Genomic DNA, 288358 nt, shown 5'->3' with positions numbered 1-288358 from the left:
ATAACTGATTCACTTTGTTATAAAGCGGAAACTAACACACCATTGTAAAGGAATTATACTCCAATAAAGATATTAAAAAAAAAAGAACACAGATTTAGGAAGGGTATGAAGAAATAGACACTCTCATACATTTCTGGTACGAATGTAAATTAGCATACTCTGTGTAACAGACAATTTGGAGATGTCTATTAAAATTACAAACATACTTGTCCTTTGACCCTACAATTCTGCTTATTGTAATTTATCCTCAGATAAACCTTTATTCTACATCCTTGTAACAGATGTTGTCAGTGCTTTGCCCATATCCCTCAGATCTGCGCCCTCAGTCAATGACTCTCAGATGTTGGTGTGTATTTACCTCCTCTCTCTCACTCTCGAGACTGAGTACTTGGAAGGGACGTCTTTTGCTCCTTTCTTGGATTTCCCCATTTTTAACTTCCTGTGAGGTTAAGCTCCAGTTAGCCACTGAGGTACCTGGCTTAACCGTGCACCACTGGTTGCCTCCTTTTCCCTGGATCACTTTCCCTTCCTTTACTAGTCTTCCTAGCACCTCTAAACAAACTACTTATAATCAATGTTGCTTTCTGGAGGAACCCAAATAAGAGAATCCTCAACCTCTTCTCTGGTTAGATTCCCAGTGGAGGTGCTCCTGGCATGTGGGCAGGGTAAGTCTATGTTGTGCAGGCCTGCCCCTACCTTTGAGGACTTTTGGTATCCCTCTTCCCCGGACACTAAACTTCGATAGCACTCCAGCTACTTAATGAAAAACTTAATCCATGAATTTCTACATTTCCACATGTCCCTGTCTCTTCCCTGGGAACAAAGCTTCTCCACAGCCTTCACAAGCAGTACCAATGTCTTCCCTCATGTTCCTGTTACCACTGGGCCTGGTGGTGGGCTAGGCATCCTCCTTACTGTTTTTTACTGCTTCCAGATCATTTTCTCTTACTCTTCCCCTCCAACTCCGGCTTTGAATCCCATTCCTTCCCACCATAATATGTACTGTTATCCCTCATCACAGGGGTACCCCCTGAAGACTCCTCCTTACTCCTTGAAGATGTTAGCCCCTAGTTCATTGTCATTTTATCCAACACTACTCCTACAATAATTCTTGGTGACTGTAATATTTACCATGGCCTCTCAGTTCCTTGACCTTCTCTCTTGTCTTTTCCAGTGACTGTATCTGTCCTTCAAAAGAGAACCTCCAGAACTTCCCACTACGACATCTATCTACTTCTCTGCATCTATACCACATACAGCCTTCCTTTCTGTTACTACAAATGACCTGTCCCTTCCCCTATCTGGACCAACATGTTCTTTAGTATCCTAACCGCGTACTTTCTTGCCTACTCAAGGACATGACTCCAGGAAATCACATCTCTCCATCTGCATCACCAATTTTTCCCTTTCCACTGGGTTACTACTTTCAGCATTCAAGTACACTGTAATTCTGCCCATCTTAAAATATTAATACACTCACCTGGTTTTTGTCCTACTTTACTGGCTGCTTCGTCATAGCCTTCCTTGCTGGTTCTGCCTTATTCTCCTGACTTCTAACGATGGAAGGGCCCCAAGGTTAAGTTCATGGTCTCTTCTCTATCCATGCTGCCTACATTAGAGATTTTATCCAGTTTCATGGCTTTAAATTCCATATACACATGAACAACTCCAGGATTTACTTCTCCAGCCCTCTCCTCTGAATTCCAAACTCATATACACAACTCTACTTGATATCTCTATCTAGATACCTGATAAATGGTTTTAAATGGAAATGTTCAAGTCAAACTTCTTATCTCTTCCTACCCAAACATGCTCCTTCAACGGTCTTCTCCAACTTGGGGAATGGCATACACATCCTTCCAGTTGCTCAGGCCATACTCCTGGTATCACTCGATTTTTCTTTTTCTCTCATGATCTACATCTACTTTATTAGAATAGAATTCAACCACCACTTACATCTCCATTACCAATGCACTAGTCCAAACTATCACTTTTTAAAAATTGTAATAGCTTTCTGAGTTTCCTATGCTCATTTTTGCCACCCTCCCCAGGCCAATTTCAACACAAAAATCAGTGTGACCTTTAAAGACTTGTTAGATCATGTGAGTACTTTGCTCAAACTCCTGCATTTCATTTGGAGTAAAGGTGAAAGTCCTTACAATGGCCCACAACTGCAGAGTGGGGCAGATTCAGCATATATTTTGGGGTTAGAACTATTAAGACCTGTCAATGGGTTAGATGTGGTAAGATTAGGGAAAGAGAGCAATCAAACATGGCAAATGACTCCTTAGTTTGGGGCCTGAGCATCTGGGTAAATGATTGTGTGTTAACTCTCATAAGAAAGACAAGGGAAGAGTAGTAGAATGGGTCTGATATGTGCATATGGGATGGGGTTACAATGAATAGATAAGAATTGTCATGTACATTTTGGGTTTTAGCAACCTATTAGACATCTAAGTGAAGATTATGCATATGCAGCTGGTTATACAAATTTGATAAAAGAAAACTAGGTGTGATTTCATGGAACAATACAAAGTAAAATGCTATTTTGAAAAGGATGCAGTGGTAAACTATTTTTGATGTTGCTAAGAGTGAATATAACTAGGACAGATGTTGACAATGAATTAGACAAATGCAGGTCATTGATGACCTTGGGAAGATTGTGTCAGTGGAGTTGTGGGATGGATTAAGGAGAGAATGAGAGGAGTTAAATGGAGGAGAGTTTATATAACTAATTTGAGAGTGGGAAGGTAAGTTGGTTCCCTTCTGATTATAATCATTCTTGAAACATATTTATTGTGATATAATTAACCATAAACTTTAAATTGAATTATTCATCTTACTTTTGAGTTGTAAAACTTCTTTATATATTCTGTATACAAGTTCCTTATCTGATATATAATTTGCAAATGTTTTCTCCCATTATTTTGGTTGTCTTTTCACTTTCTTGATAGTGTCCTTTAATACATGAGTTTTTAACTTTGAAGTCAAATGTATCTAGATTTTCTTTGGTTGTTTTGTGCTTTTGGTGTCATATCTAAAAAATTGTTGCCTAATCCGAGGTAATGAAGATTTACAATCATGTTTTCTTTCAACTGTTTTATAGCTCTTACGTTTTGTCTTTGATCTATTTTGAGCTAATTTTTGTATATGTTATGTGACTATTATTTTGATACTGTTATGCACACAATTCTTTTATTAATTTCATTCTTAATTTCCTTCTGCCTGAGGAATGGCTTGTAACTTGTCTTATAGGATCTGCTGCTAATGAATCCTTTCAGGTTTTGTATGTCTGAAAATATCTTTACCTCACCATTGTTTTTGAAAGATGTTTTAGAGGGACATACAATTCTAGGCTGACAAGTTTTTTCCTTTCTTTACTTTAGAGATGTTGCTCCACTGTGTTTTCACTTGGATTGTTTCCAATAAAAAAAAAATCTCATGTCACTCTTACTTTTATTGCTCTGTATGTAACATGTCTTTTATCCTGGATACTTTTAGGTTCTTCTTCCTTATTGCCGTTTTTTTGACAATTTTGTGATAAGAGACCTAGGTGTAATTTTCTTCATGTTTCTTGTGATGGGGTTTCATTGAGCCTCTTGGATTTATGGGCTTATAGTTTTTATCATTTGGAAAATTTGGGGACATATTTTCCCAAATATTTTTTTTCCCTACCTTCTTTTCTTCTGTGGAGACTCTAACTACTCAGACCTTAGGTTGCTTAAAGTTGCCCCACAACTCACTGATGCTCTTTAATTTTTTTGGATTATTTTTTTCTCTGTGTTTCATTTTGTATGGTTTCCATTGCTATGCCTTCAAATTCACGAATCTTTATCTCCTGCTATATGTAATTTGCTGTTAATCCCATCCAGTGTATTTCTCATCTTGGACATTGTACTTTTCATCTCTAGATATATGATTGGGATCTGCTTTTAAAATCTCTGCTTAACTTTCTGAGTATGTATAGTATAGTTACACTAATTGTTTTAATGTTCTTTTCTGCTAATGATATCAACTGTGTCAATTTGTGTCAACTTTGACTTATTGGTTATTCTCCTCATTATGGTTGCATTTTCCTATCTCTTCGCATGCCTGGTAGTCTTTGGTTGCATGCATACTTTGTGGATTTTATTTTGTTGGGTGCTGGATACTTTTGAATTCTCATACATTTTCTTGTGCTTTGCTCAGGAATGATGGTAAGTCACTTGGAAACAGTTTGATCCCTTCAGTTTTTGCTTTTATGGTTTGACAGCTTGGGAGCAGTTCTCAGTCTAAGGCTAATTATTCTCCACTAATGAAGCAGGACCTTCCTGAATAATCTACCCAGTACCTTATGAATTATGAGTTTTTCCAGCCTGGCTGGTGAGAACTGGCAATGGCATGGGTTCTCTCTATTGCTTCCAGATGATTCTTTCCTGGGCTTCATGTAGTTTCCTCATTGGTACATGTTGATCAGGACTCTGCTGAATATTTGACAGGGGTCCCTCTGCAGACTGCCGATGTTCTCTCTGTGCAGCTCTGTCCTCTTTATCACTCATCCTATCAACTCTGTCTTGATCTCCCTGGACTCTCACTTCTGTCTCTTCAATTCATGGTCCTAACTGGGCTTCACCTCGGTTCCTGTTCCATATGTCATGGCCTGAAAACTCTCTTAAGTGAATACACCTGGGCAATAGTTGGTCTCATCTCTCATGTTTCCTTTCTTTCAAGAATAACTGTCATTCACTGCCTAATAGCCAGTATCTTGAAAACCACTGTTTCATGTATTCTGTTTTTGTTTTGTTTTCTTTTTGTTTTGAGTTTTGTTTTGGTTGTTACAAGTGGGAAGGTAAATCTAATCCCTGTAATTTAATTCCATCTTGGCCATATAGCTTTTCTTAATCAGAGATAGCAGGGAGGAATCTGAAATGGCCCACCATTAACATCTTTCGTTCCTTGTTTATGATGAGAATGGGAAATTTGGCTCAGATCATTTCTATACATATTTACAGTTTTTCGTTTCTCAGATCTCAAAAAACAGATGAGGCAAACACTGATACTTCAAATGGATTCCTTCTCCAGAAACAAGAGACTTCCACTGGGGAATACTGATTTATAGTGTGGGATGCTAGCCAAAGCTTTGTTCTGTCAGAGTTTGCAGATCCAAACATGTCCACAGGGGTCTGATAGATGAGAAGTTGCAGGCCAGAAGTAATATGTGATAAACTGGGAAAATGGCAGTGAATGTAGAGGTAGGCCTGGTCCAAAGTCATATAAATTCAATAGTAGGATAGCAAATAAGAGGACCCTAACCTTCTGAACCAACTTAATAGCACTGTCTACATCCTAAACTCCTACCACCTACATCAATCATAAGATTGTTTTTTTAAAAGTACTTTATGAAAAAAACCTTTAAGAGCAATATATAATACTGATAGCAAACACAAGTCTGTGTGCCCGAGGCACAGTGAGGCCAAACAATACCAAAACGTAGCAGTATGGAGAGGAGAAAGGTTTATTGCAGGGTCATACAAGGAGACAGGTGGCTCATGCCTTAAAAAACCCCAAACTCCCCAAAAGCTTTTAGCAAAGCCCTTTTATAGAAAAGGTGAGGGAGGGACGTAGGTAGTTGTTACAAACTTCTTGGTGTCAGATCCTTTGTTCTTGAGGTTAGGTCATGGTCAGGTCACAATGTTACTGTAAACCTCCACCAAAACAAATGTTAATCTTTGTTCTGACAAGAAAGGGCAAGGTCCCAAGGCTCAACTTTAGCCCAGGCCGGGCTGAAGAGTTAGATCTCAGCTGGCGGCGCCCTGAGGGCCAGGTCCGCAGACCCTGCTCAGCCGTCATGGTTGAGCAAGCGACGCGCCCAGGACCCAACCAGCCCTTAGGCTTTTCATTTAAACTGGAGAGAATCATTTATATAGGATCAAATACATGTTGTAGCAAACACCAATCAGGTGAATTCCCAGCTCACAACAACTGCCCTTCTCTGACAACAGCCCCAATCACACAGGTGGACCTGAAGCAATGCTGCGCAATGTCCTTGCAACTTAACCCTGGCCTCTGGCCACCTCCTAGCGGTAGACAACAGATCTAAGGGGGACCAATTTTTAAAACTTGGAGAGACTGAAGTTTGGTTGAAACTGTTACCTTAATGGCAGTGTCCATATACTCCAGTTGCTGAGGTCTCCATGGACCGCGACCCACACAGACTGCCGCCGCCATTAGGTCGAGGAAGTAGGGACTGGGGAGAGGTTCACTGCTGCCTCAAGGCCTGGGCGCCGCCAGTGGGCCACCGTGGCGAGGGCTCTGGAGCTCTGCGGAACACAGCTCTCAGCTTGTCCCCAGGCCCCCCGGCTCACCCGCCAGCACGAGGCCACAGGGCCTGGAGGGCCTCCAGGGAGAAAGCCACGATCCGCCTCTCACCGCACTCGCTGCCGAAAGCAACACCACGAGGCTCACTGTTCCTGAGCCGGACCACTAACCACCGAGCTCCAGGTCTCGCGATAACAATCAGGCGCTAACGGCCGCGTGCTAACAGCTGCGTGCCCGCTCCACTCCTATTACAGTATTAATCATTTTACTGATATTATTGTTGATGCTGATAAGTCCTTCAAAGAGGGTCCATAGTCCCCCAAAGAAGATTAACCAGGAGAATGCAAAAAAAAATCATGGATGAGGAAATGAATTTAATTCTCCTGATGCAGTATCCTTTTTTACCTATCTTGGAAATATTGTGTGTCCACAAAGCTTAGCAGTATATTCATGTTAAGGATAATATAGCTTTTCTGTCTTCCCAGCAAAAGTAGCCCTATTGCTACAACCTGTTTCTCCTGTTTTACAATCTACTTTGGTCAATATTTTCTTAAGCTAGTAAGAAAGCTAACTGACACAGCTGAGATGGGAAACTGGTTTTAGAAACCTGTTGACAATATAAGCTAGAAGAGACAGTTTTAGAGACCTGATACCAATATTTTTAAAATAATAAATTCTGGACTTTTTTTTTTTTGCCACACTGTACAGCTTGTGGGAGGCTCGTGGGATCTTAGTTTCCCAACCAGGGATTGAACCCGAGGCCACAGCAGTGAAAGTACCGGGTCCTAACCGCTGGACCACCAGGGAACTCCCAATAATTTCTGGATTTTAAATAGCTACAGTTGGGTTTCCAGTGTCCTAGAAATCCAATAACAAAGAGAGTTTCTCATTAGGAATCAAGAATATGAAAAGGGGCTTCCCTGGTGGCGCAGTGGTTGAGAGTCTGCCTGCCGATTCAGGGGACGCGGGTTCGTGCCCCGGTCTGGGAAGATCCCACATGCCGCGGAGCGGCTGGGCCCGTGAGCCATGGCCGCTGGGCCTGCGCATCCGGAGCCTGTGCTCCGCAACGGGAGAAGCCACAACAGTGAGAGGCCCGTGTACCAAAAAAAAAAAAGAATATGAAAAGTTGTACTGATTATGACCTAGCAGTGATTCTCATAAAATTCTAACTCCTTCTGCTACTCAAGGTAGCCTGTATAAGTACAGATCCAGAATATCTGAGTCATATTATGACTGAAATATACGTTCCTACTAATATTCGAGTTCCCTTGCCTTAAAGGACATCAAAAGATATCAACATATGATAGTCAGATATAAAGTATTAGTGTGGTTTTTTAATACCTAGTAAAAATAACAAAAGGTATTAATTGTATGAAGAAACCCACTTAATTAGGCAGTCCAATCACATATTCAGCAGGAAGATGAGTCTCTCCAACATAAATACTTTAGTAAGACACATGACTGCTATGATAGTGATCACTGACCTTCACTGCAGGGCTTATGCATCTCTAAAACAGGGTATGTTTCATGACCAAACTGCATTTTAACTTTTATTTTATTTATTTATTGTTGGCTGTGTTGGGTCTTCGTTGCTGGGCATGGGTTTTTCTCTAGCTGCGGGGAGCAGACTTCTCATTGCAGTGGCTTCTCTTGTTGCAGAGCACGGGCTCCAGGCACGTGGGCTTCAGTAGTTGTGGCACACGGGCTCTAGAGGGCAGGCTCAGTAGTTGTGGTGCATGGGCTTAGTTGCTCCTCGGCATGTAGCATCTTCCCAGGGCTCGAACCTATGTCCCCTGCACTGGCAGGTGGATTCCTAACCACTGCACCTCCAAGGAAGTCCCTGAACTGCATTTTTAAAAGTTCTTTTCCAAAATCTTCTTTGAAAGTCAAACTCTTTTTTTTTTTTAACAGCTTAAATTAAAAGGAGGTGACACGTTTCCTAAGTAGGTTTGGTTAGATCAGTGGTTCTCAACCTGGGTTTTTTGTTTGTTTGTTTGGTTTTTGGTTTTTGGTTTTTTTGCTCCACCCTTTCTCCTAGGGAAATCTGGCAATGTTTAGAAATGTTTTGATTGTCAAAAATGAGGAGGAAGGTGTTACTGGCATCTAGCAGCTAGAGGCAGGGATTCCACTAAACATTTTACAATGTACAGAGCAAGTTCCTACAACAAAGAATTATCCAGTCCCAAACGTCAATAGAACCATGACTGAGAAACCCCATGTTAGATGAAGGCTGTGTGATGCTATTAAACTTCACTATAAATTCGAATTGAGAAACACCTTTGTGCTAACTTTTAAAATTACGTTTGTTTCACAGACTTCCTTCATGGTCCAGTGGCTAAGACTCCGCGCTCCCAATGCAAGGGGCATGTGTTTGATCCCAGGCCAGGGAACTAGATCCCACACACCACAACTAAGAGTCCACATGATACAACTAAAGATTCCGCATGGATCAACTAAAGGTCCCACATGCCACAGTGAAGATCTTGCACACGGCAACGAAGATCCCTCGTGCCTCAAAGACCCAACACAGCCAAATAAATAAATATTGAAAAATAAAATAAAATTACACCTGTTTCAAGAAAAGATAGTCTTATTATTCACTGTTTTTAAATAATAACTTCTTACATTTTATCATTTACAAAATCCTTTCATTAATCTCATTTGCTCTTCATAGCTCTGATGAAGAAGTCATCTTTTCCCCTGTTTTACTACTGAGGGCACTGTTGTGCAGGAAGAGGCTGAGGGATTCAAGCAAGATCACAAGACTCAAATTCTGGGTGGGTAATCTAGTGCCCTTTTTGCTATCCTATAGCCGTGACACTCTTGTTAAGAACACTATATAAAAAAGGATTTAAAAAATTTAAAAGCAGGGCTTCCCTGGTGGCGCAGTGGTTGAGAGTCTGCCTGCTGATGCAGGGGACACAGGTTCGTGCCCCGGTCCGGGAAGATCCCACATGCCGCGGAGCGGCTGGGCCCGTGAGCCATGGCCGCTGAGCCTGCACGTCCGGAGCCTGTGCTCCGCAACGGGAGAGGCCACAACAGTGAGAGGCCCGCATACCGCCAAAAAAAATAATAATAATAATAATAATAATTTAAAGGCAAATTGTTGTGCATCTATGTGCACAGAAGACAGATGTCATATGCTTTAAGGATGGAGAATGGGAGAAGGACTGGGCCTCGGTTGGGTATTCTCAGAGGTGGGAAGCAAGTATGGAAGGTAAGGAGCTAAAAGAACGATGACATTAGCCAAGCCACATGGAGGAGAACAGATAGATCCCTAAGTTTAAAAAGGCGACTTCTTGGGACTTCCCTGGAGGTAAGACTCTGTGCTTCCACTGCAGGGGGCACGGGTTTGATCCCTGGCCAGGGAACAAAGATCTCACAAGGCACACAGCATTGCAGAAAATAAAAGAAAATGACTACTTCTCTGTAAAAATCATTCCTTCCCCTAGAAATAGGATAAGACCCTTATGAAAACATGAAATGGACAAATGTGCTGAGTCCAACCAGAAAAAAGGAAACCACACTCATTACTTCCAACAGAGGATTTGATACATCCATTGTACAGATGACGGAAAAACTGAGAAGAATTCAGGGATTAACAACCACAGGAAGCCATTACACTTTTAAACAGGCCTGAGGGAGGAGGCGGTATTGCCAGGGCTGATTTGGTGGTAGGCTTGTGCAGCAGGAGTTGGAGCCTGGGAGAAAACACAGTTGCTGCCAGGGAGGGTGCCTAAGGCAGAAAAAGAGGGGGAATACACTGGCTTCTCCATCCCTCCCTCCCTCCAGGATCCCAACAGTGCCTCCTATGGGCCGAAGCCGGCAGGAAGACAGCTGACACAGGAGCCTGGGAAACAGCCTGCAGGAGCTGGCTGAGATGTGGAGCAGAGAAGGGAAAGGGCAAGGGATGGCTGGGATGGCAAAGCGGTTCAGAACCATAGCATGTCCTGCAGACTTTATGCCAAAATAAGGACACCACGACTAATTAGCGCAAGGCATCAGGTGAATATTCCAGGAGCTAAATCATGTTTTCCTTCAAGTCAAGGAAAACATATCTTGAATCTATCCTGGACCAAACAAGTAAAATAAAAATCAAACTCAGAAAAGGAACGTGACAAATGAAGCACAATAGTCTGTATAAATATCCAGACTTTTTATGGTTAAGTGATTACAACTGAGAAAAATAAAAAACAGAACAAAAGAAAGAAAACAGCTCTAACAGGTGTTCAGAAAGGAAGCTGGGCTTTTGTCACACCTGTTTTGCACACAGTAGGCTCCACATTCAAAATAGAAGCAAATTCTTGCTGAGCTCTTGACATGAAAATAAAAACATTCATCACTTTTCCTCTCAAAATTGTAGACTATAGCAGAACACAATTTTTAAAAGGCTAGCCTAATTTTCTTTCTGGGGAAAAAAACATTAAGAAAAGACGACTAAAGAGGCAATAATATATTGCTGCAGGCTCTCTCTCTTAACTGGTTCACTCTATGCACTGAATATGCATAATTCAATTTTAAGAAGTATATTGAAATTATAGAATCACTAGTATAAAATCCAGAAATCCTAGAAAGTAAAAGCCAAACTACTAATGGCTATTTCAGCCTATTAACAGTTAATACTTAGAAGAGATGTAATCTGGGGTAATTGCTAGGGACATTTTGGTTTCTTTTTCTTTTTTTTTTTCTTTTTTTAATATTTATTTATTTGCTTATTTGGTTGCACCGGGTCTTAGTCGTGGCAGGCGGGCTCCTTAGTTGTGGCATGCATGTGGGGTCTAGTTCCCTGACCAGGGATCGAACCCGTGCCCCCTGCATTTGGAGCACAGAGTCCTATCCACTGCGCCACTAGGGAAGTCCCTTGGTTTCTTATATATAAGCTCAATCTGCAAGAATGAGTAACCAGGAAAACTTCCAGAAAAGTGTAGCAGTGATGCCATATGTAACAGAGGCGTACATAGTGCTTCCTTCAGGGAAGGAGACACTCAAAACAGAGAGAAATGTGAGCAGGTACTTAAGTAGAAAGTGTGGTTTCTGATAGCTATTCTGCTTCAGACACAAGTGGGCTTTGTTGGTCAGTCCTAGCAGACAGGGTAAGACTGAAGCATCCAAAATGCAGTACGAGTGGGCGGGAACTGTCTCATACAGCAAGGGGTGGTGGGTGGAGCGCCAGAGAGCTGGATGGAGCTGTAGACTTACAGAGGTCCAGTCTGAGAACATCGTCATATCTACAGGGTCAAGTGAACAAACGCCATATTTGAAAGCTGCAGCCTCAGAGGGCGAAGGGGCTTCAAGACAATACCCAGGGCCCTCAGTGGTGGAAGGAGCGCTGTGAAAGGGAATCTAGGGGCTGGTGATGCTGTGAAATCCAGACTGGCCAGCCAGCATTGGGAATAAGGGGAATGTCACATGTGAGCAGCATGGGTAAAAGGTGAGTGACCAAGGCAGGGATCAAACAGAGAAGCCCAGTTATTAAAAACTGGAGAAGAGAAAGATTTCAGTGATGATGAGGCTGGGGGGAGAAGCCTTGAGACGGAGTCAAGTGTGGAAGGGCTTACCTCCCTCCCTCCCTCCCAGAGCCATTTTTTTAAATCCTTTTAAGGCTCAGGTTCTCACTACAGGCAAGTGCCCAGGGCCCATAAGCTTTTCCAGGTTTTATCAAATGGTTTGAGAGCTGGAAAAGAAACGGTTTTTGGCTCTAAAATACAAAGAAAACTGCAAAATGAAATTATTAAATATTTCAAAAGGAAAATTAGAATCTCTTTCATTTTGCGTAACAAAACATTGTATTTTTCATGTGAGACATGGCTGCATTTTTTTCCGTGTTTGACAAGATGTGGGATGAGGCCTCTAAGAGGCCTATATAATCCAGGGGTTATATAGCCCTTGAGTTGGCCCTTCTCCAGCCTGGCATAGTTCAGGCAGAGAAGGTCAAGGGTGCTAAAACTTCGGGAAGGTCAGACAGGCAGGGAGGGGTAGGCAAAAAACCAAACCACCTAGGCTAGAAATGCAGGGGGGCGGGGAGGAAGGCTCTGGGGGAGGGTGTTTGGCACCCCTGCAGAGGTTGGGCTTGACCGGCTGCTGGGAGGTGAAGGCGCAGTGTCCCCGGAGATGGCGCGGTCTGGTTTCTAATTTTGGAAACGGCCATACCAGGATTTCCAATTTGGCAGCCAGGCTGGCAGCGAAGGGCTCTGAATAGCAGAGAGAACCATCTGGAGGCAGGTGGCCATTCAGTGTTGTGTAGGGGTATGATGCAGATTTGGCAACAGCTAGACAGCAGGGCTTAGTTTCTAAAGCAGGGAGACGGCAGAAGGGGAGGGAAGAGAGTGGAAGAACTCAGTCCTTCTGAGGCTGCAGAGCAGGGGAAAAGCAGCAAGTCAAGGAACACTGAGGCAGAGGTTCCAAGGCTCTCGGGTTCACCTAGCGTCTGACTGGCCGCAGGACAGTCCCAGGAACACCGCTGCGGCTCACCCAATGGGCCCTATAGGGCTTCTAGATTGCTGGTCTGGGAGCAGGGCCCAATTCTACATGCTTCCCCTTGGAGGAGGAGTGCCTAGTCTGAGGGAAACAGAAGCCCTTCCGAGATTCCGCTGGAGGCAAGGCCCCTTAATATGTCCAGAGAAAACGCCATGCAGCTGCCATTTCTTGAGTCAGGGTCAGAAGCAAGTGGAGTGAAGTGACCCCAATTTTCGGGGAGAAGAAGGCCAGAGAGGCAGGGATGCATGGGCGTTACAGGGACAGATGTTTAAATAAACTCCTCTAGCCAGAAATTGCCCTGATAGGCATTAGGGCAATGTGTCTCTCTGGGAGGGGACTGAAGACCCTGACCCGGAGACATTGTGATGACTGAGCAGAGGTAAAAGAGGAGGAGACAGAGCTGCTGCACCTCTAGAGCCATTTGGGGCTGCCGCAGAGGCTGGTGACCCTGGCTGGAGAGCACAGTGGAGAGCTCCAGCCTTCCCCTGGGACTGTCTCCAGGGTCCGGAATCAACCGCAACTTCTTGGGTTACCTGAGAAGCAGAGAAGGGGCAAGGCCGGTGCACTAGCAGAGGAGAGAGAACTTAGCTGGCCAAGCTGAAGAAGGGAGAGGTCATCAGGGACTGCTAGATCATGGCAGCAGCGACCTCCTGGATCCTGGCACAGTAAAAATATTTCCAGCAACCGTAAGTGACCTTGGATGAGAGTTCTCAGGGCATATCTGGAGCGATGCTGTAAGGGCTTTGGGTAATCTTGTAGAAGAGAACATTTTTGATGTTTTTCTCCTATTACACTGTGAATAGAGGACTTGCAAGTTGGGTGACCAAGATTTTTCCAAGACGATATATTGTGTAGGTAGAGGTATCATTATTTCTCATTAACTGGGCATTATTGATCCAGAATCTAGGATTGCTGATGGTTTAAGGGCCTCAAAGTGTTTCAGACTTGGTTAAATTTAGTATTTAATTAAATGTCTAGAAAATGTAACAGTATGCCAACTAGTGAACTGCTGCAACTCAACCCTTACTCTTCACGTGGTGATAGAAGAACAACAAAAGTCCTCCCTCCTATAGCAGACCCGACGGATTATGCAAAGGACCAAAGCATTAAATATATGAATGTGTTTGAAACAAGGGAGCAACTCGAAATATTTGACATAATGTGGCCGAGGACCTGAAAATAAGGGTTAAGACTTAAAAGACTTAAAAGACATAAGATCCTGTTCTCAGAGTTCTGGGAAGGTCCTATTCTCAGTTTTCTGAGAATGGTTTTTGAGTGATAAGTGCATCAAGTTTACTGGCCCTTTTTTTTTTGCTATAGGCATCACTACACAAGAGTTGTAGGTATAATGCTAGTGTTCTGAAGTTTTTAGATCCTTAAAAAGTGAATATTATATAATGCAAAAGTACTACAAAAGTAGGAAATTCATACGCAAGATGAAAAGCCAGAGATAGAAGAAATGGAGACAAGGGAACAGAAAATGAAATTACATGTAACTTACAGGTTATTCAACAAGGGTTTTAGTGTTTTCTTCCAAATAAAAGGCCTAATATTTATAACAATGAAAAATTAACAAATGAGTTGTTCTCTTCTTTTCACCTAAATTCCAAAAACTAAATGTTAAGTGTCTGATCACAAGTGTTAGCTTGTGGGAAGTAAGACCTGAGTTTGGTTCCCTTGAAGAAAATTTAAGACAGGAAGGGATAATGGTTAGAAAAATATGGGGAAGCCAGCTCACTATGAGAGAAGAGCTTGGTGGGCCACATTAACAAGGGTAGGGGTATGAGCAAAATGTTCAGGGAAGCTCAGAGAGCACACCACTTAGGATTCATGAAGAGTACAATGTTTGCTAACAAGCACATTATTACCTTTTTTTACTCTCTAAACAGAAGATAATAATGGATTTGTTCATTGTTTGCCACTGTATGTTTTAGGTTTTGACAGTTAGAATTGGAAAATGATCATACAAAACAGGGTAGTGGCATGCAAGGCAGTGGCAAGTCCGTTGTGCCATGAAATGGAAGGAACTGTGATGCTTAATTGAGAAAAGAGGAATAAGATGCTGCGGTCACTAAAATATCAAAGTGGAGTGCTTGGATAGCTCCTCAGACAGAGCCTCATAGGGCTGAGTCAAGAAGATTCAAAATCTGGTCCTCATCTGCATGCATTAAGGTCAGAGAATAAATGGCTCTTCTGATCTTTACTAGCTGCTGACCTATTATCTACAATAAGTAGAACTTCCAAGTCAGCCACATCCATTGAGGAATCTGAATGGTTTCCTATAGAAAACTGACAATGAGCACCAAAATGAGTATCATGAAGTTTCTTGGCATCTAAGGAGTTGCATGGTCATAATGGCTAATGCCTTAGCAATGCAAATATGAGTGGAAGCACACTATGCTCTACATCATTGATAAAGCTGTTACTTATTTCTCTATTTATAAAAGTCACTTATGGCTGCAATAAACTAAAAGCTATTTTTTCTTTTTCTTTCTTTTTTTTTTTTTTTTGGCCACATGGCACGTGGGATCTTAGTTCCCTGACCAGGGATCAAACCCGCGCCCCCTGCAGTGTCCTAATCACTGGACTGCCAGGGAATTCCCAACTAAAACCTATTTTAATAATCTAGTTTTCCAACAGGTATCCAGCAAGTAGGAAATCAAATCAAGAAAGGGAGTTCTTTAGGGGATTGACAATATAGCACCAAGCTTTAATCCAGGTTTATTGACCATAGAGCCATCTTTTACTTTGCCAAACGATCACATTTTTGTTAGCATTATTTACAAGCCATATTTACTCTTACTATTTACTATTATTTTATCAGTGGATAAAGTCACCAAATACTTCAAGGAAAAGAATGATATATCCTAATACTGCAAAGAGATCAAGCCTAGGGGAAAGACTCTGATAATACCTTGACGAGCAGTCTGACATCCTTGTAGTGGAAGTTTATTGAACCACTCCCCAACTAGAACTCAGTCAAGTATCGAGTCACCAAGTACCACTCATTTCTTAACTCCCAATTGGAAATCTACTTGAAGGATTTATTGCAGTTTGATTCCTTGAGCCTACTACATTCATTAGTGCCTAATAATGGTTGATTAGCAAAAGAAAGGGCCTGAGTGCTAAGGGGTTGACATAGCTAAAAGGCCTGGGCAAAAATTACACGTAATTTTCACTCTCTGTCACATATCATAAAGTTAACACAGACCCACAATGAGTACAGCAACTAATATTAACTGGTTTTTGTTCATGTTTGGAGAACGAGAAATTCTGCACTAATAATTTCCTCTCCCCACAGGCCCCAACACATCAATGCTCACTTCCACTTCTGTTTTTTAAATTCTTGGCCTAAGGCAACTTTGATTATGCGGATCCTATCTCCTTCCTGAAAATCCGGCAGGAGCTGCTTATATTCCACGCACGTTTTTCTGTGTTAAAACACGTGAATAAGATTGCCAATGTAGTATTGTGGTCACCTTTCTCTGAACTCCGTGAGGCAGTCCCCTCATCTCTTAAGACATCTGCTTAGACATAGCCCTATTTACCACCAACGTCCAGTCTCGGGAGCCTGCTCTTCTGTGCTTCACAAGCATCCTCAGCAGCCCCTCGGCAGACCCCTCCCCTCCTAAGCCTGAGATTTCAGGTTCATCTCCTACCGGAAACCGCTCCACCGTGGCACTTCATTTTGTCTACCACACTGCTGTCTTTATCTTTATCCCTCTTTGGAGACTGTATACTGCTGTTTTGTTTGGGCAGTTCATATGGCTCTTGGCTCGCAACAGGAGCTCGGTACAAGTTGTACCTTGGCTTTCTAGCCTGGTACAGCCCTAAAGAAACCGTGCACAGAAACGGCAGTCGCCTCTCACCCGACGTGATCAGTCAGCCCAGTTAGGAGGAGCTATTCAGCGGGCTTTTTAGTTAAGGAAAGTTTGACGCTGGGCCGAGGAGGCGGGGGGGGCAGTCCCCCCCCAGACAAGGTTCGGCCCGGGATGCGGAGCCCGCCGGGCTGCTAGCTCAGGGCCCGGCGCAAAAGGCCGCGTCTACATTCAACCCCCAGCCACTGATCCGGCCCGGCCCGGAAGTGCCCGGCGCCGGAGAGAGGGAGGGAGGGAGGAAGGGCCTTGCGAGCAGACGCCGCCGCGCGCACGCGCCCTCGCGGGCTGGGGGCTGGAGTCGCAACTCGGAAGCCGGAGCCCAGACGGGCCCGGGGCGGGGGGGCGGAGAACCTGCGCGGGGGCGGGAGCGGCGGAGACGGCCGCCCCTGGCGGCGGGTTTGTTTATCCCGGGGAAGAAGTTTAGGAGCCGGAGATAGGGAAGGAGGGCGGGCCGGGGAGGAGGGATGCGGTTCGGCGGAGGCGGCCGCCACAGGGACTCGCCGCCATCACCTCAGCCGCCTCAGCCGGAGAGGAGCCGCCGCCGGGGCTGCCCGCCGCAGCCCCGCACGTCCGGGTAGGTGCCCCTCCCCCTCCGGGGTCCCGGCCGCAGCCTTGGCCGCTGGCTGCCCCCTCTTTCCCGGGACTCACCTGCACTGAAACCCAGCGACCTCCTCCTCCGCCATTTCGGCGCCCCCTTCGCTCTCGGTCCGGGACCCCCGCTCCTGAGGCGTGCCTTCCGCCCCCGCCCTTCAGCCCCACCTCCGCCCCCCGGACCTCCCTAACCTCGCGCGTCTCTACTTCCCCTGGGAATTACCCCTCCCCCATTGATCTCCCAGCTTCCGTCTACCAGGATCCCCCCGACTTTCCTCCACAAGCCTTGCGCCTTTTTTCTTTTCCATTCTCCCCCCTTTGTACCTGTAGACCTTCTCGCCCGCACCTTGATACCTTGTCCCTTCTTCCCACCTTGAGTACTGCCCAAAGCGAGAAACTGCACGCCACCCCCGCGTTCACGTCCATCCCTCCATATCCCAAACGTATACGCCCGAAACTGTCCCCATTAGCCCATTTTAGGGTGAATTCTCAGCTCTCCAGACAGGCCACTCGGTGCCTCCACCCCAGTGGTCATGCCCTCAACCTGCCTACCTCCAGGCACACATTGCCCTCTCATCCGTTCTCTCTCCCCAGGTACATCAAGCTCACTCTGCAGTTCAGGGTCCAAGTCCTGACTTACCCCTTTCTGCTCCCTTCTGCTGTCCTTTCCCCTTACAATTCTTCTTGAATTGATGCATTTGTGTACTGAATCACAGAAAGGGGAGGAGATGGGTGGGATTTTCTCTCTCAAAGCAGTAGATCCAGTAGAAATAGGATTCACCTTCTGCTTAGCCCAACTTTTGGCATCTTTCTCGGTGAACAGTGCCATTCAGCCATACTTTTGAGGCTTCTGATGATTTGTCTGTATTTGAATACTCCTGGGCCTAGATTGTTTTATTATAGTACTCATCTTCCCAGTTTTTCCATATAGCTGAACCTCCTGTTTCTTAGACTGGAAACTTAAGTAATAAAAGGTTCATACCTTGGAAAATTACATCTCTCCTGCCATAATGGGAAAGGTGGAATATTTCAAATTATCATTCTATTATTCTTGAGAGAAAGGTGCCTAGTGGTTAAGAGCTCAGACTCTGTAGCTGAACTGCCAGGATCTAAATCCCTGCCTTTCTGTCTACCAGGTCTGGCCTTGGGCAAGTTATTTAATCTCCCTGTGCCTCAGTATTCTTACAGCTGTAGAATGGGGTTAGTGATGTACTTCATAAGATGGTGGTGATAATTGCATAACTTAATGCAGGTAAAATACAACAGTGCCTGGTAAGAGTTCAATAAATGTTCTTTATCATCATCTCTTAGCTTGACTTGGTTTGGCTATTGGTAGGATAATTTTGAGAGAGGAAGGGGGGAATGGAAAACTGTCTTTTTGCTCTTTCTTATTTAACACCTTTTTTGAGGTAGCTATGATTCATATTTTGTTACTCTATAAATTAGTTTCTTCTGGTGTGAAAAGTACAGTTTTAGCTCCCTATTTTCAAGTAAGTTACCAGGCTACATGCAGTCCCATTTTCAGGTACCTGTTTGGAAATTTAAAATTTTTATCTTTGTTTTGGGAATAACTGAAGTTGAATTATGTAGCAGATTTATCATAGGGAAAAATGAAGATTTTACCGATGAGAATTTTAGTACTACAATTAAATACTCAAACCTGGTTGGATACTTCACACCTACCTGTCCTTTATGTTGAATTGCTACTCAGGATAGAGCTTTGGCTTCATTCCAAAGACTGGTGGCTTTTCTCTTACTAACATGTTATGTTTTATTCACATGACCATGCCTTGATGTGTCCAAAAGTTTACTCTTTAAAACCTTGACAATTTCTGTCATATTTGCTTACCTCCTGTGCATTATTATTTTCTTGATACATTTTTTAAACAACTCACAAAAAAAATCCAAATAGGTACTGTTAACTCAATGTTGTTATAAGTAGTAAAAGTTTGAAATCACAATTTGCTGTCCCAATTACACATAAAAATGTGTGCATATGGAACTATAAAAATAAAGTTGTTTGCCTGTGTATAGCTTAAAATCTTTTTTTTTGTGTCACCAATGGAATGTTCATTAAACTTTGGGTAACACTGCTTTTGCTTATGCTATTCCCTGGCCTAGAATAACCTTTGCTCTTTCCCCTGCATATCCAAATTCTACTTATCTTTCACCTCTTACTATTTTCATAGTTCTTGCCAACATTGGTTTCTATTCCTTGGCTTTCCTACTGTCTGTATTCTGCATTTGACTTTGAATAATGCAGACTGCCCCAGTTCAAGAAAAATGACTCCCATAGAATCATACTTTTAAAGTTTGTAGAAACTTTGAAGGGGTGTCATAAAATTGATAATTAGTATCTGCTCTGTGCTGAGCACTATTCCTTTGGTTTTGTAAATATTCATTCTTTCAAAAATATTTAATGAGCACCTACTTCATGCCAGGCATTGGGGATACACAAGAGCAGCCCTTCCCAACTGGGGTTCCAGTAAATATCAAGCCCTAATGTTCTAAAGTATCCAAGATATGTAATAACTACTCTCCTGTGCACCTAAAATGGTCGTATGTCCCATCCTTGAGAGAGAGAACTGAGGAAATAGTTACTTAACTCAGTTTCTGTAGGGTTTAAGTCTTTGAGAAAAGCTCCACCAGAGAATAATAGCACAGAATCTGCTTTTTTTATAATTTATATCAGTGTAGCACTGGCAGACAATAAGCAAGTAAGAAGATAAAATTATCTTATAAGAGCACTGATAATGTTAAAAACAATGATAATCGCTAATACTTATAAGGCACTATGCCAGCCACTCTTTCAAATGATTTATATATATTAACTTGTTTAAACCTCTCAACAATCCATTGAAGAAGGCTTTATTATATCTCCATTTCACAAATGAGGAACCTGAGAATCAGATTACTTAACTTCCACAAAATCACACAGCTAAGTAAGCAATGGAGCCAGACAATATGGTTGTAGAGACTGTTACCCTTTTTTGCCTCTCAGACCTTCCAACCTTCCAATTTTTTGTTGGTTACTTTAGACAAGATTCTTCACCTTTCTGAAAAATCTTTTTTTTTTTAATCTCAACAGTGAGATTTCCCTGTCTTTTAGGTTGTTTAGGGGAGTAAAGAAGATTTAACTTTGTAAAGCACCTGGTATACAGATGTATCCCAAGTCTTATATATGACTAGATATCGCAGGCATTTGCATTTCGGTGGTCCTGGTCACCATTTTGTTTCCTGACTTAGATTTATTCACTTAGCAAAAGTTTATTGAACATCTGATCTGTGCCAGGCACTTGATAGGCTGTGGTGACACACGTTATGGAAAGAGTGTACCTGTATTCATTATGGCAAAACTCTGTTGGGGAATAGAGAAACTAAGCAAATTATTACAAAAATAATAATTACAGTTACGATAACTGCCACAAAGGAAAATTATTGTAAACAACAAAAGCTCACTAATGTATCAGAGAATGTTTGTCTGAAGAAATGACTTTCAGGCCGAAGTCTGAAGGATGAACTGGAGTTACCCAAGCGATGCTGGCGATTTCAGCTTTCTAGGACTGAAAAGTCCTGTGGAGACTGGACCTTAGCACATGAGGCCGGGTGATATGAAATGAGACAGGAGCAGATCACAGTGGTCAGTTATTGCTAAGCTCTTTGTACTTAATCCTAAGAGCAGTGGGAAGCCACTGGAGAACGTGAAACAGCTGAGTAAGTTACTTAAATTTTTGTTTTAAAAGCACCACTTGGCTGCTCTGTGGAGGACAGATTGGAGAGGCAAGTGTAAAAGCAGGGAGACGAGTTAGGCCAGGGCTTCTCAAACTTATCTGTGGCGAAGGACATGTTTTGCTTTGTTTTACTTTCCAGTTTGTGCTGGTACTTTAGTAATACACAGTAAAATGGATGTTGTGGCAGTGTCTGTCAAATTGCTATAAAAATTTCTAAATGCTGCCTCTCAGTTTCTGTATTTACCTTGTCTCACGCCAATGACAGTAGTTCATGGGTCAGTATTGGTCCACAGGTCACACTTTGAGTAGAATTGAATTCACCTATTGTAGTCATTAAGGCAAGAGATGATAGAATCTCGGTCCAGACTGGTGGTGATAGAGATAAAGCAGCTGGATTTGACAAATATTTGGGAAGTAAAGTTTAGGATTTGGTGATGGATTTGATTTGAGGGTCTAGGGAGAGGAGAAGGCCGATTTCCAGGGTTAGTGGTTCTTGTGCTTAACCTAGGGGAATATTGAGGGAGGAGCAGTTTTTTGTTAGTTTATGGAAATGGGGGGAGTATTGATTATAATTCAGTTGGGAATAATCAGTACATAGCTGATAATGGATGTTTTAGTATGGAAGGTGGGGGATGAGATTGCCTAAGGAGAGAGTATAGAGAGAGAAGATAAGGGGACGTGGTCCCCTCTGATTCTTCAACATTTAACACTGAGGAAAAGAAATGGAGCAAACGAGACTGAGAAGATATAGCCAGAGGTTGGAGGAAAATTTCCTTAGCATCACTGAAGTCAAGGCAATAGACTGAAAAAGGAGGGCGTGGCTAATCTGCTATGTTGATTGAAGCTGAGAAATCAATTAAGTTGGGAACTAAAGAGTACACATTGCATTTAGTGACACGGAGAAAATTTTATGTCTCAGTCATCATCAGTCCATCCATAAACTATTTGATGATTTTTGTTTTAATCTGCCAAAGCAACAATTCTAAATTTAGGGTAGAATTTTATCTGTAACATGAACCATGTCTTCCTTCCTGAGCTCAGACCCATGTTTCTATTTATCACCATCTGGGTGTTCTGTAAGCATCTCAGACTCTACAACTGGTTCATTCAGAACATACTCAAATAGAATATGTTTTTTAAGTACTGTTTATCAGGCAGTAACTATTAGACTTTTAGGAATGCAATTAGACCTCAGAGTCTAGGGGCAATGGACAATTAAATATCGTTCAGTGTGATTACAGCTGTCATAGCAGTTTATTCAGGTTGCCTTGTAAGCACAGAAAAGGAGCCTTAAGGAAGGCTTTCTAAGGAAAGTAGAGTGTTGGGCAGAGTGTTTCCAAAGGACAAGTGGAGAGATGGAAAGGGCAATGCAATGGTAGAGGAGTTTAATTTGAAAGCATGCAAGTTTGCTGTTTTGATTAATGTCATCACTACCCATTTAGTCACCAAACATGGAGATATCTTCAGACTGTCTTCAAGATTTAAAGATTTTCTTTGTTATTGTCCAAGGTGGTGTTTTGTTTTTGCTGGTTAGCTTTATATTTTATTTATTATATCTATACTTACGGAATCATTAAGTAATAGTAGAATGTAAATATTTTGGTTATGCTTTAATGATTTGTTTTTCTGAATGGGAGAAATTTTATACATACAACTTTTTCTCAGATTTAGAGAATTAAAATGAAAGCCTTGGTAAGGATTGCTAAGAGTTTACTGCTAAACATCAGTTATATGGTCAATGATGGTGCTTTTGGGCTCAGTGGTATAATAACACTCCCCTGATACCTTAAATGCTATTTTAGATAGTTGTCTAAATGTCCCTAGACTTAAGTCTTACATCATAGTAGAACACAGTTCATCTTCAGGAATTACTTTATGAAGAATACTGTAGTTGGCAAAACCTTAATTGACAAGAAAATAGTGTATTAGAAGGGTAAATGATGTTAAAATGGATTTTAAAAACAAATAAAGGTTCTAGAAGACATCTGCTTTAAAATAACAGGAAGATAGGGTCAATCAAAATTTTTGCTTCTGAAATACCTTCTTGAGTTTTTGTAGAAACATCGTTGTACTATTCTGATCTGCTAAGGCAGTCTTCCTTATATTTTATATTAAGAAAGTTGTAACTTAAAATTTTTGTTTTTATTAGTTCCTACTGGCTTTTGCTCTTGTCTTCTCCCCGGTTTTTTTTTAAATCTTAATAAATTCTTGTACGACAACTATATATTTTTCATATATTATGGTTCTTATAGGTATACTTTCGCAGGCCTTTTGTTTATATGCATAAGTAGAATTCTGATATTCTTCAGACTTGCCTACATGTTCTAAAGGACAGAATAATTATTAGCATTAAATTCTGAATTATATAACTCTGTGAAACAGAACTTTACATACATAAAAAATAGCAGTTTTTAAAAAATTTGACCTACAAATATAAAATTGCATTACCTCAGACTTTGGTTGGGGTACGTTGTTTATACACTTGAAGGGAAAGTAATATAGTAATAAAAATAATCAGGAGTAACAAATACAAAAGAAAGAGGTTTCACTCTGATATTAGGTAATGCAAGGTCTCAAAGGTTGTAGTGTAACTGAAAAGTAGTATGAGGCTTTTAAAATATTATTTAAGATATGTTAAAAGAAGATACTGTTGTTTCCTGTTTGGGTATATTTTCTGAAGCAAATTTCAGTTTTTCCTTCTGAAAATGCATTTTAGTCCCCTCCCTTCTGCCCCATCAAAATTAAGTGATTTTTAAGGTAAAGCGTGCTCAAGGTGGTTTTTTTGTTGTTGTAATTTGGATGCAATTTTTGGTGTTTTAGTGGGAAATTACCCTGAAAGGTAGTTTTCATCCAGTAAGACAAAGGCAAACCAAAAAAAAATTTTTTTTGCATATTAATTAAGTCATCCTGAAATTACCAAGGCAAGTATTGACACAGGAATATTTAAATGAATTGAACTTTATTTAATTAAATTTTTTTGGTGGCCACTCTTAGGATCAGTTTAAACCTTTGTTAACCAGTTATTTAACATGGTGGTTAAGTTCAATATGTCCAGTTTTGTTAGAAAAGCTCAAGTAGGGCATGGGCACACACCAAGCATATTTAGTTATTTGCATTCAAAGTGTATTTTTTAAAAAGTGAAGATACTTTTTCATGTCAGCATTTTATCAGTGGCATTTGAGAACTGGCTTCAGTCAAGCGGTACTTGGGAGGTATCTTGAGTTATGCTTTACTGTTGATAATTTCTGTTTTCTCAGGTGTCTCATTTTCACTGTTGTTTTGTCTGCCTGCCTTCTTCACAGCCAAAGTCCTTTATTTGTTCATCAAATTGTATAATGAAACCAGTTATTTTTCCCTAGTAGAATATAACCAGGTTTAGTTGAACATGGGCCTGAGAAGCTGACAACTTACTACAGTGTAAATGGAATATCCTCATAGATCATTTTGGTTTAAAGGGAAAAAATGCCCTTTTTTAAAGCATTTGTACCAGAGTTGTCAAGTACTTTAGATATTTTATCTCATTTACTTATCACTAACCCATGAGGGTCATACCATAAGTTTTTGAATCGTACTTGCCTGCAATTACCAGATGCACCACTGCTTTATGTACTCCACAGAGAGACAGCACTGTCAGTTAAAATTGTAAAATGCCATCAATTTTAGGTATGAAAAAAATGGGTTTCTTAGAATTTATTAACTGTGCCATTAGTGCTGCTTCATTTTATGGTTATCACCCAAGGTCTTCAAAATAACTAACCTCCCAACATCAAGTGCAGTCAGGATAAATTTAGTTTTGCTTAACTTCAGAGATCTCTGGGCAGTATAGCATAGAGGTTAATAGAGTGCATCCAGTCTGCTTTTTAGTAGCTTTGTGACTTTAGGTAAATTACTTAGCATCTCTGCCTCAGTGTTCTCATCTGTAAAATGGAAAGGATAACTACCTCCCTTGTAAGAGTTGTTACAAGAACCAAATGAGTTATATTTACATTTAGAATAGTGCTTTCCACATAAGTTGCTTTGTGTAAATGTTGGTTAATTAAAACGGTGATGCTGTTTCTGATCTAAGATATATAAGTAGACAATGTGCTTAAAAGGAAGGGAAAAAGGGAACCATTAGAACCGTATCTAATGGTTCATTGGTGTTTTGTGCACACGATGGAGATTAAAGTATCTTACTAATTTCTTTTAAGTCTAATATAAGATTGTAGTCTTGATGATTTTGATATCTAAATTCATAAAAGTAATACCACTGTATAAATGTTCAACTGAAATCCGCTTTCCTTTCATTTCTGTTACGACATATTTAGTCAGAATATTGACGTGCTATGATAGATGTCTTAAAAATAACCTGTTATATACTTATGATTCCTGTCAAACTCATAGGAAATTCATTCAGAAATATTTTTAAAGGATTTCAATATTAAAGAACCATGTTTAAATTTTAGTTAAGACATCTGACTTCTTCATTTTGAAGTATATGGAGGAAAAGTAATACTGAGGCAGTTTTTATTTATTTTAATAGTTTTAATATGTACCTGATTCTGTTGCTTCACTTGAGATTTAAAATCTTGTCATTTACCCTGATATAAAAATAAGGCCTTCCTTTGAACTTCTTGATATTTCCCTTTTTCACACTTTTGCCTTGTTTCTATTTTATTCTTTTTGTATAGAGCTCATATCATTCATTTACTCCATAAATTGACCAACTGTTAAATGCTGGGTTGTGTGTTTACAATGATGAATTGGAAATAGCCTTTGGCCTATAAGACTCACTATTTGGGATTTTTTAATACTGTTTAGTCATTGAGCACGTAGGCACAGTGCTGAAGACTTCATATATCTGCTCTTTTTGTTTCAATCCTCATAACTACCTTTCTAGGGTAGTTCATTACTTTAAAAATATTTCCACTAAATAAATGGCAGAGAAGAGTGAACTCTTGGTAGATGGAAGGGTGGTGAAGATCTGAGTGTGGTCAAGGTAATGTGGAGAGGGAGAGCTTTGGTGTTAAAATTTTTTTCATATTAGTGTTTTCTCTCCTAAAAAGGATATGACTCTTGAATTCTGTTACCCTAATATAAGGTACCCTAATACAGCCTTCTTTGTTTTAATATAAAAATGTATTAGATTAGCATGAGGAAAGATTTTTTAAAGTGTTCTCTTCCAATTTGGGGGTGGAGGGAGCATGGCGCTGGGAATAGGATTGTATTATAAACATTTAGGCATCAAGGTTGCTTATTTATTGAATATTTATTTGCTTTTTTATTTTACATAAACTTTTATGGAGTATAACATACATTCAGAGACAAGCATGTAACATCATACAGCATCAACACCCTTGTGTATGGCTTCTTACATCAGTTTTTATGTGATCCATCCATGTAGTGTGTAGGGTAGCTCCTTCATTCTCATTCTATTGTATTCCATCCCACTGTATGACTATGTATATGTACTGTAATTTATCCATTTTATTGTTGATGAACATATAGGTTGTTTCCAGTTTTGAGTCACAATAAATAGTGCCCCTTATAGAATATTCATTCATCAATACATATCTTTTGCTGCACATCTGCACATATTGCTGTAGTAGAATTTTTTGGACCGTGTGTGCTTTTGTTCAGTTTTAGTATACGTTACCCAGTGTTTTCCAAAGTGTCTTTTCAGTGGTGAATGAGAGTTTTATTTGTCCCACATACTCTGCAACGTTTGCTTGATATTGTTTCATTTATTTAGCTATTCTGGTGGGTGTAAAGTGGTATGGCTAGTTTTTCAAAATATACACGATTCCTTTCTTCACTCATACCCACGTACCCCTCCCATGTGCACACCAAGGGCAAGTGGAATAGAGACATGTATATTTTCATAAAACCCATCAAATGATTCTGGTTGCCTTGTCAGTTGATAAGATGCAGAATATAAAACAAATGTAAGTATAATTTAAAGAAAATGAGACTGTCATGAAAATTACAACTTCACTGTATAGTTTACTGACTTTCTTACAAATGGTGCATTTCTGCCTAACTATTGCTAAACATGGGACAGGTTTTAAGATTTTGCAAGCTGGTGAAAAGTTTTGTAGGCCCTTTTATTGAGTGAGTTTGCAACATTTCCCCAAAGCTCTAATTACACAATACTGGAATGCACTTGCTCTTACTTGATTATCTACCCAGATTGTAGGTTATGTTCACTCATTGTTTTGTGAGGTTTTGCTACCCCTTAAATAAGGGAAGTGCTGTCTACCCAGCAGAGTTGACTCAATTTTCAGAACTTGAAAGTTGAGCAAATTTTACCAAATGCCCACAGCATGCTACATATTGTTTTAGACTTAATTTCTTGTTATTTATGGAGTTTTTCTTGTGTCACAGAAGACAGTGTTGCTACTAATTTTTTTTAAAATTATAGAATTGTGTAGTGAATACCAAGGATGTGAAAAATACTTTTGCCTGTGTATCTTTTTCAGGGTTAGGATTGTGGTTAGTCTCTTCTCATTCCCCAGTCAATGTAGATCATGTTAGATCATATGTAGGGATGCACCATTCCTGTACCTTTTGTGAATCATAATTAGTTGTTGATTTCTTCTGTTAAGTCACACATCAGACTCATAACTGCAGATAAGCTCATAGTTCCCTTTTAACGTTGTCTTATGCCTTTTTAGAGCTAATATTTTAATATCTGACTTTATTTCTTACTGCTGCAAAGTACTGTTCGTGGGTAGCACAGCTGTTTGATAAATACTTGTGCTCTACATATTCATAAGTAGTTACTGATTATTGCTAGTCATAAGAATCTTGGAATTATTAGCTTATCATCAGAAGAGCTGAGATGGCATTCATATACTTAAAGTGTTCTCTTGAGGTATAAGAACAACTCAGTTTATTTTTTTGCAAAGCATTCCTTGAAAGGCAGGGCTGGTAGGTGGATGGCAATAGCCTCCTTCTATTTAGTCTAGCTTGACCATGTGTTACGTTATTTCAGAAAAGACTGGATTAAAATCCAGGGTCTCCTAACACATTGCTCTTCATGGATCATTTTGCTTCATTTCTTTCTCTTTCAACTTCTCTCTGTTTCTTTCCTTTTTTTTCCTCTTTTCTTCCCCTGTAAACTAAGCAACTATATGAAGTGTTTTTCTTTAAGGAAGTGTGATTCCTTAAGGAGGATTAAGCCATTTTAATGGTTATAGACATGCAGAGTGTAATGATAGAGACATATAGATCCCTACAACCCTGTATCCTAAGGCATGCTGTTTTGCCCATTTCTTTCCCCTAGATTTTATAATTTAGAGTTCCCCAAAGTGGTAGTTTCTCTTATCTTTTTCAAGGATGGTGGTTTTTCCTGCTTTTGTCTAGGATAGTACTAGTTTATGTCTTTTGTCCCAGCATCTTGTCCAGTTTAACATTTGTAATGACTTTAATTTTTAATGAAATACTATTATTAATAGTTGCATTAAGATAAGCCTTAGTGGGTTTGGTAGAATTTTTATTTCCAGCTGCTGCCATGGTCTAGTCTAGTGATAGGTTAGAGACATGTGTAATAATGAGTTCTGCCTTTAACAGGTGGTAAAATCTGAAAGGAATCTTAAGTACACCTCTCTTTCCCTAACCCATCTCAGATACAGTGTAACCAGTGACAGTATCAAGGTGGGGATCTCCATGATTAGAAGTGGGCTGGGACATAAATGATTAGGGGTAACTAACTCCTCTTGGTCTCAGGTGATGGTAAGAGATTTGATGCCTCCGCCTTCATTGACTGTTTTGGGTACCAGCCTGTTCCATGTTCATGCAGCTTGCAGCTTGCAAGATTCATGAAGTCACAAGGATAGCAATAAGTGGTGTCAGTGAGAAATTGTAGGTTATGTAAGCTGAAATAGTAGTTGAGCAGTTCTGCCATAGAATGAATAAGCAGCTTTGTGTGATGATAGAAATGTTCTGTGATTCCCACTTTCCATTATGGTAGCCATTCGCCACTGTGTATGTTGAGCACTGAAAATGAGTCTAGTACAACTAAGGAGCTGAATTTCTAGTTTAATTATTTCATCATTTGGTAAGACTTTTATTTTGCAACAAATCCTCTTAAAATCAATTAGTTAAAAACAGAAGTACATATTTAATGAAAGCGTACACTTCAGAAGCTGTTATTCTGCTTTTTTTTAAGATTTTCTACACCATTGCTCAGCAACCCAAATAACAGCGTACTGTGGGTGGTTAGACTGATACAGAATGGAGGGTTTACAGAATTGTTGTGATAAAAGAACAGAGGAGTGAAATGTTAAGCATGCTTACTAGAGAGTTTTTGAAGTGATGCACTGTGGGTTTTGAGTTTGATAAGGAAGGAAGGGAAGCCATAAGTGGGTAATGACTGAAGAAGAATGGTATGGACTCAGTGAAGTGTTGGTAATAAGAGCTGTTGGTGGATTAAATTGATGACAGAATAGGAATAAGTTCTGTTATTAAAATGATATATTCAAGTTTATTTCCATGGTTGGTCAAGTTCCAAGTCAGAATCTCTGAAAAAGATTGCTAAAATTTTAAGTGGGTGAGATCATTCAGGAAGGTAAAAGAACTTTGATGCTGGTAGGGAAGAAGTCCACTTGAGTGCAGTCATCCAGGATGGTGGCAGGAATAGTGAAGAAGACAATGGATACAGTGGTTGAAGTCCTCCATAAAGGAGTCTAACTCAGAGAGGTGAGTAGGTGATTGCAAGAGAGAAGAATGTAAGAGAATTTTGTAAGAATGGACTCATGCAGTTACCATACAGTTTTGTTAGGTTGGAAAAGTAGTCTGGAAGCAACAGTGGTGAGTCAGCAGAACTCTTTAGCTACTTCCAACTCCTTTTACTATGGGGTTTGCCAAAAAGTTCATTTGGTTTTTTCCATAAGATGACTCTAGTGGTGCTTAGGTGTCTTTAACTTCATTCGAAACAATTTTGTTAGATTGTATTGTGACAGCTGTCATATCAGCGTGCATTAAAAAAAAACTTATCAAATTGGTGAATTTTTGTGTATCCATTTTAATATTGAAGATGGAAGAAAAACAACATATTCAGCATAGTATGCTTTATTATTTCAAGAAAGGTAAAAACACAACTGAAAGGCAAAAAAAGATTTGTGCAGTATATGGAAAAGGTGCCATGACTGATCAAACGTGTCAAAAGTGGTTTGTGAAGTTTCATGCTGAAGATTTCTTGCAGACGATGCTCCGTGGTTGGGTAGACCAGTTGAAGTTGATAACAATCAAATTGAGACATTAATTGAGAACAGTCAACATTATACCACGGGAGATAGCTGACATACTCAAAATAACCAAATCAAGCATTGAAACTTATTGGCACCAACTTGTATATGTGAATTGCTTTAACGTTTGGGTTCCACATAAGTGAAAAAAAACCTTCTTGACCATATTTCCGCATTCAGTTCTTTATTTAAACATAACAAAAATGTTCTGTTTTTAAAACAAATTGTGACAGGCAATGAAAAGTGGATACTGTACAATAATGTGGAACGGTCATGGGGCAAGTGAAATGAACCATCACCAACCACACCAAAGGCTGGTCTTTATCCAAAGAAGATGATGTTGTGTATATGGTGGGATTGGAAGGGAGTCCTCTATTATGAGCTCCTTCCAGAAAACTAAGTGATTAATTCCAACAAGTTCTGTTATTAAAATAATACATTCAAGTTTATTTTCATAGTTGGTCAAGCTATCCTAGGTAGTAAGTTCCACTGAACCCCAATTAGACCAACTGAAAGCATCACTCAACGAAAAGTTTCCGGAATTGGTCAACAGAAAACACATAATCTTCCGTCAGGGTAATGCAAGACCGCACGTTTCTTTGATGACCAGGCAAAAACTGTTTCAGCTTCACTGGGAAGTTCTAATCATCCTCCGTACTCACCAGACATTACACCTTCGGATTTCCATTTATTTTGGTCTTTACAAAATTCTCTTAATGGAAAAAATTTCAATTCCCTGAAGACTGCAAAAGGCACCTGGAACAGTTCTTTGCTCAAAAAGATAAAAAGTTTTGGGAAGATGGAATTATGAAGTTGCCTGAAAAATGGCAGAAAGTAGTGGAACAAAATGGTGAATACGTTAAGTTCAGTAAAGTTCTTAGTGAAAATGAAAAATGTGTCTTTTATTTTTACTTAAAAACCAAAGGAACTTTTTGGCCAACCCAATAGATCCTTCACAGGTGTAAGAAAAGGATATGATTTTAGCAGTTCTATTTGATCTGCTTTAGTTAGGTATTTGCCTCTCTGACCTTATCTTTGCTTCTCCAGTGCCTGACCGATTTAGGTTCTTAATAAATGTTTGCTCAGTAAATGCTAGATGAATGTGAAATTGTTCCATTGCTTAGACACTTTTAAAAAGTGATTTGAAAACTAATAACAGGAATTGTTACTTTGTTTTGTTTTTGGCAACACCGGGTCGTTTGCGGGATCTTAGTTCCCTGACCAGGGATCTGAACCCAGGCCCTCGGCAGTGAAAGCATGGAGTCTTAATCACTAGACCCCCAGGGAATTCTCACTTTTTTGACTATAATTAAATGAGAAGGAAGAGAAATATGAAGGCAAAAGACTGTATTATGATTTGTTAAAAAAAAAAACTATGGAGGCAAAAGCTTTAATCAAATGTTTACTCATATTTTTTAAAATAAAAGAGATGAGGGGAAGAGTAGGAGAAGGGAGAGGGAGAGAATATAGGTTAGGTTTTATTTTGGAGGAATGTTTTAGGACTCAAATAAATCTGAAAAATGCCTAGGGTTAATGTTAAGTGGAATAGGCAGAATAGGCAACTAACTGTGAAGAAACTAAGTACTTTATAGACCTGATCTCCTTTAACACTCACTATATTCTTTCTGTATGAGAAATTATTCCCTTTCTGAAGATGAGAAAGCTAAGGGCCAAAAAGGGAAAGTAACTTGTTCAAGGGTTATAAAACCTAAAAAAACTTTTTTTTTAACTTAAATTGTTTCATATACACATCTTTTCTTATGTGTACATTTCAGTGAGTTTTGACAGATACGTTCACCTGTGTAACAACAGCCCACTCAAGAGACAGATCATTTCCATTACTCCAGGAAGTTCTCTAGAAGGTTACACAATTCCTGAGAGACACTTTGGATGTTAGTCTATCTTTTTACAACTACACCTCCACATTACTTGCATTAAAAGGGAGATGGAAGTTGTTAGAGATAAGCAGTATGAGAGCAGCAGCGTGAGAGCAGTGTTCATAGCTCATGTAAATAGCTCATGGAGAGCCAAGTGATAAAGGTTGAAAAAGTAAAAACAAAACCTCAAAAACATACGTAGGCAAATTTAACTCTGTTCTTCATAGTTCATGAGATTATTACTGTTTTGTAAATTAGTTCTACTTTTTAATTTCATATTAATATTCATACACATTAAATTAATTTATTGAGTGCTTTCTATGTACCTGACACTATACTAGGTGTCTTCTATACATTCCCATTCAGTACACCAGTCATTTGAGATAATTACCATTTATTATTCCCATTTTACAAGCAAAATTGAGGCCCAGAGAGCTTACACAGCTTCAGGATCTGCACCTAACTCTAAATTCAGAAACCAAATTCTCAACCCTGATGGTGTTCCATGGATAATTCTGTAATACTAAATTATATCTGGTACTTTGTTTTTTAGGAGGCAGTAAGTTACGTACTGTCTAGTAAATATGTAATACCTTTCCAGTAGTTGACTTCAAATCTAGTCAATATGTATTTGCTTAGTATCTGCCATCGTATACACTAGGCAGTGGTTACATAAAGGTGAAAATATAATCTCAAGGAGTTCAGCATATTTGATGAATTGAAAAAAACCATAGTATTTTCAGTTAAAAATCCTGGATTCAGGGACTTCCCTGGTGGTCCCATGGTTAAGACTCCGTGCTTCCAATGTAGGGGGCGCAGGTTCAATCCCTGGTCAGGGCACTAAGATCCCACACGCTGTGGGGCATGGCCAAAAAGTGAAAAAAAAAAAAAAATCCTGGATTCAATTTCCGAATTTTTTTTTGTCTTTTTTTTTTTTTTTTTAACTATGACCTTAGATCATATTGCTTCTGTTTCAGTTTCCCTGTCTGTAAAATAGAACTACTTCACAGGGTTGTTTAGAGGATCAAATGAGATAATATGTATAGGAGTAAAATTCTAAAGTGTGAAGTAAAATCTTACAGATTATTGTACTAATAATTACAATAAATTTGATTAATTCTGTATGAGAGGCATTGGTTATGAAAGTGCTTGGGTAGCTAAGGAGTAATTCATTTTACTGAAGAAAATGGTATGGGAGTAAACAAACTGTTGGTTAGTAAACATTTTACAGAAGAAGTGGCAATCAAGTTCAACAGATTAAAACACTGTTGGTGGGGCTTCCCTGGTGGCGCAGTGGTTGAGAGTCCGCCTGCCGATGCAGGGGACACGGGTTTGTGCCCCGGTCCGGGAAGATCCCACATGCCGCGGAGCGGCTGGGCCCGTGAGCCATGGCCGCTGAGCCTGCGCGTCCGGAGCCTGTGCTCCGCAACGGGAGAGGCCACAACAGTGAGAGGCCCGCATACCGCAAAAAACAAACAAACAAACAAACAAAACCACTGTTGGTGCTTAAAGAAGGAATGAGGTTATCTATTGTTTGTTGATTGAGATAACTTACTCCTCTTGTGTTTGATAAAGAGTGTGTTGCTATAATTTATAAATTAGATCTTGAATAAAGATTCTACCTGAAGGGACCCCTGTGATCTAGTTCAAATAATGCCATCCTTCCTTGTCTCCACGGGGCTTAGCTCAGCCTAGAACCTCCCAAGATACTCAAACAGGTCAGTGAATAAGAGAGAGAGAGACTATAAAGGAACAAATGAATGAGTAAAAAAACCCCAAAGGAATGGGGGGTGGGGTGGGGTCTTGCAGCTTGGCCATAGTGAGTAGTCTCCTGACTGCTAGTCTTGCCCTGTTTTGGTTCACCACAGTTTATATATCACTATAATTTAAAATCTGACCTCATGAAGTTTAATGACCATAGTCATAAACTGCCATGCTAAGTATTTAAATAAGGCTGATTTTTTTAAATCCCAATACTGTCTTTATAAGATTTCTGGAAATAGCCTCCTTTTACTTATATTTTTTCCTTCACCCTCCTCTGGAAATAGCCTCCTTTTAAAAAGTGAAATATTTGCTTCATACATTTTAAGGGGATATGACTATTAATATAGATGCAGATAGGCTTATAATTTTCTTATTGTGCCTTGTATATGTTATTACATAAGTAATATGAAAACAATTGAACTTGTAGCAACTAGCATGACATATAAATTTAGTTGTTTTTAAATGATGATTTTTTTTAAATGGTTGCCAAAGAGCCAGACTGTCCTTAATATGTAATGCTACAGGAAACACAATCAGGTTCTGAAGTGATCTGTAGTCGATTTTTTTTTCCCCAAGAAGTTCATGGCACTGTGAGGAAATCATGTAGTGATATCGAGTACATCTTAGTCTACAGTGTATGAGTCTTACTGTATAAGCTTGTGTTAGAACTGGATAGGATTTAGTGATTCTTGCCCTGAATGCTTTGTTTAGCCAACAGCTCAGTGATGTGCAAAAGGGCATGTGTTCTGAAACCAAAAACGGCCAGGGATAGAATCCAGGTCTCTCAACATATGGACCCCAGGGCTTTTTTCCATTTTTACCTTTGTTAAGGAAAATGACATTGCATCCATGTCAAGAAATGGATAACTTTTAGTTTTAATCTTTTTAAAAAAAAATACATTAAAGCGACAGAAATGGAGTGATTTTGGGGGGTTACAGTGTGTGTACACAGGAGTTGACTTTTAGTTTTTTGTTCTTTTTTTTAAGGGAGAACCTTGGCATTGAATGACAAGGCAACAGTAAGCAGAGGCTTTAAATCCCTGCTTGTGTACAAACCTTCACCAACATGTATTAATGGCTTTTAGGATTTATCAAATAGAGAAAGAGTTCGTCTTAAAATGTCTGTATTTTGCCTGTACTAATAAAGTTTCCATATATATGTTATTAGAACTACCTCCTTACTATCAGTGTTAGAGGATGTTGTAGATTTCAAAACAGACTCCATAACACTGGAATAAGACCCTGAAACAAAGAAGTTGAAAACTAGCCCAAGAGGTCTACCTCTCAGGATAATACTCAGGTAAAATGGAAGACTTAGTCATAAGTAGAGGACAGATGGATAGCTGCAGCAGGGATGATGAGATTTTTGTATTATTGGTAATAATAGCTTTCTGGTCTAATCCTCACACTAGAAATGTGATTCTCAGTGTGAGATCCCTACACGAGCAGCATCAGCACCATCTGAGGCTTGTTAGAAATGCAAATTCTGGGGCCTGACCCAGACCCACTGAATCATCAGTCCTAGGGTTGGGGCTCAGTGTTCTGGTTTCACAAGGCTTCCAGGTGATTCTAATGCACAGTTAAATTTGAGAATCACTGCCCTAGAAAAATATAAACCTGTGAGTCTACTATTTGTAATCACTTAGAGGCTGGCACTACTTGGTTGGACCGTATCAAATTACCCATAGTCTCCTGCTTTTGATTTACCAAAATTTCACATTACCAAGTTTTAAGGAAAAGTTACCTTTTATTTTGGGCAGAGAGTTCAAACTGTAAAACTGCTATTTCACTTAGGCCTCTCAATAACCAAAGTAGGAAAAAATTAAGGGCCCCAGTAAGAGACTATAACGTAAATGGAAGTATTTGCGCAACGTGTGTGTGTGTGTGTGTGCGTGCGTGCGTGCGTGCGTGCAGGCACTCACGCGCACGCCCTGGGTAATTTCATCATAAGCCATGACTCCTGTGTGCCATCCACTCCCCCCCAGCTCTATTAGCTTTCCTCTTCTATAGGAGTATATATAGTCAGGAAGCAGGAATGGTCTTCCCACCCCCAGCCATTTTTTTTCTTGAGGGTTCAGAATATTTCCGTTGCTATATCCTTCATCAGCCCCTGTTCCTGCCCCCTAAGATTTTTACTAGGACCTAGATATGCTGCCACTGAGTTGAATCACTCTCCTGAGAGTCAACAGCTGTTTCTTTTTCAAAGAGGAGCCTTTCTCTCCGTGTTTATATGCATTTTAGTGAACTTTAGTAAACTTGAGATAAACTGGTTTTAAGTGATTGGAACTACAAGATGGCTTTTCTCCATTATTTTCCTCAGACCATTTAATTAGTCCCCTCCCTCTTTTTAAAAAATAAACACTGAGCATTGTGCTAGGCTTTGCATTGCAGAAATGAATAAAACAGAAAAAACTTCAAGAAGATCATAGTTTAGGTAAAAACACAGCTGTTCTGTGCACGTAAAACTCAGTAGTAAAAGGCAGTAAATGAACAGAGGGTGATGGAGGTGGTAGGTGTATTTAATGGGAGCTGACTATGGCAATCAGTAACAATTTCAGTTTTCTAAATGGGCATACTGTGTTATGTACTGCTTTCCCTCCTGCTTATAATGCTTCTTAAAAATAGAAGTCGTAATTATATTGCGATTCATGTTACATAAGAGTGAAAAGAATAGGAAGTCACCTTCCCACCCCCAGTTCCACTTCCCACTGTAAATTGTGCCTGCTTTTAGTTCTAGACAGTATTGCCTACCTCTGTGAATGATAGTCTTGTTTCTCTCCTCACTCCGTCAATCTCCCAATTATTATTCGTTGTTAAAGGCTACATCATCAATGTGTTTGCATTTTAATTTCTTTTTTGCTTTATTTGCAGACCAATTCTAAAAATTTTAAACCTGGAAATATTTATAATGTGATTATATAAATACTTACTATAGAACAAAGTAGGGTGGCCTCACAGATAATGAAATGTAATCCTATGTACATAAAAACTTTACCAGTGGAAAATTTTCTGAGTGTCAAATCGTAGTGAATTCTCCTAGTTCTTTTTTAGTTTCCTTCTCTACTGAGACCTGTTCAATTCTGTTGTTTTTTCAAGCCCATGGTTTCTTTAGGGTTCGTTTTCATTTGGTTAGAACTGTGGTCTTCAAAACAAAGCATCCACATAAACGGGTTACACAAGATAATTTGGGGGGTGTCAGAATATATTAAAAATTAAATTATTTAATTTTTATCTGATTATTTTAAATTTTAATTTTGATATGCTTTATAATATGCATAAATATATTAGTATAATAATATGTTAATTTATAAATAGACATGCATGCTGAGAGCAAATGGTTTTTTACTCATAAAGGCATGTCATACAAAAAAGTTTGGAGTTCATTGGGTTCACTGAGTAATTTTCAATATAGAATGACAAACTTTTCAAGTATTTGCTATCGAAAATGTCCTTTCTTCAGCTTGCATTCCTGAAGAATTTTGAGTATGAAATTCTAAATTCAAAATTTTTCTTAAAAACCTTAAAAGCATTTCTCTTTATATCTTTTTTTTTTCTCCTTATATCTTAACAGCATTTAGATTTCAGTGTGACTGGTTCCTTTGTAGATAACATGAGAAGTTTTAGGATTTTCTCTTTTTCGGTGGAACTTTGAAATTTTGCCAGGATGTGTCTAGGTATAGATCTTTTTGCAGTAAGCATTCTTGGTAGTTGGTGAGGCCTGACTGGGAACTTGTGTCTTCCTTCAGATCGTGGAAATAGTCTTCTGGTTTTTTCTCTTGATATATCTCTGTTATTTCTGTCTTAATCCCCTTCAGGAGCATTTAATGGCTCTCCTGTTGGAATACTGGATCTCTTCTGTCTGACCTCTGTGTCCCTAACTTCTCTTATTTACTATATTCTTTGTGTATTTAGTTTGTGTCTTCAAAAGTAGTCTTTATCTTTTATTCTCTGTTAATTATAAACATTTTATTGTTTATCTTACCCATTGGAATTATCATTTAAATATATATATTTTTTATAATATTATTTTTGGCTGCGTCAGGTCTTAGTTGCGGCACACGGGCTCTTCGTTGCAGTGTGCAGGCTTTTCTCTAGTTGTGGAGTGCAGGCTTCTCTCTAGTTGTGGCACGCGGGCTCCACAGTGTGTGGGCTCAGTAGTTGCGACGCTTGGACTCTCTAGTTGTGACACGTGGGCTTAGTTGCCCCCTAGCATGTGGGATCTTAGTTCCCTGACCAGGGATTGAACCAGCATCCCCTGCGTTGGAAGGTGGATTCTTAACCACTGGACCACCAGGGAAGTCCCCCATTTATATTTTTAATTAACAAGAATTCTTGTTTTCTGACCACTTGTTCAAAGCAGCTTATTCCTGTTTTATTTAAGTGTACCATTCTGTCCCCTAAATTGTCTCCATTTCTACCAGGGTTATTTTGTTTTATTTTACAGTTTTGGACCTTTTCCCAATTGTCTGTTGTGATTTTCTCCTTTAAGTTTCTCTGCTAACTTGTTCCTATCTAATTGATTTCTCTGCTAATTTGTTCCCATTTATCTGCCTTAAATTTCTTAAAATATCTGATCCACCAATATCATCCTTTTGTATTTTCCAGCCCAGTTATGACTTCATTCTTTTGCAAAAATTTGTTTTCATCTCATTGGTATGTTGAGAAATAAAAAAGATAAATGTGCTCACTTGACTGCCTTGAACTATGTACTGCTTTCAAAGTTCCATCTTGGGTACTACATCTGATCCAGACATCTAGAAATTAGAAAGTTGATGGAAGGCCATGTAATCTGTCACATGAGTTTGGAAGAGAGTATGAAACCCCTTTGTTTGTTTGTTTTGGTTTTTGTTGTTTTTTTCTGTTACTAACATGCTAGAAAGGTCGTCTTTAAGAATTATAAGCTTAGGCTGAATCCAGGCAGGCAGGCAGACATTGCCAAATTTTAGCATTATAATCCTGGGTAGATTATGTAGCCTTTTTGCACTCTAGTTTACTCCCCTATAACATTGGCAGAAGCTTGATTACTCTCCTCGTAGAGTTATTTTGGTAATCAAATTAGACAAATACTTAGGCCTGGCATATAGAAAGCCTTTACAAAATATTTATTCTTGATATTGTTAGATTGCTTCTATTCAGGAAAAAGTTACATATTTTAGATAACTCTTTCCTTATAGAACAGATAAGTTTCTCTAAGGTTGGCTATGAAGTTGATTATTATAAAATAAATTTTCACAATGATTGTTCGTATAATACTGAAGATGCATTTGCAGAGAAAACTTCCTCAATTCCATGAGTTGAAAACCTTGGTTGAAGAAGTCTGTTGGTGACTTGCTGGACTTAGTAGCAAACATACTTGCAGTAACTGCTAGAGATTTTTGTTCCCTCTTAGTAAGTACCTACTGGAATAGTAATAGGGTTCTTTGCATGACTGGACTCATAAGAAGCTAATAAATAACACTCATCTCATTGTATCATTTTTCTGTGTGTGTACTTCTGTAAAGTTATAATAAATATGTATATTTTATGGTCTTCTTGAATGTGATGATAATTCCACTTCCTCTTCTACCCCCAAACTCTTAAATTGTCCAAAAACGCAGCTTCTTATTGTCTCTTACATGAATCACCTTTATCATTGACTTGTCTGTTTTCTAAACTACAAACCTTGATATCCATAATTCCTCAAAACCTTGTCACTTATACCTCTGCTCTTCTGACTTCATTCTCATTGTTGTATAATATTTCACTATATGAATGTACCATAGTTTAACCATCCTATTACTTAGGAATAATTGGGTAGTTTTCAGTTTTTGACAATCACAAGAGCTTTACTGCTTTGTTTTTATATTTATATGTAGAACCCATCAATGAGCAATCTTGTACACATATTTTGAAGAACATATGAATGTATGCTTCTGACTGTATACCCAGGAGTGGAATTGATGAGTTTCAAGGTATTCAATTGTTTGGCTTTAATAGATATTGCAAACAATTTTCCGAAGTGGCTAGACTAATTTATACTTTCACCATCAGTGTAATTTTAGAGATTCATTTCTCCCTCTCTGGCAACATGTATTATCTTTTTAAATTTTAATTTTAGCCATCCTGTTGTGTGAGTAGTGGTTATCACACTGTTGTCTTAATATATTTGTCTGATAACTAATGAAGTTGAACACCTTTTCATATGTTGACTGACCTTTTGGCTATCTTTTTTTTTTTTTTTTTTTTACTTTTTATGAAGTATTTAAGTCTTTGGCGAATTTTTCTGTTCAATTCCCTGCACTTTTTATAATAATTTGTAGGAATTCTCTGTATACTCTGGATATAAGCCCTGTATCAGATCCCTGTATTGCAAATATCTTTTTCTACCCTGTGTCCTGCTTAAGAAATATTTGCCTACCCCAGAGTTGTAAAGATATTCTCCCATTCCCCTCCCCCTCCAAGTTTTATTGCTTTACTTTCATATTTATATCTGAACTAAATCTGGAATTGATCATTGTATATGACATGAAGTAGGAGTCAAGATTTTATTTTTCTATATGACCGTCCATTTGACCCAGGACCATAAAGACCATCATTTCTGTACTGCATTTCATTATTTGTCATAAATATGCTAAATATGTGTACATCTGTTTCCAGATTCTGTTTTCTTCCATTGATCAGTTTCTCTAATTCTTTTCACCAGTACCACTCTGTCTTAATTTCAATAGCTATATTTTAAGTCTTGAAATTTTATACTTATTTTTTATACTTAAGTCTTGATGTCATACACTTGACGTACTTATAGTCCTTTAGCTTTGTTGTTCTTCAAGAATGCTTTTTCATATCCATATAAATTTTAGAATTCATCTGTCAGTTTCCATAAGAAGCAAAATTGGGATTTTGATAGTGATTGCACTGAATTTATATGTCAATCTGGGGAGAATTCTTTACAAGATTTATTTTACATTTCATGAACCATGGCATATTTCTTTTTACTTTTCTCTCAGTACCATTTTGTAGTTTTCAGTATAGAGTTTGTGAGCATCTTTCATTAGATTTACTTCTAGGAAAAGTGGATTTTTAAATTATATTATAAGTGGTATCTTTTAAATTTTCTGTTTTTTAATTGTTGCTAACATATAGAAATACAATAGATTTTTATATGTTACACAGCAACTTGTACAAAATTCCTTGTTAATTCTGTTAGTTTGTACACAATCATGTGTGCTATCTGGGAATGATGATGATTTTCTTTTTTCTTTTCCAATTCTTATGCCTTTATTTTTTTCCTGCTTTAAGGTACTGCCTGGGACTTCAAGTGCAGTGTTGAGTGAAAGTGCTGATAGTGGTCTTTCTTGTCTCATCTCACCTGGAACTCTTACTATAGGGGCGTGGGTATGTGTTTTAAGACACTTTTTGTAAAATTAAAGAAGTTCTTTTTTTTTGGAAGTTATCTTTTATTCGCAGTTTTGTAAAGAGTTTTTATCCCAAATGGGTATTAAATTTTATCAAATGCTTTTTCTGCACCTGTCAGGGTGATCTATTTTCCTCCTTTTTTGGTTAATAGAAAAAACTAATAGATTCTGATGTTAATCACCCTTGCATTACTCAAATAAAACTTCATTAGTCATGAAATATACTTTTTATGCAATCCTAGGTTTGACTTGCTATTAGTTTGCTTTGGATTTTTATATGTATGTTCACGAGACAGACTTTCCTATATTTTTCCTTCTTGTAATGTGCTGGACAGGTTTTGGTATAAAAATTACACTGGTTTTATCAGACAAGCTGCGAAGTTTGTTTTTGTTTTCCATTTTGTGGAAGAGCTTGTGCAGTGAAGCCATTCCTATAAGTTTTCCTTGTGAGAGGGTTTTTAATAATTAAAGTTTAATAAAAATAGGACTTTATAATTTTCTCTTTCATATTGTATGTCAGTTTTGGAAAGTGGTTTTTTCAGGTAATTTTCTCATTTTACTTAAATTATCAATTAAGTTGGTGTGACGTTTTCATGATAGCCTCATTGTCCTTCAGAGCATCATTTTACGTGTTGTAAATTTGTGTCCTCTCTCGTTTCCCTTGATTAGTTTAAAGTTATCGATTTTATTATTTTTTTCAAAAATAATACAAAGCATTTGACTTTGCATTTTTTCTGTTGTCTGTTGTACATTTTTTTTCCTAGTCATTGCTTTCTGCTCATACTTTTATTATTTCTTCTACTTTCTTTGGGTTTGACATACTCTTTTCTAGCTTCCTTAGATAGAAGCTTGTCATTGATTTTCAGCCTTCCTTATCTGATATATGCATGAAAGGTATAAATTTCCTAAGCACTGATATAACTACATCTTACAAGTTTGGAAATTTCTTATCTTTAATATTCAATTCAAAATGTTTTCTAATTCTCATTGTGATTTCTTTTTTCACCCATAGATTTAGAAAGCTATTATTTAATTTTTGGAGATTAGGTATTTTCTAGTTATCTTTTTGCTTATTGATTTTTAACTTAATCCCACTGTGATTAAGGTTTGTACTTTGAATGATTTCAGTGACCAGTATTTGTTTGTAAGGCTTTCTTTATCTTGCAGTAATATGGTTAGTTTTGGCAAATGATTCCTGTGCCATTGAAAATACTTTGCATTCTTTTGTTGTTGGGTGCCATATCTCTTCCCTCAACTCCTGCCTCTCTCCCTCCCTCTGGCCCCTCATGTATATATATATGAATATGTGTATGTATATTTACCTATATATGTCATTAAGATTGTTCTTTCACTTACTGAGAGAAGTGAATTAAAGTCTCCCACTGTGATTTTTGGAATCATCCTATTGCATACAGACACGTTTAGTATTATGTTTTTATGATTGACCATTTTTCTCATTTTATTATTTTCCTTTTTATGTCTCTGAATGCTTCTTGCTTTAAAATTTCTTTTAAATTTTAAATTTAGCTAATGTAGCTGTACCTGCTTTGTTTTGGATAGGATTTGTCAGTTATATATTTATTCTCATTATTTTTAACCTAAACCTTTCTTTACCCTTATACAGGTACAACTTTTATTGCATTTTGCTTTATTGTGCTTCACAGATAATGTGTCTTTGCAAATTGAAGGTTTGTGGCAACGCTGTGTTGTCAGATGATGGTCAGCATTTTTAGCAAGATATTTTTTAATTAATATATGTACTTTTTTTTAGACATAATGCTACTGCACACTTAGTAAACTATAGTATAGTGTAAACATAACTTGTATATGCACTGGCTTAGTAGTTGTAGCGCATGGGCTTAGTTGCTCTGCAGCATGTGGGATCTTCCCAGACCAGGGCTCGAACCCATGTCCCCTGCGTTGGCAGATGGATTCTTTACCACTGCGCAACCAGGGAAGTCCCCATATGCTTAATTTAAAGAGATTTAAGAAGCTTATGATACATGTATTGTTATTATTTTATTATCTTTATTCTTCCTGTTAAGTCTTAACAAAACTGTTGAGCATTATATATTATTATATATTAAGTTTCATACTAACTTATTTCATTATGTAATTATAGTTGATATATATAAAATTGCCTTGACCTCAGACAGTATTTTCAGTTATAACTTCATGAAGCAGTTCTATAACTTTTAGGATAAATATGGTAGTATTTCACAGTTGCAGCGTGATTTACATTTTGTTAGTTGAAGAATTAATACACAAAAATGTTATGATTAACATCACATTTGGTTAAGAAAGCTCCTAGAAGACTTGCGCTGATTACAGATGACAGTACAAAAGAGGTACCTCGTAAATACGCTAGTCACATTTTTTTTTTTTTTAGATGTTGGGGGTAGGAGTTTATTAATTTATTTATTTTTGCTGTGTTGGGTCTTCGTTTCTGTGTGAGGGCTTTCTCTGACTGTGGCAAGTGGGGGCCACTCTTCATCGCGGTGCGCGGGCCTCTCACTATCACGGCCTCTCTTGTTGCGGAGCACAGGCTCCAGACGCACAGGCTCAGTAGTTGTGGCTCACGGGCCTAGTTGCTCCGTGGCATGTGGGATCCTCCCAGACCAGGGCTCGAACCCGTGTCTCCTGCATTAGCAGGCAGATTCTCAACCACTGTGCCACCAGGGAAGCCCCGCTAGTCACATTTTATAACTGGATAGAATTTTGATAATATTCTTCAGACAGTATGGCTTTAAAAAAAAAACAACCTGAACTTTGCTGGATAATTCATATATTCCATTAGTCTGGAAGCTTGATAGCTAACAGACTAGGAATACTACACAGCTGCTGAAAATGTCTCTCTTCAGAGTTATTAAAAATAATCTCTTTAGTACTTTATTTGCTAATAGTAGCTAATTTAGTCTCAACAGTTACAGAAGAGACTTTATAATTCCATTATTTTTAATGACAAAAGAAATATGTGTGTATATGTAGATATGGACATGTATGTGCATATATTTTTTAAATGAGGTAAAATTCATATAACATAAAACTCACCATTTTAACAGTTGTGTTTTTTTAATATTTATTTATTTGGTTGCACCAGGTCTTAGTTGTGGCTTGCAGTGTCCTTACTTGCGGCAAGTGGGCTCCTTAGGTGTGGCTCGCCAGCTCCTTAGTTGCAGCACACAGGCTCTTTAGTTGCAGCATGTGAACTCTTAGTTGCAGCCTGCATGTGGGATCTAGTTCCCTGACCAGAGATCGAACCTGGGTCCCCTGCATTGGGAGCGTGGAGTCTTATCCGCTGTGCCTCCAGGGAAGTCCCAAAATATTTATTTATTTATTTATTTATTTATGTATTTATGTGTGTATTTATGTATGTATGGCTGTGCCGGGTCTTATTTGTGGCACGCAGGATCTTCATTACAGCATGTGGGCTCTTAGTCGCAGCATGCAGACTTCTTAGTTGTGGCATGCATGTGGGATCTAGTTCCCCGACCAGGGATTGAACTCGGATCCCCTGCTTTGGGAGTGTGGATTCTTACCCAGTGGACCACCAGGGAAGTCCCTTAACAGTTTTAAAGTATACAGTTCATTGGTGTTTATAGTACATTCACAGAATTGTGTAACCAGCACCACTATCTAGTTCCAGAACATTTTTATTACTCCAAAAGGAAACCCCATACCCACTGAGCAGTCACTCTCCATGTCTCACCCTCCCTCTAGCCCCTGGCAACCACTAATCTGCTTTCTGTCCATATGTCATATCATATTCTGGATATTTCATGTAAATGAAATCATACAGTGTGTGGCCTTTTGTGTTTGGCTTTTTTCATTTAGCATGATATTTTGAGGTTCATCCATGTTATAGCACATACTTCATTACTTTTTCTGGCTATATGATATTCCATTGCATGGATATACATTTTGTTTATCAGTTCATCAGTTGATGATTTGGATTATTAGCCAATAAACTTTTGGCTATTTTGAATAGTGCTGCTGTGAACATCGATGTACAAGTTTTTGTTCGAACACCTGTCTTCAGTTATTTTGGATGTATAATTAGGAATGGAATTACTTTTTGAGGAACTGCCAAATATACCACAGCAGCTGAAATGAACCATTTTGTTTCCACCAGCAATATGCAAGGTTTCTAATTCCTCCACATTCTCACCAATGCTGGTAATTTTCCATTTTTTAATTGTAGTGTAACCATCCTAGTGACTATTTTTTCCTTCTCTTTGGCTTTCATCATTTTTACTGTGATGTGTCTATGGATCTCTTTGTGTGTATCCTACATGGAGTTAGTTGAGCTCCCTAAATGTGTATATATTGTTGTTTTTCAATAAATTTGGGAAGTTTTCAGCATTTCTTAGAATATTTTTTCTTCTGCTCCATTTTGTCTTTTTTTCCCCATTATATGTATGTCAGTGTACTTAATAGGGTCCCACACTTCTCTTAGGCTCTGTTTATTTTTCTTTATTCTTTCATCTATGGATTGCATAATCTCTATTGATCTCTCAGCAGGTTCAGTAATTCTTCTACCAGTTCATATCTGCTGTATATGAACATGGCCCCTTATGTCATTCTTCCATTTCAGTTATTGTACTTTTCAAGTCCAGAGTTTCCTTTAAAAAACTCATAATTTTTACCTCTACATTGATATGCTCTATTTTTTGTGACATTGTCAACATACTTATTTAATCACGGTTTCCTTTAGTTCTTCACATGTGTATACAACATCTCCTACATAGACAGTTTCTATTACCTACTTTTTCCCCATTATATGGGTCATGCTTTCTTGTTTCTTTGCATGTTTTTTGCAAAGAAAATCTGCATAATTTTATGTTGGAAACTGGACATTTTATATAATGTTAGAAATTCCTGAAGCTGGTTTCTCCCTTCCAGTGCATATTATTGTTACTTGCTTGTTTATTTGTTCAGTGACTTGCGGGGTTATTTTAGTGGAGTTTGTTTTCCTCTCCTTCCATCCACCCCACTCCCCCACCACACCCCCCGACACGTACACACACACAACGCACACATGTGCATGCACACACACAGCCTCTGATGTTACTTCTCTAGGGTTATAGCCCTACGTTTTCCAATGGTTAACGCTGGGATGACAATGGTATTGGCAGGGTTCTTAACTGTCTCTTTCCCTGACAACTTAGAACTGTTACGGTCCACTAATCTAAGGCTAATTGTGCTATAATTTTAGCAATGGCCTGAGACATTAATTGCTGCACGTACTAATCAAATTTAAGTTCCTTTGGAGGAAAGGTTTCCTAAATCAGTGCTTGAGATATCTTCTGACCCCAGGAAGGCTCCTCCTAGTTGTTTCCATTGCTCTCTGGCAAACAAACCAACCTACGTCCCAGGATTCCTCTAATCTCCTCTCAATTGCCTTTCACCAGGACCTCTACTGTTTTTCAGAGCACCCTTGCTCATTCCTTTGCAAATGAATTGCTATTTCTCTAGGAAAAGATTTGAAGCTATCAGTTTTATGGCCTCCGTGCCCCACAGGCAGTATCTCCAGGTCAGGTCTCTGGAGTCTGGAGTGCGTACAGTGATATATTTCTCTCCCAGTGATATCTCTGCTCTAGGAGCTAAGCACTTGGTGGAATGGGGGTAGAGGAGGGAAATGGCACCCTCAGGTCTTCCTGGCTTGGTCCTCCCAGTATGGGACTCCCACCTTACAGGCTGCAACAGTAGCAGTCAGTGCTACAGCAGCACCACACCCAAGGTAGATCCTACATCCCACCCCCGCCCCCCCTCCCCCACCATCTCTTGGCCACATTCACTTGGGACTTTAGCTTCAGCAATAGAATGGGAAGTGTTGACATCCTGCTCTTCCCAGTAAGATGGATACCTGAGCCCCAAGGGGGAAGAGGGAGCGCAGTCAGAGAAGATACTTTTTCAGTATTTTAAAATTTGTCAGAGACTTGTTTTGTGGCGTAGCATACAGTCTAAGTGGAGAAGATTCCATGTGCATTTGAAAAGAATGTGTATTTGTATTCTGTTGTCGACATGTGAATGTCTGTTAGGTTTAGTTGTTTTATGATGTTGTTCAAGTCCTCAGTTTCTTTATTGATCATCTTCCTGGGTGTTCTATATATTATTGAAAGTCACGTATTGATATTTCCAACTATTACTGAGGAATTGTCTGTTTCCAATTTCATTAGTTCTTGCTTGATATAGTTTGGAGCTCTGTTTGCATATATGTTTATAGTTGTTATATGTCTTCTTCATGTTTCACCTTTTTATCAATATGTTCTATGCTACTTTGTCTCCTGTGATAACTTTTGACTAAAGTCCATTTGTCTTATTACTATAGCTACCCAGCTCTCTTTTGGTTCTTCACATGGAATATCTTTTTTCATCTTTTTACTTTCAACTTATTTTTGATTTCCATAAATACACGGAGCCAAAAACATACTTTTCTAGTTTTGTAGAAATTGGCTTTTTCTTTTGAGCACTTCTTCAACGCTTCACCATTTACAGCTCTGCCTTAGTCTTCACTTTCTGCTTGCGTGATACCTAAAGGTCAGCCAGAGTTGATAGCTTAGGGTCGTCTCACATTTTTTCCAAGGATGTGTTTGGACTCAGTTATGCACATGACCTTCTAACTTCCCCTGTATGTGTGAGAGCTTTTAAAAGCCCTTTTCTCCCAAGTATCTTTCTCAGTTTCTTTCTCCCCAGGCTTTCCTATCTGGCTGATGATGGCCCCAACACTTAGCCCTGTTCCAGACAGGTACAGTAATACATTTGCTTTTAAATGGTTTTGAAAAATGCTGCCACCCAGAATGCTGCTTCTACCCTGCAGAAGCTCCAAGGCAGGTGAGACAAAGGCAAGCCCTTAAGCTGATCCTTCAGGAAGGTTACCAGCCTGTACAAAGCACACCCCGCTTTGCCATTTTCAGTGAGGTCTATATGCATATACTTTACTACATCTGTAAATTTCTATCTATATAGTTTAGGGATTCACAGATACACAAGAATGTGAAGAAATTCTTTGCTATGCTAGAACTTTAAGATGCAGATAACTTCTGGTAGGAAGAAGAGGTTTGGTGGTAGGAAGATGGTTGTTTGACATACGGTTCTTTATATATATTCTGGGTATTTGACATTCTTTATGGTGAATTTATGTAGCTGAGTGTGTGTCTGTTACGTATGCCTAATAGAACAGGGGTCCTCAACCCCGGAGCTGTGGACCAGTACCGGTCCATGGCCTGTTAGGAACTGGGCCATACAGCAGGAGGTGAGCAGCAGGCAAGCAAGCGAAGCTTCATCTGCCGCTCCCCATCACTCGCATTGACGCCTGAGCCATATCACCACCCCCCACCCCCGTCCGTGGGAAAATTGTCTTCCATGAAAGCAGTCCCTGGTGCCAAAAAGCTTGGGGACCGCTATAATAGAACGTTAAGTCTGGCACTCAAACATTTTTTTAAGTAGAAAATTACATATGTGTTTATTCTAATAAGTCTTGCTTTTTAAAATAAAGCTATAAAACATCACACTTAAAATTTTTAAAAGAAACATATTTAGAATATGGATGAAACCTTTATTTGTTAATTTGTGTAGATTGTTCACAGTTATTCTCTAGATTTTATATTAGTTACGCTCTTTCTGCAAGAACAAGAATAGGAAGTCCTGAAGGTCTTGAATGTAGCTGATGGTCTACTATCTTTTTTTTTTTTTAAACGTTTGAAGAGAAGAAAAAGAAAATAGAATACTGGCAATAGCACTGAAATGGACATTAGGAGATCTTTGTCTTTGTCCTTCTTCTGATATTTATCCAGCAATGTAAACATGGGCAGTTTATTTTTCTAGTCTAGTCCATTTCTCTCATCTTGGTCCTCAACTGTAAAATAAGAGTTGGACCACACAGGTTAAGGGCTGTTTCAGCTCTGTTATATCAGGAGCAGCAGCATTATTCTATGGAAAGAGTATAGACTTTGGAGCCAGGCAAATTTGTGTTCAGCCACTTTCTGGTTAATAAAGTCTAAAGTAAGCTTTCTAACTTGTCTAGTCATTTTCTCATGGTTAAGGTGGGGTTATTAACATCCATCTCATAGAGTTGTGGAGGAATAAACAAGGTACATAATGTCTTGTAAGTATGCACAAATGCAGTCTGCTCACCAGCATTCTTCATACCCCCATCACATAACTACATCATTTGAAGTAGTTGGAAAAAAGACAAAAATCTTCGTAAACTTTTACTTGGTTCTTTTATGTATATATATATATATATATATATATATATATATATATATGGATTATGTTGTGAGTTACACTTGAGCAAGGTAAAAACTCTTGTAGAGGCATTAAAGAACTTTTGTTTTTTACTCTAGATTCTTTAAACTTATGTTTTCTTTATTTTATTAGTATTAAATTGGCATCTTCTTATAGAAAGTTAAGTATTAAGGATTATGATTAAAGTTTTCTTTGACTTACCATCTTCTTTGACCTAATGTCTCTCAATGTCTACTACTTGGAAAGTCTCTCTCTCTCTCTCTCTGTCTCTCTCTCTCTCACACACACACACACACATTTTCTGTGGGCTAATTAAGCATGCAAATAACTGATTTTCTACTTCTTTTAAAAATAATGACTTGTATCTCTGTTAATTAAAACATAATAACATACTTAGAAAATATAAACAAGTAAAAATAAGCAAAAATCTCACCACCCAGAGGTAGCCTCTGTTAATACTTAGATATATATCTTAGAAGCATTATCAGTGCCAAAGTTCAACTCAGTGTGTCTATGTGCCAGTCTGTTTTTCTTTATGCACCCATACTTGTAATAACTCTACAAGCATACTTCGTTTTATTGTGCTTCACTTTTTTGCACTTCACAGATACTGCACTTTGTACAAATTGAGGGTTTATGGCAACCCTGCATCAAACAAGTCTATTAGTGCCATTTTTTCAACAGCATTTACTAATGTCATGTCTCTGTGTCACATTTTGGTAATTCTTAAACTATTTCCAACTTTTTCATTTGTTATGGTGATCTGATCAGTGATATTTGATGTTACTATTGCAAAAAGATTATGATTCTCTGTAAGCTCAGGTGATGGTTAGTTACATTTTTAAGCAATAAAGTATCTTTTAATTAAGGTCTGTACATTTTTTAGGTGTAATGCTATTGAACATTTAGTAGACTACAGCATGGTGTCAACATAACTTTTATATGCATTGGGAAACCAAAAATTTCATGTGACTCACTTTGTGATAGTCGCTTTACTGTGGTGGTCTGGAACCGAACCCTCAGTATCTTGAGCTATGCCTGTATGTGCTATTAGTGAGGTCCTTTAAGGCATACTCTGTTTAATGTTTTACTTTAAACATATTTTGAATACTTTACCTGTCATTAAGAAAATTAAGTACATTCTTAATGGTTGCATAGTTCTGTGCATATAAATATATCACAAAAACATACTACACTTATACTTATTTATCTTTTCCCACAGTTGTGATATTTGTCCCAAGATGAATTTCTAGGATGAATCTGAGAAAAAAATTTCTTTTGATACTAATTGTAAGATTGTCCTACAGAAAAGATTTGCCAGTAAAGTAATATCTGCTTCTCTGCAGTTTTCCTGGCTATAGGAATTGACAACAGTTTAAAATAATCTTTGAAAATAAATACTATAGGTGAAAAATGGTATGGATGCTTTTTTTTTTTTTTTTTTTTTTTTGCGGTACGCGGGCCTCTCACTGTTGTGGCCTCTCCCGTCACAGAGCACAGGCTCCGGACGTGCAGGCTCAGCAACCATGGCTCACGGGCCCAGCCGCTCCGTGACATGTGGGATCTTCCCGGACCGGGGCACAAACCCGTGTCCCCTGCGTCGGCAGGCGGACTCTCAACCACTGCGCCACCAGGGAAGCCCTCTTTTTGTTTTTATGTATCTTTCAGGTAGCTTTCTTCAGTCTTTGTTTTCTTATTTCATACTATTGTTTCATTGGTTGTAGACACAGAGCAGATATTTTCTTCTGCATTTTGAATGAAGTCCTTCCTTTTTTTTCCCTTAGTAGTTTCTTTTTATAGGACTCTTGTGCTTTTCTTCACTCATTAATTATTCTTAAATGAAAACAGTGTTCTCCAGACTTGATTCCTTGTACTGGAATGTAATCTCAACACCGCCACCCATACCCCTGCAAAGTGCAATACTTACGTAGCTCTTCTGGATTTTGCCTCTTTTCTTTTATAGACTTTTCCAAGTTGCAAAGCACCATCTAGTCACTAATGTCCTGGCCAGGTTATGATGATTAATTATGTGTCCAAACAGATGTAGTTCAAGAACAGCCAATTGGGAGGAAACTTTATGAGACGGTACATATTATCTGGTAGGGAACACTCTGATAGGGACAAAGTCTTATCTGAGAACCTGTGTGTCTGAGATAGAGGTAGATTTCTGTGGAATATAATTCTTCAGCATTGCCTGTTAAGTCTCATTCTGTGTTTTTAGTTGGTCAGAACTTGGGGGTCTGAGAGACGAGTAATATTCGTAGTTTCCAGGGCTGTTCTAACTTCGTAGCCCTTTGGATTTTCATAAATATGTCAATGGAAAGGTGAAGGAAGGTGAATCAGATATTAATTATTATCAGTTTCCACGTTATTTTGTGATACTATATTTTCGATCTTACTATTAAGCTATATGTTATTTTTTGATTTGTGACAGTTTTGGAAAGTATACCTTTGTGTAATAAAATCTGTAAGTATTAACTTCATTCAGATTTCTAGTGTTATATGGCATAAAGTTTTATGGTTTTATTTCTTAAAAAAATAATTTTCATTAATTTAAATGAAATCCTCACGTTTCCTCATAATGTAATTTGAGAAAGTAATTGTCTTATGACTGTTTAAATACTTCTTTCCTCTTGATTCAGTTAAACTTTTTGATTAGTAAATGAAACTTCTTTTCTTTGTAGTAAAGCACTCAACTGTGTGGGATATTGCATAAATCTTAGAAGACTGCAATAAAGTGGCAATGTCTCGGGAACCCACCCCACCTCTCTCTGGAGATATGTCTGCTGGTCCTATAGCAGAAAGCTGGTGTTACACACAGGTACATGCTGTTAAAAATGCCTTCCTTGGGCTTCCCTGGTGGCGCAGCAGTTGAGAGTCCGCCTGCCGATGCAGGGGACACGGGTTCATGCCCCGGTCTGGGAAGATCCCACATGCCGTGGAGCAGCTGGGCCCGTGAGCCGTGGCCATTGAGCCTGCGCGTCCGGAGCTTGTGCTCCGCAACGGGAGAGGCCACAACAGTGAGAGGCCCACATACCGCAAAAAAAAAAAAAAATGCCTTCCTTTATGTCACTTACAAGTTGTGTAGTATTTTGAGAATATTGTGAAGCACTTTGGCATTGTTACTAGAAGTGTTAGAAGAGTGGGTCAAAGAATGTTTAACATGTGACAGGTCAAGAGTGTAAAAGTCATCATTGTAAAAGTGCTTTTCTGAATGTTTTAGGTTAAAGTTGTAAAATTTTCCTACATGTGGACCATTAATAACTTCAGTTTTTGTCGAGAGGAAATGGGTGAAGTGTTAAAAAGTTCAACATTCTCATCTAGCCCCAGTGACAAAATGAAATGGTAAGATGTTTGTTTGTTTTGGGTATATGTTTTTGATATGATCATCAGCTACTTTAAAATTTTGTTGTTACTGTTTCTGAATGGATATTTGTCTAATTTTATATTAGATTTATAATAAGTTCCTAATAGTATAGAGAATTGTAAAGAACTGTGAGGATATTGACAGGAGTGCTGTTCTATTATTAAGATTTAACAAATGATTTCAGTATTGCCTCTCTCTTGAATGTTTAAAGTATTATTTTCCTCCTTGTGAGCCTATTGTTTTATTTTAGGTGCCTGAGGGTAAATCCAAAGGGATTAGATGATGAAAGTAAAGACTACTTGTCCTTATATTTGCTTTTAGTCAGCTGTCCAAAAAGTGAAGTTCGAGCAAAATTCAAATTTTCCCTTCTGAACGCTAAAAGGGAAGAAACAAAAGCAATGGGTAAGTGATTTTCAAACTGACTTGAAGAAGTCTCTGTGTAACTATGTACTGTGACTTCTGCACTTTTACTTAGAAAATCTTAGGATTTTTTTCCCTAAAATCTAAAATCTGCTTAACCCAAAACATTTCATTTTGGCTGTTAATTTTAAAGGCCAGTGTAGAGTTACAGTTGTTTTACTAAGTCTTAGACTTCCTAAGACATGTAAAATTAGTTTTAAATCATATTAAAATTTAAATTTTTTATGCCCTAAAATGACATTCACTTTTCACTTGTAGAAACAGCTACTGTCAGGGCAAGATGCCTGGTTCAATGCCTGGCATATATAATAGGTGTTCAGGAAACATTTCTTTTTCTTCTTTGCCATTTTTGCCAGATAATAAAATCTGAAGAACAATGTGAAAGGAGTTTGAATGTCCTGATATTTTGTCACTAGAATTTTTTTGAGCAGTGGGCTGAACACTGACTGAAAGGAAATCAATTTTTCTTAGTCTCAGGACCTGTTAAATTCAGTTCAAGCTTCTGAATTATAGCCAGCTGAAACCACGTAGCCTGGCACTTCATAACAGAAGATCATTGTAGGAAATGTACAGTGTGCATAGTAGGAAAATATATCATGAACTGCTGCATTAAATTTGAAGTGATTTCTGGAAGTGAATAACAAAAATCAAGTACTAACCTCACTACAAAAAACCCTCCAAATACACACTTTAATAATATATTTTGTTGCTAAGGTAATACATAGTTTCACATGTGTTTTCACATTGTCTGACATTTAAGACAGGCGAGTGCTCTAGTTCAGGCTGCTATAACAAAGTAACATAGACTGGGTGGCCTATAAACAACGGACATTTATTTCTCACAAATCTGGAGGTTGGGAATCCAAGATCAGGGTGCCAGCATAGTCAGATTCTAATCTGACTGTTCTACTTATAGACTGCCAGTGTTTCACTGTGTCTTCACATGATGGAAAGGGCTAGGAAGCACTAATCCTTACATTCATGAGGGTATCTACCCTCATGACCTCATCTAATCCCACTCACTGGCCTCTTAATACCATCACTTTGGGGATAGGGTTTCAACATGAAACTTTTGAGGGGATACAAACGTTCAGTCCTTAACATGGAGTATCTCAGTTAGATTTAATACTGGTTTTCTACCTCCAGCTTGTATAACAGATAATGAATACTTTCTGTAAAGGACCTTGTTTATTTCATAGTATACAATTGTTAATCAGTATGTTAGGCATTTGAAACATTTACTTCAGACATTTATTAAATCTTTTACTAATCATACTAAGACTGTCTTCTGGACTTTTATGAAAATTGTTTTTAGAGGTAATGGGACTATGTCTGAAGACTTAGAAATGATAGGGGACTTTATTTAGCTTTTTAACCAGTTAATGGATTTTTCTCTAGTTCAGTGCAACTTAAATCAGTGGGATGGTTATCCCAGGAAAGCTTACAGGATGCCCTGGTGATATAGAGCATCCATTTTTAAAGGGAGAAACAAGAAATGAGAGGTATGTTTCTAAGTTGGTTCTGATATTAGATGATGAATAGTATGCCTGTGCCAATGTATTTTAATCCTACTTCATTGTTAAAGGGCTTAGATTGTTTGAAACATCTCTTCCTTCTCCTTGAGATTTGATCTGGCTTTTCTTCTACTTAGGTATCTAGGAATCTGAAAGTGAACTCATTGATAATGGCCAGAATCTTTGGTAGGCTGTGAAATGATCTGGTTCTACCTAATGTAACTTTTTTGACATTTTACCTATGAACACACATATCTGTAATTTTTATGATGGATGTATTGGCCCAGTCCTATTTTTGCACATTCATTTAACTGTGTTATCATTAACAGAATGTTTCTTGGCTACTTGTTTATTTAAACTTTTATTCTGTTTTCCACCAGAAAGCCAAAGAGCATATCGATTTGTACAAGGGAAAGACTGGGGTTTTAAAAAATTCATTCGAAGGGATTTTTTGCTTGATGAAGCTAATGGTCTTTTACCAGATGACAAGCTTACATTATTTTGTGAGGTGGGTACATTTTTTATTCAAGGAACTCAGTGTTTGGCTATATTTAGTGATAAAACAAAAATATACACTAAGTAACTGGTATAATTGGTAATATTTTATATGTAAATATTTAACCACGTAAAAGCTGACTGGATTTTCTTAGAAATCAATGTAGTAGCCCAGTCTGAAAAAATTCTGTCATATCTTTAAGCTATAAATTGTATATACAGTTATACTACCACATACTAAATACTTCTTCCTCATAGGAAGACTATGGATGTGTATAGCTTCATATCAAGATTTCTGAATATCTTCTTCATTCTGAATAATTCTAAATAGATGGTCAGTATTTTCTGTCATATTCAGATTGATGATATTAAACATTATTACTAGTTTATCAGTTTGAATCCGTACTTGAACGGTAGTGAAAGTGCCTGAAAAAAGGCTGGGAAGCTTTTTGTTCATTCAAGCAGTTGGGTTCATTTATTCAAATAGATGTTAGCATTATAACCAAAAGCATCTCAAAAATTTTAAGATATACCTATGTCTGTTGACAGACTTATAAGATATAATCATATGCATGAAATGTCATCTTTTGAAGGTTACCAGCATTGCCCCTTCTAATAATTTACACTTATGATTTGTCTTAATTTGAGGCTTAAACTTGGTTCTGTCACTGTTACTACGTAGCTTTATCTATATGAATTGTTGAGATGATCAGGTAACCTCAGCATTAAATATATTTCAGTAGGTTATTGTAGACAGATGAGTGTCATGGAAGCACAATAACTTCCTTAACTGCTACTAAGGTAGCTTTACTCTTTTTATAGAAAATATGTAAAATTTCTTGGCAAGATTTACAAACTAATTATATATTATGCTGTGTCAGAAGAATAATTGAAATATGGCCCCAGAGACTACATAGTGCAAATATAGTGCATCTTATTTTCACTTAGACAAGTTAAATGAACTGTATGATGAATTTGTTATGAATACAATTATTTGGTTGATAAAGCGCATACCACAAGTGTCTTGAGCAGAGCTTATCATTAAATAATTTGATAAAAATATATACTAAAGCATTTGTTGCCAATAGATAAGATGCTCTAAGTAGTATTCTAAATAATTGTAGGTTATGTTATTTACGCATTCTTAACGTAGAATCTTTTCAGAATTTTAGCAGTTATCTTAAATTTCAGCATGTTAGTTTTTTTTAATCACATAATCTTAGAATTTAAAGGATCTTAAAGGCTGTGTAATCCAGTTAAGAAAAAGAGCTACTGCAGCTAAAAGTCTTTTTGTGAATAAACATTTTAAGAAAATATTTCTTTTTTTAGAATTGAAATATTGTTTACTAAGTATATTTCCCTAAGTATATTTTATTGGAACCTAGACAACCAAAAAGTTCAGAATGAAGGCTGAAATTAAGATCTTTTTCTGATACATGTTTTTGAAGTATACTTTTTACTCACATGCTAAATTATACAAGCTAGTGACCTCCTAAAAATCGAACCCACCATGACATATATTTTAAGTTGACATCAAATTCAGTTTTGGATACTGTAATACATACCTTTACTGATGTAGACCTTTATACCCTGGGCACTGTATTTAACATAGGTGGGCAAAAAGTGCTTTGAACAAACATTCCTTGTGCCCTTTCCCTCTTTCTTCCGTACCTCTCACTGATGCCCTTCCTTCTACAGCATCTCCAGCACTGCTTGCAGAAGAGGAGGAAGCATTGCACTGGCCTGCCTAAAGAACTGCCTCCTCCCCTCCCCTGCAAGTGGTGCTGTAGACAGGTAAGGCAGTCTGGTGCTACCCTTTGGTGCAAGACATAAATAATCTTGCAAGTTCCATACTATGAGTCAAATAGCCAGAGGTAGAAATTTCTGGCAATGTAAACAGTTCTGCCCCTTCTCTCCCAAAGTGATGCAGAAAACAGGAATTGAGGAATAAGTAGGAAAAATAGAAAGTTGGTTAAATTGCTTTATCTTTTGGAATCCAGCAGATTTTAAATAATCTCATGGTCCAAAGACCCATGCTATTCTATGGTATACAGAAGACTATATACACAGGTAGAATATACGTAATGAATTGTTCATAAAATTAAATTAATTCATTTAGAAGGACTTTTTTTCCCCTCCTGTTTTTCTGTTGCTAAGTTAATCTTTCTATTTTAAAATACTTCTGATAGTGGATGGAAGTTGGGTTTTATTCCCTAAAAATGACAAAATGGAAAATTGACAACCCGATTTCTCTCATCTGCATTCTAAAAAAGGATTCCTGTCTATGAAAGCCAGAAAGTCTAAGACCTAGTATTCTAGAAGATGATATGAAATTGGACTACTAGAAGTTTCTCACTTTGGAGCCAGTGTAAGGGATGGTTAGGTAGTTGATTAGAGTGGCAAAATTTGTAGTACTATGCACCTTTGGATATTCCTAGCTAGCCTTCAGAATTAGTTTAGAGAATTGAGAGTTTTAAAAATAGGAACCAGTAGTCCCAGATTTCCAGGGAAGTCACAGCTGATTAGAGCCTGCACATGTTCATCTTTAGTCTAAATTATATTCTCAGAGTTGATCCAAAAGCAAATTTTAAAAAGAGCTGTCAAATGAGTTTGAGGTTTTACGTTGTCAGTTTTGAGTATTGTGCATTTGCTGTTTTATTTTGAAAGAACAACAGTTTAACCTCAGGAAAGAATCTCAGCCTTTCTTCTGAATTTTTTACTCTAGGTTCCATTCAGTAAGAATGTTCATTACCTATATTTGAATATGTACTAGAAAAAATGAAAATTTTACCAATTTCTTAATTATAGGTATCAAAGAAAATAATCATCAGAATTCATTGCATATCAGTTTTAATTAGATCATTAATTTCTGCTCTATAAATAGTCCCTTGGATACTCTTCAGAATATGAAATGTTAATTATGTCTTACTTAAAATTTGTGGTTGCTGTGATAATAGTATGTAGATATGTATGCCAATAATATAAATTCTTCTGAATTGTGATTATATATATAGAGTACAAATATATCATCATCAGTATCTATGCCCGATAATAATGGCTTTTTTTAATCCCTTTTTCCTTCTATCACCTGATTTTTGTAAAATTTTTCCATTAAATATATTGTTTTGAGTTAAGATAATTAGACAATAAGTAGAATTTAAGAAATCCTTTCCTAAATTTAAATAATATGGTCACATTTTCATGACTCCACTGCATACTTTATGCAAGTAATTGAACTGTTCAGTTTAATCCAGTTTCTGCTCTCTAGAAATTTCAAGAGCAGTGCTGATATGAACAAGTGAACACTGTCTTTGTGATCCTAACTAAACCCTGAATATTAATACCAACACTTTTGATTTATGTATCGTTAAGTTATAATGTATGGTGTAACAGAGCAATAAGGTAAGGATTAGTGAAGCTTTTTTTTTTGTAAAATTTTAGAAACAATTTGAATAATTAAAAACTTAATAGAAGAATCTTTATTCATGAACTTATTTATGTGCACAATGTCTTGGCTCCTATATTTAGAAGAACATCTCAGAAGATTGTTGTGATAAATCCCTTCAGAACCATAATTGCATTAACGTACTACTAATTTTTTTAAAAATCCAAAGAAATACTGTCTAGTACAAAGAATGCTATAAAAAGGGATGTAGGTCTAGTCTTCCTCTGATACTGACTAGCAGTGGATTTAGGACACTTTAGTTACCTTCTCTGGATCTCACTTTTTCAAATTTTTTTTTAGAAATGAGGTGATGGGATTAGATGATTTCTATGATATGTGATTCCAAAAGGTTAATAAGAGCGGACACACAAAATGGTTAATAAAAATATTCTCAGAAAATAGTTTTCTTTAGAAGGTGTCTATTCATTCATATGAGATAGATGTTATTACATCTGGGTGATGTTCTCCATACATTTTATATTGGACCATTATACTTTCTAATCATGTTAGTAGTTTGATCCAATTTATCCATTTCCAATTTACAATTTCTACATAGTTTACTGTATTTGTCCTTACTTATACCTACTTTTAATTAACAAAAGCCTTATGAAATATGTTCTTAAATGAACACAGTCATCTATTGCTGCATAACAAACAACCATAAAACTTAGTAGCTTGAAACAGTAGATAACTAATATAGCACTTTTTGTGAAAGATGGTTCATTTACTCTTGACACATTTGATTTACTAGTTGAGATAGTATTTTATTCAATTTATTAAATGTAATATGAAATTCCTAGTAATAGTATATTCCTTTTCTTAAAAAATTAGTGTGCCAAACTTAGTAGTGTTTTAAGACTCTATTCAGTATGTAGTCATCTGAGAGATAATTTAATCCATATATATTGGACTCCATATAAGAGCAATATTGCAGTCATACCAAGTTTTATTTATTGATTATTTCACAGGTAAATAAAAGGTCTGCAATCGAATTAAATTATATTTATATTGTTCTTACTGTTGATTTTTTTAAATAAAAGATTTCCATGAACATTAATAACTACATTGGTTTTGTGAGAATTCTTATACTTTAAAATTTAAATCAATATTACTAGATATTTAAATCAATTTGTTTAGAGTTGAAACATATAGGGACAACACTTAAAATACTTCCCAAATTGCATATTGTAGTCTGTAGTTTTAAAAAACATTTTAAAATACTCTAAAAAGTCATAAATGTGATGCTGTGTTTATTGAATGTATAACAAACTTTAAATGTTGTTAGGTCTGTAGTGTGAGGAAATAAAAATTAAAGAAATTTCTTTCTCCTCACAAAAATACCTTCTCCTTGTTTGAATTTGGAATCATATTATGACCTTTTTCTTGTTGAGAAATACTTTTTGTGATTAATAGCCAAGCATTCCAAGGAATCATTAAGCCATTTATTTACATAAAATGTCACTTTAAAATGATCTAGTTCATTTCAATCTTTTTTCTATATTATTTCTCTCCTTTAAATTGCGTCCTTAAATTCAATTCCCAAGTATTACCATTTTTGATCAGGAGTACATTGAATTTTCTACATGATTTTAATGATAAGAAGTTTAAGTTTAGAGTTAGTAGCTTATTATTGATATTAATTTATAAAAGTGTTTTTTCTTGCTGTCCCTTTTTTATTAGGTGAGTGTGGTCCAAGATTCAGTAAATATATCAGGACATACTAATACAAATACGTTAAAGGTGCCTGAATGTCGACTAGCAGATGATTTAGGTAATCTCTGGGAAAACACAAGATTTACAGATTGCAGTTTTTTCGTGAGAGGACAAGAATTTAAAGCTCATAAATCTGTACTTGCAGGTACTTTCTACTTTTGGGTAATATAGTACCTTTCTTTCATAAATTTGTGCATTAAATAATGATGCTTAATCTTGTTACAGCTCGATCCCCAGTTTTTAATGCAATGTTTGAACATGAAATGGAAGAAAGCAAAAAGGTAAACATGGTTTAAAGGGCTAATATTTGTACAAATGTAGAATAGTGGAATGTATATTTTAAAAGTAAAGGTGCATTTTCGTATTGATTTTAGAAAGAAATAGAAGGATGGGGGTTAATATGTTCTATCATAGAAAAATAGATGTAGCTTAATGTGGGTGAATATTCCACATAACAGCTATTTCACCACCCTTCTGGGAGCAAAATAAGTGGGTAGTTGTTATCCAAAAGGATAGCTGTCCAAAAGGACTGTACTGGTCCATAACTATTTGAGAGTTCTCCAGTTAAGATGTATATTCCTTCTTTCTAGACCTTGAGTTGACTTTGGAACTTGTTTTCTAGAACAAAGACAATTCCTACATTCTTTTTACCACTATAATAAGAGGATATTTATTGGATTTAATAAAGGATGTAAATTATGTCATTATTAGTATGCATGAATTGTAATCAAGATATTACTTATTTGGTTTTCTCAGATATTTCTCTTTCACCTGTCATCTTGAAATGTAGTCAGATTAAAGACCAGAGGTTGATTTTTGCAGGTTGCATTACATGTGAGCCTTTTTGCTCCAACTAGGCAACTCCTGAGTTTATTTATATGGCTCAGCTTTATTCTCCCTGAAGAACTAGAAGCTGCAACAAAGTAGCTTCTTTTTTTCTTTTGATTATTGGTCTGGGCAGGTAATATGATCAGTCTTCTGATCAATGATGTCAAATATTATTGTCATCAAAGGGTCAGAAAAGTTTGGTATTGTTTAGTGTTAAGTATTTAGCTTCATTGATCTCAGGAGAGAAACCAAGTACAAAGATACAGGAGTAAAAAAGCAACTAGTCCTCTTTGGACCTGAGTATGTCTCGAGTAAAGAGGTGAGGTGCCCATAGATAATATTACGTGCCGTTTTTATAGGAGAGTTCTGAGGTAGTGGGCTCTGGTATGTTCTCTAATACCTGACCTTACCTTTGCTTAAAGCTGGGACTAGAACCAGTGGTTATTGGGTCTTAGACATTGTATTACCACCTAATTCTTTTCAACAACAAAAAAAGTTAATAACCATCTTCTTCTAAGATAGAGGTCAGAAACTGAATTCAGATGTATTTAGTTTGGCCTTACAGATTTTTTTGGTTTTGTTTGAACTCTTTTTAACTGAGAAATTGGGGTTTATATTCCTACATCGTAGTGCTTGACTTGGTGTACTTCTCTTAGACCTGCGTGCTTCACTTTTGCCTGCTTACTTAGCTTACTGAAGATTTACTTACCTCAATTTTAAACTACACTTTGGGGCTTTTAAGTTGCTGTCAGTTTTGCTTTGGTTCATTTGTGTATGTGTGTGTTCTTGAAATATAACTTTTTTTTGTTGTTTTCAATACCAGAATCGAGTGGAAATAAATGATGTAGACCCTGAGGTTTTTAAAGAAATGATGAGATTCATTTACACAGGGAAAGCGCCAAATCTTGACAAAATGGCTGACAACTTGTTGGCAGCTGCAGACAAAGTAAGTAATTCGGTCTTAAAGGGCTGAAAAATATCCTCAAGGTTGATGTATCTAGAAAACTATCATCAAATGAGAACCCCCAAAAACTTGAAATATTGAACTAATTTATACTGTTTGTGGGTGGCTCTTGAGAGTATTGCAAAATAACACACAGTGGGATAATATAGAAATGAAATTTTTTTAAATCAATAAGACATAAAAATATCTTGAGCCAATTTACAGAAATGGCAGATTAACTGTAGACTCAATAGTTTTGAGTGTATCATTACCCTGTTTTATGAGAACACACACACAATAGCATATATAATCTATGGCAGTTTTAAGATATTCTTAGTGTTAAGAAACAGTGCATGACCTTTGTCTAAAAAAAGGAAAAAAATATTGGGTATTTTTTCTAATTTAATCTTGTATTCATAGATTTCTTTTTTAATATGAGTATAGAGAAAAAAACAATGTTAATTTTATAATGTTTTTTTATAATGGTGATTTCCTGAAGGTAGGGAAACTACAAAAATTTCAGGAAATCTCAAAGCACTAAAGCACCTTGGGAGCTTTCTCCAGAAGTATTAATGTCCATGCCACTTCTGTCTGTCTGTGTGTGTATGTAAGTGTGTGTGTGTATGTATGTATGTATATGTATATATAGTGATAATTATACTCATTTTGAAAAATGTTACCATTGGGAGAAACTGGGCCAAGTGTATATTACTATCTCAATAAAAATGTAAATGTAAAAATGCCATTATAATAGAGTCAAAAATATGAAATACGTAGACATAAATCTGACAAAATATGTTCAAGACCTGTATGCTGAAAATTGTAATATACTGCTAATAGAAATTAAGGTAGACCTCAGTCAATGGAGAGAAAAATCTTGTTCATGGACTAGAAATCTTAACATTGTTAAAATGTCAATTCTCCTTTGATTAGTAGAACCAACATGTCACTATCAAAATCCTAGCATGCTTTTGCAGGGGAAAAATTGACATGCTGATTTAAAAATTTATATGCAAGTGCAAGGACCTAGAATAGTCAGATAACTTTGAAAAAGAAGATCAAAGTGGAGGAGTCATAACGGTTCAGTATTTAGGACAGCATTGTATTGGTGACAGTATAGACAAATAACTCATTGAAGCAGAATATAGAGTACAGAAATAGACTCACATGTATGACTACTTAATTTTTGATAAAAGTGCAAAGATAGTTCAGTGGAGAAAGGATAGTCTTTTCAATAAATGGTGCTATAGGAGTTAGATAGCCTATGTCCAAACAGATGAACTGTGGTTGAACTCATTTGAAAAAACTTTGTATGCGAACTTGACGTCATATACAAAAAGTAACGCAAAATAGATTATAAACCTAAAAATCTTAAACTTCTAAAAGAAAACATAGGAGAAAGTCTTCATGATCTTACATTAGGCAAAGACTTCTTAGCTATGACACCAAAAACATAATACATAAAAGGAAAAATGATAAATTGGACTTCAATGAAATTTAAAACTTCTTTTCTTCAAAAGACATAGGAAAATAAAGACTAGCCGCAGACTGGGAGAACATATTTGCAAAGCATATATCTAATGAACAACTTTGGGGTTTGTTTCTGTTTTTTGTTTTGTTTTGTTTTTTAGCAAATTGTATTATTTATTTATTCATTTATTTATTTATTTATTTTTGGCTGTGTTGGGTCTTCGTTTCTATGTGAGGGCTTTCTCTAGTTGTGGTGAGCGGGGGCCACTCTTCATCGCGGTGCGCGGGCCTCTCACTGTCGCGGCCTCTCTTGTTGCGGAGCACAAGCTCCAGACGCGCAGGCTCAGTAGTGTGGCTCACGGGCCTAGTTGCTCCACGGCATGTGGGACCTTCCCAGACCAGGGCTCGAACCCGTGTCCCCTTCATTGGCAGGCAGATTCTCAACGACTGTGCCACCAGGGAAGCCCCTGTTTTTTGTTTTGATGATGAACAACTTTTGTCCAGAATATAAATGATTAAGGACTTTTGTATTCAGACTGTATAAAGACCTCTCAAAACTCAATTATAAGTAAACAGTTATTTCTAAAAATAAAAATATTTGAACAGACACTTCCTAAAATAGTGTCAGTCAAGTATATCAAAAGATGCTCAACCACATTAGCGTAGTATAAATTAAAACCACTGTGAGATACTTCTGTAACTATATTATAAGAACTAAAATTACAAAGACCATACAAAGTATGGTCAAGGATATGGAAAAATTAGGACTCTCATATACTGCTAATGGGAATGTAAAATGATACAACCACTTTGAAAGACCATTTGGCAATTTTTTTAAAGTTTTACACTTACCATACTCTTCAGCAAGTTTACTTATAGGTTTCTACTCAAGAGAAAAGAAAGCATATGAAAGCATATGCCCATACAGTGACTTGTATATGAGTGTTTATAGCAGCTTTATTTGTAATGGCTAAAAACTGGAAAGACCCAAATGTTTGTCGATAGATCAGTGGAATACTATTGAGCAATAAACAGCATAGAACTATTGATACATAGACAACAGCATGCATGAATCTCAAAATAATTATAATGCGTGGAAGCCAGACAAAAACAAATGCAACTTGTATGATTCCATTTATAGAAGACTTCAGAAAATGCAGACTGTAGCAGTAGAAAACACATCAGAGGTATTGCCTGGGGTGGGGTGAGGAAGAAGGGTTACAGATAGATAGAAGGAAACTTTGGGGAATAATGAATATGTCCACTCTCTTGATTTAATGATGGTTATATGGCTGTATAAACTTATCAAAGTATATACTTTAAATATCTGCTATTTATTGTATGTCAATTTTACCTCAATAAATTGCCAAGGATGTTCTGATAACATATACTAAGTTTTTAATGGTTATGAATATGATTTGTTTAGCTTTATAATTTATTTTTCAGAATTAAGTAGTGACAACATGCAGTGTACTGACTGGTGTTTAAAATAGTAGAAAAGAGAAATATACTCATTAAGAGTATTGAGTAATAAGGGTTTTTTAAAGAATAAAACCCTATTTTTTTTTTTTTTTTTTGCGGTACGCGGGCCTCTCACTGTTGTGGCCTCTCCCATTACGGAGCACAGGCTCCGGACACGCAGGCTCAGTGGCCATGGCTCACGGGCCTAGCCGCTCCGTGGCATGTGGGATCTTCCCGGACCCGGGCATGAACCCGTGTCCCCTGCATCGGCAGGCGGACTCTCAACCACTGCGCCACCAGGGAAGCCCTAAAACCCTATTTTTAAAATATCCTTGCACTTATGCAAATAGAAATTTCTTAAGAAAAATTAGTCTTTCTCTTGAATGCATTAATTCATACTTTCTTTATATTTAAAGTAATTTAAAGACTTTTAAAGTACCCTCAGTTCAATGTGTAATGGGCTTAAACTTCATTTTCTAAGTACAAATATCGTGTATTTAAAAACTTGCTAGTTTGAGTAAATGTTTAATGTTATGTTTTCCTTTTGGATAGTATGCACTGGAACGGCTGAAGGTCATGTGTGAAGAAGCTTTGTGTAGTAACCTCTCAGTAGAAAATGTTGCTGATACCCTTGTCCTTGCAGATTTGCACAGTGCGGAACAGTTGAAAGCACAAGCCATAGACTTTATTAATAGGTAAGCTATGCTTGTATTTCAGTGGACATGACACCTTCAACAGTTCTTCACCGGCCTTTTTCTTAAGTGTGTTTAAATCTTCAATGCAGGTGCAGTGTACTTCGACAGCTTGGGTGTAAAGATGGGAAAAACTGGAACAGCAAGTAAGATGACATCAGTTTCTGACTTAAAGTTGATCTGCATACATGAAATTAAGTGTTTGCATAGCCTTTTGTTCACCTACAATAAGTATGAATCCAGATATTAGTTATATGAAGCAAACTGCCAGTTTAAAAAATAATAATTTGACTACTTAGTGGGTTCTTGAGGCTATGCTCTGTTGTAGATCAGCTTCTAATGTGAATTGGGATGGACGCTCTAATGTCTTAAGCACGTATGTTCATGTAGTATATAGCTGAGTCCAGGTATTTCAGTGGCTGGAGATCCTGCCCTTGCCCTTTCAGAAAGCATTTCTAAAAATGTGGGAAATATTTATTTTATCTTATGAGGAAATGTACCCTCCATATTTGCCTAGAAACTTGACATTTGAATGCTAACCCACTGCTTCTTAAGGTAGCCAGATAACTTGCATCACATGCTATATTAGGCTAACTGCCTACCATTCCAGAAATAGTAGCAATTTGATCTTTCCTTTCCCTGGTAGATTATAATGAGCAGGGTAGTTGTGACATCTTTCTAAGCCTGGATCTTCGGAATATGATGTAACTATTAGAATTTATTATTCCCTTCTTTTTTCTTCTTCACTCATTTTATTTATTTATTTATGGCTGAGTTGGGTCTTTGTTGCTGCTGCTGTGCACGGGCTTTCTCTAGTTGCAGCAAGCGGGGGCTACTCTTCGTTGCAGTGCATGGGCTTCTCATTGCAGTGGCCTCTCTTGTTGAGGAGCACGGGCTCTAGGTGCGTGGGCTTCAGTAGTTGTGGCTCGTGGTCCCTAGAGCGCAGGCTCAGTAGTTGTGGCACATGGGCTTAGTTGCTCCGCGGCATGTGGGATCTTCCCGGACAAGGGCTCGAACCCGTGTCTCCTGCATTGGCAGGCAGATTCTTAACCACTGTGCCACCAGGGAAGCCCTTCAGTCATTTGTAGAGTGACATTTTTACTCTTTGCAATTATTCAGTATCAGGAGTCAGGAGGTTGAAGAATTTGCATCTGCTTTTGATTAGTTTTTGCCTGTAAACCCTTAAACTCCATTTTTGCAATTTATCAAAAGTTGATACAAGAAAGTAAAAAAAGACAGCATTAGAGACAAGAAAATGAATGTTTGATTTATGGCCCCTTGCTTTCATCTGTTTTGATAGATTTGAAGTTGGTTAACTGAATTCTTAACAGTTTGTGAATTCTGTTTTATGAAAGTAAAAATTAGTGGCTATTTTTAAGATATTGATTATTCTATATATTGGTCAGTGTGTGATAATACATTATCATGGTATGTGATCCTAGAAAAAATCAAAAGACTGTTTTGTGATTCTTTGTACTTTGCCACTTTCAAGCTCTAGTTTTATTCTGTTAAAAAAATATTTTGCCTTGTATAGCTTTTTCAATGTCAAAAAATATAAGCTTATTTTATATCTCGTGTAGAAGCTGTATTGTACATAGAGACCTTCAATAGCTATTTGTTGAATTAAATAAATGAAAATGTCAGGTAAATTAAGAAGTATCTGTGTGATTCTAAACAAGTTGAAATTATAAACATGACGACACACTGGTAATTGGATGTTAGGCAAATTTTTTTTTAATTGTTATTAGCTGCTATTTAGTGAAGCAAACATCTGTGTAGCATCTATCGTGTCTCCAGCACCATGCTGGGGTCCTGCATATAAAAACAATTATGTGGAAAAATCCTGTCCTTGAGAAATTGATCTAATGACAGGAACACATCCATGAATATATCATTTTATTATAATATGGTAAGTAATGTGATAAAGAAGGTTATGTGCAGGACACTTGACTAAGGCTGGAGGTTTAGGGATGAAGATGACTGAGGCTTGTCTTAAAACAGGAATAGGAATTAGCAGACTAAGAAGGAAATAACAAGCATTGCAGACAGCATAGCTTGAATCAAAGTATAGACGCACGAAGCAATAGTTGATCAATCGTTTGACAGATATTTATGTTTATTATCCAGTAAATTCTCAGGGCACTGTGCTTACTTAGTACAAAGAATATAATGGCGAACATGACAGATATTTTCCCTGCCTTCATGGAGTTCATGTTTTAGCAGGAGATGTATAAGAATTAAACAAGTAGTTGAAGTTAAGTGTAATAATAGGTAATGTAGAGCATACCCATCTGAGCATATAGCAAAGGGACCAAACCTAATCTAGGGGTCAGAGAAAGCCCTTTTGAAGAATTGTTGTATAAATAAAGACGTCATGAAGAAGAGCAAAGAGGTGGGAAAGTATATCCCGAACAAGACATTCCAGTGTGCAAAGTTTTGGTGATAAGAAAGAACAGTATGGAGGGTGGGGCATGAGAAGCTGGAGGAAGAAGGCAAAGATCAGATCATGGAAGGCCTTTTAGACATTATTCGAACAGGAATGGGCATACAGTAAAAGGTTTCAACCTAGAGTAGGATGTGATCAGGTGTGTGTTTTTAGCAATGTCTCCACATGCATGGTTGTGGGGAGGTTGAGTTTGTGGTGGTAGTTGAGGAGCAAGGTTATATATAGGTAGGCCAGTTGGAAAGTTATTGGAGTGTTTCAGGCAAAAGATGAGAGCAAAATTAGACTTGACTGGCGACAGTGCAGCCCGAGGGAAATAAAAGGATATAATATTTTGAATGGACAATCTATAATACTTGGATATTATTTGGATGGAGGGTAGGTACAAAGGAGAGAAGACAGGAGACAAGGAAGGATAACTAGATTTTTTGCTTGGGTAATTGTATTTACTCAGAGCATGTTGTACATCAGGTACAATAAACAGTTCAGTATTATTATTCAAAGTGCCAGAGCATGGAAGTGGGAGGTAGAAAACTAGGGGGAAGAACTAGGAGACTTTATTTCTCTTTCTAAAGAACTTGTGTATTGGCAATGGAGAAGAGTAGAAGACGATGTGTTCATGTTAGTGTTTATGTTACTAAGGCAGCATGGAAGCTGGTTTGAGAGGAGCAAGGTAGGAGAGTAGAAGACAAATTAGGAGACTCCCGTAATAATTCAAATGTGAGGTGATGTGGGCCTTAACTAGGGATTCAGGATACCTTTGGGAATTAAAATAGGGCTTTGATGACTGATTGGAAAGGATGGCGTCTAGGGTGACTTCCAGGTTTCTGACTTGAATCACTGGGTGATGGTGGAAGCATTAGCTGATTAGAAATGAGAGAGGAAGAATTTGGGCCTTGGGAGAAACGTGTTGAGTTCCCTTCCGACAGTCCCAAATTTACGGGTCTCCAGGCACATCCAAGTAAAGAGAACAAGTGGTTGGGACCCACCTTTGTGGGGAGGCCTAGGACTTAGCAAATCATCATTTATCATCACTGAATATGATAGTTAAAATTGTGAATAGTGGATGAGATAAGATAAAGAATGTTAAGGGAGAAGAGTCGAGGGCACAACTTGGAACTCGAGAGAAAACCTGCATCTAAGAGCCAGGGAAAAGAGCTCTTGAAAGAGCAGGCATAGAAATGGTAACAGTGGGAGTAGAACTGTGCAGACAAGTGTCACACACTTCCAAGAGTAGAATTTCCAGAAAAATTGAATAGTTTCATTTATAAAAGAAAATACCAGTAAGGTAAAGATGATATTTTAATGAATTCAAATGGTTTGAATACATAGAGAGGCAAACAAAATGTTCCAGAACATTTTGAAATTTGTAAATTAAAAAAAAAAATTGACAGTGCATCAGTGCATTTTGAAAAGTACTCTTTAGTAAACATCTCTTAATTTTATTTTTCAGCCAAGCAGCAGACATAATGGAAACATCTGGGTGGAAGTCCATGATTCAGTCTCACCCACATTTGGTAGCAGAAGCCTTCCGAGCACTAGCATCTGCACAGTGTCCACAGTTTGGTATTCCACGAAAACGGCTAAAACAGTCTTGAAATCTTCCATGAACTGTAGAAAAATGGAATTGACTTTTACTCCTCCAGGTCCAGAAGGATTCTAATACACAAACCATAAGCAAGAGTTGTTTCTGTTGTCTTGTCCACAGAACAGAAGCTGAGAAAGCATATTGCTTGAATTTCAGGTGGATAGTTTATGGTTTATTCTTCAGCTTTAAATTAGACTGATTATACTCTAATTCACTTCAAGGCCTTAAATTATCTTCAGTGACTTCTCTTGTTCATATATATACTTTAATTTTTTTATTGTGCCTTGTCATTGTGACCAAGGCTATGCAGGATTGCACTAGCTCCATAATGCAGTAATATTGATAACTGAAGATAATAAGTTTCAAAAGGATCTTCCATTAGTTTGAGAAAGGCAAATGGATATTATAGGGTTTGTCCTATGCTATCAAAGTTTAAAACTAGGTTTTCCTTAAAAAAGCACTTGTATTGGAGATTACTGGTAATGTCTCCAGTCTAAGTTCTATAAATACAGGAGAACCTGCTTACCTTCAAGGTAAGTTATGGCAATACACTGCTTCAATTCTAATTTATTTTTCATTTCAGGGGGCAAATATGCAATGAGTTGGCCCAAATTTTTAGTGAAATTTGTAGTGTTTGTATGTCATCTGTCCAACAAACTAAGAGAAGCATAACAAACCTTTGCTTGTGTTTCTTTGTGAGTTTATCCAAGTTTATAATGATTGAGAACTGATTGAGGTTAAGATTTCGATAAGAAGAAAGCATGTTTTGTGCTGAATTAATTTTTTTTTAATTTATAGTGACCTACATTTATATGAAGAATTCTGTACATGTTAAAAGTAAGGATGACCAAATGTAAATTTAATGAGTGGGCCAATTAAGAAGATATATATGCACTTTTAATGTGTAACTTTTTTATACTGAATGGTACTTTTTTTTTTTGCTTTTGAGAGAGTTGATAAGGTATAATTAATTGTCTTAGCTTTTGAAAGAATTTTTAAGACAGATGGAGGCAACTGGGATGTTTGTGATAGTAGATAAGGAAGATATTCTCGATTATAGTTAATTTGACTTCCACATATTCATTATTGAATTCACGCCTGTTTATCACGCTTTGGAGAAGGCACCTGACCGTAAATGAATCCTGGACAGCCTACTCTCCTTCTAAAAGCAATGAACTGCTATTATTTGCAGACTAAAGGAGAGAACCCTTAGAAATATGTCAGGCTACACTCTGAAACCTTTTTTCCTCCCTAGCTTTCTCCTTTCTGTCTCAGTTACTGTACCAACATTGTGGATGATAGTGAAATTCTGCATAATGTGAACAGGATAAACTATTTATAAACTGCTTTTCACGGGCCAGTTCTTTATTATAAATGAATTTGAGCTTTAAACACATACACATCTTCAGTTTTTGATAGCTCTGTTTACAACAGAAGTCTGTTCTGGTGCATTGTCCTGGTGAAGCAGGAGCAATCAGTGTCAAGTCACTGCATCTGATTTCCTGTGACAGTGGCAGTATGCTTCTTAGGCAAGATTTACATTTGACCACAAGGGAAAATTTTTTTTCACTGGAAAAAAAATGCATATATCTATATATTTACATATATAACTTTATTCTCCAGATTAAAATTTGTATAATTCGTTTATTTCATTTTTGAATTTAGGACAAAAGGAAAAAGATGAAGCATGAAGTTTTAAAATGTATTTTATTTTTGTTATCTGTCTGTTAGGTATTTACCGAAGCAATCCTAATATACCAAGGGTGATTCATATTTACATTGAACAAACACTGTCAAATAATCATTTGTTATCCACATCAAACTGGGGTTCAAAAAGATCATATTTTCAGATATCTTCATTTCTTCCTGTGTAGCTTGAGTCTTTGTTGTGTTAACCTAAATTTGAAATTGGAAGACTGCCTTCGGATAGAAGAAAGATTCTTACATATGAATGGATTCCATCCTATGTAAGAGTATTATAGGGAGCAGAAATTCACTTCCTTAACTTCACCATAAGATTGAGCCCTTTAAATTTAAAATGTGCAATTTAAAAAAGAAACCACACACACATACATATACACTTAAAGAATTTGAGATTTTGCCAAGGTCTTAGAAGAAAACAAAAATTTATCCCTCAGGCCCTAGAATTTTGTTGTCTTATATTAAAAAAATACTGGTGTATTCATTTATGTCAGATGCACACAGGTGCATTCTGAATTAATTCACTGCTTGGATCTACATTTCTAACCATAGTGACTTCAGTGATAACGCCTATTATAATGAACATTTCAGCTTACCCTTACTTACATACTTACTTTAGTGTTTGTTGCAAATCTGAAGGGTTTTATTATAAAATTTTTTTTTTTGTTTGGTAGCACATTTTGTACCAAAAACGTCCAACACTGTGCTGTAAGAATATCCACATTTGAAGAAATGTCCACTTTTCAGATAATATATTCCTACCATTATACTAACAGAATCACATGGTAGTTGATTTATTTTTTTTATTTATTATGTATATTTTTGGTATTGTGGGTTCTTGAGACAATGATACAAAACTGTTAATGTATTCTAACGTGAGTGCTCTAATAGCTTTTTTTTTTTTTCATTTTTAAACTACAGACATTGTTTTCGGTAGGCACAGATTTTGTCCTGAGCAGTGTTGCCTTTTGAACTAAAGCCTGCTCCTGTTTCCCTTTGGTCACCTAAACAGAGCTTTTTCTTAGAAAAGTAGTAACTGGTCTTAAATGTTCCATATTATAAAAGTAACCATTGGAGAACTGTTGTTTAGATTGAGATACAGAAACACTGTATTTGTGCCTTTTTCATTTTTTAATATTAATGTGTATCGGTATTTGGAGCACAAATATGAAGGTGCCATAACATTATGGCCTGCCATTGTTACCTCCTTGAATACTCATGTGTCATTGTCTTGAAATAGTAATTGGAGATTCTTGCATGTATTCCGTGGTCATTTGGGCATGTGTGTGTGCGTGCGTGCACGCGTGTGTGTGTACATGTACTTGTATTTGCTTGGACTTGTGTGTGGTATGTTCAAAAGAGTGAATTTCTGAAAATAGGACTCAGTTAAATGTTGAAAGTTTAGGTTAGTTGAAATGTATTCCATTTAAATGTGCTTTATTTGAGGGGACAATTGAGAGGAAATTATAATTCTCAAAAATGTGACCAATTTACTGCATGATGAAATGTGAAAACAGTGCCTTTTAAGGACATCAATTTTAAAATTAAGTTTTAAAATATTAACAAAAATCTCTTAAAAAGTTGTCATGAACATTATTGGTTTATTTTTAAACGAGACCTAAGTTAGAGCTTAAATTGCCAAAAGTATAGTTATTAATTTATTTACCCATTTGTTTTGTGCATAAATTTAAAACCTAAGCAGAATTGTTTATAAAATTGTGGATCATAGATGCTACCCAGTGTTACTAAAATAGAACACTAGGGACTTTGGTAAGTTGTTTTGTTAAAATCCAGCTCAAGCTTTTCTCAAAGCCAAGTCTACTTGAAGAGGTGAATTGTTCTGAGTTGGATGTTCATGCTCTTTGATGGATAAAATGAAAATATTCAATGTATTCTTGCAAAACAACGTGGGTGGTTGGGTTTTAGTGTTTTTCAGATTATAAAGACAGCACTTTCAACACACATAAGAGTATTTTGCAAACCTCTTTTATACAGATTATGAGCTCTGGTTTATTTAAGTGTTAAATGGAATGATGTAAATTTTAGGTCCAGTTGAACAAATATTGAGTGCCTACCATGCGAGACTTCTTCACTAGGAATGAAATCACCACACTGTGTCTTCTGTTTGCAGTATGTGGACTTTACGTTTGAAAAAGAATTCTTATATTTAAATCTTTTTTTGTTGTTAAGGGTTTATCCTTGTATACTGTAACCCAGTTAATTTTTGCATTCAGTTTTTTAGAATGAAGATATAACTTAAGTGAGTCCCATTTTTGAAAATAAAATTCTGCTGAAATTATTTAAAAATCAGTTCTGGGGCAAATTGATTTTCAAGATTCAAATGTATAAAGACATTTTGAACTTTTCAGCCTCATTTTTAATCAGCTGATGTCAATGATGAGATACATACTTTTTGTATCTTGTTGCTGAAAATATTTTTTGCATTTCAGCACATTGAGTTAAAATAAAGTTGTTACTACTTATTCAGAATTAATTGGTTTATTTTGTGTTTATTTGAAAAATATGAATAATTCTTTTTCAGATTACTGTGATGCTTTACAAAAAAGAGCCATGTATTTGATATGGTAACTTTTAGAATTATGCTTAGTAATTGTCTTTTCTACATAGGAAAGCTAGTGTTTTTTTTGGAACCTACTAAAGACTTATTCCTTGACTCTGAGATGTTACATATATATGTACTTTAACATATGCATACCATCAATATTGCATGACTTATGCTAATTTTATGTAATTTAAATCACCTTTTCCTGGTCCTCCTACCCCTTCTTAATTTCAGCTAATTATTTGCTGCTCTCAAAAAGAGCAAATTTGGGGCATTGTATTCCTACACCAGCTTAGTAACAGCAACATAATTAGTGCTTAAAAATTACGGCCAAAGTCACAGAAATGCACAGTGAAAAACCTTCCATATACTCAACACACACATACACATGTCCACACACACTGAATTACCCTTAAAAGAATAAAAGAAGGGTTGAAACACTTAAAAAATATTACCTATACAACTATAGTAAGATAGGACAAGTGGTCATATTCTAAACTTTAAATAACCTTTAAATAACCTTTTCCCTTACTCTGCAGAAGCCAGCACCCTTCATACTTTATTTTAGAAAATTGGAATGTTGTGTTTCCTCCATTCTGTCACCTCAGAATCATTTGTTTCTAAGAGAAGGCCAAGACTGGCATTTGCTTTTTGATCACTGTTTTTAAATAGAAGACATTGATAGAGATGTTTACATTGTTGCTACCTTCTTATTTTTTGTACCAGGGAGGTTTGCATGCAGATGTCTGCAGTGATTAGTGGCAAAAAAATTTGTCATTCCTGTTAGGAGTGCTTCCTTTCCACCTCTCCCTCATCTCTTGCCCTCCACCCTAAATTCCTTTGTAAAGGATTCAAGTGTAGTCCTGCTTCAGTCTGTGACATCAGAGCCAAACAATTCCTATGGTATCTAATCCTACCCCTTTGTCCAAATTCAAACCAGGCCTTTCGTCCAAATTCAAACCAGAATAAGTGCAAAGAAAAATTGTGAGATTTAGGAATGACAGTTGCAGCACGCACACACACAAAGGCAACCAGTGTCCTGAGGACTCTGATATAACTGCCACAGCAGAAGGTTTTTAGAATGTATACTTTATAAATGCCCCCAAAATGTGCAGGTCATTATGAAAATTGGGCAAAAATGAGGAAAAGTGAAAGTGGCATGCAGTTGAAAAAGAGTAGTGAAATTAGATGCATTAAACTTGATAAACCTTCCTGAGGAGGTGATGCTCAAATTGAGTGGGAGTTAGGCAGTTCAGTGGTGGTATCATCCAACCGATTGCGTGTTGGCAAGGTTCATATGGAACATTTATGGGAGTAAAAACGGGTGTGGCTATATCCCATTGTATAAAGGGAAGAGAAATTTCATGTTGTAAACCAGTTAGCGAAGATCACAATTGTTTAAAGATCTTTTTAGAAGAGTTGAACTTAACCTATGAGTGTTGAGTATGTCATCAACAATCTGTCAATCTTCAGATGGGTTGGAGGGGGCTAAAGGAGAGAGGGTAAGGAGACCCTCTTAAGAGGTGAGCAATACTAGTGCTTTGTGCTAGGCTAGGAGACCTGGGATGGAGAAATTTGAGGGGAAATTCTGAGAGGGCTTGGAAATTCATATGGTAGAAGGAAGATGGAGGAGTCATGAGTGACTCCCAGGTTTGGTATTTGAGCAACTGGGTGGAGGGTGGTACTGATACATTCACTGATACAGTAATCACAAGAGTAGCAGCAGTTTGTGGAGAAAAACAAAGGTTATTTTGATTTGGAGCCTGTTGATATTAAGGTTCTTATGGGGCATTCTGGTTGGATATGTGAATCTTAAACATGAGAGTGATCTCAGTTATCAAGTCTGGAATCCTTAGTATTCTACAGATGGTAACCAGTGTATGCAGGCTGAGGTGAGAAGGCAGCACAGGGCAGAGACCGGGACGAACAGTGAAAGAGCAGCTTGCAAAAGAAGATGAGTGATCACAAGGTCAGAACCAGAAGACTGTCCATCCTAGCAGTTGGAGAAGAGAATGCTTCAAGAAAAGGGGTGGTTGACAGTGTCAAGTGCTACTGAGCAGTCAAATAGGCAGCTAAAATATAAATTCAATTTGTGAGGGAGCAAATGAAAGGAGTCTTGGAGTGGGGAAAGCAGTAGGATTAGAGTAAGGAAATATATGCTCTTGAGTATAGACCGTGGGGTGTCCAGCGAAGATGGCAAGGCAGAAACCGTAGCTGTAAGATGGGGTTTAGGTTCAGTTTCTTACTTTGATTTGTTTTCCTTTATGGTGGGAGAAATGTCAGTATATTAGGATGTCATAAGAAGGAGTCAGAAAAATAGAATACAAAAGGGATTACTGATGTCCTAGTCTGAAGAGAAGAGGAGTGGAATCAGATGCCAGACAGAGGGACTGCCCCTAACGCATGTGAAGGGGACATGCATAGGATGCAGAGTCAGATTTAATACTTTTTTTTTTTTTTGCCTGAAAGTTGGTATACTCGTTTTATGTCTTTTATTCCTTGTGAAGTCATCTATTCAGAGTAAAGGGGGTGGATGATGGGTTTAGATCAGGGGTCAGTAAACGTACTTTGTAAAGGACTAGGTAGTAACCGTTTTACCCACTCGGCTATGCCATTGTAATGTGAAAGCATCCATAGACAATATGTAAGTAAGCTCATGAGGTGGCTGTTTCCATTATAACTATTCACAAAAGCTGGCAGTGGGCTGGATTTAACTTTGGTGCCATAGTTTGCTGATTTCAGAGATTTGAGAAGAGCAGTTTTGGAATAGCAGATGTGAAGAAAAAACATGATGGCCCAGTTGCAATTGGAGGCCATGACTTTACAGAGGATGAGGTAAGGAGACTCAGTGTTTGCATAATCGGTGCAAATAATAATAATTGGAATAGAAGCAGTGATTAAAGATAGTAATCATTTTCTTAAAAAAAATTAAGAGTTTTAGAAATAAGAAAATTCATAGTGCTCCAGGTAGAATTCATGAACAGAAGTCCAAACCTAGACATACTGGGTGACTTGTAAATTGGAAAGATAAGTAGTGTGAGAATCCAAGCAATAAAAAAAAAATTTTTAAGTCATGTTTCTCTGGCAATACTTTTTTTTTTTTTTTTTTTTTTTTTTTGCATTATGTGGGCCTCTCACTGCTGTGGCCTCCCCCGTTGCGGAGCACAGGCTCCGGACATGCAGGCCCAGCAGCCATGGCTCACGGGCCCAGCCGCTCCGCGGCATGTGGGATCCTCCCAGACTGGGGCACGAACCCGCGTCCCCTACATCAGCAGGCGGACTCCCAACCACTGCGCCACCAGGGAAGCCCCTCTCTGGCAATACTTTTAAGTGAAAAAAAATTTGACCCAAAAACTCTTAGCTGTTTAGCGATTCATTTCTAAAGTTAACACAAATTTTATAGAGGCTGTATATTAACATAGTACCCAAAGCATAGGGAACATTGATCAAAAGTAATCCAAGCATAGGAAGCTGAGGCTTAAAAGGACTGGCAATAAGTATTAAACTGTTAGAGGGAAGACTGACTAATTGTAACGTTGTAAACTTGAATGCAACCCCTCTCCCCAACCTTCCACACTCCCATCTGCCTGCCCCTCCTCCCACCTCAGGATTACACTCAGAGCTGTCGTCCTCCCAGAAGAAGGTCCTCCTTCCCTTCCCTCACTGATGAACCCTGGCTGGTTCACAACTGTAAAATGTAAAATGTGAAAGTGATCATCTATTGTAAGTAAAAAGGAAATTAGACAAGAGGAAGGGGGGAACTGGCATTGGAAAATAAAAGTGCAAAATTCTTCCTCTTCCATAAAAGGAGAATTTAAAATCTTTTCTCACTGATTTTAAACTTTATAAGCATTTTTTAAAAATAATTAAGAGGCTCTATCTATCCACTGGTAGAGTTTAAAATAGACTATATATCCTCCAAAGCAGAAAATACTGTGTGTGTGGCAAAGTCAGGGGAAAGAATCATTCTAGGATACAAAAAGGGAGAAGGCAAAGATAACATTACAGAGATATAGCAGAACTAGTATGACAAGCAGAATAGGTTAAACGTGTACTATCAGAAAAACCTTTTCAGTAATGATCTCTTCTGTGGGTATGTAATAGACATGCCCTGTTCTGATGGAATTTAATAAAATCAGTAACAATAAAATACAAGCCTGTGGGCTTCCCTGGTGGCGCAGTGGTTGAGAGTCCGCCTGCCGATGCAGGGGACATGGGTTCGTGCCCCGGTCCGGGAGGATCCCACGTGCCGTGGAGCGGCTGGGCCCGTGAGCCATGGCCGCTGGGCCTGCGCGTCCGGAGCCTGTGCTCCGCAACAGGAGAGGCCACAACAGTGAGAGGCCCGCGTACCGCAAAAAAAAAAAAAAAAAAATACAAGCCTGTGAAAGGGGAATAGAGGGTATTGTGTAGCACATCTCAAGAGTAAATTACTGCTAGCCAGGCATAGAGGAGAGTGTTTATATAAGGGAATAAGTATGAAGGCTCAGGGGTCAGAGGAGTTGGTGATTTTACTGAAATTCAGTAGAGCTGAAAAGTAGTGCTTTTTGTTGATGTGTAGTGCCTCTGTGTGTGCAGGTCTTTTTTTATTTTTTTTGATGGGGGTAAGAATGAGTCCAAGTGAGAGAACTCTGAATATGTGAGTACATAGGACTAAGTCAGGAAAGGCCTTTTAAGCTCTTAATTGCCCAAATTCACAATCAAGGAAAAAATGGAAACAATTATAAAATAATTACCTCCAGAAAAGGCTTGGAACTAGGTTGACTTTCTTCAAACATTCTAGGAACTGATAATTCCCACGATATGTGCATTGAAGAAAATACCGAAAAATGAATTTAAGCAATACTTTTAATCAAACTAGTGTGAAACCAGATAACCTTAGAAAATTGCAAAAAAAATGAAATATATGTAAGACATTAATACATTGTCCTAGAGGTAGCAGTAGCCTAGTAAATGCTGGTTCCTAATCCCTTTCCCCATTTTCCTAAGAGAATACCCAAAAAGGGAGGCTTACAGACCCATCTCTATTATAAATATGAGTGATAGTCCTAATAGCTAGAATTTAGTAATAAAAAGAAAAACCAAGTCATCTAAGGTTGACCTAGGACTCTGAGGATGGTTCGGTATTAGGGTATCAGTTTTGTACCACATCAAAAGATAAAGTAAAAGCCATGATCATCTAGTGGAATTCAGCAAAATTGCACATTTATTTTTTTCACAGGATATCCTTACCAACCTAGTATGGAAGATAATTCTTCAGCACCATTGAGACTACCACCCTCACACCATTAGCCAAAAACATCATAATGATGACCCATTAGAGTCAACCAAAACACAGGTAGTTTGATAATATGTTTATTATTTAAAATTATTCTAGAAATTTTAGTCAGTGAAATATATATGAAATAAATAAACAATATAAATATGGGAAAGGAAGCCTATATTTGAAAGTTATATACAGTTGTTTTCCTAGAAGACCCAAATTCATAGTAAACTGGCTAGGAAAATCTAGAGATAATCTGCAAGATAATATATCCTGGCAGAAACCATTTATGAGAAATAAGATCCCAATTACAGTAGCAGCAAATAAAATGGAAAAGGCCTAGGAACGACCTTAGGTTGAGATGTAAAAGCACTACAATGGGGAAAATGAACCTATCCTATTATACTGAGAAAGGGAAAGAAATAAATTGTGAAGTAGGAAAAAAGAAAAAAAACCCTGTTGGTTTTTTTATCTTGTTTAGATAAACCATACTATTATATACCAATATTTAATTAAAATACACTTGAGGGAAATATAAGAATATAATAAGAGCATTTGTCTTTGGATTATGTACTGGGAATCATTTGTTCCAATGAACTGCATTTTCCAAAATTTCCATAAAACAAATATATGTTTATATTACTAATGAGAAAAAAGATTAAACATTTAAAAATGTACATTCTGGGAAAGTCAATAAATTGATTTTTTTTTAAAGCTATCCAGAATGGTAAATTTGGTAACACTGAGAACAGAAGTTAGTGATACAGCTTCTGCTTGGGGAAGATAATCATGGTCATGTAAGCTGATTTGCTAGTTTGTATTTAACTCTTAGGCAGACCATCATTAGATAATCATATGGAAATAAAGTGGCATGCAATTGCTAGAATAATGTAAATTCTTATTTTCAAAACATAACATTTTCCATGAAATGAGGATTGGGTTTTTTTTTCCATAAAATAAATGATAATTAAATGCTGTTTGGTTTTTGTTTATTTTAATGAGAACTGGTAACACTCAAACTTAGGAGAATCTAGCCCATTGGAGTCTTGATCTGATGCATTCATCTTGGGCCTTTCAGGTTTGGGGCTGAATGGAGGAGTATTTCCTCAATTATACAGTTGAGCCCTTATTCTATACAAGATGCAGTGATGGTAAAGCAAAACAAAACAAATTCAAAGACAGACCCCTTACTCTCATGCACCTTCTCACAGATTAGTAGAGGAACAGTCATGGATCAATAATGATCCATCCTTATAAACAGTTGTTTTAATGGAAAATTTATCAGTAAATATTCAGAGTGTGTTCTAAAATTGTATAGTTTTAGGGCTTAATTTAAATATTGTGAATATGGCATGGTCCCTCCACCAACTAAGCTGACTGGCATCATATTTTGAAGCATACAAAAAAAGTGTACACTGTATATCAGTAAATGGTGGCAATTTTCTAAATTAAAATATGTAAAGCCTATATAAATATATGTGGGCAAGTTGTTTTACAAGATAAGCAAGAAGCAAACAGGGAGCTCAGTCCTCGTGTTTCTACCACACATTTATATTACCACTTCACCATGCTCAGCATCATAGAAGGACCATTTAAGAGCAGGCCTTTAAAAACAATCTATAAATCTGTAAGTTTAAAATTAGTTTAAAATAAAAGTTGTTTAAATATCCATAAAAAATTAATGATCGGTTTTGCTTCATGAATATAAAAAACAAACCTTTGACTTAATTTTCTCTGTTGTTCATTTCCTACTTCATTGATGTCCCCACTTTATTACTTCTTCATCGTTTCTTGGTTTCTTAAGATGGAAGCTCAGATTGTTAATTTTTACATATTTCTTCTTTTCTAATCATGTAAAGCTATTGATTTTTCTCTAAGCACTGCCTTAATTACATCTTACAATTTTTTGTATGTTGTATGTTCGTTATCACCAGTTCAAAATATTTTCTAATATCCCTTGTGATTTATTCTTTGGTCCATGGGCTTACTTCCTATATTTGGGAGGATTTTTCTAGGTATTATATTTTTACTGATTTCTCATTTAAATCTAGGGTGGTCAGAGAATAGACCCCATATATTTTCAATAAGTTGAAATTTATTGATACTTGTTTCATGGCACAGAATATGATCTATTTTGAAGGTTCTGTATGCACTTGAAAAGAATGTATTTTCTGCAATTGTTGAGTACTGTATGCTATATATGACAGTAAGTTCAGGCTGATTTATAGTGCTGTTCACATCTGTTTGTTCACTAATTTTTGTCTACTTTTTTTTTAGTAATTACTGAACAATGAGTATTAAAATCTTCAACTTTATCAGTGAATTGGTCTGCTCCCTTATCTGTTAATTTTTTGTATATTTTGAAACTTTGTTTTTAAGGGCACATATATTTAGAGTTACATGTTCTTGATAAGTTGATCCTTTTATCTTCATAAAAGATCTTTACCTCTAGTGATACGCTTCCTTTTGAGGTCACTTTGATGATTAATATCGTCACATCAGCTTTCTTACACTGTTTTCAAGATATATCTTTTCCCATTTTTTTACTTTCAGACTGCCTCTGTCTTTATATTTAAAGTGTGTTTCTTATAAATAGGGTATAGTTGGATCTTGCTTTTGTTCCAGTGTGAAAATCTCTGCAATTTACTTGCAGTGTTTAGTCCATTTCCAATTAATGTGATAATTGATGTGTTTGGATTTAACTCTCCCATCTTGATATTTGGTATTTATCTTGTCCATTTGTTTCTCTCTTCCTCCTTTCCTGCTTTCTGGTGAAGGAATCACATGTTTTTGTTTAATATTTTATTTTACCTTCTATATTGAAATTCTTGCAGTTCCTTCAATCTGTTTTCGAGTGATTGCTCTGGAGATGACAATATGCATCTTTATCACAGTCTGCCTTCAACTAGTATTATAATACTTCACATACAGCAGTACAGTTCAGTTCCACTTTTTGTGCTTTTCTCTGCTTATATTTTATGTCTACACATGCTACCAACCCGGAATCCATTGTTATTTTTTATTTTAAAAAGGCAGTAATAGTTTTTTAAATATATTTAAAATATTACATATCTGTGTATATGGATATTATTTACAAAAAGTCATTATCATTTACCCAGGTATTTATCCTTTTTTAGTACTCTTTTTCCCCTTCATATCTCTATTTTCATCATTTCTATTTATTCTGAAGAGCTTCTATTAGCATTTCTTCTAGTATAGTTATGATGAAGACTAATTCTTTCAACTTTTGTCTGCCTGAAACTGGTATCTATTTCTCCTTTGTTTCTAAATTATGATTTCACTGGATATAGAATGCTAAGTCAGCTGTTTTCTTTCAACACTTGAAAGATGTTATTGCAATATGTTCTGTCCTCTCTTGTTTTTGGTGATTTGTATTGTTAAATGTAATATATCTTTTTTCCCTCTGGTTGCTTTTAAAATTCATTCTTTGTCTTCGGTTTCCAGCAGTTTGCTGTAAAATGTCTAGGTATGTTTTTCTCTGAATTGCTCCTCTTTGGGGTTTCTTGAGCTTTTTGATATATAGGTTGGTGGAGTTCATCAATTTTGAAAAATTCTCAGTCATTATTTCTTTAGATATTTTTCCTTTCCCATTCTCTCTCTGCTCTTTCTGTGACTCCAATTGTGTATGTTAGATCATTTTATATTGCCTCACATATCTCAGATGCTCTGTTTTGGTTTTCTTTTTTTCTTTTTTTTTCATTCTGTATCCTACTTGTTTTTGAGTTTGGGTACTATCTATTGACCCATTTTCAAGTGCACAGATTCTTTCTTAAATGGAATCCACTCTGATATTAATCTCACCTAATGATGTAATTTTCACTTAGAGACTTTCCATTTGATTCTTTCAATGTTTTAGTGTCTCTTTTGAAGTTTCTTATTCTTTTCATGTATGTCGTTTAGCTTTCCATTTCCTTTAGCATTTTTAGTATAGTTTCAAGTCCCTCTCTGTTAATTCCAACTTCCGGGCTATAGCTGGATCTGCTTTTATTGACTATTTCTTGACGATGAATCACATTTTCTTCTTAATTTTGCTGGTAATGTTTGATTTTATGCCACACATGAAAAAAAAACAATAAAAACTAAAGTAAATAATATGTACTTCCCAAAAAGTGCATGCTATTTTTTGAGTCACACCACTAAAGTGAGGCTGAGTCAATATCTGTAGTGATTCTCTTCTGGGTTTTGTCATGACTTTGTATTAATTCATTTTACCACTGGCTTCAAATACTTTGAAACAAAATGAAGATTTTTCCTTCTGAGCACTGGCAATATTCCAGATGTATTTTGTGTTTTATAGCCAAGCTGCCAGCTGAGAAATGTCATTTGCTCTTCAGTCTGGTTCCAGGCTTTCAGTTCCCTGGGAGATCTCTTTCTGCCTTGGAGAGGTATCTCCAACTTCACCCCCATACCTTGGAATCTGAGAGCCTACAATACCTAGTATGGGGAAAGGGGAGAAGGGCTCTCTACGTTTTAGCTTGGCCCTCAGTATTTCACTGGTAAAAGTCCTGAGTACCTTAAATTGATTTCCCTCATTCCCTTTGCCCATCCAATTCAGTGGATGGTTGCCTTATATTTGGGAGAGGCTCCTCTGGCATAGGAGTGTCTTTCCTGCCCTACTCTGCCCTCAGTTGTGGTGTACTGTGCCTCGTACTCTGTAAAGCACTCTGTAAAGTCCCATAGGAAAGATTTGGCAGGTTGGTGCCTGACTTCCTCTGTGACTGTGGCTTTTCAGAATTTCAGAATTATAATTTGTCATGCCAGTCCACAGACAGCCATTAAGTGGTTTAAATTTTTTTTGATTAGTTTCACCTTACATCTGGGGTAGGTTTTGCTTTATCCTGCTGTTTCACCAGAGATGAGGATAGCCATGGATTTCTTCCACCTTATAAAGAACTAGTCACTTTCTGGAGTTCTCTTAAGGTTTTTGTTTTTTTGTTTTGTTTTGTTTCTTTGTTTGTTTTTTGCATCCTCAGTTCTCTGATGGGTTTAGAAAAATTAAGCCCTGTCTGGTTTATTTTTGTTGTTAGGGTGAAAGTGATAACCTCTTGCAACCATCTAAATACTAACTGGAAGTAGAAATCCTGGTATTTTTAAAATTTTATTTTCCATTGTTTGTTTCTAAGGTATAAATATGCAATTTTTATATTATCTTGTATGGCCTTCTACATTCACTTATTAACTCTACTAGGGGTTTTTGTATGTTATTGTTTTGTTTTTTATATATTCCTTCTGATTTTCTACATAAATTTTTATCCTCTGCAACAAAAGAAAGTTTTACTTCTTATTCTTTATACTTTCTCTTTTGTTTTGAGGAGGGGGCTTATTTCATTATCTAGGACCTCCAGTGCAATGTTGAATAGAAGTGATGAGAATGAGCATCATTCCCAGGTTGCTGAAGTAAGGAGGAAAAGTTTAGTACTTTTCCATTAAATATGGTGTTACCTGCAGTTTATCACAGATGCCTTTAACAGACTGAGAAAGCTTCCTTCTATCCCAGCTTTGCAAGTTTTCTCATGAATAGGTGTTAAATTTAGTCAAATACACTTTTTTTAATCTATGGAGATGATTACATATTTTTCTCTTTTATTGTTTTAATGTGGTGAATTACATTGAATAATTAAAAAATTTTAAAACAATCTTGAATTTCTGGAATAAGCCCAAATTGGCTGTGAGGTACTCTTTTTCCATAGTACTGATTAAATTTGCTAATATATGTTTAAGGAATTTTTGTGTATATGTTTGTGAAGGATTTTGGTCTCTGTGTGTGTGTGTGTGTGTGTGTGTGTGTGTGCTTTCGTTTTTTCTTGTAGTAGCTGTATTAGGTTTTGGTATTACAATTATTCTTGCTAACTTATTCTAAAATGGGTTGTGTAATGTTTCTTTGTCCTCTATTTTCTGAAAGAGATTGTATAATACGGCATTATTGCCTTCTTAAATGTTCGAAATAATTCACCAGTGAAGTTATCTAGACCAGAAATGTTCTCTATAGGGATTTTTTTTTTTGCAATTTATTTAATAATGTAAAGCTGTTTAGATTTTGTACTTCTTCTCATATACATTTTGGTAAGTCGTGTTTTTCACTTATGACCATTTTTTATGTTGTCAAACTTAATTGGCATGAATTATTTGCTCATACTATTTCCCTTTTTTATCCTTTTGATGTTTGTGGATCTGTAGTGATACCTATTTTTCATTCCTAATATTGGTATTTTTTTCCTTTATTTTCTTTTTTTTTTTTGCTGTACATGGTCCTCTCACTGTTGTGGCCTCTCCTGTTATGGAGCACAGGCTCCAGACGTGCAGGCTCAGGCTCAGCGGCCATGGCTCACGGGCCTAGCCGCTCCGCAGCATGTGGGATCTTCCTGGACTGGGGCATGAACTGTGTCCCCTGCATCGGCAGGCAGACTCTCAACCACCGCGCCACCAGGGAAGCCCCGAATTTTCTTTTTTTATTGTTGGTTATTTCTATTTTATTGATTTCCAACTTGTCTAATTATTTCCTTCTTTTTATTTTATTTTTATTTTTATTTTTTTTGCGGTACGTGGGCCTCTCGCTGTTGTCGCCTCGCCCATTGCAGAGCACAGGCTCCGGACGCGCAGGCTCAGCAGCCATGACCCAGCTACTCCGCAGCATGTGGGATCTTCCCAGACCGGGACATGAACCCATGTCCCCTGCATCGGCAGGCGGACTCTCAACCATTGCGCCACTAGGGAAGCCCTTCCTTCTTTTTAGTTGCTCTAAGTTACATTTCCTCATCTTTTTCTAGTTTTTTAGTTTTTTATTTTTTTATGTTATGTATTTTTTATTAAAGTATAGTTGATTTACAATATTATATTAGTTTCAGGTGTACAACATAGTGATTCAATGTCTTTATAGATTATACTCCATTTAAAGTTATTACAAAATAATGGCTATATTTGCCTATGCTGTAAAATACATCCTTGTCAATTATTTATTTTATACATAGTAGTTTGTGTCTTTTAATTCCATGCCCCTATTTTGACCCTCCCTTTTTCTAGTTTTTTAAGGTAGCATCTTAGATCATGGATTTTACACCGTTATTCTTTCCTATCATAAGCATTTAAAGCCATAACTTTTCCTCTAAAAAAATCTTGAAACTGATCTTAAAAATTGTTTTTTCTTATGTTTCTTTATTGTTCCATTTGACCATTTTCTGATTTCCCTGTGATTTTTTTTCTTTGACCAATGAGTTATTTAGAAGTGTTTTATCTTGATTTCCAAATAGTTAGGAATTTTTCTAGATCTTATTTTTTAATTTTAATTTAATTCTGTTGTGGCCAGACGATATGCTCTGGCCTTTGATATTTATTGATACTTGTGTTATCACCCAGCATGTAATCTGTCTTGGTAAATGTTTCACTTGCATGGGAAAGAATATGTATTCTTCAGTTGTGTAGCAGTCTATATAAATGTCTGTTAGATCAAACTGGTTGAAAATGCTATTCAAATCTTCTATAACTTTACTAGTTTTTTGTATTCTATTTTTATCAATAGGTAAAGATCCTGAGAGAGGGGTGTTCATCTCAATCTCGCCAACTATAATTGTATATCTGTTTATTTCTCCTTTCAGTCCCGTTGATGTTTACTTACTGTATTTGAAGTTTCTTTTTAGTAGATACACACACACTTAGGATTTTTATGTTTTTCTAATGATAATCTTTTTATCATAATAAAAGTCCTCTTTATCTCTGATGATACTTTGTCTTGAACTCTACTTTAGTAATTTTAATATAGCTACACCAGTTTTTTAAAGCTTATATTAACATGGTACATATATTTCCCCCCATCACTGTCATCCTATTTGTGTTTTTATATCTAAAGTGAGTCTTTTGTAGCCAATATATAGTTTTATCTTATTTTTAATTTAGTCTAATAAGTTCTGCCTTTTAATTGGTGTTTGTCAATTTTTAAAAATTACATAAATTACATTATGTAATTACTGATAATGTTGGAATTTACATCTACTATCTTCGTATTTCTTTTCCATATTTTTCTTCCTTTTTTTTTTTTTGTTGTTGTTCCTCTGTTGCTCCTTTCCTGCTCTTCTTGTGTGTTTTTTAATGTTTTTAATCCTATTTCATTTCCTGTTTACTTTTTAAGCTATACTTTTTTGCATTTTTAGTAGTTTTAGACTTATAATGTATATCCTTAACTTATCACAGTCTACTTATACTTAATGTTGCATCATTTCATGTAAGTTATAAAAAAGCACAACTATTTAATTTCATTTATTGCCTCCTCCATCTCTTGTACCTCTCTTGTCATGTGCTTTATTTCTACATGCAGTCATCATGTTATAGTTATCGCTCTAAACAGCCAATATCTTATAAAGAAATTAAAAGAAAGAAAATATTTTCTATTTACCCACATATTTAGTATTTCAGTGTTCTTTACCTATTCCTGTAGATCTGAATTTTCATCTGTTATTTTTGCACTTATTTAGAGAATTCTGGAGAGAGTTTGTGAATTAAGTTAGTGATTGATAACTAGAAAACTAAGCACATATACAGACAAAAATATTTGTTAACTCCAGGGAACTAAAATAGTCCTACAGAGAGGAAATGCAGTCAGATCATACTATTGGGCTCAACTGGGAACAGTGTTTTTATACTAGCACAATAATGTAAACACTGAGTATTGCCGTAACCACAAACTGGGAGTGTATGCTCTTAATCTATCTTAGTGGGAAATCGATAGATAATGTCAAAGTAAAAATAAAAAATTAAATAAATAAGAAATAATAGGGGATTTCCCTGGCAGTCCAGTGGTCAGGGCTCTGTGCTTCCACTGCAGGGGGCATGGGTTTGATCCCTGGTTGGGGAACTAAGATCCCACTTGCTGTGACATAGCCAAAAAAAAAAAAGAAAAAGAAAGAAACAATAAATAGCCATAACAGCAAGTTTGGAGTTTGGAAAGAGGGAAGAGTTGAGAGTTGGCTGAGTTCTCCTCTGGGAAAAGCAGGAGTGGCAGTAAAGTAGGGGCTGCTCTCTCTCATAACAGGTTTAGTTTTACTGTTTGTCTTTTTGTATTATGTACCTGTACTACTCTGATAACAAAAACAATTGTTAAGCTAATGGGAATATCCCAGCGAGAGGGAAAATATGAGTATATAAGAAACAGGCTAATGGACTATGTAAGATTTCTGAATACACACATTGGGATGATGTTCAGTAACATAAGTGGCCTTAAATAGAAGAAAAGACAATTGTTCTGGTCTGTTAACAAGAGGGGAGGAAATAGGATTAAAGCAGATGATGGTAAATCTGTGTGTTTGGCTAGCTGAAGGGCATCCTGGTTCTATTTGTTATAAAAAGATGGCAGGAGAGTAAAATGGAAGTATGAAGTGTCACCTGGGGGCTTCCCTGGTGGCGCAGTGGTTGAGAGTCCGCCTGCCGATGCAGGGGACACGGGTTCGTGCCCCAGTCCGGGAAGATCCCACATGTCGCGGAGCAGCTGGGCCCGTGAGCCATGGCCGCTGAGCCTGCGTGTCTGGAGCCTGTGCTCTGCAACGGGAGAGGCCACAACAGTGAGAGGCCCGCGTACCGCAAAAAAAAAAAAAAAAAAAAGCTTCTTTGAAGTGTCAGCTGCTTTTCCCTGAGGCCTAGCAGTGATGAAGATGAGGGGATTTTGTTAGTCATTTAAAATTTTTCCATTAATTTTGGGGGTGTATTTTTGTTGTCATGTTCATCCCTGTAGCCTGATACTTTACTTCTTAGTTTATTTTATATGTATTTCCTTTCACAATTTTTCATCCGCTTGGTCTCAGGTTTACTCCCCTGAAAGACATTTGTAGTCCTTTGAAGACATGTTCTTTTTCTGTTCTTTAAATATGCAAAATAAGCTTTATTTATGAATATTTGAGGGCTGTTAGCATCTGAAGAAAATTATAAATGTCCATGTCATCCCTGTAATTTCTTAACTACTATGCTTTGGAAATTATATTGTCAAGAGGCTAAGGAAGCTGAAAATCGAATATAGCCCAAAGTCTCCTGTGTGTAACTTTCTGTCTTAAAGAGCCAGATAGATGTGCTTTGGACCTAGGGGAAGGATTTAGTAAACCTGATAATAGTGACTGGAGAAAGCTGCATAGACATTGAAGGGACACTCAATCTAAGCCGAATGGTTAGAACTTGGGTCCACCAACCAGCTGTGGTTTCCTGCCCTCAGTACACACAGATTGAATTAAGCCACTGGGAGTCAGTATCACTGCAATGGAATCCTCCACAGCTTACCAGCTGTATGTTCTTGGGCAAATGACTTAAACGCTGAGCTTAATGCTCCATTTTTAAAAATGTTAACGGCTTTGTTACCTTATAGGAATGTTGTGAGGATTGAATGACAAGAGTGGATGTGAATGCAACTCTCACACTGACATACATACAGGCACATACTTGGCTACAGGAGAAAGTAGCTCTCATCACCACTGCAGGATCAATCAGTAGCTAAACAGAACACTAACTCTTCGAAATTTGAGGAAACTTACTTTTTAGAGGATCAAGAGTTTTCACGTTTCAATGAGGCAGTTGGCAATTAGTTTAAGATTCTGATGTGGGAAGTGGGAAAACAAAATGGAGAAAGATGAGAGTAATCTGGAAAGTTAGGAAAAGTGAAAGATTGGGGTTGGAGACCAAAAGAAGAGTATGAGAGCAATTGCAGAACAAAGATGCCGAGGTCTTAACTGGGGTTGATGGCCATGAGCATGAACGTAGGGGAAGACCCAATATTTCCAAACTGTGCTTATGTGGCCAGTGTGTGAATGTGAGTTTCCCATGAAATGAATAAAGCTTCTGCTTCAAAGCCCCTCACTTGTACACATGGGCTCCTTCCAAGGCTCTGGGACAGATTCTGGTAATGTGATTGCATATTCTTGCGTTTTCATAAAATTTGCAAAATAAGATGTTTGGACTGCAATTGATTAAGACTGTTGCCTGTTTTCACTTCAACTTTCTCTCTGACACTCTTCCTCTTGTATTGGGTGGTGTGGTATTGTATTGGAGTGGCCCTAGGCATTTTGAGGCTACGACCAGGGAAAGATTGAGTTGGGAACACATTTAGTTTGAGTTTTGTGGGATCTATGGATGTGGATCACAAGCATCCATGTACAGTTAATTATTGCTAGCTGTTCTGGTGAAGGAATGACTTCCAGGAATAATCCTTCTGCCTACCATGCCAACTTCCTGAAACAGTGTAAAAAAAGGTTCAGGGCCAGATGTTATATCATGATATAAACGTGTCCTACTGCACCTGGCATTATGTATATGGGTAATAAAGGAGAAACAATATTTGAAATGTATGGAGCCACGTGGCCTGTGGGAAAGTCTTCCAACCCTCAGATGTACAAATCTGCAAGAGGTGAATTCAGTTCTCATTAATATCTAGGAAAGATGGAAGTTGTGTCCTGTGAGAATATAGTACCTTATAATGCACCATCTATAATTATCAAAGCACATTTTTTCTTTCTTGATGGAATTTGTGTAAAATTTATCAAAATTTCTATGTGTGTAGGGCACAAAACCGGTAGCAGTATTACAGACGCAGTACGACTGAGTGTGAAGTCATGTTTTATGCATCCCAACGTACAGCATCTCATTACCAACAGCAAGTTGTGAAGCTGAACTTTTTTTAAAAAACTATCAGTATTGGGCTTCCCTGGTGGCGCAGTGGTTGAGAGTCTGCCTGCCGATGCAGGGGACACGGGTTTGTGCCCCGGTCTGGGAAGATCCCACATGCCACGGAGTGGCTGGGCCCGTGAGCCGTGGCCGCTGAGCCTGCGCGTCCGGAGCCTGTGCTCTGCAATGGAAGAGGCCACAACAGTGAGAGGCCCGCGTATCGCAAAAAAAAAACAAAAAAAAAACTATCAGTATTATAACACAGATTTCATCCGCCATGTTTCATGCTGATTTATGTTTCTGTTACTTCTTTAGAGATAATATATTACAAAATTGTCAATATGAAGAAGTGTTCAAAGGTTATGCAAATTTTAGGAAAAAAGAGAAGTATAGTGTATGTCAGACCATTAATTAATAGAAATAGTTATATTGATTTTGTGATTCTGTATTTATCAGCTTTTAAAAGTGTGTAATTTATTGTGATTTCTTTTCTCATTCAAAATATTCACTTTTCTAACAAATTTTGCAATAATTTAGTTTTTTTTTCTTAAAGAGCACCCCCCAAAGTGGTATAAACTTCAGCTTCACAAAACCTGACACCACCCTGGACAAGTTAGATAGTACAGTATAGAACAGTTTTTCTAGAAAAGGACATTAGTTCACTCGACACCACTGAGAGTTTCCAGTTAATCACTAAACTCAAATGAGTGATTCCACAGACTGGGCTATTCTCAGAAATTGACTTTTCTTTTAGTACCTTGCTACGGACTCTTAATTCTCCATAATGGGTCAGCTGCATCCTAGAGCAGATGTTGGCCAAAACCTTCGGGTACCCTTGTGCTTAACGACTTTGTCTTTCGAATTAGCATGAGACCTCTCAAGCTTTCTTGTTTCCTCCCAGCAAAATGGGCCATCCAGGACACAGGACCTTGAGATACCAAAAGAAATGTTGTGATGTTCTCTTTGTTAGTACTGTAAGTAAAGAATTTATCCTAATTTCTCACTTCCTTTTTTTTTTTTTTCAATGGAGTGCAAACCTAGGAAATCCTCTTTATGTTTTAGACCCAAAATTGGGCTTGAATTGTTTCTGAGATAAAACCAGGTGCTCTTTGTTGCAGTGATTACAAATGAAATATTGATATGGAGGATATTCACAATGTAAGTCAAATGTAAACTGCTATTAAGAATTTGTTCAGGGCCTCCCTGGTGGCGCAGTGGTTGAGAGTCCGCCTGCCGATGCAGGGGATACGGGTTCGTGCCCCGGTCTGGGAGGATCCCATATGCCGCGGAGCGGCTGGGCCCGTGAGCCATGGCCGCTAAGCCTGTGCGTCCGGAGCCTGTGCTCCGCAACGGGAGAGGCCACAACAGTGAGAGGCCCGCGTACCGCAAAAAAAAAAAAAAAGAATTTGTTCAACTCATTCTGTGTTACTAACCTTCAAATGTCTCTGTAAACTTCTATAGACCTTGTCATTAATTACACATTGAAAATTGAAAGTAGGAAGCAAACTGTTTCCACTGTGATCTTTTTTTCTCATAGAATTGTAAAGAGCAAGACAGCCCAACAGACTGATTTACAGTAGGATCAGTTCTCACTTAAGGGACAGTTGTCATCCTACCTTGCGTAGTTTCCTGTAATCTCCTTTGTTCACAGTTTTGCAGTTATAATCTCTGATGTCCTAGGAGCAAATCCCTTGGCATTTCCCTAGGAGAAAAATGACTTCCAGTACCCTATATAGTATAGAAAAAGGAGATGGAGAGGATAAGATCAATTTAAGGAAGACCTGCTTATTTTTTCTTTTATTTATTTATTTTGGCTGTGTCGGGTCTTATTTGTGGCATGCAGGATCTTTCTTGTGGCGCGTGGGCTCTTCGCTGCGGTGCACGGACTTCTCTCTAGTTGTGCCTCACAGGCTCCAGAGCGCAGGGGCTCAGTAGTTGTGGCACACAGGCTTAGTTGCCCCACGGCATGTGGGATCTTAGTTCCCCAACCAGGGATTGAACCAGTGTCTGCTGCATTTCAAGACCGATTCTTAACCACTGGACCACCAGGGAAGTCCCAAGATCTGCTTATTTTAAACTTGACTTTTATCTTTATCGAGGCTGAACCAATGGATCTTTTAAATAAGAAGACCTACACTTTGGTTTCTTAACTCTTAAAAAGCATGTTGAACCAACTTCCTGAGCTAGAAGCCATAGGAACGAAAAGCCAGCAGAGCAAACAGATGAAGCTGAGTGTTTTTTTAATCCGTAAATTCAACGTTCCTCCCGTGGTCGTATTCCTTCCTCCTGGATCAGACATCTGCTTATTTGTGTTTTCCAGTTGGGCAGCATTTCATCCCTTCCCTTTCTCTCCAAAACGTTTCTTTTTTTTTTTTTTTTTTTTTTTTGTGATACGCGGGCCTCTCATTGTTGTGGCCTCTCCCGTTGTGGAGCACAGGCTCCAGACGTGCAGGCTCAGCAGCCGTGGCTCACGGGCCTAGCCGCTCCGCAGCATGTGGGATCTTCCCGGACCGGGGCACGAACCCATGTCCCCTGCATCGGCAGATGGACTCTCAACCACTGCACCAGAAGGGAAGCCCTCCAAAATGTTTCTTGATTTTCAGATTTTTGGAAAGACCTTTAAGTGATAGCTATATTTATTCCTTTTGTAGCTCTTGGTGTAATAAAATGTGTCTCTCTCATCTACATTTAAGTTTAGTGATTTCCTATCTTCTTGGTCAATGTGTGTACCTCTTAGGGTTTTGAGTTTGTTTTGTGAAAAGGAGGCTGAGAATTTCTTCCCCAAATTGTCTCAAGTGAGGCGACCTTCTGCTTAGAGTCTTCAGACCTATATTTTTTTAGCTGACTCTCTCCTACTCCTTTTCTCTCAATTCCTCCATCCTTTCTTCTCCCTGGCCCCTTCCCCTTGATTTCATTGTCATTCAGGGAAGACTGGGAAAGCAAGAAATTACTCACTGGCTCTCATCCTCTCTGCTGGGACCTGAAGGGACTTAGTCCACCTGGACAAGGTGACTATGGACGACATCAGGCAGAAGACAGCTTCTGCGTAGAGACCACTTGGATCTTATACTGAATTGTAACCAGTGGTGAAATCAGAACAATACTCCAATACACAGTGAGTGATGGTCAGCTTAGAGAGGGAAATATTTCTCAGAATTGTGAAAAGAAGATTTATCTCTCTGCTTCTAGGAGAGCTAGCACCCCCATCCTGCATAAGAAGTCATTTTGAGAAAATACTCATGGTACAGAAAACCTTGAAAAACCCTGGATTAGATCATATGTCTCTCCAGCCCCCGAACCTGAGGTCCAACCTGCATTTTTATTTGGGTTTAATTCACATTCCATACTTTTTTTTTCCTGGCCATGCTACGCGTCTTGTGGGATCTTAGTTCCCTAACCAGGGATTGAACCAGGGCCCATGGCAGTGCCAAGTCCTAACCACTGGACCACGAGGGAATTCCCCACCCAGGTTTCTCCTTAATAGCTTATCTGGTACATCTTCCTGTTTTTCCTGCAACCACTGTAACATCATCAGAGCTCCAAATGACAGCAAAAATGTTGTGTTTATTGACTCTTTGATTACAGTATACTCAGTGATCTCCAGTACCTCTTAGGTGACTATGTGAACTCAAGGCTTAACTTATTAGGGTATATCCCACCACTATTTAGGTCTTCCATTTTCCCTAGACAGGAAGCATCACCAGTTTTACCAGCTACAATTATTTTTATACTGTACCTTTTAAAAAAAATACCTCATTTTTCAAAATCATACACAAAAATTAAGAAGAAAAGAAGCAAGAGAAAACATGACAACCATTAAATGTCAAAACATTTTTGAGATTCCAGTTGGTCAAGGCACAAAGAAAAAGCTGGTGAATTAACATTATCCCATAGAAGACAACATACTCGTTCCTCAGATGACATCTTTCTGAATTTTGACTTCTTCATGCAATTGATAAGATTACAACTTTCCAATAATATTAGCACCTCCCATGTTCTTCTGTACTCTCACATATATTCAAAATCTGTAACATGGCAACAGTAATAGTAACTATTAGAAATTGCCATTTTTGTAGGTCAAAATAGTTAAATATTACCAATTTCTTATGAGATAACCCCATACCTTGTGGGGTTAAGATTAGTAATAGAGGGAAAAAATGCTCTCACTTCTACATCCATCCAAACTGAATGCTCCTTTTAATGATTTTTGTGTCTCATTGCAGAATATCTTTATATCAATATAAGCAAATAAAAATATGTAGTTTTTTCTATTCTTGCAAAAAAAAGTATACCATATTCACTATGGGTCTTGCTTTTTTAAAAAATATATTTTAAGTGTCAGTAGCTTCAAATCCCCCTCGCCCCTCCTTTTTTAAAACAAGTATGTAAGTATCTTACTGTAAGAATGTAACATGACTTGTTTCATCAGCCCCGATTGATGGATTTTTCAGGTTGATGATATTTTTAAGATCACTATTGATATGATCAGGCACGTCTTTTGCTATTATAAACAATGTTACAATGGATAACACTGCCATGTGTCCTATGTGTGCAGATATATGGTTAAGATACATTCTCAGAAATGAAGTTCCTGAGTCAAATGGTAAATGTATTTGCACGTGTGATAGTTCACTGCCAGGTTACCTCCACAGGGGCAATTTGTGCTCCTGCCAATGAATGAAAGTGCTATTTGCCTACAGTTTCACCAACATGATACATTGTTAAATGGTTGGAATTTTTGCCATGAGGAAAGTCATATTTTAGTATGGTCTTATTTTGTATTTCTATATATACATGAATAAATCTTAGAATGTTTTTCATTTAAGGAACATTTTTTCCTATAGAGAGCCCATTTAGCTTATTTATCTCTTTTTCCCTTTAATTTTGTCGATCTTAATCTCATCATTTGTATAGAAGCTCTTTATATATTAGGAAAATTAGCACTATACTTCTAATATAAATTGTAAATAAATACTTTTCCCAGTTAATCACTTATATTTTGACTTTGCTTGTATTTTTTTTGAATTTTTGAATTTTATTTTATTGATTTTTTTAAACAGCAGGTTCTTATTAGTTATCCATTTTATACATATTAGTGTATATATGTCAATCCCATTCTCCCAATTGCTTGTATTTTTGTGTTTCACTGAGTAGAAGTTTTTATTTTTATGGAGATGAATTACCCATTTATCCATCTTTTCTTTAATAGATCCTAGATTTTGAATCAGGTAGAAAGGACACTGCAAGTTTTCAAAGGATTTTCCTGAAGTTTTCCTCTAGTAACTTTATATGTTTTTTTAACATTGAATTATTTGATTCATATGGACTTTATCATAAAATATAAGATTTAAATGAACTTTTTTTAGGCAATTATCTAGTTTTTCCAGCATCACCTATTGAAAAACCCATCTTGTCTTCACACATTATTTTCTTGTTTATTTTTCCATATAAACTTTAGAATCACCTTTTGAAGTTTTCTTTAAAGTATACTGTTGGCACTTTTGAGATTGTATTACATTTCTATATTAATGTAGTTGAGAACCGACATCTTGTTATTTTTTCCCCCTAGAAATTATATCTTTTTTGGTTGCAATTAGAAATGGGATTTTTTTCTTCTCCTACATTTTGTAACTGGTTTCTGGTATATATGAAATCCAGTGATTTGTGTACATCAATTTTCTACTCTGCTGCCTTATTGAATTTTCTTACTGCATGCATGAAGTAGTTTTCAAAGTCAATTTTATTTTGCAAGTATATAATCGTATCATCTGCAAATAATGCTAGTTTTATCTTCTCCTCATTTTACACAAGCAATATATGAATATATTATCACTGAATAAAAATTTAAACAATACAGAAATATTTTGAATCACAAACAAGAATCCTTCCTAACTTGCCCCACCAACTATCTTTCCCAAATATAACCATTGTTCATCTAAAGCTCTTTCTGTATATTTCCATAGGTCTGTATGTAAAGTTATACATAATTTTTTTCTATTTTCATATTTGGAATAGACTTTATGTACTATTATTTTGTATAGTTGTCTTCAAGAAAATATTTTTGAAACAATTGCAAAATTAGAAGTTGTCAGTACAGAACAAAGAATTTATTCTCCTGAATCATTTTGAGGAAGTTACTGACCTGATAATCCATAACCCTCAATACTTTTGTGTGAATTTCCTACATCAGGGATGTTATCCAGAGAGAACCATTGAAATCAGGTAATCAACATGAGTACATTAAACCCGTCTAAACTGATACTGCATTCTCATTTTGCCAGTTGTTGCAATCATGTTCTTTATGACAAAAGGATCCCGTACAGCTTTGCATGTTGCATTTAATTGTAATAATGGCTCTTGAGTCTCCTTCAGTCTTTCCTTGAGTTCCATGACCTTTGCAGTTTTGAAGATTCCTGGCCAGTTATTTTGTATAATGTCCCTCAATTTGAGTTGGTTTGGATTATTTTTTCTCATAATTAAATTCAGGTTACTCGCAGGAATACACTGGGAGAAATATCATAGAAGTAAGTCTGTGTTCTTCTCATTGTAGCATATCTGGTGGCACATGACTCCCATTTGTCCCATTATATTCACCTTGATTATTAAGTTTCTGTCAGCCGGGCTTTCCCACTAGAATGTAACTTTTTAATCTTTTTGAAATTAATAAGCCTTTTGTGAGGAGTTACTTTGAAACCATGTAAGTATCCCAAGCTTCATGAAACTTTTTTACTTATTTGGTTATGTATTTATTTATATCTGTATGAACATGATTTTCTATTTTATTCAATGGGTTACAGTCCTTTACTATCATTATTTCTTTTAATGGTCAAATTGTCCCTGATTTGGCCAATGAGGGCTTCATCAAGCTGAGTTCTGTGTCCTTTCGTCATGTCTCGACATTCTTTAAGCACTTCCTTGCTTCCTGAAACAGCAAGATGTTTCAGACATATACTTCTGCCTCAGCCCTAGAATCAGGTATTTTTTTCAAGTAACCCCAGTTGCTTTTAGTGGAGAATGGTATGTAGAAGCCAGGATATGAGCACTTGGCATGATTATTGCTACTGGAGTATCCCTGTTCTCAGATCCTTTTAAGGGCTAGAGCAAGGGAATATATGTATATGTACATGTTCATGTATGTGTACATGTATATGTGTACATATATCATATGCATATATATTTATGTCCTTTTTCCTATGTTTATTATATGTCCATCTGTGTATTTTGAAAACCACAAGGTCACACTGATACTTCTAAATCCAGTAGTAAATGACAGGATTCATTTTAATGTTCTGCCTTTCATAGTTGTAGACCCTTTTCCAGCTAATGATAAACCTATCTCCCATTATCTTTAATATACTTAGTTATGTGATCGGTTTTCTTGAGTGTACTCGATCTCATATCTCCACCCCCAAGTTCACGTGGGCATCTCCTCACCCGGTTTGGACCCTGACATCCCACTCTGGGCCACTACAGCTCCCCCTTTCTCTGGTGTGGGCACCTACCTTGTTCCCTTCCACTTAATGACTTCAGAATTGAACTGTCCAGGAAGTGGTAGAGGAACAGGAAGTACAGATACCCTAGACAAAAAATTTAATTGTAAAATAACCCAAACATCAACTTTGAAATCAAAATCAATTGTATTTCAATTTGCTTTTTATTTTATGTAATGCATGTATTGAAAATCTTTCATTGTGAATGTACATATATCTACTTCATCCTTTTTCAATTGCCTTGATGAATTCTATAATATGGCTCTACTGCAGCTTGTCAGTAAAGGAATGGTAAAATATACATTTGATTTCTTGAACTTTTCTATGCTATAAACAATGGATATCATGTACATATTGCCTCTTCATGTATTTTCCATGTAGAAAATGGAAAGTGGAATTTCTGGATTAATGGGTATTATTGACACTTTATTTTAGTCAGTAGTTTTGCTGCAGGACTCCTAGTCCCCAGAGGTCCTAGCCTAACAAAGAAAAACTTGAACTGGGCTCTTTTATTTTATCTATTTGCCTCCTAAATGTCTAATACTAAAGGCAGACTGTGATGAGTAAAATGCTTAACGTCCCTACTCTTGAGGTTATAGTTCAGCCGAGAGGAAGCTCTAGCTACATACACAGCCAAATCCAATAAAACTTTATAAGATTATTTTAATGTTTAAAACTCTATGACTTCATGGAGGAAATGAGATATATGAAAGTAGTTTGAAGATAAAAAAAACACAGACAAGTGAGATGATGCAGTATCTGTCTTTCTGTGTCTGGCTAATTTCACTTAGCATAATGTCCCCCAGTTTTATCTATGTTGTCCCAAATGGCAGGATTTCCTTCTTTGTGGTGGTTAAATAATATCCCATTGTGTGTGTGTGTGTGTGTGTGTGTGTGTGTATCACATTTTCTTTATCCATTCATCCGTTGATGGACACTTGGGCTGATTCCATATCTTGCCTATTGTGAATAATGCTTCAATGAAGATAGAAGTACAGATATCTCTTCAAGATCTGATTTCATTTCCTTTGGATATATACCCAGAAGTGGGATTGGTGTATCATAGGTTAGTTCTATTTTTAATATTTTGTGGAGCCTCCATACTGTTTTTCATAGTGGCTGCACCAATTTACATTCCTACCAACAGTGACAAGGGTTCTCTTTTCTCCACACCCTTGAGAGTCTAAAAAACTTGAACTCATAGAAGCAGAGAATAGAATGGTTGTTGACAGGGGCTTGGGGTGGGGGAAATTAGGAGGTGTTGGTGAAAGGGTACAAACTTTTCACTAAAAGATGAATAAGTTCTGGGAATCTAATGTATAAAATGTTGATTACAGTTAATAATACTGTCTTGAACACTTGAAATTTGCTAAGAGGGTAAATCTTAAGTATTCCTGCCACACAGAAAATGATTCATATCTGAATGTAGGCCTTGCTTTAAGCATTTTGTTGAATATTCCAGTTGCTCATGCCTCAGCAAAGTTTCTCAAGATTAAAATTCATACAAACTACCTAAGAACAATAACCACTCAAGGAATTTAGTCTAACTTGTCAATGCTGTCAGTAAAATACAAACTATGTGAAAAGCTTGATAACAACAACATAATTAGTACATTTTCTGAAATTAAGGCAATAAAAAGAAATTCCATGGAATAAATATATGATAATTTATGAATTATGTATATTTTTATTTTATTGCTCATCCTAACATCACCAACCCTTCTACTGAACACCCAGGCAGATCACCTTTGATATTTTGCTGATTTTCAATTAAATCAAACCATAGCTTTCCAATTTCTTTGTAAAGTTTGTAGTAATGAAGGTGTGTTTGTCAAAAGAGGAGACTATAACTTATTTGACAATTTGTAGCATGAAATATGACTTTAAATAATTGGACACATGCCATGTGGGTCACTTTGCCGTCTTATCCTGAGCCCAGCAAATGTTAAGGGTGGGCTGGTCTATTGTGATTATATTACTGACCCCTATATATGCATTGGGTGAGTAATCATGAGTGTTATAGGTCTTAGACAGGGGAAGAAAGGGGCTGATGAGAGTAAAGAGGAAGGGAGGGGAACCCAGACTACTGCACTGCTTGTTTTTCTGTACAAGCATCATGGTGTTACAAGTCCCTCTGGGCCTGACTCATGATAGTCTTTCTATCAGAAATATCTTCTTGGGACTTCCGTGGTGGCGCAGTGGGTAAGACTCCGCACTCCCAGTGCAGGGGCCCTGGGTTCAATCCCTGTTCAGGGAACTAGATCCCACATGCATGCTGCACCTAAGAGTTCACATGCCACAACTAAGGAGCCCACCAGCCACAACTAAGACCCTGAGCAACAAAATAAATAAATAAATATTTTTTTAAAAAGAAAGAAATATCTTCTCTGTGTTCACTTAGATGATTCCTATTTGTTCTTCATGTGCCAGTGTTGTGGTTAAATTGTGTCTTCTAAAAAGAAATGTTGAGGTCTGGAATGTGTGAATGTGACCTTACTTGGAAATAAGGTCATTGTGGATGTACTCAAAGGAAGATGAGGTCTATTGAGTTAGATTGGGCCCTAATCTGGTGACTGGTGTCCTTATTAGAAGGCCATGAGTGACACGTGAGGAGGGCCATGTGACGGTGGAGGCATAGATTGGAGTGATGCGGACAGAAGCCAGGGGATACCAGCAATCACCAGAAGCTGGAAGAGGCAAGGAAGGATTCTTCCCTACAAGCTTCAGAGGGAGCATGGCCCTGAGAACATCTTGATTTCAGACGTCTAGCCCCCAAAATGTAAGACAACAGATTTCTGTTGTTTTAAGCCACCCAGCTCGCAGTACTCTGTCATGGCCGCCCTAGGAAACTGATACGAGCATTGTGGTATTTCAAGCCCGTGGGCCTGACTCATGAGACTCTTTCTACCAGAAACACGCTCTCCTCTATATCCACGTGAACACTTCCTATCCATCCTGTACATTCCACTCACTGCTTCCAAATGGACTTTGTTGACTGTCTAGAGGAAGACTGGCTTCATGCGGGCCAAGGGAGAGCTGAAGTATAATGCAGCCCGCTAGAGGATGCTGCTGCTTCTTCTACCTCACATTGGCTTGTTTCCTCCTGTAATTAGGAAGAACCATGTGCAGTCTCGCAGGAGCAGCAAGTCCTCCTGATCTGTTCCTGGGATCAAACAGTCTAACAAATCAGACTGGCATAGCCCGGGTTCATTCCTTCCAACTGTCTCCTTTTGGAAGGTGGCAACCTTGGCCAGCATCTGCTCACGGTCTAGGAAGGACAGATATCTTGATGCTTGTTCATCTGGAGGACAGAACAGGCTTTTGGCGCTGCCGTGATTGGTTCTACCAGATGCAACGGCTTGGCTTCTCTGGGCCCTGGAGTCTGAAGTCTCCAGGGCCACCTACCTGGCATTGATGTCAAGAGCAGCACTTTCAAAAGGACCCTGGTGTCAGCAGCTGCTTGTGTGGGTAACACTAGGTGTAATCATCCACATAGGCCCTCGAATTAAGAGCTGATTAGGCCAATTGTATCCAGATCATTTTTCCCCTACGAACAATGGCAACTATGGAGCACATTTTAAAAAAAAATCTAGTCTAAAATGGGAGAAAAATATACTGTTTTTTCTTTTTCTTGGAAATGAGAAAATAGATTTGGACTCAGCTCCTGAATTATATTTTCTGTCTCCCTGGGTTTCAGTAGCAAGCCTAACGTAGAAAAGAAGCATTTTAATCTGGAGGGAAGGAGTTTGTCCTCTCAACAAATCGACATTCTCTTCTCTTCCGTGTAACACTTGAGCTTGAATATGCAAATGATCCTCTAGTAGGAATTATCATTAGTCATTCTTTCACAAAGAAATAATTGAAGAACATTGTGATAGATGACAGCATTAAGATTCATCAATGTTCAATTCTTCCGATCTGTCATCCTGTCAGAAAGCAGCCGTCTAATTTTGTGGCCCTGCTGGTGAAACACTGGACTCTTTCTCCTGGTGCACAGTTGAATCACCTTCTATAATTTGCTTTGAAATGAACAAGACCTGGCACGGTACATCTTCTATTTAATGGGCAATATTACGAACAAGATAAAAAGAAATGTCTATAAAGCTGTTGTCTTTACAAATTGGATTTGGCAAGATACTACCTCAGGCAACTAATGAGCTTACTGGATACATTATTAGGACTGATCACCAAACTCGAGAATGGCATCGTTTTTTTCTTTAGAGGCCTTAGTAAATATATGGGAGGGTTTGTCATTCTAACAGTAACAGTTACAGAGAATCTAGGATGGATTTCAGCAAGAGATCATGTGACTTAATTTTAGAGGCAAATAAAAGATCATTATTCAGTCTCATTTTTATTGTTAACTTTGATCTTTGGGGTAAAGTTGGGACAGAGTTGGGGAATCTGTACATTTGAAAACTTTTACTATTATCTCTAATATTAATGATAGTTCCTATTTACTGAGTGGTTACTATATGTCAGCCATTGTATTTAGTGTTTTCCATTTAATCCTCATAGTGATACAAGGACGTAAGTAGTATGGTTATTCCCATTTCAAGTGAGTAACATGAGGGTATTAAACATTAACTTGCCCAAGATCAGCAACTAGAAAGGGCAGTCAGAATTAAACCTCTGCCCATCTGACTCTAGAGCCTGCACTTTGAGTCACTGGGTTAAAAAACTTAGAGCCAGAGAAGAACACTCTGCATGGAGAACTTCTATTTAGGAAGCTGACCGAGTCTCCTGATTTCCTTGGAGCCGTAATCTTGATCTGCGGAGAGATGCAGCCCCAAGGAAAACAGAGTGCACTTGGCTCTCACGATTGACATAACCTCTCCTCTCTGGTTTTTGTTCTCTCTAGATAAATAGAAGTTTTGTACCTATGGAAGCCATGCACCTTCTCAAAAGGGAAGTCTTAGGTGTGTGATACTGTGATCTATAATAAGAAATATGTATTTGGCCTTCACCCCCTCTGGCACAGAGCTCCTAAAACTCTTGGAATTCCCATGTGAAAAGAGTCATAAAGGTGTCTTCATATTCATAACAAACCCCTTCTAACCACACCTGAATTTATGTTAATGAAGTGCTTTTGGAAAGGACCTAAGGAGGGGTGTTGGTTGCCAGAGGGGCCAACCCAACCACGTGTGATTAGAGGGTTCAGTCCCACCCCAGACCTCTGGGAGGGGGAGAGGCACTGGAGGTTGAATCAATTGCCAATGTCCAGTGATTTAATTAATCTTGCCCATGTAATGAAGCCTCTATAAAAAACCAAAAGGATGGGGTTCAGAGAAGCTCTGGGTTGGTGAACACATGGAGATTTGGGGAGAGTGGCGGGCCTGGAGAGGGCATGGAAGCTCTGTGCCCCTTCCCCACATACTCTGCAATTATGCCTCTCTTCCATCTGGCTGCTCCTTTTATAACAAACCTGTAATCTTGTAAGTAAAATGTGTCTCTGAGTTCTGGGAGCTGCTCTAACAAATTAATCAAACCCAAGGAGAAGGTCATTGGAACCTCCAATTTATAGCTAGACAGTCAGAAGCACAGGTGACAACCTGGACTTGGTGATTGATGTCCTAGGGTTGGGGGACAGTCTCGTGGGACTGAGCCCTTAACCTGTGAGATATGATGCTATCTCCAAGTAGACAGTGTCAGAATTGAATTGAACTGTAGGACACCCAGCTGGTGTCAGAGAATTGCTTCGTGTGGGGAGAAAACCCACACACTGGAAGTAGTACCGGAATTGTGGGTGCATTAATGTGGCTGTAATTCAAAGCTTTCTGTGCCAGATAACTTTTAATAATCCCTCCCCCACGCAGCCCCATTGCCCCCAATATTCTCAACTCTCTTCTTCTTGCCATTTGCTGACTTCCAAATCCTCAATTGTCCAGTCTCCGTGGAGCTAGATGAGACCATATGACCCACGCCTAAGTCCATGAGAAATAAGTGCCAGTCTGTACAGGGTGCACTGTTCTGGGAAGTCTGTGCTCTCCTGATAAAGGGGGTAGAGGAGACTGTTGATCCCTGAACCAACCCCAGTGATCGCCTACTCTAGGCTTGTTCTATGAGAAAAATAAACCCAATACTTAAAGTTACTGTGAATTGCGTTGTTTGCTTCTTTTACCCCCAAAACACTCCTAACAGCTACAGTTCCTGATATTTAAACATATCAAATTTTTTTCTTGCTCAGTTTAATTAGTTCAACAATCACATACACTAAATAGCATGATATTATCTCTATTTTAAAGATAAGAAGAACATTACCTAGGGTGACAAATCTACCCAGTGCACGAGCTGGGGCTGGGACCCAGGTCCTCCAGCCCTGCTTGGGGGCTCTTTGAAATACTCAGTGAAGACGCTCTGAATGCCATGAGGTCTTTCCTGACCTTTGCATTAGAACAATTGTGGGTCTTAAACATCATTGCAGGTTGATTTAAAGTGGAGAAAGGGAAAAACTCATTAGACAGTCCTCTGAAAGATGAAGGGAGTCATTTATGAAATAGAGTTAGATTACAGAATGTAATGGATATGAGAGTATTCTTCAAACACAAAGAGAAGCAGTGGAATGGAGGGAAATGAATATAAACTTCTGTTATGGTAATGAATAATATAAGGAATTAGCACAGAACGGGACAAGAGATTTACCTAAATATTTTAAGGTGTTTCCTTTATTCAAAACTAAGTAAAGAGAGCTTTTATTAATGAACAGAGAGTAGGTGGAGAGAGAGGAAAGGAATGAGAAAGAGAGAAAGAGAAAGAAAGAGGTTGAGAATATGAGCTAAAAAAGCTGGAGCAAATTCCAATTGGAGGAACAATGAAGCAACGTGCAAAACATAGATATTCACCTTCTCCTCCTCCTGTCAAGAAACCTAAATTGAGCCTTCAGAAAAGATCCTGTTTCAAGTCCTTCCACTTTCATATGGGAAAAGTTGAATGGTTTCCACACTGATGGATGTAGTCTGTCACCCTTGTGATATAGACGAAGCCTTCCCTTGGCAAAGATGTCAAATCCACATAGTAGGATATTCTGATTGACTCTGGCCCAAGGCATTGAAGGTCCTATTTAAAGAGCAAATTTTTGAAAGGCATAGCCATTGCCACTCAGAGACATACCGAGTCAGAATGTACCATAGATGTATATGTCAACAGATGGATAGTGAGGGACTTCCTTTGTAGTTCAGTGGTTAAGACTCTGCACTCCCAATGTAGGGGGCCTAGGTCCAACCCCTGGTCAGGAAACTAGATCCCGCATGCCACAACTAAGACCCGGCGCAGCCAAATAAATAAAAATAAATAAATATTTACAGAAAAGATGGATAGAGAATGTAGGGTTTAGGAGCGAACCCAGTGACACAGTTTTGGAACCCAAGTACATGATTATCAACCTAGTTGGAATGCAATAGAAGGAGGGGTTGAAGATATTCAGATGAGGTGAACTACCTGGGCCAGAAGACAGAGGAACAGTCAAAGAAAAGTTTGTCCAGCTTTATCCGAAATGAACGTGCCCCCAAATTCCATAATGGATGTGATCCCTGGGAGGACTGTCTGGTCCTTGCCCTTGAACAACATTCTTCGGTTTCTGATGCATAACAACTTCAAAAGTTCAGTGTTTTACAGCAATGCTTACAGTTCTTCAGGTCAGCTAAGCAAGGCGGTGCTTAGCTGGGTCAGGCTGGACCCAGGCTTCAGGTTGTGTTCAGGTCAGCTCTACATGGCTTCACGCTGGGGCTTAGGCTGGAGGGCCAGGGGCTCCCTGAAACGGCTCACGGAAGATCAAAAGAGCACAAGAGGACAAGCCAAACATGAAAGCATATTTAAAGTCTCTGTTTACATCTCGTCCACCAATATTATACTGATCATAGACAGTTAATGACCAAGGCTACTGTGAGAGTCACTTCGAAGTTACATGGCAAAGGATGTGGGTGTAAAATCCTATTCCAGGGGAGTGAAGAATTAGGAACAATAATCCAGCCTGCCATGGAGCTGCTCCAGCCCCATCTATCCAGCTGCCTACTAGAGACAAATGCCTCTGGATACCGCTAAGGCACTTTAAATTCAATGTGAGCAAAACCAAATGCATGATCCATTTCCTCACCCCATACGTGCACACACAACCCATTCCTCCTCAGTGTTTCCTGTCCTGGTGAATGGCACACCATCCATCCACCCACCTGTGTAAGCCAAACCCCAGAAGTCATCCTTGGTGTCCCTCTCTCCGTCACCTCTCCCTAACTCATCATTCACCTGGTCCTGTCGATTGCTCTCCTAAATATCTCTTGGGTCCATCCACTTTTCTCCATTTCTAATCCTATGCTTTGCCAGAGCTACCATCTCCTTTTGCCTGAGCTGTTGCAGTACCTCCTAAGCAGCCTCTTCAAATCCACTCTCACCAGCTTCTCTCATACCCTTTGCACTATAGACAGAGTGGTCCTTTAAAAATGCATATCATCTTCTTTTGCCTAAAGCCCTTCTGTTGCTTCCCATTGTCAAATGAAGTCCTCAGCATGGTCTGTAGGGCTTCTGTGATCCAGTCCGTTCCTAACTCTGCGGCCCCATCCTATGACACTCCCTCTCTCTGCCCCCTATACTCAGGTATCACTACCCTTATTTCCATTTCTAGATGGCTCTCAGCTCCTCTGCCTCAGGGCCTTTGCCCAGGCTGCTCTCTCTCCTAGGAACGCTCTTACCCACATCCTTTGCCTATTACCTCCGATTCAGCCCTCAAATCTCAGCTCAAATGTCACTTCCTCCAAAAAGCTTCCTCTGTCCATGACGGCAATGACAGAGTCCTCATTATATATTCTCTTGTCACAATATACCTTTTTGGGGGGCCGTCATCACAGTGTTTACTATTATGGAAGTAATAATAGTAAACAGGAAGTAAACCCATACCGGAGGAAACTTAATGAAGAATGGTTCCAGAGATGCAAAACACGGGGGAGACGACTGTTGGAAGCCCCTGCCATCCTTGGGTCTGGAGGGGTGATGAAGAAGAATATTATCAGAGCTGAAGAGCTGGGGAGGCCTGGGAGGCACTGGAAACTTGGGGGAGAAGCCACATGGTTTGAATTAGAGCCATAGCCAGGGCTGTCCAGAGGAAATGTGGTGAGGGAGGAGAAGCTCGTGGTTTTTCTCCTCCTCCCACCCTCCAGTCTTGCCAGTGCCTTCTGTCGGCTGAACTGACCAGAAAGCCAGAGGGTGGAGGAAATGCAGCAGATCGGGGAAGAGCAGAACATAGTTTCGAGAACAAACAAGCACAGACCCACAATTGGCAAGTTATAGGTTTGTTTCTGTAGTGATCTGTACACTGCTTGGTGCCCACACTAGACTGAACCTCCTTGAGCAAGGGCGGGGTTCATTTTTCCCATCATTGATTCCTCAGTGCTTTTCATAGGGACTAAGACTGGTCCCTAATATTGTTGAATGAATGAATGGAAGACATTCAAGATAGCCTGAGAATAGAGAATAAAATGATCTGTTAACATTTTGGCAGGCACTAACTCGAGAATGGGCATATTTTCTCTCCTCCGTCTCTTCCCTTATCCCAATCCACTTCTTTTCCAGAAGTTTCTGATTAGGGCTTACCATTCTAATTTGGAGGTATGTTGTTGGAAGAATTGACAAAAGAAAAGAAGACTGTGATACTAATTGTCCACATTGTCAAACACACACACACAGAGTTTCTATTCTTGTCCCTCAGCTACAGGATCAGGACCCTAAGGAGGGTCTTTTGTAGTTTGCAAAGTCTGTTCCTATCACAGCAGCATCTGCCAGATGCCAGGCTCCTCTTTCCCAAGGTGAATATCAAATCATGGTATCTGGTCCCTCTGAATCTGAGCAAAATGTAAAATAAAATAAAAATCTCTGTGCTTACATTTATAACCATCTCACAAAATGATTGAAATGGGTTATTGGCACCCATATTTTTGGCCTTATTTCCAGAACTTGTCATGAAAGTATTTTAAACAGTTTCAGGGGAACATTTGTACTTTGGGTGAGTTGTCTTGTGGAAATTACAACTTCAAGGAGAAATAATAACCATAACCATGGATGGGGGTGGTGGTGGCAGAATCTGGGTGAGATACTCTGCCAGGTGTCCTTCCCAACTAATTCTAACTGTTGTGTAAAATTGAGTAAGAACCTCACTGGACCACCTAAGTTGACGCTGGTAGGAGAGTAAGGTAGGCAAAAGGCCCATGAACACCCCCTGCTTTGTGTGTTCTTTCCTTGATACCCATAGTGACCAGTGTGGGAGAGACAGTGGGCCTCTGCAAACATTCCCACGTTGCTCTCCTACGTTTCCCAGCATCCTCACTGGTAGACAAGGTTATATGATTGGTTCTGACTAATGGGCAGTGGTTGGGAATGATGTGTGTCATCTCCAGGCCAAGGCATGGAAAAGCTGCCTGGTGCTTGAGTAGGACTCCTGTTGAGATGCACGGCTTGGATTGCTGAGTCATACACGAAGGAGTGTTTGCTCTAAAGAGTTATATGGACCCACAGCAGATGTTTTGTGAGTAAGAAGGAAACCTCTGCTATGTTAAGCTACTGAGATTTTGAGATTATTTGTTACTGCAGCATAAGCTAGCCTATTCTGACCAATAATGTGTGGATACAGCAAAACCAGAAAGACTTCTAAAAATCTTATTTGGTTATATTGCTTTGCTTTCTCTTTTTTCTCTTTCCTTTGAGAGTGTGAGGAATACACTGGGGTGAAAAATAACAAAGTTTACAAATGCAGCTTATTTGAAATTGGGTTGTGACAGTCTTTATTCCAAATATATATATCTAGATCTAATAATAAAAGAACAAACTTCTGGTTAAAATGGACAGGCCAAATTCTTCTTTAGAAGCTGTTGAACTTTTATGACAGAACACCTCCTAGGGAACATTCCTGGGCAGAACCTGTAGGCATCATGTGATGTGGGGAGGGGGGTGATGAAAGAAGGCTTGTTATGCCTCAAATGATCATCTCACCAATCCTCAAGAAGACATTGTTTGTTGGACTTAGACGTATCTCTTATTAACAGTCATGCTTAAAACGGGCACTTGGGAAGACACTGAGGAAGCAAAGATAAAAGCTCCCCTCAATGCGTGAAGGAGTTCACAGGCCATATACTCTTGTAGTTATAGCAAGACTTTAAAACCAGTGGCCAGCCGTGAAAAAATTAAGCCAGATCTAGAGTCACAGAACCTACAAGACTGACTATTTTATCACCCTGTTATATTTCTCTTGTATCCCTCGTCATCATCTGAAATTATCTATTTTTTTTTAGCCTACCTGGTTATTAACAGCTTCCTCCATCAGAATATAGTGTCACAAGAGCTAGGGAGCTGTCTGTGTTCATCACTGTATCTCCAGAGCCTAAAAGAGAGCCTGGCACAGAGTAGATGCTTAATAGTATATTTGCTGAATGAATGAATGAATGACAAGACAGAAGGGCCATTGTCCACAAACGTGGGCACAGAATCTGGAAAAGTCAAGGCTGGATGAAGAATGTCACCTGCCATATCAGTAAACAAAGGATGTTGGGGACAGGAAGCCATCAGCCAGCCACTGCAGCCACCCCCAGTGGTGCACCCTTTGGGAATTCAGGATGGAGAAAAGCAGGGTACTGGCCCTAGATAGTTAAGATGCCTCTCAAAGGAATGACTTCAGTGAACCCAGACTCTTGCATCTTCCCATACACAGAAAAGCCCTAAATTCATTAACCTGAGATGTCTAGTTTTCTTTAATTAACAGTAATGTTTTGATGTTCTGACCTCGTGGTTTTTGTTGCAAAAACTCCTGTATACACTGGCTTCTCCCCCACCGCTTGACAGCAGTCCCTCAGAGCTGTCTGAGAGGCTGCCTCCTAGGCTTAGCTCCTCAGCAAGTCTGTCAAATAAAACATAATTCTCCCTTTTAAGTTGTGCATTTATTTTTCAGTCGACTAAGATGCTAGGAATTCCTAAGTGTGCCATTTTGATGGACTGCTTTTGTCTCTATTCTTATGAAAAGTGACAGAGAAAATAAACACAAATGGATATTTTTGCAAAGTAAAATAATCCCTGAAATACTTCAATATTATGTTCTGAGCTGACACCTCTTAAGTACCTTTTAAGATCCTCGAAGCTGTGCCTTCCACTGGGGCTTTGGGGCACTAGTTTGGCCCCAGAGGCTGCTGTCGCCTGACTTCACACAGGTGCAGCCTGACAGCACTGCCTGGGTTGGGCGTCCTCCTGGTAGAGCTAAGGATGCTTGGACCACTCAGGCAGGCACGACTGCCAGGGTGGTGGAGTTAACGCCAACCTGAACTGCAAACTTTGACCAAGGAGAAATGGAAGCGAAGAAGCAATAGTCTTCTTCCTCTCTCTCACACATAGTGGACCACCTCGAGTGTCCGTCCTCCAAAAGGCCTCTCAGAAAATTGTCCCTTGAGATGGAGCCTGTGGTGGCCGGCTTGGTGGCTTGGTGATTTCTCCCCTCCCCCCACCTCCCACTCTGCTGCCCTTGCCACCATTCCTGCTCCCTGGGGAGCATATTCTCTGATAAATATTAGTCCATACGTTTTGCCTCCGGCTCTATCACCTGGGAACCCAGGATAAAACATTGTCTAAACGTTTCCTCCCAGAAATGATGATAAACATCAAAAGAAAAATATGACTTGAAAGTTAAATATTTATTGTGTGCACATTTTTTTGATGTTGATGCCAAATAGTATAAAGAAAGGCCAACTGCTTTGGGGATCCTTTGGAAGTTCAGTTTAAATGAAGTCCAGATTCCTGCCAGTGGAAGCATTCTCATGGATTATAGTAAATAAACCATATGAAGAAGGAAGTAATGCCTTTCACTGGAAAGCTCTTTATAATTTCACAGTTCTTTCAGATTATTATCTTTATATCTTTAAATAATACTACTTTTAGTAAGGGGAAATGGGAAGTAGGAGTTTTAATTGACACGTTCAAAGTCAAACAATAATAAGGCCCCGGAACCAAGTGTAAATAGTCTAAGTTTTCTCACCTTTAACCAAGGTTTCTTCCGTTATACTTGCCTGCTTGCTTCTCCAGACCTAAGTCTGTTAAAAAGCACACAGAGAGGGATTTCCCTTGTAGTCCAGTGGTTAAGACTCCTCGCTTCCACTGCAGAGGGTGTGCAGGGGGTGTGGGCTCGATCCCTGGTCGGATAAGATTCCCACATATCACATGCAGTACGGCCAAAAAACTGGAAAAAAAAGAATAAAAAAGCACGTGGAGAGATGCACGCAAGTGCTTGTAAGTAAAGAGCAAGCACATTGGCCAAAATGGGTAGAAAACCTCAAATACAACTCACACTTTAAATATAATCTTGCTTCCTGGAAGATAAGTTAAGTGTTCCATTCAAGCTGTTTCTGTACTGGATGCTTTGTCTGATGACACATTATTAATAGCTTGGCTTGAAACTTATGATTTAACAAAAGAGTCCAAATACCTTGTGCCAAATTATTGAATGCAAAGTCTGAGAACCAAGAAAAAAAAAAAAAGCACTGATTTAGAATAAAAAGAGAAAGAAGAACTAGTAAAGACATCTCGAGTCATGTGACGATCAGGAGTCATGAGTCTATAATTTTATTTTGCCATTTGAAATGTTTTCAGAAAGATGGCATTTTCGGGTATATTCCTTGTAGGGGTGTTCGGTTGACCTTCACTCTGAAAGGAAGGGGATGATTTACAGATCACTGGGGTTAGAAAAGATGGGCTGTGCTGGACTCCCCACCCCCTCCTCCACCAGGGAGACTTAGTATCTGAGCTCAGAGTCCTTTTTGCATCCATAGAGAGAGTAAGTTGTAGACTTGTTTGCTGACTGCTTTCCTGGTGTGAAATAGAAGGACCCCCGAGATCATCTTCGGACAAGATTGGGATAGAGGTTCTCCCCACCAAAGGAGGCAGGGCTGGGGCTGGCCTATGCTAATGTGACCTTTGCATGAGTTCGAAGAAGGCACAACCCCTCCCAGGGGCCTCTGTGGCTGCTGCCCTCTTGGGACGGCTATTCTGCTGGTCACAGCTTCCTCTGATGGAGACGGCTGCTGAAATCCCCACTGGTCTTTGGAGATTACCGGCAGTGCTCTTGGTAACCCTCCCAGCACACCTGAGGCACCCCGGGTGGGACTTCTAAGTAGACTTGGCTGTGAACTGGGGGACAGCAGCAGTGCCACACAGACTGAAACTTACAACTGCAACTGGAAAGACCAGTCTTTGTTTTCACAGATTCCAGACAACTTTTCTTGGAATTTAGGCTACAGATCCTCGTTTCTGCTTTCAAAGTATTCACAATCCAAGGGAGAGGAAGAGGATTGCCCTTACCTTGTTCATGCCCTGAGATTAGCCTCTTGGAAGAATGCTTGACCGTCAGATGAAGCGGATCACGTGCTTACTCTTGGGATGGAATCTGGCCAACAATTCCTTTCCAGTCTGGTTCATTCAGCCATGCAGCCCAACATGTGGAGACCCACAGTCCCATCCCAGGAGCAAGGTGCCAAGTGCAGTCCTCATCATCACCAGTTTCCTCCAGCACTGAGGGCAGAGAGCAAGTCTGTGCTCATCTCATGAAATAGCTTGGCCTCTGTGCTCATCTTGAAACCAAGCAGGACCTTGTGGGGCTCCTAGGCATGAAAGCCATTCTGTGTTCCCTTTTTCTTGTTTGTAGGAAATAGACTCCAGCCTCCATGACCTTCCCTGAGTTCCAAAGGGCAGGACCAAACATTTGCTAATCAGGGAATGAGGGGATGCAGAGACAAGGGAGGATCAGCGAAGAAACAATAGTGTAGCCTTGGGGCAGGGTCCTGGTTCCTCCTCAAGGGATACACATAACAATATCTTTGAGCTCTTCTGCAAAACTAAAACCCCCAACAAATGGAAGATGTTAACTACTTGATGAAGCATTCTTCATTCCAGAGAGAAGGTCACAGTTTGGTAACCTCGAGAACCACAGGAGTTCATCAAGAGACCACCTGAGGCCAGATTAAAGGAGTGCGGCCCTGCACACACCCTGACCCTTATCAGCAACCTCTCCCTTGAACCATTGCTATAAAACTCCTCACTAAATCCCCCCGGATGGGAACATACAGTTTTTGAGGGTATAAGCCCGCTGTGTCCCTCTTTCCCTAGTAAAGCAATAAAGCTATTCTTTTCTACTTCACCCACAACTCTGTCTCTGAGATTTGACTCGGCACCCGTGCACAGAGGCTGAGTTTTGGCATCAGTCACTTATGAATCATTGTTTAGGTGAGAATTCATATGCATCTCTCAAGAACAAGCCACAGTTTTCAAGCACAGGACAATCTATTCCTGTTTTAGGGTGAAGAATTTAACAATTTAGGGATACTCTTTGCTAAAATGTCCACTTTACATTGCTATGCAGTTTACTTAATATTTCGTCTTAAGCATCTATATTTTCTACATACAAGGCTCCCTTAAGGGAAATATTTGGGTACTTACCTTGCATTTACATGACAGAAAATGGTCCTTTCCAGAACAAAGAGAAGATAGGCCACAAGGACAAAAGATGGTCTCTGGACCAACAGAGCAGAAAGATTGCAAAGAACCAAAACATGGCAGATTTCCAACATTAAAAAAAAGACTTGGGGCTTCCCTGGTGGCGCAGTGGTTGAGAGTCCGCCTGCCGATGCAGGGGACACGGGTTCGTGCCCCGGTCTGGGAGGATCCCACATGCCGCGGAGCGGCTGGGCCCGTGAGCCATGGCCGTTGGGCCTGCGCGTCCGGAGCCTGTGCTCCGCAACGGGAGAGGCCACAACAGTGAGAGGCCCGCATACAGCAAAAAAAAAAAAAAAAAAAAAAAAAAAAAAAAAAAAAAAAAAGACTCCTCAGTCCTTTCAGGTTTAACTCATATTCACCCTAATGAGGGCAAGGGGAACGCCTTCATCAAAGGTGGCTCAAAGCAATCTCTCTCTTCCCTTCCCGTCCAACCCTCAGAACAGCTCTGTTTGCTGATTATTTTTGGTGTCCACCCTGGTCAATATTTCATACTTTAATGCATCCAAATATTTACTTACTTATAGCAGGGCCGATATTCCAGATGTTTTTCTAATTCTGACACTAAGTACAGAGTATATGTCAACTCTCTATACCTCCCTACTTATTACTGTTCCTCTTAGCTGCAGTAAAGATCCATGCAATTAGGAAGCATAAAAAGGTTTACGCTCTGTAACACCTACTCTGCAAAATGTCCAATCTGGCTGCCTGTTACTGAATGAATTTTGACGGGAAGAGGGTAACTTCCAAATTGAGCCTCATCTGAGAAATCTTCCCCCTCTACAGAAACAAGCTACTGAGTGACTCTCTGCTTTGTACAATTGAACACGTTCTTCTGGCTGCAGCAGTTTAGAACTGGCTATTTAACTTTTTTAAGCTAATCTATGCCTGGGATACTATCTCTTCTGCTTCATGATATCAATGAAAATCCTATACAACCAAATTTCCTTATATTTCTATTCCTCACTTTTTCCCTGAATTCCAAGCTAGTTTTTCCAAAATTTATCTAGATGCCTCACATAGGAATCTCAAACCTGCATGTCCCACATCGCGGTCACCATCTTCCCTCACAAACAAGCTTCTTCTGACACACTTATGTTAGTTAAAGATGAGTTAAACATTCACTCATCTGTCAAGTGTCCTAACTCATCTGAGACCCGGCTCCCTCACTGCTCGTATCTCTTCCATAGTCAGGCCCAGGTATTCTTGTTCTCTCTCTCTCGAAGCCCTTGCCTCTTCTCCAGCCCACAGACCTCCATCATGCTTTCCTAGGACAGTTTCAGCTGAGTGATGATTTACCACTAAGGGCAAGCACATGGCGTTCTGCCTGGGTGCAGATCTGGTCTGCCATATTCTGTCTGGACTTAGTGAAAGTATTTTACTTCCCTAAGTCTCAGTTTAATAATCTATAAACTAGGGATGATATTGGGTTGGCCAAAAAGTTCGTTCGGCTTCAAGTACAGACTTTTTTCATTTTCACCAAGAAGTTTATTGAACAATGTATTCACTAACCGAATGAACTTTTTGGCCTATCCAATGTTAGAAGGATTGAATGAGATAATACATGGAAAGGCGTTTGTAACACCGCATGGCACATAATAAGTACATATTAACCTAAAAACTTCTTGAAGCCAAACCTTGTCCATCTTATGGACCCCACTCTGTTCTGGCACCAGCACAGCAGAAGGTATGGTGGATAACAAGTGTTCAGTATTGTGGAATGAATAAGAATTCATTGTTATTATGATAATTCTTCAATCTTTTTTTATTATAAAAATGCATGAATATTTATTTTAGGTTTTACTGGGTGCAATTATTTTTAGGACTTTTAAACAAAGTTAGCAGGGCTTCAACACTATCAGTTCTTTTTTTAAATTAACTTTTATTGGAGTATAATTGATTTACACTACTGTGTTAGTTTCTGCTGTACAGCAAAGTGAATCAGTTATACATATATCCACTCTTTTTTAGATTCTTTTCCCGTATAAGTCATTACAGAGTAACATCTCTTCAATCCTTTTCTGCAAGCCTTCCAGAGTGTGGCAAGTTGTAATCTTGCTCAAAAATGTTTCTGCCCATTCCTCTTGGGGGCAGGGGTATTCTTCCCTGCTCTGGTGTCAGGCTTGGCTTTGTGAGCTGCTTTGGTCAATGAAATGACGCTGGGGATGTCCTGTGACATATCCAAGCAGAGGCTGGAAGGACCTGCATGCAGTTTTCCTTTTTTCTTTTTCTTTTCTTTCCTTTTTTCTTTTCTGTGTGGGTGTGAGGTGAGAACAATTAAAATTGATTCTCTTAGCAACCTTCGAGGATATAACACAGTATTGTTAACTAAAGTCACCATTCTGTATTTTACGTCCCCAGAACCTATTCATCTTATAACTGAAAGTTTGTGCCCTTTAATCAACATCTCCCCCTTTTTTCCACTCCCCAGCTCCTGGCAACAATCATTCTACTCTGTTCCTATGAGTTCGGCTTTTTTAGATTCCACATATGAATGTCAGATCATGCATCCTTTGCCTTTCTCTGTCTGACTTATTTCATTTGGCATCATGACTTGTTGTCACAAATCACATGGGGTTTTCTAACTTCTCTTTCCCTTTGCTGTGAGACTTGCCATGCTCCAGATAGAGGGTGCTCCATTAGGGGGTCCTAGCTGGAGTCTAACTGTATCAGACATGTAGGAAGTATGCACAAGAAATAAGCCTCCCCTGTTGTAAACCACTACGATTCTGGGATTGCATGTAATCCTAGCTTATCCTGGCTGACCATTCAGAAACACACACATGAATCTATTGCTTTCCATTAGCTACAAACTAAGGGCATAATGTCCTTAGTATGACATCCAGGGTCCTTCAAAATATGTCCACAGGTCACCTCCTCAATCTGATTCTACCAGCCTGTCCTGAGACACTCTGTGTTTAATCTATACATAATTTTTAAACATCAATCTGAAAATCTGAAGACCTGTTTCCACCTCTCTCTGAGGTCCTATCTCTTCTTAGCAACTGACTTAGGAAAAATCAAAATAACTTTTGACTCTAGTGAGTTTAAGGCAGGATTTATAGCCGATTGTTAAATCATTTACAGAATCACTGGAGGACAGAGGGAACTAATTCTATAGGCAGAGCTTCCAAGAAAAACTCCCAAGGCCCTACCCCAGAACCGGGCTGACAAAGGAGCAGCTGCTTCAACCACAATCACTAAACTGCCTTTCCTATCCAAAGGTTACTTATCCAGCTGCCTGTTGCAAAACCATGCCATTTCTGTAACAGTTGGCACAAGCAAAACCCGGGCACTTCACTGCATCCAATCCCGTACTCAAGTCTCTCATAAATGCGTGTGATTGGCAAAACTCAAATTACACCCAGACGACCAGTTGCGAGATCATCTGAGGAATGTCATTAACTTCTGGGCCCTACAATATAGGAAGGCATCCGAGAAAGAGGCTGGAATAGATGCTGATCAGATCATCCCACACTCTGCAACACATAGTTTATTAATTTCTATAGTGCTTGGCCTTTGGTATGGACTGAATGTTTGTGTCCCACTGTCCGCACCCCTCTCCCTGCCCCATTTCATATGTTGAAGTCCTAACCACTAAAGTGATGGTATTTAGAGGTGGGGCCTTTGGGAGGTAATTTAATTTAAATGAGGCCATGAGCATGAAGCCCCTGTGATGGGATTAGTGCCCTTTTAAGAAGAGGAAGAGAACAGAACACACCATCTCTCTCCTTTAACGTGAGAATATAACAAGAAAGTGGTCTTCTCTAAGTCAGGAGGAGAGACTTTGCTGACAACTGAATCTGCCGGCATCTTGATCTTGGAATTTCCAGCCTCCAGAACTGTGAGGAATGACTGTCTGTTGCTTAAGACACCATCTAGTCTATGTACTTTGTTATAGTAGCAAGTGCTGACTAAGACAACCTATAATAATGAACCTTCATGCATCTTATCTTGCAGAGACCCCTTGAGGTTTGTAGAACCAGGATCATTATTCCCATCTCTGAGACTCAGGTAAGTCACATGGTCGAACCAAGGCCACAACTCAGTTGTCCTAGATGCTAGTCCAGTGCCCCTCCCAATCCACTCAGGAATCTCAGTTTTCACTAAGTCTTAGCATCTGAGAATTTAAAAATCTAGAGTGACAGCTGCAGCTGCTACTGTTTCTCTGCATAAGGCAGTATTATCGGTGATACAGGAGAACTGCTGGAGGGAAAGACCGCCTCTTACTGGGGGTGAGTCACTTCCAGGGGAAATAATTAATCCTTTAGTCCTCTGATTCCTATTAGGATAGCATCTCTCTCATTTGTTATCTTTAAATGAAGTGAAGTGGTGCTTCTTCCTCTGCTTGCTGGGAAGTTGGGGGGAAGCAAAAATATTTTCTACGTTTTGATTTTCATTGGAAATTTTCAGTGGAAGAGATAAGTCTTTGTGGGCCACTCATACCCCTAGTAGACCCCATTTGCTGTTTTACAAATCTGACCGGAAAAGACAATGATTGATTTGCCTGGGAAATCCTGAAAAGCTATTAATGCGTTTATGCCTACATGCACTTAGAGTGCCAGCGTGAGAACATTCCTCTAGAGGTAGACGGCACTTCTAGAAAATGATTCACTCCAAAGCCAAAGAAGAAATGAATTTTAAAATTCTGGAGTCGGAAATGCTAATTTCATGTTCTCTATGTCTAGAAATTATTGAATCTTAGAATGTTTGAGCCAGAGGAAATCTCAGAAATGATCTGATTTTAACCAAATTTAAAGTGAGAAAACTTTTTATTCAAATAAGATGTTATGGGAAACTCCCAACCAGATAAAAACAGAACTGTTCTGAATGAAATGGGGCAAGATCGCCATAGCTGATACACGTGGCCACCTTCTCACAATGCCTCCATGCCCACCACGTCTCCAAGGAAACAGAGGCTTCAGAGAACACAGTTCAAGGGCCATAACGATTGTCCAGCTGAAGGCCAAGTAGATAGTGCCAGCATTGGAATTGGAATCCAGGTTTTCTGATTTCCATATTCTTTCCTTGAAGAATTCCTGGGACAGCGTTTTCTTTGGTGACATCTGCAGATTTCCCTTTACCTCATTCCCAAGCCTCCACACCTGCTTCTCACAGAAGCTTAAGGGGCAGCCCCTTTTGCTAATAGCTGGCATGACTCTGCTCCTGAGACTCTTACTTTCCAGGACCAGCTACTGTGCCAGGCATCAGGGTTGCATCGGTCACAAGACACTGTCCATGACCTTAACGGGGAACACAGTGCTGTGGGTTGTTTAAAGGGGAAGCCCAGAGATAGCCAGAGGAATGAAAAGATAAAGACATGGATTTTGAGCAAATTCTAATTAATCTTAGAAACTCCTGGGACCTGACTTTTGTCGTCTTCTTTTAGGGTCTGGACATTTAAAGGGACAGAACTGGGATAAATCATCCTTTCTCTACTCTGTCCATTTCTATCTCCTTCACTCAAGCACTTCTCCAAATCCTTCAAGGCAATAGCTCTCAAACTAGTTCCAAGGGTGAATTCTAACAGCCGCAGGCATTTGCATAAAAATTAAGATACTTGATAGAATTTTCTCAAACTAAAGTTTATCTCCCAAAGTACTTTTTAAATTTTGGTGTCTACTACGGCTGGTCTGTCACTGAGAGCTAACGGATGGCAAAATTAATAAATATATAGCAAAGGAATATTTATACAAAACCTAGAAGCAACTGATTCTGCTCAGCTTAGCAGCTTGTTTCTTTGTAGACTTGTGGGCTAACAGCTTTATGCTACATACATCCATATAGCAGAGGTTGTCGTATGTGTGGTGAATATAATGGTTAATAATTCATATAACAATAAGAATATCAATTTTTATGCTTATATATGCTCCGGACAGCTCTGCTTCATTGCCAAGAAGCTGATCATAGCGGTAGTGTCTGAAAAGCGGTGGGAGGAGACGTTTATTGTCTACCCTTGTTTATGCATATAAACGTTTACCGTGTGTATCTTTTCAGTTTCAGAGAAATTAAAATTGAAAAACATGTGCTTAAACAATATGATGCTGGGGTCTCACTCACAGATCCTGACTTAATTGGTCTGGAGCATAACCTGGGCATTGGGTTTTTTAAGAGCTCCCCACATAATTAGAATGTGCAACCAAGACTGAGAAACACATCTCTAAACTATTATCAGAAGCTCTTTTACTGTCTTATACTGATCACTGTAAACTATTTAAGGCAGGCATTCCTAGCTTTTTTTTTTTTTTTTTTTTTTTTTTTTTTTGCGGTACGCGGACCTCTCACTGCTGTGGCCTCTCCCGTTGCGGAGCACAGGCTCCGGACGCACAGGCTCAGCGGCCATGGCTCACGGGCCCAGCCGCTCCGCGGCATGTGGGATCTTCATGGACCGGGCGGGGCACGAACCCGTGTCCCCTGCATCGGCAGGCGGACTCTCAAACACTGCGCCACCAGGGAAGCCCATTCCTAGCTTCTTTGAGCAGGGAAGTGCTCCTTGAGTGTCAGGAAGTTTCACAGTCCCTCACACCACAGTTGACCTATTTTTGGTATGTGCTGGGAGAAAATATCAAATATCTAAAGTTACTATGAATTAATCTCAGTAAAATTGATATACACTTGAAAAGTAGTAGTAGGTATATAAATACAGGTGAGATGCAATACCAATGCTCTTTACAGGTAGTTCTACATTCTTATATCTTCTTCTGTAAGATTTGCATATCTACAGGTATAAGGGTCCCTTGCAAAACCCCTAGCTCCTCTCCAGAAGTCCACAGTCAATGAAGTAGGAATCACTGAATTTAGGAATTGCTTTTCCTGGACAGGACTGTAGAGAGACATTTTGACCTGTTGGGCTGTAGACAGCAAACAGCAAGTGTTTTCATAGTGTTGACTTGAGAAGTGCTTGTTTGTTGTTACTGATTTGTTTAAATTTCCACCTATGTCCTAATATTCTCTAGGACACAAACTCTACCATTTTACAGGCTTTGCCTACATATGCATCAGGCTTTTCTCTCTCGGTGATTTGACTGGGGCTGTTTGCTTTGTTGGGAACAATAGCAGAGCCTGACCTCGCTCTCGTTCTGACCCCTGCTTCCTCCGTCATGGTGATGCCCCTGCTCAACCCAGCTTACAGTGAAAACCCCTCTTCGCATACTTTGTTAACGTTGTGAGGTAACTAGCCCTTCCACTATTTGAAGCCAGCCTGACATTCCTCTTTGAAGGGAAAGATTAGGAGGTCTCCTGTTCCCTTGTTGGGTGTCAATGGAATAGCGCTGTGAGGATTTTTCAGGGGAGCTGGCTGCTTTAGGCTGCCCAGGGAAACTTTGGACCTCTTTCGTAAGAAGACACTATGACATGAGACTTTCATCAGAAGCTCATTCAAGGAAGGAAAAGTGCTAATCCTGAAAGCTCCATGCTATGTTACCCCAAATTATGTGGTCATGGATTATAGTTACTCTTTTCACCTCCGATCAACGATCAAGTTTCATTCAACCAAAATTAAAACATGCTAATCTAAGGAGAACTATTCTATATATTGGATTTTTCTTAGATATATTACCACACCATGGTACTTGGCATGATTTTTATTAAGGCTTACATATTTTCCCGTCAGTTCTGAAAACTATGGATTTTTTTCCTCCCTTGGGAATATCTGACTGTAAAGTTAAAAATCATTAAAGAAATAGAAAAGCATTTCACCCCTCGAATGTGCAATAAATATATAGTTCAAGTTCTACCCATTTTGCAAGCAAGCAGGACTCCAGCCATCAATCAACCTGTAGTAACTTTTATTTAATTGTATTTTAAAGGCATATGAGATGACAATAGTAGCTGGAAAAAGCCTGTCTCACCTAAATTGTCATGTCATAGTTAACTAATAGTGCCAAAGGGTTCTCCGGAATCTGCTTCCAAATCCTCAGGAAGCCTGGCTTGTTCTTTTTGTAGATATTCCTCTGGCTGTTTCTCATTCATCCTTGTGAATTCCTGAATTATAATAAAGTTTTTCCCTCTTTCTTTCTTTCTTTTTTTTTTTTTTTTTGGCCGTGCCGCATGGCTTGTGGGATCTTAGTTCACAGACCAGGGATTGAACCCAGGCCCTTGGCAGTGAGAGCACGGAGTCCTAACCACTGGGCCCCCAGGGAATTCCCACACTCTTTTTTTATATAATCATAAAAGTAATCCATGCTTATTATAGAGCACTTTGGAAGAAAATATATATTTAAAAAACCTTTAAGCTCACCATTATATCCTGTCTTTCAGAGATAACCACTCAACGTTTGGTTGCATTTTCTTTTCTCTTTTCTCTATGTAAATGGTGTGTATGTCTGTATGTTTATACATAGATACACACAAATTTATAAACAAAATAGGAGCATGCAGTATGTGTACACATTTTTGTGTTCTGTTTCATTCTCTTAAAATCTATTATTAGCATCTGGGTCCCCCTTTCCCATGTCTTCTCTTCTCTCTTCTCACAGTCATTGCCCCAATTCCAGATCTCAGCTCCTCTCTTCCAGTTTATTCCAGTAGTTTTCTCAGTCCTCACCTTCCTCCCCCTCCCCCCAGTCTATCCTTAGTGCTGCAGTCGGATGCATTTCTCTACAGTATGGTACCAATCACATCACTCCCCTATTTTAAAGCCTCTGACTTGTTGCCTCTCTGCCCGCAGAGTAAATCCAAGTTCCCCTTAGTTTCCCACATGACTGTCACCTCCTTACTCAGTCCTATCTTTCAGTCACATACAGTTGTCCTCTTCCCTCTGTGTCTTCTATGCTGTTGCAGCATTTTTCAAAGCATGGCCCACAGACCACCTACTTTAGAGTCACAGAGGAACTTTTAAACAATGCAGAATCTTGGGTTACACTCTAAGCACCTTGAATCAGAAACTCTAAATATGGATTCCAGGATGCTGTATTTTTAACAAGCTTTCCAAGTAAAATCTGAATAGCTTACAACATGAAATCTTATTTTCTAAAACCATCTAATAGAAAAAATGAAAATGGATTTTTTAAAGGCATTTCCCATCAGTATAGACCTCACTTGCATTGCTCTGAAGTCAGTTTTACTATGATTCTAGTCATTCCACAGATGAGGTAACATATGGATGAAGCAAAGACATTAAGAGATTTGTCTGATATATATAACCAGTAAGGTCTGGAGATAACACTCAAGTATGCTCCTTTCAAATCCAAACTCCACGAACTGTCCACTGTACAATACCAGCTTCCCGCTTTGCTCTGTAAAGACAGTGACTTTGTTTTACGTGCCTTTGGTAGATGTGCTCATCCTTCAAGGTTGTAGTGGATGCTGTAGGTGCCCTTACCATGTGCCCCCAGCACTCACCTTTTCAGTGCAGGTGGTTGATCAGCACTCTACTGCAAGCACCTACAATTCTCTGCTTAACATCTTTCTCTTGGCCTGAGCAAGAGGCAGAGAAGTGCCAGGGAGTTAGAGATCTCAGGAGCCAATGATAGTGGGGCCTAGAGGTAAATACTGGAGCTTCCTTACCTGGGGTGGGGAGAGGGGACTCATGTGTTCTACAGAGAGGCCCAGAGATGTTCACAGTGATGCAGTGCTCCGTAAAGCAGATTTCTCTCTGCTTTTCAAGTTTTAATATATCATACATACTATTGGCATACCAATTAGTTCATTTAGTTCATAAACTTTCTGTTTATAGCAGGACTAAACATAAATTAATTGTGTTATTCTTGAATATGAGCCCCAGGAAACCTCAGAGAGGAGACTGACTCAAAATTGGGGAGCAGGGACTTCCCTGGCAGTCCAGTGGTTGGGACACCATCCTTCCACTGCAGGGGGCATGGGTTCGATATCTGGTTGGTGAACTAGGATCCCGTATGCCGCAGGGCGTGGCCAAAAACAGAAAAAGAAATTGGGGATCAATGTTGTTTCCCACTTAGATCATAAGAAAAGTACATCTCCTCCCTATATCCAAATGCTACTGCTGCCTTCTTACCTCAGAAGTAGCTTGCTGTTCAGTCTGTCTTCAAATTATTTTAAATTCCATTTCATTCACTAGTTCTCACAACCCTGAGAGAAGTCTAAAGCAGTGGCCCTCAAGTGTGGTTTGTGAATGTTTGATGATCCATATAAGATAAGTACAAAAATTGAGAATAAGAGTACAGCCGTTTTTTTTTTTTTTTTTTTTTAAATTTTTGGCTGCATTGGGTCTTCGTTGCTGCACCCGGGCTTTCTCTAGTTGTGGCACACAGAGGATGCTCTTCGTTGTGGTGTGTGGGCTTCTCATTGCAGTGGCTTCTCTTGTTGCGGAGCACGGGGCTCTAGGCACGCTGGCTTCAGTAATTGTGGTGCGTGGGCTCAGTAGTTGTGGTTCACGGGCTCTAGAGCGCAGGCTCAGTAGTTGTGGCGCACGGGCTCAGTTGCTCCGTGGCATGTGGGAACTTCCCGGACCAGGGATTGAACCCATGTCCCCTGCATTGGCAGGCGGATTCTTAACCACTGCACCACCAGGGAAGCCCAGGAGTACAGCAATTTGAAAGACTAATTTTTTTTGTCCTTTTCATATATTTTTCCATTATGGTTTATTATGGGATATTGAATATAGTTCCTTGTGCTATACAGTAGGACCTTGTTGTTTATCTATTTTATATATAGTAGTTTGTATCTGCTAATCCCAAACTCCTAATTTATCCCTCCCCCACCCCTTTTCCCCTTTGGTGACCATAAATTTGTTTTCTATGTCTGTGAGTCTGTTTCTCTTCTGTAAATAAGTTTATTTGTATCATATTTTAGATTCCACATATAAAGGGACTTCCCTGGCAGTCCAGTGGTTAAGACTTCATGCTCTCAATGCAGGGAGCACTGGTTCAATCCCTGGTCAGGGAACTAAGATCTCATATGCTGCATGGCATGGCCAAAAAAAAAAAAAAAGAAAAAGAAAAGAAAAAAAACTGGTGTGGCTTCTAAGTAGTATCATCTATAGATTTCACATGTAAGTGATATCATATGGTATTTGAAAAGAGTAATTTTACATCTATTGAATCTAATAATAAAATATTGAGGCTTTATTTTGCATATCTTTTAATTTTATTTTATCTATTCTTTTTTTCAAGTTATAAATTATTTTAATGAGGAATCTATGGCTTTCCATTTTGCAAATTGTTAAATTGAATATTGGCATAGAAAAAATACTTATTGATCCAAAATGAAAAGATAACCTTCTTTTTAAAAAACATATAAACCTTCTGAACTCCATGTAGGAAGGATATACTTACTGACACAGTAACAGAGTAAGAAGTAATTTCAGTATACTACAAAAGGTCAGGAGTGCTGGGTCTGGCCTTAGACTATTGGGATTTCATTTCTGCTTCTCTCACTTGCTAACTGTGATTTTTGGAAATTACCTACTCTGTGCCTTTTTATTTATTGTTCACTAACAATAATATAGTAATAATCATCATCAAACCTGATTTATAGGGTTTCTATGAGCATATGAAAATTGCTTGGAAGAAACCCTTGTGTGCAGTAGGTACTCAATAAAGGTATTATCTGTTAATAATTTTTTTAACAAGTAGTCACATCAAAAGGGCAATAAAATACCCAGATTCTCTTCCATTAAAATGTTCCAATTATTTATGAGTGTTAATTAGAAAATGACCTTTTCATAGGCAGGGGCTGTATCACATCAATCTTTGCAACTCTGGTATCTACCCTAGTGCCTGGCATGTAAAGATGCCTGGAGCACTCCTCCCCAAGACCTAGGCCCTCCAGGCTCTTCCTCCCATCAGATCTTGGGCTTTAGATCCTTGACTCAGAGATCTCCCTTCAGGGACCACCCAGTTAAAAGCAGCCCATCATTCCCTCTCTCTCTCTGACCTGTTACCTGGTTTCTTTTCCCTATGTCTCCTGTCACTATCCCAAATTACCATTTTCTTTACTGGTTTACTTATTTACTAGTTTTTTTTCTTCGCACTGGAATATAAGGTTTATGGACTCAGGAAACTTGTTTGTGTTTTATTTGCTCTTTCATCTCATCAGTGCCCAGAATAGTGTTACTGTTTTTGTATTTTTGTTGTTTTGTGGGGGTTTTTTTCTTGTATTTTAAAGGATTATCAATTCACAACCAATGGAAAATTACAAAAACAAAACAAAATGTAAGACACAAAACTGGTCCTTTACCACCGATAGTTGAAGAGACGCAGGTTTGATGGGGCATATTTACCATTTCCACACATATATAAACTGAGTCATAGGGCTGGCTGGGCAATGACTTGCTTGAAGGCTAACATGTGATTAAATCATGGGACCCGCTAGAAACCCAGGTCCCAGGATCCTCGTTTTGACTTCTTTGCTCTTCTCCTGCTGCAGAATCTCTTGCCTCTAGCAGGATAATACATTGAGCTTCTTCGACTGAACAGGTGTGTGAGTTGATAAACTTCCTGCTTGCACGTACCCAGCTCTGAATGTTTTCCCACACCAGTGCAACAGTCGATACCCCGAGAGTTGTGCTAGGCAGTGGGGATCTGTCCCTGACTCTTGAGCAAGGCTAGGATTTTCATTAGCCCTGGATTTGCCTTGCTATGTAAACATGCTTATTTGGTTTTAATATATTAGGCTCTGCTGTTCAGAACTAGATTAAACTGTCAGTCATCTCCCTCATATTTCATATTGTTTCCTCTGGATAGGGGCACGTGTAGTGTTACACATGTCTTGCCAATAAAACAGCCCTCTGGATTGAAATCTGTTCAGGACATATAGCAAGATGTCAAATTAATTGTACCAAAATAATGAGTTAGCACCAAATGCTAATTAAATATTGATGAAAGTCATACTTTCAATTATCTTCATTATGGCCCCATGTTTTATGTAGGCATTAAATGCTTGCAGGATGAGTATGTCTGGTAATTAGTTGTGCACTGTAAAAAAAAAAAAAGTCCGAGTTATTCCTCTCAATATTAAAAGCACTTAGAAACCACTTGGAAAATGGAAACGCTGAAAAGAGGCAGTACTTTTCTTTTTTGAATTCCTTTTTTTTTTTTTTTTGACTGGGCAGATTAGAAGTCAGAAGGCCCTTGAAGATCCTGCTGAGCTCTGCTGAGTCCTGGCTTTTTCCACTCAAGCTGACTTTTGGCAGCCTCTTCTTCTAAACACCTGTGCTACCTTGTACACTTTTCCTGCCTGCAGGCGAAATGGCTCCCTCTGGCAAATTTGACCATTGTTACCATTTACTGAGCTGTGATTAAGATGCTTCTTGCATTGGAATCACCTGGTTACTACTTAATGTTCGCATTCACCAGCCCCGACCCATAGGTGTCCCAATAAAGAAGGAGGAGGCCAGAGATGTGGGCCATAAAGTTTGACAACCAATATATAATTCAGTATTTTTCAATCCTGACTTCATAGCAGAATAGACCCGGGGTCATTTAAAACATAGTAACTTAATTGGTCTTAAGTAGAGCCACAGTACATATGTATATGTGTGGACACATGTGTGCACACAGACACACACACATCTGATATGATTCTGAAGTGAAGTTAGGATGGGGAACCAGTATCCTGGTCTTTAAACAGTATGTACACTTTGCTGTTCTTTCTGCTTGGAGGGTTCTTTCCCCTTCTCTGCTTGAAAATATTCCTCTTCATTCTTTGTTAGTGATGCACTTTGTTTTGAAATGTGAACATACTTGGACACTGGTCATCTGCCTGTTTGTTTTCAGATCCATTCTTTTCAATACACAACACACTCAGGGGTAGAATCAGGTCATGGACAGCCTGTCATGGAGCCATGGAGGCCGTGTGGACTTGGAGTTGGGAAGCCCAACTCCATGTGGTGAATCCTGACTCTACCATTTATCGGCTGTGTGACTTTATGTAAGATACTTAACTTCTCTGAACCTCAGTTTCATCATCTGTAAAATAAGGGTAATAAAATCCATCCACTTTCTAGTTGTCATGAACACCATCTCCAGCAAAGGTATCATGAAAGGAGGCTGCTCTTGAACCACTTATCAGCTGTGAAAGGGCCTGGAAGAGCATCATAGTAAATGCTCCGTAAATGTCATTTGAAAAAACTTAATTGAATTCTACAGCTGTTCTATATTCATTCACTGAATTGAAGTAGAACTAGAAGAGAGCATTAGTTCTGTTGAAGACTTCTGCCTCCTGACATAGGCTGAAACATTCTGCACTCTAGGACATACCTCTTGTCACTCTCCAACTCAAAATCCTCCAGTGTCTTCCATCTCACTTTGACAGAGTACAAGCCAACTCCTCCCCTCATGTGGTCTAGCTCTGGCCACACCTTTAGTATCAATTCCTACCACGCTCACTGGGTTCCAGCCACATAGGTCTTTGCGTCACTCCTAGAACAAGCCAATCGAATGCACCTCAGGGTCTTTATGATTTTTGGTCCCTCTGCCTGCACCCACTTCCCCATCACCATCTTTATGGTCATCCTTCTCACTCCACTCAGGGCTGTGCTTAAATGTCACTGCCCCAGAGAGACTTCCTTGGCCATTCTACATGAAACAGAGCCCCATCTCGCCTCTTCACCCTACTCTATTCATCTCCCTGCTGTTTAGCTAGAACACAGTCTGTGTGTTTTATCATCTGTCTACGCTTTTAGAAAGTAAACTCCACGAGAGCAGGGACTTTGTGGGTTCACCCATGGATCTAGAAGAGTGCTTGGCACATGTTGAGTGAATTAATGAAGGAAGGCTGGGTGTGAGAAAAGAAAGCTGAGCGTTTCGTCTGCTGGGTCCTGAGCCAGGTTTCATAATCACTCTTCAGGATAGTAATGTCCTCATCATTGCACACATGGGCTCAGACTTTGTCACTGCAAATTCACAGTGTCCAAAATCACAATTATGATCTTCCTCCTCTGCCTGCCTTTCTTCCAGTGAATCCTATCTCAGTGAACGGCAGCAGCATCTTTCCAGCTGCTCAAATTAGAACCCTAGGAGTCTTGCAGGGTGCACCCCACTCCTTCGTTGCCTAGATCCAATCCATCACAACGTCTTATCGATTTTGCCTTCTAAATATCTCTCAAGTCCATCTGCTTCTCTCCATCTTTATTGTTAACAATCTTGTCCAAGGAATCATTATTTTTCACTTGGAACTTGCAATAGCTTACTACCTAGTTGACTCCCTTTTCCTATGCCTATTCCTCTGACAATCCATTCTCAGAAACCTGAGTAATCATTAACAAAATGCAGAACTGATTATGCCCTGGCCTCCCTCCCTTGCTTAAATATTGCAATGATATCCCATTGTTCTTAGCATAACACCGAGGTCCCAACCTTGACTCTCAGGGTTGGGTACCATCTTGCCCTTGCCTCACTTCATCAGTTTCCACTCTGCTCGCTGGGTACTGGACACTCAGGCTTGTGCAACGTTGATCATACTCCAGGTGACTTCCCAGCTCCACTGGCACACTCCCATCGTCCTTCTGCCTTATTGCCCAGCTGTGATTAGTTAATTTCTCATCTTCTAAATTTCAGTCCAGTTACAGTTTGAAAATGTATCCTGATCCTACAGACTATAGATTGATGTGAAACATCATACAACAAGTGGCTTCTCTGTCAGGTAGTTTGTCACAGTTGTAACCAAGGAATTGTGAAATTATGCCTGTCTTTCCTACTAGATTATAAACTCCTTGAAGTAGCATTCTGTACACCTATCTTTTTTAAAATTTATTGAACTTGTAGGAAAGCATGTATGTATTATTTTGTTTATGCTTATAGAAAAGATTATCCATTAAGTTAAATTAAAAAAAATATTTGAGGCCATCAATTAATGAAAATGAAGAAATAACATGTACCAATTCCTTTCACATGCTGTCATATTTAGTCCTTAAAGATGAAATGAAACTGGTTTCTTGCCCGTTTTGTAGCCAGAGAAACTGAGCCTCAGAGAGGCTAAGTATCTTGCCCAAGATTCTTTATATACATCTATCTTATGGCTGTTTTTCCATCATTTAGTATAGAGTGGCACAGAGAAAGCACTCAGTAAGTACTGTTGAATTAATGAATGTGACCCCACCTTGAATGGTAAACCTGATGGGATTAGATCCTGGCTTTGAACCTGAGGCTGTCTGACTCCTAACCATACCAACATTCTTTCCAAAAGTGTCCTGGTCCAAAGCCTACCAAGGAGCAAGAGAGGAGAGGAGGATGGGAAGTTCCAGCAGCCTGGAAAGTTCTGCATGAAAGCTGGGGCTGGGAGGCACCCACTTGTGGTGGACCAGTCTTGGTCCAGGTCCATAGAGGTGCTGTGTTCTTAGCCCTTACCATCAGCCTCCAAGACTGGTTTAGATTCTCCTTGTTGGAATTTGCCTTTGTTTTTTCACTTCTCTCAGCTTTTGAAGCCGTAACAGCATATCACCCTTCAGGAGGCGGGCTGCCTCATTTGGAGCCGTTAAGATAAGGAAAACGAAAGCTTAACTGATGGGAGAGTGACAAGATGGGTGCTGCTGTGTTTCTGAAAATGAGGTGTGTGAGAGGAAACTGGATTTGTGGTGACAGCAGCAGCAGAAACAGGGCTATGCTGCTAAAGAGCAGCGAAAATTCATTCATTCATTCAAGTACTGATAGAGCTCCTACTACGTACTAGGCACTGATCTAGCATAAAATATACAAAAATGAGAAAAAGAAAGAAACTGCTGGCCCTGTCCTAATGGAGCCTATATTTTTGTGTGAGAAGACAATAAACAAATAATAATTAAATATATACCCGCATTAGCTGATGATATATACTTTGAAGGAAAATAGTGTAAGGCAAGGGGATGATAGACAGCGATGGAGAGGGGCTAGATTACTTTAGAGGAGTAATCAGAGAAGGAAGGCCTTTTGGAGTAGATGACATTTAAGTAAGGTCTAATAAGCAGGCCATATGAATACAGAAAGGTTTCAAACAAAGGAAGTAAGTGACATAGGAAGAAGTTCAGTACATGATTTAGTTAGGAGAGGATTATGCTTTAATAAATACCATTCACTCCCACCATGGAAACTCAGTGGTTTAATATAAAATAGGCTTAGTTCTTGCTCATAGCAGAGGCTAGTATGGTTTTAGGGGATGTGCTTTCATGAATTGCTTCAGGAATCCAGGATCCTTCCCTTTGGTGGCTTTACTACCCTCTAGGGGCCCGAGTCCTCTGCCAGATTGTCTGTATCCCATTGGCAGATGAGGGAAATAGATTATGTGGGAGGTTTTTACAAGCTAGGTCTGGAAATGGTATGTGTCACTTATCTCTTCTTATTCCACTGGTCAGAACTTAGTTATATGCCACTGCTAATGGCATGGGAGGCTGAGAAAGGTAACTTATCTCTGTATCCAGGAGGAAGAGATCCAGGTTTGGGAAGCAGCTAGCTAATCTTTTCCCACCATATATGAAGAATATACAAAAGCCAGAATGACTGTTGCTGAAGGATTAAAGGTGAGCAAGTGCTAGGGTAGGTAAGACCTTTGGGTCATAGTAAGGACTATGTATTATTTTCCTGAGTATATTGGGATGCTACTGGAGGATTTCAAACAAGGGAGTGATATGCTTGGATTTCAATATTAAAAAAGAACTTGAAAGCTCTCTAGAGACTACAAAGTAAGGGACAAGAAAGGCTATGGGAGTGATAATCATAGCTGAGAGTAGGTTATGGCTGTGGTAAAGTGCTGAAAGTTGGTCTGACTGAATATATTTTTGATGGAGAAGCAAACAGGAGTTGTTAAATTGGATGTGGAGAGTATAAGAAATAGAGGAATCAATGAAGTTTGCTAAATATTTTCGTCTGAGAATCTAGGTAATAGATCGTGCATTCACTGAGATGAGGAAGCCTGGAGAAGGAGAAGCAGACATAAATGAAGAATTCTCTTCTAGATATTACATCTGTAATGCCTACTGAACAGCCAGCGAAGATATCAGGTGGGCAATTGGAGATGGGAAGCTCATGGTGGGAGGAAAGGAGAGATTGGGGCTGGAGATATAAAGTTTGGAGTTGTCAGGGTGTTGGTATATGAAACCAAGAGACTTCTTGATATCACCAAGTGTCAGCAGAGAAAAGAATTTTGAGGACCATGTCCAAGAGCACTCCAATATTTAAAGCTCAAATCATAGACTCATGGACTCAGGAATTAAAAGGCTCTAAGAAGTTATTCGATTAAACCCTCATCTTTTCAGTGAAGAAACTAAGGCTCAAATGATTAAGTTGCTCATGTCAGATCATATAATTTGTGCTGGCAGAATTAGACTACCATCTAGATTTGGCAGCTGCTTGCCCACTGCTTCTTCATCTATCTTATAATCAAAATAATAATCCCTGTGCTGAAGGAGAAAAAAAGGAATTAATAAGATGAAAGAAAAAAAGGGAGGGAAACAAAGTGTGCAGGATAATGTTTTCCCTTCCATATCCACTCTTCACCCTTCTAGTAGGTGCAGAATACATTCTATGGAAAGGATAGAGTATTTTATAACACTTGTATTATTTCAACTAGGAAAGGACTGGGAGAATCCTCAGAAGTCACCAATACCATAGTAATGTGGCAAGAAACACGTCTCAGATTGAGTGGGGAAATTAGGATGAGCTGTTGGAAGAAAGAGAAGGGAAAACTCCATCCGTTTTCCTTATATCACAAAGCAGAAGTTAATCTGGTTTTGCCCCTGTCTGAGAGCTCCAGATTTGGGTTGCAGTTGGGGATGAGGGAAGGTACGATAGGCCAGACCCATGATGGAAATGATGGACATGGTGGAAAAGGGTAGAAGAGCCTCAAGGGGCAGATCCCATTTAACCAAAATGCGAAGAGGTCAAATTCAGGGACTGAAAAATAAAGGTAGATGGTGGGAAAAGAGATGGGACTTACCAAAAAATATCCAGAATGATAAATAAGGTGCATATAGTGAAGAGAAAGATGAATCTCGCCAAAGAAGAGAGGGAGAACAACTCATCTATCTGCTGTTTCTGTTTACCACAGAGGCTGAACCAGGCAATGTCAGATGGAGATTTTCTAATTCCATCACCCCTTCTAGATTTATGAATTGGCAATCTATTGTAGGGTGGAACTTTCCCTTCTCCTCCATTTTTTGATTCATTTGTATCAGCATGTACTCATGGCTTTCCATTTTCCTTAAGGGGTTACAATATGTTACAATTATTATTTTTATACTCCAATTGTCCTTATTCGTGTGCCCTTCTGATGTCTCCTTCATCACTCTTCAGCGTTTCCTTCATTTCTAGCATAAAAGGTGTTAGTTTCGTTATGTATTTTTCTTGCCCCAGTCCTGGAGAGAACCATTTCTTCAAGAAGCCCAGGTTCCTTTTAATGGAAAATGGCATTAAGAAAGCAAGAGCAGCCTTTAGAGTGCTGTTGCTTCTAGAGTCTCTGAATGTATCAATCAATGTATGGATGCACACATATATACCTATACCTGTTTAATCCATCTATCATCTATCTACCTACCTGCCTACCTCCCTGTCTTTCTATTACAGGCCAGTTCAGTCCAGTCCAGCGCTATAAAGTGATTAGTACTCCCATTTCCCTAATCCTAACTCCCTTATCTGACTGTGGAAAACCTGGCTCTCGTTGTTCTCACTGTATTTACTTATTTGCTCAATCTCCTGACTACACCAGCTGAAAATCTGACCCTGGACACATTGGTTCCTCCCATCACACCTCCAGCTCCACCAAGCATGCTAGCCAACAGCTTGGAACCAATAAAGGGAAAGCACTTCTCTGCCTCTTTCCACCACTTGGCCTCAAGGCCACTCAGCTCGAGCTCAGGGGTACAGGGTTTCCATCATCTTCTGGCTTTCACTCATGCCCTGATGTCTCCCCAATACTTTCATCAAATAACAAACAATCACACCAACAAAAACAGTCTGTCCTTTCTGGTCCTTCCATTTTGTCACAGAGACTCTAATAAAGTTTATTGGCCAAATGGGGGGCAATTGTTTTCTGCTCCTAGTTTCTTAGCACCCACTCAGGTCTTCCTCATCTACTTCCCAGCCTTCTAACATTCAAATTTCCCCCTCTTTTCTGAGTAACAAAACATGTACCAGTCCTACTGATGGATGTGAACAGGTCCTGGGGGAAAGAGGGTGGAGTGACATCTGGTCTAGAGCTCTGTCAACCCCAGGTGCCCATCTCCCTGATCTGATGATCAGTTGCTGCTTTTAGCACCCCAAAGACAGGCTAGCAGCAACACCTAAAGAAGGGGCTGGCCACCTCCCATATCCAGCCAAGCCCTGTGGTACTTTGGAGAGAAACACTCTGCTCCAGAGCTGGGCCAGCCCTAAGTGACTCACACTACTTGGACCAGGCTGAATGGAACGACAGAGCTATGGGAATTGATGGCTCATGCTTAGATCGTACCACGAGGATAGTTGGCTTCCAGGTTTCTTCAATTTGAAACACAGTCTGAGTACGTCCTGTATTCCAGATGGTGCTAAATGCTGAGGTTACAGGGTTGAATATTAATATTAAAAATCACTATTTAGGGCTTCCCTGGTGGCGCAGTGGTTGAGAGTCCGCCTGCCGATGCAGGGGACACGGGTTCGTGCCCCTATCCCGGAAGATCCCACATGCCGCGCAGCGGCTGGGCCCGCGAGCCATGGCCGCGGAGCCTGTGTGTCCGGAGCCTGTGCTCCGCAACGGGAGAGGCCACAGCAGTGAGAGGCCCGCGTACAGAAAAAAAAAAAAAAAAAAAAAATCACTATTTATTAATAGTCCTTTTGATTGACATGTACACCCTGCTATATTTTAAAGTAGAGAACCAACAAGGACCTACTGTATAGCACAGGAAACGCTGCTCAATATTCTTTAATAACCTAAATGGGAACATATTTGAAAAGGGACAGATATGTGTATATGTATAACTGAATCACTTTGCTGTACTCCTGAAGCTAATGCAACATTATTAATCAACTATGTTCCAATATAAAATAAAAATTAAAAATAAATAAATATATAGTCCTTTTCCTCAAATAATTCACTGCCTAGTTTAAGGGACAGACAAGTGAACAAATCATTGCAATGTATTACATTTGGTGGGATGCCAGAAGTATGATAGAAACATATAACAAAGAGGAGCTGGCAGAGATTGGTGAGGAAATGTTTTCAAGACAAGCTCATAAGCATTGGAAGGGGAGTAACATTAGCCAGGCTGAGTATACAAAAGAAGCAAAGACATGTATGTAGGTGACAGAACTTGACACTTGGTGGGTGGGGATGGGGGTGGGGCTTGGGTTAATTAGCCAGAATGTTAGGAAATCAGCACAATCACACCCTGAGGTTCTGCTGCACAGTCCAAATTGGTACAATCTTCCTGGAGGACGATTTATATTTCAACAGCCTTGGTCTTTGACCCATTGATTGCATCTTTATGAATTTATCCTAAGGAAATAATCAGAGAGGTAGGAAAATACTTATGCACAAAACCATGTTTATCTCAGTATTATTTATAATAGCTATTTATAATAGCTAAATAAAGTGCCTATGGTGAAAAGAAAGATGAACCTCACAAAGGAAGACAAGGGAGAATAATCACTGAAACAATATTTCAAAACACTGGAAATGACTTCTTTGGCTAATAAGTTAGGGTGGCATATTCATGGGTTCATGAGATGGAACATTACACCATAGTGACTTTGAGGACTTTAAATGCAATGTTTTAGCCCACAATCAAATGAGGCAGGGAGATGTTACCGTTTATTATTACAGATACAGTAGGACTTGGTTTTCCAAGCATTCAGTTCTTTGCTCCTTCTGCAAAAGTAGCCTGACCTTCCATTTATAAAGTTACCCCTTTCCTTGGTGGAGCAGCTGTGGAGTTTGGGGAGAATAGACCCTACATCCCCCAACTGTCAGCTCCAGGGTGAGCTCTCATGGGGTCAAGTTCATCAGGTCACCCGATCTGTCACTAGGGAGAACCACCTCCCCTCGGTGAGGCTTGGGAATGAAACTACGGGCTTCTGCTTAAAGATTCAGAGGGAAGTCTTCTCTCAATTCCCTTCTGGCTGCTGTGGTATATGGGATCAAAGTCTGCAACTGAAATGGTCGTTTTTGCTGCTACAAACAATGAAGCGAGCCTGAGAATGAAGCCAGCACCTGTGAATGGCAGAGGGGACAGAACAGTAGAGACAGGGTGTTGGATTCCTGAAAAAAGCCCTACTTTTGGAATTTTCTATTGCAGGAATAAAGAAATGTCTTTGATGGTTTAAGCCAGTCCAATCTGGAGTTTTGGTTACTTACACATGAAAACACCTTACCTGATATAATTAAGTGAAAATAGCAGTAGACGAAACTGAAACGCACAGAATTAATTTGCTATTTTTGTACATAATGTATTCCTCAACATGTTTTTTAAAGTCAAGTAATAGGGGGAGATGACAATTAAATGGATGGAGGAAGGTTTAATGTGAGTTGATGGAGGGAAGTGCAGAGAAGGGAGCATGTGGGCAGATGTTGGAGCCTGTGAAAGAACTCTGGTGGGAAGGAGAGGTAGAAACAAGGAACTAAGTATAGCCAGCGTGGATGAAGGGAGGAGTGGGTACCACGCAAGCCTGGGAAAGTTGGGAGGGTCAGATCAGGCCAATGTTATCTTTTTTTTTAACTTTTTATTTTATATTGTAGCATAGTTGATTAACAATATTGTGTTAGTTTCAGGTGTACAGCGAAGTGATTCAGTTATACATATACTTATCTATTCTTCTTCAAATTCTTTTCCCATTTAGGTAGTTACATAACATTGAGCAGGGTTCCCTGTGCTCTACAGTAGGTCCTTGTTGGTTACCCATTTTAATTATAGCAGTGTGTTATCTTTTAAGTCAAGAGGAGTGTCTTAATTCTCAGAGCAAATGGCAAGTCAGTAAAGGTTTTAAAGGGAGTTTGGGGGAGCAAAGACTGGGTGGGTCTGGAGAGAGGATCAGATTTACATTTTGAAGTAGATAGATGATTCTCTCTGTAGAGTGGAGAATAAATTCAAGGAGGGTGGCCAAGAGGGAATGAGGTCATTACTTAGGGCCCAGGTCCGTGCACACAGGAGCGGGTGATGGTTGTACCATGGCATGGTGAGTGGATGATTTGGGAGTAAAATCAATGAAACTTTCCCATTCAAGGAACATGGGGAGGTGGGGAGACTCCTCAGTCTGATGTCTACAGTATTTAGAACTTACTATAATACAGGTGTACCTTGTTTTATTGTGCTTCACAAATATTGCATTTTTTACAAACATTAAATTTGTGGCAACTGCTTTGAGCAAGTCTATGGGCCATTTTTTTCAACAGCATTTGCTCACTTTCTGTCTCTGTGTCATATTTTGGTAATTTTCTCAGTATTTCAAACTTTTTCATTATTTTATTTGCTACAGTGATCTCTTATCAGTGATCTTTGATGTTACTGTTGCAGAAAGATTACAACTCACTGAGGGCTCTGATGATGGTTAGCATTTTTTAACAGTAAAGTATTTTTTAATTGAGGTATGTATTGATATTTTTTTAGACATAATGCTATTGCACAATTAATGGACTACAGTACAGTGTAAACATAACTTTTATGTGCACTGGGAAACAAAAATATTTGTGTGACTTGCTTTATTGCGATGCTTGATTGATTGCCATGGTCTGAGACTGAACCTGCAGTATCTCTGAGGTCTGCTTGTAATTAGAGAGAAAGTGTACAAAACATGAAACTGTATGGCAGGATATGTTAACAAAATTAACATGCAGACCAGAGACTACACTGAAGCTGGGGTGGAGTAGAGGCTGAAAGGGTGCCATAGGCTGAAACGATCAGAGAGACTAAGGGAAGAGTAAGGCCCTGAAGGAATGGGAGAATTTGGACAGGTCACGTAGTTATGTGGTTAAAATGTTGTAGTGGACTTTATGCTATCTCAAAGGGAGCAGAAACTTTTTTTTAATCTGAGAGAGACTGAAAAAGCTATAGGATCAGTCTGAGATTGTGTCCAGGGGAGAGAAAAGAAAACATAGTTTGTAGAGCAGGCTGGAAGGCAGTGAAAGCAAGAATCAGGTTGGTTTCTGCTCAGATTCTACTCTGTTGAGTGTATTCAAGCATTGGTAGTTTTTGGCAGAGCTGGTGATTTGTGGTAATCTATACCCCCGGATTAGTAACAAATCTGTTGGGATTTCATCTACAGCAGGGGTTGACAAACCACAGCCCAAGAGCCAAATCTGTTTCACAGCTGCTTTTGTAAATAGAGTTTCACTGGCTCCCAGTCACGCCCTTTTGTCTAGTATTGTATCCAGGGCAGCTTTAGCAATACAGAGGGAGAGTTGAGTAGTTGTGACAGAGACCCTTTGGCCTGCAAGCTAAAAATATTTACTACTTGACTTTTAAGAAAAAATGTGCTGATCTCCAATCTAGAGAAACTGAGGAATGAGAAGTTCACTTCCTAATGCAATGTAATTTTAGAGAGAGATATACTGATTTAAATGAAAAAAAATTCCAAAAGTTTTTATTGAACAGAATGTGAGAAGTCAAATAATAAGTATAGAAAAAAAGTTTATCCACATCTCTACTACAGCATTATTCTACCATTCATTCCATCTTTCATTCATCTAATAATTACTTATCGAGTACATACTATGTGCCAGGCACACAGCTAGCTGGGAAAATCTCCCATCACCTTGAAGCTTTATTCTTGGGAGTGGGGAAAGCGTGATGAAAAGAAAAGAAAAATGAAAGTAAAGATATATAGAATGTTGATGGTGATGCATGCTATGGAGAATAACAGAGCAGGAAAGGAGGAGAGTAAGGGATGGGTAGCTGAAATAGGGTGGTTAGGGAAAGCCTCATTTGATGAGCGGATATTTGAGCTGAGACCTGATGGAGGTGGAAGAAGATTGCCATGTGGCTCTCGGGCAGAGCCCCCCGCAGAGTCGGCCAGAGGGCCAGTGTCTTAAGGCATGAACATGCCTGCTGAGTTAGTAGGACCGGAGGAGGCAAGTGTGCCTGCAATGTGGTGAAGCCGAAGGAAACAAGGTGAGAGAAGAAATAGCAAAGTCAGATGATGAGGGCTGATTGGAGGGACTTTGGCTTTTCTCTGAATGAGAAGGTGGGTCTTGCAAAATTGTGGGCAAAAGGGTAGTATGACCTGACTTACATTTTGAAGGGTTACTCTGCCTGCTGCTTGAGAATATACTATGTCAGGAGCCTGAAGAGATGGAGGCGAGCCAGTTAGGAGGCAATAATCCATTCCAGCGGTGATGCGGTTTAGAAGAGGGCAGGCAACTGAAGTGGCAGTTCCAACAGGACCTGCAATTGGGTTGGATATGAGGTACGAGAAAAAGCACAGCCAATTATGACTCCAAGGTTTTGGGGATGAGTAACGGGAAAGATGATGGAAGCCTGTGGGGGGGAGCCAACTTTGGTTGAAGATTAAGAGATTGAGTTTGGATTAGTTAGGGTTGAGATGCCTGTGGCATCCACATGGAGATGTCAAATAGACAGAGGGGTGTATGGGTCTGGAGTTCAGGGGAGAGGCCCCTTTTGTTTTAGTCCTGAATATAGCCGTTCCAGAAATTTGGGGAGCCCACAGGCCTGAGAAGGGCAAGATGCTGTTGAATATGATGGATTCAAAGGCTTTCAGACTTAAGGACAATATAACACTTGGCTTTAGGCATGTAGAGGTAGAGGTTTTCTTTCTTTTGAAGGAACTGAATATTGAAAATCACTTAAAGATGATTTTACCTATCTAATAAAATATGTCTCAACAAATATGGTTCCAATATCCTATTGCTTGATTTTTCCTAAGAAGGCCTTGTAGCTGAAAAGTTAAAGCAAAACAAAAACAAACAATCCAACTGATGAGGTTCAGGGGAGGCCACCCCAAAATATACCACTTTGACATATTGATTATTTTGAATTAAAGTTACTTAAGAAACATCAGGTGCAAGAATAAATGAGAGATAAATCTCTCATGTGAAATGTACCCTCCCTGTACCAGGGGTTAGAGAGACATCCTTATCACCAGAGACAGGGAATTCAGGTCCGAGAAGGCTGTATAAACAAACTTCGTGGGGCTTCTCTGGTGGCGCAGCGGTTGAGAGTCTGCCTGCCGATGCAGGGGACACGGGTTCGTGCCCCGGTCCGGGAAGATCCCACATGCCGCGGAGCGGCTGGGCCCGTGAGCCATGGCCGCTGAGCCTGCGCGTCCGGAGCCTGTGCTCCGCAACGGGAGAGGCCACAACAGTGAGAGGCCCGCGTACTGCAAAAAAAAAAAAAAAAAAAACCTTCGTTACTTCCTCAGTAATTTACTACCCTATGCTCAAACTTCTTTGTCTTATCAATTCTTCATGAATTTATCATTCTTTGTCTAAAAACGTATAAAACCTGCCTGCTTTGGTCACCTCTTTGAGTCTCATATCTTTGGGGTCCCCATACATACAAAATTCAATTAAATTTGCTTTTCTCCTGTTACTCTCTCTTTTATTATGGGGGGGGGGGCGGTATCAGCCAAAAACCTAGAAGGGTAAGGGGAAGACTATTTTTCCTCTCCTCACAACCAAGCAAAACCAAAGTATAGTTTATAAGAATTAGTCATAAACGGTTTTGCAAAACTTAAAGCACGTTATAAATTTCTCTTCAAAATGCAGACTAAAACCTTGTGGAGAACCTAAATTTAGTAGTTCTTTTTTAAGTGAAAAAAGAGTGAGATGGTAAAACATGGTCCTGATGAGTAATGTTCAGAAAACCATACATACTTGAGAGGCTCATTTCTCCCATATTTACAAATCCAGTTTATCTGCTCATTCTTTCTGATTGAGTCTCAGAAATGGTCTCTCACACTCCGAATAACACGCCTCAAGGGAAACCATATGCCCCCTGTGCTGGTCCGTCTTCATTTGCTGCGGCCTCTTCCAAACCAATCCGTTCTCTGCCTTTCTTTGCTCTGCTTTGTGCCACAGAAATCTGACCTCTACATGTTGTACTGTGTGTTCTCCATTGCTCTTTGGCTTATGGTTGAGTTGGTCAGTGGAATCACCAACAGGAGATTGGAAGGTGGGAGGAGAGAAATGTTGGGGTATTTATTCCTCAGCTCCATCCCTGCTCCAGACTGAAATTCTGTTGAGTCTTCATCCCTTCATGGCTCAGCTCTTGTTGAACATACTTTCTTTGGTAGTAGCTCCAATTCACTGGTTTTGGTTTTTGTTGTTCTTGTGATTTTTTTCCTGTTTCCTTCCTTCCCTTCAGGCTTGGGAGTAGTAGGGAATTCCCACTGCTGCCTTCCCTGGGTGTCTCAACACCCCTTGGTAGTTCCTCAACCCTTGCAATACCTCTGTAAATAAGTTCCTCATTAAATTTTTTTCAGAATACCTCTTCTGGGTGTCTTTTGTTTCCTGCTGGAATATTGACTGATAGATGTATCACCTAAGGGTGGACTTTACTAGTTCCTCAATATGGCCCCAAATGGAGGGACCCAGAAGGTAGTCTCCTCATTGTCAAGTGAATTAAATACAAATTACTGGGCATACTAGGGGTCAGGCACTTTGCTAAGTGCTAGGGAAGAATGATGAATAAGAACAATGAAGAAGAGATCCATGGTCTGAGCAAGTGGATAATCTAGTCAAAAGGAGAGTGCTTTTTTTTAACACAAATTATAGACCTGCTATTTATTATTGTGTCCACACTGTACCCTGGCCAGATATCATGTCACTGAGGTTGCACCTCAAGGCAACATCTATTAAGAAGCATATGGTCTCTGGACACAGTTATTCTGCCATAGACCATGTTATATTTATTACCACCTTATAGAAAATCATGTAATAATATTTGATGAGTTGAGGTTTTATTGACGTGTCCTTGGACTAAAGTGCTCACACTCAGCATGGAACCCTCTATATTGATACGTAGACAAGATCTCCATGAAAGTCGGGTGGGAAGGTTTGTGGATGAAAGAGTTAAACATTTCCAGTTGGGCAACCCCAGCATGTGTTTTGAAATGTTTTCTCTTTCACTTGTTTCTTACACATTCATACTATTTATGAATGAGTTAATCACATCTTGCATCTTGCCTGCTTTCCCCCCAACCTTTACTACAGGGAACAGAAAGATGACTATTCTTTTATTTGCAGCAGATAGGATTTTATTATATTGAGTTAGAAAAGACCTGAACAAAAACTTCTTCCTGATTTTTGCAGGAAAAAGGCTATAACTTTTTTCCTAAATGAAGTTGTTATTTTTGGTAAACATCCTCAATAAATAAGAATGCTTTATGCGAAATAACTTCATGTATTTCCCTCAGCATACATTTTGGAAGTGGTTCGTTTTGTAGAGTACATCAGAAAATAACTTCAATGAAAGTTATTTTCATCGATGAAAACTGGCAATCAATCGATAAGGGCTTTACTGAGTGTTTGGGGAAGGATAGCTGTTGGGTTTCCTCCTCCTTAGAATGAATCTCAGGTTCAAACTCTTGTAACCATGTTTTGTGGAAGAAAATGTTGAGGATCCCAAACAATACCAAAAACTGTTTCCTCAGCCTGTCTCACAGCTGGGATTGTGGAGTCCTAGGGAATGTGACGTGGATGTCACTGGGAGGGGCTTCGGGGAAAGCCCTTTAACATGGGGTAGATAAACCAGCCTGTTTCATTGTTTTGGCTTTGCCCCCTGTCTTTCCTTTCCCTCCTGCCTGATATAAGACTGCATTGATGCAAACCTTTTCACTGTGTGGTAAGGAGGAGAGAAAAGCCACCTGCTAGGGATGGCACAGCAGGAAGAGCCTGGTCCCTGTTGGCAAGATTACATCATGATGCTTTCATAACAGCCCTAGATTTCCCTGCTTACCTCCAGACTTATTTTACATGAAAACAACAAAAACCTTTATTTGCTTAAACCATTCTAAGCTGGGTGTTTAGGTGGAGCTGATACGTTCTCTGCCCCTATTTAATTGTGAAGACCATATTTGGTTATTAATCTAAAAGAGCTCTTTTGATTTAAAGGGTACGAAACCACCTTATTTAATGAGTATTGCCAAATCTTATCCAGTTTTTCATTTAAAAAATTTTTTGTGTGGTTTCTTTTGGTATTTAAAAAAATTCCATGATCAAATTTATCAGTCTTTTGTCTTTTTAGTTTCTGCCTTAGTGTCATACTTGGGAAAACCTTCTCCACTACATGATTATTCACTTATATTTTCATTTAAAACTTAGGTTTCAGTTTTTACCTAAAAAAACTATGATGGTATATCTGCTGTTTTCCCCTCCCACACTCATGGCAGACATTGCTAATCTGTTATGTCACTTATTCGTAGTGAGAAGCAAAGCAGGCTGCAAATCCTTTTCAACACCATTTTCTGGGCCTCCACTACCAAACAATAAAGTTTCATGTAGCATAAAAGCCATTTGTCATCATTGATCTATAGCATTTTGTATTAAAAAAACTTTCCCTCTAAGCCACCTTAAATAATTTCTTGGACAAGATGAAGCATAAGTAAATAAATAGAGAGACTGATCTCCTGGTACTTTTAATAATATTGGTCAAGCACCCCTGAGGGCACATGAGCAGCTATTAATATTTCATAGACTAGAAAAGAAGCTTAGAAACATTTTTTTTTAAATTATGTAGCTTTCAGTCTAAAACGAAAGTCAGTACAATTCAAATGATAATGTCCCTCAAATGACAAAATTGCTGATCTATCTAAAGGAATCAACAAAAATTATTTAGACAGGCACAGATGTTTCCTTTTGGCCTCTCACTTCCACAATATAAGCTAGTGTTTGGGTAGTCTAAGTGTTTGTGGAGGAGTCTAGATCCCTGGTGTGTTCAGAACCATGTCAATTTAATGGGAGGACTTATTTTTTTTTGGCCGCGCTGCTCTGCATGCGTTCCTGTCCAGGGATCAAACCATTGCCCTCTGCATTGGAAGCTCAGAGTCCTGACCACTGGACTGCCAGGAAATTCCCTAATGGGAGGACTTAAGGGGGAGATGAGCATCTTTGCACAATAGCTCAGAAATAGGGAGTAGTGATTAATGAATTAGAAACAATAAATACAAATCCTTTGGGAGCAAAAAGTTCTTCAGCAAGATTTGAGGGACTAAAAGTTAGAGGAACGTCGTCCGTGGATCATAGGAATAAATTATCAGGAGCATTTAGGAGTCACGGTGGATTTTTCTTTGACCTTCAACTTGGTCCATTCTCTTCATTATCTCTCTTGGAACCTGCCCGCCTCCTACCTAATATAGAAGGTGCTAATACCTGTTACGACTTTCCTTCTTGCTCTCTCCTTAGAATGCAAACAAAGGGGCACTGCAGATGTAGATACTTATAAAATTGAAAGGAAATAATTCTTAAAAATATGCATTCTGTAGTTCCTTTCAGGGTTTAATTTATATTATTAGGTTCTGAAAGGAAATACCTAGACAACCTCTAAAAGCTTCCTTTTAGCTAGTGTCTGCCACAGAGCTACTAACTGAAGATGAGTGGCTGGCTGCTCTGATGTTATCATGGTGATACCACAGCATAAAGTAGGAAGAAATAAATGGGACTGGGCTTCATTGGTTTAACCTCAAGAAGAATCATGGCACTAAGTAGAGAGGTTGTGGGAGGGGATCAATAGTTGACAAATGAAAAGAGTCTCAGTCAGTTGGAAAGAGCATTTATTTTCCCATGATGTAGCAGAATAAATCACTTGTAGAATCCCACAACTCAGGATTGTCTTTTGCAACATAACACCCTCAGTTTTTTGTTACCTAAAATCTTTGAGAACTACAGTATAGTTTTCCTTTTTTCTACATTGCATAATCAGGAAAATAGAAATACAGTCTCTAAATCCATGCTGGAAGAGAAGCAAATCTATTATCACTGCCATTGTCCTGATCAAGTCCTTATGTAATGTATAAAATTATGTAGTACAACATCAGGTACCATAGAATCAGCTTAAATAAAATGTGATTCCTCTTCCCATCAAGTTATTTCCTCTCAATAAAGTAGCTTATAGCCTACTAGTAACCTATGGTCTCAATGTTCTTTTCTATTGAGAGAATGATCTCAAATCATTATGTATCTCTCACTAATTCTTTGTGTAAGTAAAATTTATCTTTTACATTTGTAGGTCTCTTGGTTGCATGAAACATAAATATGTTTGAGTTATTTTGGAGTTATTCTACACTTGTCTTTCCCATTCTCCATCCATTCACTGCCATTATGGCTAATGACTAGTGTCTGCCATTGCGTTGGTCGATGTTCTGGGATGCTGAGCCCTCTGGGCTCATTCACGTGGACCATCTTGTTGATTGACTTCTGGTTGGCTTTGACAGTGGGAAGTGCTGTCAAATACGAATGAAGGTAAGAGGGGGGAGAGACCTGGATATTCATTTCTTTCCTCTGCTGTTCTTTGAGCAGTGGCTCCATTCCCTGGACCACAGTTACCCCTAGGCTTTGCTCACTCCTGCAGCTCTCACTGGCTCTCAGTATACTATTTTTTCCTTTATTTCTTTAACTTAAGGTACCGATGGCCTCTAGCTATTGCTCATCTATGGGTGCCTCACTGTATTTGTCAGTTTTTATTGCGGCAACAAACAACTGCAAAGTCTCAGTAGCTTAAAACAATGGACACTTGTTTTTGGCTCATGTAACATGAGGGGTATGAGTCAGTTGTGGCTCAAATTCCAAGTGTCTTCTCAATTTAAATCCCAGGCTGAAAGGATATGATGCTTTCATGACAGAGGGCAGAAACTCAAGAAAGTGAACCAACCCAAACCCCACAATTACACATAAAGCTTCTGCTTGCATAGGGCAAAAGTCAAGTCTACTCACTTCCAAGTGGCCAAAGCATGTAACATGGCCAAGCCTAAAGTCAAATAAGCGGGAACATTTACTTCTTCCACAGGATTCTCGGACAATCTGGGTGACCTTTATTTCCTGCTATGACTCTAGCTAATACAACTATCTATAGGAAAAAAAATTATTAAAATGATACCTAGAGTAGTCTCTCTGAACCCAAAGATGGGGATTGCAGCCAGCTCCTGGGAATGAACCGGAATGAGAGACTTGCATGCTTGCTGTTTCTCATCTCTGCTGCTTTCTGTTTGCTTCTCTCTTTCTTTTTCTGTAGGATAGTTTCATTTGTTTCTTTACCTACACGTTGGAAACATCATGGCCAACAGTCCCTGTCTCTTGGTCTTACCTTGACATTCCCAGAGAAAACTTCTGGCTGGCTCAGTGTGTAAGAGATGCTCATTCCCAGTGCTATTGAAGGAATCCAACCGGCAAGGTCACATTGCACAAAATAGCTGCTGGGATCCAGCAATGTCACTACATCGATTCTGCCAAAGTAAAATTGATAGGAGACAATGGGGGTGGCAAGACCATCCATTAAGTCCTCACTATACACAGATATTGTTTTGGTGATAGATTTTTCTTTGTCATCATTATTTTGTTAAACAGCATTTATAACTAAGTAAAATTAATTTACTTTGGCTTTACCTTTTTGTTTAAGTGCAATATCTATTCTCTACTTAAAAGATATCTGGGCTTTTTAATAAGAAGTCAATTGTCCCTTGTTTTTAAAATCTTTGATTTTCTCTATGCAAGACACTACGTCCAAATATTCACCTTCTCCCAAATAAAGAAAACATCTTTATATATATATATGTGTATTTATATTTTTATTTATTTATTTATTTATTTTCTTATTAGTCATCCATTTTATACACATCAGTGTATACATGTCAATCCCAAACGCCCAGTTCATCACAACACCACCCCCACCCACCACTTCCACCCTTGGTGTCCATACGTTGTTTCTCTACTTCCGTGTCTCAATTTCTGCCCTGCAAACCAGTTCATCTGTACCATTTTCTAGGTTCCACATATATACGTTAATATACAATATTTGTTTTTCGATATTTGTTTTTCTCTTTCTGACTTACTTCACTCTGTAGGATAGTCTCTAGATGCATCCACATCTCTACAAATGACCCAGTTTTGTTCCTTTTTATGGCTGAGTAATATTCCACTGTATATATGTGCCACATCTTTATCCATTCATCTGTTGATGGGCATTTAGGTTGCTTCCATGACCTGGCTATTGTAAATAGTGCTGCAGTGAACATTGGGGTGTATGTGTCTTTTTAAATTATGGTTTTCTCTGGGTGAATGCCCAGTAGTGGAATTGCTGGGTCATATGGTAATTCTATTTTTACTTCTTTAAGGAACCCCCATACTGTTCTCCATCATGGCTGTATCAATTTACATTCCCACCAACAGTGCAAGAGGGTTCCCTTTTCTCCACATCCTCTCCATCATTTGTTGTTTGTAGATTTTCTGATGATGGCCATTCTAACTGGTGTGAGGTGATACCTCACTGTGGTTTTGATTTGCATTTCTCTAATAATTAGTGATGTTGAGCAGCTTTTCATGTGCTTCTTGGCCATCTGTATGTCTTCTTTGGAGAAATGTCTATTTAGGTCTTCTGCCCATTTTAGGATTGGGTTGTTTGTTTTTTTAATATTGAGCTGCATGAGCTATTTATATATTTTGGAGATTAATCCTTTGTCTGATGATTCATTTGCAAATACTTTCTCCCATTCTGAGGGTTGTCTTTTCATCTAGTTTATGGTTTCCTTTGCTGTGCAAAAGCTTTTAAGTTTCATTAGGTCCATTTGTTTATTTTTGTTTTCATTTCCATTTCTCTAAGAGGTGGATCAAAAAATATATTGCTGTGATTTATGTCAAAGCGTGTTCTTCCTGTTTTCCTCTAAGAGTTTTTTATAGTGCCTGGTCTTACATTTAGGTCTCTAATCCATTTTGATTTTATTTTTGTGTATGGTGTCAGGGAGTGTTCTAATTTCATTCTTTTATATGTAGCTGTCCAGTTTTCCCAGCACCACTTATTGAACAGATTGTCTTTTCCCCATTGTATATCCTTGCCTCCTTTGTCATAGATTAGCTGTCCATAGGTGTGAGGGTTTATCGCTGGGATTTCTATCCTGTTCCATTGATCTATATTTCTGTTTGTGTGCCAGTACCATATTGTCTTGATTACTGTAGCTTTATAGTATAGTCTGAAGTCAGGGAGTCTGATTCCTCCAGCTCCGTTTTTTCCCCTCAAGACGGCTTTGGCTATTCGGAGTTTTTTGTGTCTACATACAAATTTTAATATATTTTGTTTTAGTTGCATAAAAAATGCCATTGGTAATTTGATAGGGATTGCATTGAATCTGTAGATTGCTTTGGGTAGTATAGTCATTTTCACAATATTGATTCTTCCAATCCAGAAATGTGGTATATCTCTCCATCTGTTGGTATCATCTTTAATTTCTTTCAACAGTGTCTTATAGTTTTCTGCATAGAGGTCTTTTTTCTCCCTAGGTAAGTTTATTCCTGGGTAATTTATTCTTTTTGTTGCAGTGGTAAATGGGAGTGTTTCCTTAATTTCTCTTTCAGATTTTTCATCATTAGTATATAGGAATGCAAGAGATTTCTGTGCATTAACTTGTATCCTGCAACTTTACCAAATTCCTTGATTAGCTCTAGTAGTTTTCTGGTGGCATCATTAGGATTCTCTATGTATAGTATCATGTCATCTGCAAACAGTGACAATTTTACTTCTTCTTTTCCAATTTGTATTCCTTTAATTTCTTTTTCTACTCTGATTGCCATGGCTAGGACTTCCAAAACTATGTTGAATAATAGTGGTGAGAGTGGACATTGTTGTCTTTTTCCTGATATTAGAGGAATGCTTTCAGTTTTTCACCACTGAGAATGACGTTTGCTGTGGGTTTGTCATATATGGTCTTTATTATGTTGAGGTAGGTTCCCCCTATGCCCACTTTCTGGAGAGTTTTTATCATAAATGGGTGTTGAATTTTGTCAAAAGCTTTTTCTGCATCTATTGAGATGATCATATGGTTTTTATTCTTCAATTTGTTAATATGGTGTATCACATTGATTGATTTGCATATATTGAAGAATCCTTGCATCCCTGGAATAAATCCCACTTTATCATGGTGTCTGATCCTTTTAATGTGTTGTTGGATTCTGTTTGCTAGTATCTTGTTGAGGATTTTTGCATCTATATTCATCAGTGATATTGGTCTGTACTTTTCTTTTTTGTAGTATCTTTGTCTGGTTTTGGTATCAGGGTAATAGTGGCCTCATAGAATGAGTATGGGAGTATTCCTTCCTCTGCAATTTTTTGGAAGAGTTTGAGAAGGATGGGTGTTATCTCTTCTCTAAATGTTTGATAGAATTCACCTGTGAAGCCGTCTGGTCCTGGACTTTTGTTTGTTGGAAAATGTTTAATCACAGTTTCAATTTTATTACTTGTGATAAGTCTGTTCATATTTTCTATTTCTTTCTGGTTCAGTCTTGGAAGGTTATACCTTTCTAAGAATTTGTCCACTTCTTCCAGGTTGTCCATTTTATTGGCATAGTGTTGCTTGTAGTAGTCTCTTAAGGTGCTTTGTATTTCTGTGGTGTCTGTTGTAACTTCTCCTTTTTCATTTGTAATTTTATTGATTTGAGTCCCTCCCTCTTTTTCCTGATGAGACGGGCCACTGGTTTATCAATTTTGTTTATCTTCTCAAAGAACCGGTTTTTAGTTTTATTGATCTTTGTTATTGTTTTCTTTGTTTCTATTTCATTTATTTCTGCTCTGATCTTTATGATTTCTTTCCTTCTGCTAACTTTGGGTTTTGTTTGTTCTTCTTTCTCTGGTTCCTTTAGGTGTAAGGTTAGATTGTATATTTGAGATTTTTCTTGTTTCTTGAGGTAGGCTTGTATAGCTATAAACTTCCCTCTTAGAACTGCTTTTGCTGCATCCCATAGGTTTTGGATCGTTGTGTTTTCATTGTCTTTTGTCTCTAGGTATTTTTTGATTTCCTCTTTGATTTCTTCAGTGATCTCTTGGTTATTTAGTAGTGTACTTTTTAGCCTCCATGTGTTTGTGTTTTTTACATTTTTTCCCCTGTAATTCATTTCTAATCTCATAGCATTGTGGTCAGAAAAGATGCTTGATATGATTTCAATTTTCTTAAATCTACTGAGGCTTGTTGTGTGACCCAAGATGTGATCTATCCTGGAGAATGTTCCCTGCCCAGTTGAGAAGGAAGTGTGATCTGCTGCTTTTGGATGGAATGTCCTATAAATATTAATTACATCTATCTGGTTTATTGTGTCATTTAAAGCTTGTGTTTCCTTATTAATTTTCTGTTTGGATGATCTGTTCATTGGTGTAAGTGAGATGTTAAATTCCCCCACTATTACTGTGTTACTATTGATTTCCTCTTTTAGAGCTGTTAGCAGTTGCCTTATATATTGAGGTGCTCCTATGTTGGGTGCATATATATTTATAATTGTTATATCTTTTTCTTGGATTGATCCCTTGATCATTATGTAGTGTCCTTCATTGTCTCTTGTAACATTCTTTATTTTAAAGTCTATTTTATCTGATATGAGTATTGCTACTCCAGCTTTCTTGTGATTTCCATTTGCATGGAATATCTTTTTCCTTCCCCTCACTTTCAGTCTGTATGTGTCCCTAGCTCTGAACTGGGTCTCTTGTTGACAGCATATATATGGGTCTTGTTTTTGTATCCATTCAGCAAGCCTGTGTGTTTTGGTTAGAGCATTTAATCCATTCACGTTTAAGGTAATTATCGATATGTATGTTCCTGTTATCATTTTCTTAATTGTTTGGGGTTTGTTTTTGTAGGTCCTTTTCTTCTCTTGTGTTTCCCACTTAGAGAAGTTCCTTTAGCATTTGTTGTAGAGCTGGTTTTGTGGTGCTGAATTATCTTAGCTTTTGCTTGTCTGGAAAGCTTTTGATTTCTCCATCGAATCTGAATGAGATTCTTGCTGGGTAGAGTAATCTTTGTTGTAGTTTCTTCCCTTTCATCACTTTAGGTATATCATGCCACTCCCTTCTGGCTTGTAGAGTTTCTGCTGAGAAATCAGCTGTTAACCTTATGGGAGTTCCCTTGTATGTTATTTGTCATTTTTCCCTTGCTGCTTTCAATAATTTTTCTTTGTCTTAATATTTGCCAATTTGATTACTATGTGTCTCAGCATGTTTCTCCTTGGTTTTATCCTGTATAGGACTCTCTGGCTTCCTGGACTTGGATGGCTATTTCCTTTCACATGTTAGGGAAGTTCGACTATTATCTCTTCCAATATTTTTCTTGGGAACTTTCTCTCTCTCTTCTCCTTCTGGGACCCCTATAATGCGAATGTTGTTGCATTTAATGTTGTCCCAGGAGTCTCTTAGGCTGTCTTCATTTCTATTCATTCTTTTTTCTTTATTCTGTTCCACAGCAGTGAATTCCACCATTCTGTCTTCCAGGTCACTTATCCGTTCTCCTGCCTCAGTTATTCTGCTATTGATTCCTTCTAGTGTAGTTTTCATTTCAGTTATTTTATTGTTTATCTCTGTTTGTTTGTTCTTTAATTCTTCTAGGTCTTTGTTAAACATTTCTTGCATCTTCTCTATCTTTGCCTCCATTCTTTTTCTGAGGTCCTGGATCATCTTCACTATCAGTATTCTGAATTCTTTTTCGGAATGTTGCCTATCTCCACTTCATTTAGTTTTTTTTTCTGGGCTTTTATCTTTTTCCTTCATCTGTTACATAGCCCCCTGCCTTTTCATCTTGTCTCTCTTTCTGTGAATGTGGTTTTTGTTCCACAGGCTGCAGGATTGTATTTCTTCTTGCTTATGATGTCTGCCCTCTGGTGGATGAGGCTATCTAAAAGGCTTGTGGAAGTTTCCTAAGAAAACATCTTAAGTAGACATTTCTCTGAAGACACCTGAGGGTACAGCTACCTGTTTATCTCCACATATCACTTTAAGCCTTGTAATAAGGACTTTTTCACTGATATACCAGGTACTTTCGAGGGAGGGATTTTGAACAAAAACAATGAAATCTAATTATTTCCACTGGCTTTGGTGTGTCTTCAATGTCTAAAATTATTGGTAATTGGTAAGAAGAAAATAATAAAAAGAGTATTTTGCTTTAAGGTTCTTATCATTCCTTATGGCTCATAATCTCAACACTGCTATGAGTTGGGTATTCTAACTCCGTTTTGAAGATGAGAAAATCAGAGAAGTTGAGTATGTTGCTCAAACTCACACAGCTATTAAATGGGAGACTTAAGACACAAATCTAGGTCGGATTAACTACAAATTCTTTACTTATTTGAAAAGTATCAAGGATGGTGTCAGACCCATAGTAAGCATCAATAAACATTAGCTCCCTTTTCCTATAAAGGACTCTGTTATACTATGATTTGAATGGTTCTTTCAGAAAGTGAGTGGAGTGGGATTATGATAAAGATATGCTGCATTTACCACATTAGTGCCAGAGGGGCTCTGAGAGTGAGCTGGCTTCCCAGATCCTATTGGGAGTGGGATGTGAGCTTAATCCTCTTAACTAAGATTTGTAATTTCTCTTTGGCCTACAAAGTTCTGCAAAATTGTTTTATGTTTCTGGGACTAGAGTAATTCCATGGGACTTCTGTTTGTCATAGTGTGGATGACAAGAAAGAGAGAAGGTAGAGAGCATCCATTACTCATACAATCCTGGGGTTATTCCATTTTTTGAGAATGTATTGAGCCATACACTGAGGAAATGTTGTAAGTGTCTTTATATCCCAGTCAAAAATTTTGCACATAAGATATAATGGTATATTTATTGCATTACCATACTATACCTATTGCAACTACATAAACACTGTATATATATGCATGTGTACACACGTATCCATATATATGGGTACAGATGAGAAGAAAATATATTTAACTTATTGGTGATGAGATTATGGGTAATATTTTTAAATTAAAAAAAACTTGACATTTGAAAGTGGTTTGTTGAATTTAAAAAGAAAAAATAACAAATGAACACATCACAACACTTCAACTAAACAGATACATGCAAAAGGGAGAATCTGGGGAAACTGAAAACACTTTGAATCATTTAAAACACTTCAGAACATATTCATTTATCTCTGCCAGGATACACAGGACATTTATACTATGGTTTTCCTCTGGAGAGAGAAGCAGAGTGGCAATAGAAAAGGGGTGGGAGAGAGGACTTCCATTGTATATCATGTTGATACCTTTGGAATTAAGAATCCACATAAGTGTGTCACTAATGAAAAATAAAGACAGAAAAAAACCCATATACTCTTCTTCCCTATTTTATTAGGGGAAGTAGAATTAGCATGATTCTTAAATTCTATTTTATTATCTTTTAAGAATTCTCCAACTCTGTTTGTTTATGGGTCATTTGTAAAACAAATATTTTAAAATACATAACTTCTAATGTTACAGTTTAATACCATATAACATCAGATACATATCACTTAAAAGGCAATAGCAGGGGGACCTTCAAGATGGTGAACGTCCTTCCTCCCCACAAATACATCAGAAATACATCTACACGTGGAACAGCTCTTACAGAACACCTACTGAATGCTGGCAGAAGACCTCAGACCTCCCAAAAGTCAAGAAACTCCCCACGTACCTGGGTAGGACAAAAGAAAAAAGAAAAAACAGAGACAAAGAATAGGGACGGGACCTGCACCAGTGGGAGGGAGCCGTGAAGGAAGAAAGGTTTCCACAAACTAGAAGCCCCTCCGCGGGCGGAGACTGCGGGTGGCGGAGGGGGAAAGCTTCGGAGTCTCGGAGGAGAGCACAGCAACAGGGGTGCGGAGGGCAAAGCGGAGAGATTCTCGCACAGAGGATCGGTGCCGACCGGCACTCACCAGCCCGAGAGGCTTGTCTGCTCACCCGCTGGGGCGGGCGGGGGCTGGGAGCTGAGGCTCGGGCTTCGGAGTTCGGATCCCAGGGAGAGGACTGGGGTTGGCGGCGTGAACACAGCCTGAAGGGGGCTAGTGCACCACGGCTAGCCGGGAGGGAGTCCGGGAAAATGTCTGGAGCTGCCGAAGAGGCAAGAGACCATTGTTTTGGGGTGTGCGAAGAGGGGATTCAGAGCACCGCCTAAACCGCCTAAACGAGCTTCAGAGACGGTTGTGAACCACGGATATCAGTGCGGACCCCAGAGACGGGCATGAGATGCTAAGGCTGATGCAGCCACAAAGAAGCCTGTGTGCGAGCACAGGTCACTATCCCCACCTCCTCTCCTGGGAGCCTGTGCAGCCCGCCACTGCCAGGGTCCCGTGATCCAGGGACAACTTCCCCGGGAGAACGCATGGCCCGCCTCATGCTGGTGCAACATCACGCTGGCCTTGCCGCCACAGGCTCGCCCCGCATCCGTAGAGAATGGACTTGAGGACATGGGGAGGGGGAAGGGTAAGCTGGGACGAAGTGAGAGAGTGGCATGGACATATATACACTACCAAACGTAAAATAGATAGCTAGTGGGAAGCAGCCACGTAGCACAGGGAGATCAGCTCGGTGGTTTGTGACCGCCTGGAGGGGTGGGATAGGGAGGGTGGGAGGGAGGGAGATGCAAGAGGGAAGAGATATGGGAACAGATGTATATGTATAACTGATTCACTTTGTTATAAAGCAGAAACTAACACACCATTGTAAAGCAATTATACTCCAATAAAGATGTTAAAAAATAAAAAGGGCAATAGCTTTATCTGGGCATTGTAGGATATTCCAAAAAGTGGAAAATGTGATCTCTGGCTTTGATGAATTGGATGATAGAGCACATGAAGTATAAATAATAAGGCAAGCTGAAAGTTGTGTGTATGAAATTATTACTGCAATGCCTAACATAGATTGAAATAATTAACATAGAGATTATAGTGTGTTAGAGCACATAGAGGAGATCTTATGCAATATTTGTATTAGTTAAGCTCATGCTAAGGTGCAGTAACAAATCCATCCCAATAATTCAGTGGCTTAAAAAATAATATACACGTTTATTTCTTCTGTAGCTGTCCAGGGTGGGCTTTTAGTTAGCTGGGTGGCTATCTTCCATGGTTGGAAAGACACTCAGATGGACAGTTGTTTTGCCCCCTTTTCTAGGCAGCATTTCAGGTCCTTTAGGTCATCTATCTGAGACAGCCAAAGGGAAAAGAGCATTTGCAAGCCTGAATGTGCTTTTACGGTAAGTCTACACATCTCTTCCTCTCACATTATACTAGTTGTAGCCCAGCAACCAGGCCATACCTCACTGCAGGAGAGGCAGGGTCATGCAGTCTAGTGGTCCAGCTATACCCTTGACCCTTCCACTGCAATGGGAGGAGGAGGAGGTCACAAGCTGGTGGACAGCTGACAGTCTCTATCACAAATATGGAAAATCAGTGATTTGGAGGAATAAAGAAGAGAAAGAATGGCTTTATCCAGGCAGGAAGAACAATAAAAATAGCTAAAAAAAAAAAAAAGAAATGCTGTTGAACCTCATCAGGTCACCAATTCTTTATCTGATAAACAAAACCTATTCTAGAGTGTTTCCATCTTTTCAGCTTCTGTGGTTCTGGGAGCTAGCATTCAACAGGTATTGCATTCAGCTGGAGCAATGTCTTCATGTTGGAAATAAGGTAACTCATGTTAGGTGGGTAGCGGGGGTCTTGAATAATCACTGTTTTTTTGCTGGAGATTTTTTTAAAATCGAGTGACAGATATTGACCAAGTACCTACTACATACCAGACACTTTGCCCAGTGCTGTAGCGGACGCAGTTAACTCATTCTTTCTGAGAAGAGATGATGGGCTATTTATGGGGAAGCTGAGCAGCATGATAAAAAGGGAAGACGACCAGTGAAGCAGAACGGGATATGTTCCCAGGGTTCCAGACCTCGCATTATGGGGTAGGACATGAGGTGAATATGAAATGACCCTTGAATATATTTTTTTTTTTTTGCGGTACGCGGGCCTCTCACTGTTGTGGCCTCTCCCGTTGCGGAGCACAGGCTCCGGACGTGCAGGCTCAGCGGCCATGGCTCACGGGCCCAGCCGCTCCGTGGCATGTGGGATCTTCCCGGACCGGGGCACGAACCCGTGTCCCCTGAATCGGCAGGCGGACTCTCAACCACTGCGCCACCAGGGAAGCCCCGACCCTTGAATATTTTTTACAAGATTTTTACAAAGAAAAAAATCTGTAGCAAGAGCTTGTTTGCCTGTGATTTGTCACTGACAGTTGGAGACATGAAATTTCCATTCATTGAATGTTCTGATTAATTAACTTGGGGTTAACTATAGTTTTACTGCAAGTAAAAATGCATGACTTCATCCTCTATTTTATGAAGTAAAATTGGACCCTTGGGTAATTAAGGCATTCCACACAATTTACCCATTTCTATGAAAATGTATTCTCAGGTGTTAAAATCAGTTGAAAATTCTGTCAAATGTAGTAACTGCTGTTAACTCTTAGCCAGTCATACCTCTAATACATCCCAGGACTCTCATCTTTGGACATAATGGTTTTATTCTGACTTCATTTTTCCAGAGTTTTAGCTTTAAAAAATTTTGTGTTAGAGAAATCACTATCCTTAGGATTTTGGAAAGAGAGCATTTCCAGCCATTTTCAGGTTCAGTTTTGGCTTCTGGATCACGTCTTGTAATAAACTCACAGCAATTATTTTTGTTTTGTTTTGAATATCTGCTTCAATTTACCTTTCTTCTGTAACACAAGAGCTGGGACGAGGAGTCAGGAGACCTGCATTTCAGTTGGGCTTTGTCACATACTAACTGGACATGTCCTTGACTCTGATGGGGCCTTGGTTTTACTTGTCTGTCAAATGAGAGGGATGAACCAGAAGATAGTATAGGCTGTACTCTCTTTGAAATATTACTCTTCTATATGTTAATGTTGGTTTGATTACTTTCTTTATTTGGTTATCAATCTGTTAGTTTAATTTTCATTTTTAAAAGGGTCTGTTTCCTTCAACATTTTTAAAAAGTATTGTTAGAAGCCTATTGGAACCAGCACAACCTAGGGTTCTTATTTAAGATGTAGATCCTTAATTCCTAATTTACTAATTCCATTTACTAAATCAGAGTTTCTAAGGAAGTACTTCTCAGTCTTTAATGTAAATACAAGTCACACGGGTATCTTGTTAAAATGAAAACTCCAACTGGGTGTCCGAGGTAGGACCTGAGATTCTGTATTTCTAATAAACTTACAGGTAGTACTGCTGATGTACTGACTGCACTTTGAGTATCAGGACTCTCTAAGCCTTAATGGCAGCTCCCACTCAGCAGAACCATGTCTTGAATGGAGAAAGAATTAGCCAATTGTGGAATGTTTAAGGTGTAGCAATTGTGGGTCATGTAGCATCTGCCTCATATAAAGAAGAACAGTGTTGCAGAGTACAGATTAAAGAATATAATGTGATATGAATCAGGTTCTCTTATGAGTACCCATGCCAGAGAACCATACTCACTCTTGCTTTGTTATTCTAGATCATGAGAATGTGTTGAAATTCCAAGTATCAAGCAGTAGAAAGAAAGAAAGTTGCTTCCTTTTTACTGATTATGCTGTGCTACATGGTGTCCACAGGTTTTTTCCTCTTATTTCCCTTCCCCAGATTTTACAGACCCTGTAGCTGGTATGATCACACCAGAGTCATGGAAATATGACCTCTTTTCTGATTCTGTGTGGTGATGAGTAACAAGATTGTTTCTGCTGAGGGGTGAAAAGGTCTTCAAACTCGTTTGCTTTCTCCTAAACAGCTGGCCTAGAGAGATCCTGAGAAGATAACTAACACCTCCTTGAAGATTAAATTTCTGCTAGTGGTTTTTTATTTTTTAAATGAATTTTTTTATTGAGTCATAATTGACACACATTATATTGTTTTCAGGTGTGCATCTATTAGTTTGATTTTCATTTGTAAAAGGGTCTTTTCCTTTACATTTTGAACAACTTGTGATTGGGTATAAAATTAGCTTACATGAATGTCCTTTTCCTCAATTGCAGTACTCAAAGGCAAAAATGGTTTTGTGGAAATGGGTGCATTTGCATGTTTAAATGGGACCTGATTTGTATTGTGCCAAGTACCATTAATGACAATTATGTAGGCTTTGAAATGATGACTAAAAAATATATGTGGCATATTTTCTATGCCAATTTAAAAATATGCCTGGGGAACTTTCTTTCTATCTTTTTTTTTAATTCCACAGATCCTGCTAAAATCTAAGAATTGTGTAGACTGATTTAGCTTTTTTTTCTTTGCATGCATATAATGTTTATACCACTCAACTTTTGAACATCAGATAGTTTTAAATCGCATTTCATTAGTAATAATAATTATAACAATCATAATGGCAGCTCACACTTACAGAATTCTTACTAGATGCCAAGCTATGTGTCAGGTGGTTTATATGAGTTATTCTTTTACTCTACTTTAAAATCTCCATAGCCTAGCTGTTCTGTTTAATATGAACATATGGAAAATCTTAATGCTCAGTTGATAAAACACACACACACACACACACACACACACACACTAAACCACTGTGAGGAAAAGAAACAAGAACAGTCTTAAAAAAAAAAACAACCCTGAAGCCATGTGACAGATTTAGCAAATTCTTTTTATTTACATAGAAATGCGTACACATACTTTCTCTGTACACAGAAAATTCTAAGTTTATATACATAGATGGTTCCCACATATTTTACAATAAATAGTATTTTAATCTTGTTTCTAGGTGAAAATAAAAAGATGTCTCAAAATATTTCACACCAACCACAAAATTACAAAAGCGCCCGATGAACTCAGAGCAAAAATTTCAAGCCTGTACTACCACACACTAAGTCTAGTACAATTTTTACAAGAGACAAAAACCAAACACTGTGCAGATATCACCAAGAAAAGGAAAGGAATGGAGATGCAAAATAGAGATGAGTGCTGCTGGCTTTTTGAACAATGTAGTAAGAGCATATTTGTTGGTTAGGACTGGTCTTCCTTTAGTCCTCAATTTCATGTTTTACTTTAACTGATATTTTACAGATAAGAAGGGGGAAAAAAGTTAACGTCTATCGTAAAAAAGAGTAACTATTCCATGAGTCTTACAGGTTCTAGAAACCTTTGTACTGGTCAGTCAGACTGTCTTTCTGTGCTAATTCAAAGACCATCCAGTTCTATGACACAGGATGACTGTCGACCCCCTCAGAGAAGATGAGGACACTGTGTGAAGCAACATTATTAGGAAGTCATCTCAAAAGACTGGTGAATCATGCATCTTGGTTATTAACACTTAATAATAAGTAGCAGTGTTTAAATATACTCTTTATTTCCACAATTTGATCCCTCATGTAAATAATTAAATGCAAGGAGAACTTAATCTAAGAGGCTAGAAATAATGAATATATCATCCCAGAATTTCCTCCTTCCAATTCCAGTTTCTTTCCCATTCTAGCCGAGGAAACAATCACTTTCTCTCAATTTAAGAGTTGTTCTACACCTGTATATAAAAATCATACTACCAAATGAATAGAATGAGGTTAAAGTGTGAATACAGATTTATGATATTTTTGACCACCTCACAGCACTGAATTTGACAAAACAATCTAAAAACATCCTGATCGTCATTATTGTTGAACTGACTTACAATATATCCAGATTTGCTTTCTTAATACACTAATGTTACTACTCACATGAGAATCCTGAGGATGGTGACCAAATCAGGGCTAAGTGCTTAAATCCCACTCCACTCAATTCTAGCTCAGATAATAACGTATTTCATTCCACTGTGGCACTGTAACTTCACACGTGAGTTTTGAAACAAATTTTACCCCTTCATCTCTCATATCAGTAACAGCACAGATGTGGGAGAAAAGACAGCAATAAAAAAAGAATTCAGTGTAAGAAATGCAATTCATCTACCAAATACAATCTTTTCAGTTGCTTTACTGAATCTGCTATTTTAAAGGTAATCTTCCAAAACATACTTCAAAGGCAGGCTCATTTCAAGAGCAATGTTTATCACATGCATAATTTGGTTCTTTCCTGTTACATGTTGCTACCATCGACTCTTAGAGAAACAACAATACCTGGAGGACTTAGCCATCCTATGTGAGAGCGATGGCTTCATACACAGTTTTACTCTTTAGATTCAGGTACTTATGATCAAAACAAACACAATTCACATTTAAAGATGTTTCTTTTTCTTTCAAGTTTGAAAACCTTATAGAGAATGAAGGTTCACTGCCAGAAACAAAAGGGATCTTTTACCATGAAGAGCTGGGCTTGGTTCTTGGTCATTCTAATTGAATATATATTTGTCCTTCCTTTCTATTGGCTGTAGAAAGATTCAGCCAGAAGATAAGTATGGAGTCTCACTATGGTAATTGTAGTCAGGACAGACCTTTTGCACAAGTTTATAATCAACACTGTAAAAGGCAATGTAGATGCAAATGACCTTGAAGGGCTTGGAGCACAACCAGGAAACGTGGCTCTGAGTCTGCTCCTGGTAGCAGATCTTGGACGGGTCGAAGTTGCACAGGGCAGTCTTCTTCGCCCGATCTGTTTTTTCATACTCAATGCGACAATTGAAAGATTTGGATTCCTTGGTCTCCAAGGTAGACTGTGGGGAAACTTCAAATTCCACCACTTTGGAGGGGGGTACCAAACTCACTGAAACATTGCCCAGGCCTGTGGAATTATGTCGGAAATAAACACTGAAGGTTCCATTTCCATGGTCAACGATTTTCCCCGTGATGAGGAGGTTGAGCTTAACAGTTTTAATGTTGGAATGGAAGTCGCCCCATCCAAACATTTTCTTAAATTTTCCCGTTTTCACTATTGGCCTCCGTTTAGTTCTTGCCAAGGGCTCCTGAACCTCCGTGATATTGGCCAGCCAATCCCAAAAGTTTTCCAAGCTGTCTGCATACGCCAAGTGTCCGGGCTTGGGGACTGGAGACTGTTTAACAAACAGGCGCAGAGGACTGATGATCCTTGAGTGTACCACGTTTCCCACCAGTGTCTCTGCAGCATCTTTGTCTTCCCAATCCAGCCCTTCTGTGGCATGCACCACCTTTTTACTGTCACAAAACAGCTGTTCGAAAAGAAGAAAGAAAAACACACTTTAGGTTAGGCTTTGAGTGCACACATACCAAAGCCAAAGCACCAGGTTAATTCTTGTAATTTATTTCAATTCCTGCTAAATAGCATTTCACACACACAGCTGGGCTCCACAGTGTAACAAGACGACCATTTAATTCAAGCAATGTAAATCCATGAGTACAAAAACGGAAATGATGAGATCAAGAAGAGAGTACAGTTGGCTCTTTGTATCTGCAGGTTCTGAATCCAGTGGATTCGACCAACACTGAATTAAAGTTAAAAACAAATGAAAACCCCCTCCAACACTCCCGCCCCCAGCCAGAGATTTCCAAAAAGCAAAACTTGAATTTGTCATACTCTGGCAACTGTTTACATTGTATTAGGTATTATAAGTAATCTGGAGATGATTTAAAATATACAAGAGGATGTGCATAGGTTACACGCAAATACTAAACTATTTTATGTAAGGGACTTAAACATCCCTGGATTTTGGTATCCAAGGGGATCCTGAAACAAATCCCCCATGGATATCAAGGGTGATTGTATTTCATTTTAATGGGTTGATGTGGTTTTAGTCTCTGTTCCCTAATCTTTACAATTCTATCTTCCCAGACTGGGGGAAATAGTATATTTTGGTCTCTTATTTCATAAAAACATTAAATTTGTAAGATTTTTTTTTTTAGATAGAAAACAACTCTAGAATGCTGAGGTTTCTATCATGGAGCTAGAAACCACCTGAATATAAGATATTGATAAGACTCAAAATATTTTTGCAGATACTAAGGGTATTATTGTATTCAAAGCTTATGACATATAATTTCATAACTTCTGATATAATTCGACTTCAAATTCTGTAACGAAAAGTAGAGTGAATAGGAAGTTCTACAAAAGTTTTAGTTGAAAAAATATAATTTCAAATTTAGCTGCCTTTATAGAAACAGAAATAAATTGGAAATGTACATTTTGAATTAATTAATAGACCTATTGTTGATAAATTAAATTTTGTTACAACTGAATAATACCCTGAAAGATAGGATTGCCAGGAAAGAGTCATGAGCATGTGTTTTATGGATTCCACAGTATTTTGACTCAAATCATACCCACTGAAACATAGCACTTTATTTGCATTTGATTTTTCTTATTCTTTTTGTAGTGTAAGAGTCCTCATGATTTCTAAAAATCATTTAGCTAAGTCAATATGAATTTTGAGGGACAGAATCATAATATATGAAACTGTTGCCTGGAGTGAATATTTACGGATGAGTTATAAAGTCTGGAAAATAGAGGTTTCTAGTGGAAACACAGATAGCCTCTTATCTCGAATGGCACAAACCACTCTGGTAATGATTCTCTGGAAAACTGTCAGCAAGATGAAAAGGATGAGAAAGAAGTGGGGCTGTGTTTATGTAGTTTCCACAACCCTTTCAAACTTGGCAAAGCACCTGGTAAAACCAGTCTCAGATTGTTACAAAAATTATTGCTTTCAATACAATTTTGAAAAAAAAGCTTGGATTATTAATATTGCACTTGACTACATGGTAGAGTTTAATAATATGAGGTTACATTTTATATATTCATAAAAGTTTTAAGTTCTAATAGAGTTTTGTGAGAAGTGTTTTCATCTATAGCTTGTACCCAAATACTTTAGAGGAGAAGTCCAAGGACTTAAATATATGTGTAGATTTTTCCTTTTTTTGCTTTGGTGGGGAGGGAGCACATAATAATGTATTGGTCCCTTTGATTAATTTCCCAAAGGCTTTCCCCCACTCAGGTCTGGTATTTTTAGAAATTCTTTTCTCTTTACTTAAATTACTGAGGTTTGTCAAACTGCATGCTGCACGTTCTTACTGCTTTGAAAACCTAAATCCGTACTACCTTTTCTTAGGGGCTTACACATCCTGAGTTGATGCTTCTTTCTCTCTCCTGGCATTAAAGGGCTGGCATATTCACCAGGGAAAGAGGGATCATTACTCAGGATTTCTGGCTCAAAACATTCTGGGTATTTCTGATACTGTAACTAGCTTTCTGTCTTTGAACACTCTTAATTATAATGTGCACAAAACCTCATTCAGATCAACTGGTCATACAGCCCATGAAGGTCAGTACAAGGCTCCAGATATGACTTGAGTTTCCTGGGAACTGATGCAACCTGGTCCAAGTGACTTGTCCTGTTCTCTCTCCAGGGAGACATTCAAGGACACATGGGCAGATAAGAAACCCCTTGCTGATCAAGGTCCAATTTCTCTTCTCTCTGATTATGATTCTTGCTGTCTATTATCTATTTTTTTGCCTGTTTCTGGAATTTCATGAGATGTGCCTTGCTTGGTCATTGCTGACAGTCACAACTACTGTTCCTGAGAATCACTGGTACTCAAGAGCTTCTCCTTTACTTCCTGATCTCAGCTCCCCTATTTGTACAACTTCCTAACTTCTTCCCTCGCTCCTGCCTTCCTTTCTCTCTTTCATAGGGTAAATTTCCCCTTTTAGCTTGCTTTTTCAAAAAAACCCCCAAAATCTCAATTCTTACTTTTACACACCATGCTCCTGATGAATACTTTATTAGCAGAATTAAGATCCATTTCCCATTCAAAAATATTTTTTCGTTTACAAGTATGATGACACTCTTCACTACCAGGAGAAACATGCTCTCTTTTTTTCTTAAAAAGTTTGTTTTACATTACACATTTTCCTGAGTTTTTTCTGCCTGGATCATTTTTCTTGATTTAGTCCTTTGCCTGATTTTTCTCCTTCCTTTTCTGTTATTGAAAACCTACCAACATTGAACCCATTGTTCAACAAGAAGTCTTCAATCATGTAGAGTCTCAAGTTAACTGGTATTAGCGTATTTTAGAATACATGATGGGTCCCCTTATGAGATAGACATTTTGAGATCCTTCTCTTATCTCTTGGACTTCTGATGTGATGGTTCTGAGATTAGTCAATAATAATTACTCAAAAAGTCATTTATTGACTTTTAAAAAACTGAAGATTTTCTTTGTAGTAACATGGTGTAGCAACTTGACCCAAACATATGTGACTCATCCTAAAGAAATATGAGCATAAGAAAAAAAAACCTAAGCTTATCAAACAGATACATTAGATATGATTATTTGCTTTTAGAAAGGCTCTTCAATTCTTCAGAAAAGATTCTCCAGATGAGAACTTAAAATGAAATTTGATTCCTAAAAAATATATTCTAACACAATACTCTTCAGGTTCAAACCTGCTCAAGGAGCCCTTGATTTTAAGGTTGGCCTATATAAAAATAATCAAATTTAACTGTTAAGCACAGATCTATACTTGTTCTCTGTTCTGATGAAAAACAGTCACTGACAGTTCCTTAGACAAAAAAAGTAGATGGATGTATCTTTTTGTTTTTTTGCTTTGCCCTAGACCATCGCATTTGTCACTTGCTTTGATAACATTAAACAAGGTGAGAAAAGCTGTGTATAACTTCATCTGTTTTTTACTCTAAAATGCATGGACGGTTCTTACAAGTACTGATTTCCAAATCTAAACCCAAATTTAAAAAAACTATTGGATGATGATGTATTGGTAGAAGAGTATAATTAAAAGGGTAAATATACTTCTAGTTGTCTTAAAAAGCCAACAATTGTACCTCCTCTCCCAACTTCTTCTCCCTTTGGTGTAACTTGTTCAGCCTTCTCCCTGAAACATTTTCTTAAAGGCATGCATCACTGCTGAGAGGGCACCCTCTCCTAAACAGGTCTACAAAGACAGTTGTGTGACCAAAGTCCCCAGGGCTCATGCTTCACCTCAAAAGACCTAACCAGGAATGCCTGGGGTTTGGATCAACCACAACCCTGCCTGCACTCATCCATAAACTCCCAATATGAAAGCAGCATGGTGGAAAAAGCATAGGGTTTGGTGCCTGATGACCTCATCACCCCCTTAGCTTGAAGTATTTGATGTGAGCCCAAATTTTCTCACCTTTATGTCCTTTGCTGTTTGATTGTAAGGACTAAATAAAATAATGGATGGAGATTTCCCTGGTGGCCTAGTGGTAAAGAATCTGCCTTCCACTGCAGGGGATGCAGGTTCTATCCCTGGTTGGGGAACTAGGATCCCACATGATGCGGAGCAACTAACTAAGCCCTCGTGCCACAACTACTGAGCTTTCACGCCTCAATGAGAGAGGCTGCGTGCCGCAAACTACAGAGCCCGTGCTGCAAGGAAAGATTCTGCAGGCCTCAACAAAGATCCCATGTGCTGCAACTAAGACCTGACGCAGCCAAAAAAAAAGAAAAAGAATGGATAGAAATTACTGAGCCCAATCTCTTGCAAAAGGCATTCAGTGACTGCTGGCTCTTGCATGGTCCAAAGTGTAGTCCCATGCCTCCTATCCAAGAATTGTTTTCAAAGGATTATATGGATTCTCCAGTCTCCAGGAAACTGATTAGTGGTTAATCAAGCAACTTGTTCAGTGCCATATGATACATTAACGAGTAGAAATTGACCTTCTCAACCCCAGAGCATCAATCAAATGCTTCCTCGTGTTTCCAGTCTCGCTGACATCTGAGTCATATCCATATCACAGGGACAGGTGAGCTCTTTTTGCCAACAAAATGTGTTTGTGGATCTTTGATTCCAACCTACCAAATGAGTCAGCAAAGGATCTGAAAGTACAATGTGTCTGGCAGGTGCCCTCATTCCTATGTAGACAATTTCGGTGATACAGCCTGCTGGGAGAGGACCGTAGGTGGTTCTGAGCCTGTTGGCAAACCACTCTGTCCAAGGCAAGGTTGTTAGATGTTATCTGCAAAACACAAGGCTGTATCCCCCATTACTTTTGTACTTGCTGGGGCTTCCTATGCTAATATCAGTATCACTGCTATATTTTGTCCCACCATATTACAATAATAATGCAAAAACATTTAACGGCATGCACAAAATGGAGTTTAAAAAAGGGAGAAAAAGAGGAATTGCTGTGCTTTATCTGTTTGAACATTCCCTGATTTCAACACATTTATCAAAGCTTAAGTAATTTATGTCTTGGCAGGGTGTATCAATTTCACAAAGCACACACATTAGCTAGACACAATGATATCATATTAGCTTTTTCTGCGTCTTGGAGAGGAGCTCAAAAAGATTAATAAAACCTCAAACCTTCATCAATTAAATGAAGCAGGTGGAAGGAAGGAAATAGAGGAAGAAGACTGTATTTCATTTCAGTTCTTTTGTTTTTAGGGGGGAAAAGAAGCTGACAGGTTCAAATCATTCATCATAACAGGCTGGAGTTGAATTTCGCTGATAATTAAATGCATTTTTTTCCAAGAGGCAGAGAGGGTGCAATGAATTTTATAGTAGCAGATGTGAGAACTGTCACAAATTATGGAAATAATTTATAAACTAAAAAGCATCTTCCTTTGCAAATACTATACCAGAAGATCTTTTTTTTCGACTATATTTGTTATGTATTTTTCAATAAACATTTTATTTTAGAATAGTTTCAGTTTACAGAAAAGTTGTGTGGTACAAAGAGTTACCAGATACCCTGTACCCAGTTTCCTATATTGTTAACATCTTACATACTACACTTGTCACAACTAACGATCCAATGCTTATACCATATTATTAACTAAAGTCCATACTTTATTCAGATTTCCTTAGTTTTTCCTTAATGTCCTTTATCTGCTCCAGGATGCCATCTAGGGTCCCACAGGACATTTGGTCATCATGAATTTTTAGGCTTGTCTTGGCTGTGACCATTTCTTGGTCATTCCTTGTTTTTGATGACCTTGAATGTTTCAGAGAGCACTGGTTAGGCATTTTGTAGAATGCCTTTCAATTTGAGTTTGTCTGATGTTTTTCTCATGATTAGACTGGGCCTTGTGGAGGAAGAATACAGAAGTAAGGTGCCGTTTTCATCACTTCATCTCAAGGGTACATGCTAGCAACGTGACTTAATCACTGTTGTTGTTAATCTCTGGCTTAGGTAGGGAAGATTTTTTTTTTTAAGTTTTGCTTTCATAATTTTCACAAGGCTTGTACATTTTTGTTATCATAAGCTTAGTTTAATTTACATTTAATTCAGTGGCACTTGGTTTCGGATTGATTTTTAAAAAAATGTCAGGAACTCTCAAGCATTTCAATTTATAACCCTTTACCACATCACTGAATTATCTCAAATAACGTCAGAGTTGTTTAGGAAACCCTACACTATTCATAAATTATTCTGGCACTCTTATGTGCTGTAAGTATGTCTGTCATCATCAGTTATTATTATTGCTATTTTATATTATTTAGTATTTATTTCTTAAAAATGGGGCCCATTTTGTTAATTGATAGCTCAATAAAGAAGAGCTTAGTCTACAAATATCTCACATGGAGTTGGAATTACTTGCTTAACATATTAGATTCAAATGTCCCTTTTCTCAGTTTTGGAGCTCCATCGTACTTGACTCTATACATCCAATGAGTCAGTATCAACATTTATGTGGGGCTTTCTTTGCAGGTCTGTTTACCAAGGGGAATGGAGCTAAGGAAAGACAGACTCACAAAACAGAGTTCTACATTCATAGTAAGCTGGGTGCTGCAGGACCATGACTACTACTTGCTTTCCCTTGGCATCTGAGACAGTCAGACCTTTGCCGTAATTATGGGATAACCATCTTCTATATGTCCCTCATTGTGATAGCTTTGCTTCTTCCCTGTCACTGCATGTGGGGATGGGTCCTAAACTGTGGGGGGCAGGGAAAGAAGAGGGGAAGGAGATTTGTCTACACCCATAAGTAATAGAAAGGAAATGAAGGGCATTTAAAATGTAAGCTTCTGGGGTTCAAATTCCATTCAATGAATAGCATGCCATTATCAGTTCAAGTAGCTCTATCCTAACAGGTATTATTTTTTATTTGTTATTTGAAGAAACACCTGTGGATGAAATATCAAGACCAGCCTTGCTGTCCCAGTCTGGGGTTTAGCAATTCTAATTGACACGTTTATTTAGCCCCTATTGATTCTTCACTTATACAGCACCAGGAAGTTGAAGGAGATGCTTCAATTTCCTAATAAGTTGAAGCTTAGCTCTTCAAGCTCACTGCTTCGAAATACAGCTCAAGAGACTGGATGAACTTAACACACCTTGTTTAAGAAAGTGGGAAACCTCAAACAGTTTAGAAATATTCCCACTTTATTTTTGCAGGAGTAAGTTTATGGCTCCACTGATTTTTATCTTTGCCTGCAATCCTATGAGTGCTACGGTACTCCCACATGGCACTTGCAAATTATTGGACTGAGAGAAAAACTGGAGTGTCCCAATCAAGTCTGTGGCTGAATTTCCATAAGTAAAAGATTGTGCTAACAGTGAAGGAATGAATGAAAGATGCAGGGGCGATGAACTCAATCAGAACAGCTAAAAACCAAAGCAGGAAAAAGCAAGCAATGGAAACAGTAATGCTTTGATTTCCTGGAAGGAGTTGGAGTCAGGAACCCTGGGATGGAAAACTGGTACTGTCACTTAGGTCCCATCATCTTGTGCAAGCCATGTGCCCCCCTGAGCCTGGTCTTCTCAAAAGTGAAATGGTGAAAAGGAAAGGTTGGAGTTGCACTTCAAGGAGATGAAGGAGGCTCTGAGGTAGGAAATGAGCTAGAGTGAGGTGGGTCCAGGGGCAGGAACACCTGTAAGGAGGTGAGTTCTGTAGTCTAGGGAAGAAGTGGGGAGGCCGGAAACCTTGGTCACAACTGCATGTGTTCGTTTCTTTTCTTTTTTTTTTGCGTTATGTGGGCCTCTTACGGTTGTGGCCTCTCCCGTTGTGGAGCACAGGCTCTGGACGCACAGGTTCAGCGGCCATGGCTCACGGGCCCAGCCACTCAGCGGCACGCGGGATCCTCCCGGACCGGGGCACGAACCCGCGTCCCCTGCATCGGCAGGTGGACCCTCAACCACTGCGCCACCAGGGAAGCCCTATTTTATTTTTTTAAAAAATTAAATTATAGTTGATTTATAATACTGTGTTAGTTTCAGGTATACAGCAAAGTGATTCAGTTATATATATATATACATACACACACATATATACATATATATACATATTATTTTTCAGATTCTTTTCCATTATAAGTTTATTACAAGATATTGAATATGGTTCCCTGTACTATACAATAAGACCTTGTTGTTTATCTATTTTACATATAATAGTGTGTATCTGTTAACCCCAAGTTCTTAATTTATCCCTCTCCCTGTTCCTCTTTGGTAACCATAAGTTTGTTTTCTATGTTTGTGAGTCTGTGTCTGTTTTGTAAATAAGTTCATTTGTGTCATATTTTAGATTCCACATGTAAGTGATATCATATGATATTTGTCTTTCTCTGTCTGACTTACTTCACTTAGTATGATAATCTCTAGGCCCACTTATGTTGCTGCAAATGGCGTTATTTCATTCTTTTTTATGCCTGAGTAGTATTCTATTGCATATATGTCCCACATCTTCTTTATCCATTCATCTGTCGATGGACATTTAGGTTGTTGCAATGTATTGGCTATTATAAATAGTGCTGCAATGAACATTGGGGTGCATGTACCTTTTGAATGCATTCATTTTTAATCACTGATTCAACATGCATCTATCAAATGCCTTCCAGGTTCAGCATCTGTGCTCTGGGCACTGGGAACACACTGCTAAACAGGGCAGATGCAGTGCCTGTCTTCATGCGATTTGCAGAAGATTAGGGAAAAGGAGCATTACATATATAATCATAAATAACATCCCACTGATGTATAGTTGTCATAAGAGCCTGGAAATATGTGTACATATGTCTATATCTATCTATCTATCATCTATCTCTGAACAGATAGATATATCAGGCAGGGAGCACTAGTCCTAATAAAGGGAGGCAACGGGCAGGGGGTGAACAGAATTGAGAAATTAATATCTTTATTCTTTATAGAGAAATGAAACCCAAGATATACTAGTTGATTGTTGAAAATGAATGAATCAGTGACAAGAAAATGAATCAATCTTGGTATTTATATTTCTTTTCATCTTATTCCAAATCGTATATTGATTTGCTTATAATTATTAATGAGAGTGTGATAACAATATAAGACAACAGTTATATTTTTCCTAGTGAAACACTCATTTTTTCTTTTCTTTTCCAGCTTTATTGAGGTATAATTGACAAATGAAATAGTAATATATTTAAACTGTACAACATGATGATTTCATATATGCTTACATTGTGAGAGGATTCCTACTGTCAAGTAATTTAAGTAACACATCCATCCCTTCACATAGCTACCTTTTTTCTTTTCTTTTTTTTGGTGAGAACCCTTAAGATAGGGTTCTTAGTAAATTTCAGTTATACAATACAGTATTATCAATTACAGTCACCATGCTATGTTAGATGCTCAGAACTTATTTGTCTTATAATTTAAAGTACATGCCCATTTCTTTTAACAATAAATAGGCTCCAAGTTTCAGTCAGTGCTAAATTCCTTACTTGGAGGTCTTGGGCTTAGGGGTGGCAACCTTAGCAGGCTTTGTGTTTCACCCTTAAACCTCCTAAGAGCTGTTGAAGGTAACAATAGATGTTTTTTTGGGTTCTAGGACAGTCAGACCTTTGCCATAACTGTGGTGTAACACTTTTCTATTATCCTATATAATTATTACAATATATATTAATGCTTCTTGATAATGAACCAAGTATGTTCTGGGTAAATAACAATATTTTGAAATAATGTAGGTTTGCCTTTATGTTTATAGGTGTGTCAAGATATGTAAATAGGCAACAAATCTGGCTAATGTCTATGGTTTTCACAAGAACTGATGAATGCTCTAAATGAAAGGTAGAGAGGACTTTCAAGATGATGGAGGAGTAAGATGTGGAGATCACCTTTCTCACCACAAATACATCAGAAATACATCTACATGTGGAACAACTCCTACGGAACACCTACTGAACATTAGTAGAAGACCTCAGATCTCCCAAAAGGCAAGAAACTCCCCACGTACCTGGGTAGGGTAAAAGAAAAAAGAAAAAACAGAGACAAAAGAATAGGGACGGGACCTGCATCTCTGGGAAGGAGCTGTGAAGGAGGAAAGGTTTCCACACACTAGGAAAGCCCTTCACTGACGGAGAAGGGGGGTGGTGGGGAGGAAGCTTCGGAGCCATGGAGGAGAGCGCAGCAACAGGGGTGCGGAGGGCAGAGTGGAGAGATTCCCGCACAGAGGATCGGTGCCGACCAGCACTCACCTGCCCGAGAGGCTTGCTGCTCACCGGCCGGGGCGGGCGGGGGCTGGGAGCTGAGGCTCGGGCTTCGGAGCTTAGATCCCAGGGAGAGGACTGGGGTTGGCAGCGTGAACACAGCCTGAAGCGGGCTAGTGCACCACGTCTAGCCGGGAGGGAGTCCGGGAAAAAGTCTGGAACTGCCTAAGAGGCAAGAGACCATTGTTTCAGGGTGCACAAGGAGAGGGGATTCAGACCACCACCTAAACGAGCTTCAGAGACGGGCGTGAGCCACGGATATCAGTGCAGACCAAAGAGACGGGCATGAGACACTAAGGCTGCTCCTGCAGCCACCAAGAAGCCTGTGTGCAAGCACAGGTCACTCCCCACACCTCCCCTCCTGGGAGTCTGTGCAGCCCGCCACTGCCAGGGTCCTGTGATCCAGGGACAACGTCCGGGGGAGAACGCACGGCACGCCTCAGGCTATTGTAATGTTATGTTGGCCTCTGCTGCCGCAGGCTAGCCCTGCATCCATACCCCTACCCCCCGCCTGAGTGAGCCAGAGCCCCCTAAACAGCCGCTCCTTTAACCCCCTCCTGTCTGGGCAAAGAACAGATGCCAGAGGGCGACCTACATGCAGAGGTGGGGCCAAATCCAAAGCTGAAACTCAGGAGCTGTGGGAACAAAGAAGAGAAAAGGAAATCTCTCCCAGCAGCCTCAGAAGCAGCGGATTAAAGCTCCACAATCAACTTGATGTACCTGCATCTGTGGAATACATGAATAGACAATGACTCATCCCAAAATTGAGGTGGTGGTCGTTGGGAGCAACTATAGACTTGGGGTTTGCTCTATGTGACTGACTAGTTTCTGATTTATATGTTTGTCTTAGTTTAGATTTTAGCAGTTGTTGTCATTGGTGGCTTTGTTTATTGGTTTCGTTGCTCTCTTTTTTTATTACTTTTATTTTTTATTTTAATAATATATTTTTTAACTTTTTATTTTAATAACTTTATTTTATTTAATTAAAAACATTTTTTCCCCTTTCTTTCTTTTCTTCTTCTCCCTTTTCTTCTAAGCCATGTGGCTGACAGGGTCTTGGTGCTCCGGCCAGGTGTCAGGCCTGAGCCTCTGAGGTGGGAGAGCAGAGTTCAGGACACTGGAACACCAGAGACCTCACAGCCCCACGTACTATCCATCAGCCAGAGCTCTCCCAGAGATCTCCATCTCAACGTCAAGACCCAGCTCCACCAAATGACCAGCAAGCTCCAGTGTTGGACACCCTATGCCAAACAACTAGTAAGACAGGAACACAACCCCACCCATTAGCAGACAGACTGCATAAAATCATAATAAGTTCACAGACACATCAAAACACACCACCAGACTTGGTCCTGCCCACCAGAAGGACAAGATCCAGCTTCATCCACCAGAACACAGGCACCAGTCCCCTCCACTATGAAGCCTACCTAACCCACTGAACGAACCTTGCCAATTGGGGGCAGACACCAAAAACAACGGGAACTATGAACCTGCAGCCTGTGAAAAGGAGACCCCAAACCCAGTAAGTTAAGCAAAATGAGAAGACAGAGAAACAGCAGATGAAGGAGCAAGGTAAAAACCCACCAGACCAAACAAATGAAGAGGAAATAGGCAGTCTACCTGAAAAAGAATTCAGAGTAATGATAGTAAAGATGATCCAAAATCTTGGAAATAGAATGGAGAAATACAAGAAACTTTTAACAAGGACATAGAAGAACTAAAGAGCAAACAACCAATGATGAACAACACAATCAATGAAATTAAAAATTCTCTAGAAGGAATTAATAGCAGAATAACTGAGGCAGAAGAACGGATAAGTGACCTGGAAGACAGAATGGTGGAATTCTCTGCTGTGGAAAAGAATAAATAAAAAAGAATGAAAAGAAATGAAGACAGCCTAAGAGACTTCTGGGACAACATTAAATGCAACAACATTTGCATTATAGGGGTCCCAGAAGGAGAAGAGAGAGAGAAAGGACCCAAGAAAAATATTGGAAGAGATTACAGTCGAAAACTTCCTTAACATGGGAAAGGAAATAGCCACCTAAGTCTGGGAAGCACAGAGAGTCCCATACAGTATAAACCCAAGGAGAAACATGCTGAGACACATAGTAATAAACTTGGGACAAATTAAAGAAAAAGAAAAATTACTGAAAGCAGCAAGGGAAAAATGACAAATAACATACAAGGGAAATCCCATAAGGTTAATAGCTGATTTCTCAGCAGAAACTCTACAAGCCAGAAGGGAGTGGCATGATATACTTAAAGTGATGAAAGGGAAGAACCTACAACAAAGATTTCTTTACCCGGCAAGAATCTCATTCAGATTTGATGGAGAAATCAAAAGCTTTCCAGACAAGCAAAAGCTAAGATAATTCAGCACCACCAAAGTAGCTCAACAACAAATGCTAAAGGAACTTCTCTAAGTGGGAAACACAAAAGAAGAAAAGGACCTACAAAAACAAACCCCAAACAATTAAGAAAATGGTAACAGGAGCATGCATATCGATAACTACTTTAAACATGAATGGATTAAATGCTCCAACCAAAAGAACAAGGCTTGCTGAATGGACATAAAAACAAGACCCAAGGCTTCCCTGGTGGCGCAGTGGTTGAGGGTCCGCCTGCCTATGCAGGGGACATGGGTTTGTGCCCCGGTCTGGGAGGATCCCACATGCCGCGGAGCGGCTGGGCCCATGAGCCATGGCCATTGCGCCTGTACGTCTGGAGCCTGTGCTCCGCAGCAGGAGAGGACACGACAGTAAGAGGCCTGCGTACCGCAAAAAAAAAAAACAAAAAAAACCAAGACCCATATATATGCTGTCAACAAGAGACCCAGTTCAGACCTAGGGACACATACAGATTGAAAGTGAGGGGATGGAAAAAGATATTCCATGCAAATGGAAATCACAAGAAAGCTGGAGTAGCAATACTCATATCAGATAAAATAGACTTTAAAATAAAGAATTTACAAGAGACAATGAAGGACACTACATAATGATCAAGGGATCAATCCAAGAAAAAGATATAACAATTATAAATATTATGCACCCAACATAGGAGCACCTCAATATATAAGGCAAGTGCTAACAGCTCTAAAAGAGGAAATCAACAGTAACACAGTAATAGTGGGGGCATTTAACATCTCACTTACACCAATGGACAGATCATCCAAAATGAAAATAAATAAGGAAACACAAGCATTAAATGACACAATAGACCAGATAGATTTAATTGATATTCATAGGACATTCCATCCAAAAACAGCAGATTACACTTTCTTCTCAAGTGTGCACAGAACATTCTCCAGGATAGATCACATCTTGGGTCACAAGTCAAGCCTCAGTAAATTTAAGAAAACTGAAATCATATCAAGCATCTTTTCTGAACACAACACTATGAGATTAGAAATGAATTACAGGGAAAAAAACGTAAAAAATACAAACAAATGGAGGCTAAACAATACATTACTAACTAACCAAGAGATCACTGAAGAAATCAAAGAGGAAATAAAAGAATACCTAGAGAAAAATGACAATGAAAACACGACGATCCAAAACCTATGGGATGCAGCAAAAGCACTTCTAAGAGGGAAGTTTATAGCTATACAAGCCTACATCAAGAAACAAGAAAAATCTCAAATAAACAATTCAACCTAACACCTAAGGGAACTAGAGAAAGAAGAACAAACAAAACCCAAAGTTTGATGAAGGAAAGAAATCAAAAAGATCAGAGCAGAAATAAATGAAATAGAAACAAAGAAAACAATAGCAAGATCAATAAAACTAAAAGCTGGTTCTTTGAGAAGATAAACAAAATTGATAAACCATTAGCCAGACTCATCAAGAAAAAGAAGAAGAGGACTCAAATCAATAAAATTAGAAATGAAAAAGGAGAAGTTACAACAGACACTGCAGAAACACAAAGCATCCTAGGAGACTACTACAAGCAGCTCTATGCCAATAAAATGGACAACCTGGAAGAAGTGGAGAAATTCTTAGAAAGGTATAACCTTCCAAGACTGAACCAGGAAGAAATAGAAAACATGAACAGACCAATCACAAGTAATGAAATTGAAACTGTGATTAAAAATCTTCCAACAAACAAAAGTCCAGGACCAGATGGCTTCACAGGTGAATTCTATCAAACATTTAGAGAAGAGATAACACCCATCCTTCTAAAACTCTTCCAAAAAATTGCAGAGGAAGGAACACTCCCAAACTCATTCTATGAGGTCACCATCACCCTAATACCAAAACCAGAGAAACATACTACAAAAAAAGGAAATTACAGACCAATATCACTGATGAATATAGATGCAAAAATCCTCAACAAGATACTAGCAAACAGGATCCAACAACACATTAAAAGGATCAGACACCATGATAAAGTGGGATTTATTCCAGGGATGCAAGGATTCTTCAATATATGCAAATCAATCAATGTGATACACCATATTAACAAATTGAAGAGTAAAAACCATATGGTCATCTCAATAGATGCAGAAAAAGCTCTTGACAAAATTCAACACCCATTTATGATAAAAACTCTCCAGAAAGTGGGCATAGAGGCAACCTACCTCGAAAAACTGAAAGCATTTGCATTCCTCTAATATCAGGAAAAAGACAACGATGTCCACTCTCACCACTATTATTCAACATAGTTTTGGAAGTCCTAGCCATGGCAATCAGAGAAGAAAAAGAAATAAAACTGTCACTGTTTGCAGATGACATGATACTATACATAGAGAATCCTAACGATGCCACCAGAAAGCTACTAGAGTTAATCAATGAATTTGGTAAAGTTGCAGGATACAAAATTAATGCACAGAAATCTCTTGCATTCCTATACACAAATGATGAAAAATCTGAAAGAGAAATTAAGGAAACACTCCCATTTACCATTGCAACAAAAAGAAGAAAATACCTATTAATAAACTTACCTAGGGAGCCTAAAGACCTGTATTCAGGAAACTATAAGACACTGATGAAAGAAATTAAAGATGATACCAACAGATGGAGATATATACCATGTCCTTGGATTGGAAGAATCAATATTGTGAAAATGAGTATACTACCCAAAGCAATCTACAGATTCAATGCAATCCCTATCAAATTACCAATGGCATTTTTTACAGAACTAGAACAAAAAATATTAAAATCTGTATGGAGACACAAAACACCCCGAATAGCCAAAGCAGTCTTGAGGGAACAAAGTGGAGCTGGAGAAATTAGACTCCCTTACTTGAGATTATACTACAAAGCTACAGTAATCAAGACAATATGGTACTGGCACACAAACAGAAATATAGATCAATGGAGCAAGATAGAAAGCCCAGAGATAATCCCATACATATATGGTCACCTTATCTTTGATAAAGGAGGCAAGAATATACAATGGAGAAAAGACAGCCTCTTCAATAAGTGGTGCTGGGAAAACTGGACAGTTACATGTAAAGAAATGAAATTAGAACACTCCCTAACACCATGCAGAAAAAATAAACTCAAAATGGATTAAAGACCTAAATGTAAGGCCAGACACTATCAAACTCTTAGAGGAAAACATTGGCGGAACACTCTATGATGTAAATCACGGCAATATCCTTTTTGACCCACCTCCTAGAGAAATGGAAATGAAAACAAAAATAAACAAATGGGACTTAATGAAACTTAAAAGCTTTTGCACAGCAAAGGAAACCATAAACAAGATGAAAAGACAACCCTCAGAATGGGAGAAAATATTTGCAAACGAAGCAACTGACCAAGGATTAATATCTGAAATATACAAGCAGCTCATGTAGTTCAATATCAAAAAACCAAACAACCCAATCTAAAAATGGGCAGAAGACCTTAATAGAAATCTCTCCAAAGAATATATTCAGATTGCCAACAAACACATGAAAGGATGCTCAACATCACTAATCATTAGAGAAATGCAAATCAAAAGAACAGTGATGTATCACCTCACACCAGTCAGAATGGCCATCACTAAAAAATGTACAAATAATCAGTGCTGGAGAGGGTGTGGAGAAAGGGGCATCCTCTTGAACAGTTGGTGGGAATGTAAATTGATACAGCCACTATGGAGAACACTATGGAGGCTCCTTAAAAAACTAAAAATAGAACTACCATAAGACGCAGCAATCCCACTACTGGGCATATACCTTGAGAAAACCATAATTCAAAAAGAGTCATGTACCACAATGTTCATTGCAGCACTATTTACAGTAGCCAGGATATGGATGCAACCTAAGTGTCCATCGACAGATGAATGGATAAAGAAGATGTGGCACATGTATACAATGGAATATTACTCAGTCATATAATGAAATGAAATTGAGTTATTTATAGTGAGGTGGATGGATGTAGAGTTTGTCATACAGAGTGAAGTAAGTCAAAAAGAGAAAAAGAAATACCGTATGCTAACACATATATTTGGAATCTAAAAAAAAAAAAAAGGTTTTGAAGAACCTAAGGGCAGGACAGGAATAAAGATGCTGTTGTAGAGAAAGGACTTGAGGACACGGGGAGGGGAAAGGGTAAGCTGGGATGAAGTGAGGGAGTGGCATGGACATATATACACTACCAAATGTAAAATAGATAGCTAGTGGGAAGCAGCCGCATAGCACAGGGAGATTAGCTGGGTGCTTTGTGACCTCCTAGAGGGGTGGGTTAGGGAGGGTGGGAGGGAGATGCAAGAGGGAGGGTAATGGGGGTGTATTTATACGTATAGCTGATTCACTTTGTTATACAGCAGAAACTAACACAGTGTAACACAATTATACTCCAATAAAGATGTTGAAGAAAATAAATAAATGAATAAAAGATAAAACAAAACAACCGAATTTTTTTCCCGTAATTATAGCGTCTATACCTCAAGTGGATGTTTTCAGTTTTTGGTGTGTACACTGAATATAAAATATTTATTGCCAATACTGATTTTCTGTGAAATGCTTGCAATAATAGAAATAATGTACCATGCATAGATTGAATAGATCACCTTCCATTAACAACGAAGACTGTACCCTTAACTATTTTATAGTACATCAAAAATATGTAGTCCTCTGTCCATCAAGGAAAAATAATTATGACTTTCCAGGATCAGGTAGAATGAGCTGAGTGCTCCAAACTTGTGAATTTATACCAAGCTGGGAGGATTGGCTTTTCCATGATAACAGGACTGGCATATGTTACTAGAGATAAATTGATACAGATCTGTACAAATATTTTTAAAGGCAGCTGGCTTGCCCCCCCTGGATATCCTGGAAGCATTTATTAATGTTTTTTCACAGTGACAGTCATTGCTAAGTGCCAGTTTGGAAGAATAACTGGTTTGTTTAATAGATTTGTTTATAGTTCTGTTCTTGATAGAATACATTAATTATTTCACTGGGGTAGTATTAGTTCAAGCCAAGGACCCCCAAAGTGACCACTGCTATACAACATAGAGGTGGCCTGCAGATCCCACTATAGCTGAACAATTGTAGAACCAATAATGAAACGTGGTCTAAGGCATCATTTATGTTGCATATATATATAGCTTATATAACTGGATTGCTCTAACAATTCTGTCCCGTATCCTTCAGTTAAAATGAAACAACGACCTGCTCAGCAGGAAGAAAAAGGAAAAACCCTGTTATGATCGAAATTAGCATCCCATTAAATTTTTTGCTTGTAAACAAATTTTGGAAAGCATTTTCTCTGGGTCGAAATTTTGCAGAGTATCATCCCTGCTGACAAGAGAACACGTATCTGCTGGACAACCTACAATGCTATATTGATGATTAGTAGTATGGCTTGCCCTGAAGTCATATTTCTGGTGCTCCATTACAGAACTGTCACCAGATTAAAAGAAGAATGACATAAAGGGAATGAAGAATGACAGAATCAAACATATATCAATGTATTAATTGTACCTATTTATATTTTGTGGCGTAATGTGGCATTGTTTCAAAATTCATCTTGCAAGTTGAAAAACAAATGATTGCTTAGGAGAAGAAAGCTAAACAATGGACGTCCTTTCTGCTGAGAGTAGCAAATTCATTTTACCTTCCAGATATCTTTTAATAGCTACCCTTTACATTTTTCTAAATTGATATAGGAACTAACAGGAAACATAAATGTGAAGACAGAAATCTTAGTAGTAAGAGCCAAAAAGCTAGATTGCAAGGCTTGGCATAGTTTTATTGCTAAGGTTAAATATGGCAATTCTTATTTTATCTTGATGACAGTAATCTGGAAAATCGATGACACAACCTCTGCAAAATATCTTACACACACACACACACAAGCCCACATTCTGACACACAGAAATATCACGTGTATAAACGCATGTGTGCATGCACATACCATAATTTCTGTAAACATTTAAAAGAAATGGTGTGATACTAAGTGAAGTAAGCTAGACAGAGAAAGACAAATATCATATGATATCACTTTTATATGGAATCTAAAAAATATTATACAAATGAACTTATATACAGAACAGAAATAGAACCACAGGCAGAAAACAAACTTATGGTTACTAAAGGTTTGGGGGGAGGGATAAATTAGGAGTTTGGGATTAACAGACACACACTACTATATATAAAAAAGATAACCAACAAGGACCTACTGTATAGCACAGGGAACTGTACTCAACATTTTGTAATAACTTATAAGGGAAAAGAATCTGAAAAAGAATATATATATATATAGGTAGATAGATAGATAGATATAAAACTGAATCAGTTTGCTGTATACCTGAAACTAACACAACATTGTAAATCAACTATATTTCAATAAAAAATAAAAGAAATGGTGTGAAAGAAAACAGACTTCATTTTGTATTCGCAAGCTGCATAAAAGGGGCTCTTTAACAAATTATGAACAGACTAGAGGTAAATTTTAAGATGCCTTGTGTTAGAGGGCTGCTAAATGTTAGGTTATGGCTATACTTCCCAAGTAAAACAGGGTCAGAGTGCAATCTCATTTAACCCACGTGTTGCAAAGTCACAGAAGGTATTCTTTTGATCATCTAATAGAAACAGTCCTTTCACTGTTAAGGAATAAGTGACTCAGCATGGTAAGTGGCACTGTCTCTTTTCACCCCCCATCCTTAGAAGCCCCATCCAAGTTTTCAATGAGAGAGAAGAGCTTTGCATGACAGGAACACATAAATACTTCTGAAATATAATGGCCTGGGAAAGACAACAGGCATCTGTGTCTTGACCCCTAAAAGTTGGCATTTAAAAAGGAAAGTTTGCAACAGAGGGAAGAGCAGTGAAAGGAGAAGTGGAAATGGCAGATATTGTATTTTTTATGCCAGTTTAGGCAGAGTTTCAATGCAGGATGAGGAAACATGGCAGGTTGGTGGGTGGACAGGGCAGGAGACAGGGGTTAGGAGAGGTGTACTGTGTATGGCTTTGTACTCTACCATCAAATCCATTTGATATTTCAATCTTCAGGTACCAGTAATCCAGCAATTAGCACGTACTGCCTGTGAGGGTTAGTTTTAATTGCCAACTAGGCTAGGCTCTAGTACTCAGTATTCAAACACAAGGTGCAAATACCAGGTGCTGCTGTGAAGGTATTTTGTAGATGTGGTTAACTTTGCCAATAAGTTGATTTTTCTTTTTTCAGTTAAAAATGTCAGCATTTATTGATTACATCTTTCACCAAACATTACATTCAGTAATTTAAAATAATTTTTCAAATGGTTTTAGATACACAGATGATATTTCACTTAAATGTAAATATTCATAGTCTATTGGGGATTTTTACAGGATCCTACATAAATGTGCTGCTTTATGATGGTTCAATATATGTATGTTTTGTAAGATCAGTGTCAGTTTCCACACACAAAAAACATCTATTTAATAATAAAAAAAACCTCAATGCATATTGCTTGTGTATATGAAACTGATAACTATGTCAAAATTATTTTTGCATTAATCATTCCTGACATTTATGCTGAGAATTACAGAGTCTCTGTAGCCTGAGAGAACTTCAGAGACTTGTCCAAGGTCTAAGTATTGAGAAGTAGCAATAAGTCTAGAAATCAAGTCTTTTGTATCAAGTCACTGCTCTTTCCACACTAATACTGTAATGGACCTGACACACAAAAAAGTTTGAACAATGTAATATAAATAATAATATAACATTTGCCTTATAAATAAAAATTTTTTCTAAGTACAAAATGAAGTTTACTCTAGAAAATGAAACTAAGAAAGCTGAAGAAAATTAGTCTTTACAATTACTAATATTTTAATATTTATTTATATGTTCTCCAAATGTAATATAAATAATATATATCTTATGTATTACTTTAATTGTTTTTAAGGAAAATACATTGTATTCAGTCACATAATAATTCAAATGGTCTAGAAGAAAAAAATCTTACTATTACTAAGAGTAAAATCTAAATTCTAATCTGGGTCAGTTTCCCCTAGACCTCCTCCTTAGATCTTGAAGGACATTTTACTGTTCAATCATTTGGGATCATGGATCATTCTGGGAAGAAGCAAGCTCACTGTCCTCTGGGTGAGCTGGGGTAGCAGCCCCTCCCTCGTAGCCCAAGGAGGTATTGTCAGCCCTGGTCTTTGCATCCATGGCTCTGCCCTCAGAGTCATTCTTTCTTTATTTTGTCCCGTCTCTGTGCCTCAGTCCAGGCTGGAAAAGTTCCTTTCTTTTTTTTTTTTGACTGCCCCGCGTGGCACGTGGGATCTCAGTTCCCTGACCGGGGATCCAACCCATGCCCCCTTCAGTGGAAGTGCGGAGTCCTAATCACTGGACAGCCAGGGAAGTCCCTGGCAACGTTTCTGATGGCATAAAATTCTTAAAACCTTGTCAGTTTCCTGTGAAGTTCACTGGGGTCCAAGCCATCACTAAGAGCGCCCTCCAAGCATCTTTTCTGGATAAGTGTGTCTCTGCTTCTTGTTTATGCTGAGATGGTTGATTGGATCCATGTGTCATACACCCAATATCTTCAGCAAAAGTTGTTCAGTCACACCCTTTGGTGTTTTCTCCAGAGCAAACAGTTTGACTCTAAGTAGATTATTCTTGATGTTGTGAGTGGGCCTTATCCAATTAGTTGAAATGTCTTAAAAGCAAAACTTCTTCCCTGAGGAAGAAGACATTCTACCTCAAGATTGCAGCATCGACTTTTGCCCAAGAGTTTCTGGGGTCTGCCCTACGGTGTCAGAATTGCCAGCCCCCATAATTGCAAGAACAATATTTTGAAATACAGCTCTTTAGATTATCTATCTATCTATTATCTCTCTCTCTCTCTATCACCTATGTCTATCTATCTATCTATCTATCTATCTATCTATCTATCTATCTATCTATCTATCATCTATCTATCTATCTACCTATCATCTATCCTACTGGTTCTGTACCTTTGAAGAACTCTGACACACTGCCATTTGATTTTAATAATTATATTCACGTGTGAATGTCTTATTTTCATGATTCAATTATACCTCTTTCTTTCTTGTCTTCTCCATAGAACCTAATACAGTGGACCCTTGAACAACATAGGTCTGAACTGCATGGTCCACCTATATGCAGATTTTTTCACTAATTATGCATTACACTACTACACGATCTGTGGTTGGTTGAATCTGTGGATGCAGAACTGTGGATATGGAGGGCTGAATGTACCCAGATTTTTGACTGCAGGGGGTGGGCAACCCTAACCTCTGTGCTGTTCTAGGGTCAACTGTATAGGGATACTTGATGGTGACTTAATTGCTGGGTCAGACTTAGGATCAAGGGACTCCATGTGGCTCCTAGAGGAAACTGTGAAAGTTTAGATAACTGCACTTGTCATATTGTTTATTATTATTATTAGTTATTTTTTACTTGACTCTTCCTCTTGTAAACTCCTTGGTGGCAGCTACCATATCTTGCTCACCTTTATGTTTCCAGCGTTCATCACGGTGCTTGATTCACAGTAAGTGCCCAGTAAACACTGAATACATAAATCTGACTGGCAGGGTGGAACATCCTGGACTTTTCACAACTTTTCATTTCTTTAGGCCTTACTCTTAGGACACTTTGGAAAATGCTTTAAATCTTAAATAAAACGTAGTTGGTAAAGGAGTTAAGTAAGAAAAACAGTGGAGATGGAGAGTAAGGAGTTACAAGTTGGGAGAATGGAACTGAATAATAAGTAATGATAACTGGATGGAAGAATAATGAAACCTCTACTGTATAGCACAGGGAACTCTACTCAGTATTCTGTGATAACCTATATGAGAAAAGCTTCTGAAAAAGAATGAATATATGTGTATATATAACTGAATCACTGTGCTGTACACCTGAAGCTAACATAACATTGTAAATCAACTATACTCCAATAAAATTAAAAAAAAATTATAGTGATTCGACATAAAAAAGAATAATGAAACCTAAATAAAAATGTTAAAAATAATATTTGAAAAAGTTAGTAGGAATTATTAAAAGAATTAATTTATAGGGTGTTACTTTCAAGGGGTCCTCATACCTGTGACTTCATCTAATACCTATAAGCTAATATTAATTCACAGGCCTCCACCTTCAGCCCAGACTCTCTCTGAAGTTCATGATCTGTATATCTCCCTTTTTAAAAGACAGCCTCACTTTAATTGAACCATGAAAAGTATACACCACCAGTTTTGCACTTTGTAAAACATAATATGCTGCCTTCATGGTTGTGGAAGTAGCAGTTAACAATGAGGATAGAAGGGGATTGGGAAGGCTATGTGCTCTCCGTTATAACTCAACGGACTGCAACGCTGCCTCATCCGACCTACTGGGCTGACGTTTATGCCTGCACAACTCCCTGAACTTCTAGAAGTACCTTGCTGACTACCGGCACAGCCAGGTATATATCCTGGGAGCTCTCTTTCAGTCATCTCATACTTGGGTAAGATCAGCTGTGGCTTCTTTCTTGCCATCTGCAATCACTTGTAAATCAGATCAAAATCAAAGTCTCCTCTGTCTCTCCGGCTGTCTCTTCACACCTGGTTCAGAAGTCCTGGGAAAGGTCAAACAGTATGGTCCTGGGATTAGGAGTTGGTTCAGGACCACAGGCAGTGGGCCACGCTCTGTCTTGCAACTATTTCCTGTCAAACCATATCCATCAGGCATCTGGTCCAGTGAATTTTCTAAGATCTGATTGTGAACCTTTAAATATCTCCTTATTACCCAGAATGGTATTTTCACACTTTCAGAGCTCTGGAACCTTTTCCTCCTAAAGAAAGCTTTTGTAGAGTCTCAATAAATACAAGAGACACAAATGGCATTTACATGCACAATTATACATAAGTTCAACTGTGTAACAACTATTATTGTAAACTTCATGAATGAGTGCAATAAGGATCTTAAAACAAACATGAAACTTGAAATCAGAAGTAACAGATGATTGTTGTAGTCATATCTGCCTCAAAATAGCTCATGGTAGTACTTCCTCCATAAATTATCTGTGACAATCTGATGGACTTGGACACCTGAACTCGTTGGTCTCCCTTCATTAGGCTGAATTCTTTAATGACAGGGACAATTTTCTTGTTCTTTGTTGTATTCCCAAGGCCCAGCACATTGTCTAAAATAAAGTACACATACTTAGTAAACATATGTTGCTGAAAAAGTGTAACCCTTCCCATAAAGTGCCAGTATCATTTCAATATTGACTGAATGACTTGGTTAAACTTCCCCTGAGATTTTATGTATTGCAAAGTCATTCCTGGCTTGTACCCAAATGACCATATAATATTTTTAATTTATTGGGGATCAAATACGTGAAGCTTAACTGACTGTGGTTTCCATAGAGAGCCTGGAGAGAAAAGCCACGCTTGAGGAAGGAAAAAGGTGGAATGCTACAAACTATTCCTGATGGCGTCCAGGTCACCCTGGCCCTTGAAGACTCAAGCATAATCCCACCCTCTGGGATCCAGAAGAGAAGGGTTCCTGGACTTGGCTGGGGGGGCATAGTCAGATTCAGGAAGGGACCTGGAAAGGGGTGCTATGGCTTACCCTAGTTAAACAGGAAAAGGGGGAGAAAGATTCCTGTGAAGGGTGTCCTTCCAGGCCTGGGGGAGAATTAGCAGAACATCCACCGAAGTACCAAGGAGAGAGGATGCTTTTCCAGGAGTGTCCATGTCAAAGTGAAGAATGAAGGAAGAAGTTATTCAAGTAAGTTACAGTGTTGTGGGGAGATCTGATGATTTCAGACCGAAAGTGTTCTGAACCTCAGTCACATACATTCCATTCCTCACTGTACTGCACTTGGCTTTTGTAGACATATTTAACAATCCACCAAATAAGCCAGAATACTTAATAACGAGTGGAACCTTTTCAATGTGTTACTGGGGAAGGGGGAGCAGTCAGTGATTCACTAGGTCTTCATGTACAAATAAGTGTTGAGAACTAATCAATCTGTTGATGAAAGTCGGTTCACTTTGGTGCTTATTGAGCATCTAGGGCATACAGACCACGTGGGTGACATCCCCTCGCTACAAACTTGCAGTGGAATCGATGGGGCTGCATGTGCGGAAAGTAGCTCGAAGTGGTGGCAGAGGGTGGAAGTCGTCAGAAAGCAAAGTTATCCAGAGACTGGGAAACTTGAAATGTAAACTTATCCTCCGCCATGCCCATAACAGGGTCACTTACACTGATTTCCTTTCTGATTTCCCTCCTGTAAACGTATTCTCCTCCCTTGGCCATGGAATCTCTCATCTAGTGCTTCTCCATCCACTAGTCACTCATCCTAGCTCAGTTATTCTGAGTCCTCCCTTGTTCCCGCCCTCCACAGCGAATTCATCACTAATTCCTATAGTCTATTCCCACATCTATTTTAAGTCTGTCTACCTGTCTTCTCCATCAACAATGAGATCTCTCTCCTGGACAACTTAGGAAACTCATGTCCAATCTTGCCCCTTCCATGGCTCTCTGCACAGCATCCAGAATGAACTTTAGGCAACCAGGCTGTGTCCCTCCACTGCTCAAACTCGTCAGCAGATTCCAGTGCACTGAGAATAAAACTCAGACTCCTCAGATGGTGACCAAGGTCCTCTGGCTTTGCTCCTCCTGGCTTTCCAACAGCACTCCACTCACTCCCATGCAGTAATCTTATGTCATCTTCTTCCAATTCCCTTTGAAAACCATCAGACAACTTTGCTCGGGGTTCTCTAACAGCACGTGAACACTCTGCCTTGTTTTACCTTCTCTCACTGGATTGCAGGTTACTTTGAGTCTCCCATCACATCCATTTGGCACATATTTGAGGGGCACTCCTGCGTTCCAGGCACTGGGCTGCAATGGTGGATGAGACGGTGACAACTCCCACTTCATGGAGTGTAGTGTGGAGCGGAGGAGATGGACAGAACATGTGTAAACAAATGCATTTACAAAATAAATGCAAACTGTGGGGGGTGCAGAGAGGAAAAGCAAGAGGAGATTCATGAGAGAATAGGGTGAATCACTTGAAAGTGGGTAGCATGAGGGGGTGGCATTTAAGCTCACACAGAGAGAGTGAACTAAGCTCACTGTAGGAACAGTGCAGAAGGAGTGTTGCGGGCAGAGGGCCAGCATGTGAAAGACCAGATAAAGCTCAGGGAATCCCAAGAATCAAATGAAGGTGGTTAGTGGGAATGGGGGTGGGGGGGATGGGTACAGGTGATGGTGGAGAAGTAGGCAGGGGTCAGATCACTGGTAGGAAGTGTTGAATAAATACTTGCTGAGTTTTCATGAGGTGAATATACTCCAGCTGCAAAATTATACAGGCTAAAAAACTGAGGTCCTTAAAATTAAGAAAAAAAACCTAGAAGTGAGGTCTCCACATTTCCAGTTGAGTGCTCTTTCTAGTATCACTATAGACCGTTAAGTCCACAGGGAGACATGGAAGCAGAGTGGAGATGTGATCACTCACATCTGAAGATGAAGTGCCAGCTTCTATCATGCACAGATTGAACGTGATTGACATGTACTAATTGACAGTCTTTTATCAGAATGCATGACAGCTACTGAGTTTCCCTGAGTCCAGCTTCATTCTGAAAGCAGATACTGCTCTCTGCCTGAATGTTCCCTTTTCCCCAAACTCCTTTTGTCTACTCACGCTCTGTGTTTTCTACATCTGCGGAGCTTTTTCTCATTCTCGGGACCAAGTTGTAACTCTCATAGATGAACTCTTGGAACCTGAGCAGCCTTGTGAGAAGCTGAAGAACTCTGCTGGAGAGACCTTGTGTGGAGGCTCTGAAATTACATGGAACGCAGCTGAGTCTAAACTTCTGACCACCCTTCCAAGGCCCTGGGCGTGTGAGTGGAGCCGTCTTGAACCCTTCAGATCAATTCAACTGCCAGCTGAGTACCTCCAAGTGAGGCCAGTGAATGCCCCTTGGAGCAGGAGAATTAATCAACTAAGCCCTGTCTAAATTTTGGTCCACAACATCATGAGATATAATAAGACGGCTGTTGCTTTAAGATGTCAGATTTTGGGGGTAGTTTCTTATGCAGCCAGTAACTGACACATGGAGAGCATGTGTAACTCTGTGAGGTGAAGAGTAGTAGCCACTAAAGAGATAATCAGAACTTTTCATAAACAGAGCTTGTACATGAGGCTGTCTGTATGTGGAGTGACTCGCAGCATGAGCCAGATGATTCAGCCCTAAGCTGTTCTGATTTATGGATCCCACCCAAAGCCCTGGGGTCTGCCTTTCACGGTCCTCGTTGAGGAAGGCTCTTAAAAACTCCAGACCCAATGCCTGGGCTCCCCTGGACACGACCGCCTGCATCCAGACTGCTGGGATGACTTCCACAAGATTCTAAGATCGTGTCTATACCATCAAGGAACCAGTGCTGGTTCCTCAGCAGCTACTGCAGAGCTTTGATCAATTTGTAGATTTCAGTGAGATTCAAGATATGTGTAAGAGAAGCTTCGGCAACTATCCTCCAATGCTAAGTAACCATCTCTCTGCTTTGCTTTGCCTAAGATTTCCTATGTCTTGGGTCTTACTTGGGGACCTTTTTTGCCCAGAAGAAAATTATTAAAGGTTGATTCTGAAAGGACAGCAAAAGAGGAAAAAAAATGATCAAGCAGGCACTGTTAAGCTAGGCTAATAGAAAGCAGGTGAAACTCATGATTGTTGGGTTTTATTTATGTAATAATATACTCACAACAGACATCATTTTTATACATAGCTTATTTGATCTTTAGATATATCTCACTTCTCATCTTGATACGACAAAATTCTAAAGAGTGGGTATCTCAGAATACTTGGAGATTTGTAATGTTTATAAAGGAATCACGTCAAGGATAGCAGAGGAGAAAACAATCAGAAGAGGCGTAATTTCTTAAGTCAGTTGTCAGAACTGTAAGAAAGCCTTTTTTGAATAAATTAAAAATTTTTCCTTGTGATACAGTGCACATAAGTTATATTTCCATTTCATGCATATTCTTTTTTTAAGAAATTTCCAACAAGGAATTAACGATTAATAACACAACACCCTGCTTGCCCGTTTTCCATATTATCTCCTTTTTTAATAGCTTTGGTTGATTTCTTTTCATGCTTTGCCTCATTAATTCACTTATGCTTCTCAAGCTTTGTCTCTCAACATGGCTGAAACACTTAGGAGAGGCCATCTGTTCTCTCCACCATGGTCAATTAAAAGGAGGATTCTACTGGGCATATACCCTGAGCAAACCATAATTCAAAAGCAGTCAGGTACCACAATGTTCATTGCAGCTCTATTTACAATAGCCAGGACACGGAAGCAACCTAAGTGTCCATCAACAGATGAATGGATAAAGAAGATGTGGTACATATATACAAGGGAATATTACTCAGCCATAAAAGGAAACGAAATTGAGTTATTTGTAGTGAGGTGGATGGACCTAGAGTCTGTCATACAGAGTGAAGTAAGTCAGAAAGAGAAAAACAAATACCGTATGCTAACACATATATCTGGAATCTTAAAAAAAAAAATTGTTCTGAAGACCCTAAGGGCAGGACAGGAATAAAGATGCAGATGTAGAGAATGGACTTGAGGACACGGGGAGGGGGAAGGGTAAGCTGGGACAAAGTGAGAGAGTGGCATGGACATATATACACTACCAAATGTAAAATAGATAGCTAGTGGGAAGCAGCCACATGGCACAGAGAGATCAGCTCAGTGCTTTGTGACCACCTCGATGGGTGGGATAGGGAGGGTGGGAGGGAGATGCAAGAGGGAGGAGATATGGGGATACATGTATATGTATAGCTGATTCACTTTGTTACAAAGCAGAAACTAACACACCATTGTAAAGCAGTTATACTCCAATAAAGATGTTGAAAAAATAAAAATAAAAGAAGGATTAAAAAATAGAAATGTTGGGCTTCCCTGGTGGTGCAGTGGTTGAGAGTCCGCCTGCCAATGCAGGGGACACGGGGTTCGTGCCCCGGTCTGGGAGGATCCCACACGCCGCGGAGTGGCTGGGCCTGTGAGCCATGGCCACTGAGCCTGCGCGTCCGGAGCCTGTGCTCCGCGCAATGGGAGAGGCCACAACAGTGAGAGGCCCGCGTACCGCAAAAAAAAAAAAAAAGAAATGTTGATCACCTACTTCTTTACCAAAAGCTGTAGGACAAAACTCACTGTTACAAAGGTGTGAGAGTGTCTCTATTACGAGCCTTTGGTCAGGCTAAAAATGTAAGGTAAGGTCCATGTCTGCGAGCTGCCATATACTTTACAGATCCTTAATTGTGGCCGTTTCTTGAGTTTTTTCATCAAAATATGACTATATCTAAATTGTGAACTATGAGAACTTTTTTGGTATATCTGAACGGCTGTCCAATAGAAGCCAGGTGAGATTTCTAACGGTTTGCCCTGGGTATAAGTATGGAGACAGAAGGTAAGCAGACTGTAGTTGGTAAAAGGAAGTGATTTCTAACCATGAGGACTATCCATCAGTAGAACAGCCTGCTCCTATGATGGTGTAATGGGTTGAGCTGTGTACTCCCAGACAGATATGTCGAAGTCCTAACCCCTGCTACCTGTGAATGTGACTTTATTTGGAAATAGAGTCATTGCAGATGTAATCAAGTTAAGATGAGGTCATTAGGGTGGGCCCTAATCCAATATGATGGGGTCTTTTTAAGAGAAGAAAAAACACACAGGTAAAACACCATATGAAGAGAGAGACACAAAGACAGTCTCTGAAGAGGGTGACAGAATTGGAGTTTTGCTGCCACCAGGTCAGGAACACCTATGGTTACCAGAAGCTGGAAGAGGCAAGGAAGTCTCCTCCCTTAGAGGCTTCCAAGGGAGCATGCTCTTGGCCAACACCTTGATTACGGACTTGTAGCCTGCAGACTGTTACAGAATAAATTTCTGCTGTTTTAAGCCCCCTAGTTTGTAGTACTTTGTTATGGTGGCCCTAGAAAACTAACACAGGTGGTCAGTTTCCCTGTCTTCATCACTTGAGATGTTAAAGCAGAATATCTGAGGTTATAAGGAAATTCATAAATCAACTAGTATTCACTTAGACAACCTTTATGTTTCTTCCAGTCTCAAAATTGCCTTCATTTTTAATATACTTTTATATGGTCTGTAAATGATATTTGAGGTTTTAATAAGATCATGTATCACCATTAATATTTAATACTATTGCAGAAGTTCTGGCCAATTCAATAAGGCATAAAGAAAAATAGTTGGAAAAACTCCTGGCAATGAAATGACTAAATTAACATTACCTGCTGAGAAAAATAAGTTGGATAAACAGGAAATCCAAGGAAATGAAATGAAAAAGATTCCAAATTGATACTAGTCCAGCATAGTAACTAGATAAGAGATTAATAAGCAAAGATAAATAGTTTTATATATTTTAGTACTAACTGTGTTAGAATGCAATTTGAAAAAGATTCTGTTCATGGTAGCAACATAAAATTTAACGTATGTAGGGGTGGCCTAGGACTTCTGTGAGTAAATTTACAGAACTCTACGAAGAGAAATAAAGGAAGTCTACATTAAATGGAGACATACAATGTGCTTGACTGGGAAGAATGGATAGTGTGAAGGTATTACTTCTACTCAAATAAATGTATATATTTTGTGTAATTTGATCTAAAAATTCAAACAGGATTTTTTGGAGAACATAAAAAATGACTTTAAAGTCCATTCAGAAATAAAATAATAAATGTTAAACATCTCTTGGTATTGGAATTCTGACTAATGAAATTAAAATGCAAACACAAATTGATAAATTATTTAGAATAAATATGGCAGAAAAAAGCTTCCTAACCTTATCATATAGAGAGATTTTATCAATACATATCATTAAGAAAAAGGAGTAAAAATCACAATGAAAACATACACAAGGATAAAGACATATAATTCACAGGAAAAGACATACAAATAGACAATGAATATTGTGATAAACACACAAATATCCATTTAAAATAATGACATACTATTTTCCAAAAGTTAGGTTGGAGTTTTTTAAGTGAAACAACCAATGTTGAAGGTTGGAAAAGTGCCTGGAAAAATAAACAGATGCAATCTTCCTAGAGAGACATTTAGGCACATGAATCTATAGCCTTAAGAACTGTGATACCCTCAAACCCAATATTCCATGTTTTAGGAATTTACCCTAAAACAAAAGGATGCCCCAAAGTACTGATATATGGAGAGACAAATAGAGCAATGGAACAGAAGAAAGTGCCCAGAAATAAACTCACAAAAGATGGTCAACTGATTTTCGATCAAAGTGCCAAACTAATTAAATGGGAAAACAGTGGTCTTTTCAACAAATGGTGCTGAAGTATCTGGATATCCACATGGAACAAATGAACCTCTTATACATAATAATTAGATCCATTAGATTTAATTGCTTGATCTAATGGATCTTAGACCTAAATGTAAAATTTAAAACTATAAGACATTTTTTTACAAGAGGAAATAATTTTCAAGACCTTGGCATAAGCAAAGTTTTCTTAGATAGATAGGATTTAAAGAGCAGGAATCATAAAAGAAAAAAAACTGATCAAATTGTATGTCACCAAAATTAACATTATCTGTCTGCTCTTTGAAAGGCACTGTTGAGAAAATGAAAGACAATCCACAGTCTGGGAAAACATATTCACAATACAGTTATCTTACAAGTGTTGTATCCAGATTATAGTAAAGAACTTATTCAAGTCAACAATAAGAAGACAAACAATTTTTTAAAATGGGAAAAATAGGTGAACAAAAGAAGATATATTTCACTAAAGAAATATAAATGTCCAATACGCTCATTATAAAATACTCATTAGTCATCAGGAAAATTAAAATGAAATCCACATGAGATAGCACTACCTACCCACTAGAATGGCTAAAATTAAAAAGACTGACAGTACTAAATGGTGGCAAAGATGTGGATTAACAAAAACTCTTATACATTGCTGGTGGAAAATTAAAACATGAAAGAGCAGTGAGAACAGATGAATAGGGTTCAAGGTCTAAGTGGGTTCAGGGAGCTAGGCCACGGTAGGGTAAGAGTGAGGGCAGATCTTGCTGTGCCCAGTTTCTGAGAGAGATAGATGCTAGCAAGAGGGGTATTTTCTGCTGGGATTAGACTGAGTCAGAGCTTCGGGTTAGCAAGTCTCATACCTGATCCCAGCCCCTCTCCTGCTGGGGTGCAAAGCACCAGCTGTGGAAATATGTTCACGTTTATTTTCTTGTTAATAGTAACCTTGAATTCAAAATCCTGCAGGAGGCCAAAATATCTTAAGATATAAACTGAGGCATGTGTGCTAACATGTGCACTCTTGTGTAATAATGAAACATTGTTCCATTCATGTGCTGGTTGTGTCCTTGTGCTGCCCGTGCAGTTTGAGGACATCACTGAATTCCGTTTTCCCTATTTCCCAGTAAGCCATGTAAGGCAAACTGTAATAACCTCATTTTGCAGCTGAGCTATCAGGGTACAGAGAGTTTAAGCAACTAATCCAAGTTCCCCGAGCAAGTGAGCCCTGGAAAATAAACAGAGCCCAGTTCCTTTTATTACCCTCACAGGGATGCATCTAATAGTCCATTTTAATCCAGCATTCAAACCATTTTAACATAACCTAAGACTTTTCTTCTAATTGAATAAGTTGTATAACAACCAAGCCCTTAGTAAAATATATATTTAGCACTACAAACACTTAAAAAATAAACCGTAACAATTCAACAAGCTTTTCACCTACTCATACCTGGTTTCTAGCATTTCTATTGTGCTGAAACAGTTTATGATATTGCTAACAATTACTGCTGGGTATCAGACCACATAAATATTTAATGATGCCATTAATTTCTAAAAGGGAACCTTGACATTAGGTTTAAATGGATAAGGAATTTATTTCCCTATATTTTGCACTGATATTTAATTTGAGGTTCTTGGATTGAAGCCTCAGGTCTATGACTGATTAGAATTTGACATTGTTCTTTCGGTGTTTCTCTTCACCTTTAAATATGGGCTTTTCCCTGCCTTGTGCAGCACGTAAAAACTGGACTATTCAGCTCTCCATCAGACCAGCATCTGCTGACCATCCGTTGGCTGGACTTCTTAGTTAACGTCCTCTCTCCTGCTCATTTCTTGAATGCCTGGGAGATTTCACTTTACATTTGCTAAGGCTGGTTCATTAAAATACTAATTTTAAACTGTAATTATCTGTTGGTTCATATCAGTGGTTGAACCACAGTGGCACTGATATCTTCGAACTGCAGGAGAATTTCACATCTGTTCTCATCCCCTGGAGCCTCCAGCAAGAGTTACCTTGGCCCTCACTCGAAAGAAGGCAGTTTGAAAGAGATTGAGAGAGCTGTATTTTAAGAAGAGCAACAAAGGCAAGCAGGAACAATTGTAAATATGGTAAATAGACTCCACTGTAAAAGTATTCATGATAATACCTTCTGGGGAAAAAACAAAAGCTATCAAATCGGAAGCATAGCAGGTAATAGTCCTGTTCAGGTTGGGAGGATTTTAACTGTGCAGCAGCTAATCTAATCCCTGGAGGGTTTGCAATCTGCTGGCCCAATCGGTGGGAGCAGGGTGGGGTAGGTTATTCCTTGTTTTAAGAGAAAGGTCAATGATATCTTTAGCCTGGAATGGCATCAGCCAGGGAATGCCCTTTGGATGGCAGAACTGAGTACAATTCTCAGACTTAAGGTACAAATATGTGAGAAAGAAGGGGAAAAAAAAAGGCAAAATAAGTAAAACAGAAAGGGTTTTTAAAAAGGAAATAGGAATAAAAAGAAGGATAGGATAGAGGAATGAGCAAGAGGAAGAAAAAACACATCCTAGGGAGCAGCTGCAGTATTTTTTGAGCACGAACTACACACAAGGAGAGAGGTTAAAAGGACCATTCACTGAATGTTTATGATGTGCCTGGTGATTCGGGTCTTTGGGTCAGATGGGTATTATCTTCATTGTACAGATGAGGAAAATGAGGCTTGGAGAGATCAGAATCTGGGTTTGAGACCCTGGTTGTCTAACCCTATATATAGCTTTTACATTATGAGACATTGTTCTTCAATATTTCAGAGAGGTACAGCGATGAATAAGACAAGAAGCCTTCCTTCAAAGAGTTCATGGTCTATAGTATAAATTGTAAAAGCAGTGTCATCCATATGCTACAGAAACTTGCTTCATTTAACCGAGGGCTCTGGCCTGCTTAGAGAATCTGCCTTAGGGCATTTGGGGAAATTCACTTCAGAGCATTTCACTTCTACGTGAATGTCGCCCCCGCGCATGCGCAGAGCTAGTTTTGTTTGTAGCGACTGTGTCTTCCCGGCTGCCCACGATTGGAGAGGAGAGGTGCAGGGGCGGGGGGGGGGGTCTCTTACTCTGGCGTAGGGCAAGGCAAGCGTGGAGGAATGTAGGGAGAATTCTCCGCAACACGGAGGCTACTTTACCATTTTCTAGAGGCTGTTTCTTTATCTTTTAATATGTTCCAGACTCAGTCCTGACTTGAGCAAAACTCTAACGTTGGCCCATAGATCGTATCACCTCCTGGTTCCCACACACAGTGTCCACCACCAGAATTACAAGAGATTCAAAATTTTTCTTGTGTTACCTTCCAACTCTACCACCTTCATCCCCACATTGCTTGAATAAACTAACCTGAGGAAAAAATAATAATGAAGGAAGCATAGCAACACTGCGGCTGGAGGGGCAGATGACTTTGACAGGGAATAGCCGGTGCTTCAAGTTCAGTGTAAAATGCTGCTGCCTTTGTCTACATGTGAGAAGTAAGTCTCCAGGTGCTAAGAACAAAAAAAGGGAAAGATCTTTTAAATCTTTGAGCAGACAAATAAGTGTTTCAACAATGGCCAATCAAAGGGAAGATAGAGAAGTTCAGGAGGACAAAAAAACCTCTCTTCTGTTCTGAGTGTAGAAGGAGGTAAAGCAAGTGAGAGCTAAGTCAAGCTTAATGAGAGCTAAATCAAGGGGTGCTCTATTGACGAATTAATTTGGAAGTCGTTTAAGAAAAATTGTGCTTCAGCTCTTATTTATATCTGCTGGATAGAATGGGCTATGATCTCTCCCTTGTGTTAAATAACAATCATTTAACCCAGGAAATTACAGTCCATTTTTCTTTTATATCTCTAGGACCCAGGGACTGGATTGTTAATAATTTAGCTAATTGAGTAAAACCTAATGCTTCAAATCTTGAAGCAGGGAAATAAAAATTCAAGATTTCCTGTAGATACGGGATGCATAATATTTAATGCTTCAGAGATCATTAGTAAAAGAAAATATTACAGCCACACACACCCTCTGAGAGTCTAATGAACGTCTCCCAGCTGCTGTTGAAAAATCAGCAGCAGCATCGGTACCAATTTCAAGACAAAGCACAGCTGACAGATGTTTGAAGGGATAAATCAGGATGTACAAGGATTAAAATAATAAGTCCCCAGTGCCTTTTAAAGACAGAGGTGCCTCAGCAAACTATTTCCAGCCACTTGAGTACAACTGAAAGATTCTGGGGGTCATTAGCTAGTAGCTCAGTAGGTGCCTGAGTGGTTTATTATTAAAACCCAGCACAACCACACCAAGTTTTAAGTAAGAACAGCTTTTGCTGTTACTTCTGTTTTAAGGGAGTCTCGAGGATTCTACTTCAGTTACAATGTTTGGGACATGCTGTGATTAAATGGGAATCATCTGGCCAATATAATGAAACAACTGACAGTGATTCTTTTTGTACATTGTTAAGGATGCTTATCATGGTAATACAGCTATCATATAAAAAGGATGGCAAACGTACTCTTAATTGAGAAATGGTACTTATTGGGAATGCATTATGTGTCTATTCCTATTTATCATTTATAAGGTGGGTTAGTGGGATTTTATAACAAATACAAATGGTTAGGGCTTCATTCCAAACTGTGGAACCCTTGGGAACTACAGACTTCTCCTACAACACCTCCTAGGATATGGCTTTATTACACCAGTTACTAAAATGCATTGTAATGGTTTGAATGCATGCTAGATACACCCCCATCCAAGGTGCTAGATACACCCCCATCCAAGGTGCTAGATACACCCCTATCCAAGGTGACTTGGATCCGAGTCACCTTCTGTCCCTCAGAGCCTTAGATGATGCCTGTAATACACATATTTGAGAAAGGTCTTAGTATTTTCCTATGTGTCACAGTGTGATGGTTAATTTTATGGTCAATTTGACTGGGCCTTGGGGTGCTTAGATATTTGGTGAAACATTATTCTGGGTGTTTCTGTGAGAGTGCTTTTGGATGAAATTAGCATTTAAATCAGTAGACTGAGTAAAGCAGACTGCTCTCCCTAATGTAGGTGGGTCTCATCCAATCAGCTGAAGGCCTGAATAGAATGAAAAGACTGACCCTCCCCTGAGTAAGACAGAAGACTTCCTGACTGCCAGCCTTCAAACTGGAACATTAGCTTTTCTCCTTGCCTTTGAACTTGAACTGAAATATTGGCTCTTCCTGAGTCTTGAGCCTGCTGGCCTTTGGACTGGAACCGCACCACTGGTTCCTCTCCTGGATCTTCAGCTTGCCGACTCACCCTGCAGACCTTGGGACTTGCCAGCCTCCATAATCATATGGACCAGTAAGGATACAATAAATGGTTCTGACTAAAAAAAGTGTCTTTAGGCTATTAAAGTGTAAAATGTAAGCAGTTACAAGGGAGGCAATGACTGACAGACAGTCCAGCCTCTCTAAGTCTGTGGTTCATTACTCTGGCCTTGTGTTAGAATCAGTGTTCCTTCGAGTATGATCCACAAACTGTCACCAGTCCAAGATAAATCCTTCTGTGTTTAGAAACTTTTATAGCAATTTGCCATTTGCAACAGCATCCAATCATGTGGTTTTTCATTTTACAAAAGTATCAGATTGGAACTTAAAACAAGCAACAACAGCAACAACTGGTCATTTACAAAAAGTGGTTTGAGAAACACTGACCTAGAAAGCTTGTGCCACCTCAGACCAATTAATTCAGAATGCGAGGGATGTGGAGACTGAGCATCTCCTGGGTATTAAGCTCCTCAGGGGATTCTAATGTGGTGATACTAAATAGATCTAACACCTGGTTCAGCACAGACACTAGCCAATCAGAATGGCGGCTGGTCAGTGCCCACCAATCAGAACAGACACAGGCTATAACCAATCAGCACTACAGTACCTGCTGAAGAGCAGCCTTTCACGTTAAAGGGTCCAAATGGGATGAATCCCTAGATGAAGACATCTGAGTTAATTTGGATAGATGAGGCCCCATGTGAAGGGAAGATATGTTTCTTATCCATATAGATGTGCTTTAAAGGTATTCAAATTGGAAATTTATGAGTACACGCTGGCTATGAAGTAGAGTTAAACTTCGTTGTGGAATGGAGCTAAGGTACACTGGGGTTCAAATTATGTCCCTCAAAATGTGACAGCCATCTAGAGTTAAAGACTACCATAATGCAGTATCTTGTCTCCCAATAAGAAAATAAAGGGATATCTATGCTATTAGATTGCTATACTCTGAGAGCTATAACTATGTCAAGTGGACCTTATTCAACAGTGTACAACATATCACCATATTTTTTGAAGTAAGCACTATTGAGCATTATCTAATCTAATATACTTCTTTTCAGATCTGTAAATCATTTCAAAATGATATAACAAATATTTGTGTAGTGGAGAAGGAAAATAATCCTCTTCTGGAAAATATTATTATTAATAAGATCTGTGTTTCTTTGTTTATTTATCCTTGATTTGAGATATGGAATTCTCATACTGTGAATCTCTTTCTATATATATATATGATATACACACATATATATCACATGTATTCTTAGATACCAGACATCTTAATAATAATCATTCTTCTACAAAGAAAATGTGTTTTTTAAAGTTAAGATGAAGCAATACACTTCAAACTGTCCTTATTTTGGCAATCTAAAAGCCCAAGGAATGTCTTCTGCCTAATCCTTCTTAGTAGATTTTCTTCAATTACTGACTTCCTGCATTGTCATTACAATTCGAGAAGTTACCATTATCTAATTGAATTCTCCACTTTATTCCGAATTTGTTCTATACCATCACTGGCAAGTTGGTCATCCTGTCCGTGTTTAAACATGTCCAGTGACAGGTATCTTCCAAGAGATCCTATGTCATCTTTAAATTCTCTATTAAAGTTCATCCCGATATGAGCTGAACATTGCGTGCTTATAATATTACTGAGTGGTCTGTGTTCTCTCCCTCTCTCTCTCTCTCTCAGTCTCTCTCTGGAGTCCCAGAGAAGAAGCTCAGTGAATCTATACAATAAACCTTCTAACAGTGGAGGACATTCATATCATTGAACCAGCCCCTCTTTGGACTAAATGCCTCCACTTGCTTCAATCATAAGCTGTCCTTCTGTTCCCATAACCATCCTGGTGACTTTGCTCTTATTGATACTGTTTCACAGTACATTGTTCGCCGCTAGTGGGCTCTTCTTCTGAGTCGAATGTGAAATAGCTATTTGTCCTCATCCTGTTTATGCCACTTATATGGGTCATTTAAATTATATAACTTAATACAATATTACATAAGCTGATGAAATATGAGTGAGAAAAGAAAGTTATCATTATATGAAAATCAAGTTGAATGCGTAGAGAAACTTGTTGCACATGAGTCTCTTAAAATATTTCTGTCAAACTAAGTGAGAGCAAGAAAACTGTAAAAGGACAAAAGAAAAAAATATAAAAATTCTAAAAAGATTTGAATGGATTGGAAGTTGTCTTTAAGTAATTGCTCCATTAAAAAAAAAGCAGCTAGAAATCTTAGATAATTAATGATGGGGTTTGTTTAAGTGTCAAAATGAAAAACTCCAGTCAGGGGACCAATACGCAGGGGGATGATATTCCAAATATTATTATAACCAATTAGAACATACGCCTAGCAAATGGGAATGGAGACCAGTCACAAACCACAGATATGGCCATATCAGGATGTATTGGTGGAAGGTCAGCTCCATCAGCAAAGGAAAAGGATTGATCCTACACCAAAAAATGTGTAGAAGAATGAACATTCATAGTTGAAGTTAAAAGGTTTAACGCACATTTGATATTTTTACGAATCACTTAAAGAGTTGCTATGATAAGCTGGAGATGCAATCTGAAAAATGGTTGTCTGACCCCAAAGAGCATTTGCTTGACATCTGTGTATATTGCCTGCAAATGCTTTATGCTATCACTTTTCTCTTACTAAATACCACAGTCTATTAATACAGTCTAGGGTTGCATAAGAATTCTGTAAAACTTATGCACATTTGGAAAGCTTTGGCCATATTGATGACTCAAAACTTTAGTTTATTTCAACTAAAACTTTTCCATACTTGCTCACCATATATCGTTTATCCTCTGGTGGTGCTGTTCTTTTTGTATCCAAGTGCCAGACCTTAAAATGATCCCTTTTAACTTTCTTCTTTGTCGATTTGGTCCATCATTCTAGCCTGCTGAGATCTTTTTGAATCCTGTCAACCAACATATCCTGCCCCTGTCTCTCTGGGCCTCATGTCATCAGCTAATTTAATAAGTAAGACTTGTGTCTGCCCTTTTAAAATCTGACCTTGTCAGAAGGCTTCCTCGGCAGTAAAGCTGATGACTATAGATACTTCCTCCATTTCTTCCTCACTGGAATAATTTGTGCTTGCAGTCACAACTCTGACTGTCCCAAGATGCCAGGGCTGTCTTTCGGCAAAGCCTCATATGTGTTGCTTTCCCTGTCTTGTCCACAATTGCATTTAGTCTAATACACAGAGCATTTAATAAATGTATTTAGATCAGAGAATTTCATTCTTTTTTCTGGCATAGGATGATAAGGAAAGCCTATCTGGAAAAAAAAAAAAAAAAAAAAAAAAACAGCTGCTACTTTCCCCAGCCATCAGACACACAAACTGCTCTGAAATGATCCCCAAAGCCATGAACCAAACTTGGGAGAAGAATGAGCACAGACAAATTAAGATGTTTTAGAAACTATCTGAACATACAATTGAGCCAGCACTATTTCTTACAACAGGATTTGAATATTGCAAAAGACTATATTGATTGCCTAAATCTAAAAATAATTTCATTAATAGAGGCAGATGTAATGTGATTTAATATGCAAATTAATGCTGCATTCACTGAAAAATATTTAATAACCCCATTTAGCAATTTGACTGAAATTCTCTAATAAAATTCAAGATGGCTTTGTTTTCTTTCTTCACCATTTTACTGAAAACTCTTGAAAGACAATAAATGTGTTCTGAATATTCCACACAGAGGTCTAGAAATAGGCCCAAACTAATGTGAGATAGAGTGCTTATTATTCTTTGAATGTTGTTCTAAATTAAGCAGACAAGTTGTAGAAAAGTTAACTACTGTGAACTGGAAAACCTCCAATTAAATGGTTGGATTCCAACCTCTCCTTGACTCAAAGGCTGGAGGACATTATCAGCTCGTAGGGAAATCAAGACTGAAAACAAGGGCTGGTTTAGACAACAAAACACTCTGATTCACTCTCTCCATGTTGACAAAATACTCTATGCCCACAGACCTAGGCTATGTCCACATACACACACACACCAATCGGAAACAAAAACAAGTGAGCGTTTAAATTTAGACCAATTATGACAGCAAAAGCTGTGTTCTCTGGCATTCTACCAAACCCAAAGCTGCAGAAACCAGCACTTCACTATTCCCCTGGCCCGCGTGTGTGTTCTAGCAGCAGGACTAGCTATTTAGACCCCGCAGGACTGACTCCGAGAGTCACTTAGGGAAGCTGGGATGTGGGCTGGCAGCTCCGCTTGTGGTCCTGCAGTATCTCAAGATGATAGGGGCAGCAGTGGGACCCAGCATCTCCGAGGAGGAGGAGGAGAGGGAGGGCCCCTCAGGCACTGCATTTTTCTCTCACTCTTAAATCTTACAAGCAACCGTTGCAGCTTCTCTTTTTGTAAAATATTTTAAAATAGTGGTAAAATATACATAACATAAAATTTACATTTTAATGATTTTTAAGTGTACAATTCAGCAGCATTAAGTACATTCACATTGTTGTGCAACCAATATCATTATCTAGTTCCAAAACTTCTTCATCACCCCAAACAGAAACTCTGTAACCATTAAGCAATAACTCCCCATTCACCCCAAGGCCCTGGTAACCTACTTTCTGGCTCTGTAAATTTGCTTCTTCTAAATACTGTGTATAAGCAGGCTCATACAGTATTTGTCCATCTGTGTCTGGTTTATTTTACTTAGCATAATGCTTTCAAGATTCATCCATGTTGTAGCATATATTAGGACTTCATTCCTTTCTATGGCTGAATAACATTCTATTGTATGTACGTACCATGTTTTGCTCATCTGGTGATGGACACTTGGTTTGTCTTCACCTTTGGCTATCGTGAATAGATTCTTCAATGAACACTGGTGGACAAGCATATGTTTGAGTCCTGTTTTCAATTCTTTTCAATTTTCTTGTTTTTCAATACCGAGAAGTGGGATTGCTGCATCATATGGTAATTCCATGTTTAGCTTTCTGAGGAACGGCCAAACTGATTTCCACAGCAAATGCACCACTTTACATTCCAACTAGGAGTGCACAAGAGTTCTAGTTTGCAGCTTATCTCGAGACCCAGGCATAGTGGTTAGTTCAGCTGACAGTTACCATGAAGTTACCTGGCATCCTTACTCCACCTCAGGCTCCAAAAGATAAATGTTACTATAAGCTATTACAGTTTACCAGCCCCAGACCTACAGTTGCCCTCTGGAGTTTCCTTCACTAACACCTTTTTTTCTATGCTTTAGGCTAATTACTCTCCCATTAACATAGCCTTCATTCATTCACTCTCCGTCTCCCTCTCTGGTGAAAAGTCTGATCCACCTCCGAATCGAACTCATCTAAACCACCCAGGGCCAACGTTTATCCAAGTTGGCATCCCCACCACCACTTCCTCAGCTTCTGCCTGACCTCACTTGAGTCCTCAGTGTTTCTTCCTGATATCCTCACTGCTCCTTAATGAACGTTCCACTTGCTGCCATCTTCCTAGGGCCGGCTCCCCTCTTACCAAGATGAGGCGAGATGCTGCTTTTAATTCAATGCAGTCTTACGGCCGCAGTAACTGAATTCTATGTAAAACTCTTAGCCAGAGAAAGGGAAGGCTGATAATTAATGGACACTCCTATAGGAATCTGCTTCACCTTTTTCTAGCATTGACACTTTCCTTTCAGTCCTCCATCTGCCTCCATCCTGCTTGGCGGCTGTACTTATCTCACGGCAACAGCTTCCACACTTGTCCAAACTTGTCTCACTGCCTCTGAAGTGCACCTCAGTCGAATCCATCTTGTCAATGGTAATCACAGTACAGCTCATACAGCACAAATTCTTTCACTCAAACCCCCTTCAACTCTCCCTTGGTTCCTACTCAAGATGATTCCAACACCTAACTCCCGCAGTTGGCCCAACTTCCCACGATGGCCCAACTCACATTCCCCTCGTGATCACCTACTGTTTCCTAGCTGTGTTTCTTGTCTGCCCAGGCCGTGCACGTCCTCTGCAACTGGCTCATGACTTGGCTTTTGGATTCTCGTTCACCAAGGCCCTTTGCCTAATGAGCCTCTACACTTGTTCAAGGATAGAGTTTCTGTGATGACTCCAGCTAGAAGTGCAATGCATATCTTCTGCTGGTCTCGTGTAGTTTACAGCACTTCGTTTATGTTTTAGTTTGATCTGAAAAGTATTCGGTGAGCTTGGGGTGATGCTAGAAGAGGGTAGATGGCCGGCTGCCAAATGGTCTCAATCAGGTCACCTTGGGACATTCACTAACATCAGGCGCTATCCTCAGACTGGTAGGTGGGGAACCTGACTTTGAAAGCTTATGTTGGGCAGTATTATTTCTTAGGAATGGGTACACATTACCTGAGCTTATAGAACTGGTGTGTGTGTGTGTGTGTGTGTGTGTGTGTGTGTGTGTGTGTACGTATTGTAGGAGGCCATGACATTAATTAATGTATAATGACAACTATAACCTACAGGGATCGAAGCCTGTGAGTCACATGAGTAGAAGAGTCTCTCCCTTATGGATAGACTTAAACTAGAAGCCAATTTCTAACCAGAATACTAAGTGACTGCAGAATCAGAACAAGTGGCTGGTCGATGACCCAAAATGGGGACTCCTTTGTCACAGGGTCTGAACGGCTCATCTCCTCAGGCCGATGAGCACTGGACTTTGGAGTTCCCTCCTCTCTGGGCTGATGGCCTTCTGTCAATTCCGTTTTCTCCAAACAGCCTAAATACAATTCACCTCAGTATCACCTCTCCCAACCCTAACACACGCCTTGAGACATTCAGGCACCTTTGAGTGTAGCTTTGTTTTCCTGAAATGTGCAGCAGCACACTGTCTATGGCTTACCCTCAGACCAAGGGCAACTCCTGTGAACGTGTCTAAGTGTACCTTCCTAGTTTACCTCCCAGAGGCAAAGCTACTTTCCCCCTCTTAGGATGGAATTTATTGTTCTGCATTGCACTGATTATTCTGTGGCACTGAGCACTAACTCTATTGCACTACAAGTACTTGGGCTCAGCCTTTATTTCCATGTCTGGATGGAAAACTCTTTGAGGACTAGTCCAGTGTCTTGTAGGTCTGTCTACACCCTATACAGCCTACCTACCACACACCAGGTATTCAGCTAATACTATTGAGAAAAGAAATAACTTAGTAAATATTCTGTGATAAATTCCCTCCAATTCTTCCTTCTCTCAGGTGTGCCTACCATTTGTGATTGTCTTGATAATTTTTAATGTTGGTTGTTCATGAAAATGCTCTGAATGAAATTAAATAAATTAAAAATTTAAAAATTAAAAAAATTAATTATCCAATGCATCCAGGCCTTCAATGGTTAACTGTGGAGAAACGGTCTCTGCTAAGTTGAAAAGGGCTTCCTTTGGGGAGAAAACTGGATTTGGAGGTTATTCGGGTTCTGCTTCCACTTTGCCAAGTGGCTTTTACTTGGGGCTGGGACTGGGCCCTTGGCTGCTGCCTGTCTGAGAATCTGGCCTCCCTTGACTGGAGCAGCAAGTCTCAGAGTTACAGGAGAACACGCCGGATTTCCTCAGCTGTGTTGCTGGCCCCAGCAGTCTGAAGAGGAACCCTTATTCATTAGGAGTAACAGATATTTTTTTTCCCTGACATCTTTAGATGCTCCAGAGGGAGACAAGATGCAAACCGAGTGAACATGGCTCCCAGCTTTGCTGCACGGTACTGGGTGATCCGGGGTGCTCAGTACTCATCTTCTGATTTCAATGAGGGAAAGGGAAAGAATAGGAAAGGAGAACATGAGAACGGAAAACCCTTTCTAAAGACTTGCTTTCACTGCACTTGAAGTCAATTGTAGAAATCTTAAAAAAAAAAAAAAAAACGCAAAATTGGTGCAAGCAAAATCTCCATTTGCTGAGGGTCCCAAGAGACATGCTATCTCAAAGCATTCTGTGATGAGGCCGTGGGCCCAGACAATAGGACTGGAACAGGACAGAGGGCACAGGGGATGCTTCCCTGCCTTTTATTTCACACAGACTCAACAATGGACCCGTCAGGGGAATCCAATAAGTTTCTTATCGAACCTTTCTGTTTTCAGTGTGAATTACTGAACAATCCTCCAGATACTGATTTTTATCTCCTCACAAGACAAATTTCAGTTTCTATTGGCACATTCCTATTCAGTGCGCCACTCTCAAATTATGTTTAAAAAAAAAAGAAAAAAACCCTACAGTTAGTGGAACAAAACAGGCTAGAAAAGTCAGTGAGAAGAGTTTCTTCCCTTTTTCTTGTTGTCAGAAAAGTGTAGGTGCTTAAATATATGTCCTAACGCAATATATCACTCATTTGGATTATAATTATTGGTTATTTCTGGCCTCAAATTCATACTGGAATAAATTAAATTTATTTTCTATTCCCACTTCTCTCTCTTCTATGTGTATATGTGATGGGGGGGGTGTTAAATAAAAGAGCAAATAAAATCTCACCATCAGCTCACTCCTAGTATGATAGTTTTATGTTATTGGTTCCTTATTTTAAAAAGTACATCCATTCATTTTTTCATTTATTCAACAAATATTTATTAAGTGCCTGTCATGCATGTACCTCACTTGATGCTGTATATACCCTCATTTAGCTGATCTTCGTATCCTGAATTTCTTTGAATTCCTGGAAATGGAGTAACCCTTCTCACATAAACATAAGACTTCCCTATTCCCAGCACCTTAGGAAGAATGTTGCAGTCTTTTTGAAGATGATATGCAAGGCAAGTGCTGGATTCTTCTAAACACAGAAGAATCACTTGTGTTCACTGTGCCACAAACTGGAAATAACACACCTTGCTGCCGATGGCCTGATAAAAAATATAAGGTGAGGTACTGAAGAACTAGGCCCACCTCTGAGATAACGGTGCTAAGACGTGAGAATTACTTTATTTCCACCATGTCCTCCCACCACATTATCTAGTTTGTTTCAATAGATTTATGCAAAATAGCACAAGAGGGGCCTCCCTGGTGGCGCAGTGGTTGAGAGTCCGCCTGCCGATGCAGGGGATACGGGTTCGTGCCCCGGTCTGGGAGGATCCCATATGCCGCGGAGCGGCTGGGCCCGTGGGCCATGGCCGCTGGGCCTGCGCGTCCGGAGCCTGTGCTCCGCAACGGGAGAGGCCACAGCAGTGAGAGGCCCGCATACCGCAAAAAAAAAAAAAAAAAAAAAAAAAAAAATAGCACAAGAACAGAATCTAGAACCTGAAACTAGATCATGTACTAAAACAACCTAACTTCATGCCAAATATTGTAACCTCTAAAGGCATATACATATACAAGGTAGATAGATAGATGCTGATACTTTTTTTTCAATTTTTTGCTGTCCACTATTCCATGTTCATGATTCCTTTATCCAGAGAAACAAAGGAAATCACAGAAAGCATTATATATGTGCAATAGAGCCAGCAAAGTTACTTGCAAAGTTAGTTAAAAGGCTTATTAGCACATTTTTCTCACACTTCTAAATGAAAATTCATAAAACATTGTGGCGAAGCAAATTAATTTAGGATTTAATTAGAGATGTTAGAAAATAGATTCTGGACTAATACAAAAGAGATCAGAAAGAAAGTTGCTTTCACTGTATTAATATTTTTTATTACAGTTTGTCTTAACTAACCAAATTGTTTCATCCTATGCTCATTTACTTTTGATATAATCACTCATGGCTTCCCAGAACATTGTTAAAACTATTTTATAATGATAACTGGACCAGTGTTGCTGTGAGGGACCCTTCTGCTGTAGAAAAGATCCTAGTAAGGGCATGCTTTCTGATTATGATAAAAAACCAAACCATGAGGTGCTCAGAACTAGAAGTAGAGGGAGGGGGCAGGGTTGCTCTGAGGTCTTATGCCTATAGAGGTTCAGTAAATTTGATACTGAGCAGTGGGTCTACACCAACATTGACAGGCTGAGCCTGAGAATCCTGTCTTGAATTGTGACTCTTAAAGAGACCAAATGGTCCCAGATTGGTGTAAACCCTTACTTCATGGCAGAAGCAGATACAAACACTCTCCTGAGGAAAGCATCCCCTTAGGATCCCCACCAATGAAGAAGAAACAAAAAGCCTGAAATCAAAGATCCACAAGCAGAGACTTCCCTGGCAGTCCAATGGTTAAGACTCCATGCTTCAAATGCAGGGGGTGTGGGTTCGATCCCTCGTTGGGGAACTAAGATCCCACATGTTGTGTGGCACAGCCAAAAACAAAAACAACAAAAAACTTTATTTAAAAAAAAAAAAAAGAACGACAAGCACAAGATAAGGCAAGCTCCATGAGTGAGACTCAAAGGAAATGACAAGGAATAGATCTGGGCCTTCAAGGATGCAGACACTGAAATTGTCTGGTATAGAATTAGAATAGTTATCTGTAAACAATTCAAAGAAATAATATAGAAATTAAAAATACAAGCAAGAAGCAAGGGATTATCAGGAATGACCACTTTGCTATGTAAAATATAAACTTTCTATGTAAAATCAGATATAAACTCTAAAAATGGAAAATTTTGGAGGGACACAAAAGGCAAAAGTGCCATTTGGATAAAACTAAAGAGAGAATTAGTGGACAGAAAGAGAGCTCTGAAGAAAATATCATCAGAGAGAGACAAGAAGATGGAAATATGAAAGAAAAGTTTCAAAATATGAAGTGAATGAAAAGCTCTAGGCTATGTCTAATTAGAATCTCAGAAGGAGAGTAGAGAGAGAATGGAGAGAAATATTTGAATATGTAGTGCCTGAGAATTTTCCAGAAATTATAAATGACAGTAATCTACAAATAGTAGTCCAAAGGGGATGAGTAAAAACAATTCCATGAGTAGATACATCATAGTGAAATTCCTGAACACCAGTGACAAAGAGGAGATGTGAAACTTGAAGGAAAATACAGATTATTCACTGATTATGTTAGTGATGGAGACACTGGTGTTCCGTCGACTCTAGGTACACTTGTCCAAAGATGCTGAAAAGGATTCTATTGCATTGTAGGTCCACTACAGCCACTTTGCTTTTCACCTGAGTCCCTGTACATTTATTATAATTGACTATAAGCTAATAGCTCTCTTGGCACAAAAATTGTTATCTATTAAGTCAACGTAGAATTTGATTTTTCACTCTAAACTCAATTTTAAAAAAGCAGAGATCATTTTATACTAGACACATAGAAACATATTCAGTTCAGTTGTTTAGAGCAGGGTTTCTCAATCTTGGCTGAAACTTAGAGTTACTTGGTGGGTATTTTGATGTATATAATTTTGCACAAATTTTACATGTGTAGCTGGATGAATTATAACAAAGTGACACACCCCTGGTGCAGGTTGGCTTACCAAACGCTTCCTCTCCTGACTTGGAGGGCAGAATTCATCAGTGATAGTGCTCTGGCATGCTGACAGGTACATGCTGGCTTGGAGCAGACAGGAGGCTAGGAATCCCAAAAGAGTCAAGGAAAAAAAGACCTTACTCTGGTGGTAGAGGGCTTTCCTGTTTTTATTCCTGGACAGAGCTGCTTCTTTTATATTTTCCTTCACTCTCTGAAGTAGAGGTCTAGAATTACCTAAATCTTCATTTCTTTTCTCTCTCAGGTCCAGTACATTTTCTAGGATTCTTCCCCAATCTCATTAGCCACCTATTCATTAGAGAACAGGCCTTCAATACTAAGGGCAAAATACTCCCTTGCTAGGCTCTGTATATTGGGGTGAGGTGAGAGTTAGGGAAGGATCTGGACTGGCTGCTGTAAATGTAATTCTTAACTTAAAAATCTTGGTGTTTGTCTGATGATCTACTCTTGCCTTTGTCCTGACTGTACGTAGAGTTTCTTTGGAAGCTATCTCAAGAAGAACTATTCTTATCTCTGGTGTTTCTGGCTGTCTCTCTCCAAAATTTCCTTAATTTTTTTTGCCCATTGTCAACTTCATTTTTATTTTGTGTTGCTTTATCTTCAATCATTGTTACATTGTCTCCATATGTATATATCTTTTTTATTATTTTATGTGGCCATGGAAAATGGGAGGTAGCTATTTAGTCTTTTTCCAGACACCAATTCATGAAATCATGAATAACCTCTGATGATCAGTTTCACCAAATTACCTGACATAGCTGTAGTCCTTGTTCATAGGACACAGTGAAAGAAGTGTCATATAGTAGAAGAAATGCAAGACTGAATGACACAAAGCACAAGGTTCCATTCCCCATATGGGCATAAACTTATGTCGCTATGATCAAGTTACCTCACCTTTCTAGGGCTGTTTCCTCCTGTTTAAAATGGAAGAATAATTTGTCAATATTTATCAAAATTAAACATACATTTAACTTTTCAGCCAGCATTCCATCTTTAGAGAATTTATCTTGTAGGTACACATGTACAAAATGATGGATGGATAAGATTATTCACTGAGCATTAAAGGAAAGAATTCTTCGCTCTAATATCTGAAAGAATTCAAGTGTTTCAAATCAATAGAGAAGTAATTAAATAACTATGGTATACCTACACAATGGAATACTATGAAGCCCTAACAAGGGAGAAAGCTTTTTATACACTGATAAGGAAAAATCTACAGGACATATTATTGACTAAAGAAGACAAGGTAAAGAAGCATGCACATAATCATACAGCTTCTCTATTACCCAGCAGAAATACCCCTAGTTCTTTTCTCCACATGAGAATCACCTGCAGAAATTTTAACAATACTGATGGCATGGCACCTCAGGTCAACCTATATGATTCATAAATATGAACAAATAGCAGAATATCAACAGAAAGGTGAGGAAACACAAAGGAGCCCAAATGACCTAAAAATTCTAAATATTATCTGTAGAAAAATAGAGAGGTTATTACACCTACCAAATAAAAAGAGTTTTAAAATATGATGGCTGAAATAAAAAATTCAATTGATCACCACATATTATAATAGAGTTAAAAAACAATTATTGATTTGGAAGCTCAAGCAAAGAAATTTCCAACAGTTCAAAACAAAAAACAAAAATGACACAAAAATAAGAAAGAAAATTTAAAAATATGGAGAAAGAGTCCAAGAAGCTCAATTGTTGATGAAAATAAGTTCCAAGAGAAAAGAATAGATAGGAAAGAGGGGGATAACAAAAGAAATAGTGGAATAAAAATATCGCAGACTGAAAAAACAAGAGCCCTCATATTGAATAAGTCTCATCAAGGCTAGGTGAGGTAGATGGAAAAAAAGATCCATACTTAAACACTCTCTGTTGAAATTTCTGGAAAGACAATTTAAAAAATGTCCAAAGAGACAAAACAACAAGGTCATCTATAAAGGAAGGAGAATCAGATTAACAGCAGATATTCCATTAGCAGCACCAAACACTAAACTCAAAGGAACAAAAACCATCCAAAAACTCGCTGGGGTAATGACTCTGGATTTAGAATTCCATATTTAAACTATTATTTTATGTAATATTTTCAGTCATACAAATTCTCGGAAAGTTTATCACCCTCACAAGCTGTCCATTAGCATTATTCAATAAGGCTCTTATTGAATAATAAGCAGATCAAACAAGAAATAAATAAATTTTAAAAGACCTAATTAAACTTAAAAGCTTTTGCACAGTAAAGGAAACCATAAACAAAATGAAAAGACAAACCACAGAATGGGAGAAAATATTTGCAAATGAAGCGACCAACAAGGGATTAATTTCCAAAATATACAAACAGCTCATGCAGCTCTACATATAAAAAAAAATCAAAAAATGGACAGAAGATCTAAATAGACATTTCTCCAAAGAAGACATACAGATGGCCAAAAGCACATGAAAAGATGCTCAGCATCACTAATTATCAGAGAAATGCAAATCAAAACTACAATGAGGTATCACCTCATCCAGGTCAGAATGGCCATCATCAAAAAGTCTTCAAACAATAAATGCTGGAGATGGTGTGGAGAAAAGGGAACCCTCCTACAAGATACATGCATCCCAATGTTCACTGCAGCACTGTTTACAATATTCAAGACATGGAAGCAATCTAAATGCCCACTGACAGAGGAATGGATAAAGAAGATGTGGTACATATATACAATGGAATATTACTCAGCCATAAAAATGAATGAAATAATGCTGCTTGCAGCAACACGGATAAACATAGAGATTACCAAACTAAAGGAAGTCAGAAAGAGAAAGACAAATATAGGATATCACTCATTGTGGAATCTAATTTAAAAAATGATATAAATGAACTTATTTACTAAACAGAAACAGAGTCAGATTTCGAAAACAAACTTACAGTTACCAAAGGGGAAGCGTAGGGGGGAGGGATAAATTAGGAGCTTGGGATTAACATACACACACTATTATATATATTAAAATAGATAACCAACAAGGACCCACTGTATAGCGCAGGGAACTCTACTCAATATTCTGTGATAACCTATATGGGAAAAGAATCTGAAAAAGAATGCATATATGTATATGTATAAATGAATCGCTTTGCTGTACACCTAAAATTAACACAACACTGTAAATCAACTATACTCCAATAAAATAAAATAAAATAAAGAGTACCCCATGAGCCACAGGAGTAGCAGCTGAAATGTCTTACGAGGAAAGAGAAAAACTCAAAAAGAAATTAGAGGAGAAACCACTACTGTCAGGCTTGGATCATCATCCTTTGAGTGGCTGGAGATTAGTGTCTTAGCATTATATTGCTTTCTCTCTAAATCCAATAGTATAACTTGGTTGTACAGTAAGTATTTATAAGAGCATAATCTTATTAAAGCCTCTTAAGTTGGGGTTAAAAATTTTGCATTAGCCTATAGACTAAACATGGGATAAATAATCACAGTCATGAAACAGCAGATGTAGGGAAGTAGAGGAGATGGGAGACATAGTATCACTCATTAGATGGTATAATTTTCATACCAGGAAGTCAATAGCTACTCTCTCAAACTGAAAAAAAAAAAAAAAGAAAAGAAAGAGAGAGAGAAAAATATAATTTAAGCAGTAATGATATCCCCAGAAGAGCAACAACACAGAAATTTCCATGTGTTTATTCCTGGGGGAGAGTATTCAAAATATAGTAGAAGATAGCTGGACATTTCATTTTTGACCCTTCTGTATGACTAGACTTCAAAAAGTACATTAAATACCTCCTTTATCAGTAAAGGATTACTTAAATAAATTGAAGTGGAATCAGATAATGAAATACTGTATAGCCTTTGGAAAGAATGAGATTTGTCAAATGTATATTTTTATGCAAGGTTGTCCACAATTACATGTTTAGTGTAAAAAAAGAAAGGAATTTGCAACATAATATTGTGTCATCCTTGCTAAGGTAAAAAAAATATGTCTGTGTGCATATATATATGTAAATATCAGGGAGGAGACACTGTAAACTGACAGTACTGGGGAAAGGAAGGAGTCTTTCAGTATTTACTGCTTAAACTTCTCAATTGTTTTAATGTTAGAAATATGTAATATATAATATGTAATATGTAAATATTACTTTTAAATTACAAAGGTAATATATGTTGTAACAAGTAAAAAATGTAAATTTATAAATGTATAGTGTTCTTACTTTCTTCCTTACTTTTTTTTTTTTTTTTTTTTTTTTTTTGCGGTATATGGGCCTCTCACTGTTGTGGCCTCTCCCGTTGCGGAGCACAGGCTCCGGACGCACAGGCTCAGCGGCCATGGCTCACGGGCCCAGCCGCTCCGCGGCATGTGGGATCTTCCCGGACCGGGGCACGAACCCGTGTCCCCTGCATCGGCAGGCGGACTCTCAACCACTGTGCCACCAGGGAAGCCCTCTTCCTTACTTTTTTTCCTTCCTTACTTTCTTCATTTAAAAGTGAATTGTTTAAATATATTATTAACATTCAAACTATTTTTTTGCTTCGATAGCCAATAATGCCAATATTATTTATTAAATAAACACTAATTCCTATGGCATGGAAATGCTCTCATTACCATATAGTAACGTTCCACATTTACTTATATATGTTTCTCAGTTTGATTCTATTCCCTGCTATATTTGCTTTTTCTTGTGCAAAGAGCATTTTTTTTATTACATTAGCTTTAAAGTAAATTCCAATATCTCGTACTACTTGTACCACCTCATTATTCTTTCTGCCTCTTACATTCTTGAGCATCCTTGCATTTATTTTTACATATGAACTTTTAAATCATCCAGTTCAGTACCAAAAATAAATCTGTTGAATTCTGGGGGGACTACATGAAACATGCATTGTAAGTGTAATAAAAAAATTTGTTTTAAATAAAAAAGCAGTATGGTTAAATCAACAGAGGGCATTTTCACCAGAGGGAGGACAATGCAAAGCAGGTCTCCTGCTGATTGTATGAAGAGCACAAGCAGTGAGTGGTAGAGGACTCCATCTTCATGCATCAAACAAAATCCTGGCTAACAGAAAAGATAAGTATGGCAGTAAACGTCCTTGTCGGCAGACAGTAACAAAACCTGAGTGTGTGTGCACGGCTAGGGTTATCGTAAACCTCAGCAAAGTATGGGGCTTTTCTTAGCCAGCTTTGAATGGGTGGTGAGGGACAAGGTCACATGGTTAAAGGGCTGACTGGTCTACAACTGGTGGTGTGCAATGTAATTCCCAGTCATGGTTTTTTACACGGACAATTAATCTTATTTATGTAACTGTAAAATTGATGACCCAGGTCATGGAAGCACTGTTGCTGCTGCTGCTGCAAAAAAAAAAAAGCTCTGCCACCGAGAGCCTTGCATCTCTTAGGGGGAGATACTGTCACAAAGGTAGATGCATGGCACCCAGCACAGTGTGAAAATTATGGGCACTGGTGCCATGACAAGGAAGTATGACTCAGATGCCTGTTCTTCCACTGTCTAGTCATGGGATCTTGGGCTCTCTTAGCTTCAGTTCCTTTATCTGAAAAGATGGATAGAAGTGCTTGTGAGCAGGGCTGCTGTTAGCATTAAACAATACATAAAGCCCCTTGAACAACACCTGACACATAGCAGGCTCTCAATAGATGCTCGATATGAAGGACAATCAGAAATGTACAGCAGGCAAAAACTGGGCAGAGAAGGCAGTATTTCAGAGTGTCTGGAGTAGAAAAAAGTGTTTAAACGTGAAGCTGAACAATGTAGGTGGGGCTTTATTAAATACTCTTGCATTGTGAAATTAAAAGTGGCCAGAGCGGGGACGTCTGAGCAGAAGGCTGAGAGGAACACAGGAATTCAGTTAGAAAGGGCCTTGTAGGCTAGCATGCCAGGTCAAGGAATCATGATTATATGGTACAGCAGTTTTTCTTTTTCAAAATGGAGTAAAATAATGAGATTCATGTTTTATAAAGACCTTCCTGGGAACAGTACAGAGGATGTCCTGGAGGAATTTGGAGGTAGGGCTTGGTGGTAACACTGCAGGCAGGGGGATCACATTATTTCAATAGAAGCATTAGACATTTTTTTTTTTTGCGGTACGTGGGCCTCTCACTGTTGTGGCCTCTCCCGTTGTGGAGCACAAGCTCCGGACACGCAGGCTCAGCAGCCATGGCTCACGGGCCCAGCCGCTCCGCGGCATGTGGGATCTTCCCGGACTGGGGCATGAACCCGTGTCCCCTGCATTGGCAGGCGGACTCTCAACCACTGCACCACCAGGGAAGCTCCTCTTTTATTTTTGTTTTTAAGTTGCAGTGGGTGAGATATGATGTGTGCAGAAAAAAGCCAATAAAAATGAGTATGTTGAATAGCTAGACAAGTGACACAAACTCTGCGAGTTAAGGAATCCATCGTTAGGTTCTGTCTTGCTCTCTTACCTTTCTTCCCCCCTCTGCAAACCTAAGAGTGACAGAGGCTTAAAGTTCCCCAGACTGAGCAACATTGTCAGCAAGTGGATAATGCCTGTAAGTTTGCAGGATTTAGATGCAGTAGGTAGATATGAGAGTGCAACTGTGCTTTGACCATTCTGTCTTTTTTGAATATGCAGACCCACACGAGCAATGGATGGAGCTTGACTATTTTTGCTTGTCCCTGCTTGATTTAGCAGAGAGAGCATGGGCAGCAGAGGCAGTCAGACTGGAGGCTGTGGTCTAGCTGCTCCATTTTCACTATGGGTAAGTGAGTTAATGTCTCCCAGAGACTCAATCTCATCTGTAAGTGCCTCTCTCATGAAATATGGAAGCTGAGGTGACATCAATAAACAAATATATTGCAAAGACGGTATGGGTAGTAAAGAAGAACACAGCAGTGTGAGGGGATAAGAGAGTAACTGAGAACCACTTTTTACATAAGGTGATCAATGAAGGCATCTGAGATAAGGTTTTGAGCACCCACCTGCAGGAAGTGAGGCAGTAAATTTTGAAGATGTTTGGGGAAGAGAGAATTCTAGGCTTCGAACACAGCACGTGCAAAGGCTCTGATGCAGAAGTAAGCTGGGCATGGGGGAAGGAACATCAAGGCGCCATGCGTGGTGGGAGAAGAAAAGTGGTGGAGATGAGGTCAGGGAGGGGGTGCAGGTCAGATCACAGTGGGATCCGCAGGCAGCGTGGAGGCTCGCAAAGGAAGCACTGGTAGGCATCCAGGCCAGCATCGTCTCTGAGTCATTAGAGAGATGGTAAGGAGTCCTGAGCAGAGCAGGGGGGCCACCTGACTTGCCTGAGCCTCACTGGGGCTGCAGTGTTGAGTACAGACTGTAGGGGGCGTCGGGGGCATCATTCCCACAGTGAGGAGATACTATGAAGGGTCAGTAGAGCCATGAAGAGGATCTAGATTCGACTAGGAAGTGGAGGTGCTGTGGAGTGCTTATACTCTGGATGTTTTAAGGTGGTGCTGACAGAATTTGCTGATGGATGGCTAAGGTGGGAACTTTGGCTCAGGAAATTTTTGGCTGGTCTTGTAAGAATAAAGCAAAGTAAATAAAATGCCTAGAATGTGATAGTTGCTCAAAAACATGAGTTCCCTTCCAACTTCCTTTGAGGTTTTTTTAGCCTCTCCAGCTGCTTGGCCCAAGAAGAGCTTAGCCATGAGTGGCACGGGGGGAAAGAAGGAAATGAAATGAATAGTAGGAAACTCTGTACCAACTAGATCTGAGTTTAGATTTTTCGCCAGAAGTTCTCTCCTCATCAGTAAAGGCCCAAATCATAAATGACATGGGAGAGGAGAATAGAATAAAATTAAGGGGAAAAAAGTGGCATAAGGTGCTTTTTCAGTTATTATCTACTGCTTCCTGTGTCCTGGACTACTTGTTTTCTGGGTGAACAAAAATAAAGAGGTTAAGTGTCACATTATTTTATATCTATCGCCAGGGCAAGCAGAGACAAGAACTCCTTGAGATGAGATATTTTCTTTCTCAGAACAGCACTGAGGAGATTCATTGTAGGTTTTCACATTGAAGCACAGCCAAGCAACAGAAATAAACACAAAAACTGTGTTTCTCAAGACTCAAAGCTTTATTCCAACTAGCTTTAATGAAGCCTTGAAAAGCAACAATCAACAGTGGCAGAGAAATTAGTTCCAGAGAAAGCAATGAAAAAAAGAAATTCACTGAACATTATAAATACTGAAAAAATGAAAAATGGATGAAAAAAAAAAACCCATGGTTAAGTGTACATACCAGAATACCTGACATTTGAGGAGAAACCAACCCCTTTGACCCAAACCTGTCCCAGGAATCTAGTTTTCAATGACTAACCTGTAAGGCCTCTTTTTCAAGTGAGGTTTTCATGTTAGGCCAATTGTTAGGGTAGCAGCCTTGGTTTTTTTTTTCTTTTTAAATTAATTTTATTGAAGTATAGTTGCTTTACCGTGCTGTGTTAGTTTCTGCTGTACAGCAAAGTGAATCAGTTATATATATATATACATATATCTCCTCTTTTTTTGGACTTCTTTCTCATTTAGGTCACCACAGAGTATTGAATAGAGTTCCCTGTGCTATACAGTAGGTTCTCATTAGTTATCTATTTTATACATAGTAGTGTATATACGTCAATCCCAATCTCCCAATTCACCCCACCCCTCCTTCCCCCCTTGGTATCCATACATTTGTTCTCTATGTCTGTGTCTCTATTTATGCTTTGCAAATAAGTTCATCTGTATCATTTTTCTAGATTCCACATATTTTAGATGCCTAATCCTAGGAACTGAACGGGCAAGGTGCAGCGTTTTATGTGCAGATACAACCAGAAATATCAGGATACTAAGAAAACCAAGGCAAGCAGTTCAGTTCCTAGGGTTAGGCATCTAAAAGGCCCTTAGGTTTTATTTTATTTATTTATTATTTTTTTAAAAGATTTTTTTGATGTGGACCATTTTTAAAGTCTTTATTGAACTTGTTACAATATCGCTTCTGTTTTATGTTTTGGTTTTTTGGCCGCATGGCATGTGGCATCTTAGCTCCCCGACCAGGGATCAAACCCGCACCCCTGACACTAGAAGGTGAAATCTTAACCACTGGACCGCCAGGGAAGTTCCGGCCCTTAGCTTTTAGATCATAAAGGGATACCAACTTTTACTGGCCCTCTGCCTCCTGTCAGGTCCTTGGAACTCAGTTTAACTCTCTCGGTAGCACTCTGGATTGACTATCGTTATTTCCAATTTTCAGAGGTGGAACTTGAGACTAAGAGAGGCCAGGTCACTCACCCCCAGCCCACAGATGTTACATCTGGCTGAGCGGAGACAGATAGTCAGGCCTCTCCTCTGTGGCCTCAGATGTCCTTCTCTCTCACTGGCTAGTATGTACTGCCCCTGGATTATTTTGCCATTATGCCTAAACCATTCATTTCATGATTTTTTTTTTTTGTGGTACGCAGGCCTCTCACTGTTGTGGCCTCTCCCGTTGCGGAGCCCAGGCTCTGGACGCGCAGGCTCAGCGGCCATGGCTCACGGGCCCAGCCGCTCCGCGGCATGTGGGATCCTCCCGGACCGGGGCACGAACCCGTGTCCCCTGCATCGGCAGGCGGACTCTCAACCACTGCGCCACCAGGGAAGCCCTTTTTCACGGTTTATTAATACTTGTATCAGGAGCAACATTAGGCAGATAGAAGATTTTATCAACTTTAGGGAGTACTGCATCACACTTAGCATGACGGCTTTACTCCATGTCTTCAGAGTTTGCAATAAGTGATGAAGCTTCAGCAAGGAATGAACTCATGTCAGACAATTTCAGCAAACCACTGCTGTGCAATGGGCTTATGGGGTGTGTGTGTGTGTGTGTGTGTGTGCACTTACAAACACTGTATGAAGCATTCTGTATGGGTTGGTGGGGAGAGTTCAGCAGATCACTGTTCACTGTTGGATACCTGTCCCTTTCAATGGTACCTTTCCCTGTACCATTCTCTCCCTCACATTATTTATTGCTATTGTTGCCTTTAAGAAAAGCATAGCCTCACTGGGAAGGAACACTGAGTAGCCATAGTATATGACTGCTTTGGTGCTCAGATAATTTGATGAAATGGCAAAACTCTACTACTGATAATTTTGTGTGTATGTGTTTTTTGTCCAAATTAGTCTGTTAATGGCTCAAGAAGAGGAATGTTATAATTGATTAACTAAACAAACATCAACGGAGTGCTTATTACACAGCAGGCATTCATGCATGTAGCATGTAGCCCCCTTTGGAATTGGGCACTCTTAACACAATAGGAGTACACATAGTTGAGAATTAGTCTATGAATGGAAGAGACTCGCTGACAGCCCTCGCTGGGATTGCCACTGTTACTATGACCAAGCCCTTCTTCTGGAGTTCCACATCTGGACGGCTCACTATGTTTTGTGTTAACAAATGGCAGTGGTGAAAAAGATGAGCTAAGACACAGCACGATTAAAATACAATTTGCATTTGCTTTGAAAACGTAGTCTGAAATATAAACATGGATTATGTCGATTCCATAACAAAAGAGTTGAGAGGCCAGTTAATTACTGGAATATTTTATTCTGCTACTTCAAACCTCTGTAAGTTTTAAAATGTGCAGGTATTTGAGGTAATGCACTACAAATATTTACTAAGTGGTCCATTTTTAAAGTTTTCACTTGATGCTTTGTTAATGGACTCTGCATCCCCAAATAGATAAGACAGACTCACATATTTACCCATCCTCTGAACTCAGATTCTACTGTATTTACTAGTGTTCCAATCTTTGATAAATATTAGATCCTTGGGGGAGGATGGAGAAAAGAGATAAATCCACAAAGCTATGATTTCTTATGTGATATGAGTGTCTGATTCAGTAAACGCTTGTTGACTGGACACTTGTTTATTGAAGGCAAATAATTAATAGATGCTAAATTGTGACTGTTTTAGGTAAAGTTCATGCAAGCTTTTTTTCACAGATAGTTTTAATTCATGATTGTGCCAACAGGTTGTTACAGATGTAACTTACGTTACATAATATTTGTCATTGTAGATACACTGCTTCTTATTCTTGAGTTTATCCCACATTTGTTCCACCAAACTCTGTACATAGTTGTTCTTTGTATTTCAAAATAGTCTTCTGACAATGAATTATATTTTCCAGCTTCAATAATCATTGGCTTTCTCTGACAGTCTCTCTGTGCTTTTTTATTTTCCTGCATTAAAAAATCCATTTACTGTAGAGAATTTTCAAATGAGCAGGTAAGAAGTATTATCATTGTTCTGGGATGCCTGCTTCTAGTATTTACTGTCATTCACATTATCTCCATTTATATTCTTCTTTCCTAGATATATAAGTTTGTTTCATCTGTGCTACAATTTCCTGACTATATCTTTTTTTTTTTTACTTAAAAAAATTTTTTTTTGGTATTTTTTTATTTTTATTTTTTTTTAATTAGTTTCTGCTTTATAACAAAGTGAATCAGTCGTACATATACATCTGTTCCCACATCCCTTCCCTCATGCATCTCCCTCCCTCCCACCCTCCCCATCCCACCCCTCTAGGTGGTCACAAAGCACCAAGCTGATCTCTCTGTGCTCTGCGGCTGCTTCCCACTATCTATCTACCTTCCTGACTATATCTTGATATTGTAACTATTTGCATATTGACTTTTTCTCCTCAGCACCATTCATAATATCTCCCTTGGTACTGCCAGCTTAGAGTTTAATTAACATAATGTTGATATATTTCCCCCTAGATTATTAACCAAGATGTAGAAATTGTGTTGCTGAAATGAACCATTATTATTACTGTAGTACTTTCCTTAGGATTTCTAGAGATTAAAAATATTCAATCCAGGGCTTCCCTGGTGGTGCAGTGGTTGAGAGTCCGCCTGCTGATGCAGGGGACACGGGTTCGTGCCCCGGTCCAGGAAGATCCCACATGACGCAGAGCGGCTGGGTCCGTGAGCCATGGCCGCTGAGGCTGCACGTCCGGAGCCTGTGCTCCACAACGGGAGAGGCCACAACAGTGAGAGAGGCCCGCGTACCGCAAAAAAAAAAAAAAAAAAAAAAAAAAATTCAATCCATACCGAAATGAGCTGCTTAATTTGTGTCAATTTGAAAAAAAAATTAAAAAGGAACATGCATAAAATATCTCCAACACAGCACCAAAGACCAAATTTTACTTGTTGCGTATATGAGACATGTTTTCATATTATTTGACCTAAATAAATTTCTACCAACTGAGTTTACTCCTAATTGTTGTGTACCCTGCCAAGGTTTCTGGAAGACAGAGACAGATGTTACTATATAAGGCTAAGTGAATGAATATATAAAATAGTAGTTGGAGGCTCAAGGCTCCAGAGTCAGCCTGCCTGGATTCCAAACTTAGCTCTCGTATTTCCTGGGTATTTGACCTCGGGTAGGTTTCTTCACATCGCTGTTACGGACTGTACTGTGTTCCCCCAAAATTCATACTTTGAAACCCTAACCCCCAATGTGCTTGTATTTGTAGATATGGCTTTTAAAGAGGTTATAAAGGTTAAATGAGGTCATAAGGTGGGGCTGTAATCTGATAGGACTGGTGTCCTTATAAAAAGAGGAAGAGACACCAGAGTTCTCTCTCTGAAGGCACCTAGGAAAGGCCATGTGATGACATGGTGAGAAGGTGGCCATCTGTTTTCCAACCCTGCTGGCCCCTTGGTCTTGGACTACCAGACTCCAAAACTGTGAGAAAATCAATTTCTGTTGTTTAATCCCCACCCAGTCTGTGGTATGTTCTTGTAACAGTTCTAGAAGACTAATATCATCTCTAAAACAGAATTTTCAACCTTCTGGGTATAAAAATAGCACATACCTGATAAGGAGTATTTGAATTAAAAAGAAAGTCATTTCAATTACTTAGCATAGTACTTGACATATTGAAGGATCTCAATATAAATATCAGCTTTTATTATTTTTGATAAGAGTGTGCTTCATGTGCTAGAAGTCAAACAGAAGGCTTTCACCTAAAACATGTTCTTTCTTAAAGAATAAGCAATGCTTAAAAACACAGAGTGTAAATAAAAAATTCCTAGATGAAAATACTGCCAGAACAACAATGTAGACGCACTTATTCTCTGATAAAAATGTTTGCCATTATCTAGACATCAAGATTTGCATAATAAACAAAGCCAAAATTATAGATCACAATGGGGAAAATCAGTTAAAAAAATCCAGATGTGGCTTTACAAAATATTTTAATGACTTCTGTTTTCATTTTTCATTCTAACTGTTGGGATTCATGTAGACACAAAGTTATGCTAAAGGGTTTAAGCTATTTCCTGGTAGTTACTAAAATACCTTATGAATCTACTTAATTTTTAGGGTTAAATTTGATCAGAACTTTACTTATATTTCTTCTTATACATATTGGCCCAATTATTATACAAGATTATCTGCTTTTCAGAGAAAACATTTTAGATTACTGTGTATGGGTCCATTCTTCTCCCGATTGTTCTCCCTTATGTTCTCCCAATAGTTCTGAACATAAGGTTCAGAAATATCCTTATGTTTTGCTAAATATTTTATCAGGTAAGAGGTTGTAGTTGTTGTTCTTAGAAAGAAAATATGTTATTTCCTCTTCTAAAAAATGAGGTTGATGTTGAATTCTGCTTAAAGTTCAATTTTTTTCTAGATGTATACAGAGTTTTAATATCATTCCAATTATTTTCCTGGACAAATTGGATTTACTTGTTCCTTAAAAGAAATGATATTTCTTCTTTTATAAAGTGAGACTGATGCTCAAACAAGTCTAATCTTCTATTTTTTTTTTTTTAATTGAAAGCACAGTTTCCAGTACATACTTGCATGCTTGGAGTCCAACTTCAACTGGGGATGAGGTGGGGAAGTAAAGGATTGGATGTTAGAGGCGACCTTCCTGATGTTTGTCTTCAATAGTTCCAGATAATTTCTTTCTGATCTGCTTGTGTTACATGAGAAAAATGTGAATAATAATTAGGGACCCTTTTTCATTTCTGGATTATTTTTTTAGGGTTGTTAAACCCTATTTGAGGAAAGTTCAGAAGATACATTTTGGATCCAAAATAAAACTTTTGATTTGTTTTCCTCTTCCTGTCCCAATCTGTATATCCTTGGTTTTCCCACCCCAGTAAATATCACCATTCATTTCTCAAGCCAGAAACTGGTAGTGATCCTTCATACTTTCAGTTCTTTCCATTAGCACATTCAGTTCTTCCTCAAGACGTGTCAGTTTCACCATCAAACCCTACTTTGTGTCCACCCATCATTCTCTGTCTTCACTACCACTACCTTCGTCCAAGCCAACAGCTTTGTGCACCTGAGCTGCTCAGTGAGCCTCAGAATCAGTCACTCTGCTTCCTCTCATCCCCTTTCCCACAGCTGCTTTAATGTCTTTTAAAAATACAAATCAAAACATCATCCTCCCGATTAACCTAAAATTTTCCTGCTGCACTTAGAGTACGCTCTGAATTCTTTGCAGTGGCTAAAACGTCCTCAAATAGTGGATCCCACCTACCTTCTGACATGACTTCTTCCCGTGTGGTGCCTTGCCCACTATGGCCAGGCTACACTGGCCTTTAAGTTCCTCTGACTGCCAAGCTCCTTCCAACATGTTGCAGTTTTAAAACATGGTCCCATAACTTTTGACACTCCTGTCATGAAGAAGTGGGGTCCATGGTGCCCCTGTTTGGGTGGGTTTGTGAATGCTTTGACTAATAGAGTACATCAGGAGTGATGTTTTGTGATGTATGAATGTGCTTGGGCTGCCATAACAAATACCACAGACTGGGTGGCTTAAAAGAAGTATTTTCTCACAGTTCTGGAGGCTGGAAGTCTAAGACGGTTTCTTCTGAGGCATCTGTCTTTGGCTTGTAGACAGCCATCTTCTTGTTGTGTCCTCACATGGCCATCCCTTTGTCTGTGTTGTCTGTGTCCTAACTTCCTCTTATAAGGACCCAGTCATATTGGAAGGGCCCACCCATATGAGCTCATTTCACCTTAAATACTACTTTAAAAGTCCTAACTCCAAATATAGTTGCATTCTGAAGTACTGGAGGATAGGACTCCAACATATAAATTCTGGGGGATATATTCAGCCCATAACACTTCTGAGGCCAGGTTATAAAAGTTAAGCATCATCCATTGCTAATTCTTGAGGCCCTGAGCCACTAGGTAAGAAATATGATTACCCCAAGGCACCATGCTATGAGGAAGACCAAGCCATTGGCCAGGCCATGTGTAGATGCTTGGGTTCATGACCCCAGCTAAGCCTAGCCTCTTTAAAAAAATTTTTTTTTATTGAAGAACAGTTGATTTACAATGATGTGTTAAACTTCAGGTGTATAGCACAGTGATTCAGTTACATATATATACATGTATCGAAATTTTCATGTTCTTTTCCATTATGATTTATTACAGGATATTGAATATAGTTCCCTGTGCTATACAGTAGGACCTTCTTGTTTATTTATTCTATATATAGTAGTTTGTATCTGCTAATCCCAAACTCCTAATTTATCCCTCCTCACACTTCCCCTTTGGTAATCATAAGTTTGTCTTCTATGTCTGTGAGTCTGTTTCTCTTTTGTAAATAAGTTTATTTGTATCATATTTTAGATTCCACATATAAGTGATATCATATATTTGTCTTTCTCTTTCTGGCTCACTTCACTTAGTAAGATAATTTCTAGGTCCATCCATGTTGCTGCAAATGGCATTATTTCATTCTTTTCTTATGGCTGAGTAGTATCCCAGTGCATATATGTACCACATCTTCTTTATCCATTCATTTAGGTTGCTTCCAAGTCTTGGTTATTGTAAATAGTGCTGCTGTGAACACAGCCTAGCCTTTGAGTCATGCTAGCACAAGAGCCAGACGTGGGAGTGAAGTCCTAACAACTCTGGCTCATTTCGGCCCCTAGTAATCCAAGTTATCTAGATATTTTGAGTCGTCTCAGGTGATGTCCCATACTTTGTGGAGCAGAGACAAGCCATTCCAGCTGCACCCTATCCATATTCCTGACCCACAGGGCTGATGAGCACAGTAAATGGTCTATTTTATGTCACTAAGTTGGGGGTAGTTTATTATGCAGCTATAAGTAACTCTAATAGCATCTTGGGGGCAGAGGGTCACATAGGCTCTTTTCTCTCCCTGGAGTGCTCTTCCCTCTACGCTTTATCACCATCCTTTGATTCTTGCCTTAAACATCACCTCCTTAGAGACGTCTCCTCTGACTACCAAAGTATCCCTTTTCATTTGTCTTAGAGTTCCCTGTTCTTCTCCTTCAGAGCTTCTATTAACAGTATCTAATTCTTTAATTTTTCAGTCTCTGTCTTCCATGATACTACTTGCTTTTTAAGAGCAGGAACCACTTTTCACTTGTTCCCTGAGCATAGGATATGCTCTATGTGTTCATCATGAGGGGCTGGGGAATATCTGTTGAATAGATAAATGACTGTGGGTTCAGTATTGCTCTGTTCTGGTTACAAAAAAGTCATTGAAAGTTAACTGATAGGATTTAGGAAGAGGCTCAGTTACATGTAAGCAGTATGCTTTTACTGAGCACCTGTTCTTGCTAGCTCTAATCTAGCAGCTGAGGAAGCAGTGACAACCAGGAACACCACATGTTAAATAAATCCTGGAGGGGAGAGAGCACTGTGGCAACTCGCAAATAGTCTGCATTTTGGCAATAGTCTCTCAAGGCCCTTGGCAACTTAAGGTAGGTGTCAAAGTGATGAGACTATAAAAATGCTCATCCCTGTCTGTGATTGGTTGGTGAAGTTTTTTCTACCTTCTCCCATAAATGCCAGCCTAAACCTTTAGAAGTCTATGGACGCTAAAGATGAAAGATTTAAGCAAACTTGTAGAGAGATCTGTTAGAAATGAGAGCGGTCAACCTGAGGGGAGAACTGGAGGCTTAGGGATGAAGGACAGGACGGGATACTCAGGATCTAAGATCAGCATGCTGGTCTATGGTGAGGAGAGCCATCAAACCGTCACAAGGAAGAGGGGGAGGTGATGGCATGGGCTTGACAAGTCCGACTTCATAATTCCTAAGAGTCACTTCCTTCTGAAATAGTGCCTCTGTTTTTTTTTTTTTTTTTTTTTTTTTTTGTGGTACGCGGGCCTCTCACTGTTGTGGCCTCTCCCGTTGTGGAGCACAGGCTCTGGATGCGTAGGCATAGCAGCCATGGCTCACAGGCCCAGCCGCTCCGCGGCATGTGGGATCTTCCCAGACCGGGGCACGAACCTGCATCCCCTGCATCGGCAGGCGGACTCTCAACCACTGAGCCACCAGGGAAGCCCCCGTGCCTCTGTTTTTGCCCCCAAAGTCTTATAGTTGTTTCTCATTATTTTCTCAGTTCTCATGAGTTGTACACTGCCTCGACCTGTGATCTGTGTGTATGCATCTCTGCCCAAAGTCTGAACATGATGTCTGGCTAGGCTGTTCCAAGTGGGCCGGTGTGGTTGAAGACATGGATTAAGAGGAAACAGAAATGAGAAAAACGTGACTGATGTGGCAAAGGAGATTAAGGAACGGCTTGATGGTCCTCAGAAATCTTGGTTTAAATCTGGAGTGTGTCAAACTGGAAAGAAGAAACTACAGACTGTGTTGCTTTCCAAGTTTTGTTAATAGCATACATGCTGTGTCAGAAGGGGGGCTCTGGGATTAGGGATGTATCATCTCAGGCATCAGAAGTATTTTTAGGATACTACTGTAGAGAAATTTGGTCCATGGAAAATCAGAGAGAAGAAGAGGGGGCCGGGGAGCTCCTCAGGTGATCTGTCATAGGGACAGCACCGGAAGAGAGGTAAAAGGCACCATTCAAAAGTCCCCACTGTGAGGATGGGGACGTCTTTCACGAGAAGGTCTCCTGTAAAATTCTGTCAAAGTTAGACTGGAGGCTGCGGACCTTTTCTAAAAGAGGGGAGATCCCCTGGCTCTCTCAGGTCTGGTGGTCTCACCTTCTGATTCCTACACCTCAAACCTTCCCCATGTGGGCCCTGACTGACCTTCTCGACTGCCTTATCACCTTGGCTTTAAGAACCTGTGCTGTTATCTCTTCAACGTCTCTTCCTGAGCCTAAGGTCTTTTTATTTTTTAATTAATTTTTATTGGAGTATAGTTGCTTTACAATGTTGTATTAGTTTCTGCTGCACAGCACAGTGAATCGGTTACACATATGCATATACACACTCTTTTTTAGATTTCCTTCCCATTTAGGTCACCACAGAGCATTGAGTAGAGTTCCCTGTGCTATACAGTAGCTTCTCATTAGTTATCTGCTTTATATATAGTAGTGTATATATGTCAATCCCAATCTCCCTCTGAGCCTAGGGTCTTTTAAATGTTCCCTCTGCTGGTATTCTGAGTCTAATTTGTGGCCTTGACCTTTTATTTGAAGTCCTGATAACTGACTCCTCATAATTCTGAATAATATGGCTCTTCCTCATGCTATTGCTTATTCCTTTTATTCTAGTTTTAGAAGTTTGCTCACTGCCATTGATTATACACGTCATAGCATTGAAATTGCTGGTATCCTAATCAGTGTCTAAATATATTTACATGATTTTCAGGCTACTAATAAGTAGAGCACTTCTTTGGATTATTATTTTGTGTGTCATCCTTTGAAAGACACTGCCAGTCTAATTTGTGGTGAAAAATCAATCCAGTATCAACCCAAAGGAGGTATTCTATTGTCTTGTTAAACAGAACATCTTCATCCTCATATGCAGACCCAGTCCATTATAGTAGAATTTGGATTAGGTTTTGGGTTCCAAATCTGACTCTATTACTTTCTAAAACTTATTTTCTTTATCTGTAAAATGGGAATGATATATAACTAATGGGACTGTTCTTATAATTAAATAAAATGAAGAAGAAGAAAAATACACTTGGAATAATGCATGCATTTAGTGGACTCACCCCCAAATGGTAATTACTATTTCTAATTTTATTTTGGAAAACATATTTTCACCTCTCCTCCTTGTGTGCAAAAATCTTTATCTAGCCTTTAGAGATGTACCTATTACTTTGGTCCACAAGGTAAAACACTGAGAAAAAAAACACACTGTGGTTATTCAAAGGACTGTCTTGACACTGATAAATGGGTCTTTTATCCAATATAGATTTCCTCCATCACCTTGGTGCTCATTGCAGAAGCACCTCTGTTCTATTCTCTCTTTTACACTTTTGTTCCTACAACAAAGGAAATCAAATCACCCAAGTTCAATGCAATGCAGTGCAACTCTGATCTAAATACATTGAAACAAAGAGTCAGAACCAAGGGGACTGTCTGAATTCGCTCCCCTTGCTTTGCCCAGTGAGTCCTACTTGCAGGGAAATATGTTATCGCTTATGCTGTATGTGCCACAGCATCAAAGGGAACAGAATCGGGTGACTTGGGAATTTAATCTCTCATCAGCTTCTTTGGGGATGGACAGACCTATAACACCATCCTCAGAGACCTTGTCTGCTTGCGACTCATAGCTCTAGAGAGTACAATGAAAGTCAGCAAACCCCAAAAGACATCTTGTCTCTAATAATTAATGAACTCCTGGGAAACAGGGTCTATTTTTTTTTTAAGAGGAGAAACTTGTTAAAACAATGGGTTAAAGTCCACATTGGATGTAGGATGGTGCATAAGACTGCAATTTTTGTTTCCATTGGCAATGTTGTATTGCTTGAGGAGCAGAGACAACACTGCATCAATGATAAAAATAAAATATCCACAGTAATAACCACAACCACCAACACTGTCATCATCATCATCATCACGCATTTTCATTCATGCCACAAGTAACCACTGAATTCCATCTTAGATTCCATACTACACTGCTGTGCTAGGAGGCTCTGGGAAGAAGGACCACTGCTCCTGTGTAATGAAACAAGTGGACATATACAAACACCCAGGATATTTGATGCCGAAATTTCATACACACACATATTTGGAAGATGGAGAAGTAATTACTGGCTATGCTGATCAGAAAAGGCTTCATATGCAATGTAGTGAGGAATTACTTTGGAAATATTGAGATGAGCTAAGGCATGGAGGGCACAAAGGAGGATGAAGGAAACCGCCAAGGGAGGACACGGCATGAAGTCCCAGGGGCTTCTTCCTAGGGGCACCCACACAGGGTGCCCACAGTGGGACTGCGCTAGGCAAGGTGGGAGGAATATGGTGGGAGCAAGCCGTACAGGCACTTGGATGCCAGGTTGAGGAACTGTGATTCTCTTCTGCAGTTTAGTTGATGGAAAGCCATCTGCTCTCCAGTAGGGAAATGACATATGATCAAAGGTGTGGTGCAAGATTAACCTAGCAGTTGTGAAGTGGCCTCAGGTCCTTTTTTGGAATGAGGCAAGATCTTTAAGTATGTAGAAAGAAAGAAAGGAAGAAAGAGAGAAAGAAAGAAACAGAAATATATGTAGGGCTTCCCTGGTGGCGCAGTGGTTGAGAGTCCGCCTGCCGATGCAGGGGACACGGGTTCATGCCCCGGTCCGGGAAGATTCCACATGCCGCGGAGCGGCTGGGCCCGTGAGCCATGGCCGCTGAGCCTGCGCTCTGTAACGGGAGAGGCCACAACAGTGAGAGGCCCACGTACAGCAAAAAAAAAAAAAAAAAAAAAAAAAGAAGAAGAAATATATGTAAAATATAGTGTCACTATACAGAATGGATTAGAATGAGAAGAAAAAACAAACAAACAGAACCAGGGAGAACAGATAGGAAACAGATGGAGAGATGTAGTTCTTGACTCTGGAATTATCTGGAGGGACAGAGTCTCAGTTGTTTTTGTAATGACTGTGGTATTTTTGCCCTAATCTACCTATATCTGTTCACTATAATCCTCTTGTGTGAAATGGTACAATTTTGCACCATGGTGTTCCATATCCACAGAAAAGAATCATGCAAACAGGCCCATGCCAGGCTCAAGCTCATGCTCAGGTGGGGCAAAGGGCCTGAGCAACTGGAGATCAGCTGCAACTCTGCAGCAGAAGAGGATGGGGCAATTCAGGAACCAGGGGAGATTTTGGTAACTGGGTCATCCTGGTCACCTTAGGAAGAGAGGGTCCCAGAACCACAGTTGTCTTAGAAAAAGTCTGTCCTTTGGGGAAAGAAAGAGTTAGGAGCACAAAGAGAAGTATTATTCTTCAACTTTTGGGCTGGAGATGCTCTGTTTTTCCTGTTTCCTCTCTTACTCAATATGTCACACAGGGGTCCAATTGTTCCTTAACTTTGCTTGTGTGCTTGCACACCTTTGCAGAAGATTATCAAAGTGGGATGAGGGGTTCCAGTCATCCTGAAATGAATCAGCTAATTAAATTAATTTTATCTTGGGTATGCTGCTCAGTCCAATTAAGTTACTAATCCAATCACATCAGAATAAATCAACCATATTGTTACATAATTCTTTTTAATAAACAGAGTTATAATTATATGCAGGCAATTCTGAGGATACCATATGCTACAAAGTAGGGAATGTAATTCATTTCCTTGATTTGGAGAGACAAACTCACTCATGTGTAATAACTTACATCATCCAAAATTTTAATTCTTATTGCATTCTAAAGTTGAAAGTCTCTTGCTTGCTTAATAGATCACAGTAAAAATTTTGTTCACAATGGGGCTTGAGGGCGAAAGGGAGGCTACGTAATAGACCTGAAATGACGTGCATAACTGCATGCTGCAAATTCTGCTAAAGCAATGTTGGAAACGTGCGCTGGTTCCTCCTGCACGTTAGAACAGCCGATACAACTCGAGCTGTGAGTGGGGGCTGGGTGGGAAAAATACGCCTTGAAATAGACCCTTAAAGTGAAGAGCCATGTTGGGACAATCCCCTCACTTCCCGCCTCCCTCTCCACCTTTTCCTGGCAAGTCATAGGCGCTGTATCCATTCCTGGTGAAAATGACTGATTTTAAAATAGAACAGAAATCCACTTAACAGCTCGGAGAAAGGGAATGAAAACACCTTTGCTTGACAACTTGGCCTTGATTCTCCATGAATGCTGCTGACGTTTCGGCTTTGTTGTGCATGGGAACCAGAGAGGCCAGCAGGGGGAATCAGTCCACAGAAGCATGATGTTCACAGGCAGTTATATCTCTGGCCAAGATAGTGCTGGCAGAGCCCTGGACACCCTTGGTCCAAGAGCTGGATGGCCTGCACAGCCTTGCACACACTCATTCATCCAGCCACTCAGACAAGGATGAGCCCAGGGAGTTCAGAAATGGTGAAGTATTAGGCCAGAGTCCCTGACAGCTACTTTTGCTTACCTTCTCTTTGAAGTGATTTTCAAAAATGCTAGAAAAGTGGGAAATCATCCCCCACTTCCCCCCCCCATTTCTCACTAATGAAGTTCTGAAATTGTAGTGATTTCTGGAATAGATAAACAAACTGCTTTCTCAACTGGGGATGGCACTTCTTGTCACTTAACTAAGTAGCACCACTCATAAGCTACTTGGAATCCTAAAATGAAATAACCTAAACATAATGCAGAGTACTAACCACTATACAATCATGGCAAAATGAAGTAACCTAGATACAAACGTCCAAATTTAACTAGAAAAAAATCTAGACTAAAGCAGCAAAAGTAACAAACATTGACTTGAAAGCAAGGTACTTAGTGTATTATATACTTTGTGTAGTGTTTACATCTAATCCTACCCTGTATTGCTGCTAGAAATGACTGGATATCAACCACATTTACTTCTATTTCCTTCTGCCTTTATATAATTAGCTGGATGCAGAACAGACAGAAGTAGAGGATGCTCAAAGCAGAGAAACCCCAGTATTGGGCTTGATTTGGGCATTAACAGGGAGAATGTTGCCATGGTAAAATGTGTTACTACTAATTCATGGCTACACCTTCCACACAATCTAGCATATTGCTCTCTTATTTAGTGAGCTTGCAAAGTCAATCCCGTGCCATCATTTGCCCATTATTCTGGCCAACTGTCAGCATTCCAAGTGAAAGAGATCAACACAAAATTTGGCTTGAATTGAACCAGTTCATTACCGAGGTATTAATCCCAGGAATAATGAGTCTTGGGCCCCCAATTTAGATTGTTTTATTTATCCTCAACAACTTCAGAGCTGGGTGTCCAGCTTCACAGATGTGAGATACCTCTGACTATCTCCAGGTGCTTTGCTGTGATGAGGGTCTGGAGACCTGAAATAGGTGTGGTTTTTTTCTGGAACCTACAAACATTAAAATACTGAGGAATCCTGGGATGAAGTGACGGCTTCTTAATAAAGCATAATGAAAAAAACAGTAGTTGCTTTTGATAAGCAAGAGATGAATTTGAGTCTTACTAACATTTTTGGTGAATATTCATTTCAAAAAACTCTGGTATGATTGTAGAGTCAGATAAGATGAAAGGTTTTGTCCCAAGGTTTCCAACACACCATGAGTGTCCACTGACAACAGTTGATCCCATGATGTATGCATGTGACAGGAGTGTGTGTGAGACCCCAGCAGGACACATGGAGGAGTAGTGCAAATCTCCCAAATGGCTGAAACTACATCCACTCCTAGCAAGCATGCATCTGCCCTTGCTGTTGAGCTCAGAGCAAGTCAACTTTATTAGATGAACTCAAATAAAAAAATAGTGACAATATAAATCTTGACTCAAGTTTTGCAATGTCAACAGTGTTTTTGAAGCTCAGGTTCCAGATATCTAGGAGGCCTAGAGATTGACCTTGAATAGAATGAATTATATCACAGTAGAGATATGGCTGGGGTAAAAAATGGCCAATATTACTTGCTCTTAGGTATGGCAAACACAAACAGCAACAATATTTTATCCTGCATTTTCACTTCTAAATCCATGCATATTGGTATAATTTAGTGAGATCATTTATTTGCAGGACTGTTCTCTCTGGTAAACACTTGCAATTCACAATTCAAAAAACTTGCCGAAAGAAATCATTTGCAAATGTATTTCAAGAGAGTTATTATAGTGTCAGAGTAGTTCTTTTGATTGTTTGTGACAAAGGCAGTTGGTCTGCATCGATAAAATAAGGTTTCCCAATGCAAGGAGAAATGGATTTTGCGTATGTTATGAGGTACCTCTTTGAAATCAAGGTCATCTGGGCAGGATCCAGTTCTAGGAGAAAGGGACTGAAACTAATGTCCATCAACTGCTGAATGGATAAACAAAATGTGGTATATATTCATACAATGGAGTATTATTCAGTCATAAAAAGGGATGAAGTACTGATACATGCTACAATGTGGAAGGATCTTGCAAACATTATGCTATGTGAAAGAAGCTGGTCACAAACGACTGCATTATCATATGATTCCATTTGTATGAATGTCCAGAATAAGCAAATCCATATGAGGAGTAAATTCAAGTTGTCTAGGGTTAGAAGGGAGGGAAAAGATGGAGAGTAACTATTAATAGGTATGGCATTTCCTTTGGGGTGATGAAAATGTTCTAAAATGAAAACTAGTAGTGATGGTTGTACAAGTCTGTGACTATACTAAAACACATTGAATTGTACATTTTGAAAGGGTGAATTTTATGGTCTATGAATTATATCTCAATGAAACTGTTATAAAAATAACTGAAGCGATCCTGTTATTTTAATTTATTTTTTTTGCCATGTCTTTATCCTACTCTCTTTAAGAACATTATTAGTAGAGGACTGACATGGCTGTAGTAAAAACTATTCTTTCAGTAAAGTATAATGTTATGAATTTGTTGTGACCATTAGAATGTAGGGATGTTTTTTAAGAATTTTCTTACCATAGGGACTTCCCTGGTTGCACAGTGGTTAGGAATACACCTGCCAATGCAGGGGACATGGGTTTGAGCCCTGGTCCAGGAAGATCCCACATGCCACAGAGCAACTAAGCCTGTATGCCACAACTATTGAGCCTGCGCTCTAGAGCCTGCAAGCCACAACTACTGGGCCCGCGTGCCACAACTACTGAAGCCCATGCACCTAGAGCCCATGCTCTGCAACAAGAGAAGCCACCGCAATGAGAAGCCTGTGCACCGCAACAAAGAGTAGTCCCCACTCGCTGCAACTAGAGAAAGCCACACGCAGCAACGAAGACCCAATGCAGTCAAAAATAAATAAATTTATAAAAAAAGAATTTTCTTACTATAAATAAAATAGGCAACAAGTACAGATAAATAATTTGTGAATTGATGACCGACTTAATAATGGATCTCTTTCTTGTCAATATAAAGGAAAGTGAAAAAGAATAGGACAAAAAAAGAGGCTTTTACAGAGGGAGAAAGAGAGGCAGAATGGTAATTTATTGTCATCTTTGGTACTTGTCCTACTATTTCACATTAGTCTTTACAGGCTTGTATAAACTGGCTGTTTCTGAGTGTCCAGAACCACCTCTTAGACTAATCTTTTCCTTGATTAGCTCAATGTTTGGGCAGTGGGTAGGTGTCCATCTGATCTTCCTGACACTTACCGATGCCCTTAATATGCTACCCTTTGCTGTCATCTTCCCTATGTCTCCCTCCCTCAGGTGTCCAGACCCTCTTCCTCTTCTTGAACCTCCCTTACTTTAACGGACCAACTTGAACATGCTTCCCAGTTACTCTCCCTTGGGTGCAGCTCTGGTTCTTAAGGTCTGGCTTCTTCCACTGTGTGAGGGGAAGAGTTCTTCCTGGCTCCAGCCTCACCACGTGAGGACCAAGAGTCAGGCTCACTTCTTCCCTGGTTGGGTGGGGGATCTCTGAGTGCAGACTGCTGCTTCCAGAGGCTTCTTCCCATCCCCAGGCTGCTACACAGTGGACAATTAAGTGGTCACGTGTTCCTGGAAAGTCCGGCACCCTTAGCCGGACCGTAGCAGCCTTCAGGGTGCACGTGCAGAAAGGTGTGCCCAGCTGTCACCTTTCCACGTGTAGCTGGCAAAGCTGTGGGAACAGCTGCAGCCACTGCTGTGATGACAAGGCGAGCCTGTCCACCCATACCTCAGCTCTTGCAGCTCCAAAGCCTAACAGAGAAAGCCCTCACACTGCTCTGCTCATTGTTCTGGTTGCAACCGTAGCTGGGTGCGCCAGACGCCTAGCGTGCTGAGCAAACAGAATGGCTAACGAGTCTTGTCTTTTGCTAGAAAGGAGAAGCAGAGAGAAGAGTCATCCCCTAAAATGGGACCAAGGAGATCACAGGATTTGCACTGGATACTAACAAATTGTTTTCTAAAGTAGTTGTTCCAATTTACACTCTGAGAGTCGTGTTTAAGAGAGTCGGTTTACCTAAATTCTCCCAACACACAGATGGATATGGAATATAATCTTTTTGCTAGTGATTATTAGTGAGGTTGAAAATGCTTTCAAATGTGTACTGACTACTGATGTTTTCTCTTTTGTTCATTGTTCAAGTTTTCACGTTGCTCATTACGTATATTCTTTATTTTTTTAACTGAATTACTTGGACCTATTAGGGATTTGAAATCTTATGTTTAATACTTTCTAATTGAGAAAAAAATAGGAGAAACCTGCAAGTGAAAGGAAAATTCTTAGAAACATAATATTGGGTTAAACAGTTGCGAATGGATATTCATTGTATGATATGATTTATGTACATTTTTAAAACACAGAGAATAGTCCTAAATTATAATAAATTTATTTATATGTATTAAAGCATGTAACATGTCAGGAAAAGCCATTCTACAATTTCAGGAGCAATTTCAGAGCTATTGCATTTGGGGTGGGAGAGGAATTAAATTACAGAGTGGGAGCATGGACAGTAGGAAAGTGCTTTAATTGTGTCTATAATGTTTTATTTGTTGACTTTGATATACTTCATAATTACAAGATGATTAAAGGGTCATAACTCCATTTGGTGTCGGTATGGACATCCTACTCACATGTGACGACATAGCTGGTGGCGTACTCCACCAAGTGATTGTTAAATCTTTATTGACCATGTGAAATTCTGGTGGAAGCATTGACAGTCATGGGGATTGGGGTGAGGAAGGCGGCAGCCCACAACTGGACTTCCTTCTTATGTGGCTATCTGATTGGATGAAGCTGGCACCCTGGGCCCATTCTATGAAGGCATTAAGGTGATGTTGCGTGTTGAGCCTGCTGTAACAACCAAGCCCACCAAATTCTCCAGTCTCATCAATTTCGACATAATGATAGGAGATGCCCCTGGGAACCAATGGAGACCTCTTCATGGCCGCCATCGATCCCTCTGATATCTGTCTATGTTTATCCCTCATTGGGATCTCAAGAAAGGACAAGCTATTAGACAGATTAACCGCCTATATACTATGAACCAACAATCTAAATTGGCAATACAACTTCCGCAACTAAGAGCACCCCTTGTGTAGAAATTGGCCAAGACTTTCGAAGCTCCCTCGTTGTACCTGGCTCCAGTCATACGAAGAACGAAAGGTGACTTGTATCTGACTGTAGGGTGATAGCTGTTGCCCTGTGATAGCTCTCAGAGCAACAGGGAGCTTTGGTAGCCAAACCCTGCCCAGTATGCCCAGCTGCCCACCTGACCAAGACTCCCCTGGTGGGTAAGGATATTGCTAATCTTCCTTGTAAACAGAAATATTGAACTAAGCAGATGGGAAGGCAACAAAAGACTACTGCTCTCTGTTGCTCACACCCTACTCACCCTGGCCTCTCTTACTTAAAGCCCCATGACTCCATTATCCCTGAATAATTCTCACCATCATTTCCACATCAGAATTCTGTTGTTAGCATTGTCTTCATCTTAAAGAAGGGCCCAGTGCCACCACATACTTCCTTTATTTTTTTTCCCCAAGTAGACTTCCTACAAAGAAAGATGTTTTTAGACAGGAGACACTAAAGACGAGTAACTGTATGATAGACACAGTGCCTGGCCCTGCCTTGTGAGAAGCTTCTCCTTAAATTTATAGGTGCCAACCTATTTCAGGGGTTCATCAAGTACGTTATATTTCCTGCCCACCTAGGGTTAAATACTCTACTATGAAGATAAATCTCAAGTTACTTGAGCATCCTCCTGTTGATAATTGTTCCTAATTATTTGCTGTCATAAACAGTGCTGTGATGAACATTCACGCACATTTATCAAACATCTTCAAGCTCGACAAGGTTATGACAGTTCAGTTCCTATTAAGCCTGATGGAGGTCTGGCAGGGAGAGAAAAATGGTGCCCTTGCCTAACAAACCTTGCTGAAATGGTGAGTGTCCTGGAGTTGGTTGTTCTGGGTGCAGAGTTTGGGGAGGGCCTGGTTTATTAGGACAAACAGTCAAGGAGGCACATACCCGAGTTTGGGGACTGTGCTTTGACACCATCTGGATGGACCACTGAAGGTCCAACTGAAACTCTTACTACAATCCCAAAGGCTGTTGGGGGTCCCCACATGGTACACTTGGCCCCAGATTATGACCTTTTCCTTGCCATGGCTGTGAGACCATCACAGTGTTGATGGATCCTCTTTGGAACATGGCACCATTGTGAGGCTGGAGGCCCTGCTGTGCCTGGGCTCACTCTAGGAAGAGTGTGGATCAGAAAGGTGGCCATAAATCTCACCACACACACACATCAGTGCGCTTTAAGAGCTTTTTATCTGAAATCAGGCAAACTCTGGCCGGGTCCATCCTTCTGGGGACAGAGGCCTGAGAAGGCATGCTGGGAGAGTACCTTCCCTGCTTGAAGCTGACCCAGCCTGACCACAAAAAAATATATGCCAACCACTCATAAAATCCATTTATGGGTACCAACTGTCTCTCCAGAATTTGTCTAGACTCTCTTTTTTCCAGTTTCAGTTGCTTGCCTTCATCTACCCTGCCTCGGGCTCATTTTAACCTGCACACCTCCCCTTCTTCTTCATCCTCTGACTTTCTTGCTCAGATCTTCCTTTCTGGACTTGTTTCCCTACCATGACTTTAACAGCTTCCCTCTACCTTATTTTTGAGATTAGGTGAATGGGTTTCGAATCCGATGCCATGGATTCTTGTACGGCTTTGTCATTTACCAGGGCAAGCATCTTCATGTATTCATTCAACCAATGTTTTATGAATGCTGTTATGTGCCAGGCACTGTGTTAGGTGCTAGTGACATTGCAGTGTGTCAGGAAGGAAGAGGGATGATGAACAATTAATGTTTGTTTAATCTTGCTGGCCTCAGTTTTCTCATCCGTAATGCAGGAATGAAATGGCTATACTGATCTCAGAAGACAGTTGTAAGGTCTGCTGTGAAGCTTTTAGCATGGTGTTTGAGAGTGAGCGCTCATTAAACCTTAGCTCAGTGTCATCATGTATATCCTCCACAGGTCAGCATTGCAACAAGGCATCCTGTTGTCCAGTAAGGCCAGTTCTGGGTCGCCTCCCCATTATGGTCCAATCCTTGCACAAGAATGATAGCAGAAACAACAAAAAGGTGGGCCAAAATTATGGTACCAGCTAGAAAGATTTATTACTGAAATGGATAGAAATGGGCCAGAAATGGAAAATGAGATTTGAGATTCACACAAATACACGTGTGTGTACACACACACAGTAATATACTGTTGGCAATGTATTTATTGTGAGAGGAAGAAATTGCCATGTTGAAACAGCAGAAATAGGAACTTCCACTTACTATTGGATTTGCTTTTAGAAATCAAAGATGGCATGCTACTACAAACTAAAAATAAGAGGAATCAATATACAAAACAGAGCACCTGTTGTTAGACTAAGAATGGCATTTTTTAAAAAAGAAAATTGTGCATTGTGGTCAGCAAGCTTAAGGACTACTCTGTGATTACATAATAAAATGGAACAAAAGAAAAATACTTTTGCTTTCTCGCTTCTACATCTACTTCTCTTACCAAAAGGCCACATTTCTTATGACTTAGTTCATTTTGTCCTAAATTTTCAGGTTTGATTAGTAAAGTTACTATTAATGATAATACCTTATATATTTATTTTTTTCCCCATCTTTAAAAAAAAAGTTTTATTTTGAAGTAATTCTAAACTTAATGTGCTTAACTTAATCACATATATGTGATTTCCATATATGCCTCATATATTTCTTTATGTTTATCAAATTATGTTCATACACTTTACCCTGTGTTATCAATATGTGTTTAAATTTTCTAATGATGGATTTTGATCATGTAAGATATTCAAAGAATAAACTCTTTATTAAAGAAAAAAACAAAAATTTAACACAAGTTCAAGAATTAGAGGTTTCCATACACATTATCTTTTATCTGCCTCTTTAACCCAAGCAGAATTCTCAGTTTAAAAAATAAAACAGCAAAAAACATTCAAGAGTTTGAGGATGGTTGCTTGAACTACAGAGAAAAGAAAAAAAAAAGAGTGATGATTTTAAATCACAAATAGTTAAGAGTACAGTTTATAATGTCAGGATAAAATAATAAATTCATTGACATGAAATATTTCTTTTATGAAAACACCACAGTCTAAGTTTTGTTCCTCATAAGGGATGAATTTAAATGAGCAAACATTCCTCTACCAACTTAATTTAAGACCAGTGCAAGCGTTTCTTGGTATCTAAAGCAAACCAATAGCAGGGAGTGTGTTGCTTACATAAAGGACTTGTTTTGTTTTTCATTTCAAAAATGCTTAGAAGTCAGGCTGCAGCCAGGAACCCAGGGCACTGGTGCTCGTATTACCCGTGGATCTCAGGGAAGGCAAGGAAATAGCATACCAGGCGTTTCACTGATTAGGGGGCATTTCAGTTTAAACATTCTTTCCTCTTGGCCCTAAACAGAAAACACACAAAGGTGTGTACACAATGATATTCAGTGACACGAGGCTCCTACAGAAGGAAAATAATAATGCAATCTTTTGTTGCCTCCAAAATACAGGTCTTCTTATTTTATTCTTTTCTGTGGTAAAGACCGAAAAGATGTTTCTTTTTGTAGTTCACCATTTACCATGTTCAAAAGAAGCATTTTATGAATGTGAAAGTCCTTGTGTGTTCTCCTTTTAGTGTCTCTCAAAACCCCCAAAACTAGGAATATATGCAAATAATTTAATTCTAAACGGTAATATACAGTTCAAATATAGCCGACAATACAAGCAAGTGAAGGATTAAATAATTCATCACTTTTTGGATATAAAATAAAAGAAACTCATGAAATAAGAAAAAGTTCTATCTAGAGTATCTAGATATTACAAATATCATGATCTAGCCCAGCAGGTAGAGCTGTAAATGTGTAAGAGCAGCATGAAGCCTCATTCATCTGTCTAGTCATTCATTGATTCATTCAGCAAACATGTATTGACTGCTACTGTAAGGCCATGAACTCTGCTTAGATATTAGGGACACAAAGGCGAATAAGACACAGTCCTTGCCTATGAAGGCCTTATAGACAAGTGGATGACGACAAATCTACTGGATAATAACATGACTTCAAAAATTAGGGCTTCCCTGGTGGCGCAGTGGTTGAGAGTCCGCCTGCCGATGCAGAGGACATGGGTTCGTGCCCCGGTCCGGGAACATCCCACATGCCGCGGAGCAGCTGGGCCCGTGAGCCATGGCCGCTGAGCCTGCGCATCCGGAGCCTGTGCTCCACAACGGGAGAGGCCACAACAGTGAGAGGCCCACGTACCGCAAAAAAAAAAAAAAAAAAAAATCAAATTAACAGGAAAAGGAGATGTATGCACAGCCCCAGAAACTTTAAGACAATTTAAAAAAACCCTAAATATTACAGGCTTTTTCACACTGGCATAGGACAGCTCTTTCCGTTGAAGGACCTGACAAGACTGATTGAATCAAAACATTCTGTGGTCAGACAAATGCACCCCACAAATGCACATGATAAAAATAATTGGAAAGAAAAAACATTTCTAGATTTTTAAAAAACTAACCAAGAGTTAGTCAATGGCACTGAGTTAAATTAAACAGAGTTTATTATTAAATATTTTCTAACAAATGCTTTGTTACTTGAAAAAAATATAAAATAAACCCCACAGGAGGCACTAGGTTTAGCTCTTGGAACTATGGTCAGTTTGGGAACATATTTATTTGGTGAACAGTGTATGACATAACCTTAGAGTAATAACATAAAGCTTTCTATTCTAGGAAATATACTTCAAATACCACGGCCCTAACCCTCTTGCTAGATAAGGCAAATACTTCTCTCTGCTAAATCTAAACCCTGCCATTGGCTATTCACAGATTATTTTCCTAATTTTACCCTTTAGTTCAGAGTTGATTTCCTGCAGATAAATTTAAAGTATAATTAAAATTACCATACATCTTGCTTTTTTACAAAGGCAGGCCTATGACTTTACTAGGGTCTTTCAATACTGCATTTCAATATTATTCCTAGCTTTAAAAATTTATTTTTAATAAATGGAAAATTTATGTCTCTCAATCCAATATTTTTTTTTTGGAAGAAGCAAGTTTGTTCCCATTATTGTCTTTCTCATCTTATGGAAAAATATTCCAAGAAAAATATAAGTCTATTTACATCTTTCAAGGACACAATCTCCAGTTTTATTAAACTACTCTTTCAAAAGCTGCCTTGCAGTAGTCCCACCATCATCAAGGGGGGGCAAAAAGGCTTCTTGCTGAACCAGACGATATTAAATGGTGTCATACCAGAACAAGCCTTAGCATCCTTCCTTTGAAATTTATATCTACTATTTCAATGCTGTTGTTATTCAATCTACTAATACCTAAAATAGGAAGTAATGGGCATCATTGCATTTCTGTACCCTCTTCCTGGATACAGATTCTCTTACCCCAGCTATTCCCACTTCTGGCTTCTTCATTTCACTCTGGTCTCAGCTCACATGTCATGTCAGACAGGCCTATGTATCCATATATCTATATACTGCTCTTGGTTATCTAATATATTCTCAAAGTGAAAAAGAATTTGTAATAGATTAAAATACACACAGATCACATTAGAATATCATCTCAAATAACTATGTGCATAGAATTACCATTTACTATTATGGCTTCCATCTTTTAGTCAGGTTTTATGAGAAACAAACGTATACATTTTATTTCCATATTGGCTGTGAAGCTATTGTGAACAATTCTTTTATTTTAACCCCTTGAAATACCCTAAATAATAAATTCTTTCAGAATCTGGAACAGGGGAAAGTTTTGTTTTGCCTCTCTGAGAAACTGGTATTTTCCCTCTTCAAAGGAGACATATAATTTGATCACATTCCTTGTTTTTCTTGGCCGCTGGGTAAAACAGTGGCAGCTTTCATGATGAATTTTAACAACTGTATTAACTTTTACAGTTAAAGTATTTGTTTATCCTCTCGTAATTCTGTTTAGATGTTTTCAAATTAATTTTAGTCTATTTTTCTTTCCAGGGTATCTTCAATTCTTATTTGAAAGGCTGTGAGGAATACTGAATTTAAATTGTAATACTAAATATTACATTTAATACTCAACATTAAATACCCGATACTAAGTTGATTAACAGACATCATTGAAATTGTGGGGAGATAACTTTAGGAATATTTGAGCTGCCTAAATTACTTTGAGTTTGGTCTCAAAGATACATTAAACTATGAAATGGAGCCCTGAAGGGATTAAAAAATAAATTTTGAGAACAGAGTAATAAAGAATGATTTAATTCTAGCTAAGAACATGGTGTAAAAGGCCTCTTGAATCTAACGATGTGAAAAGGAAATGTAAAGAGAAAAAGTCCACATATGATTTCTTTTCCACTCCAATCTTATTAACGAGCTATAGAATTCTGATAAATCCTTTATTTTCTTTCAGCATTAGTCTCCTTATTCACAGATCTGAAGAAAAACACTGTCTCTGTGGGGTTATGTTTGGGACTGGATGATATAATAAAAGGAAAGCATCAGGTGGAATTCCCGGTCCTGAATTAACGGCAGAGGTTTCAGGAGAAGGCCTCTTATTTGATGAGTTTAGACCTGGCACTCAGCCAGTTCAAGAGACATCTGTATCTGAGATGTGTACGTACATCATGCATACCTTACACATTTTTTTAAAAGTAAACTTTTTAAGCAACATGGATGGACCTAGAGATTATCATACTAAGTAAATCAGAAAGAGAAAGATACATGTATCACTCATATGTGGAATTTAATTAAAAATGATATAAATGAACTTATTTACAAAACAGAAACAGACTTACAGATTTCGAATACAAACTTGTGGTTACCAAAGGGGAAATGTGGCAGGGGAGGGATAAATTGGGAGCTTGGGATTAACATACACACACTACTATATATAAAACAGATAACCAAACAAGGACCTACTGGATAGCACAGGGAACTCTACTCAGTACTCTAGAATAACCTAAATGGGAAAATGATTTGAAAAAATAGATACATGTATCTGTATAACTGAATCACTACACTGTACACCTGAAACTAACACATGATAAATTAACTATACCCCAATAAAATTTAAAAAAATAAACTTTTTATTTTAGAACATTTTTAAGTTTATAGAAAATTGTGACAATGACTGATTTCCCCTATTATTAACACCTTACATCAGTATGGTATATTTGTTTACTGTGATTAATAAACCAATATTGATACATTATTATTAACTAAAGCCCACACTTTGTTCAGATCTCCTTAGTTTTTCCCCAATGTCCTTTCCTGTTCCAGGATCCCATCCAGGATACACAGTCCATTTAGTTCTCGTTTCTCCTTAGGCTCCTCTTGGCTGTGACAGTTTCTCACACTTACTTTGTTTCCAAGGACCTTAGCAGTTTTGAGGGGTCCTGGTCAGGTATTTTGAGAAATGTCCCTCCCCTGGGATTTGTCTGATGCTTTTCTCATGATTAGACTGTTTTTAGGAGGAAGACCACAGAGTTAAATTGCCTTTTTGATTCCATTATATCAAGGACATAGACTATCAATATGACATCACTGTTAATTTTAACTTTGGTCACCTGGATGACCAAAGTTTGCCAGCTTTCCCCACCACATGTGTATTTTTTTCCCTTTCCATACAGTTTGGAAGGAAGTCACTATGGGCAGCGTGAGCTTAACAAGTGGAGTTATGGTTCATATCCTTGAAGGTGGAGCATCTCGATAAATCATTTGGAATTCTCCTGCCTGGGAGATTTGTTTATTCTCCCTCACTTGTTTGTTCAGTAATTTGTATCAGTAAGGACTCAGAGTTATTTATTTTAAACTTTGGCTTATGACTAATACTAATTGACTTTGTTGCCCACATCAGCCAACTTTGACCACTGGAAGCTCTTTCAGTTCAGTCAAATTCTATATAATTTTTTAAAATTTACATGCATGAAGATTCACTCTGTGCTGCAAAATGGTATGTGCTTTAACAAACGCATAATGTCATGTATCTACCATTATAGTAGCCTATAGAATAGTTTCACTGTCCTAAAAGCTCTCCTGTGCTTTACCATTCAAACCCTCCCCTGCCCCCGAACCCTTGGCAATCACTGATCTTTTGAGCATCTCTATAATTTTGCCTTTTCCAAACTGTCATATAATTGGAATCATAAAGTATATAGCCGTTCAGTCTGGTTTCTTTCACTTAGCAGTATACGTTTCAGAATCATCCATATATTTTCAAAGGTTGATAACTCAAATTTTTTATCAATGAATAATATTCTATTATGGGGTGTGCCATAGTTTATCTGTTTACTTACTGAAGGACATCTTGAGAGCTTCCAGTTTTGGGTGATTCTGAACTAAGATGCTATAGACATTTTCATGCAGGTTTTGGTGTGCAAATACGTTTTGAAATCTGTTGAGTAAATACCTAGGAGCTCAGATGCTGAATCATATGATAAAACTATGTTTAACTTTGTAAGAAACTGCCAAACTGTCTTCCAAAGTGTCTGTACCATTTTACATTCCCATCAGCAACAAATGAGAGTTCTTGTTGCTCCACAACATCCCTGCCAGCAATTGGTATTGAAAGTTACTTGGATTGTAGGCATCCTGATAGATGTGTAGTGATATTTCATAACTGTTTTAATTTGCAATTCCCTAATGACAAATGATGTTGAGCATCTTTTCACATGCTTATTTGCCATTTGTATGTCTTCTATGATGAGGTTCAGATCTTTTGCCCATTTTAAAATTATTTTTTATTGTTGAGTTATAAAAGTTCCTTATATATTTTGGACACAAGTTCCTTATCAGATATGTATTCAGCAAATATTTTCTTTCAGTTTATGGCTTGTCTTTTCATTTTCTTATTAGTCCTTTCACCATGAAGTTTTTTTTCTTTCACAGACTGCTTTTGGTTTTTTATTTAAAAACTCATCAACAAACCCAAGGTCACCTAGATTTTCTCCTATATTTTTGTTTAGAAGTTTCATAGTTTGGTATTCTACATTTAGGTTTATGATCAATTTTGAGTTAGTTTTTGTGAAAGATGTAAGGTCTGTGTCTTGGTACAGTTTTTGCATATGGATGTCCAATTGTTCCAGCACCATTTGTTGAAAAGACTGTCCTTTCTCTGTTGAACTGCTTTTGCTCCTTTGTCAAAGATCAGCAGACTATATTTGTGTAAATCTACTTCTGAGCTCCCTATCCTGTTGCATTGATCTGTATGTCTATTTTACCAACTATACACTGTATTGATTACTATAGCCTAGTAGTAAGTCTTAAAATTGAGTAGAGTTAGTACTCAAACATTGTTCTTCTTCTTCAGTACTATGTTGGTTATTCGAGGTCTTTGCCTTTCCATGTAAATTTTAGAACCAGTTTGTCAATAACTACAAAATGGCTTGCTGAGGTTTTTAACTGGTATTGCATTGAATCTGTAGATCAAGTTAGAAATAACATCTTAACAATATTGAGACTTCCAATCTATGAACATAGCAAGCATATCTCTCTTAGATCTTCTTTGTTTTCTTTCATCACTTTTATAGTTTTTTACATATAGATCCTGACATAGTTTGTTAGATTTATACTTAAGTACTTCATTATTTTTGGTGCTGTTGTAAATGGTATTTTTTAAAAAAATGTCAAAGTCCAATTGTTCTTTGCCGGTATATTGGAAAGAAACTGACTTTTGCATATTAACCTTGTATCCTGAGACCTTGCTATACTCACTTATTAGTTCCAGAATTTTTGTTGTTATTGCTGTTGCTTCTTTGGGATATTCTAGTTATACAATCATGTCATCCATGAATAAAGAGTTTTATTCATTCCTTTCTAATATGAACAGGATTTACTTATTTTCCTTGTATCAATGCATTTATCAGTTTACAGTAATAATTAATTACAGAATCACGATAACAGAGGTGGCATGAATAAGTTGGGTGCTGGCTTGATAACAGCAACTTTATTGTACTGAGAAAGTTCTCAGAAAGGTATCTAGTGACCTCAAACTCTCAGTGCCACATAGGAGTTTGACAGAGAGAAATGAAGCCACTAGTGAGACTGGCAAACCAGTTAAATGGGTTAAAAGGTAATTTACTGTATTAAATTATAGCCTTACTTTTGGATCAATGAACAAATGAGGCAGCACTCGGGGGGTCTGTGACTCACTCATTTTAATAACTAAACTCTCACACTAGGCAAAGTGATGTAACACGTAGTCTTTTTTATTTTATGAAAGTGTGACTGTCTATAAGGAGTATGACTTCAACAGAAAAGAATGAACATGGGTTTAAATCCTCCACAAAACAAAGCTCCCTGGGAAAGGGAACTAGCAGTTTACAAGAATTATGCTGAGCACTTTTACATAGAGATTCCCATTAATTTGAGCAAGTCATGAAGTTCCTGGGGGCAAGATATATGCTTTAAACTTCCTCGTATTCCTCACTGTGTTGGCCGTGTAATGGGCCAATTTGGCTAGGCTGGACTGCATGCCTCAGAATTTTCTTTGAGCTGATTGGGTGGCCCACAAGAGAGATTCTTGTGAGATTTGGAAGGCGGAGGGAAGGAAAGGGCCATTTGGTGGGTCACACGTGTTGTTGATCTGCTGTGTTGAGACGAAGCAGCAGGTGGGTCTGTGATCAGGCCACCTTCCCTTGGATTCTCCCCACCTCCTCTACTCCTGGGCCAGGTATGTGTGTTTAGCTCATGCTGAAGAGCCCTGGCTTCTGTCGGAAAGCCTTGTAACCAAGGTCAGAGTTAATGAGACCTGACATAGGTTGTGGTCTACACTTGTGGGGTTGCAGCTCATCCTTGTTGGTTCTAGCCAGCTTGTCATCTCCCCTTCTTGACTGCCTGTGTGGCTGGCCTTCAAGTTCTAGCATCAAATGCAGAGACAACAGCCTTACAGAGACAGCTTAACCAGCCCCCAGATTGCATTAGGTCAGTCCCTATAATAGATCCAATTATGTGCATACACACACAAATCTCTCTCTCATATATATATATATATATATATGTAATCTATATGTGCATATATATATGTGTATATGTACACCACACACATATATAGATGGATATATGTGTGTATATGTATGTATATGCATGTATGTATGTATGTATGTATGTGTATATATATATGTAATGTCTATCTATCTATCATCTATCTATCTAATCCCCCATTGGTTCTGCTTGTCTAGTTGACCCCTAATACACACAACCATGAACTTTCTCCCGGAGTCATTTCTGAATGACAGGAGTGATTGTCCAAGCAGTACCACTGTTACGATTTTGCCTTCAATAAGCTGTGTGATGAGAGAAGGGAGAGAAACAAGGATGAATCAGGGATGAGTCTGTTTGACTCTCAGATAGACTCAAGTTTTTAGGAAAATTTCTATTTCCTACATCCACAGACTAACTCTTATAAAAGAGGCCAAAACCCTTTATAAAACAGAGAAGTCCAGAAAAATGAAAAATCATAATTGAATAAGATTGTGCCTCTTTTGAAAAATCTGGTCACTGATTTTAAATATTATCACCTGGGTTCTATGTATAACATTATTAAATATTATTACCAAGGAGCTATCCAGGGACCTAGGAGACCTCTGCTTGAAATGTGCTCTGACCCAAAGGACGTATTCCTCTATCTTTGTGAAATAACTGTAGAATCATAGAATTTCAGGTCTGAGCACAACTTTAAAGCTCATATAATACTTACAAAAGAACATTTAGGTTCAGTGATATTGTGACTTGCTCAGAGTCACACAGCTGGTCAACGAGAAGAGTTCAGGGTTCAAGTTTGATTTCCTGCCCCCAAGCCAGAGTGCCCTACACGATACTATTTCTGTGCCTGACTCATGTCTTCACCTATCAGGCCCTGCAAACTCCCACATAAGTCTTCTGGCTGAAACACGCCCTGCCTCACTATCAAACGTCCTACATTTGTTGTCATATGCTTGCATTTGCAAATTCCAGTTCTCAAAATTGAAAGACTCATAATTAGAGACTGTGGCCTTAGAGATCTATTTCCCTGATAGTGTACCATGTCTGGAGAATCCTGAAGTCATCAGACTTTGCTTTGTATCTCACCAAGAACACCAGCCAAAAGTTCACTCAAAAATGGTTCCAGGACATTTTGTTCTTGGTCTCCCATTCTGAGAGGATGAGAGCTGGTCCAATCACAATACATTTACGTCACGGAAGTGTTTCCTTTGGCTACCTTAGGAGATACAGAAGTCACCATCTCAGTTCCTGAGACATTATGTGCCCCCCACCTTGAGTTATAAAGCAATTTAGAAAGCAATATATATGCTGGGGGAGGAAAACTGTCATTCCTTCCGAACCCCATAAGACTCTGGTGTGTGGGTTTTAAGGATTTTATTTCTTCCTTTTTAAAACAAACACATCCCATTCATAACGGTTCACAGCTATCTTTGATAATGGTTATTTTTTATTAAGGTCATGCATTCACAAAATATTTTAGTACCCTGTGTCTATTAGGACAGCATGTGGTTTCAACTAACAAAAACTTAATTACCACAGTGGCTTAAATAGGCAGAAGCTCAAGAAATAAGAAGTCTTGAGACAGGCAGACTAGGGCTGGCACAGATGCACAACAAAGCCATAAGAGACACAGGCTTTGTCATCATTCTTCTCTGCCATTCTCAAGATGTAGCCCTCAGCCCATGCTTGCTGCCTCATGTTCACAGAATGGCTGCTGCATCCCCTAGCTATAATTCTATCCAGGAGGAAGGTGGGAAAGGGGCAAAGTGCCAAAGGGCAAAAGGCATTCCAGCCAAATTTATCCTTATTCTAATCAAAAAGGGAAAAGATTTCCTGGCAGTAGCACTCAGTAAGTTTGTACTCATATGCCATTGGCCATACCTAGGTCTTATAAGCTAACTTGTGTGAGAATTTTACAAGGCTGGATTGTGACAGCCAGCCAATAGTGTCTGTTATAGATTCCTCTGCCACTATTCTTCTATAAAGTGTTTAAATTAACAATCATTCTGAAAAAGCCTTCATGTTCATAACCTAAACCTTTTTTTCCCAAATTAAAAAATTAAAACTCACCTACAATTTGTTCATTCTCAAAGACAACTGGGAAAATTAAGAAACCCAACCCTACATTGAACAAATACCTATGTATCTTAGTGACACAGCAGTAAAGTAAGTGGGCTACCTGCTCCCCAGCCACTAGGGGGCAATAATAAACTCATCTTCAAACAATTCTCTTTTCCTTGTTGCATGCTCTGAGTCTGTCCCCATACTCAATATCTGTTAAGTTTTAAGATCACTCAGCCTGACCCTCTGAAACAGAAAGAGCTGTCTGTTAGAAACATGCTTACCAACAGTGACATCCTGAGAAGTTACATGTAGAGTATGGGGAACCACATCTCATTCGTCACATAAAGGGTCCCTGCTTTGGAGGAGAAATGCTGTCAAGATCCTTAGCTAATGGTCTGTCATTAAAAGCCATAATGTTGGGCTTCCCTAGTGGCGCAGTGGTTGAGAGTCCGCCTGCCGATGCAGGAGACACGGGTTCGTGCCCTGGTCTGGGAAGATCCCACATGCCGCGGAGCGGCTGGGCCCGTGAGCCATGGCCGCTGAGCCTGCGCGTCCGGAGCCTGTGCTCCGCAATGGGAGAGGCCACAACAGTGAGAGGCCCTCGTACCACAAAAAAAAAAAAAAAAAAAAAAAAAAAAAAAGCCATAATGTTGGGACTTCCCTGGCAGTCCAGTGGTTAAGACTCTGCTCTTCCAGTGCTTCCACTGCACGGGGTGCGGTTTTGATCCCTGGTCGGGGAACTAGAATCTCACATGCGGCACAGCCAAAAAAAATTAAAAAAAAAAAAAGCCATAATGTCCTTAGAGGAATATTTTCTAAAACAAAGTAGAACCAGCCCCCTTTAGGCTAGTGTTTCTCAAATTGCCTCTAAAATCTGCCTGGGAAGCCCTGTAAGATGCTGCTTAAAATTCAGGCTCCTAGGCCCAAACTTCAACACCTGGTATCTATCTCCTGAGCACCAGCCCAAGAATGTGCATCTTTAGCAATCTTCCCAGGTGGCTGCATACTCAAAGTTGAGGGCCACTTTCTTAGATTAACATTCCAGACTCATAGGCTGAGTGGACAGGCTGGCAGAGTTCTCAGTCAGACCAGACATGGACCTTTTTTCTGAAGCCAAATGTTGGTGGGAGAACAGTAATTTCAGTTCTTTACATAAACCATGCTCTGGACAAAGGCCTGAGCTCCCTTTGCTGAGCAAATATTCGGAGCAAGAGTGGCCACCTGACTAAACCAGGCTCTGCACCTACAAGCCTCCAACTGACTAATACAATGACCAGGTAAATGTCTATTATCCTAAAGGGATTTCAGGGTGCTGGAGCTAGCTTTACCTGAAGCTCAGAGATCCATAAAGGTCCAGAGATTTTGTCCTTGTGCCTGACCTACTGCTGCCATATGCCTCAACCCTCCCCTCCATTTGACCTTATCCAGGACGTTCCAGTCTTCCCTGCCTGGGCTTTGCCGAACCTCAACTAATTATTTCACCAGAGCAGTCTCTAAAATGTTCTCTGGTTGCCCAGGACTAACCCCTATGCCAAACATTCTCTCTGATCTGTATTACCTGACCTTACCACTCACCAATGGCTGTCAATTGCTCTAGGAATGGGGCAACCTTGACACCCAGCTTCTTGGCCAGGTCCCCAACAGTCAGGAGCCGCAGCCCACTCCCAGTCACACCTATGCATCAGAGCTTTTCAATGTGATGTGGCTGTATTTCTTTGTAGTTTGGAAGTTTCTGTGATTTACTAATACATCTGCTGTGCCTCCTGTTGGTTTTAGCAAGAAGCTGAAGCATGTTCTGTGGCAACAGAAATGAGTGCTATTCTGAGAGTATGTTGGAAATCTGAAGGGGGTTTCCTGTGCCATTTGAAGCTGAGAAACGAGGATCCTGGATGGGGCATCAGTACCCGAGTACATCTTCCCACCCACAAAGTTCACTAAAATAAAGTTGGGAGAGTAGTTTTCCGGCCATTTGCAGCTATGAGAATATTTAACTCTCAAAGATTCTGATTGAAGTACATATCTGAAGCAAAATACGTTTTATCGTGTGCATTCAAATGTATGTATCATCTGAAGATAAAAAAGAAGGTTGGCAGATTCAGCTAAAGAGAAACGTAGCAGCTCTGAAATTTAGAAAAGTAAAAGCCAGGCGTCTGAAGCAAACCATTTAAAAGTGCTTGTAGATGTTCGAAGGGGATGTCATGGGAGTAGTGCTAAATATACAAAAGGTCATCACATTTCAGAGAGTATATGGTGGCAAAGGTTTAGGCTTCTTAAAATCCAGAGTAGCATAAGGGTCAGCATAAGGGTACAAATGAAATTTAAGAGAGTTTCTTTCCTGGATTAGAGAAGGATGGTATATACAGAACCGGGGAGTAGCCAGGACAACATGGATCCCCAGAGAAAGAGCTTAGCAGGCGCTTCTGTTGGAAAGCATATTAAGCAGAGTCAAAGCTGAGTATATGTGAGAGGAGAGAAGGGAGCAGACGTGAGGACAAAAAGCACGACTCTGCTTCTTTCATAGCACACCCTCTAGCCTACCCCTGACATATCTGGAGATGAGAGCCTTGAACTACACTCTATTATATCGTCAACAAAGTCAACTTGACATAATAGAAGTCCACGAGCTATGACAGTTGTTACATCACCAAAGGAACCAGATTTCATGCCAATACTGGCACGTCTCTCCTCATGCTTAGCAGTTTACCCAGAAGCCTTGAACATCCCAGAATTCTTAATACAAACTTCAAATCTCTCATTAATAACATTCAAAGCTGACAGCTTTTGCTCACTGCAGGCACTCATAAAAGACTGTTCTTCCATTGTAGGCATTTCATTTAGTAACAACTTGGATACAGATGCTTTGCCTCTACATCTCCCCAACATAAATCCAAAGACAAACAAATCACAGCCAAATATTATAGAAGGAATCCACTTAATTACTCGGTCATGTGCCTTCACTGTGTCAGTTTTGGTCTACCAACTCAAACGTTGTACATACAACACACGAGAAGGGCTCATTATACCCTGATATTTTTGTTATTCAGAACCCAGAAGAAAAGCTTTTCCTGGATGAAAAATTCCTTCCCTGACAGCCTCTATGGGGTTGCTGTGGATAAGCAGAGGATGCCTTTATCACATGGGAGCTTGTGGGCTGTGTCCTGCTTAAACCAGATAGCGCTCTTCAACTGAAAGTAGATCTCTCCCTTATTTTCTGGAAATATGCTTGTTTAGTATAATGAGAAGAGGGGCCATTCCCTACAGAGTCATGCCTGGCACCTCAGGTCAGGCTGTCCCTACCTACATGCACCATTATGTAACATTTCACCTACTTGTATAGAAGGTGGGAGAGTGGCGGCATATCTCATTGTTACAACAAAGTTACAGTGCTTATTGGTAGGGAAGGTGATGACTGTTTAAACCATAGCTGGTCTTTGAAACTTTTAAAATAATCTAAATCATGAAATGATCACCTTAATTAACGTTAAATAAAAATCTGATTCATAGTGATTGCAATTTGAAAAGAGAGTAAGTTAATCTATACCAAGGAAGAGCCCTTCGTATATAAATGTCAGCAAATTAAACCTATTACCTCACACAAAAATAAATGAAATAAGAAGCTTAATGTAGAAAAGCACTAAAATATCACAATTAAAAACCAGATCAGAAATCTTGATCATAAATTTAAAATTGCTGAATGTCTAAATCCTTACTTTCAAGGTATTTTCCACCTTATGATTGACTGTAAACTTTAGAAATAATTTTTCCTATATTCATTATTTCTTCTTTAATTATATAAATATTGATATATTAAAAAGGGTAGGGCCTCCCTGGTGGCGCAGTGGTTGAGAGTCCGCCTGCCGATGCAGGGGATACGGGTTCGTGCCCCGGTCTGGGAGGATCCCATATGCCGCGGAGCGGCTGGGCCCGTGAGCCATGGCCGCTGGGCCTGCGCATCCGGAGCCTGTGCTCCGCAACGGGAGAGGCCACAACAGTGAGAGGCCCGCATACCGCAAAAAGAAAAAAAAAAAAAAAAAAAAAAAAAAAAAAAAGGGCAAGAGCATGTCATATTGTACTAAAAACACGAGTCAATAATGATAGGAAGAGATTGTAAAGCATTACAAAGTGGATATTTGTGGATAAACATCTTTTGTGGCTACCTGTATTTACTTCTAAAAGGGTAAAAAATGGAACAAAGCAGTTCCTTGGCTACTGAGAATATCCTTTCTTTGTTCTAATATAAGAAAACAGACTTAGTCTTGAGAGAATCAGATAGAACAAATAACAGTCTATTTTAGTTTGGCACTTCAACCTAGGTGTAGAAGTTTTGTCCCAAAGGAGCCTTATAACACTGCTAAGAATAAGAAAAGTTAAGGGCCTTTCCCCATGTAAATCCAGAGCTTCAAAACAAAAGGTTTTCAAGAACACTTTGAAGGAGTTCAGCGATACTGAACAAGCAGACTTAGGGCTTGGATTTAATTTGCCAGCCAAACTTCTCTGTAATCGATCACAGGTAGTTTTCCATTGACTTGGAAACACAGCCTATCAGGAAGGATACTGAGTGATTTCTCTCAATGGTTCACTCATTCATTCATTCATTCGAGTGCTTACTGGATGTCTACTATGTGACTGGCTGTGGTGTTACACAGACTGACATCTACATTCTCTGTGTTCATAGATTCCACTTGGGTTAAGTGGAATGCAAAGAGGAGCACCTGCAGATACAGTGCCATGAGATAAATACTACAGTGGACGTATGCACAGTGTGCAGGAGCCCAGAGGGACACACTTAACACCAAGGTATCTTTGGAGGGGAGATCTGAAAAGCTAGGTGACCCCTGGGGACCTGAGGCATTCTTCCTCCTGTGTCACTGGCAGTGTAATCTGTATAACTGCAGCTCTTTTCCTTGGGGCTGGCTTATACTCCACCAACCAAGGGCCAAGGTTCCAACAGCATTATAAATTCATAAAGCCAAGGGACATCCAAAAGACCATCTGCTCTAGGGGTTCCCAAATCTGGCTGGGCCCCAGTATCACCTGGTGCCTGGGCCCCAGCCTGGAGACATTGATGTAACATGCCTGGAGACTCTGAAAACGCTCTCTCGCAGCAGCCAGCCCATGAACTAGCGTTTGGGAACCACCGACTCCAACCACCTCCATTTTCAGAAGGAGAATTTTAGAGGAAATTCACACCCACAGGACTGAACTGACTTCATCAGATTTCTGACACATTAGGACAGCAATGGTGGAACATCTGGCAAAGAAAAATTTGGCCCAAATACTTTCAAAGAGTATTTCCAAAGTGCACGACATAAGCCATATAAAACAGGACCATTTGTACAAGGTCAAGAACTATATAATAGGAGAGAAAACGTCAAGAAAACTGGGCTTGGACTTCCCTGGTAGTGGAGTGGTTAAGAATCCGCCTGCCAATTCAGGGGACACGGGTTCGAGCCCTAGTCTGGGAAGATCCCACATGCCGCGGAGTAACTAAGCCCGTGTGCCTCAACTACTGAGCCTGCACTCTAGGACCGCGAGCCACAACTACTGAGCCTGTGTGCCACAACTACTGAGCCTGTGCTCTAGGGCCCGTGCTCCGCAGCAAAAGCCACCACAGTGAGTAGCCCATGCACTGCAACGAAGAGTAGCCCCCGCTCTCCGCAGCTAGAGAAAGCCCACACACAGCAACAAAGACCCAACACAGCCAAAAATAAATAAAAATAAAATAAATTTATTTAAAAAAAAAGAAAATGGGCTTAATAAAGGTATTTGTTGCAATGAGCTATAAATTACCTCTGCTCTTCCTGGTAGGAAAAGTGAAAAAGGAACCAAATTGAGTTTAAACTCTCATTCTTTAAATAAGGATACTTGATTTATCAGGAAAACAGGTTTTTGTCCTTAGGAATATATTTTAAGGAAAAGCTTAGCATAGTGCCATGCCTACAGTAGACACTTCAACTGTCGAATAAAGCAATGAATGAAAATGTGAGTATGTGTTAACCAAAAAAGTGTTTTCCTACAGCCACATCCTACATTAATCTTTGACAGAAGCTAAGAGTATATCAGTAAGTAACGGCTTATTTAGGCATTTGTACAGAGTGACAGAAGCATTATACAGGTCTGTAACTTTCACGGTAGAGACAACACATCCTCTTGCAAGTGAAAAGATACCACTTTTGATGTAGTGGGAAAGGTTCAGTAGGAAAATGTCATCTGTGAGCATGTATGTGTGTATGTATTAAAGGCACGGGCTGGAATGCAGGAGCCCTGACCTGCCTGGCGTGTCTGTAACACACTCACTCGGAAAGCTATAGGAGCATATACAAAGGCCCACCCACCTTGACATAAAGGGATATATCCCTTTATACATCCCTGGAGTGGCAGCCCAGCTGCAGTTCACTGGAGTTCTCAGATTTTATCCCAATAAGTAAGGTCATTATTCATGTATAGCTTTAATTTCATGAAAATATACTCTATTTCAAATTTTAACACTAGCTGGGATTCTTTTCACTTTTTTATTACCATGTTTATCTCTGGGGAAGAAGATGCAATTCTTATAGTACCTTCATAGATACAATTTCTTAAAAAATGAGAATTGCCTTAAAGGAGAAACTTAATTAAAAAATGCATTCTGATGTAGGAGAAAGTGATTCATATACCATTTATAAAAAATAGAGTAACTCACAGTTTACATTTGTAAACTTGAAAATCCCCAATTTTCAACAAAAAGAAATGCATTCTAGCCCTCAAGAGTTGAGCTGAATAGTTTTAAGCTGCATTTTAAAAATCTCAAAAACTAGATCAAATCTTCCACTCAAAAGTGTTACTGTCCTGTTTTGATATCCATAGTGTAATCTGGGTTTGGGATAAATTCTTTGAAGAATGTAATCCCACTATATTTTAATTATAACAAATAGGCACATCGAGGGTGATTTAGTTCACGTTTTTATTAACCAGCTATTATTTATGGCTATAATTTTCAGTTTTATTTGCTATCTTCATTACAAAGTAACGCTTCCTCATTACTGCATTGTAAAATATGGAAATTCGAAAGCTTTCCTAAAACTCTTGGAGCCAGCCCTAACTACTGGTAAGATGTGTACCTGAGGCAAGATGAAATGTGTGAACTTTTCTTGGAGGGAACTCTTATCCAGGTGAGGAATATCAGGGGGATCACTCATCAATCATTTCCCTCAAAAAGGAAAATTTGTCAGAGATGTGTGCACTGGGCACAGTGCCTGATGGACTTGGCACTCAAAAACTGAACTGAAGGAAACTTGCTTGAGATGGAAAGAAGTGTTAAGAAATAAACTAGGTCTTTGCAAAATGCTGACCCCTTCCCAACAGTTCAAAGACAAAGTATTTAATTGGGAGAGGCCAAAGAGCTCACCTAGTTCAGCTTCTCACAGCCAGGAATTCCCTTCACTGGTGGTTCTCAGTTGGGGTGTGTTTGCTTCTCTGGGGACATTTATCAATGTCTGGAGATATTTTGGGTTGTCACAATTGGGAGAGTGTGTTGCTGGCATCTAAGTGGGTAGAGGCGAGGATGCTATTAAGCATCCTACAAGGCACAGGGCAGCCACTTTTCTCCCACCCCTTCCCCCCACTCAAGTAATTATCTGGCCCAAAATGTCAGTAGTGCTGAGGCTGAGAAACCCTTCCCTGAGGCATGACCCAACAGATGGCCTCTGCTTACCTCTTTTTTATAAAATGACTTTTTTGGAGGAATGATTGACACACAAATAGCTACACATATTTAATGTATACAAGTTGATGAGTTTGGAGATAAGTATACACCCGTGAAAAACCATCAAGTCACAATCTACACCATAAACGTATCTATCACCTCCTAGGGAAGGCGCACTTATGGCCACGTCCTGAGCATGTCTTTACAACTGCTGGACAGCTCCTTCCACTGAAAAGACCTACTTTATCTTGAAATTCACGGATGAATGATATTTGTCAAAAGCACTACAGAAAAAGAAGGGCACAAATACAAAATCACATTTTAAGGTCAAAATGCCTTTTCCACATGTTAATATTCATTTTCTAATCTATTTAAATGATAGAAGAAATTACAACACAGAGTAAATAAATTTACATACTGAATTTTTGTTGGTTGTATTATTTTTAATTCTATTATTTGGTAGCTTTTAAGGCTTTAAGTCTATTTTTTTTTTCACCATGAAGATTTAAAAAAAATTTTTGTTTTACTACTCTGCTTCAGTTTAAATAATATCATTGACTTCTTTTTATGAAGGGTGATGACTGTGCCTATCTCCCTTTCTCCAATTCTTGATTTTGGTTGGTTGTATTATTATTCTTAAGTCTACTTCTTAATTTATTAACATTAGACAGCTTAAGTTCTTACTATGAAAAACAAGGAAACTGATATGCTCACCTAGCTTCACCTCTTGTATTCCCTTTACCTCCAATTTTTATTATATTATTTCAGTTCATTAATGTTTATTATAGTTACATTCCATTCTTAAACTATGTTTAAATCATTCCTGCTTTGCATACAAATCCACTTTAAACACAGCAAATTAATAAATAGCATTTATAAAACTGAATGGTTTAAATGGAATTCCCAGTAGGGCCACAGTGTGACTGGACCACACAGAAGGAAACAGAACCCACATCTCCCCTGGGTCAGAGGCTAACGGACCCTTCTCTAGCTTCCTTCGCTTCTTCTGAGTCATATACCACGCTACCCCACATCATCCCCTTGTGCTATATTCTTTCTTGCTTTGCTGATGTACTTCTTTGATGATTTTTCCACATGGAGTGAGTGGTAACTCCCCCGAGATGCCTGCATGCTCCAAATGTCATTGTTTATTTTCTCTTCCTTCTCTTCCTCCTACTTTTCCCCTTCATGTTTGATTGATAATTTGGCTGTTGGTTCAATATTCTTTCAGAATATTCAGAAATTTGAAGGCATTCTTCCATTGCTTCTAACATCCAGTGTGGTTGGTGAGGTGTATGTTTGTTTTGTTAGTAATCTCTGAAAGCTCTTAGGGTTTTCTATTTTTTCCTTTGAGTTCAGGAATTTCACCAGGATTTTATTTTTTTTTATCAGCTCATTCAACCCTGTTGACTATGTTACTTCCCCTCATAGCCTCCTGTTACGTGTTTCTGGGGCTCCTCGCTGGATTTATCTTCTATGTCTCGTCACTGTTCTCTCGTATTTTCCATGTTGGCTTTTGGCTCTGTCATGGCAGGTTCCCTTGACTTCACCTTACAGTTCACCAGCATGATCTCTGTTCCTAACCTTCTCCCTGACGTTTTAATTTTGTTATATATTTCACTTCCAAGAACTCCTTCTTATTACCCAGTTGATCTTTCTTCATAGCAGTCTGTGAAAAGGTCTTATTTTTAGGATGCAATATCCTCTTGACTCTCTGAGAATCCTAATTAGGAATTTTTAAAATTGAAATCTGTCCCCTGTATTATTTGTTTCTTCCAGGGTAGTTTCTGTTAGTTTCTCTTTCTCCTTCTCCTTCTTATTATTTATTGCTAAAGATTTCACTTAAATGTCTGGTGATCTTGTGGTCTATGTCTATTTACGAGTGGAGATCTGGTTGATTAACACAAAGAGCTGGAATGAGTCTTCACTGTGGGTGCTTGGGTCTCTTTCTCTGAGCTCTTCCTGTGGTGGGAGTTCTGATCACAGGTTTTCTAATAGGAACATATAGTGTTGATTCCCTAGGATGTGTGGAATGGTTCATCAAAGTGTCCCACCGTTCTCAAGCCAAGGCATATGACCCAAGCCATCTAGGCTCTCTCAACCAGAGCATGGCATCTTAAATGAAGTGAAAGAAAAACTCGAGAGAAAAAGATGGACATTTATTCATCATCTTGGCCAATTGATACTTTCCCGATACCTAGACCCTTGATTTTGCTCTAGACATGCCTGATTCTCCAACCTTTCCTGTGAGCTACGCTGTTTTCACGAATTTCTTCTCTAAGTTTGTCAAAGTCAGTTTCTGGCTTCCATGCAAAGAACCTAAGCTGTTGCAGGTGGAAAGGAAAACTGACCTTTGTTAAGCTAACGCTAGGTACTAGGCATTTCACTTTTTTGGTATATAATCATCATAACCCTAAGAAATAGCTATAATTACCATTATTTCAGGAAAAAAAACCCCACTGAAATTGAGTAGATGTGTTCTCTTGTCCAAGGTGCCAGAAAAAGCATTGGAATCCAAGTCAGTCTGACATCAAAACCTATGCTTTCCCTTTACTCTGAAGTATTCATGGAGTATAAGGATACAGACCTGGCTGCAGTTAAGAGTATGTGATGAATATTGGATGGGAGATTTAAGGCTGGAAAACCAGAAAGAAAAATTTAGACTCAATGTATTAAGGAAAAGGGAATCACAGTCTCATCCTTAATAGTGGAGTGGCATAGTAAATCAAAGGAGAATTTAAGAAAGATGATCTGTGACATGTGGAATGCATTTAGAGGGCTCATGTTGGAATAAAATAGACCAGCTAGGAGGCTGCTGTAGTGATGAAATGGCAGCAGGTGGAGAGAAAGAGACAGTTTACAGATGGTTTTGGAAGGAAATTTCACAGGATTTTGTGACTGAATGGATACTGTAGGGGATGAAGAAAGATGAGCCAAAAATGACTAAAAGATTTTGAGTTGCAATGAGGAAAGATGAGTGAATGTATTTACCTTGCCTCTCTCCCAAATTTCCAATGAAATGAACTAGGAATGCAAAAACAAGAATGAGTGCCTAGTGGTGCTACAAAGGGGAAAGGATGCCAAGGGTCCACAAAATGTGAGAATCTCTGGAAAGATGTAAAGAAGAGTGAATCAGAATGATGGAGAAGCCAAGTGTGCTGAGCAGCCAGTAACCAAACAAAGGCAAAAGAGAACAGCACCTGAACAGGGGTCTACCCCCCGACAGAATCCCCACTTCCCACCACCAAAATCAGCACGGGAGGAGCTGGGAGTGCAAGCAGGTGCAGGGCAGCTACCAGGAGGATGCATGTCCTTCACTAAAGTAGAAAGAGGGCTGAGGTCCTGAATGCTCACCCCTTAACTCCAGGCTTCATTCAACCTAGACCACTTAGTCAATTAGCTACGGAATCTGCCCCAGAAAGCTTCTATTTACAGCGGTAGACTTAGAAAGAGAATAAGGCAGTCCCTTAGCTACTATTCCAAAACAACTAATACAAACTTGGGGAAAAATACAGCACAAATCACAGGTATGGAGTAAATTTTTAAAAATTAAGATAACGGTATTGTAACTTTATTCTAAGTAAATTTGAAGACACATAAAAATGCATAATTTTCTTTAAAAATTAGTAAAAGGGATTCATATAGTCATTGAAAATAAAAACCTGGATGGATAAGTAGACATAAAGGAAATGAAATGTTTATAAAAGATCTCCTCTCCTAAAACAAAAAGGTTCAAATGGATGAGAACACGACAAACTTCCAAGGGAAAAACAATTCTCAACTATTTTAACTTCTCCCACAACAGAGGGGAAAAAAATAGAAGTCTTTATATAACAGATTTTAAAAACAATGAGGTGTTTTCCTCTAAAAGATTGAAAAAGTAAACAAAAAAACCACTCTCCAGATAGGGATATAGGACGCATATCCACTGTGAGTGGTACTGTATTTTGGTATAGTCATTAAGGAGAAAATTTATATTTATCAAAATTCATATTGTACATTCCCAGCCTTGGACAAGTATTTTCAATTCTAGGAATTCATTTTATTTATTTTTTATTATTTTTTTTCTATTTTTAAAATGTTCATTTATTTATTTATTTATTTTGTTGTTAGTCATCCACTTTATACACATCAGTGTATACATGTCAATCCCAATCGCCCAATTCATCCCACCACCACCCCCCTTGGAATTCATTTTATAAATATACTCACAAATGTACTGAAAAAATTCAAGACAATAAAAATTTTCATTAATAAGAGACTGATTAAATACATTATGGCACATCAATGCCATGAAATATTAAGAATTTTAAAAAATATAAGTTGTACATTGTATAAAAATGGCCACAGTATATTATTGCATTAAAAATACATGTTACATGATGTTATGTTGTGTTGATATAATTATGATGAAAGCATACATATCCGTAATTTCTGGAAAGAGACACATTAAACTACTAATAGTGATTATCTCTTAGTATGAGATGGCACAAAGCAGGCAGAGGTAAGAATAGCTGCTTTAAAAATTTCTGCATGTTAAAAAAAATTTAAACAGACACCTTAGGTTGGGTTCCCCAGAAACAGACAGCAAGACAAGTGTTTGAGTGCACGTGATTTATCGTGAAGCGCGTCCAGGGGAGTCTGGTGGGGAAGTGGGGCAGCAGGGCGGTGAACAAGAGGAAGCCATGGATGTGTGTGATCTCAAGCGAAGTCCCCTTGAGGGGAGCTTTGACCTGCTCTCACAGGGATGCTCCAATGTATTCCTTAAACCTCTGAGCAAGGGAGCTGGGCTTTTCACACTCTGGCACCTGTCAGTCATTTGTCAAGAGCTGTCCCAGAAGGAAGGGAAATGTAGTCTGGCTCTGAGTGCTTTCTGGCAAGAGGCATCCAACACCCCCAGGGAAATCCTCTGAAGGAGAGTTATAGGTGCCCAGTGTTAGAACAGAAATCAAAAAAGGGGAGGGCGCACAGAAATGGTAAAAGGAGATCCAAAGGGATCTGGGTGGAAAGCCAATAACATTCACTATGCTCTACCACCTCTGTAATCAAATACATATTTTCATAAAAAGTAAGAAAGGGAGAGAGGGCAAGAGCAAGAATGCTACTGGTAGAGTAAAATCTTCTATGAAAGCTCACAAGTTCTGCGGGTCTAGTAGGTGTCAGCACCTACTAGATGCCTCCCCCCACCCCACTGGCTCCTTCTCATATTCCCACCTGTCCATTAAAAAACCAAGATTAGGGGCTTCCCTGGTGGCGCAGTGGTTGAGAGTCCGCCTGCCGATGCAGGGGACACGGGTTCATGCCCCTGTCCGGGAGGATCCCACATGCCGTGGAGTGGCTGGGCCCGTGAGCCATGGCCGCTGGGCCTGTGCGTCTGGAGCCTGTGCTCCACAACGGGAGAGGCAACAACAGTGACAGGCCCGCGTATCGCAAAAAACAAAACAAAACAAAACAAAAAACCAAGATTAAGTAGCACTTCATAGTAGTTAAAGCCCTTCTCTCTCTCCTTGTTCACCTTTTCCATCTGAAGCAGGACAGTTTGAGATCTTGAGGAATTAGAGGAACTCTCAACCCCTCTGCTGATCCTAACTGGAACCATATCACTAGGCCGTCCACTTAGCCCTAAAGCTGTAAAAGCTGGAGCACCTGGAAACACAACTCTGAGGCTAAATTCTAAACGGGACTCCCGATTAAGAGCCAGGCTCTAAAAATCTGTTTACTCTGTTAAACTTGCTTGACTTCATGGCAAATTCGTTTAAAAGCTTCCTAGAATGAGTGAGTCGAGGTTTCTGCCTCGGCATGGCTGCTGAGCAGAACAGAACATTTCCTGGAAACGTCCCTCAAGCCCTTCACTCTGGGGGTCTATGATGGATCTCACAGCCTTCTGCTACAAACAGATGCTACCGTGACCTTGGGGATGGACTGGGCAGACAATTCCAGTTGTGCCTTTTGTGTGGTCTGTATACAGTCCGTCTTGGAAATCTTCCATGCCTTTGTGTCTTCATTTTTTAAAATGGATGCAATAACTATTGCTCTGTTTACCTTCCAGAGCTGATGTGAAGATGAACCATGAGATCACACACATGGAATTATCTTATAAACCATGTAATGCTTTATACTAAGTTGCTTGTCCCAACACAAAGATACCAGACATTAAAAAGGGGGACAAGGTAGTGACTTCAAGATCTGAATCCATGCATGTTGGAAGGTTACTTGTTCAGGAAAGATGTGTGTGGCTGTGGACATGTTGAGTGTGAGTTGGCAGTAAAACATCCAAGGCAAAGAAAGTGAGCTATGGAGAGATGGCCTTGGAGGCTGAGCAGTAGGGTAGGAATTGAGGTACAAATTTGGGAGTCATCAACATGGAAGCAGCAGGTGAATTCATGACTGTGGAAAACACACTTTTGAAAACTTCACCTCCCTTTTCATTTCTGCAGCCACATTTCTTATACTGATCCCAACTGTCTTCTGTTTGGGTTATCCAAATGCAAAAACTGTATTAATAAAAATGATTGTTATCATTGCTACAAAGCATTAAATGGTTCTTTTGAGTCCCTATTCTCTTACTGTATACATTATCCATTCAAAATATCATGCAGATCATGGACTTTTTTTTTTTTTTTTTTTTTTTTTTCTTTTTTTGTGGTATGCGGGCCTCTCACTGTTGTGGCCTCTCCCGTTGCGGAGCACAGGCTCCGGACGCGCAGGCCCAGCGGCCACGGCTCACGGGCCCAGCCGCTCCGCGGCATATGGGATCCTCCCAGACCGGGGCACGAACCCGTATCCCCTGCATCGGCAGGCGGACTCTCAACCACTGCGCCACCAGGGAGGCCCCAGATCATGGACTTTTAACAGCCATATAAATTACATATGTGGTCTCTCCCTTCAAGTAATCTCAACTATTTCCTAAGTTACAGTTTTGAGTGAATAAATATACATGCCATATAACTTAAGGTAAAACTGATGAGATTTTAAAACTGTCAATATATATGGCAATGCTTGAAAATCACAATCTTGCATAATCTTGAATAAAGAGATTTACTTGTGTTTTTATGACCTGAGAATCCTTTTATTTGGCCGAAACCGGCACTATCACAAAGTCAAGTTTCGTTTTTAAAGACACTCATGTTGTTTAAAATACAGTTGGACTGAACCCCAGGACTAGTCAGTCTGTTTCAGTTGACTTGTCCCCTGATGTTAAAACCATTAACAATTTCTTCCATCTTTGATAGGTCTCACATGCCAGTTCTTTCTTGGTTTTCTTTTTAAAATTTCATACCATTTACATCAGAACTCCCAAGACCTTTGGAGTTAGTTAATAGTATTCCTGATTTAAATAGGTTGGATTCTACTGAGGCGTACAAAAAGTCACATGCTAGTTTTCTGGTTGAAGTACAGTATTAAGCTGTAATGCTGCTTATTTTAATAATTAGAATTTAACTGAGAGCCAATATACTTAAATTAAAGAAATGAGTAGATGTTAGTGGTTTACAATTTAAAAATGGTATAGAGGGGGAAAAGTCCTTATTGTACCATTTTAATTTAAATTTTATTGATTTTGCTGATTCTATGTGTTAAATAAGTATTTGTCAATTCCCTTTGACTAGTTTCACTAAATTGTCCTTTTCCATAAGAAGATATAACATTAACCAGTCTTGTACTATTTTAAATCTATTTCTAAATATATGTACCATTTGTGATATGGTTAACAGCACAAACTCCATGTAAAACTTATATTTAAAGCAATTATGTTTGTAGGTAAGACATACTTTAAATTGTACAGTAAAGATGTACATAATTCATAAAAAGAAAAATACAGTAACACTGTTACTGTACATTAAAAAAAGGAAAGAGATGTTAGAAATCATTTTTCATTCTCTTTATCGTTGATGATGTCATTGTACAGATGAGGGATTTGAGATTGTTAAATGACCAGCCCAAGACACACAGACACGCGCTTGCGCACCGACACACACACACACACACACACACACACACTCATATTCTCATAGCAGTTCTATTTTGTTTACTGTTATGTCCTCAATGTCTGCTACAGTCTCAGTGTAAAGTCAGGGACAAAATAGTAAATATTTGTTGAAGATGCAATTTACTTAGAGATAGAACTCGTCTTTTGACTCCAAATGCATTGTTCTTTCCAGTACACAAATGGAAACTTTTAACATGTCCTTCTTGTAGATTTTTTGGGAGAACAGAATGTGATAAACTGTGTGAAAGAAACTTGAAAACAGGTAGGTATATGCAAATCTAAGAGAGCATTATTATCATTGTAGTTTAAATTTGCAAAACTTCCCACTTTTCTTACTGTGGGTCCATAAATCTAAGAAAAGCAAAATTTACAAGAATGACAATTTTAAAGACAATTATTTTAACTTCTTGAATGATCTGGCTAGGAAAAGTATTTCTTATAGCTTTTGGGTTTAGATAATGAAATATTCATTTTTCATGGTAGTTCTATAAAGAAACAGACTTCCTTATTATATACTGATCTTACAGCATAATGAACCAAACAGTTATTTGAAGGTTTTCATCTAGATCTTCATAAACTAAAAACAACATAAATTGGAAGTTTTCAATCAATCATATCTTAGAGTTCTTTCTATAATATGAAAATCTATACTGTAAATTGCTTTAGATACTTTTTTAATTGAGCAAGATTTTGAAATAAAGAACAGGGTTGTCATCAATACCATTGGTCATATCACAAGTAATAAAAAATTCAAATAGATTGTTAGCAAATAAAGACTCATACAATTGTTAGTAAAGACCAACTAAGGCATCTGAATTTGGCACAATTAAAATTATTCGTGATGAAACAGTGTTACAATATCTTACAGTGGTTCAATAAATAGGTTAACTTGGAAGAGAATATTGAAAATAATTTAAACATGCTACATTTTAAATTATAACCACTGTGCAAGAATGATATAGAAATTAGTTTGTTAAATCATCATTCCACATACTATAAGAATATCTAGAGAGTAAACTCACATGGATGAGTGCTCAAAATCATTTGGACCAATTTTTTAAAGCAGCTTTAAAATAATTGACTCCCAAATCAAGATATTAAATGCCAACTTCTAACCGGCAATAATGCTTATGGCTAAGACAGAAATGAGATTCTTCACAGAAATGCTGACACAGGCCTAACTGTAGGCATTTGAGCGTGTGGCTATAATTCTTTTTTCAAATCTTACCCAGCAAAGCTTCAGGTAAAAGAGACCGCAGAATATGTAAACAATAGGAGACAGTCCTGGAGCTTTTACAAAATCACAAACCTGTGATACACTTATATTCATCTCTGATTGCTACTACTAAATAATGAAATCATTCACAACGTATTGATTAGCTCTTTAATAGATAAAAGGTGGGCAGTGTGTTGTAAAAATCAACATCTCTTAATTCATTCGATTTGCAAGAGCTACACATTTTAAGCTGAGAGTGTAAAACCTCTAAAAGTTTTTCAAAAAAGCCTTCTGCCTTATTTAGCATTTTGACCACTAATCAGAAACAATAAAAAAAAAGAAAATTAAGAAAAAAACTACAGAACAAAAAGTAACAAGGCTTTTCTTTTCCATTTGGAAATCTATTGAGTTATAAAATAAGTTACCAAGAGGAGTCAGTTTCCTATGTGGAAGTCATTTAAAACTGAACTACACAACCTAATCTTAAAATAGGCCAAGGGAACACAATTTATACTGGGAGGTGAGTGGCTGGAATAGAGGACTTAATTGTCTAATCCTAGTTCTCATTTTTAAAATGTCTTAAGATAATGATGCTTTTAATGAGGAGTCAATTTCAAAGCCCAGCCAGCTCTAAGTCGTAACCATGATATGGTGGTATTTTCTTCTCTGCATTGTCATCTAGGCAACAGACGACTATTGATCCTACACTGGGAAATACTGTTTTGATGTTAATTGATCAAAACTGTATGAGGGAAGTTGTGATTTCTGAATGGAAGACAGTCATGAGTTATCAGTTCTTGAAAATACAGAACTGGGAATAAATATATGTTATGACTATGACACTAAATAAATACTAAAATCAATAATTTGTTAAGATAAACAAAAATATCCTCAATAAGTTCATGTGGGATGATACTGTATAATGAGGATGAACTTAAAATTGTTAACACTTTGCATCACAAGTACTCTGATTTTATAGGATTCTAAAAATTGCTAACTTGCATCGCTTTTTTAATTTATATTTTACTTGATAAACTCATCATTATATCACAGAAAAACAAGTTGAAATGTATAACAAATTAATTTTTAAAATCACCACTAAATTTTATCTTAAAGTCAAGCTTATCATCCATTTAAATTCAAATTTAATTTTAAGTAAAATCTGCATTTTACTTAGAGGCAAAAATCACACTTATTATGAGTTACAAATAATCATGCAAATCTGTAAGAAGCTGTCAACTGGCGAAGTCTTTACCTTGTATCATGTCACAAAATAACACTCATTATAATATTAACTTCAAATGCTAATTTTCTCTTCATTAGATGGCAGACAAGAGATAATGTGCTATTAGTATTTTTATAAAGATATGTTGCTGAATAAGAATTTCAAAGAAAATAATACATTCAGGATTGGTACTTAATTCTGCAAATGCCTAGTAATCTTATTAATTAGGTATAGCAACCTGTCTGTTAAAACACTAGACACAGGCCAGGAAAATTGGGTAAGGACAAATCACAGACACATATACTTCATAGTTTACCTGCAATATTTATCAATTCAGCTTATTGTTTTCTTAAAACTTATAAATATCCCCCAAATAAGTAAAAATCTTCTGGTTATTTTATCAGTATTTTATGATAGTGACTTATTTGGGCCCAACTCCCTCTGACTGCTTTCATATGAATCAGGCAATTTTCTTAAAATTAAAATTTCAATATCCCCAAATGAATCCACTACTCATTTAAAAATATTTAGCATTTTAGGATGGCAGTGGGAATGGAAAAGTAAAATCCAGTTCCAACAATAACCCAACCTCGTCTCCACTCCCTCCCCCCAAGGGCAGATGTACTATGTACACATGGTTCCTAGAAAATGAAAAAATTAGTTTTCAAACATTTTATCCACTTGCTATTGGGATTTAGCAAAGAAGTTCAATATTAGCTGAAAAGGTAGACTAAAACTATAAGCCATCCAAAGGGCCAAATTATAACTTTTTTTTTTTTTGGATACCTGCTGGGGTGGGGCGAATGGTGGGATTGGGGGTGTTTTCATTTAGATCTACCCTGCTCAGCCACTCTGTTTTCCTTTCACATCCTAACCCCCTTGTGTTATAAGGCTGGAAACAGCTCTAAGATTGTGGAGAATGTAAACAGCTTTTTGTTGTCTAAAAGGATGGCAGTGTAAGGAATGTATGCTTATCACACAGCTGCAGCTCCCCACCTCACTTACGATGATAAAGTGCTCCAGGAAAAAAACATTACAACCCAAGCACAATCCAAAAATGGATTAGAATTTGACATACACTTCCTTAAAAACTGATAAATCAAGCCACGCTGTAATATTAGAATCTAGCTCTTAAGAAGGGTATATAATCTTGTCAAGATGTATTTCTTATTCCCTATTGACTCTGGTGGTGTGAAAAAAAAAAATCTAACATTCCCAATACAGTAAACTGATAGAAGAACTTTTCCCAACACATCCCCCAATATAGCTCCTCATCTTTAAGAGTCTAATACAGTGGAACAGATACACAGCTCATGATCACTGAAGACAAAATTAAATGAATGAACTAAGAGATTCATGAAGATATTCTGAAGATCCTACCTAAGTACCTGATTTCCCCAGGTTTTTACAGTTTTACGTACACACACCATACAAATGTTGCTTTGTTAAATCACTTTTTATTGGAATCCAGATCAAACATTTCAAAAAGCAAGGGATACTGAAGAGTATTATGGAATATATGTGGCATGCTTAATGCCTTGGATGTAAAATTTATCTTAACATGCCATATTGTATATAGGCCGTATGTGTCGGCTCATTTAAGGACATTTGGGAACATCACTGCATTTTCTTCTTGAAGCCATTGAAGAATTTCTTAACGCTGTGCAGGTGAAGCTAACCTCTGTGGAAAAGGAATGGACAGGCCCTTTCGTGCTCTCTCCCTTTCACTAAGGCATTTTAGAATTCCTTCCATCCTCAAACTTACAGAGTATCTTTGCGTCTACAATATCATATGTATCACAGAGAAACTTTAATAAGTTACTTGATCTTTCCCTCTAAAGGGAAATGAGAGAGAGAGAGAGAGAGAGAGAGAAGGAAGAGAGGGAGGAAGGAAAAAAGGAAGGATCATCATGCTTGGGTTCCTTAACCCTGTTTTAACAGCCAGATTAAACTGGGTAAAGTCTTAAATATGAAGACCAAAGAAACCTTGGCTTCTGGAGAAAGCCCTCGATAGCACCGTATTAAGACAAGTGCCAAGAGAGCAGGAGAAATCCATCACAGAGGTGGACTGCGCCAAAACAATCCCCTTCTATAATTTTACTTTAAAAGTTGTCTTCTTGAAGGTCTTACTTGGGATCTCCCTTAAACAGAATTAACTAGCAATCCATACAGCATACAGGTATATTTCGGAAGGAGGAGAGGGTGGCGCCACGCGGGAAAAGCGAGGAGAGATGAGAGGCACCACTGGAACAGTCGCCTAGAGCCTCCCTGGCGGACCCTGCAACCACCTTCTAATACCCTTCACATTCCTCAGCGCCCCCTGAGCCGGCCAGACCAGACAGGAGAGGTCTTCGGGAACAAAATGCTTAAGAGACGATGGGGAGGGGGCTCCTGTGTGGAGTTGGATTTGAAAGTTACATCCTGCGTCCCCGCCGGCACAAAACCCCATCCTAGTCCCCAGTGCCAGACGGAAAACGAAGAGAAATCCAATCTGCCTCCCAAATCGGTCTTCTGCCTAAGTTTTTCCCCAGCAAGGAGCCACCAACCGGCCCTGAGAACGAGGATGCACGATGCCGTGGTTTAGAAGTGTTTGCGAGCATCCGGGCAAAATACCACGTGAAAAATACCCACCAAGCCCCCCAAACTCTGGGCTAGAGGCAGGTCTTTCAGCCCATCCTCATCGCGTCCGTCTACCCTTATCCCCTCCTCGACCGCTCGTCAATAAACCTCTTCCTTCTCTCGCACCTTCTTCCCTGCCACTTTCTGCCTTCTTCACCCCAGCCCTCCAGTCCCAGTCTTCCATAAGCACCGCACTCGCCTCAGGGTCCCCCCTCTGATCCCCATTCCCTGATTCTTTCCCTTCAACCTCTGAGGCAACGCTAAACTCCCTCCACTGCCCGCGCCCCCGACCCCATGTCCTAAGCAGCCCCAGGCTCTGCTTCCGAGGCGGCCGCCGGAGCGGTTTTCCCGCCGAAACGCGGCCCCGGCGCGTGAGGCGTGGGGCGCGCGGCGGGCCGGGCACTCACCAGCTGCAGCAAGCCGGGGACCACGACGAGGGGCAGCGGCCGCAGGCGCATGGTGCCGGCTGGCGCGGCGTCTCACGAGCTGCGCGCCCTCGCCTGCCTCTCGCGCATCTCCACTTCGCGGGGCAGGACTGAGGACGCCAGGGACTCCGCGCGGCGCTTTCCTCCCGGTATCCGAGCGCAGCGCCGCACCACGCCGCGCGGGTCGGGTGGGCGGGCTGGGAAGGGGGTGGGGGAAGGCGGGCGGGAGATGCTTCTGGGGCCCCGCGCGCCCCTCCTTGGAGGGGGCCGGAAAAGGAGCGTGGGGGGCAGCTCGAGCGCCGGCGTGCTGCGCGGGGTTCCAGCGGCGCCCGAGGCTCCCGCGTCCCGGGGTCAGGGTGAGCGCGGCGGGCGCCTAAGGGCGGGAGGCTGCGGCTCCCGCGCTTTGGTGCGGGGTTTCCGCGCGAGGCTGCTCTCGGGATCCCGGCAGAGCTGAGCGCGCCCGGGAGCCCTGCGAGGCTCGGGGCCTTCTCCGCCCCCGCCCAGAAGAGGGCCGGTTGGGCCAGGCGCCCTGCCCACTGACCAGCGCTTGTTTTGCCGGGGAGGTGGCAGCGGGGACGGGGGGGCGGGTGGTCTCCCTGAGTGGATGCAGGAAGGAGCGCGCCGGGAGAGCACCCAAGGAGTTCGAGGGGAAGGCGACGGCAGGGTCCTGAGGCGGGGCGTGGGGCGGGGATGGGGGTGTGTGTGGAGAGGTGCTGGAGCCCGGGACGCCCCGGGAGAGCGTCCCGCTCCGCGGCAGCCCTGGCTCTCAGAGCCTGGCGCAGGGGGTCCAAAGTGAGGCTGGTGCGGCTGAAATAATGTCTGGAAGTGGAAAGTAGTGGACACCTAGAGGGACATTGAGGAGGGGTAGCGGCAGGGCTCTGAGAAACCGAGCTAGGTGTAGGGGTCCAGGCTTACTGGGGTTTGAGGATGCTATCGGCTGCTCGCTGTCCAGGAGGAGGATAGAGCTGCGCCCGGGCGCCTGTGGAGAAGAATAAGGAGAGGAGACCCTGCCGCAGCCTCCCAGTTGGGAAATCTTGGAGAGGGATAGTTCTGAGGCCGCGGCTGGGCGAGGCCAGAAACCTGCTGCCCGCGATCGCTCAACCCCATGTTAACAACTCTCCATTGGAGAGATCCTTAACCTTTAACTATCTCTGTGCTGAACCCTCGAGTGGAAAAGTCAAGGGACAGTGGGGCTCAGGTACTCCCACGTTTACAGTGGGTGAGAATTTAGACATCATCCATCAGCCTCTTTATTGAACAGATGGGAAATCTAAGGTCCAGAGAGGTAAAATCAGTTCTCTAGGGATGAGTCTCTAGGCAGCTACTTCAAAAGAACACTCAAGGCAAGGCTAGTTCCTACATCCTCTTGCAAATGAAAAACACGTTGAGGCAAGAGAGTGGAATTGAGATAGATTTTTATTAAAAAAAATAAAACAACAAAAAGTGAAATTTGGGTTGGAATTTTAGGGGAAAAACGTTTTCATCTCCTCCTCTTACTGCTCTTCTACCTCCAAATAAAATGAAAGGGGATTTGGTAAGTCTTTGAATGGTGCAGGACCAAGGGCAGGAGGACTGACCTGGGTAGGGCAAGGTCCTACCCTTCCTTTCACTGGGTGTGTCAATTTTGTGCAGATGGGGAGGGAGGTCATTCCAGAGTGTTCTGGGGTCCCAATGTGACTTTGAAAGTTGTCCCTGTGGCTGCAGGTGGGGTATCTCTCTAATACAACTCCATTCCCTGTATGGAGGAAGAGAGGCAAGCAAGGGTTGTATATCCTTCCTAACGCCTCACCTAGCCTGACTGGGGGATTCTAGGGCCCATGGCAAAGGCTGCAGCAGCAAGAACCCACTTTGTGCTCAGACTCTTCCTTTTCCTTGCAACAGACTCAAAAACAAACAAAATCATTATTTGCATATCTAAATATATAACTTACCTCCCTATAGCTACCCTTCACCTCCACAAAAATTCTCTTTACCTAGGCTTAGAGCCCACTTCTAGAAAGTTATTCTATTCTAGAAGCATAAATAAGATAATTTCAAAAATTGGGAGCGATCTCTGTAGGCTGATCTTCTTGTCCAGCTTTGTCTCTGCATTTTATTTACAGACAATCTTTGGGAAGTGATTAACAGGGAACGAGTTGGGCAGACATTAGAAGAACCCCTTTTTGGAGAGGGGCTGCTAGAAGAGGAGGAAGGCAAACAGCATTGCAAGAGGCAGTACCTCATATAGACTCAGTGTTTCTGCCGGAGCCCCAGCTGACTCGTCTCTAAAACCAGAAGGTGAGGTCCCTTCTTGATTTAGTAGTTTCCGATTCTGTTATCATTAGCTCTTTAAATGAGGAGTGCATATGACTTAACACACTATTGAAATGAATAAGTGATTTAATGACTGGAATATTTCACTCTTTTCTTTAAATTTGTTCCTATTTCTTAGACCATTTCTACCCTTTTGGGAGATTTATGCATAAAATTTTAGAACCTAAACTTGGACATGTGTCCTAATAATACTAAGTATTCCCACAGTGGAACTTGCTGCAGGGTGTTGGATTCCAAGCTAAGAGCTAACGGACACAAGAGAACGTGTGTCTCGTTGATCAGGCTGTGGAAGAGAGAAGCACCAAGGAACCCCTTGACTAAAGTCTGGTATTACTGTGTTTATTTATAAGGTGACTACTGCTAATTTAGTGTATTCCCCAAATTTTACTGTAAGTACTATGGGAAGGTGGAAGGAAGGAAGAAAGGAAGGAGGGAAGGAGGGAGGGAAGGAGAAAAGAAGGGGGAAAGATAGAAGCATTAAGTACATGGACTGTCATTCCGAACATGCAGTCTAACCAGGAAACATGCAACAAAACAAACAAAAGGCAGACAATACAGAGGAATTCAAGTTTAAGTGCTGCCTAGTATAGTTGGAGGAAGGACAGATCATTGTAAACCAGCATGACTGCTTCATGGCAGAGATAAAATGTGAGCTGGCTCAGTTTCTGAGAATGGCCAAGGTTAGTCTATGTGAGAGAAAATGGGGAAAGCTGTTCCATGTGGGAGGAACAGCACGAGCAAATGCCCAGTGGAGGGACTTCATGTGACTTAACTGAGGGATGGACAGTAAAGTGGATCAGACTGGCTTTGAGAAAAAAGGGAGAGAAAAAGTAGGTTACAAGCTAGACTGGAGGGATCTGGGAATGCCAGGCTAATTATCAATAGTTTAACTTGGTCTGCAGGAAATAAGACCAAAGTTTGGTCTTCAAACTTTTTGGAGTAGAAAAGTCAGCCATCAAGTGGCATAAAGATATATGCAGTGGTAGCAGGCAGGATTGTCTTAAGGACGAAGCTGCATGAGGAGATGGTCATGGTTGCTGGAAAGAAAAGAATAGAGAGATGTGGGTGCAAGAGCTGCTACAGAGGAACAAGGAACTGAATTTGGGGTTGGAATATTGTAAAACTTTCCTGGCATATTGGAGGAATTTTTTAAAACATAATCCCTTTTCCTCTTAGAGGAAATTTAACAACTGGAGAATCAGATCATTGCCCTTTCATTTTGAAAGGGTGGTTTTCCCAGTGTGAGGGGAGTGAAAATGGTCTTTCCATACAGACAAAGTAGCAGAAAGTAGAACCTACCAAATTTTACTGCCATAAGATTCCATCGTAGTCTTTTAAAAATGTAACTTGTAGGGATATTGTCGATGCTTTGAGAGCCAGTCTGTCAACTTGTGGCTCACCGGGACCATTAGCTTTTTCCTTGTGCTTCTCCTCTGCACTTACTTTGTCACCCTTTACTGTTCATTAGCATCATTACCAGAACATGGATAAGAACATCATCTGCAGTATAACATTTCAGAGCTGCGGTGGATATCAGACATTAACCAGATTTCTCACTTTACCTTTAAGGAAATGGAAGCTCAAAATGTTATGTGACTTGCATCAGGTCAGCTGGAGAGAGGCATGGGCAAATCTGAAGCTTGATTCAAGGCCTTCAGTTTCTCGGTGCAGTGTCTTTCCAATTCATCAGTCTGCCTCAGGTATTTTTCAACTGGCCAGCAGTTGTAAAAGTTGTGATGTAGTGAATGAATGAACCTTTAGCGAATAAGAGTTACAGGAATGATCTACGGATGTTAAAAGCCCCTGAGTCGATCTTATTATCAGGAAAAGAGGTTTGACTGTACTGAGCCTGAAGCACTGATCAGGTAATAATTTTAGAAGGGTGAGAGATATGGAGAATTACATGGCACAGGGCTCAGAGGAGCTGTGCAGGCCTCAGAGGAGGAGGACTGGGGACTCAAGAACATGGCAGTGCTTACCCCAAGGATAGAGGGAATTCTCAGGGACCCTTTGGCCCTCTTAGACCTCTGTGATAAGAAGCTGGTGGGCTTTTTGGTAGCATTTCTTAACAATGAAAATCCTTTTGAGTTGCCATTCTTGTTGAGTAATTGAATATTCTTGAGTCGCTATTTTATTAAAATGATGCTGCGTTACATTGACTCTCAACCCTGATGGCACTGGGGATTTTAACCTCTTTAAAAGTGGACTCAAACATTGGTATTTTTCACCCGGAGATTTCACTATACAGCCATGGTTGAGAACTACTGCTCTACCGGAAACATTTCTCCCACCCCCCCCCACCCCCCGCCTCCCTTCCTTCCCCTACAGAATCATAGGCCCCACATTTGGAATGCACTCAGGCTTTAACAGAACATCATCAGAACCTATTTACATCCTTAGTTTTTACAGAACTTTTCAGGAGAGAATTGGACATTTTCTTTGTAGCCATTTCGACATGATTGGGGGATTTATGAAGTTTTATCACACAAACGTATCAGTTGTTCCAAGTTCAAACACAAATCAAAGAATTCTTCTACAGAGAAATTGTTTTTTTGCCGCAACTCTCTCTCTTCACCAGCTCTTCCCTTGGATGTCAGAAGATGCTGCCAGCAGTGTACTGGTGGCTGATGCCACTGTCAGCAGCCAAAGGGAGAGGCTGGAGGGAGGGGAAGAGAGGCAGCCTGGGGGTCCCAGTGGGTCCTGTGATAAGAAGGTGCCTGGGTGAAGAGAGCATCACTCAAGACCGACAAGGCAGGAGAGAGCATCTCTACCAAATCAGACTGACTTTTGCAAACTTGTCACTGTCTTTCCGTGTGTGTTCCCATGCATTGTTCATATATGCATGATTATTTGACTGAATAATCACCTTTTCTACTGGTGCATCGAATATGATGGATGTCATTACTAGGAAATCATTTAAGCTCTTTCAGAGGTAGCTTCCTATATGGAAAGAAGGCAGGAGAACAGAACCATAGAAGGTTAGAATTGGAACATCTTGCTTAACCCTTCAGTTTATAGATGAAAAAACTGAGCCCCAGAGATGGAAAGTGATGTTCTCAAGGTCACACAGCCAGACTGTGGCAGAAGAAGGCTAGACTCCAGGGTCAGTGCAAGGGGGAGCTCAATCCAATCTCTTTTCATCCCAGATTTCTGTCTTCCTTCTAGGAACCCTAAGCATTCTCAAATTGGAAAATTTTCCTTTGACTGGCTAAGATAGCATTCTGTAAATGTGTTTTTCCCTTGCTGTCTTTTTCGTAATCATTGCGGATCAGGCAGTAGGCACTCCACAGCTCCACCCTACCCCAGATTAAGCCTAGCACAGTCAAAAGAGACTTTTGGTTGCAAATACCCAAACACAACTCAAACAAGTTGAGCAATTACAGCAGAAAGCCATTTAATGGCTCATAGGAACAGTAAGTTCAAAGGCTGAAGGTAGTTTCAGGCAATTTGAGGCTAAATTAAGAAATTTTTGAGCAGGATATTGGGTTAGCCATTCTGTGTGTAAGTCCATGAAAGTGGGCTGGGAGCACAGCTGTAGAAAGCTTAAGGTTGGATCCTGGAGAGCAGGGAATGAAAACCTGTCCTCCTAGGAACTGACTTTTGTAAGAGCCTGACCACCTCCCAACCACTATCAATTTTCTGCAGAAGGAATTTGAAGTTGTTTCTTTAGTTTTTCACTGATTTTTTTTTTTCAGATGTCTTTTCCCCTTGACATGGTCTTCCCTAGCTCAGGTGCCTCCACTTTTTCTTTGATAGATATTTGAATGATTCTCATCTCCTAGCTTCTCACACTCCAGCTTTCTGTGTCTGCTTGGACAGCAGCTTGATAACCATCACCTCGTTTAACACAGACCCGTACTTGCTGTATCAGATGAACTGAGCTCTTGACACGTGGGAGATGGTTCAAAATCATGGGAGCGGCTCCCTTTACCACTTCCTGCCTCTGAGCAAACATGAGTTGGTTCTTACGTCCCGTGGAAGCGATCATTTATCAAAGCGTAACAGTAGTTACCCTTATTCGTAGGTCTAACCACGCCAAGGCACTGTCCTTGGCTTCAAGCAGTTACAATTCATTTTTTTGTTTAGAGCCAGGTTCTTATTTATTTAAACAATGCATTCTGAAATGCATGTGGCTTTTTAGCAGGATGGATGAGTCACAGCGTTTTGCCTTTTTAGTCTTTTTGTGCAAGGCAACTGGCATATTCCACTTGTGGTCTCTCTGGACCTCAACATTACCATTCAGGTGCTGCTTTCATGTTTTATTTCAGTCTGTGTCACATGAGTGGTACTTTCCTTGTCTTCCAACAGAAACTGTGTTAGGAAACAAGTGGGCTAGTTTTCCTACCCTAATAAAGTACAGATTTACATTAAGTGGCTGCTGGCGTTTTGTACAAAAATCCCAATTTCTAGGAGTTTGGGGGCATCTCTTTTCTGCCTCTGCTGATCTAAAATGAACTTGTCTAATGTTTCCCTGGCAGAGTGATAATCGCACCTAGGCGCTTTCTCTCCGTTTAGTGGAATATCTTGAGTGCTATCTACTGGCCAAATGTGGCATTGCTTCATAAAGCATGAGCTTCAGGCAAATTGTTACGGGTCTTTTAAGGATAACTTTCCTCGGTCAGCTGAATATATGCCATATGTTTTAGCACATCCTGACACATATTGACTAAGGACATGCATTTTTTTTACATCTTTATTGGAGTATAATTGCTTTACAATGGTGTGTTAGTCTCTGCTTTATAACAAAGTGAATCAGTTATACATATGTTCCCATATCTCTTCCCTCTTGCGTCTCCCTCCCTCCCACCCTCCCTATCCCACCCCTCTAGGTGGTCACAAAGCACCGAGCTGATCTCCCTATGCTATGCACCTGCTTCCTTCCCACTAGCTATCTATTTTACATTTGGTAGTGTATATATGTCCATGCCACTCTCTCATTTTGTCACAGCTTACCCTTCCCCCTCGCCATATCCTCAAGTCCATTCTCTAGTAGGTCTGTGTCTTTATTCCTGTCTTACCCCTAGGTTCTTAATGACATTTTTTAAAATTAAATTCCATATATATGTGTAAGCATATGGTACTTGTCTCTCTTTCTGACTTATTTCACTCGTATGACAGACTCTAAGTCTATCCACCTCATTACAAATAGCTCAATTTCATTTCTTTTTATGGCTGAGTAATATTCCATTGTATATATGTGCCACATCTTCTTTATCCATTCATCCGATGATGGACACTTAGGTTGTTTCCATCTCCGGGCTATTGTAAATAGAGCTGCAATGAACATTTTGGTACATGACTCTTTTTGAATTATGGTTTTCTCAGGGTATATGCCCAGTAATGGGATTGCTGGGTCTTATGGTAGTTCTATTTGTAGTTTTTTAAGGAACCTCCATACTGTTCTCCATAGTGGCTGTACCAATTCACATTCCCACCAGCAGTGCAAGAGTGTTCCCTTTTCTCCACACCCTCTCCAGCATTTATGTTTCTAGATTTTTTGATGATGGCCATTCTGACTGGTGTGAAATGATATCTCATTGTAGTTTTGATTTGCATTTCTCTAATGATTAATGATGTTGAGCATTCTTTCACGAGTTTGTTGGCAGTCTGTATATCTTCTTTGGAGAAATGTCTATTTAGGTCTTCTGCCCATTTAGAATTGGGTTGTTTTTTTTTTTTTGTTATTGAGCTGCATGAGCTGCTTGTAAATTTTGGAAATTAATCCTTTGTCAGTTGCTTCATTTGCAAATATTTTCTCCCATTTGGAGGGTTGTCTTTTGGTCTTGTTTATGGTTTCCTTTGCTGTGCAAAAGCTTTGCAGTTTCATTAGGTCCCATTTGTTTATTTTTGTTTTTATTTCCATTTCTCTAGGAGGTGGGTCAAAAAGGATCTTGCTGTGATTTATGTCATAGAGTGTTCTGCCTATGTTTTCCTCTAAGAGTTTGATAGTTTCTGGCCTTACATTTAGGTCTTTAATCCATTTTGAGCTTATTTTTGTGTATGGTGTTAGGGAGTGATCTAATCTCATACTTTTACATGTACCTGTCCAGTTTTCCCAGCACCACTTATTGAAGAGGCTTTCTTTTCTCCACTGTATACTCTTGCCTCCTTTATCAAAGATAAGGTGACCATATTTGTGTGGGTTTATCTCTGGGCTTTCTATCCTGTTCCATTGATCTATATTTCTGTTTTTGTGCCAGTACCATAATATCTTGATTACTGTAGCTTTGTAGTATACTGTGAAGTCAAGGAGCCTGATTCCTCCAGCTCCGTTTTTCGTTCACAAGATTGCTTTGGCTATTTGGGGTCTTTTGTGTTTCCAAACAAATTTTGAAATTTTTTGTTCTAGTTCTGTGAAAAATACCAGTGGTAGTTTGATAGGGATTGCATTGAATCTGTAGATTGCTTTGGGTACTAGAGTCATTTTCACAATGTTGATTCTTCCAATCCAAGAACATGTTATATCTCTCCATCTATTTGTATCATTCTTAATTTCTTTCATCAGTGTCTTATAATTTTCTGCATACAGGTCTTTTGTCTCCTTAGGTAGGTTTATTCCTAGATATTTTATTCTTTTTGTTGCAATGGTAAATGGGAGTGTTTTCCTGATTTTGCTTTCAGATTTTTCATCATTAGTGTATAGGAATGCCAGAGATTTCTGTGCATTAATTTTGTATCCTGCTACTTTACCAAATTCATTGATTAGCTCTAGTAGTTTTCTGGTAGCATCTTTAGGATTCTCTGTGTATAGTATCATGTCATCTACAAACAGTGACAGCTTTACTTCTTCTTTTCCAATTTGGATTTCTTTTATTTCCTTTGCTTCTCTGATTGCTGTGGCTAAAACTTCCAAAACTATGTTGAATAAGAGTGATGAGAGTGGACAACCTTGTCTTGTTCCTGATCTTAGTGGAAGTGGTTTCAGTTTTTCACCATTGAGGACGATGTTGGCTGTGGGTTTGTCATATATGGACTTTATTATGTTGAGGAAAGTTCCCTCTATGCCTACTTTCTGGAGGGTTTTTATCATAAATGGGTGTTGAATTTTGTCAAAAGCTTTCTCTGCATCTATTGAGATGACCATATGGTTTTTCTCCTTCAATTTGTTAATATGGTGTATCACATTGATTGATGTGCGTATATGGAAGAATCCTTGCATTCCTGGAATAAACCCCACTTGATCATGGGGTATGATCCTTTTAATGTGCTGTTGGATTCTGATTGCTAGTATTTTGTTGAGGATTTTTGCATCTATGTTCATCAGTGATATTGGCCTGTAGTTTTCTTTCTTTGTGACATCTTTGTCTGGTTTTCATATCAGGGTGATGGTGGCCTCATAGAATGAGTTTGGGAGTGTTCCTCCCTCTGCTATATTTTGGAAGAGTTTGAGAAGGATAGGTATTAGCTCTTCTCTAAATATTTGACAGAATTCGCCTGTGAAGCCATCTGGTCCTGGGCTTTTGTTTGTTGGAAGATTTTTAATCACAGTTTCAATTTCAGTGCTTGTGATTGGTCTGTTCATATTTTGTTTCTTCCTGATTCAGTCTTGGCAAGTTGTGCATTTCTAAGAATTTGTCCATTTCTTCCAGGTTATCCATTTTATTGGCATAGAGTTGCTTGTAGTAATCTCTCATGATCTTTTGTATTTCTACAGTGTCAGTTGTTACTTCTCCTTTTTCATTTCTAAGTATATTGATTTGTCTTCTCCCTTTTTTTCTTGATGAGTCTGTGTAATGGTTTATCTATTTTGTTTATCTTCTCAAAGAACCAGCTTTTAATTTTATTGATCTTTGCTATCATTTCCTTCATTTCTTTTTCATTTATTTCTGATCTGATCTTTCTGATTTCTTTCCTTCTGCTAACTTTGGGGTTTTTTTGTTCTTCTTTAACTGCTTTAGGTGCAAGTTTAGGTTGTTTATTCGAGATGTTTCCTGTTTCTTAAGGTAGGATTGTATTGCTATAAACTTCCCTCTTAGAACTGCTTTTGCTGCATCCCATACATTTTCGGTCGTCATGTCTCCATTGTCATTTGTTTCTAGGTATTTTTTGATTTCTTCAGTGATCACTTCATTATTAAGTAGCGTATTGTTTAGCCTCCATGTGTTTGTATTTTTTACATATCTTTTCCTGTAATTGATATCTAGTCTCATAGCGTTGTGGTTGAAAAGATACTTGATACAATTTCAATTTTGTAAAATTTACCAAGGCTTGATTTGTGATCCAAGATATGATCTATCCTGGAGAATGTTCCATGAGCACTTGAAAAAAATGTGTATTCTGTTGTTTTTGGATGGGATGTCCTATAAATATCAATTACGTCTATCTTGTTTAATGTATCATGTAAAACTTGTGTTTCCTTATTTATTTTCATTTTGGATGATCTGTCCGTTAGTGAAAGTGGGGTGTTAAAGTCCCCTACTGTGAATGTGTTACTGTTGATTTCCCCTTTTATGGCTGTTAGTATTTGCATTATGTATTGAGGTGCTTCTATGTTAGGTGCATAAATATTTACAATTGTTATATCTTCTTCTTGGATCGATCCCTTGATCATTATGTAGTGTCCTTCTTTGTCTCTTCTAATAGTCTTTATTTTAAAGTCTATTTTGTCTGATATGAGAATTGCTACTCCAGCTTTCTTCTGATTTCCATTTGCATGCAATATCTTTTTCCATCCCCTCACTTTCAGTCTGTATGTGTCTCTAGGTCTGAAGTGGGTCTCTTGTAGACAGCATATATATGGGTTTTCTTTTTGTATCCATTCAGCCAGTCTGTGTCTTTTGGTGGGAGCATTTAATCCATTTACATTTAAGGTAATTATCGATATGTATCCTCCTATTCCCATTTTCTTAATTGTTTTGGGTTTGTTATTATACATCTTTTCCTTCTCTTGTGTTTCCTGCCTAGAGAAGATCCTTTAGCATTTGCTGTAAATCTGGTTTGGTGGTGCTGAACTCTCTCAGCTTTTGCTTGTCTGTAAAGGTTTTAATTTCTCCATCAAATCTGAATGAGATCCTTGCTGGGTAGACTAATCTTGGTTGTAGGCTTTTCTCCTTCATCACTTTAAATATGTCCTGCCAGTCCCTTTTGGCTTGCAGAGTTTCTGCTGAAAGATCAGCTGTTAACCTTATGGGGATTCCCTTGTGTTTTATTTGTTTTTTTTCCCTTGCTGCTTTTCATATGTTTTCTTTGTATTTAATTTTTGACAGTTTGATTAATATGTGTCTTGGCGAGTTTCTCCTTGGATCTATCCTGTATGGGACTCTCTGTGCTTCCTGGACTTATTAACTATTTCCTTTCCCATATAGGGAAACTTTTCAACTACAATCTCTTCAAATATTTTCTCAGTCTCTTTCTTTTTCTCTTCTTCTTCTGGAACCCCTATAATTCGAATGTTGGTGCGTTTAATGTTGTCCCAGAGGTCTCTGAGACTGTCCTCAGTTCTTTTCATTCTTTTTTCTTTATTCTGCTCTGCTGTAGTTATTTCCACTATTTTATCTTCCAGGTCACTTATCCGTTCTTCTGCCTCAGTTATTCTGCTATTGATCCCTTCTAGAGCATTTTTTATTTCATTTATTGTGTTGTTCATCGTTGCTTGTTTCATTTTTAGTTCTTCTAGGTCCTTGTTAAATGTTTCTTGCATTTTCTCTATTCTATTTCCAAGATTTTGGATCATTTTTACTATCATTATTCTGAAGTCTTTTTGAGGTAGACTGCCTATTTCCTCTTCATTTGTTAGGTCTGGTGGGTTTTTATCTTGCTCCTTCATCTGCTGTGTGTTTTTCTGTCTTCTCATTTTGCTTATCTTACTGTGTTTGGGGGTCTCCTTTTTGCAGGCTGCAGGTTCGTAGTTCCCGTTGCTTTTGGTGTTTGTCCCCAGTGGCTAAAGTTGGTTCAGTGGGTTGTGTAGGCTTCCTGGTGGATGGGACTAGTGGCTGTGTTCTGGTGGATGAGGCTGGATCTTGTCTTTCTGGTGGGCAGGTCCACGTCTGGTGGTGTGTTTTGGGGTGTCTGTGGACTTATTATGATTTTAGGCAGCCTCTCTGCTAATGGGTGGGGTTGTGTTCCTGTCTTGCTAGTTGCTTGTCATAGGGTGTCCAGCACTGTAGCTTGCTGGTTGTTGAGTGAAGCTGGGTGTTGTTGTTGAGATGGAGATCTCTGGGAGATTTTTGCCATTTGATATATATATTTTTTCTTTTTTTTGCGGTACGTGGGCCTCCCACTGTCGCGGCCCCTCCCACTGTGGAACACAGGCTCTGGATGCGCAGGCTCAGCGGCCATGGCTCATGGGCCCAGCCGCTATGTGGCATGTGGGATCTTCCCAGACCGGGGCACGAACCCGTGTCCCCTGCATCGGCAGATGAACTCTCAACCACTGCGCCACCAGGGAAGCCCTCGCCGTTTGATATTACGTGGAACTAGGAGGTCTCTTGTGGACCAGTGTCCTGAAATTGGCTCTCCCACCTCAGAGGTATAGCACTGACTCCTGGCTGCAGCATCAAGAGCCTTTCATCCACAAGGCTCAGAATAAAAGGGAGAAAAAGTAGAAAGAAAGAAAGAAAGAAAGAGGCTAAAACAAAATAAAATAAAGTAAGGTAAAATAAAATAAAGTTATTAAAATAAAAAAATAATTATTAAGAAAAAGCATTTTTTTAAAGAAAAAAAAAAGGACAGATAGAAACCTAGGACAAATGGTGAAAGCAAAGCTATACAGACAAAATCTCACACAGAAGAATACGCATACACACTCACAAAAAAGGAAAAGGGGAAAAAATAATAAATCTTGCTCTCAAAGTTACACCTCCTCAATTTGGGATGATTCGTTGCCTATTCAGGTATTCCACAGGTGCAGGGTACATCAAGTTGATTGTGGAGCTTTAATCCGCTGTTCCTGAGGCTGCTGGGAGAGATTTCCCTTTCTCTTCTTTGTTTGCACAGCTCCCAGGGTTCAGCTTTGGATTTGGCCCTACTTCTGCGTGTAGGTCGCCGGAGGGCGTCTGTTCTTCGCTCAGACAGGACGGGGTTAAAGGAGCAGCTGCTTCGAGGGCTCTGGCTCACGCAGGCCGGGGGTGGGGGGAGGGAGGGGTACGGATGCTGGTCGAGCCTGCGGCGGCAGAGGCCGGCGTGACGTTCCACCAGCCTGAGTTGCGCCGTGCGTTCTGCCGAGGAAGTTGTCCCTGGATCCCGGGACCCTGGCAGTGGCGGGCTGCACAGGCTCCCCGGAAGGGAGGTGTGGATAGTGACCTGTGCTCGCCCACAGGCTTCTTGGTGGCGGCAGCAGCAACCTTAGCGTCTCAGGCCCGTCTCTGGGGTCCCCGCTGTTAGCCACAGCTCACGCCCGTCTCTGGAGCTCCTTTAAGTGGCGCTATTAATCCCCTCTCCTCGCACACCTGGAAACAATGGTCTCTTGCGTCTCCGGCAAGTCCAGACTTTTTCCTGGACTCCCTCCCGGCTAGCCGTGGTGCAGTAACCCCTTCAGGCTGTGTTCACGCCGCCAACCCCAGTCCTCTCCCTGGGATCCAACGGAAGCCCGAGCCTCAGCTCCCAGCCCCGCCCGCCCTGGCGGGTGAGCAGACAGGCCTTTCGGTCAGGTGAGTGCTGGTCGGCACCGATCCTCTGTGTGGCAATCTCTCCACTTTGCCCTCCGCACCCCTGTTGCCGTGCTCTCCTCCGCTACTCCGAAGCTTTCCCCCTCCGCCACCCGCAGTCTCCACCCGCGAAGGGGCTTCCTAGCGTGTGGAAACCTTTCCTCCTTCACGGCTCCCTCCCACTGGTGCAGGTCCCGTCCCTATCCTCGTCTGTTTATTCTTTTTTCTTTTGCCCTACCCAGGTACGTGGGGAGTTTCTTGCCTTTTGGGAGGTCTGAGGTCTTCTGCCAGCGTTCAGTAGGTGTTCTGTAGGAGTTGTTCCACGTGTAGATGTATTTCTGATGTATCTGTGGGAAGGAAGGTGATCTCCGCGTCTTACTCTCCGCCATCTTCCCCCTCTCCTCAGGACATGCATTTTTAAATGATATCATTGCTAGGGAATCACTTATTGCCTTCTGGATCAGAAGACCCCTTGATTAAGAGTCGTACAAATTATAGTGTAAGTGAAATGTAACCAGTGGGCAGGGGCCCGCTTGTTCTTTGAAATGGATAACTATGAATAGCTTAAATCTGATTCTCACTTTGCTGAGTAATGTCAGTGGATAAAAATAAGCCTTTAATTTAAAATGAGCTTTACAGAGTCAATCAATAAGGCTATGTTTTCATGTGTATGAAAAGGAAGAACAGAGTAGTTAAAAAAAAATCCTTTCCAGTTAATTTGCACTCAGTACGAGGTAATAGAACATGCCAGTACTAATAGTATTGATCAGAATGTTTAAAAGGTAACAGCCAATATTACGTATGGGTTAAAATTCACCCAAGTTTTGCTAGCCAAACTGTATTTTCTGCCTAAGGTCTTTTGTTTTAAGCAGCTTGTAAATTATCCAGAGAAGTATATTATGCTTTAATCAAGATTGAGGGAAAGAACATATGAGGAAGGAGTGCAAAGCATTGAACAACTGAGAGTCAATGACAAGTGATTTGAGAGTCATGGTCAAAGAGCCAAGGGATCTTCTTATTGTAGCAGAATGAATCATTGTTACATTTAGGACAAATAGCTGTAAAGGAAGGACCAAGGACAGGAGACTGCTATTGATTATCAGGAAATCATGAAGAGAAAGGGCTAATGTGTTGACATTAATTTAGGCAAAGATCCAGATCATGGAGCTGTAGTTAACAGGAAGTTTATACAGACATATAGATTTAACAATATACAGGGAAATAGACTATCCTATCATAATTTTTAAGTTATTAAAATGCAACTTATGCTGCCTTTCACTCGATTATTTTAAATTGTTTATTCAGTAATTTGGAATTATTTATATCACTTCATACTTATGTATTCTACTGCAAATTATCATTTTAAAAATTGAATATCCTGGATTTTGAGACTGTGATATATGTAACATATTCGGTTATCTGTATGCTACTAAATAATGATTGGTATAAACATTTTGATAGATAATAAAAAAAGAGAGAACATGAGTTAAAAATACATAACTATAATTTAAAACCATTCTGTTTCAGCAATAGAATATTTTAAAATATATATGTATTTATAGGCACAAGCAAAAATCTCACTAATACTTACTTTTCAATTATTCCTAAACTGAGCTTTCTTTTTATTTTAACCCCAGGTGCTGTACATATATTATAACATATAATCATTACAACAACCCAATAAGGTGAGTATTTTCTGAAATTTGCAATGGCAATGCTGAGAAATAGAGGAATTAGATATTTTGCCCAAGATCACTTAACTCTCATGTCACAGGACCCACGATTTGGACCCGGAAACTCTAGAGGTTTCTCTCCTAACTATGACACAACATCGTATTCAACTGTATTGTTGTTTACATCTTGTCAGTAAAGTTCCTGGTCTGCCTAAACCCTTCTTCATTTTTCTCTGATTGTGACCAACAGGAATGGGGAAGGTAGCATATGGTGTGATGCTACTAGAGAAGTTGTGTTTATGTAGGGGTGTGTGTGTGTGTGTGAAAATATTTGGCACAGTACCTGGCACTGAGTAGGAATTCCCGCAAAGCCCCTTAAGTCTGAGTCATGTGAATGCTGATTTCAAACTGAAAGGAGGTATGCTTTTTTGTTCTTTTTCATTTCACTAGTAACCCCTGTGGTGGTTTGCTCTGTGCAATGCCATCAAACTGGGAACCACGTTTTCCAGCATCCTTTTCTCCTGTGTAGTTGTGTTAGAGTTGGCCAAAGAGATCTGATCTGCATAAGATCTAGAATGCTGAAGCTCCGGGGCAGCCATTCCTCTCTAAAGGTCTTCAGCTTTGAAAGAATTGATTGGACCCAGCGGTTCCAGCCTGTCCTTGTTGTCTTCCATCTTCCTAAGGGCTCTGCCTGCTGGCCAGCAGCTACCCCAGACCCACCACTAGATGCTTTGTGTGGATCCACAGGACAGGTTGTCACTCAGACCTACCTTCCCTTAAATCACCCCACGAGTTCCTTCATGTTCCCATTTGGCTTCTCAGAGTATCCTGACCGAACCTTGGCAACGTGAATATCAACACAGTCTCCAAATGGGCAGTAAAAACAGTTTACCCAAATCTGTCAAATTTCTTAGGACTTACACACTTTTTCTAAAATTAATCAATTTTAAAATTAATCTTAAATCTTAATTCTAAAATTAATTCTAATCTTAATTCTAAAATTAATCTTGGGGCTAAGAATCTTGGCGCAGTGGTTAAGAATCCACCTGCCAATGCAGGGGACACGGGTTCGAGCCCTGGTCCAGGAAGATCCCACATGCCGTGGAGCAACTAAGCCCGTGCGCCACAACTTCTGAGCCTGCACTCTGGAGCCTGGGAGCTACAATTACTGAAGCCCGCGTGCCTAGAGCCCGTGCTCCACAACAAGAGAAGCCACCGCCATAAGAAGCCCGCGCACCGCAACAAAGAGTAGCCCCCGCTCGCCTCAACTAAAAAAAGCCCTGCGTGCAGCAACGAGGACCCAACGCAGCTGAAAACAAATAAATAAATAAATTTATAAAAAAAATAGAAAGTAATAAAATTAATCTTTTAATTATTATCCAAAGTGTAAAAGTGTATTCCAACATCTCTAAGTGTTTCTCAAAGTGTATTTTACTAAACCACCTCCAAGGAAAGTAAATAAATATTTACAGGAAGAAAAAATTCTGAGTTCAACCTAGTTCGAGAAACACTACATGAGCTGAAGTTAAACAGATTGATTTATTCAAGGATTATTCAAAGCCCTTAATTTTTTTCTTGGAACTTTTCAAGTACCTCTTTTGGGACAGTGTGATCAAAAATACACCTTGAGGGACTTCCCTGGTGGTCCAGTGGTTAAGATTCTGTGCTTCTTCTGCAGGGGCCTGGGTTTGATCCCTGGTCTGGAAACTAAGATCCCACATGCCATGTGGAGCAGCCAAAAACAAACAAACAAAAAATACACCTTGAGAGACACAAAGAGAACCACATAGTAGCCATGCCTTCCTGCACACAGGGATCCAGCAGGATCATCAGCAAGGACTTTTTTTCTTTTTCAGAATTTCAGAATTGGCTATTCTAGTTCCCTTACTTTTCCATGTACATTTTAGAATCAGCATGTCAATATCTACCCAAAAAAGCTCTATGGGATTTATATCGGGATTGCATTTTGAATCTATAGATCAAACTGGGGGGAAGAGATGAGGAATGGGGTTTTGATCATCATTTCTTTTTTTTTTAATTAAATTAAATTAAAATTTTTTTGTTTGTTTATTTTTGGCTGCCTTGGGTCTTCGTTGCTGCATGCGGGCTTTCTCTAGTTGTGGTGAGCGGGGGCTACTATTCATTGCACTGCACGGGCTTCTCATTGACGTGGCTTCTCTTGTAAAGCACGGGCTCTAGGCATGTGGGCTTCAGTAGCTGGGGCATGCGGGCTGTAGAGCGCAGGCTCAGTAGTTGTGGCGCACCGGCTTAGTTGCTCCACTGCATTCGGGATCTTTTCTGGACCAGGGATCGAACCCGTGTTCTCTGCATTGGCAGGCAGATTCTTAACCACTGCGCCACCAGGGAAGCCCTTGATCATCATTTCTTGACTAAGACAACAAACAAAACCCAAGCCTTTCCTTCCTGTTAGAAAGTAAAGCCCGAACACCATAGCCTGACACTGAAAGTTTTCTGTCATTCAGCAAAAGCCAGTTTTTCTCAGCCTTATATTGTATAACTTTTCAGCCTATATTCTCATCACCAGCCAAAGCAAATCACGGCTCCTCCAACATAAAATGGCATCCTCATGCCCTTTCACTCCTTTACCTCCTCCAAAATCCTGCCTCCCCCTTTATTTCAAATTCATTTTCAAGCTTTAACTTAAGTGAAACTTTCCCTGCTTCATCCAACTGAGAGTTGTCTTGGTTTCTGAGTTCCTTTCACAGATTCTGTGAGCACCACTCATTAAACGTTTCCCAAACATTGTGGTGTATTGTTAGTGTCATTTTTGTCTGAGAATGTCTTTCCAGAAGCAGCGCCTGGTAAACTCCCTAAAGG

The 288358-nt window shown here is 39.2% G+C and overlaps 2 protein-coding genes across 3 annotated transcripts; one reads left to right on the top strand and one right to left on the bottom strand.

The window, feature by feature from the left end:
• Positions 1 to 17023: 17023 nt before the first annotated feature.
• Positions 17024 to 74056, top strand: SPOPL (speckle type BTB/POZ protein like). Of its 2 annotated transcripts, XM_081242309.1 has the most exons (12): positions 17024 to 17226; positions 52171 to 52307; positions 52710 to 52831; positions 53104 to 53255; positions 55168 to 55295; positions 56981 to 57076; positions 60408 to 60585; positions 60666 to 60721; positions 62092 to 62214; positions 65695 to 65837; positions 65927 to 65980; positions 69731 to 74056. In XM_081242309.1, the coding sequence occupies exons 2-12, from the start codon at positions 52230 to 52232 to the stop codon at positions 69873 to 69875; spliced, it is 1275 nt and encodes a 424-aa protein (XP_081098435.1). In that variant the 5' UTR covers positions 17024 to 17226; positions 52171 to 52229; the 3' UTR covers positions 69876 to 74056. The 2 variants fall into 2 exon arrangements, with proteins under 2 accessions (XP_081098435.1, XP_081098434.1); XM_081242308.1 differs by lacking the exons at positions 17024 to 17226; positions 56981 to 57076 and having other exon boundaries at positions 52195 to 52307.
• An 86125-nt stretch (positions 74057 to 160181) lies between these two features.
• NXPH2 (neurexophilin 2) lies at positions 160182 to 269982 on the bottom strand (the record flags this gene model as incomplete). The annotated part of the gene is made up of 2 exons (XM_081242540.1): positions 160182 to 160925; positions 269932 to 269982. The coding sequence occupies 2 exons, from the start codon at positions 269980 to 269982 to the stop codon at positions 160182 to 160184; spliced, it is 795 nt and encodes a 264-aa protein (XP_081098666.1).
• Between the last annotated feature and the right edge of the window lie 18376 nt (positions 269983 to 288358).

This window comes from Mesoplodon bidens (genome assembly GCF_964165515.1).
Source record: "Mesoplodon bidens genome assembly, chromosome: 8".
NCBI lineage: Eukaryota > Metazoa > Chordata > Mammalia > Artiodactyla > Ziphiidae > Mesoplodon > Mesoplodon bidens.
This window is presented reverse-complemented; position numbering and strand designations above follow the sequence as displayed.

What these genes read in the sequence shown, in the direction of transcription:
- SPOPL (XM_081242309.1), top strand. Translation starts at nt 52,230, where the DNA reads ATGTCTCGGGAACCCACCCCACCTCTCTCTGGAGATATGTCTGCTGGT. An exon ending in CCCAGTGACAAAATGAAATG is followed by an intron (nt 52,832 to 53,103) that starts GTAAGATGTTTG and finishes GTTTTATTTTAG; the next exon opens with GTGCCTGAGGGTAAATCCAA. An exon ending in TCATAAATCTGTACTTGCAG is followed by an intron (nt 60,586 to 60,665) that starts GTACTTTCTACT and finishes ATCTTGTTACAG; the next exon opens with CTCGATCCCCAGTTTTTAAT.